This window comes from Zingiber officinale, chromosome 2A (genome assembly GCF_018446385.1).
Source record: "Zingiber officinale cultivar Zhangliang chromosome 2A, Zo_v1.1, whole genome shotgun sequence".
NCBI lineage: Eukaryota > Viridiplantae > Streptophyta > Magnoliopsida > Zingiberales > Zingiberaceae > Zingiber > Zingiber officinale.
In genome coordinates, this window is record NC_055988.1 from 49,989,024 (window position 1) to 50,277,381 (window position 288,358).

A 288,358-nucleotide genomic window follows, 5' to 3' on the forward strand; every position below is an offset into this window, starting at 1 on the left:
TCGGGCCGCGAAAACCGCTTTTCGCGTCGTGGAAACCCCGAATCACCCAAAGCCGTAGATCCGTGCAAGGAAAAACGAATGAAAATTACGAGTACGAGTTTCAAAAACTTTAGATCTACTCCTAGATCTATGTGTTAAGAAGTATACCCTTGAAGCGTGCCCTCGCAAATCCTGCTCGTCCAACGGTACGCCGGATCTCGAGAGTGTCAACGTAAACACTCCTCTAATGATATCCACACGAACAAGGAGTGTCTCTCACACTCAAAGGATGGAGAAAAGAGCCACAAGTGTGCTAGCACTTTCTAGAGCTCTCGAATGGGATTGGAAAGGAAGGAAAAAGAGGATGCAAAAAGGAATGTCATACACTCAAGATGTAGTATCCCTCCTTTGTGACCTTCACTCTTCCTTTGCTCTTGGAATTCACTCAACCACCTTCTCCTCCCTTGGAAGCTCACGGCAACAGCAGCAAAACAAAGAGGAAAAGACCAAGGAAGAAGATGGAATGAATGCACACATTATTGCCACAAAATCAAAACCCCTCCACACATTTGTGTGGTCGGCCACACAATGTAACCCCCTCATTTAATGTGGTCAGCCACATTAAGTGGTATGGGTGTGTAACCTCCATGAGGTGGCACACCATTATGAGGTGGTGATGATGTGGCAAGGATGTGTCATGCCATGTAGGATGAGTCAACCTACATGATGTGGCAATGCATCAAGTCAAACTTGATGTTTCAACTTCCATTTGGTCAAGTCAAAATTGACCAATTTCTTCCTTGTTGAGTTAAATCCAACCTTTGATTCAAGTCAATTTCAATTTAATGAATCTCAATTCATTAATATAAATTGACTCAATGAATCAAATTTAAATTAGACTCATTCAACAATTGAATCTAATTGAGTCTAACTCAATAAATCTAATTTGAATCCAATCTTTTGTACATCATATGAACCTAATCCAATTGGTTCATCATATGAACCTAATCTCCATCCACTTGTTCTTTGTGTGTGACCCAATAGGTTCTTGTAACGTTGGCAATGTTTCTAAACTCCTTTAGAAACATAAGCAATGAGCGGCATCTAGCAATACATCATTGCTACCCAAGTTACAAGAATGTTGAGATCCAACATCACCTTGTGACTACTAATTGTGACTCCTCACAATATGTGATATTGTCCTTCTATCCTAGACATCTAGATTGATCAATATGAGGCATAGACCGTGTCATCCTCTAATCAATCTAAATCTTGAACTCCAAGTAGACTCACTCGATCAAATGAGCTCAACATCTAATGTTGACTCATTTGGGCATGGCCATGCATTTAGTGGTCTCACTCTATCAAGAATACCCATGTCGCTCCCGTCATATGGGAGGGATAGATCTCATCTACATCACTCACATCCCTCTGCATAATTCGTTATATACCCAGTAATCGCCTTTATAGTCCACCCAGTTACGGGTGACGTTTGACGAAACCAAAGTACATAACTCCTTATGTAGGGATCCATGGTGACTTCCGGTCTAAGGACTAATAGTCATACTAATAGCCACATGAGAAAGTATATGACACTCATATAATGATCCATGATACTTTCTCATGGCGGGTCATTCAGTATACATTCTCCAATGTATACCCATGTGTTAGCTTGATATCTCTATATCCATGACTTGTGAGATCAAGTCATCGAGCTGACCTACATGCTAGTCTTATTGCATTAACATTGTCCCTGAATGTTAATACTCGACTAGGAATGATTTAGAGTAGTGTTCCCTATATCATCTCACTATCGATTCAACTAATCGATTGATATAGGTATGAACCTTCTACTCAAGGACGCTATTATACTTAGTCTATTTGGCACTAATACAAATAAAAATAATAACCAAACAAATGCCTTTATTAATATACAAGAATATGATACAATGAGTCCATACAATCATCAAATGATTGGCTCTAGGGCTCTAACTAACAAGCAATTATCCTACTCATGACCTTGAGATTGCAGCAGTAGTGTTCGCTCTCAAGATTTGGAGACATTACTTGTATGGAGCTCAGTGCAGAGTATATATAGATCATCAGAGTCTGAAGTACTTCTTCACTCAGAAGGATCTGAATATGCGACAGCGCAGATGGCTAGAACTGGTCAAAGACTACGACATAGACATACTCTACCACCCAGGAAAAGCAAATAGGGTAGCAAACACCCTTAGCAGAAAGTCCAGTGCTGCCCTATTATCTCTAGCAGCCATGTCACCACCCCTACAGAAAGAGATCACAGATTTCGGTCTCGAACTCATAGTCGGACAGCTCTCTACTATGACATTAGAGTCTACCTTGCTTGGTGACATCCAGACAGCTCAGGAGCAGGATCCTGAAATTCAGAAAATCAAGCAAGAATTAGCAGAACCAGAAAGTGGAGAATTCAGAGTGTCCGCTAGCGGGGTGTTGTACTTTGGTGACAGATTATGTGTTCCAGATCAGGAAGAACTCAGAAGGAAGATTTTAGATGAGGCTCACAAGACTCCCTATGCGATGCATCCAGGCTCCACCAAAATGTACCAGGACTTAAAGAAGCTGTCACGCCCCCAGAGGAGTCCCTGTCCGAGAAAATTTCGGCAGCACCTCCCCTGTACGGCGGACAATCAAAAAAATTCTACAAGCACTAAATACTCAGCCACAGGCGGCTGGAATCATAACTGTAAATAAAAACATACACACGCAGTTTATATGTAAAATCAGCCTCTGGCTGTCACAACCACGCAGTTGATAATAGCAACATAAAATAAATATACTCTGACTCGAAATCCACCCTACTCCACTACACTCGTAAAGCTCAAAACCGACGTACTCACCTCTTCTGCCGTCCAGGTAGGTACGTAGTAGAATAGAATCCAAAAATCACATCAAGAGTTCATCAAACAAAAATAATCCATACACATTCCATAAATAAAGATCCAAAACCAGAATAAGACAACGTTCTATATGGAAAAAGCCAAAATATCAATAAGACTCAAACCAGCAGAGAACTGGCTCTACGTGCTGATGGGGGGCCAGCGACTGGAACTGCTCCGGACAGCCTCAACCTGAAAATAATCAACAATGGAGGCGGGGTGAGTCCAAAACTCAGCAGGTACAGTTGATATGCAAAGTAAAGAAATAACACCTAGCACTAATCATGCGTACAGTCTCCTGTTGAACAAAAGTAAATGTCAAACTGGAGTAAGCGGAGAGAAACTGTACTAACCGGGACACAGGTATAAGGACAAACAGACCGAGTGGTATAGAATACCTGTATGCATGTCAATCAAGGGATCCAAGCAATGTGCAGCATATAAGTGCAACAAACACAAACACAAACAATAAATGCAGCATGCATATGATGCCAATGTCATGGTCACCCCTGACGCCAGTCAACCGACTCACAACAACAGTGGGACCGAGTGGGTAGGGCTGTGACGACCGTGCACTCAGCAACACTACTCCTGATGAGTGATCGAGTGGACGGGATGCTGTCGGAGTACATACGTACTCCTACCCCAAATCATAAATGGGGGAGCGCAATGCTCTCATCTCCCGGTACGCTATGACGGGGAGGAATCTCTAACGTGCTACACGCTGCGTCACACTACCCATGAGCGGATCAACGGAGCACCGGAAGCGCCAAACTGACGTGCTACCACGCTACCCATGAGCGTCACAACGGAGCACCGAACAGTGATGAAACTGGCAAAGTGCTCGACAATAAAGGAGCAATCAATCACTCAGCATGCAATCATGCGAATGGTGCATGTCACTAAACATGGTAATATACTAAACCAATCTCTGGACATATCATAATGTGCACCAAAGCGAATGAATCATATCAAGGTATCTGATCATATAAGGTATCAAACCTAGGTCCTGACATGGTAAAATATAGTTATATCACTACCCATGAGCATGTGGAATCAGGTACATATCCATACAAGATGTAAACAAACAATCAATCAACAGGTAGCATGTATTGGGCAGTGATTAACCGAAACAAGTAAGAAACACAATTAATGCATCTTGTTAATTTAATTACTAAGCATATCAAAGACAATAAGTCAAAAGTACCCGCCTCCAATCGAAATGGTCCAATCCGACAATCGAGATACTCGTCTCGAATCAAAGTCCTGTAATAAACCGTATAGTTTAGCTAAATTTAATTATAAGCAAAATAGCTAAACCAAATTATTTTTCTCTAGGAACCCTAATTAAATAGTTAATCATAGTTAACTATCCCTAATCCAAAGCTTAGGGTTTCATTCCTAACTTAACCACAAGTCAACCAAACTACACATGAACCACCAACTATATAATGAATCAAACATATCCAAACAAACTCAATTAAGTATCTTACCCAATTTAAATATACACAACTCTAAAGCTTCTGTCAACTGCACAACTGAAGATCGACTTGTCGCCGCTAGCAACAAAATAAATTGCTGGATCAAGGAAACCACAGCAAATCCCATTAGAATTATTTCCCACTGTCCAATTAAGATGAGGACATCATAAAATCAGCAACACCTAATTTTCCTTACCCAACTCGTAGTCGTGCTTGTTAATTCACACCAGAACTGTGGCTACCAGTACAAATGGGTTGCTGCTGGAACAAATCGAACAAACCAAAACAGCAATTAATCCAAATTCTTGAACTCACAGAATTTCCAACCAAACTAAATCTCACCGTGGATTTGATCAAGGCAGAGAGCACTAGGGCAGCGGCGTCGGTAGGCACAGAGGTGGTGGCAACTGGCGTTAGGGCAGAAACAATCTCGGTCGACAGCAGCGGCTCGAGTTCTAGGGCAAAGGAGCAAAGGGCGCAGCCCGCGCGGAGGAGAGGACCAGGATGTGGCTCAGTCGGCGGTGGCTCTGTGCAGAACTCGGCGTGGAGAAGGCCGACGTCGCGAGAGATGAGGGGAAAAAGGAGAGTTCGGCTCTGATGTGAGGTGATCGGAGATAGGGTGCCGAGAAGGGGAAAAACCGGCAGTGGCTTGAGCGTTGCCGGCGCGTTTCCTAATCTCAGTGGCGGAGAGGGCTCGCAATCCAAGCTCGGGCAGGGCAATCAACCGGCTGCCGGCGCTGGGGTTCCTGGCGGTTAGGGCACAGGTGGTTCGGCGGCTCGGCGCAAGGAGGAAGAGAGATCGCCGAGCAAAGGGAAAGGCTAGGGCATGCGGGAAGAATAAGAGGAAAAGAAAAAGAATAAGAAAAGAAAAAGGAAAAGAAAAATAAAACTTTTCCTCATTAAAACAGGGTAGTCTAAACAGGCTTTTCCGGACCCCGTTTTTATCCCCGTGAACTTATCCGTACGAGCTCCGAAAAATTCCCGAAAAATTTCCAAAAATTCCAGAAAATTCCCTTATTAATATTCGCTTATTTTCCGGTATTTTACATTCTCCCCACTAATAAAAATTTGGTCCCCAAATTTCGTTATCTACCATCAGCAAGTACTAACAACAGATATATAGTATAAATGCTGAACGGTAAATAAATCACATACCTCAAGTGAAAAGATGGGGATATCGAGCTCGGATAGTATCCTCAAGCTCCCAAATAGCCTCCTCATCCGAATGATGCTGCCATCCGACTTTAACCAGCCGGACAGTCTTGTTCCTCAACTGACGCTCTTTCCGGTCCAAAATCCCTACCAGAATCTCCTCATAAGTGGCGTCAGGCTGAACTGGAACTAAGACATCTGTCAACACATGTGTCGGGTCAGGTACGTATCTACTCAGCATAGATACGTGGAATGCATCGTGCACGCCTACTAAGGACGGCGATAGTGCCAACCAGTAAGCTACTGCTCCAATCCTTTCCGAGATCCGGAAAGATCCAATGTACCGCGGTGGCTTACCTCTGAGGTCAAATCTCTTCACCCCTTTCGTGGCGAAACTCGCAGAAATATATAGCCGCAAATAGAGAACTCAAGGTGTCTCCGACTCGGTCAACATAACTCTTCTGGTCTTATGTTTTGACATCCTCTGTCTGATAATATGGACCACTTTGCCTCACGTTGAGCTCTATGAGGTCTCAACAACTGGGTCTCTCGGATTCTCGTCCTGATCGACGACTGATCAACTATGGTAACAAGAATACCCTGCTCTGTCTGTCCCTGCTCCTCAATGTCCAACTCAGAGAAATCCTGAATCAAATCTGTGACCACAACTCGGTGGCAAGCTAAAGTCCCTCTGGACCTCTAGCTAAGTGCATCGGTATCCACATTAGCTTTTTCCCAGGTGATAGCTAATGGTACAATCGTAGTCCTTCAGGAACTCCCTCCATCTCCTCTGTCGGAGATTAAGCTCCTTCTGAGTGAAAATGTATTTGAGACTCTTATGATCAGTGAGAATCTCAAATGTGATACCGTATAAATGATGACGCCAAAGCTTCAGAGCAAAGATGATGGCAGCTAACTCCAAGTCATGAACTGGGTAGTTCTTCTCATGCTCCTTCAGCTGACGTGAAGCATAAGAGACTACCCTGCCGTGCTGCATCAGAACAGCGCCCAAACCCTGTAGAGACGCGTCGGTGTAAAGTACAAATCCATCATCTCCAGAAGGTAAAACCAAAACTGGAGCCGACACTAATCTCTGCTTCAGCTCCTGGAAGCTGGTCTCGCAATCCTCGGACCATACGAACTTCACGCCTTTCCGGGTAAGACGTGTCAGTGGCATAGCAATACACGAGAAGCCTTCGACAAAACGTCGGTATTATCCGGCGAGTCACAAAAGACTGCGGATCTCCTACACTGATTTCGGCTGCTCCCAACGGTAACAACCTCTATCTCCTGTGGAACCACGGTACACTCCTACTGGTGACCGTGTGTCCCAAACATCAAAACAAAAGACAATCCAAACCAGCACTACTGATAATCACATATAGATGTTCTCGTCGAATCATCTCTAGATCTATGCAAAGGTAGTGTACGTGACTCACCTCGGATCCGTACTAGATCACAACATCGTCCACAAAGATAATGGACACCTATCAAAACATCCTCGACATACCAGGATCATCGAGTCCCTGAAAACATCTAAGGCACTATAAGCCTATATGACAAAAACCAAGACACATAATGTCCGTATCACAGACATTCCTATCCATAAGATCTCTAATAATAAATCGAAAAATCTGATCATCAATAACATAAATCACCAAAGAATGAATCCTCCAGGGTGAGAGCAACGCTCCATCACAGGAAACACCACATATGTGGGAGCAACGCTCTACCACAGAAATCCTCAATATGTAGGAGTAACACTCCACTACAAATAATCTGAAATATGTATCGCAATAAATATAGGGGCAATGCTTCGCTACAAGCAATCCGTAATATGTGGGAGCAACTCTCCACCACAAAATAATACATAAGTACCCCAAGGAACCTAACTATCCAGCTAACGAATGTACAAGATCTCTCTACCACAAATCACTGTGGTTAGCCTAGGCTATAACAACCTAATAACTAATCAAATCCATCATCAACTCTATCATCATCCTAGTGGGTCATCCACTGATAGGAGAATTAGTTGATGAGTTAATCCAACAAATGACATAATGCAGTCACTCCACATTCTGCATTCAGCATAAGTAGAATCATCATGCTGCCACCAATATATACCTAGCACACATGCTCACACAACATATGTATGATCAACAAAATCCTCCAATTATTATACACCAAACCTACTCACAACTCAGGTATATTCAGTATGATACCTCCAACAATACATACCGAACACGTGTGCAAAAATCAATGTAGGTAAAATCAACAATACACCACAAACAACACTCACATGACATATCTTCACCTATGCCAAGAGTATAACCAACATATACTTCCAATAAAGCATACTAAACTCAGGTGCACTCACAAATCAAACATAATCAAAAAGTTACCTCATATACCACACCAAACACATATGTACATATCACAACTCAGATTAAATCGACAAAATGCCTCCATCAGAACACCACCGATGTACTTATACTACATCTCGGATTTAATCAACAAACTATCTTCAATAATACCTCCAGATACATACACCGAACTACATATCTATGATCCACAAGGAACCTTCAAATCATATCAGAACATGGATACATATACTACTTGCAATTGAACAGTCTACCACAGGACTCCTACAACCCAAAACAATCATGATATACATGCAAAATCAACATACCAGCTCAATCAAAGAGACCAACCTTATGCTACCAACACTCATGGGTTACCGGTATATCTAAACAAAATTCATGCATATGTATCAAGCATGAATACATCAATCAAAAGCAACCCAAAATAAAGCAGCCTAATCATCCAGTAACAACCCTGCTCTAGGTTCAAAGGAACTGGTATCAAACAAGAAAGATATACACACCGTGGTATAACATTGCCAGTCAATGTCATACACTACCAAGACTATATCCAATGGGAAAAATTTTATCCTCATAAATGCAAAATGTACTCTCCCAGTATACACTAGTAACGATTGTATCCCATAAGTGTTAAGCAATTAACTCTACACTTCCTTACATCAGCGGGGTCATATATCCCAATGCACCCTCTAAGTTATCCCACCAGATATATACAGTCCATGGTCAAAGTTTTCATGGAATAGGATACATCGATCCTCTATAACCTATCCAAGCCGACAATGATATACGGCTGAATCCGTCCTTTCCACGTCAGTACAAAGCATGTACTTAAATGTGCTCTAGATACATAACTAAGCACAAACAACCTAAAGGTTCGAACCTCTAAAAATAGATCATGGCAATCCTCTATTGATCAACCATCAAAACTAAATCATTCATCTACTAACTAATCAAGAATACCTTAATCCTCCACAAGCAACTAAGGTATATCAAACCACAACTACCCAACTCGACAAACATAAATCAGTCTTCTACTGACCGATTTAACAAGTGTAAATCAATATTTACTGACGAAAATTAACTAAGATAAAATGGTATACAACGTTGTCAAATAACTAAATCAGTTCATGGGTCAATTCAACACTAATTACATCAACTCAAACTAGAAAATGTCAACCCACATAATATCATATGTATAAATGTGTATGACCCAAAAGACAAAAGTCAGAATTTAAGATCATCAAGACACTCTCATTTTTATCCTCAAAAATATCAGCCCACATAATATCAGATGAATCAGTCTCTACTCCCCATGAGGGCAAGTTAGCATTCAAAACATCAAATCATTCTTTATCCACATAGTTCATTATCAGATGAAACAAATATCAATTTTATCATCCTGTTAACTAACCATAATTAACCAGATTTATTAAAATCAAAAATCTCATAGGCACATAAACTCTCTAGCTTCCAATTTAAAATCTGATCACCAACTATAAACATCAACCTGTGAACACCATACATGATACTCACTATATCACCATCAATGACAACCCAAATATAAATCATCAAATAAGTTATCCACTAATAGATCATCAAAACAAATATCTAATATTTGATCATCAGACAACCACATAACATTTACTCTCATAAACCATTAGAAATCAACACATCAAAATATCTGATCTCACAATATCCCTCAACCTCAAACCATTCTCAACAATGATCAAACATGGTAACTCCCCTAATGTACAATTTTTCATCATATCGGGTATCCTAATATCCAAAAGATATGAGTATAAAACCTTCACTGGCTAAAACAACATAAATATGTAGGTATCATCCACTACCCAGTTATCAATAGCAGAGGCTGGTATGTGCCTCCATTTCCTACTAGTAGTAACAGAAGCTAAAATAACTGGTGGTATGATAAGAAAAATCACCAGAGATTATAATCCTTGATCTCTATTAAGGTCAACCATACTCTATGGCTAACTCATCACAAAAAAAATATGTGCTACAGCAACCAGACAGGTACTAAATAAAGAATGCTAATACCTGTCATAAACTATAAAATTAAACATCATACCTATATGCCGTCTGGAGATGTTCCATCGCTGTCCAGTCCCCAACTTCAGACCTCAAAATTTCGAACACGAAAATCATCGATAATCCATATAATCCGAAACAGAAATCCAAACCCAATCGTAATGGAAAAATCCATGTCACTCAAACAACTACCCAGTTTGACTCGCAAACTTGGGCTAATCCAAAAATCCAGAATACCCAAAAATAGGTATCCGATAAATCACCAGAACACCGAAAGCAGGTATCATAACCCGCTCTGATACCAAATAAATTGGTATCAGATAAATCTCAAAAAAAATCCAACACACGAAAATCCAACAAGTATCGCCAAACTTTGGCGCTCTGATACCATATCAATTGGTATCAGGTTATACCAACTATGCAAAATACGAAAACAAAGATCGTAAAAATCCAAAACACACAGCAAGTATCGTATACCTGCTCTGATACCAAATAAATTGTCACGCCCCCAGAGGAGTCCCTGTCCGAGAAAATTTCGGCAGCACCTCCCCTGTACGGCGGACAATCAAAAAAATTCTACAAGCACTAAATACTCAGCCACAGGCGGCTGGAATCATAACTGTAAATAAAAACATACACACGCAGTTTATATGTAAAATCAGCCTCTGGCTGTCACAACCACGCAGTTGATAATAGCAACATAAAATAAATATACTCTGACTCGAAATCCACCCTACTCCACTACACTCGTAAAGCTCAAAACCGACGTACTCACCTCTTCTGCCGTCCAGGCAGGTACGTAGTAGAATAGAATCCAAAAATCACATCAAGAGTTCATCAAACAAAAATAATCCATACACATTCCATAAATAAAGATCCAAAACCAGAATAAGACAACGTTCTATATGGAAAAAGCCAAAATATCAATAAGACTCAAACCAGCAGAGAACTGGCTCTACGTGCTGATGGGGGGCCAGCGACTGGAACTGCTCCGGACAGCCTCAACCTGAAAATAATCAACAATGGAGGCGGGGTGAGTCCAACACTCAGCAGGTACAGTTGATATGCAAAGTAAAGAAATAACACTTAGCACTAATCATGCGTACAGTCTCCTGTTGAACAAAAGTAAATGTCAAACTGGAGTAAGCAGGAGAGAAACTGTACTAACCAGGACCTGGGTATAAGGACAAACAGACCGAGTGGTATAGATATCCTGTATGCATGTCAATCAAGGCATCCAAGCAATGTGCAGCATATAAGTGCAACAAACACAAACACAAACAATAAATGCATCATGCATATGATGCCAATGTCATGGTCACCCCTGACGCCAGTCAGCCGACTCACAACAACAGTGGGACCGAGTGGGTAGGGCTGTGACGACCGTGCACTCTGCATCACTACTCCTGATGAGTGACCGAGTGGACGGGATGCTGTCGGAGTACATACGTACTCCTACCCCAAATCATAAATGGGGGAGCGCCATGCTCTTATCTCCCGGTACACTGTGACGGGGAGGGATCTCTAACGTGCTACACGCTGCGTCACACTACCCATGAGCGGACCAACGGAGCACCGGAAGAGCCAAACTGACGTGCTACCACGCTGTGTACCCATGAGCGTCACAACGGAGCACCGAACAGTGATGAAACTGGCAAAGTGCTCGACAATAAAGGAGCAATCAATCACTCAGCATGCAATCATGCGAATGGTGCATGTCACTAAACATGGTAATATACTAAACCAATCTCTGGACATATCATAATGTGCACCAAAGCGAATGAATCATATCAAGGTATCTGATCATATAAGGTATCAAACCTAGGTCCTGACATGGTAAAATATAGTTATATCACTACCCATGAGCATGTGGAATCAGGTACATATCCATACAAGATGTAAACAAACAATCAATCAACAGGTAGCATGTATTGGGCAGTGATTAACCGAAACAAGTAAGAAACACAATTAATGCATCTTGTTAATTTAATTACTAAGCATATCAAAGACAATAAGTCAAAAGTACCCGCCTCCAATCGAAATGGTCCAATCCGACAATCGAGATACTCGTCTCGAATCAAAGTCCTGTAATAAACCGTATAGTTTAGCTAAATTTAATTATAAGCAAAATAGCTAAACCAAATTATTTTTCTCTAGGAACCCTAATTAAATAGTTAATCATAGTTAACTATCCCTAATCCAAAGCTTAGGGTTTCATTCCTAACTTAACCACAAGTCAACCAAACTACACATGAACCACCAACTATATAATGAATCAAACATATCCAAACAAACTCAATTAAGTATCTTACCCAATTTAAATATACACAACTCTAAAGCTTCTGTCAACTGCACAACTGAAGATCGACTTGTCGCCGCTAGCAACAAAATAAATTGCTGGATCAAGGAAACCACAGCAAATCCCATTAGAATTATTTCCCACTGTCCAATTAAGATGAGGACATCATAAAATCAGCAACACCTAATTTTCCTTACCCAACTCGTAGTCGTGCTTGTTAATCCACACCAGAACTGTGGCTACCAGTACAAATGGGTTGCTGCTGGAACAAATCGAACAAACCAAAACAGCAATTAATCCAAATTCTTGAACTCACAGAATTTCCAACCAAACTAAATCTCACCGTGGATTTGATCAAGGCAGAGAGCACTAGGGCAGCGGCGTCGGTAGGCACAGAGGTGGTGGCAACTGGCGTTAGGGCAGAAACAATCTCGGTCGACAGCAGCGGCTCGAGTTCTAGGGCAAAGGAGCAAAGGGCGCAGCCCGCGCGGAGGAGAGGACCAGGATGTGGCTCAGTCGGCGGTGGCTCTGTGCAGAACTCGGCGTGGAGAAGGCCGGCGTCGCGAGAGAGGAGGGAAAAAGGAGAGTTCGGCTCTGATGTGAGGTGATCGGAGATAGGGTGCCGAGAAGGGGAAAAACCGGCAGTGGCTTGAGCGTTGCCGGCGCGTTTCCTAATCTCAGTGGCGGAGAGGGCTCGCAATCCAAGCTCGGGCAGGGCAATCAACCGGCTGCCGGCGCTGGGGTTCCTGGCGGTTAGGGCACAGGTGGTTCGGCGGCTCGGCGCAAGGAGGAAGAGAGATCGCCGAGCAAAGGGAAAGGCTAGGGCATGCGGGAAGAATAAGAGGAAAAGAAAAAGAATAAGAAAAGAAAAAGGAAAAGAAAAATAAAACTTTTCCTCATTAAAACAGGGTAGTCTAAACAGGCTTTTCCGGACCCCGTTTTTATCCCCGTGAACTTATCCGTACGAGCTCCGAAAAATTCCCGAAAAATTTCCAAAAATTCCAGAAAATTCCCTTATTAATATTCGCTTATTTTCCGGTATTTTACAGAAGCGTTTTTGGTGGCCTGGGATGAAGAGAGACATCGCACGATATGTCAGCACCCGCCTAACCTATTAGAGGTTTAAGGCAGAACATCAGAGACCAGGAGGAGTTTTGCAACCCATACAGATTCCAGAATGGAAGTGGGAAGACATTTCTATGGATTTCATAGTGGGATTACCCAGAACCACGAATGGTTTTGATACCATCTGGGTAATAGTCGACAGGTTGACTAAATCAGCCCACTTCTTAGCTATCATGATATCCTACTCCATGGAACAGCTAGCACAGTTGTATCTCAAGGAGATCGTTAGATTACATGGAGTCCCACGAACCATTATCTCAGACAGAGACAGCAGATTCACATCACACTTCTGGAAGTGTGTACAGTCAGCTTTGGGCACGAAGCTAAAGTTCAGCACAGCCTTCCATCCTCAGACAGATGGTCAGACGGAGCGAGTAAATCAGGTACTTGAAGATATGCTCCGAGCATGTGCCCTAGATTTCAAAGGAAGTTGGTGCAAATATCTGAGTCTAGCAGAATTTGCATACAACAACAGCTATCAGGCCACTATCGGTATGGCACCTTACGAGGCTCTCTATGGGCAGAGGTGTAGATCTCCAATCTGCTGGTATGAGAGTGGTGAACAGAAAGAACTAGAACTTTAGACAGATCTAGTAGCAGATACCACAGCAGCTATACACCAGATCTGCCAGAGGATAGAGACAGCTCAGAGCCGCCAGAAAAGCTATGCTAATACACGACGCAGACCTTTAGAGTTTTCAGTTGGGGATTCAGTGTTCCTCAGAGTATCTCCCATGAAGGGAGTAATGCGTTTTGGGAAGAAGGGCAAGCTGAGTCCCAGATATGTGGGACCATACCTTATCAGCAGAAGAGTGGGCAAGGTAGCGTATGAGCTAGAGCTACCTCAGGAAATCTCAGTTGTCCACAATGTATTTCATGTCTCTATGCTGAAGAAGCATATCCCAGATGCCACCCAGGTGATTGAGCCCCAGCTGGTACAAGTCCGCGAAGACCTCAGCTATGACAGTCGGCCTACTCAGATAGTAGATCGAGCAGTTAAGAAATTGCGGAATAAGGAAGTACCATTAGTGAAGGTCATTTGGCAAAATCACACAGCAGAAGAGGCAACTTGGGAGACAGAAGCCAGTATGAGACAGAAGTACCCAGAGTTATTCTAAGTTCGAGGATGAACTTTTTATAAGGTATGGGGGATTGTAACGCTCGAAAATTCTCAAAGCTATTTTAGAAATATTCTATGATTTTTCTGAAATTTTAGGATATTTTTACAGAATTTTTAGAGTAGCGAAAGTAGCAAAAATAAATAGGACCGTAAAATAGCCTACGCGGGAATTGAACCCGAGATCTATTGGGTCCTATGACTTATGGTGAACCATGGTAACTAAGTGAACCCAGCAGGGCTGTGCTGAAAGGAAAGGGAATCAATTTTATTTAAGTTGGAGTTGGGACGAATTAGATCACTTAATATAAATAAGAAATAATTAAGTGAAGGGTTATTTGGATCGTGATTTTTCCTCTCCTCAAAACCTCACCGCCGCCCACCTCTCTTTTCTTCCTCTCTCGGCGCCAACCACAAGGAAGGCTAGGGTTCCGCCCAAGGGTACTTTCCGGCGATGACTTCGACACGAGGACGCTCCCCTCCGCGAGAGGAACGCATAGACGCGTGAAGATCGTCGAAAGGATCGTCTCCTCCGAAAATCTAGCAATTAGAATCGTAAGAAAATCCGAACAGGAGGTAAGAAACCCCTCACCTACAGTATAAGTAGCTTCCGTATGAATTCCATGTTGTAGTTTAGTAGTATGTAGACTTTCGACACAAAGGATGCGAATTAGCGCATGCCAAGTGTTCGATTTAATTGTTTAACACAGTGAAATGCAATTTAGGGGTTGAGTAGCTTCCATAAATGCAATAGAAGCATTTTTATAGTTTATTTAGCCTTGCTCCAACTTTTACAGGACTAGATGTCCAATGGGTGGGCTCCCACAGTCGCCTCTAGGTTTAGATAACCTAGTTCTGGGTTTAGACAATCTAGGAAAAGCAAGACAAGAATTTATTAGCTTATGCTCAGTATTTTATTTTTCAGTGGCACTGTACTGGATTAGATATCCATTGGGTTGGACTCCCATAGTCATCCCTAGGTTCAGCTAACCTAGTAGCCCTACTAAATTCGGGACTTGAAAACCCGGGTCTAGTTAGGGATGCTCGCATAGGACGTACAGTTGCCGGACCCATTAGCAGCATGATTATATATATTTTCATCTATTATATGTATAGTTTTTAAACTCTCACAAATCAGTTGTGTTTACAGTTTAAATTCAGTACTAGCTTAGTTTAGTTTAACTTAGTTCATGCTTTAGCTCAGCTCTTTCCTATGATTATGTATGATAGCTCTATGTTCAACTTCTGTTACACATGTTTAGATGATAGTATGCCATGATCAGTTTAGCTTTCTATGTGTTGTATGCCATGCCATGCTTAGCATATTTAGTATGTATTTTCAAATAGCATGTTTTAAAAGCATATTACATCGAATGCATGTTTTTGTGAGGTAGATGGTTTCTTACTAAGCGAAAGCTTACAGATACTTTTCCTTATACTGCAGATAAAGGTAAAGGAAAGATGGACTAACGGAGGCTGGAGGGTAATGCGATGGAGATGTGTGTGGATGGAACTTGGAATAAGGATCTAGGGAACTTCAGCAAGCTTGTTTTAAGCATTGGAACTTTTAGCTTTTCGATATTTTGCACTTCAGTATCTTTAACGTTATGAATTAGTTAATCATGCATCCTGTCATGTTTAGAACACCATTTTGTGATATTAGAATGTTTTGTATTTGGTTTAGAATTGTTATAGGTGATTTTGGCACGAACAAGTGCTGAAATCAGACCCTTGGTCGAAATCAGAAACTCGAATCGATCAGCCGATTGATTCGAGGGTTCCCAATCGATCAGCTGATCAATTGGGCAAGTTGTTCCGCGAACAGTAGGCTTCTGGATCGATCAGCCGATCAATCCAGCAATTTCTGTGGCGAACAGAAGGCTCTAGGATCGATCACTGGATCGATTGGCCAGTCTGGATCGATCAGCCGATCGATCCAGAATATCGACCCGGGCACATTAGCGTGTTGGATCGATCATTGGATCGTTCCAACCTATGTCCCGCATACAGTAGCCGGTTGAATCGATCACTGGATCGATTTGACTATTCCAATCGATCTGTGGATCGATTGGGAGGCCTGACATTAGCTAGAAACTCTTAGTTAAGTTCCTTGACCATTGGGGGATGTAATAGATGTCATGAATAGCTTAGATTACACCCCTTAGCACGTGTAAAATAAAGAAATGGCAATAGTTTAGCAAAATTTTGATTAGTACAGCTTCCGCATCTAAATTTAATGATGGTCATGGATTAGTTAGCACAGCATAATGTGATGATCGGCCTTACAGCTTAGTTAGTAGAAGGTGGGTCGTTACACTGTGTCCCTCTACGGGGAACGCGTCCTCACCTACTCCACTCAGGAGATTTACCTGATACCAGTGAGATCCTCCAGATCGACTGGACTTTTGCTCAGTGCTCGATGCTTCCGGACTTTCTGCTGGACTTCCGCTTCCCGGCAGGTCTAGTCTTTCACCTAGTTCGCGACACCAGGATTTTCCACCTAGGGTTACCCCCTAGGACTTTTGCCTGAAGCACTCGACCCACCAAGACTTTACGCATAGGGTTACCACCCCCTATGACATAGGGTTACCACCCCCTAGGGTTTTCACCTTACCTAACCGCAGCTAGGGCTTTTGCCTAAGTACACTTAGGACTTTCCTGCAATCTCATTCAGACCGTTAGATCACCACACATCTTAACTTTGAATCCTTTGCCATTATCAAAACTTAGGTTCGATCGTCGGATGCTTCCCGCACCAAAACAAATGGAATGGCCCTTTCATTGCTGCTTGCTTCTTGACCGTACCATAAGGCATGGTTAGAGCCAGTTTGGCTCTGTCCACACGACTAAGCCGTATTGTTTGACACTGCTAAAGCAGAGCAACTCTGCTTTGCCTCTTCTTGGTCGTGCCAATTGGCCCGACCAGCTCTTCAGAACTGCACTTTAAAATTCACAACTGTGCCTCAAGGCACGACAAAGTCCAATTTGGCTCTGGAAAATGGCATGGAAAGCTTTGGCCATGCTCTAGGACACAACTTCTCCCTCTTCTTGAGTTATTATTCTCTCTGGCTGTGCCATTTGGCATAACCATGTCTTACTGGCTTCCTTGGCCATGCCTTTGCACACTACCACCATCTGAATCTTCTTTTGACCATGCCTCAAGACATGGCCAGGCCCAGTTTTGTTCTGAAATGATTTGGGAATCCAATCCTTGCTTCATTTGATCTTCATTTGTGTTTGTAGCGTTCTTTTCTGCTTTAAACTACTCGTGAAAGTTAAAACAAGCAACGGAGCAGATCTCTGGACACAAAGTAGTAATTATATTGAAATATGATAGAAAAGGTGCAAAAGTATAGATCATAACCAAATGAATACCAAAAGATGTGCGTTAAATGATATAAAATAACATATATAATCTACGCACAAAAAATTCCCATTTCCTTAGTATTTCAAAATTAATTTTGGCCTTAAACTTGATCAAATCCATTGAAAGCATGTTCTTATAGATTTAGGTATTGAGCATCTCATAAACAAACTAGATCTACCTTGATTGTGTATTCAAAAACATAGAACTGCGTGAGATGCATATGCCTATTGTCTAGGCTTCAGATGCTTATATCAGTGCATCAACACAAGTTTGGGCAAACAATATAAAAATTATAATAATCAGTTTAAATAATCCATTTTAGTCAAACACTAATTGGATACATTTACTTAACTTGACTAACTAAGTAAAATACTGCTATTTTCTAATAATTAGTTAGTAACTAACAGTTAGACATTTACGGTTGAATTTTTAGATGAATATTTTTTAAAAAATATGTCACGTTTAGGGGGACGATATTTGAAAATAATTTTCAAAATAGTTTATTTCCTTTCCTACTACTTGTTGGTAATATCACTTTCAAAATTACTTTCAAAATATTTTTTAAAATACTTTCAAAAATACCTTTCAAATGCTTGCTTTATAAAAATTCTTATTTTTTTTTCAAACAAGTGTTTTTTCACTTTGAAAAATTTATCTTTGATAATAATTGCAAAACTATTTTACTTAGATAAATTTTTTGGAAAACTTTTTAAAAGGAGCTTTGAACAATTGAAATTTTAAGAAGTACTTTTCAAATAAACTATCCTCTTAACAAATATTTTGAAATCTATATTTCTTGTCAAATTTATTTTTACAAAATGCTTTGTTTTTGTAGAGTCAATTTTCAAAATGTTGAAAACCTTTTGAAAAATCAATTTTTTTTGTCAAAATACTTTGAAAATACTTTAAAAGATGTTTTTCAAACACTTTGAAAAAGTTTTGAAAAGTTTAGAAAACTCTTGTATAAATTTATCCTTTCAAACATATTTTGCTTAGCAAAATTTCTTGAAAACACTTTAAATTGTTTTACAATATTCGTGCAACACTTGTTTAAAGTGTTTTAATCTTGCAAAATGATTTCTAAACTTCTTTCATAGTTTAAGCTTTGCAAAATTATTTGCTTTAGCAAATTAATATTTCCAATGTTTTGAAACTCTTTTAAAAAGTTTGAGAATTTTTTAAGAATTATATTACATCCTCTCTCCCACAAAACCTACAATTTTTTTTAAGCACTATACTTACTAAAGTTTTATTACAATCTACTATATTTATCTGCATTATTTTTTGTGAATGTTAAAGGGTGAGGGTAAGGGTTAAGTAAGAAAAAGCGAAATTAAATCTTGAAATTCTTAACCCTAAAATGATCAAGGGAATACAATAGAAATTAAAATTATTTAATTTTATTTCTCTTGAATCATGTTATTTATATTTCTTTTTGTTGCATATTTTTTTTTAACTTTAACTGAGGTTATCATTGCATCAAAAAGGGAGAGATTGTTGGTGCATTTAGCACCAATGATTAATTCTAAGTTTTGATGAATGAAAATGGATTAAAGTTAGATTTGTTGTTGATGTAACCTTATTATTGAGTGTGTAGGGTTGACTAACTTAATGGATTAAGAGAACCTAACACTAAGCAGGAAGTTCAGTTAGGATGTATGATTCTTGATTAGCGGAGTCTAGATGTGGGATTCTAATAGGAGGAAGTCTGGATGTGTGATTCTGGTAGGAGATTGGGATGTTCGATTCCCTATTGATGAAGTCCAGATGTATGATTTTGGCAGGAAGACCTGGTGGGTCAGATTGGACATCGAGAAGGTAAATAGACACTTAGTAAGTGAAAGTGAGTCATTGGAGGAGAGTGACTAAGTGAGGACGCATCCTGATTGAGGGGACAGTAGGCAGTAGTCCAATTTAGGTCCATTTCAGAAATTTAAATTGAGACCTTGACTAGATCCTGATCTGGAGGACATGGTCTAAGTCATAAATTAATCATATCATTGTTATGCTAACCTTGTTTTGAACGTTATTATTTGTTATGTTGGACTAACATGTTTTGTAAGGAAAAAGGAGCAAAAATTATCTCGGGTGAATAGCACCTAAGGCGCCTTTCATGGGACTAAAGGCACCTTTAGTACTATTCATGGAAGGCACCTTCTGCATTTGATAAAATTTGACTTTATCGACGATAAAGATTAGCACTTTTTAGGATAAACTGTTGTCTATAGAAGGTGCCTTTGGACCTACGGAAGGCGCTTTCCACACCTTATAAAAGTGTTGCTCGACCAAGCTTTCAAACCTAAATCTTCTATGAGCTTTTATGAGTCCGTTTGAAGTTTCGACTGGTCCAGCTTCCTGTTGTTGCTTTGCGATGATGTTGCTACATATGACTACTATTGTGGAGCCACCCAACACTGAGCTTAAGCTGATCATCCATGAAAGTGTTGGGTAACAAAGTTAAATATTGTACTTACTTTTTGTAAAAGGAAAAGTATAGCGTATTACACTTTCTCTGATTCTTTTTGTACTCGATCCCCTATTCTAGCGATTTTGGAAGAGGTATTTATTAGATTATCCATCGATAGGTCTGTGGGACCTGGGTCATAGAGTAGAAGTCGCCGAAGGCTCCGAACCAAGTAAAATCGATTGAGTTATATTTTCATGTTTTCTGTTTGTGTGTTTAAATCTTCCATTGCATATACTTTAATTTTAAAACTAAAAAAGTAAAGTTTTTTTAAACACCATGTGATTTAGCCCCACCCCCTCTCATATGCATCTCGATCCAACATGATCCTCTTCGCTTGATCCATCGCCTGACGCTACCGCTCGATCGTGTCGGCGCCACTCGAACGCCGCCAACCCTCTCTTCTACTCTTGACCTAGAGCCACCTTAATCATCGCCATCTCTCCTCTGCTCGTAGCCATCTCCACACCATCGATCACCGATGTGGCTCTCTACCATTCGATTAAAATTGGCCAGGAGAGGGTGCTTGTGTAACGACCCGACCCTTTGGCCTCTTGGGCGGCCCTTGTGGCGGCCCAACTGGCGGCCCTTATGTCGTCGGCCCATTTGGCGACCTCTCATGTCGTCGTCGTTACTCACTTTTCCACCGTCGGTGGATTTTGTCCCAGATTCGAACTCCAGACCTCCATGCTCAGTACCAGAGTTTATGAATCTTGGTAGCCAAGTGAGCGCCACTTACCATGATTCATAAACTCTAGTACTTAGTATGGAGGTCTAATCCTCGGGAGGAAAAAACCCACTGACCAGGGGTGGAAAGTCTTAGTGAGTAACGACACGACCAAGGGGCACGAGAGGTCGCCAAACGGGCCGACGACATAAGGGCCGCCACAAGGGTCGCCCAAGAGGCGCCTTTTTATTGTAACGACCCGACCCTTTGGACTCTTGGCGGCCCTTGTGGCGTATTGCGACCTCTCATGTCGCCGATCGACCCTTGGTCGTTACTCACTAAAATTTCCACCACAGTCGCTGGATTTTTCCTCAGTTGAACTCTAGACCTCCATACTTAAGTACTAGAGTTTATGAATCCTGGTAGGCAAGTGAGCGCCGCTCACTTAGCTACCAAGATTCATAAACTCTAGTACTTAAGCATGGAGGTCTAGAGTTCGAATCCTGGGGGAGGCAAAAATCCACTGACCAGGGGTGGAAATTCTTAGTGAGTAACGACACGACCAAGGGTCGTCGGTCTACGACATGAGAGGTCGCCAAATGGGCCGACGACTTAAGGGCCGCCAGTTGGGCCGCCACAAGGGCCGCCCAAGAGGCCAAAGGGTCGGGTCGTTACACAAGCACCCTCTCCTGGCCAATTTTAATCGAATGGTAGAGAGCCACATCGGTGATCGATGGTGTGGAGATGGCTACGAGCAGAGGAGTGATGGCGATGATTGAGGTGGCTCTAGGTCAAGAGTAGAAGAGAGGGTTGGCGGCGTTCGAGTGGCGTCGACACGATCGAGCGGTAGCGTCAGGCGATGGATCAAGCGAAGAGGATTATGTTGGATCGAGATGCATATGAGAGGGGGGTGGGGGTAAATCACATGGTTTTTAAAAAAACTTTACTTTTTTAGTTTTAAAATTAAAGTATATGCAATGGAAGATTTAAACACACAAACAGAAAACATGAAAATATAACTCAATCGATTTTACTTGGTTCGGAGCCTTCGGCGACTTCTACTCTATGACCCAGGTCCCACAGACCTATCGATGGATAATCTACTAAATACCTCTTCCAAAATCGCTAGAATAGGGGATCGAGTACAAAAAGAATCAGAGAAAGTGTAATACGCTATACTTTTCCTTTTACAAAAAGTAAGTACAATATTTAACTTTGTTACCCAACACTTTCATGGATGATTAGCTTAAGCTCAGTGTTGGGTGGCTCCACAATAGTAGTCATATGTAGCAACATCATCGCAAAGCAACAACAGGAAGCTGGACCAGTCGAAACTTCAAACGGACTCATAAAAGCTCATAGAAGATTTAGGTTTGAAAGCTTGGTCGAGCAACACTTTTATAAGGTGTGGAAAGCGCCTTCCGTAGGTCCAAAGGCACCTTCTATAGACAACAGTTTATCCTAAAAAGTGCTAATCTTTATCGTCGATAAAGTCAAATTTTATCAAATGCAGAAGGTGCCTTCCATGAATAGTACTAAAGGTGCCTTTAGTCCCATGAAAGGCGCCTTAGGTGCTATTCACCCGAGATAATTTTTGCTCCTTTTTCCTTACAAAACATGTTAGTCCAACATAACAAATAATAACGTTCAAAACAAGGTTAGCATAACAATGATATGATTAATTTATGACTTAGACCATGTCCTCCAGATCAGGATCTAGTCAAGGTCTCAATTTAAATTTCTGAAATGGACCTAAATTGGACTACTGCCTACTGTCCCCTCAATCAGGATGCGTCCTCACTTAGTCACTCTCCTCCAATGACTCACTTTCACTTACTAAGTGTCTAGTTACCTTCTCGATGTCCAATCTGACCCACCAGGTCTTCCTGCCAAAATCATACATCTGGACTTCATCAATAGGGAATCGAACATCCCAATCTCCTACCAGAATCACACATCCAGACTTCCTCCTATTAGAATCCCACATCTAGACTCCGCTAATCAAGAATCATACATCCTAACTGAACTTCCTGCTTAGTGTTAGGTTCTCTTAATCCATTAAGTTAGTCAACCCTACACACTCAATAATAAGGTTACATCAACAACAAATCTAACTTTAATCCATTTTCATTCATCAAAACTTAGAATTAATCATTGGTGCTAAATGCACCAACAATCTCTCCCTTTTTGATGCAATGATAACTTCAGTTAAAGTTAAAAAAAAATATGCAACAAAAAGAAATATAAATAACATGATTCAAGAGAAATAAAATTAAATAATTTTAATTTCTATTTTATTCCCTTGATCATTTTAGGGTTAAGAATTTCAAGATTTAATTTCGCTTTTTCTTACTTAACCCTTACCCTCACCCTTTAACATTCACAAAAAATAATGCAGATAAATATAGTAGATTGTAATAAAACTTTAGTAAGTATAGGGCTTAAAAAAAATTGTAGGTTTTGTGGGAGAGAGGATGTAATATAATTCTTAAAAAATTCTCAAACTTTTTAAAAGAGTTTCAAAACATTGGAAATATTAATTTGCTAAAGCAAATAATTTTGCAAAGCTTAAACTATGAAAGAAGTTTAGAAATCATTTTGCAAGATTAAAACACTTTAAACAAGTGTTGCACGAATATTGTAAAACAATTTAAAGTGTTTTCAAGAAATTTTGCTAAGCAAAATATGTTTGAAAGGATAAATTTATACAAGAGTTTTCTAAACTTTTCAAAACTTTTTCAAAGTGTTTGAAAAACATCTTTTAAAGTATTTTCAAAGTATTTTGACAAAAAAAAATTGATTTTTCAAAAGGTTTTCAACATTTTGAAAATTGACTCTACAAAAACAAAGCATTTTGTAAAAATAAATTTGACAAGAAATATAGATTTCAAAATATTTGTTAAGAGGATAGTTTATTTGAAAAGTACTTCTTAAAATTTCAATTGTTCAAAGCTCCATTTAAAAAGTTTTCCAAAAAATTTATCTAAGTAAAATAGTTTTGCAAGTATTATCAAAGATAAATTTTTCAAAGTGAAAAAACACTTGTTTGAAAAAAAAATAAGAATTTTATAAAGCAAGCATTTGAAAGGTATTTTTGAAAGTATTTTAAAAAATATTTTGAAAGTAATTTTGAAAGTGATATTACCAATAAGTAGTAGGAAAGGAAATAAACTATTTTGAAAATTATTTTCAAATATCGTCCCCCTAAACCTGACATGAGAGGTCGCCAAATGATCCGGCCCTCTTGGCCCATTTGGCGGCCCATTTGGTGACCTCTCATGTCGTCGACCGACGACCCTTGGCCGTGTCGTTACTCACTAGGACTTTCCACCCCTGGTCAGTGGATTTTTGCCTCCCCTAGGATTCAAACTCTAAACCTCCAGACTTAAGTATTAGACTTTATGAATCCTGGTAACCAATTGAGATGATCTCACTTGGTTACCAGGATTCATAAACTCTAATATTTAAGCCTGGAGGTTTAGAGTTCGAATCCTGGGGAGGCAAAAATCCACTGACCAGGGGTGGAATGTCCTAGTGAGTAACGACACGGCCAAGGGTCGTCGGTCGACGACATTAGAGGTTGCCAAATAAGCCGACGACATAAGGGCCGATGGTCGACGACATGAGAGGTCACCAAATGGGCCGCCAAATGGGCCAAGAGGGTCGGGTCGTTACAGCTTGCAGCCTAGGAATTTGAATAGAGACCTTGGCCACCATAGCGACAGTTCACTCCCACAGCCCCTAATTATGTCGACCATCTTCTAGCCAAGAGCCATCTCCAACCGTGAGTCATCTATAGACATCACTAAACTAGGACTCTGATTCAAGATGAATATATCAATGTGGAGATTGTTTGACATGATCTACAGATAAAAGTCTTCTTTGTTTTCTTGCATGTATTATGTCAGTATTACCATAGTATAGTTACAAATTTATGCTAAGACATTTACACCATATTGTGATGCACTTAGGCTTGTAACCATGTGTTAGCAAAGGGGCCATGGGAGTTTAGTGATGTCTAAAGTCATTGTCATAATCAAAAAGGGAGAGATTGTTGGTGCAAGGAGTATCAGATGATCGAACTTAAGTTTTGATTATGTCAAAGGGTCCAAAGTTAAGTTGTCTTATGATTTAACAAGTTTGATTGAGATCGCAAGAAAGTCCTAAGTTTAGGCAAAAGTCCTAGTGGATTCTATGCAGGTGGAAAACCCTAGGGGGTGGTAACCTTAGGTGAAAAAAAGTCCTAGCTATAGTTAGGCGGGTGGAAAACCCTAGGGGGTGGTAACCCTAGGTCCCAGGGGTGGTAACCCTAGGTGAAGAAAAATCCTAGCTGCGGTTAGGCAGGTGGAAAACCCTAGGAGTGGGGTGGTAACCCTAGGTGGAAAGTCTTGGCAAGTCGCATGATTCGAGAAAAAATCCTAGAGTCGAGGACTCTAGGTTGAAATCCTGGTGGTCGCAGGCCGGGTAGAAGTCTGGGTGGGTCGTGAAGCGGATGTTCAGCATGAACACCAGAAGCCTCGGGTGCTGAGCAAAAGTCCAGTCGGTCTGGAGGACCGGATTGGCAACAGGTAAACTCTCCTTAGTGAAGTAGGTGAGGATACGTTCCCTAGTGAGGGAACAGTAAGCGTCGGTTCGATCTAGAGTTCCCGAATGGAAATCTGAAGTCAGAAATAGATTGTCCGGAGACTGTCAAAATGGCTTATTTCTTATACTATTGTGCTAAACTCTGTTTTGTAGGATATGTTTTATATTTTTGACTAACACATCTTGCAGGGAGTGAAAAAACCATAAACCCTTAGATGAACAGTACCCGAGAAGCCCTCCATGGAGCTTGGAGGAGCCTCGAGTGCACTGCTCGAAGGCTCCGCGCAGCAGAGCAGGAGGTGCTCTCCATAGAGCTTGGAGGCGCCCTAGACACGGGGTTGGAGGTGCCCTCAGGCGGATAGCTTGTGAGCGAAGCGGAGGTTATCCATGTTGCGGATCTGATAGGCTTGATGGGCCTCCCAGGGAGATGGGAGGAACCCTCAACATGCTATATAAGTCTATCTCGAGCAGCAACAAGGGAAGAACTGGAATTAAGCATTCTTTCAACTGTGCACTGCTCAAAGGACGATCCGACAAGCTGTAACAAGACTCCGACGATCCGAATCTTTGAATTTACTGTTTTAGTCATTGGAATATTTTACTACACTTAATTTCTGTATTCTAAATTGTAAAATTGTGAATTGATAGTGATTTCCCAAAGTAAACACTTAACGACTATAGGCCTTGGAGTAAGAGTCACCACAGGCTCCGAACTAAGTAAATCTTGGTGTTTTTCTTTGCAGTTGTTTCTTTTATTTCCACTACCCATTTACTCGATAGTTTCTAAAAAACAATGTGAAAGCCATGAGCGCTATTCACCCCCCCCCCCCCTCTAGCACTTTCAATCTTATAGTCAGCCTATCTAATCAGCACACTCCAAGCTGGCGACGAGATAACTTTTGGCATTCAGGGTGCCTGGACCAGTTCCGGGTGCTCAGACCAGCTCCAGGCACCTGGACCCAATTTTCCAGCAGACTTGTTTTCCTGCAAATTAGTCTGAGGCAATAATAAAAAAGTATTCTACCCTTCAAAACAAAGTTAGCACAGTATAATAAGTAGAGTAGTAATTAGATTCTGTCTCCTTGAGACTAGAATCTAGTGAAGATCTCAACTTAGATTTTCCAAATGGATCTAAGTTGGATCAATGCCTACTATTCCCTCAAATGGGGAGTGTGACCTCACAAAGTCATTCTCCTCCAGTGACTTACCTTAACTTACCACTTTGTCAGACATTTGGTTAGCCCGTCAACCTATCTAGACTTCATGCTAGCTATCCGATTGGCCCGTTGACCTAGCTGGACTTCCCTAAAACACCGAGTTAGCACAATAGATAAAACAATAAAGTAAGACAGTGTTAATAGATTTTAAGATTCGCTGGTCTGGTCGACCACACACGGTTGACCAAAAATCAGTTGGTCACATATAACCTAGGGTTACCTCCCCTAGGACAGCTCAGCTTCATTCACTAGGACTTCCATTGTCTGGCTTCACTCACTAGAACTTCCACGGCCTAGCTTCACTCAGTAGGGCCCGACTTTACTCACTAGGACTTCCACTACCTAGCTTCACTCACTAGGGTCCGGCTTCACTCACCAGGACTTCTACCACCTAGCTTCACACACTAGGGTCTGACTTCACTCATCTGGACTTCGACCACCTGGCTTCACTCACTAGAGCCTAATTTCACTCACTAGGACTTCCACATTGCCTAACCTCCAGTTAGGACTAGTCACTCAGTAGATTTCTCACCTGCCTATCATTTGGTTAGGACTTACTTTTTCTAGTCATCTAGTCTTGACTAAACTTCTCTCTTCCAAACATCAAGTCCTGTTTGGATCAACTCTTGGTCAAATTCACCAAACTTAAGTATATTGTCAAACATTGAAACCTTAGAAGTTGATTGCACCAACACATTGGACTTGGCTAACTTGGGCATCAAACAATTTATTAAATTATACAACTTATCTACTAGAGGAGAACTTATAGTGTTGTTTGGCCCTTCAAAAATGAATATGAATCCGTGGCTTGACTCAGACTTGACTTCAAATTCTATCTCAGACTTGATCTCAGATTCAGTCTCAGCAACATGAGCTTGTACCGGTATAGCAAGGAAGTTTGCTTGAGCTTATTCTTCATCTTTATAGTCTTATGATGACTCGGACCACGTTGCTTTTAGGGCCTTCCTTTTTCTTTGCTTCTTTAGAAATTTTTGAACTAGGCTAACTAGTTTAGAGGTGATCTCATTGTCATTTTCTAAGTCTAATTTGAATTCAAGTTTAGGTCAGAATTTGGGCTTCAACTTCTTAGTCTTGAAATTTGATGCAAACAAAGTAATTCCCTTCTTAGCAATGCATTCATTAGTCCATTCATGCAATTTAAATTTGAAAAATAGCTCATCTAGTCTAATAGATGAAAGATCCTTGGAAACATTGTAAATATTTATCATAGATGCCCACAAAGTGTTCCTTCAAAATTCATTAAGAGTATACCTTATAATATCGTGATTCTCTACTTTCTATCTAATCGAGTGGAGTCCATTGAGCATATCTTAGATTCAGGCTTGTAATTGACTTGTTGATTCACCATTCTATATTTTGATGTTGTATAATTTATTCAAAAATAGATCTTTCTTACATACCTTAGCGTTGGAGGTTCTTTCATAAAGATTGATCAATTTTTTCCAGAGATCCTTTATGTTGCTGAACGGTCCAACTTGGTTGAGCTCCTCTTTGGTCAAGCCACACTGTAAGGTCTAAGTGGCCTTTGTGTCTGCCTTGATCTTCCTTTTTGTTGGTTCATCTCATTTGTCGTAGGTGAGTGGTTCTCCATTTTCGGTGGGGAGTGTCAATCCAGCTGGATTATGATCGACATCTCCACCTACGTCTTGAGGTGGTACTCCATTCGGTCCTTCCAGTAGTTGAAATCCTCGCTAGAGAAAAAAAGGTGGGCGACAAATACTATAGCCTTCTTGATGGGCCATTTCATATAATCGATTTCCAAGACTTGGTCTTGGAATAATTGTGTGGAAGAAAAGAATAATGTACTAAAAAAATATTGTTGAGTGGTGTTTCACTAATTTTGAGAAATTCTAAAAAATAATAAGAAATTTGTCAAAAGAGATTATTACACCAATTCTGACTTATGACAAAAAATTGAAAATACAAAACTGGAAAAAGGCGTAACAGAAATATATTTTTGCAAAAAAATTAAAAAAATCAACGAAATACTCTTATGGTAGTTGCACCAATTTTGAACGTCTCCGCTCTGATACCAATTGTAGGATCGTAAAATCACAATAAATGGGGGGGGGGGGCGAATAGAGTTAGTCACTTTTTCACTTTTTTGGAAAAGAAAGAATACACAACAAAAAATAAATTAAAGAAAAAACAATCGCTAACACGTTGTTTTTTACTTGGTTTGAAGTCCCTAACAACTCCTACTCCAAGGCATGTACCCATTGAGTTCTTTCGATGGGAAATTCACTAATAGCTCAAATATTATAAGAGAATTCAGAATTTTAAAGTGCAAGTAATAAAAACAAATATACCAATGACTTTAGACTAGAAGATTGAGCATCGTCGGAGGAGGAACGTTTCAACATCGTGGAGAGCTTTTCAAAGCAGCACGTAAGCATGGAAGTCATTTGGAATGATGTCTTTTAGGTGTTGGTTGAACTCTCTTTTTATAGCCTTGTCTAGGTGCCTAGATCAGTCCCGAGCACCCCCATTAAGCTGACATGGTATGACCACATCAAAGTTATATCCGCCAAAGTTTATCCATCTCTGGGAGTCCGGACCCGATCCAAGCACCTAGATTCTAACGTATGATGTCTAATCAACATGCGCTAACTCCTCTACTTAGGTGTCTAGGTTCGAGCCAATTCAGGCATTTGGACCTGATCTGGGCGCTAAGACCTCTGGGTGTTTGGACCCTTCTCGGGTGCTTGGAGACCTATTTCTAGCCAACTTCTAGCTTTGATTTCCTACACCACAGAGTAAGAAAAAATAAGCATAAATATAATAATTTGGACAACCTCAGGACTATCTAGTTCTAACTTTGGATTTCACTAAAATCCTAGGTCGAATCGATGCCTATTTTACCTCAACAGAGAACATATCATCACCTACTTCTCTGAGGAAAGACTACCTTTTTCAAACACCTGTTTAGAATTTTTCTCAACTCTGACCTTAACCTTTGAGACTTTCGCTAGACATACGATCCTTGACCTGCCTAGACTTTTGCCTGGTGTTCATGACCCCAGGACTTCCACCGATATCCTTGATCTGCCAAATCTTTTACCTAGTCCACCCGACCAGGAATTCATGTTTAATCCTCTCGACCAAGACTTTGTCCCCAATCTCTTGACTAGGACTTTATATCCAATCCTCTTGACTAGGACTTCATAAACAATTCCTTAATTAGGACTTCATGCCCAATCCCTTGACCAGGACTTCTGTAGTGTCTGAAAATCTAATGGTCAATTAAGTGAGTTTATTTGATTAGTTTAGATTTAATTAAGAATTTATTTAATTTAATTAATTTAGTTATCCCATAATTATGGAATTTGGATTAATAGCAGGATATAAATATGTATAAAATTTATTATTCAATTTTGTGTATAGAAAAATATATAAGAGACTCAGTAAGTCTATAAAAATGTATAACACATGCGTGTAAATTTTATATATGTGAACATTTATAGGACCTAGCATGCACAAAATTTATAAAACTTAGTATAAAAATTTATATAACATATGAATATAAATTTTTATAAAATAAATTTGTATGACTTAGTGTAATCTTGTACACTTATTAGAGGAATTTTTAATTGATAAAATTTAGATGTTTCTTAAATATGTAATGTAGTAATTTTAATAGGACTAGGTCCAATATTTCTTGTAGAAGAAGGAAAAAGAGACAAAGTCCTAAAACTTCTACCTTCTATAAAACCCTTACATAAAAGCTCCATCTTGTTTGATTGATCCCGCCGGCCCTAAGCCCCTCACCCTCACTAAATTTCCGCCGATTCTAGAGCTCCAAGGGAAGACAAAGAAGAGGGAGTTGGTAGCTAAAGATTGAAGGCATATTCCCTACTTGAATTATGTTCTAATTAGTTTTTATAATTAGTGAAATTCGGATCCTATAGCTTGATGTTCTTGCTTGTTTTTTTGGAGTATGATGCTCTAGTTTAGGTACTTTTCTTAAGCTCTAAGTTGTTTGTAGAGGTTGAGTATTTCGGATTTCTTGAGGAGGGTAGTTCCCTCTAAATTTTAATGATTGTCCGTCATGTTCTTGCTTTACAAGGTTGCACATGTTTTCTACTTGTGGTTACCTTATCTAGTTCTATAATTGGGGATGGAATTTGGATTCAACAACTTCTTTTTATGTTCGGTTTTAAAAAAAAAGATGACACTATGGTTTAGGTTCCTTTCTAATCTCTACTTGAAAGGTAGCAAGTTTTGATTCTGTAATGAGTTGTAATAATGGGTGGAATTCGGATACCCTTATGTTCATATGTTTTCATTGATTTTAGGAGTTCCCTCCATGATGTATTGTTCTTCTCTTGTTCTAGTTGATGGTAACAATAGTTTTGATGCTCTAATTGGGTTCTAAAATTGGAGGAGTTCAGATTCTCAAAGAGGGATTTAAAATTTTGTTTTTTGGAGTTGCTCATTCAAATGTTGCACTACATATTTGCTCCAAGCTTGCTAATTGTTTTCGCTTAGAAGTTAGAAAACTATGTATGCTCAAATTCTAGAGTAGAAGGACTATGTTTCGGATTTTAAAGATTCTCATGCCCTATTGTGTTTTAAGAAGATGATACCATGCTAGCTCATAAAATTTGTGAGGTTTAGATTTTATAGATTTCTATGCTCTTTTGTTTATTTAGAAGATGATACCATGTAACTCCTATAAATTTGTAAGGTTCACATTTTATAGATTTCTATGCTCTTTTGTTTATTTAGAAGATGATAACATGTTAACTCCTATAAATTTGTAAGGTTCGTATTTTATAGATTTCTATGCTCTTTTATTTATTTACAAGATGATACCATGCTAGCTCCTAGAACTTGTAACTTTCGGAATTTGTTTAGTGTGCTTGTGTTTACTTTTTATTCACATCATGGCTACTTAGTGAGTAGTGAGGTATATATATATATATATATATATATATATATATATATATATATATATATATATATATATATATATATATATATGATTGTAGTTAGTGTGTTGTGTTTAGCCTTACCCCTCACCATGATAACCTTATGTGTTCTAGGTAGATTTAGATTCTAGATTAGATGAATTTTCAGTTTTGAGTTATGTTTCTACTTGCCTTATCATGATGACTATATATGCTACATCTAGATTTCGGATCTCTAGATTAGGTAAGTTTATGTTGCTTCTTGTTTCTCACCATGATAACCTTGAATGCTCATGAAATGAACTCGCATACAATTATGCACATGTTAGTATTTATAATCCATGCTTACGTAGTGATCATGCTTATGCTTATGTACATGTTTACGCTCATGCTTATGTAGTGACCACATGTTTAGGTACATGACCATGTTATGTACATGTCTAAGTTTATGCCGATGTTTATGTAATTATGTGGTGGAGTGTGGCTAGTGACCTTAGTCTAGGAGCTCACTAAATTTTATGTGGTAGAGTGTAACGGGTAACCTTAGCCCGGGAGCTCGCCAAATCTTATGTGGTAGAATGTGACCAGTGACCTTAGTCTAGGAGCTCGACAAATCTTATGTGGTAGAGTGTGACCATTGAACTTAGCCCAGGAGCTCACCAAATCTTATGTGGTAGAGTGTGACTAGTGACCTTAACCTGGGAGCTCACCAAATTCTATGTGGTTGAGTGTGGCCAGTGACCTTAACCTAGGAGCTCACCAAATTCTATGTGGTTGAGTGACCGATGACCTTAGCCCGAGAGCTCACCAAACCCTAGGTGGATTAAGTGTGATCGGTGACCTTAGCCCGGGAGTTCACCAACCCTACGTTGTTGTAACACCCGTAAAATTCGTTTCCTCCAAAAAGAGCAAAAAGAAATAGAAGAAGAGAAAAGAATAAAAATATATTCATAAATGGGTCGGGCTAGGATTTGAACCCTAGACCTTTGGTTTAAGATTGATTTAAGTAGCCATTGGGTGGTGGTAAAACATCACAATAAAAATAGAAAACTATTCATTATATGTGGATTATATGTGGAGAGATACTTCAACTTCCACTTAGTATAAAAGGGAATGGAAGAGATGAAAACCTAGCTTTTCCATCTTCTCCTTCTCCTCCCTAGCCGAAACCTCCTTCCCTCTCTTTTCTTCAATTTTCAGCCAAGAACCTTAGGGTTCCATTCTTTGAAGCTTCTCAAGAGGAGAATCTAAGAGGAGGGTGTCCTTCCGGGAATTAGTATGTGGGTGAAGAGAAATTCGGAGGCCAAGGCATACAAGAGAGGCGTATTCTCCCAAAACCTTAGTGGTGTAATTGTAAGAAATAGCAAAAGGAAGTAAGTATCTCTCATCTGCAGTATGAGTAGCTTCGATAATACATGTTACGATATGTTTTAAGCATGTTATGGAAGATGCATGTTATGATATGCTTATTGCGTGTTAAAGGAGATAGATGCTATGATATGTAAGATGCCCTCTGGGACTAAGAGCATGTTTAGAGTATCTTGAATCGCTTCCCATTTAGTTTTGGGGCTAAGAAGCGTATTCAAGTGCCCTAAAGTGCTTCCCTATAAGTGTGATGGGATTAAGCACACATAAGGTGTTTGTTAAAATGACAAACAAGTGCAAGTACAAGAAATCAATAGTTAAAAGAAAGTATTTTACTTTAGAAATGAATATACTAGACACAAGGTCCATGGTTGGGCTCCTAGATCGCCCCTATGCTCCTAGACCGCCTAGTAGTACCTTAATGGGTTCGGGATTAGCTACCTCAGATCTTATTAAGGATACGCGCAAAGGGGTACAATGTGGGGATGAAGTAAGTTGATTATTATTTTCACTAATTATGTAATATAAAGTTTTCAAACATTATGGTTTGTCTTAGTAGAAGTTTCCTAAGGTTGAGAACTTGAGTTATAAAGTGCAGCATTGATAAACTCTATAATATGCCAAGATTCCTATTTTCATTATATTACTAGCGTGGTTTGAGTTGATGTTTTGCATGATCAACCAATTTAAAAATGCATGTCATGTATATAATTATGATTTATGCATTTTAGCGTGAATTACAGTCAAGTGTAAGTTTTGTGCTTTCCGCAAGCAGTTTTTAAAAAGAAAACATGTTATCTTTAAATGCATCATTTTGTGAGTAGATGGTACTTACTAAGCATTCGCTTATAAATTTGCATTTCCTTATACCGCAGATAAAGGTAAAGGAAAGCTCGAGCAGGAGGAGGCAACAGGAGCGGTGCATTGTGTGTGTGTGACGGGACAATGGAAGAAGATCAGGGAACTTGCGAATGTTTGGAATATGTTAGAACTAATGCTAAAGTATTTTCTCCTTTCTGCTTTACCTGGAATACTATCACTAGTTGCTTAAGATGAATTTATCGGTTTGGTAGTAATTGGAGTGGCAATGATATGTATAAAGGGGAGAACAAACCTTGGGTAGAGTAGGGTGTGACATCCGCACGGCCTGTGTCATGGCCGTGTGGATTCACATGGCCCCTACTCCCTGCTCTCGGCCAAGGTGACACGGTCGTGTGAATTCACATGGCCAGGCACCTCTTCTTCTTAGACAAAGGGACACGGCTGTGTGGATTCACACGACCGTGCACTTCTTCTCCTCAACCAAGGTGACATGGCCGTGTGGATTCACACGGTCGTGCACCTCTTCCTCTCTGCTAAGGGGACATGACCTTGTGGATTCACACGGCCGTGCACCCCTTCCTCTCGGCCAAGGGGACACGGGCGTGCCCCTCTTTGGTTTTGCAAAGATGATAGGGCCATGTGACCTTCACACGGCCATGCCAAATTGTGGCCTCAGCAAGGCTACACGTCCGGTCAGGGCAGCATAGCCTCAACCCCGCCAGAAGCTCTAGACTCCCTCCCAGCTCTACTTGGTTCCAAATCATGTCCTACCACGAAGCAAGTTTTGAGTGGGTCTCGGTATCGAGCAGTTTCTAATAAGTAAGAATGGAAGCATAAAATTAGATATGAAAAGAGTAACCTCCGCCCTGTAAGGTATGGATATAAATAGAGAAAGGGGTGGGGTGTTACAGTTTGGCATCAGAGTAAGTTCCATCCTTCCGCCACACACACATCAAGCATTGTTCATGTAGCTTCCAAGTAAGAAAGTTCCTTCTCTTAAATTTTATGCATTTTATTTCTGCTATGATTAGTGTGAACTATTTGTTAAGATTAAGCATTCTTATACATGAAAGTATTGAGGGCAGTAAGTAAGAATGAGGATGGGTTGACGTATGTCCCACTGGTTTGGTTTATGAAATGTAGAATGGTTAGAGGACGACCGGCGAGACAGCCGAGAGTTAATGAACCTCAACCAGTGGAAAATGAGTCTGCACCCAGCCCAACCTTTTAGAAGTAGTAGCTCAGCTGTAGAAACAATTAGAGGAGCAGCAGCAGGTTATTGCCACCCTGACTGCTAATCAGCAAGCTCCTCCTGTAGTCCCACTGGAAGCTAACAGGGTAGCACGTATTACAATCGAAGTTCCATCAGTTACACCTATAGCCCCAGAAAAGGTAGCGAGGCAAGAAGCATACCTCATCTAGTGGCAGGAAATGAAACCGAGAATTTCTCTGGCACCAATGAACCATGGGATGCCCAGTCATGGTTCAAAACCCTGTAGAGCATAATGGAGCTACTGGACTGGCCGAAGGTAGAAAAGATAAAGTGTGCCTCCTTTTACCTCACTGGAGATGCAAGAATGTGGTGGGAACGGGTCAAGGCAAAAAGAATAGTGAATCAAATGACCTGGTCTGACTTCGAGACTGAGTTCTTTGAAGAATTCATTCATATGCGAGTCATGAACAAACATTACGATGTGTTCACGGAATTCCGTCAAGGAAGTTTATCAGTTGATGAAGCCGTGAAGAAATTCAATAGGCTGGCTCGCTTATGCCCTGAACTAATCAACACAAAACGAGAGAGGGTAAGGCTATTACTCAAGATGTTGAGGCCAGGGATAGCTCTGAATGTGGTTGGCGGAATAAATAGACTGCAGACTGCAGAAGAGCTGGTTAGTAGTGCCCTGAGTATTAGTTAGAGCCCTAGAGCCAATCATTTGATGATTGTTGTATGGACTCATTGTATCATATTCTTCTATATATAAATAAAGGTATTTGTTTTGGTTATTATACTTACTTGTATTGGTGCCAAATAACTTAGTATAATAGCGTCCCTGAGTAGAAGGTTCTTACCGATATCAATCGATTGGTTGAATCGATAGTGAGATGATATAGGGAACACTACTCTTAATCATTCCTAGTCGAGTATTAACATTCAGGGACAATGTTAATGCGACGATACTAGCATGTAGGTCAACTCGATGACTTGATCTCACAAGTCATGGATATAGAGATATCAAGTTGACACATGGGTATGCATTGGAGAATGTATACTGAATAACCCGCTATGAGAAAATATCATGGATCGTTATATGAGTGTCAGATACTTTATCATGTGGCTATTAGTATGCTTACTAGTCCTTAGATCTAAAGTCACCATGGTTCCCTACATAAGGAGTTACGTACTTTGGCTTCGTCAAATGTCACCCGTAACTGGGTGGACTATAAAGGCGATTACTGGGTATGTAACAAATTATGCGGAGGGATGTGAGTGATGTAGATGGGATCTATCCCTCATATATGATGGGGGTGACATCGATATTCTTGATAGAGTGATACCACGAAGTGCATGGCCATGCCCAAATGAGTCAATATGAGATATTGAGCTCATTTGATTGAGTGAGTCTACTTGGAGTTCAAGATTGAGATTGATTAGAGGATGACACGGTCTATGCCTCACATTGATCAATCTAGATGTCAGGGATAGAAGGACAATGTCATATATTGTGAAGAGTCACAATTAATAGTCACGAGGTGATGTTGGATCTCAACATTCTTGTATCTTGGGTAGTAATGATGTGTTGCTAGATACTGCTCATTACTTATGCTCCTAAATGAGTTTAGAAGCATTGCCAACGTTACAAGAACCTATAGGGTCACACACAAAGAACAATTAGATGGAGATTAGGTTCATTTGATGAACCTAAAGGATTAGGTTCATGTGATGAACCAAATTGGATTAAGAGTAATCCAAAGTAGGCTAATTGAGTTGGATTCAATTTGGTTCATGTAATAGATGAGTCTAATTTGGACTTAGACTCATTGAATCAATTTAATTCAATGAATAGAGATTCATTAAATTAAAATTTACTTGAACCAATGGTTAGATTAGATCAACCAAGGGAGAGAAGTGGTCAAGTTTGACTTTACTTGAGAGGAAGATGAAGGGTCAAATTTGACTTGACCATTTGCCACCTCATTGGTGAGTTGGCATTAAGTGGCTAATGGTGATGTGCCACATCATCAAGGCTAGCACATGTGTGTGCCACCTCATGAGGGAGATCAAGAGTTTTTGACTATTGAAATTCCATGGAGTATATAACCCCTCATGAAAAGTTGCCGGCCACTTTTAGTGCTTGTGGAGTTTAAATTTTGTTTTATAACTCCATCTTCTTCTTCCTCAAGCTCTTTCTTCTCTCCCTCTCCTCCTCTTTGGCCGAATCTTTCAAAGGGTGCTAGCACACTTTTTGTTAGGTTTCTCCATCATTTGTTCGTGTGGATACATATAGAGAAGTATCTACTTTGATACTTTCGAGATCCGGCGAACCTTGGATGAGCGGGATTACGCGAAGTGCTTCGCATCAAGGATAAACTCTTCTCCTTTGTAGGTCTATAGTAGATCTAGGTTAGAAAACTCATAGTCGAAGTTTTACAAAATTTTATTCTTCGCACGGATCCGGTGGCGGGGGTTTCGGGGTTTCCGCAACGCAAAAAGCGGTTTTTGCGGCCCGAAAAACCCAACAGTGGTATCAGAGCCACGTGTGAATCGTGTTCGAGTTTTAATTTGTATTTTTATGAAAATTACAGATCTGTAACTTTCTGTTAATTTATGATTTTTATAGTTTTTATGGGTATTTTTCTCGTAGAAGAGAAGCACAAGTGTTTAGACACTTGTAGGCTTCGACTACCGAGAAGATTTTTCCAAAACGGCAAGGTTTCGCCCCAAATCATTTTGGGACAGCAGACTAAGGCACTGTAGGATCGCTTAGGAACACTCGCGATGGTTATATCGTGAGTAGGGACACTGCCCTTGACCCTGCAAGGGGCTTCGTTCCGCAATTGCGTCCGAAAATCGCTAAATGGGACCGCCGAGAATTTTTACTCATAAAAATTACAAAAATTTATAGAAATTGTATAATTTAGAATTATGTATTATTTTGTGATGGTCATGGCCCAAAAGACCCAATTAGATTGAAAAATTGTGTTGTAATTCATAATATGGCCTGCGTGTCATTTTGTGTTTGTGTGTGTTGTACTTGATTTGTGACCTACGCGTCGTGCCTTCCTATATTTTATATTTCCTGTTGCAAATTAATTTAGACTCGAATGTATCTCGAGTTTCACTTTTGTAATGTACAAAATGGAGCGGTGGAAGGTCCACTTGAGACGGAGTAACGAGGAGGGCGCGAGCAACACAAGGTGGTCAAAGGGAGGAGCTTGAGAAGCTGTCGACCTTAGGTTGACCATCCGATCTTCTCATTGGCTTGAGAAGATCGTAGTTGGGCCATGACTAATCACAAAACATTTAATTAATTGCTTGTGTGTGTGTATGTGATGCATGCTAGAATAAGTAATTAATTAGCGCCTTAACGATTCGATTCGATCAATCGCGTATATGATACACCTCGACGATTAGATTAGATCTAAATCGCGTACATGATGCGCCCTAACGATTAGATTAGATCTAAATCGAGTATATGATACACCTCATCGATTAGATTAAATCTTAATCGCGACAACTCGTAATACCTACCATGCCGTGATACCTATCACTACCTCGATCACATGTAGTTGTTGAATCTTTCAAACCAGAGCAACACATATTATCTTGGTAGGGTATGGAGGGACAATCTTGGTCCCGCCTATCAACGCATGGGTGAGTAAAACTCAACTAGATTGAGTATAACTAGTTAAATCAAGTTTAACTGTAGGCATTTTTCCAATTGTTGGTAGATAGGACAAAAATCACGTTTAGATTAACTCTTGGGCGTATTAACCAAAGCTAACTCGAGTTTTAATATAAATGTGGATCTTGATCCTACAAACAAGAGTTGCATAGAGATGTAATTGGTAATTAGTTACCTACTGATCATACTAAGTCTTGGGTGTTTTAGCCAAAGTTAACTCAGGGCATAGTATGATGTGGATCTTGTCCCACATGAATTATAGAATTCAGTTGGAGCATCATTTAATTAAAAGGCCTAATTAAATGATTAAAATAATATGATATTTATTTTCTACATTTTTCCGTTGTAGATAACCATGACGTCAAACACGAACACCTTCTCTTTGCGTTCTGTCCTTGACAAGGACAAGCTCAACGGAGCAAATTTCCTGGACTAGTATAGGAATTTGAGAATAGTTCTCACCCAGGAACGTAAACTGTACGTTCTGGAGTAGCCCATTCTGGAGGCTCCTCCTGCCAATTTCACGCGAGCAGACAAAGATGCTTACAAGAAGCATCAAGATGACGCATTAGATGTTTCATGTCTAATGCTCGCGACCATGAACTTTGAGCTTCAGAAGCAACATGAGTTAATGGGTGCTTATGATATGGTTGAACATCTTCGTCAACTATATCAAGGACAAGCGCGGCACGAGAGATTTGAGATCTCAAGGGCATTATTTCAATGTAAGATGTCAGATGGGGCTCCCATAGGTCCATATGTACTCAAGATAATTGGGTACATAGAAAATCTACAGAGGTTGGGATCCCCACTTGGCCAAGAGCTGGCCAATGACCTGATCTTGCAGTCTTTATCAGAGAGCTACAGTCAGTTTTTCATGAACTACAACATGAACGAAATTGACAAGCCACTGCCCGAACTACTTAGTATGTTACGAACTGCTGAGCTCAACCTTAAGAAGGTTAAGCCCAACTCTATTCTGATGGTTCAGAAACACAAGGGCAAGGGCAAGCCTAAAGGCAAGGGAAAGTCCCAAGCCAAGGGCAAAGGCAAAGCACTAAAGCCTAAAGGAGGGGGTCGCCAAGGATGCTACCTGCTTCCACTGCGGTTAGACCAGGCACTGGAAGAGGAACTGCAAAGTCTACCTGGAAGATCTTAAGAAGAAGAGAAGTGAGACTTCCACTTTAGGTATATATGTTATAGAAGTCAATCTATCTATTTCTTCATCATGGGTATTAGATACTGGATGTGCTTCTCACATTTGTACTAATGTGTAGGCACTAAGAAATAGCAGGGCATTGACGAAGGGCGAGGTGGACCTACGAGTAGGCAATGGAGCACGGGTTGCTGCTGTTGCTGTAGGGACTTATTTTCTATCTCTGCCCTCTGGGCTTGTATTAGAGTTGGATGATTGTTGTTATGTGCCTGCTTTGACTAAGAAGATTATATCAGTTTCTTGTTTGGACAAGAAAGGCTTTTCATTTATTATAAAGAACAAATGTTGTTCAGTTTATTTAAATGAAATGTTCTATTATAGTGCACCTCTGATAAATGGACTCTATATTCTAGACCTTGAGAACCCTATCTATAACATTAGTACCAAGAGGTTCAAGTCAAATGACATGAACCAAACCTATCTCTGGCATTGTCGCTTAGGTCATATAAATGATAGATGCTTATCCCAGCTCCATAAAGATGGTTTGATGGACTCATTTGATTTTGAATCATATTAGACATGTGAGTCATGCCTTCTAGGCAAGATGACCAAGACTCCCTTTAGTGGGCATAGTGAGTGAGCGACTGACTTGTTAGGTCTTATAAATAGTGATGTATGTGGCCTTTTCAATGTCACTGCTAGAGGTGGTTATAGGTACTTCATTACATTTACTGATGACTTCAGTAGATATGGCTATGTGTACTTGATGACACATAAGTCTAAATCCTTTGAAAAGTTCAAAGAATTCAAGAATGAAGTAAAAAATCAGCTTGGCAAGAGTATTAAGATACTTCGATCAGATCGAGGTGGGGAATACCTTAGCCATTAGTTTCGTGACTATCTAGCTGAGTGTGGGATTCTATCCCAACTCACTCCTCCTGGAACACCATAGTGGAATGGTGTATCAGAAAGGAGGAATCATACCCTATTAGATATGGTACGGTCTATGATGAGTCACACAGATCTTCCTACATTCCTTTGGGGCTATGCTCTAGACACAACAGCCTTCATTCTCAATCGAGTTCCATCCAAGGCTGTGATAAAGACACCATATAGGATATGGACTGGGAGAGATGCCCAGGTGTCTTTTATGAGGATTTGGGGTTGTGAGGCTTACGTTAGATGTCAAGTCTCAGACAAACTAGGACCCAAATCTAACAAGTGCTATTTTATTGGATATCCCAAGGAAACGAAGGGATATTACTTCTACATTCCCAGTCAACACAAGATAGTTGTGGCTAAGACTGGGGGTTTTCTAGAAAGTGATTTTGTTTCTAGAAAGACTACTAGGATTACGTTCGATCTTGAAAAAGTTCAAGATGCGAACAATAGCACTGAAGCATCGATGGAAGTTGAACTGGAACCACAAAGTGTTGTGGATGATGTTGTTCCACAAGGAGTTGAGGAACATCAACCAGTTCAAGTAGACATACCTCTTCGCAGGTCTGATAGAGTACGTCGTCAGCATGAGAGATACTCATTTCTCTTGTCTGACCATGATGACGTTGTGCTCATAGAGGATGAGCCCACCTCTTATCAGGAAGCTGTGATGAGACCAGATTTCGAGAAATGGCTAGAGGCCATGAGATCCGAGATGAAATCCATGTACACTAACCAAGTATGGACTTTGGTTGATCCACCTGAAGGGGTAAAACCCATTGGGTGTAAGTGGGTCTTTAAGAGAAAGACTGACATGGATGGACTTATTTATAAGGGTCGCTTGGTAGCTAAAGGTTTCAAGCAGATTCATGGTATTGACTATGATGAAACCTTTTCTCCAGTAGCGATGTTTAAATCCATTCGGATCATGCTTGCTATTGCAGCATACCATGACTATGAGATATGGCAGATGGATGTCAAAACCGTGTTTCTGAATGGAAACCTACTCGAGGATGTGTACATGACACAACCTGAGGGTTTTGTAGATCCATAGCATATTAGCAGAGTATGCAAGCTGCATAGGTCCATTTATGGACTAAAGCAAGCATCTAGGAGCTGGAATCTTCGATTCGATGATGCAATCAAACAGTTTGGTTTCATCAAGAATGAAGATGAACCTTGTTTCTACAAGAAGGTTGTTGAGAGCACAGTTGTCTTCCTTATATTGTATGTGAATGACATACTACTCATTGGGAAAGACATTCCTTTGCTACAATCTGTTAAGACTTGGCTAGGGACTTGTTTCTCAATGAAGGACTTAAGTTAAGCATCACACATTCTAGGCATACAGATCTATAGAGATAGATCTAAGAGATTGCTTGGCCTAAGTCAGAGTACATATATTGACAAGGTACTCCTACGGTTTGCCATGCAGAACTCCAAGAAGGGATTTCTGCCGATGTCACATGGCGTGAGTCTTTCGAAGACTCAAGGTCCCTCTTCTAGAGAGGAGAGAGACCGCATGGATCAGATCCCTTATGCCTCAGCCATAGGATCTATCATGTACGCCATGCTATGTACTCATCCTGATGTCTCATATGCTTTGAGCATGACGAGCAGATACCAGTCAGATCTAGGTGAAAGTCACTAGATAGCGGTCAAGAATATTCTTAAGTACTTAAGAAGGACTAAAGAATATTTCTTGATATATGGAGGTGATGATGAGCTAGCTGTAAAGGGTTATACTGATGCTAGCTTCCAGACCGACCAGGGTGATTATCGATCGCAGTCAGGGTTCGTGTTTTGCATAAATGGTGGTGCTGTGAGCTGGAAGAGTTCGAAGCAGGACACAATCATTGATTCTACAACAGAGGCCGAGTACATTGCTGCATCAGAAGTGGCAAAGGAGGCAGTTTGGATCCGCAAGTTCATCACTGAACTTGGGGTGGTTCCTAGCATTGCTGACCCTATTGAGCTTTATTGTAACAACAACGGAGCTATAGCACAGGCGAAGGAACCTCGCTCACACGGGCGGACCAAACACATACTACGGCGCTTCCATCTCATTCGAGAGATCATCGATAGAGGAGATGTGAAGATTTGCAGAGTACCCACAGAGGCTAACATCGCAGATCCCTTGACCAAGGCTTTGGCACAGAGAAAGCATGATGGTCACACTAGGTCATTAGGCCTTAGAGCCTACGTTAATTGGCACTAGTGCTAGTGGGAGATTGTTAGTTAGAGCCCTAGAGCCAATCATTTGATGATTGTTTTATGGACTCATTGTTTCATATTCTTCTATATATAAAAAAAGGTATTTATTTTGGTTATTATACTTACTTGTACTGGTGCCAAATAACTAAGTATAATAGCGTCCTTGAGTAGAAGGTTCTTACCTATATCAATCGATTGGTTGAATCGATAGTGAGATGATATAGGGAACACTACTCTTAATCATTCCTAGTCGAGTATTAACATTCAGGGACAATGTTAATGCGACGAGACTAGCATGTAGGTCAACTTGCTGACTTGATCTCAAAAGTCATGGATATGGAGATATCAAGTTGACACATGGGTATGCATTGGAGAATGTATAATGAATGACCCCCCATGAGAAAGTATCATGAATCATTATATGAGTGGCATATACTTTCTCATATGGCTATTAGTATGACTACTAGTCCTTGGACCTGAAGTCAACATGGTTCCCTACATAAGGAGTTACGTACTTTGGCTTCGTCAAACATCACCCGTAACTGGGTGGACTATAAAGGCGATTACAGGATATGTAACAAATTATGCGGAGGGATGTGAGTGATGTTGATGAGATCTATCCCTCCTATATGATGGGAGTGACATCAATATTCTTGATAAAGTGATACCACGAAGTGCATGGTCATGCCCAAATGAGTCAATATGAGATATTGAGCTCATTTGATTGAGTGAGTCTACTTAGAGTTCAAGATTTAGATTGATTAGAGGATGACACGGTCAATGCCTCACATTGATCATTCTAGATGTCAAGGATAGAAGGACAATGTCATATATTGTGAAGAGTCACAATTGGTAGTCACAAGGTGATGTTGGATATCAACATTCTTGTAACTTGGGTAGTAATAATGTGTTGCTAGATACCACTCATTACTTATGCTCCTAAATGAGTTTAGAAGCATTGCCAATGTTACAAGAATCTATACGGTCATACACAAAGAACAATTAGATGGAGATTAGGTTCATTTGATGAACCTAAAGGATTAGGTTCATGTGATGAACCAAATTGGATTAAGAGTAATCCAAAGTAGGCTAATTGAGTTGGACTCAATTTGTTTCATGTATTAGATGAGTCTAATTTGGACTTAGACTCATTGAATCAATTTAATTCAATGAATAGAGATTCATTAAATTAAAATTGACTTGAACCAATGGTTAGATTAGATCAACCAATGGAGAGAAGTGGTCAAGTTTGACTTTACTTGAGAGGAAGATGAAGGGTCAAGTTTGACTTGACCATTTGCCATCTCATTGGTGAGTTGGCATTAAGTGGCTAATGGTGATGTGCCACATCATCAAGGCCAGCACATCTGTGTGCCACCTCATGAGGGAGATCAAGAGTTTTTTACTCTTGAAATTCCATGGAGTATATAACCCCTCATGAAAAGTGGCCGGCCACTTTTAGTGCTTGTGGAGTTTCAATTTTGTTTTATAACTCCATCTTCTTCTTCCTCAAGCTCTTTCTTCTCTCCCTCTCCTCCTCTTTGGCTGAATCTTTCAAAGGGTGCTAGCACACTTTTTGTTAGGTTTCTCCATCATTTGTTCGTGTGGATACACATAGAGAAGTATCTACTTTGATACTTTCGAGATCCGGCGAACCTTGGATGAGTGGGATTACGCGAAGGGCTTCGCATCAAGGGTAAACTCTTCTCCTTTGTAGATCTAGTGTAGATCTAGGTTAGAAAACTCATACTCAAAGTTTTATGAAATTTTATTCTTTGCACGGATCCGGTGTCGGGGATTTCGTGGTTTCTGCAACGTAAAAAGCGGTTTTTGCGGCCCGAAAAACCTAGCACTGATCATGGCGCATTTCCTGAATAGCATCAAGCAGCAGAAGCCAGTACAGATTGAGAACAAAGGTCAAGGGAGTTCTGGCATTCAGAAAACTCAAGGCCAAGGTTCAACCTGGAAGGGGAGCTCCAAGAGAAAGCAGCGGAGTAATAAAAAGGGAGGATCCGTATGCAAGCAGCCCAAGTATGCTACGTGTTCCACGTGCGGAAAGATGCATCCTGGAATCTGTCACAAGGGTACCAGTGGCTATTATATGTGCGGTCAAGAGGGGCATATGGCCAAGAATTGCCCGACCAAGATCAACTTACCTCTGGTACAACCTGTTCAGTATGGAGGCAAGCAGATACAGCTACACCAGATGTAGGCTGTGTTGGAGGGTCCTCATATTAGCCAAGGCAGACTGGAGGCCCCATTGAGTTCTACAAATGCTCGAGTTTTCTCCCTTACCAGAGAGGAGGTAGAAAATGCCTCCACTATTGTCACAGGTCAGATACACATTTTTAGTCTATATGCAACTATGTTATTTGATACTGGGGAAACCCATTCGTTTGTCTCCATGGCATTTGCTGAAAGAATAGGTATACCTCCAGATGCCCTAAGCGGACAATTCTTGACAACACTACCCTTGGGAGAGATAATGACATCTACACACTGCTACGAGTTGTGCCAGTCAAAATTTCAGACAGAGAACTATACAATGATCTGATAATGCTGAACATGTCTGATTATGATGTTATTATTGGGATGGACTTTCTGAGCAAGTATGGTGCTTCCATCGAGTGCCATAAGTGAAGAGTCCTATTCCAACCTGAGGCAGAGTCTAAGTTTGAGTTCATCGAAGAATCAAAGAAGAGAACCCAAAAATTCTTATTGGTCATAAAAGCTCAGAAAATGTTAGCCGATGGATGTGCTGGGTTTCTAGCTCATGCGATTAATACCCAGCAAGAAGGAGACCATAAGTTAGAGGAAGTTAGAGTCATATGTGACTACCCAGAAGTGTTTCTGGATGAGTTGCCAGGCTTAGCTCTGGATAGGAAAATTGAATTTGAGATTGAACTCACCCCAGGTACCCATCCAATCTCAAAGGCACCCTACTGCATGGCTCTAGCAGAATTGAAAGAAATTCAGGGACAGCTACAGGAGCTATTCGACAAGGGTTTTATTCACCCTAGTCACTCACCATGGAGAACTCCAGTATTATTCGTAAAGAAGAAGGGCGGGTCCATGCGAATGTGTGTGGACTATCGAGCGCTGAACAAAGTAACCATAAAAAATAAGTATCCCCTGCCGAGAATTGATGATCTCTTTGATCAATTAAAAGGAGCCACAGTCTTTTCCAAGGTAAACTTACGGTCTGGATATCATCAAGTGAAAGTGAAAGCAGAGGATGCACGGAAGATGGCATTCCGAATGAGGTATGGACACTACGATTTCGTAGTCATGCCTTTTGGAGTGACGAACGCTCCTGCTACGTTTATAGATCTAATGAATAGAGTATTCAAAGCATATCTGGACAAGTTCATAATCATCTCCATAGACGATATTCTTATATACTCTAGAACACAGGGAGAACATGCTGAACATCTGAGGATAGTACTACAGATTCTTCAGCAGAGCCAGTTGTATGCAAAGTTCTCCATGTGCGAGTTCTGGCTCGAACAAGTATCCTTCCTAGGTCACGTTATTTCCAAGGACAGGGTTATGGTGGACCCGACAAAAATAGAAGTTGTGAGTAATTGGAATAGACCCAAGAATGTTAGCGAAATCAGGAGTTTCCTTGGGTTAGCAGACTACTACAGGAAATTTGTAGAGAACTTCTCAAGGATCGCCGCCCCACTAATAGTACTTACTAGAAAGAACATAAAATTTGAGTGGGCAGAGGATTGTGAGAAGAGTTTCACTGAACTGAAATGGAGACTGACCAGTGCTCCAATCCTGACTCTTCCAGAGACTAACGAAGGCTTCGATATTTACAGTGATGCTTCTAAATTGGGACTCGGGGTTGTACTGATGTAGAATGGAAAAGTCATTGCCTATGCCTCGAGACAACTCAAGGATTATGAGAAGAACTATCCTACTCATGACCTTGAGTTAGCAGCAGTAGTCTTTGCTCTCAAGATTTGGAGGCATTACTTATACGGAGGTCAGTCCAAGATTTACACAGATCACCAGAGTCTGACGTATTTCTTCACTCAGAAAGACCTGAACATGAGACAGCGGAGATGGCTTGAGCTAGTCAAAGACTATGACTGTGAAATACTCTATCATTCGGGGAAGCGAACAAAGTGGCAGATGCACTAAGTAGGAAACCTTGTGTAACATTATTGTCTATATATGCTATCTCCCCTCTCCAATAGAAAGAAATAGTAAATTTTGGGCTTGAAATTATTACTGGGCAGCTCTCCACTTTGACGCTAGTGTCAACCCTTCTTAATGATATACAAAAAGGACAAGATGAAGAACATAATATTCAGAAGATCAAGCAGGGAATACAGGAAGGAGAAAATGGGGAGTTTCGAGTATCAAACTGTGGGATACTATATTATGGTGATCGCCTCTGTGTCCCTAACCACGAAGAACTACGACGAAAAATTCAAGATGAAGCCCATGGAACGCCCTATCCTATGCATCCCGGTTCCACCAAGATGTACCAAGACTTAAAGGAACGCTTCTGGTGGTCTGGAATGAAAAGGGATATTGCAAGATATGTCAGTACCTGCCTGACATGCCAATGGGTTAAAGTAGAACATCAGAGACTAGGCAGAGTTCTGTAGCGTATCCAGATTCCAGAGTGGAAGTGGGAGAATATATCTATGGACTTCATAGTAGGACTACCCAGAACCATGAATGGTTAGATGCTATCTGGTAATAGTGGGCAGTTTGACCAAGTCTGCTCATTTCCTAGCTATCAGAATATCCTACTCTATTAAGTAGTTAGCACAATTATATGTGAAAGAGGTTATCAGATTGCATGGAGTTCCCAAGACCATAATTTTGGATAGAGATGGTCACTTTACTTCACACTTCTGGAAGTGTGTTCAAAGAGCTCTAGGCACTAAGCTGTGATTTAGCACAGCATTTCATCCTCAAATTGACGGGCAAACAGAATGAGTGAATCAAGTTCCGGAGGATATGCTACGGGCTTGTGCCTCACATTTCAAAGGGAGCTAGTGCCGATACCTATGCTTAGTGGAATTCGCATACAATAATAGCTATCAAGCTACTATCAAAATGACACCCTATGAGGCGCTATATGGGAGGAGATGTAGATCTCTTATATGTTGGTATGAAAGTGGTGAAAATAAAGAAATGGGACTCCAGATAGACCTCATCGAAGACACCACCAAAGCTATCCAGAACATTCGCAGAGAATTGAAACTGCTTAAAGCTGACAAAAGAGTTATGCGGATGTGCGCCGCAGACCGCTGGAATTTGAGGTTGGGGACTCAGTGTTCCTCAAAATAGCTCCTATGAAAGAAGTGATGTGGTTTGTGTTGGTGCGGGAAGCATCCGACAATCGAACCATTGTTTTGATAATGGCAAAGGAATTCAAAGTTAAGGTTATGTTGTTATCTAACAAGGTTCATGGAGCTTGCAGGAAAGTCCTAAGTGGTACTTAGGTAAAAGTCCTAGCTGCGGTTATGCAGGTGGAAAACTCTAGTGGGTGGTAACCCTATGTCATAGGGGGTGGTAACCCTATGCGGAAAGTCTTGGCGGGTTGAGGGCTTCAGGAAAAAGTCCTAGGGGGTGGAAACCCTAGGTGGAAAGTCTTGGTGTCGCGAACCAGGTGGAAGACTGGACGAGCCGAGAAGCGGGAGTCCAGCAGAAAGTACGGAAGCATCGAGCGCCGATCAAAAGTTTAGTCGATCTGGAGGATCGTACTAGCAACAGGTAAATCTCCTGAGTGGAGTAGGTGAGGGCGCGTTCCCCGCAGAGGGAACATTAGGCGTTGTGTCGACCTAGGATTATCGGTCGAAAATCCGAAGTCAGACCTGAACAGTCAGAAGACTGTCAGAATATTCCATTATCATGATTAATAACTGTGCTAACTTCGTTTTGCAGGATGTGTTTTTATTTGTAGACTAACATGTTTTGCAGGGCCAAAAACTGGAGTTTAGCCTCGGATGAATAGTGTCCGAGGCGCCTCCATGGAGCTTTGCGGCGCCTCGGGTGCAAGACGAAGCCATCTATCCAGAGGAGCTGGAGGCGTCTCGGAGAAAGTTAGAGGCGCCTCGGACCAAGGTTGGAAGGCGGCTTGAGGAGGCCTCAAGGCACCTTGAACCAGATAAGGTTCGACCTGGTCTGTGCTGATCCACCTGTGCGACTCAACGGGCTGGAGGCGCATTGGATAGGCTTGGATCCGCCTCCAACACAGTATAAAAGAGGGGTTCGAGGCAGCACTCAGAACAACTCAATCCAAGCAATCTTTCTGCGACAAGCTGCTAACGACACGACCCCGAAGTGCTGCGACAACCTTCCGACGACCCGGAGCTTCGTTTTCTTCATCTCTTGTTGTCAGTATATGTTTTAATTAGTGCATTTAATTGTAACACTTATTGTACTCTTAACGATTCTATAGTTGTTTCCCACCGAAAGCGGTCAACGACCGCGGGCCTTGGAGTAGGAGTCATCACAGGCTCCAAACCAAGTAAATCTTAGAGTCTTTTGTGTGTCTGTCTTTTATTTATTTCCGCTGCGTTACTTGTAAGATTTCTGAAACGAAAAGAAATAACCACGAGCGTTATTCACCCCCCTCTAGCTTTCAATCCAACAATTGGTATCAGAGCGGGGTCGCGTTGATTTGGTGCAACCACCAATCATGCAATTTTTTCGTGGTGTTTTCGATTTTACGGAGTCAATTAGAATCTAGCTTAATAGCTACATTCTAATTCTTTTTACAAATCGGTTTTTGCTTGAAGTTGGTGCAACACCACTCGAGCTCGTAATCTTAACTTTATTTCCCGCACTGCTAATCCAAGACCTAGTCTTGGGACGTTTCTTCTAACTTTTTTGTTTTGCATACTATCAATGGCCCAACAAGAGGGTTTCAGCATCGTTCGTCCCCCGCTCTTCACCGGAGAAGATTTCGGGTACTGGAAGGGACGAATGGAAACATTCCTCAAAATCCAGTTCGAGACATGGATGATCATCAAGACTGGACTACAACTTCCAACCGACGAAGATGGCAAGCCTACACCCTGCGAAAAATAGGAACCATCCCTAATCAAGAAAGTGGAAGCCAATGCCAGAGCGACCTGCACCCTCTAATGTGCCCTGACCAAAGAGGAGCTCAACAGAGTTGGTCCGTTTTCAACTGCAAAGGAGTTGTGGGAGAAACTGATAGAACTGCACGAGGGCAGCTCAGACACCAAAGTAAGTAAACGTGATTTATTGTTTAATAAACTATATAATCTAAAAATGCAGGAAGGTGAAACTGTAAGATACCGTAAAATTAAATAATAAATGTTATTGGACGAAAAATCGTATTGGATTTTTCTGGAATTTTTAGAAATTTTTCGGGATTTAAACGGACTCCGTATGATCTGTTTTGATAGGACGGATTCTGGGTACAGAGTAGGCTTGTTTGGAATACCCAATTAAATGGGAGTTGATTTAGGATTTAACTTAAAGGTTTAATAATTAAACCTAAGTTTTATATTCTTTATTTTACTCTCCCGATTCTTTCTCCTCCCCTGCCCCCGACTTTCTTCCTCTTCGCTCCTTCTCATGCGATCGGAGCAGACGACGCCACCAGGGAACCGATCGCCGAAGCCTGATGCACCGCCGGCTGAGCCTCCCTCCTTCCTCTCCCTATCGTGGCATGGAGACTCTCATCCTTCTCCCGATTGAGCTTCGGCCGGCCACCGAACCCGAGCTTTTGCCTCTTCTTGCGATTTCCCCTAAAATCCCGATTTCCTTCTCGGATTGTTGAATGTCGATCCACGCGCCGCCCTCTTTCGACTTCTCATCGCCACAGACTACCGACCTTCGACGTTGATGAGCCCTGGTTGTCGATCGCCGCCATCAGTAGCTGCATCTTCTTCCCTTGCACGCGGGCTACTGACCTAAGGGGGAGAAGGGGCGCTAATTCTAGGGTTTCCAGACATCTGTATTTTCTTGGAGTCACGTGATCAACGAGGGTAAGCTAGCCTTCTTTTCTTGGTACTCTCTGACCCGTGCCCTAACAATATAGCTGATCGATCGTCTTCTCCTTAATTTGTTCGTCGAGGATTGATATGTAGCTTCACACCTGCTGGTTTTGGATTGGGCAACAGCATCGGAGGCGACTGATCAAGGTGTCGGATCAACTTGGTGATGGATCTCCCTTGAGCAGGACTTCATCTTCTCCATTTCTTGTGGCTGTCAGGGCCTTGGATGAAGAGGTGGAGGGTTGTTGAGGTGAGTTTGGTACTGTGAGTTAGGGTTTCAATAAATCCTTTGCTATATGATTGGATTTATGGATTGAATTTTGGAAGAATTGGTGTAGGTATTCTGTGGTAGCTCCCGGATAGTGGATGGCTGGAGGTTAGCTACTAGATTGCTGCCCTACGTCAAGGTAAATGCCTTACAGTGATATATTGCTGGGTTACTCATTTGTAGGTTGCTAAATTAAGTTTTTCTAATGGGTTGTAGGGTTTTGTGCTTGCTTAGTTTATGAGTGGTGTGATGTGGATTGGTTGATATTGTGGATTAAGGATTAAGGTTTTGCCTCTAGTGGTAAGTATTGTTTTGGTTGATATAGATTATTATGTGATCATTTTTAGGAGCATTGGATTAGTTGTTGATTGGATTATCAGATGAGGTAGGTTGATGATTGGGTTGTTTGGTTGATGTGGATTTATGATGGAGATTTGAGCTTATGATAGGTTTTATGGTTGATATCATTATGTGGTGGGTTGGTAATTATTGAGAATAGATTTATTATTGGATTAAATGTGTTGTTTTGGGGGAGTTTTGGAGGTGTATCATCTATGACCTAATCTAATTAGGTTATATTATGATTAAAGTTAGTTGGAGGATTAATCCATAATCATGTTGGATTAGGGTTATCCTAATTGGGTGGGGGAAAGTTGTTTAGTTATTTACTTCATATGTAACTGGCTAAATACATTATATGATTACAGGACTTTGGTTTGAGACAAGTGTCTCGACATGGGATTTTCGGATCACGATCGACAGATTTAAGGTGGGTATTTCTTCCTTTGCCTCTATGTAGATTTTCTTTGAGCTTAGTGCATGGTTGTTATTTGACGGATTAGGTTACTTTACCCTATATCGTGTCCAGTTGTTGTTTTTCCTGCTTGTTTCTTTTGCTTGAGCTTAGAGATGATCTATTTAATTCATATACAGTCTCTACTCTTGATATCTACTCTGTTGTGATTACACGTGTAGAGTATGCCTTGTAGGGATTGTCGGGTTGTTGGTATTACCATGCTGATTGGGTGTATGATGTGGACTGTACATAGATGGGTATGTGGCATAGGAGTTATCTTGTTGACCGTACATTTACATGTGGTGTGTACATACGTATTTGTCATGTACTTTTGGAGGAGTTGTGTTGATTGTATGTTTAGAGTATATACACATGTCTGTTGTATTGTTATTGGAGGATACATGTTGATTGTACTTATCTTTTGTGTACATGTGTCTGGTGGGATTATTGGAAATTTTTGGTTGATTATACATGTGTAGTGTGTACATATGTTTGGTGGGATACGTGGAGGTATCATGACGATTATACCCATGTTGGAGGTATTTATGAGGTTTGGAGTTATTGCATGGATGATGATTTTATATATATATATATCATGTTCATCATTCATTGCATCTGATGACCATTGTCTCCCTTGTGGTGAGAGAGTCGTCAGTTGGTTTGGTTTAGCGCCGCACACTCGGCCACTCATGGGTAGTGGTAGCTGGAGTAGTTGCCGCTCGTCCTGTCGTGCCACCCGGTCACGAGGTTTAGTGAGATCCGGCGTTGTGAGCAGTCAGGGACCCTGATGCTATTTAGCAAGATAGCTATTAGCGGACTGTCCGCCTCGACCACTATATTGTGGGCTGGAGGGTAGTACAGTCGTCACAGACCCAAGCCTCTCGGTCATACAGGGGTCGTGGTGTTCGGAGAGGTGGCGGGGGTGACCATGGAGCATGCATGCACTTTTGCATATGATGCACGGTGCATCTGGGGGTTATATTTGCATACATGCCTACTAGATACTAGTTGCATGTGTTTGTGGTATGTTGCATTTGTTTGCGATATGATTGTTGCATATGGTTGTCATGCTGCATACATGTCATTTATTTTACATGTATATGCAGTCGTATTTATATCGCACAGGTGTCACGGGTATGTCTGTTGCAGATCCAGTGAGTTTACTGACCATTGTACCAGGTGTTGATTCCAGATTGGGTATGTATCTATCATTATGTCGGTTGTGATTTGTACAGTATGTATGTCAGGTTATTATGTCAGATATGTTTAGGTGCATTGAATATGATAGTATGATCATGTTCTTATTTCTCTACTGAGACTGTATACTTGTGATCTCCATGTTGTTTATGGACCATGCACTATCCTTTCTATTACCCGCTGAGTTACCTATACTCACCACCGCATGTATATTTTTATGTTTTCAGGTAGATGGTTGGAGTGTCGCTCGGAGTATCCTGTCTGCCGGGTCCTACGTCACATCCGATGACTGTGTTCGTTTTCTATTGTATATTCTTTTCTTATTCGTGGCATTGTATTTGTGTTTAGCCATGTGGCTATCTTATTCTTTTGGTGTTGTATTTGTGTTTAAGTCGTGTCGGCATGCATTGTATCTATTTGTCTTGTGTGGGCTTTCCGTTTTCGTTTTTCCGCTGTGTTGGTTTTTGGTACAGCCGTGTGGGCTGTTTTATATATAACTGCGTGGTTGTGATTGTTTCATTCCAGCCGTGTGGGCTGTTATTATAACTGCGTGGTTGTGTATATAAATATTCCAGCCGCATGTGGCTGATGTATTTTGCTTGTAGTGATGCTTCATATTGTCACTGGCATAGGGGAGACTTTGCTGGATTTTTGTCTGGCAGGGACTCCTTTGGGGCGTGACAATTTAGTGGTATCAGAGCGGGTACGATGCCTGTTTTGTTTTTGTTTTGGATTTTTGAGATTTATCTGATACCAATTTTTGGTATCAGAGCAGGTTTACGATACTTGCTATGTGTTTTAGTTTTTCGAGATTTATCTGATACCAATTTTTGGTATCAGAGCAGGTACGATGCCTATTATTCGTGTTTTGGATTTCGTGATTCGATTTTCTTGATGTGACTTTTCGGGTTTTGGGACCAGGCAGCTGCAGGACATCTCCAGGCTATAGGAGGTATGTTTGCATATTGTTATCATGCATTCTGTTGATGTATGTATTGTTGCCCATATAGTTATGATGTGTGTTAGTGTTCTCTTGTTAGTACATGCCTATTTGTTTGTAGCATGCATTGCATGCGTTGGGTCAATCACTGATCATGGTTGACCTAATGGAGATCAAGGATTACAGTCTCAGGGGATTTCCTCCTATCATACTATTAGTAGTTTTAGTGTCTGCTACTACTAGTTGGTTGAGAGTCAGAGTCACATACCAGTCTCTATTACTATTAGCTGGGTAGTTGATGGTGTTGGTATACTCATATTGACTCAGTTTGTATTACTCAGGTTGGTTAGATCGGTTTAGGATTGATTTACCTGATCGACTTGTGCAGTTGTAGATTGATTTATCTTAGTTGGTTTCGTACTCCTGTTATTTTGATTAGTAGTGTACTGATTTACTCTTGTTGGTTAGGTTTGTAGATTACCCTCGTTGATTGGGGTAGTGGGGGATCGATTTTACCTTAGTTGATTTTGACGAGGATTGATTTACCCTTATTAGATCAGTTAGTTGACGATCGATTTATTTAGCAGTTCGATCATTAGGGTATCGTCATACTCTATTTCTAGAGATTCTAATCTTTGGGGTTATTTGTGCTTGGTTAGGTATTTTGGGAGATACACTTGAGTACATGACTTGTACCGTCATGGGGAGGACTGAGATAGTCGTATACCATTGTCGGCTTGGTCAGTCTGTAGAGGATTGTCGTATCCGATTCCATGGGGACTTTGACCATGGACTGTCTGTACCTGGTAGGATGACTTAGAAGGTACATTCAGATAGGATACCGTACGGTGTGGAAAGATGTAAAGCTACCTGCTTAACACTTATGAGATACATCCATTACTAGGGTGTATGAGTTGGAGAGTACATTTGGATATATGATTTGTACTGGGGTAGGAGAGTTGAAGTTAGCTGCTTAACCTTTACGTGACCCGGTACCACGTGAAGGAAGAAGCAGAGAATGTTTTTGGAGATCAGGTCATCACTTAGTGATTTCCTTGAGGTGTTTGGAGAGAGAGTAGTTCTCTTCTTCCTTCTGTAGCATGATGGATTATAAGGCGATGATCAGTCGATTCGCCTAACGTTATTCCATGGGAGATCCTGACTCATGGAACTATTGGATATGATTAGATATCCATGATGTACTTAGGGATATATACCCCGCAATGGTGCGGAGGAAGTGGTGTTAGTTGAGTAATACCTAGGAGGTCCGACCGTAACTAGGTATAATTTCATATGTCGATCTTCGGGGAGTAGAGCGTTGATTGATAGATATTTTGATCAGCTATTTAGTTGTAGCGTTCCTCTATCTTTGTGTTCATTGTTCGATGGTGGAGGTTGTTGAACCTCAGGTGGAGCAATCACAGTATGATGGGGTACAAGACAATGGTTAGACGATTCAACTAACATTGTCTTTATTAGGTGGCTCAAGACCTTGACCACATGATCATTTTACCATATCTTGTAGTATATATCTCATATTAGAGGGTTTGACCTTTTATCGGTATTTGTCGAGGGACATATATAGGACGATAATGAGGGTGGTGGAGATATCTCCTTGATAGGTAGACTCTTAGTCAGCAGGTTGTGTGACCCTTTGATTTTGGAGGGACATCCTTCTACTGTGGATATTTGATTATCAGAAAAGATGAGATGATGAGATTTGACAGACTTTCTGGATACATTTAGTTTGTTGGTAGTGTGTGTTGAAGGTTGGATGATTTCCTTTTACTCTATCTTTGTTTAGGAGACTATCTGGTATGATTGATTGATGTTGCGGATGATTGGAGATTGGTGGATATTGGGAGATCAAGTGTGATGATAGGTTGTCTTTTGATGATCTATTAGTGGATATTTGACTTGATGATCTATTATTTGGTAATTTGATGTTGATAGTGACATGGATTTATGGATTTGGTGATTTGATCATAGGCTTGTTGTTGGGGATCCTACGGTTGAGTGAGCCTATTGTACGTACATTATGGGTCATTGGTGTTACCATTTTAGGCATACTGTGCCCTAGACGTTTTATGGATTCGATGTACTTGGTATCATTAGGGTGTTTAGATCAGTTTTCATTGTCTTTATTGGCGATGTTGTGATCTATTCCCGATCCGAGGTGGATCACGTACACTAGCTTCGCATAGTTCTAGAGATGTTTCGACGTGAACATCTATATGTGAAGTTAGTAGTACATATTGTGATTGTCTTTTACGAGTTTTTGGGACACATTGTCTCTGGTAGAGGGATATCAGTGGATCCACAGGAGATAGAGGCTGTTATCGGTTGGGAGTAGTCATAGTCTATACCGGAGATTGATGGAGGATTTCTCTAGCATTGATATGTCGTTGACCGGATTGTCTAGGAAGAGTATGGAATTTTCCTGGATAGATGTTTATGAGATCAGTTTAGATAACTACACCGTCTTAGTTATGCTTTCTAGTGTAGACGGATTTGTACTCTACACAGATGTATCGTATTTGGAAGATGGTGTAGTTCCGACGTGGTATGAGCGGAGCGGTCTCGTATCAGTAGTTAGAATTCTCATGAAATGAGAATTTGATTTTTATTTTCATGAGAGATTGTGTGTGTTTTCGAGTCACTTCTTATCCGGGAGGAGTTATTGCAGGAAACACCTTGATCTGGATTTGCAATACATTCGAGTGACACCTGATGTGTGGAGACATTGAAGCACTCTTATTGGTGGAACGACATGAAGGAAGACATCGCAAATTTTGTAGCTTGATGTCTAGTGTGTCAACACGTGGAGGCTGAATATCAGAGACTAGCAGGATTATCTTCGTTGATTTGGATGCTAGAGTAGAGTTGGGAGTATGTTTTGACAGATTTGTCGTGGGATTATCCAGGACATTGAGATGATATGATGCTTTAGTTAATCATTGTTGGTTGACTAGTTGTCTCTTTAGCTATCTATTTGTAGGATAGATTCTTTTGGATTGAGTAGCAGGATTATACTCTAGAGGGATTTCCAGACTGGATGATGTATCTCTGAGTATTGTTTTGGATGGAGATCAGTGATTTCATGTCATGATTTTGATTATGTTTACAACAGACTTTGGATTAGGAGTTTCACTTTAGTATAGATTTTCATCTCAAACTGATGGATAGTTTGAGCGATCTATATAGGTGTTGGAGGATCTATTGATAGTGGATTTTAGATTTTTGGGGTGTTTGATTTATCCACAGTTGGTTAGGTAACCGTGTGGGAATAACAGAAGTAGGGTGAGCTCATGACTCACAGAGTCATCCCTTAGGGTGGGAGATTGGTTCATGATATTTGGATGGAGTGGTATATGAGGATGTTGATACTTTGGAGGAGGGTCCCTGAGTTGATCAGTAAATTTGGGGACCAAATTTTTATTAGTGGAGGAGAATGTAAGATACCGTAAAATTAAATAATAAATGTTATAGGACGAAAAATCGTATTGGATTTTTCTGGAATTTTTAGAAATTTTTCGGGATTTAAACGGGCTCCGTATGGTCTGTTTTGATAGGACGGATTCTGGGTACAGAGTAGGCTTGTTTGGAATACCCAATTAAATGGGAGTTGATTTAGGATTTAACTTAAAGGTTTAATAATTAAACCTAAGTTTTATATTCTTTATTTTGCTCTCCCGATTCTTTCTCCTCCCCTGCCCCCGACTTTCTTCCTCTCCGCTCCTTCTCATGCGATCGGAGCAGACGACGCCACCAGGGAGCCGATCGCCGAAGCCTGATGCACCGCCGGCTGAGCCTCCCTCCTTCCTCTCCCTATCGCGGCATGGAGATTCTCATCCTTCTCCCGATTGAGCTTCGGTCGGCCACCGAACCCGAGCTTTTGCCTCTTCTTGCGATTTCCCCTAAAATCCCGATTTCCTTCTCGGATTGTTGAATGCCGATCCACGCGCCGCCCTCTTTCGACTTCTCATCGTCGCAGACTACCGACCTTCGACGCTGATGAGCCCTGGTCGCCGATTGCCGCCATCAGTAGCCGCATCTTCTTCCCTTGCACGCGGGCTACTGACCTAAGGGGGAGAAGGGGCGCTAATTCTAGGGTTTCCAGACATCTTTATTTGCTTGGAGTCACGTGATCACCGAGGGTAAGCTAGCCTTCTTTTCTTGGTACTCTCGACCCGTGCCCTAACAATATAGCTGATCGATCGCCTTCTCCTTAATCTGCTCGTCGATGATTGATATGTAGCTTCACACCTGCTGGTTTTGGATTGGGCAACAGCATCGGAGGCGACTGATCAAGGTGTCGGATCAACTTGGTGATGGATCTCCCTTGAGCAGGACTTCATCTTCTCCATTTCTTGTGGCTGTCAGGGCCTTGGGTGAAGAGGTGGAGGGTTGTTGAGGTGAGTTTGGTACTGTGAGTTAGGGTTTCAATAAATCCTTTGCTATATGATTGGATTTATGGATTGAATTTTGGAAGAATTGGTGTAGGTATTCTGTGGTAGCTCCCGGATAGTGGATGGCTGGAGGTTAGCTACTGGATTGCTGCCCTACGTCAAGGTAAATGCCTTACAGTGATGTATTGCTGGGTTACTCATTTGTAGGTTGCTAAATTAAGTTTTTCTAATGGGTTGTAGGGTTTTGTGCTTGCTTAGTTTATGAGTGGTGTGATGTGGATTGGTTGATATTGTGGATTAAGGATTAAGGTTTTGCCTCTAGTGGTAAGTATTGTTTTGGTTGATATAGATTATTATGTGATCATTTTTAGGAGCATTGGATTAGTTGTTGATTGGATTATCAGATGAGGTAGGTTGATGATTGGGTTGTTTGGTTGATGTGGATTTATGATGGAGATTTGAGCTTATGATAGGTTTTATGGTTGATATCATTATGTGGTGGGTTGGTAATTAAGAGAATAGATTTATTATTGGATTAAATGTGTTGTTTTGGGGGAGTTTTGGAGGTGTATCATCTATGACCTAATCTAATTAGGTTATATTATGATTAAGGTTAGTTGGAGGATTAATCCATAATCATGTTTGATTAGGGTTATCCTAATTGGGTGGGGGAAAGTTGTTTAGTTATTTACTTCATATGTAACTGGCTAAATACATTATATGATTGCAGGACTTTGGTTTGAGATGAGTGTCTCGACATGGGATTTCCGGATCACGATCGACAGATTTAAGGCGGGTATTTCTTCCTTTGCCTCTATGTAGATTTTCTTTGAGCTTAGTGCATGGTTGTTATTTGACGGATTAGGTTACTTTACCCTATATCGTGTCCAGTTGCTGTTTTTCCTGCTTGTTTCTTTTGCTTGAGCTTAGAGATGATCTATTTAATTCATATACAGTCTCTACTCTTGATATCTACTCTGTTGTGATTACACGTGTAGAGTATGCCTTGTAGGGATTGTCGGGTTGTTGGTATTACCATGCTGATTGGGTGTATGATGTGGATTGTACATAGATGGGTATGTGGCATAGGAGTTATCTTGTTGACCGTACATTTACATGTGGTGTGTACATACGTATTTGCCATGTACTTTTGGAGGAGTTGTGTTGATTGTATGTTTAGAGTATATACACATGTCTGTTGTATTGTTATTGGAGGATACATGTTGATTGCACTTATCTTTTGTGTACATGTGTCTGGTGGAATTATTGGAAATTTTTGGTTGATTATACATGTGTAGTGTGTACATATGTTTGGTGGGATACGTGGAGGTATCATGACGATTATACTCATGTTGGAGGTATTTATGAGGTTTGGAGTTATTGCATGGATGATGATTTTATATATATATATATATCATGTTCATCATTCATTGCATCTGATGACCATTGTCTCCCTTGTGGTGAGAGAGTCGTCAGTTGGTTTGGTTTAGCGCCGCACACTCGGCCACTCATGGGTAGTGGTAGCTGGAGTAGTTGTCGCTCGTCCTGTCGTGCCACCCGGTCACGAGGTTTAGTGAGCAGTCAGGGACACTGATGCTATTTAGCTAGATAGCTATTAGCGGACTGTCCGCCTCGACCACTATATTGTGGGCTGGAGGGTAGTACAGTCGTCACAGACCCAAGCCTCTCGGCCATACAGGAGTCGTGGTGTTCGGAGAGGTGGCGGGGGTGACCATGGAGCATGCATGCACTTTTGCATATGATGCACGGTGCATCTAGGGGTTATATTTGCATACATGCCTACTAGATACTAGTTGCATGTGTTTGTGGTATGCTGCATTTGTTTGCGATATGATTGTTGCATATGGTTGTCATGCTGCATACATGTCATTTATTTTACATATATATGCAGTCGTATTTATATCGCACAGGTGTCACGGGTATGTCTGTTGCAGATCCAGTGAGTTTACTGACCATTGTACCAGGTGTTGATTCCAGATTGGGTATGTATCTATCATTATGTCGGTTGTGATTTGTACAGTATGTATGTCAGGTTATTATGTCAGATATGTTTAGGTGCATTGAGTATGATAGTATGATCATGTTCTTATTTCTCTACTGAGACTGTATACTTGTGATCTCCATGTTGTTTATGGACCATGCACTATCTTTTCTATTACCCGCTGAGTTACCTATACTCACCACCGCATGTATATTTTTATGTTTTCAGGTAGATGGTTGGAGTGTCGCTCGGAGTATCCTGTCTGCCGGGTCCTACGTCACATCCGAAGACTGTGTTCGTTTTCTATTGTATATTCTTTTCTTATTCGTGGCATTGTATTTGTGTTTAGCCATGTGGCTATCTTATTCTTTTGGTGTTGTATTTGTGTTTAAGCCGTGCCGGCATGCATTGTATCTATTTGTCTTGTGTGGGCTTTCCGTTTTCGTTTTTCCGCTGTGTTGGTTTTTGGTACAGCCGTGTGGGATGTTTTATATATAACTGCGTGGTTGTGATTGTTTCATTCCAGCCGTGTGGGCTGTTATTATAACTGCGTGGTTGAGTATATAAATATTCCAGCCGCATGTGGCTGATGTATTTTGCTTGCAGTGATGCTTCTTATTGTCACTGGTATAGGGGAGACTTTGCTGGATTTTTGTCTGGCAGGGACTCTTTTGGGGCGTGACAGAAACGATGAGTTCACTCCACGCACGTGTTCAAGACATCCTCAACTCCCTCCACGGCATCGAGCAAAAAGTCAAAAATAGGGGCATCATCAGGTATGCTCTTAATGCTTTTCCAAGGAGTACATTGTGGGCATCAATGGTAGATGCCTACAAAGTCTCCAAAGACTTATCTTGTATAAAATTAGATGAATTATTTTATGAGTTTGAACTCCACGAGCAGACTAATGCACAGCCAATCGAGAAATGTGTAGCTTTACTTGCAGGTACCAGCAGAACTCGCGTACCAAGATCACGACGAAGAACTGAACCCGAGTCGGAAGGAGAACCCGACTCAGATGATGAAGACGATGAACTGACAACCGAGCTCGTAAACCTCGTGAAGAAGCTCTACAAGAAGAAGAAGGGCTTCAACAAAAGAGACCTAAAGATGGCAGTGCAACCCAAGGAGATTCAACCCAATTCAAAAGTTAAGTTTGAGGTGATCTGCTACGGGTGCAACCAGAAGGGGCACATCAAGGCCAAATGCCCTAATCAAAAGGACGCCAAGAAGCGAAGGAAGAAGGCCCTCAAGGCGACATGGGACGAATCGTCCCCAGAAGATACCGGCGATGAACTCGATCAGACAAGTCTCCTCGCACTGATGGCCCGGGACCAGATCGATGTGTCCGAGAGCGAAAGCGAGTCGGAAGCAGAATCAGAAAGAAGCCATGGATCCATATCTGTTTCCGAAGGGCCAGACCCCGCTGTAAGTATTCATCGACTTAATAATTTAGTTAATTATTTATTACGCAAATTAGCAAAATTGAATATTGTAGGATCGAAAAGAATTTAGATATCTCCACAATGACATGATATTGTCCACTTTGGGCCTAAGCCCTCATGGTTTTGCTCTTGGGCTCTACTCAAAAGGCCTCATGCCAATGGAGATATCTTTCTCTTATAAACCCATGATCTTTTCCATGTGTTTTCAATATGGGGCTATGTTTGCAACTTTGCAACCCCAACAATCCCCCCTCAAACAAAGGACCATGGGCTTCCCACGTCCGATCCTTGACCCACCAGGTCTTCCTGCCCCTCGGTCTACCCGACCTACTAGGACTTCCTGCCCCTCGGTCTACCCGACCTACTAGGACTTCCTTGCCTAGCCGCAACTAGGACTTCCTGCCCCTCGGTCCACCCGACCTACTAGGACTTCCTGCCTGGTGTCTGGTCCTCTTGATCCGAACATAGGAGCCCCCACTTTCTTTGTTCGAGGTCAATATTGTACTCACATGGTTCAATCATACCATAGCTCTTGTGCACAGTCGGCGGTTAAACCTTCTGGCAGTCCGGGCTCTGATACCAATTGTAGGATCGAAAAGAATTTAGATATCTCCACAATGACATGATATTGTCCACTTTGGGCCTAAGCCCTCATGGTTTTGCTCTTGGGCTCTAACCAAAAGGCCTCATGCCAATGGAGATATCTTTCTCTTATAAACCCATGATCTTTTCCATATGTTTTCAATATGAGACTATGTTTGCAACCTTGCAACCCCAACAATCCCCCCCTCAAACAAAGGACCATGGGCTTCCCACGTCCGATCCTTGACCCACCAGGTCTTCCTGCCCCTCGGTCTACCCGACCTACTAGGACTTCCTGCCCCTCGGTCTACCCGACCTACTAGGACTTCCTTGCCTAGCCGCAACTAGGACTTCCTGCCCCTCGGTCCACCCGACCTACTAGGACTTTCTGCCTGGTGTCTGGTCCTCTTGATCCGAACATAGGAGCCCCCACTTTCTTGTACGAGTTCAAAAACTGATCTACTACTTAGATCTATGAGGAAAAAGTGTTTACCCTTGATGCGATGCCCTTCGCGTTCCCGCTCGTCCAAATGATGCCGGATCTCAAGACCGTCAAGCGCCGGTCCTCTAGAAGTATCCACACGGACACACTAGATGGAGATGACCAAAAACCAAGGTGTGCTAGCACCTATGTGGTTCGGCCAAGGGAGGAGAGGGAGAGGGAGAGCTTGAGAGGGAGAAGGAGGAAGATGCACACAAGTGAATGAAAAAATGAATTTTTCACCCAAAAACCAAGTGGCCGGCCACATTTCAAAATTCTCATTAATTGCATTAATTGCAATTATACGAATCTTTGCACGGATCTACGGCTTTGGGTCCTTCGGGGTTTCCGTGACGCGAAAAAGCGGTTTTCGCGGCTCGAAGAACCCAACAGTGGTATCAGAGCCACGTGCAAAGACTTGTACGAGTTAGTTTTTTGGTTTTTGGAAAACAAAAAGCTTCTGTGATTTTCTGTAAAAATTCAATTTTTATGTTTTTATCGGTAATTTTTCCTTATAGGCGAAGCACAAGTGTCTCGGCACTTGTAGGCTTCGGCTATCGGGAAGAATTTTCCCAAACGGCTTCGTTTCGACCCAAAATCTTTTGGGACAGCGGACTCGGGTGCCTTTAGATCACAACGGAGCAACTCACGATAGTTAGATCGTGGGTAGGGGCGCTGCCCCTAACCCCGCAAGGGGATTTGCTCCGCGATCGCACCCGAAATCGCTAAAAACGAACCCGCCGGGAAGATTTTTCCGAAACGGCAATGTCTCGGCCCAAATCATTTTGGGACAGCGGGTTTAGGCGCTGTTGGATCGCAAAGGAACCCTCGCGATGGTTAGATCGCGGGTAGGGGCGCTGCCCTTGGGCCCCGCAAGGGGATCCGTTCCGCGATTACGCCCGAAACCGCTAAATGGGACCGCCGGGAAATTTTACTTGTAAAAATTATAAAAATTAATTTTAAAATTATAGAAAATTATGAAAATATATAATTTTGAATTATATATATTAATTTGTGATAGTCATGGCCCAAAGCCCAATATGATTGGTTGTGTTGTAATTCATAATACGGCCTGCGTGTCGTGATGTGTTTTCGCGTGTTGTATTTATTTTATTATTCGCGACCTGCGCGTCGTGCCTCGTCTTTTATTCTTGTTGTAAATTAGATTTAGACTCGAATGAGTTTCAAATTGTAATGTACAAATTGGAGCGGTGGAGGGTCCACACGAGACGGAGTTCAGAGGCGGGCACGAGCAACACAAGGTGGTCAAAGGGAGGCGCTTGGAGAAGCTATTGACCCTAGGTTGACCAATCGATCTTCTCATTGGCTTGAGAAGATCGTAGTAGGGCCATGACTAAATCACAAATAGATTAATTAATTAATTATTATGTATTTGATGCATGTTTAATAATTAATTAATTAATTAGTGCCTTAACGATTAGATTAGATCTAAGTCGTGCACATGATGCACCCTTGCGATTAGATTAGATCTAAGTCGTGCACAAGATGCATTCTTCTCGATTAGATTAGATCTAGATCGAACCAACTCTAAAATGCCTAACCGTGCCGTGATACCTATCACTACCTCGATCACATGTATTGTTGAATCTGTCAAAGCAGAGCAATACATATTATCTTGGTAGGGTACGGAGGGACAATCTTGGTCCCGTCTATCAACGCATGGGTGAATAAAAACTCAATTAGATTGAGTATTCATAGTTACTCGGTTGGATCGAGTCAACTATAGGCATTCTTCCAATAGTTGGAAAGATAGGTCAATATCACATCTATATTAACTCTCGGGCGTATTAGCCAAAGCTAACTCGAGTTTTAATATAAATGCGGATATTGATTCTATAAACATGAGTTGCATAGAGATGTAATTGGTAATCGTTACCTACCGATCATACTAAGCCTTGGGCGTATTAGACAAAGCTAACTCAAGGGTTAGTATGATGTGGATCTTGTCCCACAAGAATTATAGAATTCAGTGGGAGCATCATTTAATTAAAGGCCTAATTAAATGATTTTAAAGAATATGATACTTATTTCTGCATTTATTTCTGTTGTAGAATTGCCATGACGTCGAATACGAACATTTTCTCCCTGCGATCTGTCCTTAAGAAGGACAAGCTCAACGGAGCAAATTTCCTGGATTGGTACAGGAACCTGAGAATAGTTCTCACTCAGGAACGTAAACTTTACGTTCTGGAGCAGCCCATTCCGGAGGCTCCTCCTGCCAATGCCCCGCGAGCTGACAAAGATGCTTACAAGAAGCATCAAGATGACGCATTAGATGTGTCATGTCTAATGCTCGCAACCATGAACTCCGAGCTTCAGAAGCAACATGAGTTAATGGGTGCTTACGATATGGTTGCACATCTTTGTCAACTATATCAAGGACAAGCAGGGCACTGGAAGAGGAACTTCACAGGATACCTGGAAGATCTTAACAAGAAGAGAAATAAGATTTCTACTTCAGGTATAAATGTTATAGAAGTCAACCTCTCTATTTCTTCGTCGTGGGTATTAGATACCGGATGTGCTTCGCACATTTGTACTAGTGTACAAGCACTGAGAAATAGCAGAGCATTGACAAAGGGCGAGATAGACCTACGAGTAGGCAATGGAGCACGGGTTGCTGCTGTTGCTGTAGGGACTTATTTTCTATCTCTGCCCTCTGGGCTTATACTAGAGTTAGACGATTGTTGTTATGTGCCTGCATTGACTAAGAACATTATATCAGTTTCTTGTTTGGACAAGAAAGGATTTTCGTTTATAATAAAGATCAAATGTTGTTCTATCTATTTAAACGATATGTTCTATTGTAGTGCACCTCTGATAAACGGACTCTATATTCTAGAGCTAGAGAGCCCTATCTATAACGTTAGTACCAAGAGGTTCAAATCGAACGATATGAACTACACCTATCTCTGGCACTGTCGCTTAGGTCATATAAATGACAAGAGCTTATCCTAGCTCCATAAGGATGGTTTGCTGGACTCATTTGATTTTGAATCATATGAGATATGCGAGTCATGCCTACGAGGCAAGATGACCAAGACTCCTTTTAGTGGGCACAGTGAAAGAGCGACTGATTTGTTAGGACTCATACATAGTGATGTATGTGGCCCTTTCAGTGTCGCTACTAGAGGCGGTTATAGGTACTTCATCACATTTACTGATGACTTCAGTAGATATGGTTATGTGTATTTGATGACACATAAATCTGAATCCTTTGAAAAGTTCAAAGAATTCAAGAATGAAGTACAGAACCAGCTTGGCAAGAGTATTAAGATACTTCGATCAGATCGAGGTGGAGAATACTTAAGCCATGAGTTTCGTGACTACTTAGCTGAGTGTGGGATTTTATCTCAACTCACTCCTCCTGGAACACCACAGTGGAATGGTGTATCCGAAAGGAGGAATCGTACCTTATTAGATATGGTACGATCTATGATGAGTCACACAGATCTTCCGACATATCTATGGGGATATGCTCTAGACACGGCAGCTTTCATACTCAACCGAGTTCCATCAAAGGCCGTGATAAAGACACCATATAGGATATGGACTGGGAGAGATGCCCAGGTGTCTTTCATGAGGATTTGGGGTTGTGAGGCTTACGTTAGACGTCAAGTCTCAGACAAGTTAGGACCCAAATTCAACAAGTGCTATTTCATCGGATATCCCAAGGAAACTAAGGGATATTACTTCTACATTCCCAGTCAGCACAAGGTAGTTGTGGCAAAGACTGGGGTCTTTCTAGAAAGGGATTTTGTTTCTAGAAAGACTAGTGGGAGCACGTTCGATCTTGAAGAAATTCAAGATGCGAACAATAGCACTGATGCCTCGATGGAAATTGAACTGGAACCACAAAGTGTTGTGGATGATGTTGTTCCACAAGGAGTTGAGGAACAACAACCATTTCAAGTAGACATACCTCTTCGCAGGTCTGATAGGGTACGTCGTCAGCCTGAGAGATACTCATTTCTCTTGTCTGACCATGATGACGTTGTGCTCATAGAGGATGAGCCTACCACCTATCAAGAAGCTGTGATGAGACCAGATTCTGAGAAATGGCTAGAAGCCATGAGATCCGAGATAGAATCCATGTACACCAACCAAGTATGGACTTTGGTTGATCCACCTGAAGGGGTAAAACCTAATGGGTGCAAGTGGGTCTTTAAGAGAAAGACTGACATGGATGGACTTATTTATAAGGGTCGCTTGGTAGCCAAAGGTTTCAAGCAGATTCATGGTATTGACTATGATGAAACCTTTTCTCCAGTGGCGATGTTTAAGTCCATTCGGATCATGCTTACTATTGCAGCCTACCATGACTATGAGATATGGCAGATGGATGTCAAAACCGCGTTTCTGAATGGAAACCTACTCGAGGATGTGTATATGACACAACCTGAGGGTTTTGTAGATCCACAGCATACTAGCAGAGTATGCAAGCTGCATAGGTCCATTTATGGACTAAAGCAAGCTTCTCGGAGCTGGAATCTTCGATTCGATGATGTGATCAAACAGTTTGGTTTCATCAAGAATGAAGATGAGCCTTGTGTCTACAAGAAGGTTGTAGAAAACATAGTTGTCTTCCTCATATTGTATGTGGATGACATACTACTCATTGGGAAGGACATCCCTATGCTTCAGTCTGTCAAGACCTGGCTAAGGAGTTGCTTCTCAATGAAGGACTTAGGTGAGGCATCCCACATTCTTGGGATACAGATCTATAGAGATAGATCTAAGAGATTGCTTGGCCTAAGTCAGAGTACATACATTGACGAGGTACTCCTATGGTTTGCCATGCAGAACTCCAAGAAGGGATTTCTGCCGATGTCACATGGCATGAGTCTTTCAAAGACTCAAGGTCCCTCTTCTAGAGAGGAGAGAGACCGCATGGATCAGATCCCTTATACCTCAGCCATAGGATCGATCATGCACGCCATGCTATGTACTCGACCTGATGTCTCGTATGCTTTGAGCATGACGAGCAGATACCAGTCAGATCCAGGTGAAAGTCACTGGATAGCGGTTAAGAATATTCTTAAGTACTTAAGAAGGACTAAAGAATATTTCTTGATATATGGAGGCAATGATGAGCTAACTGTAAAGGGTTACAGTGATGCCAGCTTCAAGACCGATCAGGATGATTACCGATCGCAGTCAGGGTTCGTGTTTTACTTAGATGGTAGTGTTATGAACTGGCAGAGTTCACAGCAGTTCTACAACGTTTCCATCTCATTCGAGAGATTATCGATAGAGGAGATGTGAAGATTTGCAGAGTACCTACAGAGGCTAACATCGTAGATCCCTTGACCAAGGCTTTGGCACAGAGGAAGCATGATGGTCACACTAGGTCTTTAGGCCTTAGAGCCTATACTGATTGGCACTAGTGCTAGTGGGAGATTGTTAGTTAGAGCCCTAGAGCCAATCATTTGATGATTGTATGGACTCATGTATATCATATTCTTGTATATCAATAAAGGTATTTGTTTGGTTATTATACTTATTTATATTAGTGCCAAATAGACTAAGTATAATAGCATCCTTGAGTAGAAGGTTCATACCTATATCAATCGATTAGTTGAATCGATAGTGAGATGATATAGGGAACACTACTCTAAATCATTCCTAGTCGAGTATTAACATTCAGGGACAATGTTAATGCAATAAGACTAGCATGTAGGTCAGCTCGATGACTTGATCTCACAAGTCATGGATATAGAGATTTCAAGCTGACACATGAGTATGCATTAGAGAATGTATACTGAATGACCCGCCATGAGAAAGTATCATGGATCGTTATATGAGTGTCATATACTTTCTCATGTGACTATTAGTATGACTATTAGTCCTTAGACCTGAAGTCACCATGGATCCCTACATAAGGAGTTATGTACTTTGGTTTCGTCAAACGTCACCCGTAACTGGGTGGACTATAAAGGTGATTACTGGGTATATAACGAATTATGTAGAGGGATGTGAGTGATGTAGATGGGATCTATCCCTCCCATATGACGGGAGCGACATCGGTATTCTTGATAGAGTGAGACCACTAAGTGCATGGCCATGCCCAAAAGAGTCAACATTAGATGTTGAGCTCATTTGATCGAGTGAGTCTACTTGGAGTTCAAGATTTAGATTGATTAGAGGATGACACGGTCTATGCCTCATATTGATCAATCTAGACGTCTAGGATAGAAGAGCACTTGTCATTATTTTGTGAGTAGTCACAATTGGTAGTCACAAGGTGATGTCGGATCTCGACATTCTTGTAACTTGGGTAGTAATGATGTGTTGCTAGATACCGCTCATTACTTATGCTCCTAAATGGGTTTAGGGCATTGCCAACGTTACAAGAACCTATAGGGTCACACACTTAGGACAATTAGGTGGAGATTAGGTTCATATGATCAACCAAGAGGATTAGATTCATTTGATGAATCAAATTGGATTAAGAGAAATCCTAATTGGGCTAACTTGAGTTCGACTCAAGTTGATTCATGTGTTAAATGAGTCTAATTTAGATTTTGACTCATTGAATCAATTTAATTTAATGAATTAGATTCATTATATTAAGTTGGCTCGAATCAAATGGTTGGATTAGATCCACCATGGTAGAGATTGAGTCAAGTTTGACTTGACTTGAGAAGGAAGACCAAAGGTCAATTTTGACTTGACCTTTTTGCCACCTCATTGGTGAGTTGGCATTAGGTGGACCAATAATGATGTTCCACATCATCATGGGTGCCACCTCATGGAAGTAACAAAGCCACTCTCTTAATGGTTTCATATTAATTGCAATTAATGCAATTAATGTGATTTTATGGTTTCATATTAATTGCAATTAATGCAATTAATGTGAATTTTGAAATGTGGCCAGCCACTTGGTTTTTGGGTGAAAAAATTCATTTTTCATTCACTTGTGTGCATCTTCCTCCTTCTCCCTCTCAAGCTCTCCCTCTCCCTCTCCTCCCTTGGCCGAACCACATAGGTGCTAGCACACCTTGGTTTTTGGTCATCTCCATCTAGTGTGTCCGTGTGGATACTTCTAGAGGACCGGCGCTTGACGGTCTTGAGATCCGGCATCATTTGGACGAGTGGGAACACGAAGGGCATCGCATCAAGGGTAAACACTTTTTCCTCATAGATCTAAGTAGTAGATCAGTTTTTGAACTCATACAAGAAATAGTTTTTCGAATTTTTATACGAATCTTTGCACGGATCTACGGCTTTGGGTCCTTCGGGGTTTCCGCGACGCGAAAAAGCGGTTTTCGCGGCTCGAAGAACCCAACATATTAGGGTCAAGTCACTTCTAAAGGAAGTAGCAGTCCTTAAAGAAGTGACTAACTCCAAGACCTTGCCTGACCCAGTTCGGACTGGAAGTTCAACTCAAGTCCAAAAACTTGAGAAAGAAAATTCTAGTCTAAAAACTCAGGTCAAGGATTTGGAGAAAACTTTAGAACGGTTCTCTTTGGGCTCCAAGAACCTTAACCTAATTCTTGGGACACAAAGAGCCATTTACAACAAAACTAGGCTAGGATATAAAACCAAAAGAAAATATAGATCTTATCTATCCTTAGTAAACCGGCCTAATAGTAAATCAGTCCAAGCATGGGTACCCAAGTCCAACCTGATCAATCAAGCTGGACTTGGTCAATATTGGATCCCCAAAGATCAAATACATTACCTCTATAAACCATATCGAGGCTAAGATCCAGGGGGAGCTAATAGAAAAAATATATTAATAAAAAGAATTTAATTAAATTTAAAATTTAAATGTAAATTCAATTTAAAATTTAAATTAAATCAAAAATTAAATTTAAATAAAAAATTCAGATTAATTCAAAATTTAAATCAAATCTAGAAATTAAATTCTTACAAAATCTTAAAAATCCAAGGGAAGGCTCCAGAATAGCTGGCACCTCCAAACTTAATCCACCCAACAAGGGTAAACAAGAGTAGACTACTAGGTAGGGTAATTAAGGTTTGAATAAAAAGGGTTAGGGTTAACTTGATTCACGGTACTGGTGAAGTATTGGATGATGGTACGTTGCGGAAGTTTAGTCATTGCATGTCTAGGAAGATATGACTTCGACCTGGTGCATTTGGCTAAGTGGAACTGACTGAAGCTACCCTTTATGGATTCTAACCAATTAGACCAGGGTTTTGTACTATGTTCAATGGGTGTGAATATTTGGAAACCTCGAAGGCAAGATTACTTTAATGATGTCCTTGTGACTCACCAAAGCCCAGAAGTTTATCCAAAAAATGTCTATTTGTTTAACCCAAAGCTAAACCTGAATCTAACACAAAGTTAAACCAAATCCTAAAATTGAACCTAATTCATCTCACAATATTATAGGATTCCCTGATTGGAAATCTACATCGGGTGAGATGACTAAGGATAAAATAAATCTAAGTACATTCTGATTAAATTCAAATTAAATTAAAATTAAATTAAGATAAAATTAAAATTAAATTAAAACTAAATTAAAATTAAATTCAAATTAAGATTAAATTAAAATTAAAATTAAAATTTAATTTAATCAACTTAAAGCTTTCAAATTGATCAACTTAAAGCCTTCAAATTAATCAACTTAATTAGTTTTTAAAATTAATTAACTTATAGTTTTAAGACAAACTTAATATTTTCAAAATTTAATTAACTTAATATTCTTTCAAAATTTAATTTAAACTTAATATTTTCAAAATTCAATTAATGCAATATTCTTTCAAAATTTAATTAACTTAATATTTTCAAAAAAATTTAATTTAAACTTAATATTTCCAAAATTCAATTAACTTAATATTTTCAAAATTTTAATTTAAACTTAATATTTTCAAAATTCAATTAACTTAATGTTTTCAAAAATTTAATTTAAACTTAATATTTTAAAATTTTAATTAACTTAATATTTTCAAAATTCTAATTTAAACTTAATATTTTCAAAATTCAATTAACTTAATGTTTTCAAAAATTAATTTAAACTTAATATTTTCAAAATTCAATTAATGTAATATTCTTTTAAAATTTAATTAACTCAATATTTTCAAAAATTAATTTAAACTTAATATTTTCAAAATTCAATTAATATTCTTTCAAAATTTAATTTAAACTTAATATTTTCAAAATTTAATTAATTTAATATTCTTTCAAAATTTAATTAACTTAATATTTTCAAAAATTAATTTAAACTTAATACTTTTTCAAAATTTAATTAATTTGATATTCTTTCAAAAATTATTAACTTTTCGAAACTTAATTAATCCTTTTCAAAACTTTAGTTAACTTAAAATTTTTTAAATTAAAAACTTGTCCAAAACTTAACTTAAGCATATTTTTTAATCTAACTTAAAAAGTTGTCAAATTTAATCAACTTAAATGTTTTTCAAAAATTTGACTAAATATCTCTCTTACAACTTAATCAACTTAACATCATTTTATATTAAAAAATTTTTTAATTAATTTAAAATAATTTACTATCCTATTAAAAGAGCTAAATCAATATCTTCACTATCTTTTCATCTAATAGATTCCAATTCAATCACTTTATGTGTAGGAACATAAAGAATTGGATCAATGGATGTTGGATAGTGGATGCTCCAGATACATGAATGGAGATAAATTGAAGTTCACAAAGCTCAAATTAAAGAATCTAGGATCTGTTGCATTCGGCAACGAAGAAAAACTTAAGGTAATTGGAAGAGGTAACATCGAACTCAATTCCGACTTTATTATTAAGAAAGTACTATTAGTTGAAAATTTTAACTTTAATTTACTCAGCATAAGTCAATTATGTGATAGTGGTTACTCACTTAACTTTACTAAATCTAAATTTATAGTTAAAAGTACTAGTAATCTTGAAATCACACTTAAGGGCACTAGGAAAGATAATGTCTACACCATTAACCAACCAACATCCTCAATAAAGTGTTTGCTAACACAACAAGAGGAAACTGAGTTGTGGCACAGAAGACTGGGTCACACTCACACTAGACTCATTGCAAAGTTGAGTCAAAATGGTCTAGTTGTCACGGCCCCAAAGGAGTCTCTGCCAGACAAAAAGCCGGCAGCATCTCCCCTGTACCGGTGACAATCTGAAGCATCAATACAAGCAAAATACATCAGCCACATGCAGCTGGAATATTTATATACACAACCACACAGTTATAATAACAGCCCACACGGCTGGAATGAAACAATCACAACAACGCTGTTATATATAAAACAACCCACACGGCTGTACTAAAACACAGCGGAAAAACATAAAACAAGCTCATACAAAACACATCAAGACACTGCTAGCCGGCTAGGCTTTATACAGCAACCACAACAACACAAATACAACAACAACATCAAATACACCAAATACACCGAATGCACCAAATAACGAATACAAGTAAAACATAAGCCGAAACCCGAAACGCTCTTCGGATATGACGTAGGACCCGGCAGACAGGATACTCCGAGCGACACTCCAACCATCTACCTGAAAACATAAAAATATGCATGCGGTGGTGAGTATAGGTAACTCAGCGGGTAAGAGAAAAGATAGTGCATGGTCTATAAATAAACATAGAGATCAAAGGTATACAGTCTCAGTAGGGAATCAAAGAACATGATCCTACTATCATAATCAATGCATCTAAACATATCAGACCTACTAACCAGACATACATACTGTACAAACCGCAACCGACATAATGATAGATACATACCCAATCTGGAATCGACACCTGGTACAATGGTCAGTAAACTCACCAGATCTGCAATAGACCTACTCGTGACACCTGTGCAATATAAATACGACTACAAATACATGTAAAATAAATGAAATGTATGCAGCATGACAACCATATGCAACAATCATATCGCAAACAAATGCAACATACCACAAACACATGCAACTAGTATCTACTAGGCATGTATGCAAATATATCTCCAACGATGCACCGCGCATCAAATGCAAATGTGCATGCATGCTCCATGGTCACCCCCGCCACCTCTCTAGACACCACGACCCCTGTATGGCTGAGAGGCTTGGGTCCGTGACAAACCGTACTATCCTCCAGTACATGCACCGCTATAGGCGGCCGAAGCGGACGGTCAGCTAAGCAGTTATATAACTACATAGCTAAGGGTCCCTGACCACTCACAACTCAAGCCCTCTAACTACTGTACCCTCAAGATCCACTGCTCCAGAGTGGTCGAGACTGACAGAACACTGAGCGGCTGAATGAGCACGACAGGACTAGCTCCACTCCTAGCTACCACTCTCCAACAGTGGTCGAATGGACAGCTACAAACAACCGACAACTCTCTCACCACAAGGGAGACAATAGTCGTCAGTATGCAATGAATGATGACATGATATATATATATATATAATCATGATACCGACACTGTCATCATCAATGCAACCCCCAAACCACATGAGTACCCCACAATATGAGTATAATCATCATGATACCTATATATATACCACCAACCACATGCGCACAACTACGCATTTATAATCGACCAAAGATCTCTAATAATCCCACAAGACACATGTACACAGAACATAAGTATAATCAACATGTATCCTCCGGTAAACACATCAGACACGTGTATATACAAGAAACCTACAACCAACACAACTCCTCCAAAAGTACATAACAAATACGTGTGTACATACGATATGCAAACGTATAGTCAACATGATGACTCCTATCATGCGTACCAACCTATGTAAAGTCTACATCATATACCCAACCAGCATGGTAATACTAACAGCTTGACAATCCCTACAAGACCTACTCTACACGTGTAATCACAACAGAGTAGATATCAAGAGTTGAGACTATATATGAATTAAATAGATCATCTCTAAGCTCAAGCAAAAGTAACAAGCAGGAAAAACAGTAACCGAACACGATATAAGGTAAAGTAACCTAATCCGTCAAATAACAACCATGCACTAAGCTCAAAGAAAATCTACATAGAGGCAAAGGAAGAAATACCCGCATCGAAAAGTCTCGTATCCCTCAGAACCACCCCATAGCACGCTGCTCGTCCAGATCAAAGTCCTGTGTCATATATATATAATGTATCAAATTATATATATATATATACTACGATGTATAAATCGTGTACCAACAGAACTAGTTATCCTTAACGCATTAACTGAATCCAATTAGTGTCTTCTTCTATCAATTTAAATGGAAACCACTTCTCCTCTCCTAATTGTTTAAAATAGAACAACTCTAACATTCCATAAACCATTAAACTAAACTCCAACATGATTCACCTTTAATCCTCTCCCATATCCATAATTTCCAATCCAAAAACCCCTAATCTAATATCAACATGAACATAATACTACTCACTAATAAATCTAAGGAAGAATAAACCCTACAACCCCTTAGAAAAATCTAATCCAGTAACTTACGGATCAGAACACAAAAGTAACACTGGGAATTGCCTACCTTGGTACTTTGGCAGCAGTTTCTGAAGCTTACAGCCCACAAGAACGTCTGCTATCCTCTACCAAGAACCCTACATGAATTTCTTCCAAGAATAAATCCAAAAGATCAATCATACAACAAAGGATTTGCTGAAACCCTAATCCACAATACGAACTCACCTCAACAGATCCCTAACTCTTCAGCCGAGACCTCCACAACTCCAAGAACTGGAATTGGCAGTGACCGGCAACAGGGAGGATCCACCACATACTGGTTCAATGCTTCCTCTATTCCAGAACAGAAAGAACATCACCAAGCAGATCAATCAAACAAGATCTTGAAGCCGTATGATTCAAGGTGAAGTATACCTCAATTAAACTCTCCCAGGTGGTGTCGCCCACTTCAATCCAACAATTATGGAGTTGCGAGTCAAACTCCAGTGAACAGATAGAGGAGAAGAACTGAGAGAGCTCCATCTGTCGAGAGAGATGCGAACCAACTCCCCCTCCCCCTGCCATGCCCTAGCTCCACCGTGCCCTAGAAGCCGAGCAACGATCGATCGCGATCAAGACACCATTGAAGATGAAATCGCTCAATCGGGGATGACAGGCAACGTCGAGATCCAGCAACACCTTCCCTCCGGCGACACGTGATGACGAGATCGTGATGGAAGAAACCTCTCCGTCATCGTCGGGTCGTCTGCTTGCGAGAGAGAATGGGAGGAAGTCGGGTCAGGCATACGTGAGAGAGAAAGAAAGGGAGGAAGAAGAGTCAGTAGCTCCCTCCTCAACGCTTAAGGGTTGCCTTGCATCGACGACGTCGAGAGGGGGAAGAGGAAGATCGCTGATCGCCTGCGCGAGGGGCGGAGATGCGAAGAACAGAGAAGGGAGAAGAATCGGGGATGCGAACAGGGGAAGGGAAATCGGGAATTTAGATATTAGGTTTTTAATTAAATACTTAGATTATATTTAATTAAATCCCAAGTTAAATTTCTCATCAACTCCCAACTTAACTGACTATCCCAAATAGGCCTCCTCTGTACCCCGAATCCATCCCCTTAAAATGAGTCATACGGACTCCATTTAAATCCCGAAAAATTTCTAAAAATCCTCGAAAAATCCAATTAGACTTTTCGTCCAATAATAATTATTATTTAATTTTTTTGGTATCTTACATTCTCCCCCACTAATAAAAATTTGGTCCCCAAATTTACTGGTAAACTCAGGGATCTTCATCCAAGGGTAACATCCAAACAGCATCCTCATCCGCTACTCCATCATAACATAATAAATAAATCTCCAACCCTAGTATCATAAACATATCTCCAAACATGACAATCCTCCTTCAAGTGACTAGCGACAACTTTGTGAGCTATGAACTTGCCCTACTCCCGCTACTCCCACTCTGCAATCTAGCCAACTGCGGGTAAATCAAACACCTCTAAAATCCAAAATCCACTATCAATAAATCCTCCAACACCTGTATAGAGCGCTCAAACTATCCGTCAGTCTGAGATGAAAATATATACTAAAGTGAAACTCCTAATCCAAAGTCTGCTGTAACCATCATCAAAACAATGACATGAAATCACTGAACTCCATCCAATATTACACTCAGAGATATACCATGAGGTCTGGTAATCTCTCTAGAGTATAATCCTACTACTCAATCCAAAAGAATCCGTCCTACAAATCGATGACTAGGGCGCAAAGTCGTCACCCAACAATGATTACCCAAACCAAAATATCCTTTCCAAGTCCAGAATAATCCTACAACAAAATCCATCAAAACATGCTTCCAACTCCACTCCAGTATCCAAATCAACGGAGGCAATCCTACTAATCTCTGATGTTCAACCTCCACTTGGTAACATAATAGACATCAAGTTACAAAATATTAGCTAGAGCCCTAGAACCAATCATTTGATGATTGTATTTTGGACTTGTTGTATCATATTCTATATATAAATAAAGGCATTTGGTTTTTGGTTATTATACTTACATGTATTGGTGCCAAATAAACTAAGTATAATAAGGTCCTTGAGTAGACAGTTCTCACCTATATCAATCGGTTAGTTGAACCGATAGTGAGATGATATAGGGAACACTACTCTTAATCATTCCTAGTCGAGTATTAACATTCAGGGACAATGTTAATGCAATAAGACTAGCATGTAGGTCAACTCAATGACTTGATATCAAGTTGACACATGGGTATGCATTGGAGAATGTATACTGAATGACCCGCCATGAGAAAGTATCATGGATCATTATATGAGTGTCATATAATTTCTCATATGGCTATTAGTATGACTACTAGTCCTTAGACCTGAAGTCACCATGGTTCCCTACATAAGGAGTTATGTACTTTGGCTTCGTCAAACGTCACACGTAACTGGGTGGACTATAAAGGCGATTACTGGGTATGTAACAAATTATGCGGAGGGATGTGAGTGATGTAGATGGGATCTATCCCTCCTATATGACGGGAGAGACATCGATATTCTTGATAGAGTGAGACCACGAAGTGCATGGCCATTCCCAAATGAGTCAATATGAGATATTGAGCTCATTTGATTTAGTGAGTCTACTTGGAGTTCAAGATTTAGATTGATTAGAGGATGACATGGTCTATGCCTCATATTGATCAATCTAGATGTCTAGGATAGAAGGACATTTGTCATTCACAATTAGTAGTCACAAGGTGATGTTGGATCTCAACATTCTTGTAACTTGGGTAGTAATGATGTGTTGCTAGATACCGCTCATTACTTATGCTCCTAAATAAGTTTAGGGGCATTGCCAACGTTACAAGAACCTATAGGGTCACACACTAAGGACAATTAGATGGAGATTAGGTTCATATGATGAACCAAGAGGATTAGATTCATTTGATGAATCGAATTGGATTAAGAGTAATCCTAATTGGGCTAACTTGAGTTGGACTCAAGTTGATTCATGTGTTCAATGAGTCTAATTTAGATTATGACTCATTGAATCAATTTAATTAAATGAATTAGATTCATTATATTAAGTTGGCTTGAATCAAATGGTTAGATTAGATCAACCATGGAAGAGATTTGGTCAAGTTTGACTTGATTTGAGAGGAAGATTAAAAGTCAAGTTTGACTTGACTTTATGCCACCTCATTGGTGAGTTGGCATTGATGTGGACTAATGATGTTACTCCACATCATCATGGGGTGCCACCTCATGGAAGTTACAAAGCCATTCTCTTTAATGGCTTCACATTAATTGCACTTAATGCAAAATTTGGGGGTTACACTTGGGAAGTGGCCGACCACTTTTGAATGGGAAGAGAATTCATTTTTCTCATTCAAGTGCATTCACATCTTCTTCCTCTTGGAGCTCTTTCTTCTCCCTCTCCTCCTCTCTTAGCCGAACAAGACAAGGTGCTAGCACACCTTTGTTTGGTCTTCTCCATCAAGGATTGTTCGTGTGGATACTTCTAGAGGACCGTACACTTGACGGTCTAGAGATCCGGTACCTTGGACAAGCGGGACTCGCGAAGGGCACGCATCGAAGTTATAACCTTTTCTTCATGTAGATCTAGAAGTAGATCTAAGTAGAAACTCGTACATGTAAATTTTTAAAATCTATCCTTCGCACGAGATCCAGTGGCATGGGTGATTCGGGGTTTTCGCGGCCCAAAAAACCCAACACAAAATCCGCGATGTCTTTCTTCATATCGTTCCACCAATAAGAGTGCTCCAATGTCTCCACACATCAGATGTCACCCGAATGTATCGCAAATCCAGATCAAGGTGTTTCCTGCAGTAACTCCTCCCGGATAAGAAGTGACTCGAAAGCACACATAATCTCCCACGGAAATAAAGAATCAAATTTTCATTTCATGAGAATTCTAACTACTGGTACGAGACCGCTCCTCTCATACCACGTCGGAACTGCACCAAACCCCAGGTACGATACATCTGTGTATAGTACAAATCCATCTACAAAAGAAAGTACAACTAAGACGGTGCAGTTAATAACTTTTCGTTTCAACTCCTAAAACTAATCTCGTAAGCATCTGTCCGGGAAAGTTTTATTCCTTTCCTAAACAGTCCAGTCAACGACATAATGCTGAATAAACTCACAACCAAACTCCGGTAATATCCAACCAGACCAAGAAAACTGAGAGTCTCGTGTATAGACTTTGACTACTCCGAACTGGTAATAACCTCCAACTCCAGTGGATCCACTAATATCCCTCTACTAAATACAACGTGTCCTAGAAATCTCGCAGAAAACAATCACAATACGCACTACTGAACTTCACATATAGATGTTTCCGTCGAAACATCTCTAGAACAATGTGAAGCTAGTGTACGTGATCCACCTCGGATCGGGAATAGATCACAACATCGCCAATAAAGACAATGAAAACTGATCCAATCACCCTAATGATACCAAGTACATCGAGTCCATAAAAATGTCTAGGGCACGGTATGCCTAAAATAGTAACACTAATGACCCATAATGTACGTACAAAAGGCTCACTCAACCATAAGATCCCCAACAACAAGCCTATGATCAAATCACCAACTACAAATCGTCAAATCCATAATATTACAGACATACCACACTCCATGTCATTATCAACCTCAAGTACCAATTAGTATATCCTCAAGTCAAATATCCACTAATAAATCATCAAAAGATAACATATCACCATACATGATCTCACAATATCCATCAATCAAAATCGTCCTCAACATCAATCAATCATACCAAATAGTCTCCTACACAAAGATAGAGAAAAAGGAAAGCATCCAACCTTTAACACCTACTGCCAACAACTAAATGTATCCCAAAAGTCTGTCAAATCTCATCATCTCATCCTTTCTGATAATCAAATATCCACAGAAATGGAATGTCAATCCAAAGTCAAAGGGTCACAAAATCTCCTGACTAAGAATCTACCCATCAAGAGAGTATCTCTACAACTCTCATAATCCTCCCATAAATGTCCCTCGACAAATATCGATAAAAGGTCAAACCCTCTAATATGAGATATAGGCTACAAGATCTGGTAAAATGATCACGTGGCCAAGGTCTTGAGTCACCTGTTATAGACAATGTTAGCTGAGTCGTCTAACCATTGTCTTGTACTCCACCATACTGTGATTGCTCCACCCTGAGGTTCAGCAACCTCCAGTATCGAGCAATGAACACAAAGATTAAGGAACACTACAACTAAATAGCTGATTAAAATATCCGTAAATCGATGCTCTACCCCTCGAAGACCATTGTCTGAAATTATACCTAGTTATGGTTGTATCTCAAAGTGTTAAGCACGTAGCTTTACACTTTTCCACACCGTGCGGTATCCTATCTGAATGTACCTTCTAAGCCCCCAACCAGGTACAGACAATCCATAGTCAAAGTCCTTGTGGAATAGGATACATCGATCCTCTATAGACTGACTAAGCCGATAATGGTATACGGTCAATTCAGTCCTTTCTACACCAATACAAGTCAAAACATCTACCCAAGTATGAAACATCCCAAAGATAGGAATCTCTAAAAATAGAATAAGTCAGTCCCCTACTGGTCGGACCAACAAAATAAATCGATCAACACTATCTGATCCAACAAGAGTAAATCAATCATCCACTGATGAAACTAACTAAGGTAAATCGATACCCAACCACCAAAGTCAACCTAGGTAAATCAATCCTCTACAGACAGAACTGAAAGAATCTAAATTAGTGCTCTACTGATCGAACTAGCAGGGACACAGAACCAACTAAAATAAGTCAAACCCCAACTATACCAGTCAACCAGGTAAAACAATCCTCAACTAATCGAGCCAACAAGAGTAAACCGATACTCTACTAACTGAATCAATATGAGTACATAGATACCCTCCACTATCCAGCTAATAATAACAGGGACTGGTATATGACTCTAAATCTCAACCAACTGTAACAACAGACACTAAAACTACTGGTAATATGATATGAAGAAATCCCCTGAGACTGTAAATCCTTGATCTCCAATAGGGTCAACCGTGATCAGTGATTGACCCAACACATGAAATGCATGCTACAAGCAACTGAACAGGTACTAACTGTTGGAACCCCAAGGTTGTTTTGGTGTGGTCATCAAGTTAAGTTAGGTCCTGTGTGTATTTAACCTTGTGTCTAAGTGTGCAGGAGCTTAGGAGCACAGGTAGTTGAGTGGAAGACGCAGCTAGCATAAAAGACGGCAGTCCGAGGGACTAGGTGCTGCAGAAGAGTACACCGGCGGACGAGAAGGAAGCGTGCGGTGGTTCCGAGGGAAGAATGACGGAGCGGAAGATTGCTCGTGGAGCAGGAGACGCAGCTAGCGAGAAGGACGGCACGTGGTGCGTCCGAGGGACGAAGACTACGGATGAGTACGCCGGCGGACGAGAAGGAAACACACAGCGATTCTGAGGGACGAGAAGCTGGAGGGAAGCCCGCTCGAGAAGATTGGAACTTGGGTTCACGTGAGCCCTATTCTGGATAGCAGAGATCACCCAAGCAAGCAGATTCGGAGTAGAAGACCCAGACCGAACCGAACCAAACCAGAGCAGTGGTCCTCGGATGAAAAAGTCAACATTGGTTGACTTTGGGCTTCGGGGCGCCCGCAGCAGCCCGGGGCGCCCGGAACCCTTCCGGGCGCCAGGACCCAGTATTTTGACCAGATCGAGTCAAAACTCAATCTGAACGTTGGGGGATAAAATTTATCCACCCAGGGCGCCCGGAACCCTTCCAGGCGCCCCGACCAAGGCTATAAATATAGCCTTGGTCCAGAAGCTTCAAATTAACTCAGAGATTTACATTCCAAACACTTGTCCGATTCTGTTCTAGTTTAGCTTCTGTCTTTTGTGCTTTCACTGCTGTAAGAGGCTTCTCCGCCTGAAGGAGATATTTTAGTGCACGTTTATTCCTTGGATTAACAACCTCCTTGGTTGTAACCAAGTCAAGTTGTGAGCCTCTTCTTTCTGCTTTTTATTCACTGCTAATTTACTTTATGCAAGTGTTCTGTTGAAAGTTCGAGAAGGGTCTTTGTTGTTTTTTTTTACAGGCTATTCAACCCCCCTTCTAGCCGGCCCAACGGTCCAACAAGTGGTATCAGAGCCGAGATGCTTCGGGAGGACTAACTGCCGAACGAAGCAACGAGATGGCCGGATCTAACATCCACCCGCCAAAATTAGAGGGGGACTTTGCAAGATGGAAGAAGCACACGGAGGTATTTTTCGATACCGATTTTGATTTATTACTAACAATGGAACTCGGTTTTGAAGCTCCCGAGGGCAAAGCAAAAAATCAATGGACAAAAAAAGAGCAGGCCGAGTACGTGGCAAACAAGAAAGCAAAATTTCATCTGCTAACCGTACTTCCTCCACAAGAAGTCAACCGTGTCGGCACCTACAATTCGACAAAGGAGCTTTGGGAGAAGTTCCTTGAATTACATGAAGGAACATCCGAAGCCAAGCTTGCGAGACGGGACTTACTTCGCAACCAGCTCACCAACCTCCGTCTTGAAGAAGGTGAAACAATTGCACATCTACACTCGAGGATACAGGAGCTCATCACCAGACTTTCGAATCTCGGAGAAGAGGTAAGTAACCGAGATTCGCTCAGGTACGCTTTAAATTCCTTCCCTAGAAATTCAAAATGGGCATCATTAGTAGATGCCTTTTACATTTCGAAGGACTTAGAAAAATTTTCATTAGAAGAATTTTTTTCAACATTTGAAGTGCATGAGTTAAGATGTGCAAGAATGAGGGAGCCAAAGAACAATGTCGCCCCAAAGCTTCGAGAGACGAACCTGAATCGGAATCTTCTCTCGACGACGAGGAAATGGTAATGATGGTATACCGATTTAAGAAGTTATACAATTCTAGAAAAACTAACCATCCACAGGGTAGAAAGAAAAGAACGATCCGTTGCTACCATTGCGACGAAGAAGGGCATGTCAAGGACAACTGCCCCAAGCTGAAGAACAAAGACAAGGAAAAGGGTAAGAAGCCTATCCAAAAATGAAAGGCCCTAAAGGTGACATGGGACGATACGTCGTCCGAATCGGAAGTCGAAGCATTCTCCGGACTCGCACTGATGGTCAGTCATCAAGACGATGACTGTGATTCAAGCTCTTCCGAAATGAGCATCGAGAGTATCGATGAAGGGGAAGACACGTCGGAAGAAAGCAGCAACTCAGGGGGAGAAACGGACAACGAGATCGACAAGGTAAGTCAGGTACAATCTCTTCCTCCCGATAAAATGTTTAAGTTCGTTAAACTTTTAACAAAAGATTGCTGCAAATTAGAAAGTGAAAATAAAAATTTAAAAATAATTCTAGCTAAGTCTTGTCCCTTAGAAGAATTAGATAAATTAAAAATAGCAAATGAAAAATTGAAACTTGAAAATGATGATTTGAAAATTCAAGTAGATAAATTGAAAAACTATGCATGCTCATCTAAAACCAATTTTAGAAGATTTAATAATTTAAATTGATACTTTAAATATCACCCGGGACAAATTAGTAACATTTCAAGAAAATATGTCCCTAAAAGCTTTTTAATTAATCCAGTAGGGTGGAACCTATATTGGGTTCCTAAATCATGCCTAAACTAAATTGTAAAATTAGCGCTTTAAGTGAGAAAATTAAACAAAGAATTTCCTTATGAGGCTTTGTCAAGGAAGTGATTGTTGCTCCAATAACCAAGAAGGCCTAGTGTCTCGTCACGACCTGGAAGCCAAAATATTGAAATAAATGTTTAATTAACTTACTAATAAAGCATTAATACAAGAATTAACTAGTGCTTTAAAAAGGTTATTCAAAACATTTTATTTTAGAAATTTACTTACTTAGAAATTTTTTTTCCCTAAGTCATTTTTTTGTGTTTAAAAATTGTCAAAAATTTAAGTTAGGATTTTTTTTGGATTTTTCTTACTTAGAAAAATTCTCAAAAATCATTTCTCCCTAAGTTAAAAACTTTTTCCTGAAACTAGAAATCTCAGCTTAAATTACTTAGTAAAATTTTCTAATTTTCTTAAAAATCTAGAATTTTTTTTGTGATCAAAGGGGGAGAAGGGAAAGTATAAGTCTAGGGGGAGGTAGATAGATTTAATTTTTTTTATCTTTTCTATCTTTTTGCACTTAAATTGTAAATTAAGTTAATTTACTTAATTTTATTTTATGTATATTTTAACCCTAGCTTAACTTAGGATTGATCACACGAAAAAGGGGGAGATTGTTGGAAGCCCAAGGTTGTTTTGGTGTGATCAACAAGTTAAGTTAGGTCCTGTGTGTATTTAACCTTGTGTCTAAGTGTGCAGGAGCTTAGGAGCACAGGCAGTTGAGTGGAAGACGCAGCTAGCGTGAAGGACGACAGTCCGAGGGATGAGGTGCTGCGGAAGAGTACACCGGCGGACGAGAAGGAAGCGTGCGGTGGTTCCGAGGGACGAAAGTCGGAGCGGAAGATTGCTCGTGGAGCAGGAGACGCAGCTAGCGAGAAGGACGGCACGTGGTGCGTCCGAGGGACGAAGACTGCGGATGAGTATGCTGGCGGACGAGAAGGAAACACACAGCGATTCTGAGGGACGAGAAGCTGGAGGGAAGCCCGCTCGAGAAGATAGGAACTTGGGTTCGGGTGAGCCCTATTCGGGATAGCAGAGATCACCCAAGCAAGCAGATCCGGAGTAGAAGACCCAGACCGAGCCGAACCAAACCGGAGCAGTGGTCCCCGGATGAAAAAGTCAACATTGGTTGACTTTGGGCTCCGGGGTGCCTGGAACAGTCCGGGGCGCCAGGAGCAGCCTGGGGCGCCCGGAACCCTTCCGGGCGCCCGGACCCAGTATTTTGACCAGATCGAGTCAAAACTCGATCTTAGCATTGGGCGATAAAATTTATCCCCCCCAGGGCGCCCGGAACCCTTCCAGGCGCCCCGACCAAGGCTATAAATATAGCCTTGGTCCAGAAGCTTCAAATTAACTCAGAGATTTACATTCCAAACACTTGTGCGATTCTGTTCTAGTTTAGCTTCTGTCTTTTGTGCTTTCACTGCAGTAAGAGGCTTATCCGCCCGAAGGAGATATTTTAGTACACGTTCATTCCTTGGATTAACAACCTCCTTGGTTGTAACCAAGTCAAGTTGTGAGCCTCTTCTTTCTGCTTTTTATTCACTGCTAATTTACTTTATGCAAGTGTTCTGTTGAAAGTTCGAGAAGGGTCTTTGTTGTTTTTTTTTACAGGCTATTCAACCCCTCCTTCTAGCTGGCCCAACGGTCCAACACTAACAAAAGTGTACTAACAAATGTCATCACTATCAGAGTAACAATGCAGGTACTAACAGAAATGTACGATAGCAATATGCAAACATACCTCCTATAGCCTGGAGATGTCCTGCAGCTGCCTGGTCCCAAAGCCCGAAAAGTCACATCAAGAAAAAAAAATCATGAAATCCAAAACACGAATAACAGACATCGAAAACCTGCTCTGATACCACTAAATTGTCACACCCCCAAAGGAGTCTCTGCCAGACAAAAACCCAGCAGCATCTCCCCTGTACCGGTGACAATCTAAAGCATCAATACAAGCAAAATACATCAGCCACATGCGGCTGGAATATTTATATACACAACCACACAGTTATAATAACAGCCCACACGCCTGGAATGAAACAATCACAACCACGCAGTTATATATAAAACAGCCCACACGGCTGTACTATAACAAAGCGGAAAAACATAAAAGAAGCTCATACAAAACACATCAAGACACTTCTAGCCGGCTAGGCTTTATACAACAACCACAACAACACAAATACAACAACAACACCAAATACACTGAATGCACCGAATAACGAATACAAGTAAAACATAAGCGAAAACCCGAAACGCTCTTCGGATGTGACGTAGGACCCGGCAGACAGGATACTCCGAGCGACCCTCCAACCATCTACCTGAAAACATTAAAATATACATGCGGTGGTGAGTATAGGTAACTCAGCGGGTAATAGAAAAGATAGTGCATGGTCTATAAATAAACATAGAGATCAAAGGTATACAGTTTCAGTAGGTAATCAAAGAACATGATCCTACTATCATAATCAATGCATCTGAACATATCAGACCTACTAACCTGACATACATACTGTACAAACCGCAACCGACATAATGATAGATACATACCCAATCTGGAATCGACACCTGGTACAATGGTCAGTAAACTCACCAGATCTGCAATAGACCTACTCGTGACACCTGTGCAATATAAATACTACTGCAAATACATGTAAAATAAATGACATGTATGCAGCATGACAACCATATGCAACAATCATATCGCAAACAAATGCAACATACCACAAACACATGCAACTAGTATCTACTAGCCATGTATGCAAATATATCTCCAACGATGCACCGCGCATTAAATGCAAATGTACATGCATGCTCCATGGTCACCCCCGCCACCTCTTTAGACACCACGACTCCTGTATGGCCGAGAGGCTTGGGTCCATGACAAACCGTACTAGCCTCCAGTACATGCACCGCTATAGGCGGCCGAAGCGGACTGTCAGCTAAGCAGTTATATAACTACATAGCTAAGGGTCCCTAACCACACACAACTCAAGCCCTCTGACTACTGCACCCTCAAGACCCACTGCTCCAGAGTGGTCGAGACTGACCCTCTGACTACTGCACCCTCAAGACCCACTACTCCAGAGTGGTCGAGACTGACAGAACACTGAGCGGCTGAATGAGCACGACATGACTAGCTCCACACCTAGCTACCACTCTCCAACAGTGGTCGAATGGACAGCTATAAACAACCGACAACTCTCTCACCACAAGGGAGACAATAGTCGTTAGTATGCAATGAATGATGACATGATATATATACATATATAATCACGATACCGACACTCTCATCATCAATGCAACCCCCAAACCACATGAGTACCCCACAATATGAGTATAATCGTCATGATACCTCCATATATACCACCAACCACATGCGCACAACTACGCATGTATAATCGACCAAAGATCTCCAATAATCCCCCAAGACACATGTACACAGAACATAAGTACAATCAACATGTATCCTCCGGTAAACACATCAGACACGTGTATATACAAGAAACCTACAACCAACACAACTCCTCCAAAAGTACATAACAAATACGTGTGTACATACGATATGCAAACGTATAGTCAACATGATGACTCCTATCATGCGTACCAACCTACGTACAGTCTACATCATATACCCAATCAGCATGGTAATACTAATAGCCTGACAATCCCTACAAGACCTACTCTACACGTGTAATCACAACAGAGTAGATATCAAGAGTTGAGACTATATATGAATTAAATAGATCATCTCTAAGCTGAAGCAAAAGTAACAAGCAGGAAAAACAACAACCGAACACGATATAAGGTAAAGTAACCTAATCCGTCAAATAACAACCATGCACTAAGCTCAAAGAAAATCTACATAGAGGCAAAGGAAGAAATACCCGCATCGAAAAGTCTCGTATCCCTCATAACCACCCCATAGCACGCTGCTCGTCCAGATCAAAGTCCTATGTCATATATATATAATGTATCAAATTATATATATATATATACTACGATCTATAAATCGTGTACCAACAGAACTAGTTATCCTTAACGCATTAACTGAATCCAATTAGTGTCTTCTTCTATCAATTTAAATGGAAACCACTTCTCCTCTCCTAATTGTTTAAATTAGAACAACTCTAACATTCCATAAACCATTAAATTAAACTCCAACATGATTCACCTTTAATCCTCACCCATATCCATAATTTCCAATCCAAAAACCCCTAATCTAATATCAACATGAACATACTACTCACTAATAAATCTAAGCAAGAATAAACCCTACAACCCCTTAGAAAAATCTAATCCAGTAACTTATGGATCAGGACACAAAAGTAACACTGGGAATTGCCTACCTTGGTACTTTAGCAGCAATTTCTGAAGCTTACAGCACACAAGAACCTCTGCTATCCTCTACCAAGAACCCTACATGAATTTCTTCCAAGAATAAATCCAAAAGATCAATCATACAACAAAGGATTTGCTGAAACCCTAATCCACAATACGAACTCACCTCAACAGATCCCTAACTCTTCAGCCGAGACCTCCACAACTCCAAGAACTGGAATTGGCAGTGACCAGGAACAGGGAAGATCCACCACATACTGGTTGAATGCTTCCTCTATTCCAGAACAGAAAGAACATCACCAAGCAGATCAATCAAACAAGATCTTGAAGCCGTATGATTCAAGGTGAAGTATACCTCAATTAAACTCTCCTAGGTGGTGTCGCCCACTTCGATCCAGCAATTATGGAGTTGCGAGTCAAACTCCAGTGAACAGATAGAGGAGAAGAACTGAGAGAGCTCCATCTGTCGAGAGAGATGCGAACCAACTCCCCCTCCCCCTGTCGTGCCCTAGCTCCGCCGTGCCCTAGAAGCCGAGCAATGACCGATTGCGATCAAGACACCATTGAAGATGAAATCACTCAATCGGGGATGACAGGCAACATCGAGATCTCTCAACACCTTCCCTCCGACGACACGTGATGACGAGATCGTGATGGAAGAAATCTCTCCGTCGTCGTCGGGTCGTCTGCTTGCGAGAGAGAACGGGAGGAAGTCGGGTCGGGCATACGTGAGAGAGAAAGAAAGGGAGGAAGAGGAGTCAGTAGCTCCCTCCTCAACGCTTAAGGGTTGCCCTGCGCCGGCGACGTCGAGAGGGGGAAGAGGAAGATCGCCGATCTCCTACGCGAGGGGCAGAGATGCGTAGAACAGAGAAGGGAGAAGAATCGGGGATGCGAACAGGGGAAGGGAAATCGGGAATTTAGATATTAGGTTTTTAATTAAATACTTAGATTATATTTAATTAAATCCTAAGTTAAATTTCTCATCAACTCCCAACTTAACTGGCTATCCCAAATAGGCCTCCTTTGTACCCCGAATCCATCCCCTTAAAACGAGTCATACGGACTCCGTTTAAATCCCGAAAAATTTCTAAAAATCTCCAAAAAATCCAATAAGACTTTTCGTCCAATAATATTTATTATTTAATTTTTCTGGTATCTTACACTAGTTAGAGGTTTACCCAAATTAAAAAATATTGAAAACTCAACCTGTAATGCTTGTCAACAAGGTAAACAAACCAAGTCAAACCATAAATTAACCAACCTAGATAGAACTACCTCAATACTTGAGCTCCTTCACCTAGACCTGTTTGATTCACATGGAGCCAAGTCACTAAGCAAAAATCAATATTGCTTAGTAATAATCGATGATTACTCATGATTCACTTGGGTAAAATTTATAAAAACTAAAGATGAAACCTTTGAAGTATTTAAAATCTTCTGCAAACTAATAGAAAATGGAAGAGACACTAAAATAAAAAGAATCAGAAGTGACCACGGAGATTTGAAAATCACAACTTTACTGAATTCTGTGAAATTAATGGATATAAACATGAATACTTTTGCCCCAGGACCCACCAACAAAATGGACTAGTAGAGCGTAAAAATCAAACCCTATAAGAAGCCGCTAGGACTATGTTAAATGAATACAAGCTATCCAACCAATTCTGGGCTGAAGCGATAAATACAGCATGTTATATACAAAATAGAATTTTAATTAAGAAATCTCATAACAAAACACCTTATGAAATATATTATAATAAAATTCTCAATTTAAATTATCTAAAGGTTTTTGGATGCAAAGTATATATTTTAAACACTAAAGACTACTTAGAAAAATTTTCATCAAAAATAACCATAGGAATATTTTTAGGATATTCAACAACTAGTAGAGCATATGGAGTGTATAATAAACATACCCTAAAAGTTGAAGAAACAATAAATGTAATATTTGATGAAGATAATAAAGTAACCACTATAACAAATGAAAACAATATAGAAAATATTAACCCACTAAACACAGATGATGACGAAATTCAACCTAAACCCAATGAATCTGAAGAACCAATCACCAACCCAAACTTAAGACCAATAAGAACAAACACAAATCACCCATTTGACCAAATCTTAGGTGATCCATCTCTAGGAGTTAGAACTAGATCATCCTACAGAAACAGTAGCCAAATAGCCTTGATATCTGAAATTGAACCTAAAATCGTAGACGAAGCTCTACCAAATCCAAACTGGACACTAGCAATGCAGGAAGAATTAGCTCAATTCGAAAGAACCCAGGTATGGGATTTAGTACCTAAACCCACTGATAAAACTATAATTGATACTAAATGGGTTTTTAGAAACAAACTAAATGATCAAGGTGAAATAGTTAGAAACAAAGCAAGATTAGTAGCTAAAGGGTTTAGTCAAGTAGAAGGGTTAGAATATGATGAGACCTACGCTCCTGTAGCTAGACTTGAATCTATTAGGATGCTGCTAGCCTATGCAGCACACAAAGGATTCAGGCTCTACCAAATGGATGTAAAATCTGCCTTCCTAAATGAGTTTATTTAAGATGAAGTGTATGTTAGTCAACCCTCTGGATTTGAAAACATAGAACACTCAAACCATGTCCTTAGATTAAAAAAGGCCCTGTATAGACTAAAACAAGCACCTAGGGCTTGGTATGAACGACCGTCTAATTATCTCTTAAAAAAAGGATTCCACAAAGGACAAGTAGATCTAACCCTTTTTGTGAAAACCTTAGAAAAATACATTTTCATATCCCAAATTTATGTAGATGATATAATATTTGGATCAGCAAACTCAAAATTTTTAAAAGAATTTACAAACTTAATGGAAAGTGAGTTTGAAATGAGTTTAAAGGGGAACTTAACTTTTTCGTAGGTCTACAAATTAAACAAACCAAAGATGGAATCTATATCTATCAAACTAAATACGCCAAGGAACTAATTAGAAAATTTGCCATGGAAAATTAAAAAATCATAAATACTCCAATGGCAACAAATATCAACATTGACTCTGACCCAGAAGGAAAACCAGTAGACCCAAAGTACTATAGAAGTGTAATAGATAGCTTACTCTACTTAACTGCAAGTTGACCCGATATATTATTTATAGTAGGTATGTGCGCAAGATACCAATCTTGCGCAAAAGAGTCGCACCTAACATATGTTAAAAGGATACTTAGGTACATTAAGGGCACCCTAAATGTAGGACTTTGGTACCCTAGAACTTGCACCTTTGATCTTTTTGGCTATTCTAATTCAGACTATGTCGGGTGCAACTAGATAGAAAAAGCACAAGTGGAAACTGTCAAATTCTAGGTCAGTGTCTAGTAAGTTGGTCAAGCAGAAAACAACACTGTGTTGCTTTATCCACTACTGAAGCTGAATACATAGCCCTAGGAGAATGTGCTTCCCAACTTTTATGGATGATGCATACACTAAAAGATTATCAGCTAGAATACAAAAATATAAAAATTTTAATTGATAATATGAGCTCAATTAATCTAACTAAAAATGCAATTCACCATTCTAGGACTAAACACAAAGAGGTAAAACACCATTTTGTAAGGGATCATGTAGCCAAAGGTGAAATTGTACTCAACTATGTTAAGTCCAGATCAAACCTAGCTGACAGTTTCACAAAACCCTTACCTGAACTTGAGTTCAGTGCACTTAGAAGACAAATAGGTATGTGTTGGGTAGAATAGATCTTGATTTTCAAATTTCCTACAATCTAACTTTAAAATTCGTGTTGATCCTCAAAAGTGTTTTTTTTTTAAATCTTTTAAAAACTAGGAAACATAATGTTTTCAAAATCCCAGTTTCTTTGTTCTTTAAAATTTTGACTTAGCCTAAGAACTTTCCCCTAGATATCATGCTCCTCTAGTATCAGCCAGAGCATCTCACAAGCACACTAGGAATAACTTGTTTATGTTTGCAAAACTTAGAACGGTGTGAGATGCATAGGGTTCAGCTTGGACTCCAGAATGCTTATTTCTGTGCATCATAGTGAGTCCGGGCATTAAAATATTTTATATACATTAATCAATTTAAGTCATCCAACACTAGTCAAATCTAACTAGATCTATTGACTTAACTTGACTAACCGAGTGAAGGTTGTTGTCCTCTAGGCAATCATCTAGTAGCTAGATGGTTAGACATGTGTCTAAGAAGTTAAGTGCTTGATTTTAAATTATTTTTTTCTTAGACATTAGGGCTCTGATACCTTACTAAAAGAAATTAATTAATTTGCAATCTCTTTAACTCAGCTCATGCTTGGACATTAGGGTTTTAAGCTTATTAATCCTCCTTTGCCTTTTAGCATCTTGCAACTCGTTATTCGGTTAAATATTTTCTTAATTTTGACCTGAAGTATGCTTCAATATGTTTTTCAAATTTTACAACATATTTTTCAAAGAGTTCAACTAAGTTTCAGGAATTGGCTAACATTATCTCTCAAAATCAATGTTTTATTAGCTTTTTAAACTCAGTTGAAAGAAAAATATCTTCTTAGACCCTTATTTCACTTAGCTAAGAATTCTACAATTAATTTCAAAAAGCTAAGTGTTATCAAAGTATCTTTATCCCTCTTTAAAGCCTAATGTTTATTTAATTCTCTATTTTTCTAACTATAAAATCTGTTTGAAAAGTTAGAATTATTCAAACTTGTTTATTTTTGATAAATGGCAAAGGGGGAGAGTAGGGAAATTCAAAAGTAAAATTTATATAGAGAGCCTTTATTAAGGGGGAGCCTTACGAAGTTTAAGTTAGTTTTAGCTTAACCATGCTTGCATTTAAATATTTTTAAACTTGCTTAAACTTTGAAAAATATTTATGCATCTATTTTACTTAACATTGAATTTTAATTGTCATAATCAAAAAGGGGGAGATTGTTGGTGCGGGAAGCATCCGATGATCGAACCGTTATTTTGATAATGGCAAAGGAATTCAAAGTTAAGGTTATGTTGTTATCTAACAAGGTTCATGGAGCTTGCAGGAAAGTCCTAAGTGGTACTTACGCAAAAGTCCTAGCTGCGGTTAGGCAGGTGGAAAACCCTAGGAGGTGGTAACCCTAAGTCATAGGGGGCGGTAACTGTAGGTCCCTTTGGAGGCCGGCAAGAGGGGAGGGGTGAATTGCCCTACAAAAATTAAACCAGAAACCCTTCTCGGATATTCAAATAATTTAAAAGACACTTGTAATAATAAAACTAAGAGACTAAAGGAAAATAGCAGACACAAGAGATTTACTTGGTTTGCAATCAGGGGATTGCTAATTCAAGAAAAGTAAGTGCACTATCTGTTTATCTCCTTCGGGCGGAGTAGCCTTTTTACAGCGTTGACAGCACAAATAAAAGAAACAAAATTGAAAGCATAGAGAAAACTAATTACAAGTGAGATAAATGATCTGTGCAAACCAGTGCTATATTTATAGCACTGGTCGGGGCACCCCGAAGGGGTTCTGGGCGCTCTGGGGGATAAAACTTTATCCCACAACGTTCAAATCGAGTTTGACTCGATCTGGTCAATATCTTCGGTCCGGGCGCCCCGGAGGGTTCCGGGTGTCCCGGAGGGGTCCGGGCGCCCCGGTCAGCTACGGGCGCCCTGGACCCCAAAAGTCAACTCTGGTTGACTTTTTCCATCCGATCGCTCTGCTTCGGTTCAGCTCGTCTCGGTCCTATTCTTCAACTCCGGCTCCGCTAGCTTGGGTGATCTCGGCCATCCGAAATAGGGCTCACTCGAACCTAAGTTCCGGCCTTCTCCTCGAGCAGCCTCCCTTCCCGATTTCTCGTCCCTCGAACGCCGCGCATGTTCTTCTCGTCCACCGGTGTACTCTTCCGCGGTCACCTCGTCCCTCAGACGCACCGAGCCCGTCAGCTCTCTCCCATGTCGTCCTTCTCGCTAGCCGCGTCTTCCGCTCGACTTCTTGTGTTCCTAAGTTCTTGCACACTTAGACACAAGGGTTAGACATGTTAGAGTGTATACTGAAAGCCTAAGCTTTTGTAAACATTTATTTTGAATCACATTTGGTCAAATTGTCTACATTTAGTTGTAGTTGTTCAATTAATTTATATTGTAGATAACATAGTATGTGGTGCCACATACAGAAGAGGATGTTATCAGTACCTTATAAATTATAAACAGTAGCTCACGACCAAAATGGAAAGGAACAAACCATTGGAAGGTCGTAGTGTAATTAGGTATTAGTTTATCTTGACTATATAATTACATTAGTACACTTAGAGTGTATTGAGTAGGACCATTAGAGGTCGTTTTCTTTTATACTGACTTTATAAAGGAACAAAGACCTCAGTTATTATGGAAGTGTGTACTCTTAATTCTGATATAATAACAAGCACATATATTTGATATTTATTTCTTTAATTTATCAATGGGTGAGATTTAGTTCGATAAATCAATAAGCTCGATAAGTTGGGAAATGATATTACTTATAGTGTGTGTTGTTGATTATAGAAGGAAACTGTGTCCTAGTAATCTAGGTTGATAATGTCCCCAAGATGAGCTCATAAAGATTGTCATGTTAAACCCTGCAGGTGGACTTAGTCCGACATGACGATAAGGTTGAGTGGTACTATTCTTGGATCAAGATATTAATTAAATGAGTTGTCAGTAACTCACTTAATTAGTGGACATTCGACATCTTAAACACAGGGAGACTAACATACTCATAATAAGAAGGAGCCCAAAAATGTAATTTGGGATTGGTGTGGTAGTTCAATAATAGTTCTCTAGTGGAATGAATTATTATTGATAAAATTAAGTTGTGTGTTCGGGGCGAACACGGGATGCTTAATTTTATCGGGAGACCAAAAAACCAATTCCTCCTCTCGGTCCCTATCGTAGCCTCTTATTTATAGAGTACTATACTCACCTATACCCACCTTCATACCCATGATAAGGGGGCCGGCCAAGCTAGCTTGTGGTTCAAACTAGGGTCGGCCAAGCCTTGATTCATGGGTGGCCGGCCCTAGCTTGAACCCAAGCTTAGGTGGCCGGCCCCCATTAAATTAAAAAGATTTTTAATTTTTAATTTTTATTATGTGGAAGATATAATTTATTAAAGAGAATTAAAATTAAAATATCTCTCTTAAAAGGATCTACGAAAGATTAAAGAAAGAGATTAGATCTCTTTCCTTATTTGTAGATTGGAAAGATATTTTATTTTTTCTCTTTGAAAATTATTCACATGTTGAAAAATTAAAATTATAGAAATTTCTTTTTATCAACCATGAAGGGATTTTAAAGGGAAATTTTATTTTTTTATAATTTCCAAAGACAAATAAGGAAGTTTTAATTGTTGATTGAAACTCTCCTAATTTATCTATTTGAGGTGGCCGACCATGATTAATTGATTAATAAATTTTATTTAATTTTTCTTAATTAATTGTTGTCAAGGAAAGTTAAGGAAATTTTATTATAAATAAATTTCCTTATTTGCCAAAGCCAAGGAATATAAAAGAAGGGGTTGGGGTGCTTTCATGGGTTACAACTTCTATTGTTTTCTCCCTCTTTTCCTTGGTGTTGTGGCCGGCCATCCTCCCTCCCTCTCTTCCTCTTTGTGGTGGCCGATACCTATCTCTTTCTTGGAGCTCTTGTGGTGGCCGGATACTACTTGGAGATGAAGAAGAAGAAGGAGAGAAAGCTTACATCCCTTGGAGCTTGGTTGGTGTTATTCTTCATCCTTGGTGAAGCTTTTGTTTTGGCCGAACCTAGCAAGGAGGAGAAGAAGGTGCTTAGGTGGTTTCTCATCTTTGAAGATCGTTGCCCACACAACGTCCGAGGTTAGAAGAGGAATACGATAGAAGATCATGAGGTCTTTCTAAAAGGTATAACTAGTAATTTTTCCTTTCCGCATCATACTTGTTATTTTTGGAAATAATACCAAATACAAGAGGCTTATGATTCTAGTATTTCAAATTTATTTTCGATGTAGTGTTCTTATGTTTTCTTCTTTTCCTTGTGATTTGATTGTTCTTTTTGGTTAACCTAAAGTTATTTTAGGAAATTAAATATTAACTTTCCTTAAAAGGTTTTGTCTAGTCGGTGGTGGTTGTTCCTATATCCAAGAAGGCCATGTGTCTCGCCACGTCAGTACTGGGAACCAATTATGGAAATTAATATTTAATGGAATTAATAACTTAGGTGATTTGGATCGAACGTGTTATGTTCCGCAGGAGATCCAAGTCTAAACCTAAAAGAACAAATAGATTAAGTTTTGGATCAAAAGTGTTAAGTTCCGCAGGCGATCCAAAGTTTAATTTAAAAGAACACATGGTAGCTAGGAAAAGGTTCAGACCTTTGTACAAAATTTTTGTACTGTTGAACCTCTAGGTTTTCCGAGTAGCAACCAACAATTGGTATCAGAGCTAGGGTTTTGCCTCTGTGTATTCGGTATTAGGTTAATTATGCACATGTCATACATAATTTAGGCAGGTTAATAGTAGGATGTGCTAACTTTGTGGATGCAGGATCCAACTATTATGGCTTATAGTTTTTTTTATGTGTGTGATTGGATCCTTTGACATGTCAAGGGTAATTATATGTGTGTGCATGATTGTATTATAAAATATAGCAGGAGCTGTATTTAGTTTTTATTAGGATTTTATTTTTGATCTAGTTACATGTACATTCCTTTTATGGAATATAGGATCGATGGATGTAAATGTTTATTTTATGTTCGATCTAGTTTACATGTACATTCCTTCGAGGAATATAGGATAGAAAAATGTAAAATTCTATTTATGTCGCGGATCAAATCTTGCAAGGCGTGGAACCTTTTGAGGACCAGAGGCACAGCGGAACAAGGAGCAAGATGGATGCGACAGCTAGACCCGGTAGCGGTGGCCAAATATGGCAGCAGCTTGGGATGACAACACACGGAGGACAACCATAGATAAAAGCCATAATAGTTGAAAATTAGATTTTCTATTTATTGCTTTTATATTGTGCTGTGTGTGCATGTTAGTATACATGTTTAGTAGGCTAGCATAGTTAAAATTACTCATTTATAAATAACTAAGTGGGAGAGGGATTTTAAATAAATTCCACGATCTCCATTACTGGGTTGTAAGTGATGCAAACAAGCTTGTGCGTTGGCTCTGAGTGCCTTCCTCCATATCGGATGAGCTTGTTTGTGGATCACTAGAACAAACTTCCATTTTGGATGACTATAGGAAGTTAATTAAGAGCGTGTGATCTTCCCCATCGGAAGGGGCACAATCTTATTAATGGACTTAGTGTCAAGTAATGGTGCACACTTAGGCATGTCTAATAGTATCCTCCCCATCGGAGTCACTGCTATTATTCGTGTGACCAAAGGATACCAACTATTAAAAAGTTAGGTTGACAAGATAATAAAATTAATGGGTTAAAACCCTCCTTTTACAAATGTTGAATTTGTATACGTCCACACTATCGTGGCATACAAAATTCACGGTGTTTTTAGGTGTTGGTTAATTTAAAATAATATTGTTTAAGGAATCAATATTTTTCTAAATTTAGAGTTCTGACCAAAAGTTATTTGTGATTCTTAGGATGACTTTCATCCCACTGTCCATCATACTACAACAGAATAGACTTACTGGTCCTAACTACATAGATTGGAAAAGGAACCTGGACATTGTTCTTACTGCTGAAAGTTATAAGTTTGTACTGACTGAGCCTTGTCCTGATGCACCCACTGGTGAATCTACCCAAGAGGAGATTGAATATCATAGGAAATGGGTAAAGGCAGATGAGATGGCGCGGTGTTACATTTTGGCTTCAATGTCAAATGTATTGCAACATCAGCATCAAGATTTACCAACAGCCTATGATATTATAAATAATCTCAAGGAACTCTTTGGTCATCAGGATAGGGCTTCTAGACAAGAAGCCATGAGAAAGATAATGACGGCCACCATGCAAGAGGGTACTCCTGTGAGGGATCATATCCTAAAGATGATGGCTTATCTGAACGAAATACAGATCCTTGGAGGAGAAATTGATGGGGAAACCTAGATCGATATGATCCTCCAAACACTACCTAGAAGTTTTGAGCAATTCCGCCTGAATTACAATATGAACAAAAGGGTATATTCATTGGCGGAACTTCAGGCAGCAGAAGGATTGTTTCGTTAGAACTCTCACATTCACTATGCTGAAAATGGTTCTTCTTCTAAGCTGAAAGGAAAGAAAAAGAAGAAACAAGTCGGTTCAGCAAAGAAAGTGAATAAATCTCAGAATACAGGACCTAAAGCTGGAATGAAGAAGCCAAAGGGCAAGTGCTTCATTTGCAAGCAGTCAGGACATTGGAAGGCGGACTGTCCTCGTAGGAATCATAACAACAAAGGTATATCTCATACTCTAGTTGTTGAAACATGTTTAGCGGTGTTATCTGCCAGCACCTGGTGTGTAGATACTGGAGCCACTGATCACGTCTGCAATTCCTTGCAGGGGTTCCAGGAAACCCGACGACTAACTGAAGGAGAGATTACCGTCTATATGGGCAATGCTACTAAGGTGGCGGCTATTGCAGTAGGAGACGTCTACTTATCTTTTAATAGAAATATAAATTTGGTTTTAAGAAATTGTCTTTATGTACCCAGTTTTAGAAAGAATTTAATTTTAGTTTCTAAATTATTTTTAGATGGATATTCAGTTTCCTTTAGTAACGATGTAGTTATTAAGGGAAATAAAGTGATTATCTGTTCTGGTGCATTAGTTGGTGATTTGTATACTTTAAATCCAATTTCTCCCACAAAGCAAAACAAGGAAATTTATAACTCATCTTCTAACTCTAATAAGAGAAAAAACCTTCGAAAATGAACCAAGCATATCTTTGGCATCTAAGGCTTGGTCATATTAACTTAAGTAGGATTCAGAGGCTTATAGCCGATGGACTTTTGGGTTCATTAGAGTTGGAAAATTTTCCAACTTGTGAATCTTGCTTGGAAGGTAAAATGACCAAGAGGCCTTTTAAGGCCAAGGGGTATAGAGCCAAAGAAGTGTTAGAATTGGTTCATTCTGATTTGTGTGGTCCTATGTCTGTCCAGGCAAGAGGAGGTTTTGAATATTTTGTCTCTTTTATAGATGATTATTCAAGATATGGATACATTTACCTAATGCGCCGCAAGTCCGAGTGCTTTGATAAGTTCAAAGAATACAAGGCTGATGTGGAGAAACGACTAGGTAAAAGTATCAAGACACTACGGTCTGATCGTGGTGGCGAATACCTCTTAGGAGAGTTTAGGAATTACTTATCAGAGGTCGGGATTCAATCCCAACTGTCCGCACCTGGTACACCCCAACAGAATGGTGTGGCAGAATGAAGGAATAGGACTCTTATGGAAATGGTTAGATCGATGATGAGTTATTCAGAATTACCAAATTCGTTTTGGGGATACGCTCTGGAAACAGCAGTGTACATTCTGAACTTAGTACCTTCTAAATCAGTTTCTACTACTCCCACAGAATTGTGGAATGGGTGAAAGCCCAGTTTAAGACATATTCGGATTTGGGGTAGTCCAACACATATGCTAAAACCAGATGATGATAAGTTAGAATCTCGTACAGAAGTTCGCGTGTTTGTGGTGTTGGAGTATATACTGAAAGCCTAAGTTTTGTAAACATTCATTATGAATAAAGAATCACATTTGGTCAAATTGTCTACATTTAGTTGTAGTTGTTCAATTAATTTATACTGTAGATAACATAGTATGTGGTGTCACATGTAGAAGATGATGTTATCAGTACCATAAAAATTATAAACAGTAGCTCACGCCCAAAATGGAAAGGAACAAACCATTAGAAGGTCGTAGTGTAATTAGGTATTAGTTTATCTTGACTATATAATTACACTAGTACACTTATAGTGTATTGAGTAGGACCATTTGAGGTCGTTTCTTTTATACTGATTTTATAAAGAAACAAAGACCTCGGTTATTATGGAAGTGTGTGCTCTTAATCCTGATATAATAACAAGCACATATATTTGATATTTATTTCTTTAATTTATCAATGGGTGAGATTTAGTTCGATGAATCAATAAGCCCGATAAGTTGGGAAATGGTATCACTTATAGTGTGTGTTGTTGATTATAGAAGGAAACTGTGTCCTAGAGATACTAGGTTGATAATGTCCCCAAGAGGAGCTCATAAGGATTGTCATGTTAAACCCTGCAGGTGGACTTAGTCCGACATGATGATAAGGTTGAGTGGTACTACTCTTGGACTAAGATATTAATTAAATGAGTTGTCAGTAACTCACTTAATTAGTGGACATTCGATATCTTAAACACAGGGAGACTAACACACTCATAATAAGAAGGAGCCCAAAAACATAATTTGGGATTGGTGCGGTAGTTCAATAATAGTTCTCTAGTAGAATGAATTATTATTGATAAAATTAAGTTGTGTGTTCGGGGCGAACACGGGATGCTTAATTTTATCGGGAGACCAAAACCAATTCCTCCTCTCGGTCCCTATCGTAGCCTCTTATTTATAGAGTACTATACTCACCTATACCCACCTTCTATACCCACCAATAGGGGGCCAGCCAAGCTAGCTTGGGAACCAAGATAGGGTCGGCCTAGGTATAAGATTGGGTGGCCGGCCCTAGCTTGAACCCAAGCTAGTTGGGGCCGGCCAAATTAAATTAAAAAAGAAATTTAATTTTAATTTTTATTATGTGGAAGATATAATTTATTAAAGAGAATTAAAATTAAAATATCTCTCTTGTAAAAGATCTACAATAGATTAAAGAAAGAGATTAGATCTCTTTCCTTATTTGTAGATTGGTGAGATATTTTATTTTTCTTTAAAAATTATTCACATGTTGTAAAATTAAAATTATGAAAATTTCTTTTTATCAACCATGAAGAGATTTTTGAAGAGAAATTTTAATTTTAAAATTTCCGGAAACAAATTAGGAAGTTTTAATTGTTGATTGAAACTTGTCCAATTTGTTCTTCATGATGTGGCCGGCCACTTGAATTTAATTGGGGAAATTTTATTTTATTTTATTTTTATCAATTAAATCATGTCAAGGAAATTAATGAAATTTTATTGTAATTAAATTTCCTAATTTGCCTAGGCCAAGGAATATAAAAGAAGGGGTGAGGGTGCCTTCACAAGACACAACCTCTATTATTTCTCTCCCTCTTTTGTTCCTTGGTGTGGCGGGCATCCTTTCCCTCTCTTCCTCTTGTGGTGGCCGAACCCCTCTCTTTCCTTGGAGCTCTTGTGGTGGTTGGATACTACTTGGAGAAGAAGAAGAAGAAGGAGAGGAAGCGAGCATCTCTTGGAGCTTGGTTAGTGTTTTGATTTTCTTCCTTGGTGAAGCTTCTTTCTTTGTGGCTGAACCTAGCTAGGAGGAGAAGAAGGTGGTTGGTGGTTTCTCATCTCGGAAGATCATTGCCCACACAACGTCCGAGGTTAGAAGAGGAATACGGTAGAAGATCAAGAGGTCTTTCTAGAATGTATAACTAGTAATTTTCCCTTTCCGCATCATGCTAGTTATTTATGGAAATAATACCAAATACAAGAGGCTTACGTTCTAGTATTTCGAATATGTTTTTCGATGTTGTGTTCTTTTGTTTTATTTATCCTTGTGATTTGATTGTTCTTTTCGGTTAACCTAAAGTTATTTTAGGAAATTAAATATTAGCTTTCTATAAAAGGTTTTGTCTAGTCGGTGGTGGTTGCTCCCATATCCAAGAAGGCCATGTGCCTCGCCACGTCAGTACTGGGAACCAATTATGGAAATTAATATTTAATGGAATTAATAACTTAAGGCGATTTGGGTCGAATGTGTTAAGTTCCGCAGGAGATCCAAGTCAAAACCTAAAAGAACGAATAGATTAAGTTTTGGATCAAACGTGTTAAGTTCTGCAGACGATCCAAAATTTAATTTAAAAGAACACATGGTAGCTAGGAAAAGGTTCAGACCTTTGTATAAAATTTTTGTACAGTGGAACCTCTAGGTTTTCCGAGTAGCAACCAACATGTGGGGTATCCCAGAGGAACGAAAGGTGGTTTATTTTATAGTCCTAAAGACCAGAAGGTCATTGTTAGCACCAATGCCCAGTTTTTAGAAGAAGACTATATAATGGATCACAAGCCCAGTAGCAAAGTTGTTTTAGAAGACCTTAGAGAGGACATGTCTACTTCAGTACAAACAGTACAAGATGAAGTACCACAAGAGACTGCAACACGTGTCACACACGATACACAACCACAGATAGTGCCTCGTCGTAGTGGGAGGGTTGTAAGGTAGCCTGAAAGATTCATGTTTTTGGGAGAGTCTTCGGACTTGATCCCGGGTAAACATGAACCTGATCCCCGAACATATGACGAAGCACTCCAAGATATAGATGCAGCATCTTGGCAAAAGGCAATGAATTCTGAAATAGAGTCTATGTACTCTAATAAGGTCTGGGAGCTTGTAGAACCACCTGATGGTGTAAAAGTCGTTGGATGCAAGTGGATCTACAAAAGGAAAAGAGGGACAGACGGGAAGGTAGAAACCTTCAAAGCTAGGCTTGTAGCGAAAGGGTATACTCAGAAAGAGGGAATCGATTATGAGGAGACTTTTTCACCGGTAGCCATGCTTAAGTCTATCTAGATACTCTTATCCATTGCTGCTCATATGGATTATGAGATTTGGCAAATGGATGTCAAGACAACTTTCCTTAATGGAAGTCTTGAAGAGAACATCCATATGAAGCAACCAGAAGGGTTTATTGAAAAAGGCAAAGAGCATCTAGTGTACAAGCTCAATCGGTCCATTTATGGACTGAAGCAAGCTTCAAGGTCTTGGAACATCCGATTTAATGAAGTAATCCAGTCATATGGATTTATTCAGTGTCCGGATGAGTCTTGTGTATACAAGAAGTGTAACGGAAACGTGGTGGTATTTCTTGTACTATACGTAGATGATATTTTGTTAATTGGCAACAATGTCAAGGTATTATCGGACGTAAGGGTATGTTTGTCCAAACAATTTGATATGAAGGACTTAGGAGATTGTGCACACATTCTTGGGATCAAAGTTATAAGGGATCGCAAGAAAAGAATGTTGTGTCTGTCCCAAGCTTCATATATAGATACAATCCTTGCTCGTTTTAGCATCCAGGATTCCAATAAAGGTTTCTTACATTTTAGGCATGGAGTAGGTCTATCTAAAGAGATGTCTCCGAAGACATCAAAGGAGATAGAAGACATGAAAGCAGTTCCTTATGCTTCGGCTGTAGGAAGCCTTATGTATGCAATGCTATGTACGAGACCTGATATCTGTTTTGCTGTGGGCATGGTCAGCAGATATCAGAGTAACCCTGGACAAGGACAATGGACTGCGGTAAAGCATATATTAAAGTACCTGAGAAGGACTAGGGATTATATGCTAGTATACCAAGCAGACGATTTGCTCCCTGTGGGTTACACGGATTCAGATTTCCAATCAGATAGGGACAACAGTTAGTCTACATCAGGCTATGTGTTTACTTTGGGAGGTGGAGTCATTGCATGGAAGAGTGTTAAGCAGAAATGCGTTTCGGTCTCAACCATGGAAGCTGAGTATGTAGCAGCCTCTGAGGCAGCTAAAGAAGCAGTATGGCTCAGGAACTTTCTAATGGACTTAGATGTGATTCCCGGTTTGCCCAAAATCATCACAATTTATTGTGATAATAACGGTGCAGTTGCAAACTCGAAGGAACCACGAGCCCATAAGGCAAGTAAACATATAGACCGCAAGTACCACCTGATACGAGATATCGTGAAGCGAGGAGAAGTTGTCATCGCCAAGATTGCATCAGCAGATAACCTGGCAGATCCTTTCACTAAGGCCCTTCCAGCCAAAGCTTTCGATCGGCATGTGGAGGGAATGGGAATCAAATGTATGGCAGAAGATATGGAAGCTTAGTCGTTAGTATAAGTGGGAGATTGTTAGAGTGTATACTGAAAGCCTAAGCTTTTGTAAACATTTATTTTGAATCACATTTGGTCAAATTGTCTACATTTAGTTGTAGTTGTTCAATTAATTTATATTGTAGATAACATAGTATGTGGTGCCACATACACAAGAGGATGTTATCAGTACCTTATAAATTATAAACAGTAGCTCACGACCAAAATGGAAAGGAACAAACCATTGGAAGGTCGTAGTGTAATTAGGTATTAGTTTATCTTGACTATATAATTACACTAGTACACTTAGAGTGTATTGAGTAGGACCATTAGAGGCCGTTTCTTTTATACTGACTTTATAAAGGAACAAAGACCTCAGTTATTATGGAAGTGTGTACTCTTAATCCTGATATAATAACAAGCACATATATTTGATATTTATTTCTTTAATTTATCAATGGGTGAGATTTAGTTCGATAAATCAATAAGCTCGATAAGTTGGGAAATGATATTACTTATAGTGTGTGTTGTTGATTATAGAAGGAAACTGTGTCCTAGTAATCTAGGTTGATAATGTCCCCAAGATGAGCTCATAAAGATTGTCATGTTAAACCCTGCAGGTGGACTTAGTCCGACATGACGATAAGGTTGAGTGGTATTATTCTTGGATTATGATATTAATTAAATGAGTTGTCAGTAACTCACTAAATTAGTGGACATTCGACATCTTAAACACAGGGAGACTAACACACTCATAATAAGAAGGAGCCCAAAAATGTAATTTGGGATTGGTGCGGTAGTTCAATAATAGTTCTCTAGAGGAATGAATTATTATTGATAAAATTAAGTTGTGTGTTCGGGGCGAACACGGGATGCTTAATTTTATCGGGAGACCAAAACCAATTCCTTCTCTCGGTCCCTATCATAGCCTCTTATTTATAGAGTACTATACCCACCTATACCCACCTTCATACCCATGATAAGGGGGCCGGCCAAGCTAGCTTGTGGTTCAAGCTAGGGCCGGCCAAGCTTTGATTCATGGGTGGCCAGCCCTAGCTTGAACCCAAGCTTAGGTGCCCGGCCCTCATTAAATTAAAAAGAATTTTAATTTTTAATTTTTATTATGTGGAAGATAGAATTTATTAAAGAGAATTAAAATTAAAATATCTCTCTTAAAAGGATATACAAAAGATTTAAGAAAGAGATTAGATCTCTTTCCTTATTTGTAGATTGGAAAGATATTTTATTTTTTCTCTTTGAAAATTATTCACATGTTGAAAAATTAAAATTATAGAAATTTCTTTTTATCAACCATGAAGGGATTTTAAAGGGAAATTTTATTTTTTTATAATTTCCAAAGACAAAATAAGGAAGTTTTAATTATTGATTGAAACTCTCCTAATTTATCTATTTGAGGTGTCCGGCCATGATTAATTGATTAATAAATTTTATTTAATTTTTATTAATTAATTGTTGTCAAGGAAAGTTAAGGAAATTTTATTATAAATAAATTTCCTTATTTGCCAAAGCCAAGGAATATAAAAGAAGGGGTTGGGGTGCCTTCATGGGTTACAACTTCTATTGTTTTCTCCCTCTTTTCCTTGGTGTTGTGGTCGGCCATCCTCCCTCCCTCTCTTCCTCTTTGTAGTGGCCGAAACCTATCTCTTGCTTGGAGCTCTTGTGGTGGCCGGATACTACTTGGAGAAGAAGAAGAAGAAGGAGAGAAAGCTTACATCCCTTGGAGCTTGGTTGGTGTTATTCTTCATCCTTGGTGAAGCTTTTGTTTTGGCCGAACCTAGCAAGGAGGAGAAGAAGGTGCTTAGGTGGTTTCTCATCTTGGAAGATCGTTGCCCACACAACGTCCGAGGTTAGAAGAGGAATTGTAACACCCACAAAATTATAAGGTAAGTATATGGGTGTTATTTGCTTTAGAGCATAAAAGTTAGAAGGATCAAAAAGAAAAAAAAAAGAAATAAGAGAAAAAAAAGAAGAGGTGAAGGTTTGAACCTTGAACCTCTCACAAAGGATAGAAATAAAACTATGTATGATAACCACTAGGATAATGAATAACATGTGAATGGGAAATGATGGAAATTGTAGTTAAAAGTAAAGATATAATTAAGTGAGGGAACAAGAGAAAATCAAGTAGTTTTCTTCCTCTTGTTTACCTCTTGGTTAAGAAAAGGAGTAGCAAAAGACAAGTTGTCTTCCTTCCTTCTTTCTTCTCTATTTTCATGGGGTTTAAGGGACTAATGAAGAGAAGAGTTAAGGGGAAGGAATGAAGACACATTCTCATTAGAAAAATACATGCATGCATTAAGGATGAAAGGAAGCATAGTTCACCTTTGTAACTTCCACCCACTTAGCATAAAAAGGAAAGGAACTAAAGGATTTCATTTTTTTCCTTCTCCCTCACCCTTGCCGAGACTAGAAGCCTCCTTCCTCATCTCCACAAGCCAAGTTTAGGTTTCTCTTTAAGAGAAAACTAAACTACAAGAAGGAGCCTTCAAGGTGTACCCTTCCAAGCAAGAGAAAAATCAAGAGGAGTGCTAGAAGAAGAAGCTCCCTTCTTCCTCTTCACCAAGGGTACCAATTCTTTAAAGATTAACAAGTGAAAACTAGGTAAGCTTCCCCTCACCTGTGGTACAATAGTTTATACGGTTTTTCCATGGAGATAGATCGCTTAAAAACCTAGGACTTGCTTTGAGAAAATTCGGCCAAAAACAAGAAGAAGAGTCTAAGAGAGTTGTAATTTGATATGCTTACTATTTTTCTTGTGACATGTATTTTATGTAAGAGGTTAATCTAAGGTTTCCATGCTAGAATAAATAATGAAAAATTAGATCCATAAGCCTTACACTCTCGTCCAAGCATAAACAAGAAGACTAGGTAAGTTAAGACTCAAACTAAGCATGTTTCCTTATTCTTTTGTTATGTACCCTATGATAATGGGGTTGTTAACTTTTTCTCTTACCTGTATGTTGTTTGTGTTGGTGCAACCTTAGGTCAAGGTTGACCTGGTTGACCTGACTCGAGTTGACCTGACTCGAGTTGTGTTTTGATGTTTGACGATGTTTGACGAGAAGAGAGTTGTATTCTTGATGTTTGACAAGAATAGGTGTTTGGGAGATTGTAGGTGCAACCTTAGGTCAAGGTTGATCTGGTTGACCTGATTCGGGAAAAGTCCAAGCAGGGAGCTTGGCACGCGAAAAGTCCAAGTATGGAGACTTGGCATTGGAAAAATCCAAGTACGGAGATTTGGCACGGGGAAAAGTCCAAGCAGGTAGCTTGGCACGCGGAAAGTCCAAGTATGGAGACTTGGCACTGGGAAAAGTCCTGGTGAGTGAAGCCAGGCAGTGGGAAAGTCCTAACTGGGATGTTAGGCAGTGTGGAAAGTCCTGGTGAGTGAAGCCAGGCAGTGGGAAAGTCCTAACTAGGATGTTAGGCAGTTGGAAAGTCCTGGTGAGTGAAGTCAGGCAGTGAGAAAGTCCTAACTGGGATGTTAGGCAGTGTGGAAAGTCCTGGTGAGTGAAGCCAGGCAATGGGAAAGTCCTAACTGGGATGTTAGGCAGTTGGAAAGTCCTGGAGAGTGAAGCCAGGCAGTGAGAAAGTCCTAACTGGGATGTTAGGCAGTGTGGAAATCCTGGTGAGTGAAGCCAGGTGAAAGTCCGGGTGAGTGAAGCCAGGCAAGGGAAAATCCAGATGGATCAGGGATGATCGGACATCTGGTGTTGAGGAAAGTCCAAGTTGGTCAAAGGGATTGACCGGACACTTGGCGGGGAATTCTAGCAGGTCAAGGGAGTGACCAGATGCTAGGAATGAAGTACCAACAGGTCGAGGTTGACCGAATGTTGGTTTGGAAGGCTTGGGACTTGGTTTGGGCAAAAACCAAGTCACTAGTTATCTGATCGGTCTGGTGACCGATCAGTAACCGATCAGTGTGCTACTGATCGGTATCTGATCGGTCTGCAGACCGATCAGAAGGTGATCAGTAGCCGCGAGAAAGACGCCTGATCGGTCTGTGGACCGATCAGGAGCTTCCCTGATCGGTCTGTGGACCGATCAGGAGGTTCCCTGATCGGTCCATGGACCGATCAGAGATGGAACAGAAGCAAAGGCTAGGGAATGGATCGGTCTGTGGACCGATCCACAAGGAGCCTGATCGGTCTGTGGACCGATCCAGGAACTAGCCGTTGCGACGCAACCGTTAGATTTCTTCTGTGTTTCTTCGCTGTTTCTTCTTCGCAGGTATAAAGGAGACGAGGACATCTTCTGTGCTAGAGCTTCTTCCCTTCTTTTCTGCTACAGAGCTGCTGTTCTGGTGCTTGAGCTTTGTTGAGCTCTTCTTCGCAAGCTTCGCGTGAGCTTCTTCTTTCGGCTGGGACTCCGACTGAGCTGCTGCTGTGGTTGGCGTCTGAAAAGCTGTTGCTTCTTCAACAGTCGACAAGAAGGCAAGGGTTGTTTACATTTGCTGTGTATTTACTTCTTGCTTCTCTTGTATTTGTACTCCCTATCTTGCTGTTGCAAGAAGTAGTTGGCGAGGTTTCTCCACCCATAAGGAGCTCATATTTAGCCGGTTCTCCGGGGACTCATCCACCGACGGTTTGGTAGGCTTCGTCCACCTTACGGACATGCCGAGGAGTATGAGTTCATCTCCGAATCTCATTACATCGGTTTGTTTTTCTTCTCCTCAGTTTCTTCCTTGTATTTCCGCTGCGACTAACCTTAACTGTAGGAAGAACGCGAGAATTTGGGGCGGCTATTCACACCCCCCCTCTCTAGCCGAGTACGAACGATCCCAACAAGTGGTATCAGAGCGAGGCCGCTCTTCGACGGATCAACTCCCGGGGGAGCACGGGCTAGAGATGGATCTCTATGGAGAAGATGTCACGATTCAACCCTTCTACGAGTCTCACGACAACTTCACATATTGGAAGGTAAGGATGATGTATTTTCTTAGGACTAATATGTTAAATTGGTTTTGTGTACAAGAAGGGTTTTCCCCTCCGATGGATGAGGAAGGAAAACCTATCAAGAAGAAGGAGTGGACGAAAGAGCAAATCCGACAATCCGAAATCAATGACGACGTAACAAAAATTATTGAATTTGCTTTACCTAATAATGTTTTGTGCAAGATAGATAGGTACAACAACGCCAAGGAATTGTGGAACAATTTGGCAAAATTCCATGAAGAGGAGCCTAGTGAGCCAAGTAGCTCACATCATGGAGGAAGCGAATTGGGAGTTGAGGGCTACTCAACATCCAAGGAAGAAGAGGAGGAGAGCTCTTGTTCAAGATCGGAGCAAGAAGAGGCATCTATCTCCGGAAGGGATGAAGAAGAAAGCTCATCTACATCCACAACCCTAGGTAACTCAAACACTGTGATTTCAAGCAAATTACACATAATGTGTTTTGAGTGTAGGAAGTTTGGGCACTACAAGAGTAAGTGTCCAAAGAGGGTTAGAAAGACTCCACCGGCACCAAAGGTCAAGGAAGCCGGAATCCCGTCATGCAAGAGCAAGAAGCACGTGGTGTGCTTCCAATGCAAGCAACGGGGACACTATAGGAGTCAATGTCCAAGGGGGAGGCAACCTCACAAGGACAAGAGGCCAAACACATGTAAAGGGGGAGCTAAGGCAAACCCTAAGGTAACATTTAAAGCTCATTCTTGCAATTCTAGTAGGATGCATGCTAGTAGTCTTATTGCCATTGTCAATAATGATGAGCATGTTAACACTAGAAATCGATACATGTGCTTAGGAGCCAAGCATGTTAGCCTAGATAAGAACAATTCTAGAAATGCTAACCCTAGAATTAACTCATCTAAGGCTAAGGAAAATCTAGATAGAAATCCCAAATCATCTAGACACATGCCTAGGAATACCTCAAAGAAAAATGATAAATCAAAACTTGAGGTATTAGAGAAAGAAAATCAAGTCTTGAGGTCAAGACTTGACTCTCTAGAAAAGGCTCTTAAGGATTTGACTCTAGGGTCTAAGGGTCAAAAACCCAAGTCCAAGGACAAGAAAGGTTTGGGTCACAAACCTAAGTCCCAATTGGTCAAGCCCACTTATCATAATGTTTCATTCGACTATGGAACAAAACCTAGGGCTAGGAAGACCATTACCAAGGTCACAAGGGGAGTCACCCCTATAGTTGACCTTGATGAGACCCAAATGACCAAGGCTTTAAAGCCTAAGAGGGTCATTAGGAGGGTTGCTAGGGAAGTTATCCCTAGTGAATATTTAGTGAACCCAATGAGCTCTAATAGGTATTGGGTTCCTAGGAGCATCTTCTCTACCCCATAGATGGGTTAGAGAGTGTCAACTCCGATTAGAAGGGTAGTTAACCCAACTTTGAGGAAATTGACAATCAAGGAGCATTTTCAAGGTTTTGAGAACTTTTGAAAATGAAATGAAATTATCATTTACTCCTTTGAAGAGTTAAATGTGCCTAAAGATTGGAAATTTCATTTTTAATCTCAATTGGCACAATTTGGGAAAATCTAGAGAACTCTCGAAAAAAAAAGATGAAACATGCCAAGTTTTGAGGATAAATTTGATCTTTAAGTGGCATGAATTAATCTAGAGTTCAAGAAGTGTCAAAATTAGGCTTTTGGCATTTTGGGGCAATCTAGGATTAAATTTGAAGTTAGCCAAGTGGTTAAGGATACTTAGATAGGTAATCTAGGTATATTTATTTATGCTAAATCTTGCCATGATTGTTTGCCCTCACATGTCATGACATCATGTTTAGTTTTATTATCATTTGAAATGTCATGATAATGCTTAGGCTAGTTTTATGTCATGTTTATTTAAGTTTCAAACTTTATGCCATGACATCATGACATTGGCACATGCTTCTATTTATGATATTATTTCATGCCATGTCATCATCTCTTGCATTAATGATCAATTTAAATTGATTTAAGGATAGAAACACAATTTGATATTGAGATCAAATTGATGTTTAGAAAATGCATGAGAATCTAGCCTAAGATAACCTAAACCTATATCTCACATCAAAATTGACTTGGATGTGTTTGATACACTTTAGATGTGTGTGAGATATTAGGATCATGAATTAGGATCAAGGTGCATAGTTCTTGTACCTAGATGAGCCTAATTCAAGAAATGGAGGATCATAGGGAAAGCTTGTGTACAAGTCATGTACATTTAGCCCTAAGATTATGGTCCTAAATTAAAAGATTTAAAATCATTTTGAAATTGATTTGGAAAACCTTGATGAAGCCATCTTAGTGATTGCATTCATCATTGAACATTGTGATACAAAGTTGAGTTAAACTTGAACTATTTCAAAGTTTTTGAACTTTGTATCAAGATTGAAAAATGAAAGTTATTTTCATAGAAAACTATTTTTCCATGATAGTATATGTTATGAGAAATGTATCCTCAAAATTTTATAATTTTTGGAATTTTCTGGAATTTGTTGTGAGTTTCTGAATTTCGGGAGAAGGAAATCAGAACTCAAGTCTGTCCAAGGCTGGATCGGTCACTGGACCGATCCAGGGAAGGCTGGATCGGTCTGGGGACCGATCCAGAGGGGTCCTGATCGGTCCGGTGACCGATCAGGCGTGTTGGATTTGCTGAATTTCGACTGTGGTCTGAAATTTCAGCTGTGGGAGTTGAGTTTCGGGTTTCTAAAGGTTTGAAACTCTCCAAGACATTGTTGGTGCAATGGTCAAGGGGGAGTTGACCTTTAGGGGGAGTCTTAACTAATTGTCAAGGGGGAGTTGACTTTTAGGGGGAGTTTTTACTCCTTAAGACTTTTGAGGATTAGTGATATGGGATTGTCACTAAGTTGAGTGTTGAGTTTAGTATCAAGGGGAAAGTTAAGGGTTTCAATGAAAGGTATGGGACTTTCATTAGGAAGAAACTCTTGACCTTGATTCCCTCTTTCTGACGTGTGTCAAAAAGGGGGAGAGATGTCCCAAGGGGGAGAGTGTAGGTTTTGGAAGAATGTTCAAGGAAGAACATTGGAAAACCTAAGTTAGGTTATCGGGTTAACCTAACTTGATTTTGGATTTTGTCAAACATCAAAAAGGGGGAGATTGTTGGTGCAACCTTAGGTCAAGGTTGACCTGGTTGACCTGACTCGAGTTGACCTGACTCGAGTTGTGTTTTGATGTTTGACGATGTTTGACGAGAAGAGAGTTGTATTCTTGATGTTTGACAAGAATAGGTGTTTGGGAGATTGTAGGTGCAACCTTAGGTCAAGGTTGATCTGGTTGACCTAATTCGGGAAAAGTCCAAGCAGGGAGCTTGGCACGCGAAAAGTCCAAGTATGGAGACTTGGCACTAGAAAAGTCCAAGTACGGAGATTTGGCACGGGGAAAAGTCCAAGCAGGTAGCTTGGCACGCGGAAAGTCCAAGTATGGAGACTTGGCACTGGGAAAAGTCCTGGTGAGTGAAGCCAGGCAGTGGGAAAGTCCTAACTGGGATGTTAGGCAGTGTGGAAAGTCCTGGTGAGTGAAGCCAGGCAGTGGGAAAGTCCTAACTGGGATGTTAGGCAGTTGGAAAGTCCTGGTGAGTGAAGCCAGGTAGTGAGAAAGTCCTAACTGGGATGTTAGGCAGTGTGGAAAGTCCTGGTGAGTGAAGCCAGGCAGTGGGAAAGTCCTAACTAGGATGTTAGGCAGTTGGAAAGTCCTGGTGAGTGAAGCCAGGCAGTGAGAAAGTCCAAACTGGGATGTTAGGCAGTGTGAAAATCCTGGTGAGTGAAGCCAGGTGAAAGTCCGGGTGAGTGAAGCCAGGCAAGGGAAAATCCAGATGATCGGACATCTGGTGTTGAGGAAAGTCCAAGTAGGTCAAAGGGATTGACCGGACACTTGGCGGGGAATTCTAGCAAGTCAAGGGAGTGACCAGATGCTAGGAATGAAGTACCAACAGGTCGAGGTTGACCGAATGTTGGTTTGGAAGGCTTGGGACTTGGTTTGGGCAAAAACCAAGTCACTAGTTATCTGATCGGTCTGGTGACCGATCAGTAACCGATCAGTGTGCTACTGATCGGTATCTGATCGGTCTGCAGACCGATCAGAAGGTGATCAGTAGCCGCGAGAAAGACGCCTGATCGGTCTGTGGACCGATCAGGAGGTTCCCTGATCGGTCCATGGACCGATCAGAGACGGAACAGAAGCAAAGGCTAGGGAATGGATCGGTCTGTGGACCGATCCACATGGAGCCTGATCGGTCTGTGGACCGATCCAGGAACTAGCCGTTGCGACGCAACGGCTAGATTTCTTCTGTGTTTCTTCGCTGTTTCTTCTTCGCAGGTATAAAGGAGACGAGGGCATCTTCTGTGCTAGAGCTTCTTCCCTTCTTTTCTGCTACAGAGCTGCTGTTCTGGTGCTTGAGCTTTGTTGAGCTCTTCTTCGCAAGCTTCGCGTGAGCTTCTTCTTTGACTGAGCTGCTGCTGTGGTTGGCGTCTGAGAAGTTGTTGCTTCTTCAACTGTCGACAAGAAGGCAAGGGTTGTTTACATTTGCTGTGTATTTACTTCTTGCTTCTCTTGTATTTGTACTCCTTATCTTGCTGTTGCAAGAAGTAGTTGTGGCGAGGTTTCTCCACCCATAAGGAGCTCATATTTAGCTGGTTCTCCGGGGACTCATCCACCGACGGATTGGTAGGCTTCGTCCACCTTACGGACACACCGAGGAGTAGGAGTTCATCTCCGAACCTCGTTACATCGGTTTGTTTTTCTTCTCCTCAGTTTCTTCCTTGTATTTCCGCTGCGACTAACCCTAACTGTAGGAAGAACGCGAGAATTTGGGGCGGCTATTCACACCCCCCCTCTCTAGCCGAGTACGAACGATCCCAACAGTTTGAAACTCCATTCCCATGCTCATGAATATTCGGCCATATAAGAAGTAAAGGCCTAGAAGAGTTTTAAACCTAAGACTAAGCAAGCTAAGATTTTTCCTAAGACAAGATATGAAGCTAAAATGTTATGACATGATTGTATGTTAGTTATGAATCTTATTTCATGCTTATGAAGGTTCGGTTATGATGAGATTTGAAGTCTAGGAAAGTTTAAACCAAGTCTAGGAGGCTCATGACCTTCTTGATAAAATAATATGAAACTAGTTGATGTTTTTATGGTTGCTTGTTACATAGAATTTTGGTTATATATAACTTTCGGCCACACCAAGTTTTAAAGCTAGGATGTGTAGATTTGTAACTAAGTTTACTCATGTTGTTCCTTGTTATGATGCCATGAAAATTGTGTAGGGTTTCCATGCCTTTAGGCCATATGAAAAACAAAACCAAGCTCATATGTTTCAGCCACCTTTGGATTAAAGGCCTAGGAAAATTTAGAACCCAACTTATATATGTTCATGATGTTTCTTGTGGTAAGTACTATGAAAGGTAGTTGTGTTTTCCATGCTCTTATGCCACTAGAAACTTAGTTTCATGCTTGATAGGTTTCGGCCAATACTAGAGTAAAGGCCTAGAGAAATTTTGAAACCAACTTACATATGTTCATGATGTTTCTTGTGATAAGTACAATGAAATGTAGTTGTGGTTACCATGCTCTTATGCCACTAAAAACCTAGTTCCATGAGTTATAGGTTTCGGCCACCTTGAGTTAAGGGGTCTAGGAAGTTTGAAATTTAAAACAAATATGCTTATGTTGTTCCTCATGAAAATGTATAAGATATTGGCCTAAGGTTCAACACTTCCATGCTACTTGTAACCTAGAATGAGACATGCTAGGGTTCGACCATGATAAGATTAGGAGCTTAAGGAACTTAGAACCCAAACTAAATATGCTTAAGTAGTTCCCTATGAAATATGATATGATATGAGTTTAGGGTTTACATGTTGCATGTTGCTTAGAACTTGATTTCTCTTCATGAAAGGTTTCGGCCATGAAAGAATTAGAAACCTAGGAGGGCTTAAAAATTTAGGTTAACATGCTTATGACCTTTCTTATGTTAGTATGTGAAGATATCATGAGATTTTTATGTTTGTATGTTGTCTAGAGATCATGCCTTTACTCATGACTTTCGGCCATATGGGTTTAGTGACCTAGATATACCTCACATGCTATGAATGAATCAAGAGATGATATTTAATGATTCCATGAATGGTTATGTCTTTCTATGATATGTGATATGTTCTTTCATGTATGCTTATGACCCATGTATGTGCTATGTGCTCAAATATGCTTATTTTATGATATGATAAAATGATACGTTCGTTATGCAAGCCTATGATTCATGCATGTGTTGTGTGCCCATATGTGCATGCTTTATGATATGATAAGTGATATGTTCATGATGTATACCATGATTCATGCATGTGTTGTGTGCCCAAATATGCATGCTTTATGATAAGTGATATGTTCATGATGTATGTTATGATTCATGAATGTGCTGTGTGCCCAAATATGCATGTTTTATGATATGTTAAGAAATATGATATGCATGAAATGATAAGAACTATGATATGTAAGTCATGCTACTTTACTTTATGTATGGCTTGTACCAAGGGTGGGCTCCATAAGCGCCCCGGGGTCGATGGACTAAGAAAAGTCATGCTACTTTACTTTATGTATGGCTTGTACCAAGGGTGGGCTCCATAAGCGCCCCGGGGTCGATGGACTAAGAAACGGGCCTCGTTAGGGATGGGCTCCTAAGTGCCCCTAGGTCGATGGACTAAGAAACGGGCCTAGTATGTATGCCTTGTAGGGTTCAAGACTTGCTACCTTGGACCTAAATAGGACGCGCGCATTTATGTATGTGGTACAAGCCGGGGCCCTAATCATGTTGAGATTATGTTTAAGTATGTATTGTATAAGTTTTCAAAAGACATGTTGCATATGTTGCATGATATATGTTTAGGAATTTGCCTTGCTTATACGTTATGATTATGCCATGATAGTTATGATGATGTTATGCTATGACAGGATACGTTTGATGATCAGGTTATGTTATGTCATGATACTTTATGTTATGTTACAATATGCCATGAAATGCTCTTGACATGATACATTTATCTTTATGCCTTATGACTTGTGATTTTAATATGCTTTACGGTTTTTTGTGAGTAGGAAAGGAACTTACTGAGCCATGAGTGCTCACAGCTTACTTTCTTGTACCACAGATAAAGGCAAGGAATGGATGTACTAGGGGAGCAGCAGGAGGGGCTAGAAGGATGTGTGCGGTAGTGGACTGGCTAAAAGAAATGACCTGCTTTTGTTAATAAGAAATTTGTCATGTTGATGTTTTTACTTTATGACTCCCTGACCTTAAGTATGTGTTTGGCTATTAAGACTCAAAATTTATGATAGGTATGCTATGTGGTTCTTTTATGTCTATGGTGATCTTTAAGTAAGAAAAGGTTTTTACATTCTCTAAGCAAGACTTCCGTTGTGTTAAGTATGTATGCGTAGCAAGGTAACCCCCGTCGCCTTAGCAGGAGGGGCGGGGCGTTACAGGAATACGGTAGAAGATCAAGAGGTCTTTCTAAAAGGTATAACTAGTAATTTTTCCTTTCCGCATCATACTAGTTATTTTTGGAAATAATACCAAATACAAGAGGCTTACGATTCTAGTATTTTGAATTTATTTTCTATGTAGTGTTCTTATGTTTTCTTCTTTTCCTTGTGATTTGATTATTCTTTTTGGTTAACCTAAAGTTATTTTAGGAAATTAAATATAAACTTTCCTTAAAAGGTTTTGTCTAGTCGGTGGTGGTTGTTCCCATATCCAAGAAGGTCATGTGCCTCGCCACGTCAGTACTGGGAACCAATTATGGAAATTAATATTTAATGAAATTAATAACTTAGGTGATTTGGATCGAACGTGTTAAGTTCCGCAGGAGATCCAAGTCTAAACCTAAAAGAACAAATAGATTAAGTTTTGGATCAAAAGTGTTAAGTTCCGCAGGCGATCCAAAGTTTAATTTTAAAGAACACATGGTAGCTAGGAAAAGGTTCAGACCTTTGTACAAAATTTTTGTACAGTGGAACCTCTAGGTTTTCCGAGTAGCAACCAACATCTCTCCCATGTCGTCCTTCTCGCTAGCCGCGTCTTCCGCTTGACTTCCTGTGTTCCTAAGGTCCTGCACACTTAGACACAAGGGTTAGACAACGCAGAACCTAACTTAGCTTGTTTGATCACATCAAAACACCTTAGGATTCCAACAATCTCCCCCTTTTTGATGTGAGCAACCCAAGTTAAGTTAGGGAAAACATAAGCAATAAAAATAATTTATATTCAAATAAGTCCAAATATTTTTCAATTGAAAAATTATAATACCTCCCCCTAGACTTAACATACTTCTCCCCCTTTGATCACATAAAAATTGGGGTTATAAACAAGTCTAAGGTAACTTCAAAAAAAATTTTATGTGTAAAATATTTAAAAATGTCTATGTAAAGACACTCTTCAGAATTTTTCTTTCGAGAAAAATTTAAGTAAAATATTTTTTAGATAAAATACATCGCCGTCTAAATTTTTTTTTTAAGTTTGAAACTTATTTCAACATTCACTAATAAAAATTTTCTAAAAAAAATTCTTAGTCAGATTTTTTTTAAAAAAATCCTAAGATAACTTTTATAAAAAATTTCTAAGTCAATTTTCATAAACAATTTCTAAGATAAAAAAAATTCTAAGTCAAAAAAAATATTTTCTAACACAAATTGAATAACTCTTTTAAAGCATTAAATAATTTAAATTAATGCTTTTTCAGTTAGTCAATTAAACTTTTCATTTCGATACTTGGCTTCCAGGTCGTGGCGAGGCACTAGGCCTTCTTGGTTATTGGAGCAACAACCACTTCCTTAGACAAAGCCTCATATTGAAATTAGTTGTTTAATTTCCTTGCTGAAAAATGCTAAGTATAATTTAAATTTTAAATTAAACAGGTTTTTGGAACCCAGTAGAGGTTCCTACCTACAGGATTAACTAAGTATTTCCTAGGTACATAGATTTTTGATATATTTCTAATTTGACTTTGATGAAATCTATAATACCAATTTAAACCTCTATAATTTCTAAAAGTAGAAATATTTGGACCATTAGATTTTTTCAATCTTTCTATTTCTTCTTTTAGTTTTTCATTTTCAATTTTCAATTTTTCAAAATCCTCTATAAGACATGACTTTGCCAAAATTCTTTTTGTTTCTAAAATTTCATTTTCTAATTTGGTATTTTTATTTTCTAATTTATACATGGATTTTGCCATTGCCTTAATACCAAAATAAAGTTCATCAGGGGGTAAGAGGCATACCTCACTTACCATATCAGACTTGAAGCCTGAATCTCCCCCTGCTTCGCTACTTCCATCTGAGGTCGCTCCCCCTTCATCGATGTTGGGTTCTGATGTACTCTGTCCTTCATAGCTTGCCATCAGTGCTATCCCGGCATATTCTTAAATCCCGAACTCAGATGAAGAAGTGTCATCCCAAGTAGCTTTTAGGTTCTTGTGCTTCTTAGGAATCTTGCCTTTGTCCTTCTTTAGTTCTGGGCAGTCTTCTTTTAGGTGCCCTTCCTTTTGACACTGGTAGCAACACATCCTTCTTCTATTTCTTGGATTCTTTTTATTCTGCATTTCTTTAAATTTATTAGCTCTAAAAAACTTTTTAAAGTTTCTTACCATGTACGCTTCCTGATCATCCTCTGAGTCTGACTCGGGTTCATCCCTTTTGGTTGTGTTTAGCGCAATCATCTGGCTTGATTCCTTTGTACCTGCACACCTGGTTTCATGCAATTCAAGAGTGGAGAACAGTTCTTCTAAAGTACTTACCTCCAAGTCTTTCGAAATGTAGTAGGCGTCGACGATTGATGTCCAATCTAATGTTCTGGGAAACACGTTGAGTGCGTAGCGTATTGTTTCCCGATTTGTTACCGTTTCTCTGAGGTTCTCGAGACCAGTAATAAGTTCTTTTACCTTTGCGTGTAGACTGGCTACCTTCTCACCTTTTTTCACTCGGATGTTCATTAGTTTTTCCGGAGGATGTCTCTTTTAGCGAGCTTCGCTTCGGACGTGCCTTCGTGGAGTTCCAGAAACTTCTCCTAGAGTTCTTTGGCAGATGAATAGCATCCGATGAGGTTGACCTCTTGAAGCGGCAACACGCTCAACAGGTGATATTTCGCACGGCTGTTTGCTACAGACTCATTCTGCTCCTTCTTTGTCGAGTGGCTCTCTTATTTTTCTTCTCCATCTTGATTCATAGGAGCTACAAAACCATATTTCATAATAAACCAAATTTTGAAATTAGTTTTTAGGAATACCTCCATACGTCACTTCCAGTCTGCGAAGTCTCCCTCGAATTTTGGTGGGACGATGCTTGGTCCGACCATCTTGTTGCTTCGATCGGCGGTTAGTCCTCCTGAAGCGCCTTGCTCTGATACCACTTGTAGGTCCCTTTGGAGGGCGGTAAGAGGGGAGGGGTGAATTGTCCTACAAAAATTAAACCAGAAACCCTTCTCGGATATTCAACTAATTTAAAAGACACTTGTAATAATAAAACTAAGAGACTAAAGGAAAAGAGCAGACACAAGAGATTTACTTGGTTTGCAATCAGGGGATTGCTAATCCAAGGAAAGTAAGGGCACTATCTATTCATCTCCTTTGGGCGGAGTAGCCTCTTTACAGCGTTGATAGCACAAATAAAAGAAACAAAATTGAAAGCACAGAGAAAACTAATTACAAGTGAGATAAATGATCTGTGCAAACCAGTGCTATATTTATAGCACTGGTCGGGGCGCCCTGAAGGGGTTCCGGGCACCCTGGGGGGATAAAACTTTATCCCCCAACGTTCAGATCGAGTTTGACTTGATCTGGTAGAATATCTTCGGTCCGGCCGCCTCGGAGGGTTTCGGTCGCCCCGGAGGGGTCCGGGCGCCCTGGTCAGCTCCGGGCGCCCTGGACCCCAAAAGTCAACTCTGGTTGACTTTTTTTGTCCGATCGCTCTGCTTCGGTTCAGCTCATCTCGGTCCAGGTCTTCAACTCTGGCTCTGCTAGCTTGGGTGATCTCAGCCATCCAGAATAGGGCTCACCCGAACCCAAGTTCTGGCCTTCTCCTCGAGCAGCCTTCCTTCCCAGTTTCTCGTCCCTCGAACACCGCGCACGTTCTTCTCGTCCACCGGTGTACTCTTCCGTGGTCACCTCATCCCTCGGATGCACCGAGCCCGTCGGCTCTCTCTCGTGCCGTCCTTCTCATTAGCCGCGTCTTCCGCTCGACTTCCTGTGTTCCTAATCTCCTGCACACTTAGACACAAGGGTTAGACAACGCAGGGCCTAACTTAGCTTGTTTGATCACATCAAAACACCTTGGGATTCCAACAGTAACCCTATGCGGAAAGTCTTGGCGGGTCGAGGGCTTCAGGCAAAAGTCCTAGGAAGTGGAAACCCTAGGTGGAAAGTCCTGGTTTAGCTAACTAGGTTGAAGACTGGACGAACCGGGAAGCAAGAGTCCAGCAGAAAGTCCGGAAGCATCGAGCACCGAGGAAAAGTCTAGTCGATCTGGAGGATCGTACTGGCAACAGGTAAATCTCCTGAGTGGAGTAGGTGAGGACGCGTTACTCGCAGAGGGAACATTAGGTGTTGGGTCGACCTAGGATTACCGGTCGAAAATCTGAATTCAAACCCGAACAGTCAGAAGACTGTCAGAGTATTCCATTATCATGATTAATAACTATGCTAACTTGGTTTTGCAGGATGTGTTTATATTTGTAGACTAATATGTTTTGCAGGGCCAAAAACTGGAGTATAGCCTCGGATGAACATTCGAGGCGCCTTCATGGAGCTTGGAGGTGCCTCGGGTGCAATCCTAGCTGTCCAGAGGAGCTGGAGGCACCTTGGACCAAGGCTGGAAGGCACCTTGAGGAGGCTTTAAGGCGCCTTGAACCAGATAAGATTCGACCTGGTCTATGCTGATCCACCCGTGCGACTTGGCAAGCTAGAGGCGCCTTGGACAAGCTTAGAGGTGCCTCCATCACAGTATAAAAGAGGGGTTCGAGGCAGCACTCAGAACAACTCAATCCAATCAATCTTTCTGCAACAAGTTGCTAACGACATGACCCCGAAGTGTTGCGACAACCTTCTGATGACCCGGAGCTTCGTTTTCTTCATCTCTTGTTATCGGTATACGTTTTAATTAGTGCATTTAATTGTAACACTTATTGTACTCTTATCGATTCTATAGTTATTGCCCACCGAAAGCGGTCAACGATCGCGGGCTTTGGAGTAGGAGTCATCACAAGCTCCGAACCAAGTAAATCTTGGAGTCTTTTATGTGTTTGTATTTTATATATTTCCGCTGTGTTACTCGTAAGATTTCCGAAACGAAAAGAAATAGCCACGAGCGCTATTCACCCCCCCCCCTCCCCCACCCTCTAGCACTTTCGATCCAACAGTTTGGAAGGAAAGGAAAGTTGAGCCCACGTTTTGTGGGGCCATACCAAATCACTAGAAGGGTTGCCAAGGTAGCTTATGAGCTGGAACTACTGCAGGAAATGTCAGCCATTAACAATGTATTTCATGTCTCAATGCTGAAGAAGCATGTTCCTAATTTAAACCAAGTGATTGAGCCACTGACGGTACAAGTTCAAGAGGATCTCAGTTATGAAAGTCAACTTATTCAAATAATAGATCGAGAACTTAAGAAGTTGAGGAACAAAGAGATACCATTAGTAAAAGTGTTGTGGCAAAGTCAACAGTATGAAGAGACAACATGGGAACGTGAGGAAGATATGAGACGGAAGTATCCATACTTGTTCTAAGTTTGAGGACGAACTTTTTATAAGGTATGGGGATTGTAACACCCGTAAAATTCCTTTCCTCCAAAAAGAGAAAAAAGAAATAGAAGAAGAGAAAAGAAATAAAAATATATTCATAAATGGCCCGGGCTAGGATTTAAACCCTAGACATTTGGTTTAAGATTGGTTTAAGTAGCAATTAGGTGGTGGTAAAGCATCACAATAGAAATAGAAAAGTATTCATTATATGTGGATTATATGTGGAGAGATGCTTCAACTTCCACTTAGTATAAAAGGGAATGGAAGAGATGAAAACCTAGCTTTTCCATCTTCTCCTTCTCCTCCCTAGCCGAAACATCCTTCCCTCTCTTTTCTTCAATTTTTGGCCAAGAACCCTAGGGTTCCATTCTTTGAAGCTTCTCAAGAGGAGAATCTAAGAGGAGGGTGTCCTTCCGGGAATTAGTACGTGGGTGAAGAGAAATTCGGAGGCCAAGGCATACAAGGGAGGCGTATTCTCCCAAAACCTTAGTGGTGTAATTGTAAGAAATAGCAAAAGGAAGTAAGTATCTCTCACCTGCAGTATGAGTAGCTTTGATAATACATGTTACCATATGTTTTAAGCATGTTAAGGAAGATGCATGTTATGATATGCTTATTGCGTGTTAAAGGAGATAGATGCTATGATATGTAAGATGCCCTCTAAAGTTCTGGGACTAAGAGCATGTTTAGAGTATCTTAAATAGCTTCCCATTTAGTTTTAGGGTTAAGAAGCGTATTCAAGTGCCCTAAAGGGCTTCCCTATAAGTGTGAGGGGATTAAGTGCACATAAGGTGTTTGTTAAAATGACAAATAAGTGCAAGTACAAGAAATCAATAGTTAAAAGAAAGTATTTTACTTTAGAAAGGCATGTACTGGACACAAGGTCCATGGGTGGGCTCCTAGATCACCCTATGCTCCTAGACCACCTAGTAGTACCTTAATTGGTTTGGGATTAGCTACCTAGGATCTTATTAAGGATGCGCGCAAAGTGGTACAATGTCGGGCCCAAGCAAGTTGATTATTATTTTCACTAATTATGTAATATAAAGTTTTCAAACTTCATGGTTTGTCTTATTAGAAGTTTCCTAAGGGTGAGAACTTGAGTTATAAAGTGCAATTGATGAACTCTATAATATGCCAAGATTCCTATTTTCATTATATTACTAGCATGGTTTGAGTTGATGTTTTGCATGATCAACCTATTTAAAAATGCATGCCATGTATATAATTTTAATTTATGCTTTTTAGCGTGAATCACGGTCGAGTGTAAGTTTTGTGCTTTCTGCAAGTAGTTTTTAAAAAGAAAACATGTTCTCTTTAAATGTATCGTTTTGTGAGTAGATGGTACTTACTAAGCATTCACTTATAGATTTGCATTTACTTATACAGCAGATAAAGGTAAAGAAAATCTCGAGTAGGAAGAGGCTGCAGGAGCGGTGCATTGTGTGTGTGTGACAGATCAATGGAAGAAGATCTGGGAACTTGCGAATGTTTGGAATATGTTAGAACTAATGCTAAAGTATTTTCTCCTTTCCGCTTTACTTGTAATACTATCACTAGTTGCTTAAGATGAATTTATCAGTTTGGTAGTAATTGGAGTGACAATAATATGTACAAAGGGGAGAAGAAACCTTGGGTAGAGTGGGGTTGACATCCGCACGGCCCGTGTCACGGTTGTGTGGATTCACACGACCCCCTACTCCCTACTCTCGGCCAAGGTGACACGACCGTGTGAATTCACACGGCCGTGCACCTCTTATTCTCAGGCAAGGGGACACGACAGTGTGGATTCACACGATCGTGCACTTCTTCTCCTCGGCCAAGGTGACAGGGTCGTGTGGATTCACATGGTCATGCACATCTTCCTCTCTACTAAGGGGGCATGGCCGTGTGGATTCACACGGTCGTGCACCCCTTTCTCTCGGCCAAGGGGACACGGTCGTGTGGACTCACACGGCCGTGCACCTCTTTGGTTCGGCCAAGATGACAGGGCCGTGTGACCTTCACATAGCCGTGCCAAATTATGGCCTTAGCAAGGCTACACGACCAGTCGGGGCTGCACGACCTCGACCTGCCAGAAGCTCTAGACTCCCTCCCATCTCTGCTTGGTTCCAAATCACGTCCTACCACGAAGCAAGTTTTGAGTATGTCTTGGTATCGAGCAGTTCTAATAAGTAAGAATGGAAGCATAAAATTAGATATGAAAAGAGTAACCTCCGCCCTGTAAGGTAAGGATATAAATAGAGAAAGGGGTGGGGTGTTACAGTGGTTATGTTTATGGCTCTATATGTTCATGCTCATGATTATGTTTATTTCTATGCTTAGCTTATTTACATGTTGATGCTTATGCTCGTATGCTTATGTCGGCGTTTATGCTTATGTATATGCTCATGATTAAATATATTCTTATGTGTATGTTTATGCCATGCAAGTATGCTTATGCCTATGCTTATGTACATTCTCATGATTAAGTCTATTCTTATGCATATATTTATGCCTATGCTTATGTACATGCTCATGATCTACTCTTATGCATAGTTTATTTACATGCTTATGTTTATGCTTTTATACTTATGTTGATGCTTATGTTTATGTTCATGATATTCCAGTAAGCAAGTCCAAAGTTAACTAGCATGTGTTTCCCTTAGTACATTAGATTATAGGTGCTAACTATTGCATAGCATGATTTTGAATATGCTGAGTCTCTCGACTCACAGATTCTAACTATCCTAGGTAATGAGATGAATGAGGTAGGAGGCAATGACCAGTGAGTCAGCTCGGGACAATGACAATACAACCCGAAGACCATCCAATTTAATTTTTCGCATTAACTAAATGTTTTCTTTCATAGACTAAGTTCTAGGATGGTGTGGCCAGTTCTAAATGTTAATAGTAGTTATTTATTTTAAAAACTATTTAAGTAATTTAGTTAAATTGAGAGTATGTTATGGTTGTAAGTGCAATTATGAATCAGGACGTTCATATGCTTGGACACACACACACACACACATATAAAATAAAAAAAATAAAAAAACTAGGGATGTCAAAACTTCGTTGCCTTGTCTCAACTAGGTCTTGCTTGTACACTTAGGTAAGTTTGTTAGATTACAACACAATTTAACTTTGAATATTTTTCCATTATTAAAATCAAGTTTGATTAACTGGTACTTCCAGCACCAATAGTTTTTATCGAACCGTGTAACTAAATTTGCCAAATACCCATTTCATGTACGTTACTTTAAAAATTAACAAACCACATATGGGATACCAATTTTACCCTCCATATTTTTCCTCGTAGATGTCACATGCATCCGAACTGAAAGAGAAATCTGAACCACATTCAATTTCTCTTTGTTACATGTGTTTGAACTAACACTGACGATCAGTAATGATGTAGCTTCTCATGAAAGCTAAACCTAAACACCATGCCATTTCCAACACTGACGTGTTTCTAATGGTCTATAGCAGAGTGCAACAACTCAATGAAGACAAACAACCCTCCCCTCCCAATGACTGAAGTTCTAACTAGTGAAATGCAACCTTCCTCCAGGCCATCTCTAACTGCAACGGTCAAGCAAAACTCAGGTATGTTCTTTTTTTTGTCTCAGTGCTCAAATCTTCCTATAGGGAAAAGCATCCTTAAAACTAAAGTTTCGCACTTTGGTTTAGTGTAAATCACTATTTCGACAGCTCCAAAACTCCTAACATTTTTCTTGCAATTACATGACATCAAGAAAAACTCCAAAGCACTGGCAACATTTAAAATCCATCCAAGGATGGATCTTTTCACTATGATCAATCAAGACATGTATGTTTTCTTCTGGATTTTAGTTATATTTTTCCCTTTTTATAGATTAGTATTATCAATTTGTAGGAATATTAACATTTTCAATTTTTAGATGTCTTTATTTAACTCTTTAAATCAAAACCCTAATTTTTTTTATCTAAAAGATAATTGTTTCTAAAATGATAAATTCTAAAAGATTTATAGTACAATTTTAATAATATACACATTTAATGATCTATTAACTTCCTCTACTCTATTATTGTATTTTTTAAAATATTCATAATCTTAATAGAATTTTTATTCACAATATGATTAATTTATAATTGTATTAATGAAGGGAAGATCAAATTTTTGATGAGGTGCTCACAGTTATGATGTAATCTATAGATTCACAAATAGAGAATAAAAAATAATCCATTACTCCAAATATAAATATGAGTACCGGCAATATGACACCTTCAACTTCCACTAGTGTTGTGGTCAATACTAAAGAGACAATTAATTATAATTTTAATTTGAAGAAACAAGCTCCTACTTTTGAGGATGGCTAGTACTTATTGTTGAACCTAGTGGTTATTTTGATGTGATCTGTAACGACCACCCTTCTTACTACTACTACTACTCTCTAAGAGTGACCGTTACTTATCTACTACTCTACTTAACCGGTTTATTAAAAATCTCTAGGAAAACCCTACCGAAAAATTTCTGCAGAATCTCCCCTGTACCGGTGACCATTTCCCATAATACAAGCACAATATACTCAGCCACAGGCGGCTGGAACATATATCTTCACAACCACGCAGTATAATATCACAAATAAAAGAAAGAAACTACCCTATCAATAGCAAACATCAATATCACTCCATCAATAAAACCCAACTACAAACGCGGAATAAACTTAAATACAATATTGACTCATAATAGCATTAAAAGAAAACTAAAGAACTCTAAACAGAAATGTCTTAATAATTCCTTAGCAAACTCTTGATCTCCCCATAGTCTAGCCATCACACACCTTCATCACCAACACCTTGTCGCCTTCCATGCTAAATCTTTTCCTTTCCTTTATCTGCAGTAGGAGGAAGTGCAGTCTATAAGCATAAAGCTTAGTGAGCGCTATCTACTCACAAAAACCCGATATGCATGTATATAAATAAAAACATGCTAAAACTGAATGCTAACATATAAAACTACTCATGCTCATATATAGCAAAGGAAATCATGCTAACTGAAATACTAAACATGTATAGTTTATCATGCTCATAAACTAATAAAAGAAGCATACTAAACATGCAAAACTACTAAACATGTAAAGATACTAAACATGTAAAACTACTGAACATGTAAAACTACTAAACATGTAAAACTACTAAACATGTAAAGCTAAACATGCTCATAAGAATAAAACAATAACAGCATGCTGAAAGCAAATAAAACTAAACATGCTAAATAATCTAATAGCAAGAAACAAATAAAACTACTACTGCATGCTTCATATAACAAGAAACTAAACTTTCTAATTCTAACATATTTGAAACTTGTTTCATTTGTTTCAAAACTTATACTTTAATACTTCAAAATAATAATAAACTTCTTTTGGGCCCGGCATTGTACCACTTTGCGTGCATTCTTAATAAGAATCGAGGTAGCTAATCCCGAAACTACTAAGATACTTCTAGGCCTTGTGCCTAGGGGCAACTTGGAGCCCATCCCTTGGACCTTGTGTCCGGTACATGCCCTTTAAAAGTAAAATACTTATAATCTTAATTACTTCTTATTTAAATGCCTTGGCATTTTAATAGACACCTTGTGTGCAAAAATCCCTAAAGTCTGGACTTTGGAATTTACTTAAGGCCTTGGCCTTTCTCTTTCTTTTCTTTTTCTTTCTTTTACTTGTTAATACTTCTAAAAGTATTTAATAGGATTCTTATTTTTCCACTGGAATACATGGTTGTTCATGCTTCTTAAAATAGCAAATGAAAACAACTTTGAACTTACTAATCATGCTATAAAATAGAGCAAAAGAAAGCAACTTGGACTTTCTAAACATGCTGTAAAATAGAGCAAAAGAAAGCTAACTTGGACTTTCTAAACATGTTGTAAAATAGAGCAAAAGAATGCAACTTTGAGCTTCCTATACATGCTGTAAAACAAAGGAAAAGAAAGCACATCTAATCTTACTAATCATGTCACAAAATACACTTTATATATAGCTGTTCGTGCCCCGTTTTGGCCAGGAAAAATGCTGGTTCTGCACTTGCTAATAGGAAAGGCAACTAAATTAAATCCAGCAATACCAATAGCAAGTGAAACCTATAATTTCTCTAGCGATTAAAAGAAAGACTCCTATTAAACTCTTAACAACCTTACTATCCTTCCAAATTCCTGACACCCAGCAGGAATCGTGATTCCCTTCTAAAACAGATCTGATGTCCAGCAACAGCAACAGAAAACAAGAAACACTTACTTCTTTTACCTTTCTATTCATCCTAATGCTGTACAAAACTAAAGCAAGGAAACCAAGCCATTAAAAATCCAACAGAACTCCCAAATTAGAGTTATCCACACCCATTGCATGGCACAAACCCAAATCCAAATTACTCAACAATAAGATGATACCATAATCAACCTAACAAATTCGGATTTAATGGTCATGGCAGCAACCACTACAAGCAACCCGAAACCACAGCTCTTCCCTTGTTCCAGATCAGTTGCCCTATATCAAAAAGAACAAACATGCCTAATTCATACCATTAGTTTCCCCTCTTTGAAGTACACGGCAGTAAACACAAGGAAACTTCAAACAAATCCGAAAGCAAGAAAAACAAATCGAAGCTCGGAACTACTCCTACTGCAGGTGAGAAGCAACTCACCCTTGTTCTTTAACTTACAACCGGAAAAGGGAGATCTAGGGTTTCGGATAGATGAGAATCCCAGCGGCTTCTTTGCGTTTCCGAGCTCCTCTCGTCAAGGTGGTCACGTACGAGTGAAGACCGGCCGGAAAACGATGCTCGTCGGCCGCCGGAGACGTGCCCTAAGTCGTCTTCATTTTCCTTCGCTCGGCAGAATCGGCGCCGACGCCGTTCGTGAGGGAGAGGAGGAATTATGAGAGAAATTTTTTAGGTTTTAGGAAAAGGATTTAAAACTTATACTCAAGGTTATTTTCGTTTCCAACTATAGCTTAAGTGGAATTTTTCTCCTTCTTTAATAACAAATGCCCGCTAGCACAGTTGGTTGGCCGACCTTTTACCGAATCAACGAGTCTCGGCTTCAATCCCTCAGCCGCGCACTTTTAATTCCAATTATCTTAAACGTTCCAACTATTGCATATATACATTTCGCTCCGTATATGATTAACAAAAACCATGTAGCTCAGCTGGTTGGGCCGGTTTTGCTTGGGTCAGTTCGACCCGAGATCGTGGGTTCGAATCTCACCTTCAACATTTTTTTTTAAAACTTCTTTCTTTTTGTAACCCTACTAAACGACCTCCAAAAATTACGTAAAAATACTCTAAAAATTCCTAAAATTCTCTAGAATATTTTAAAAGTATTTCCAAATATTTTTATGGACTTTTAGAACTTGAAATAGGGAAAATTGGGTCGTTACATGATCAACCAAGTTAGGTTAGGTCCTGCTTGTTATTTGATCCCTATATCTAAGTGTGCAGGAGCTTAGGAGCGTAGGAAGTCGAGCGAAAGACACGGCTAGCGAGAAGGACAGCATGGAGGGAGAGCTGACGAGCTCAGTGCATTCGAGGGACGAGGTGACCGCGGAAGAGTACACCGGTGGAAGAGAAGAACGTACGCGGCATTTGAGGGATGAGAAATCGGGAGGGAAGGCTGCTCGAGGAGAAGACCGGAAGTTGGATTCGGGTGAGCCCTATTCTGGATAGCAGAAATCACCAAAGTAAACAGAGCCGGAGCAGAAGAGACCCAGACTAAGGCGAGCTAAAATGGAGCAGAAGGCCCGGACAAAAAGTCAACCTAGTTGACTTCACAGTCCGGGAGCCCGGAGGTCCGGGTGCCCGAATGCCTTCTTATCTGGATCGAGGTCAAACCGAGATTTATTCGTTGGGGGATAAAATTTTATCCCCCCAGGGCACCTGGAACCCTTTGGGGCACCCCGACCAGGATTATAAATATAGCCTTGGTCCAAATCTAACAATTCAATCAATAAAACAACTCTGTATTCTTTTATAGAAATAGTTCTGAGCTTCTAGTGTGTAAAAGGCTTCTCCGCCTAACGAGAAGGAGATTCTTCAGATCTTCTTCTAATGCCTTGGATTAACAACCTTCTTGGTTGTAACCAAGTAAATAGCTGAGTCTTTCTTTTTCTTTATGTTAGTTTACTTTTATTACTATTGCATACTTTGGAGTTGAAAGTCTTGAGGAGGGTATCTTTAATCTTACAGGCAATTCACCCCCCTCTTGTCGGCCCCGCTGCACCAACAAGTGGCATCAGAGCCCGACAGCCTCAGAAGGACTAACCATCGACTGAAGCACAAAGATCAAGACAATGGCCGGTGCAAACATTCATCCCCCAAAGTTTGACGGAGACTTCGCTACATGGAAGCGAAAAATGGAGGTATTTTTTAAAACTGAATTTGATATACTTTTAATAATGAAGTATGGATATGCAGCGCCAAAAGACAATAAAGAGTACAACTGGACGAAAAAGGAGCAAGCAGATTTCGTGGCCAAGGAAAGGCGGAATTCTACCTGCTCAGCGTTCTACCACCCCAGGAGGTAAGTCGGATCAGGAGCTATGATTCCGCTAAAAACCTCTGGGATAAATTTCTAGAGCTTCACGAAGGTACCTCGGAAGCTAAGCTAGCGAGGTAAGACATCCTCTGGACCCAGTTAACGAACCTCCGAATGAACAACGACGAGAAGGTAGTGCAACTCCAAGCGAGGATCAAGGAACTGATAACGCAACTGACGAATCTCGGTGAAATGGTAACGAACCGAGATTCCATTCGGTATGCACTCAACGCCTTCCCTAGAACTCCGGAATGAGTTTCCTTAGTAGATGCGTACTACATCTCTAAGGACTTTGAGGTAAGTATTTTAGAAAACTTATTCTATACATTTAAAACTTCACGAGTCTCGAATCGCAGAGCCTAAGCAAATGGAGAAGATGAACCTCAATATTGCCCTACAAGCCAAAAAGGACAATCCTGATTCTGAAGCATCAATCGACAAAACCGAAGAGGTGCTACTGGTAAGAAAGTTAAATAAATTTGTTAATAATAATAAATTTAAATCGCAGTCAAGGAAGCATCAACGAAACAAAAGGACGGTCCGATGGTACAACTGCAATGGGGAAGGGCATATCAAGGATGATTGCTCCAAGTTGATGAAAAGACACAAGGAGAAGCCTCAGAGACCGACGTCGTCTACATGCAAGAGTCTGAAGGCTACATGGGACGATTCTTCATCCTCTGAGTCAGAAGTCAAAGCCTTCTCAAGAATAGCACTGATGGCCAACCATCTCTTTGGAGATAACTCGAACTCAGAGATGAGCATAGATGAAGAGGGAGGATCCTTAGAAGAAGAAGAAAGCTGTGACGAAGGGGGAGCATCACCAAGTAAGGTAAGTAAGGTGCGTGATCTCACCCCTACTCAGTCCTTTAATTTTATCAAAATGCTTACGAAGGTCTAGCAATATTAGAAAAATAAAATTGAATTGAAATTGAACTTAGCAAAAGCATGCCCACTAGAAATGTATGATAATTTAAAATCAAAAAATTAAAAATTAAAAATTGAAATTGAGAAATTGAAAGATAATCATGCATGTTTAAATAAATTTCCAAACTCAAAACTAAGGATTTATGGAAAATTAAATTGGTATATTAGAAAACATCAGGAACAACTTAGGAAAGTTCCTAGAAACTATATACCCCCTAAGTTTCTGATTAATCAAGTAGGAAGGAATCTTTATTGGATTCCAAAATCATTGCTAGATTAAATTTAAAAGTTAAAGGCTTTCAGAGAAGAAAATTTAATAGTAAATTTCCTTATGAGGCTTTGACTAGAAAGTGGTTGTTGCTCCAATAACCAAGAAGGCCTAGTGCCTCGCCACTGCTTAGAAGCCAAATATAGAAATGAAATATTTAATTAACTTTCTTGAAAAGCATAATTAAATAATGCTTGTAAAAGTTCTTCAAATTTTTTTTGACATAAAAAAATATTTCTTGCATAAAATTTTCACTTAAAAAAAATTCAGAAAATATTTTTGTTTAAGTTAAATTTTTTTCTAGAAATTATTTTAAAAATCTATACTTAGAGAAATTCTCTTGCGAAAATTCTTTTAAAAACATTTTTTTTAAAAAAAAAGTCCTCTAAAGTTAGAATTTTTTAATCAACTTAGAATTTTTTGTAAAATGTTTTCTTAAAAATTTGAAATTTTTAACTACGAAATTTTTTTAACCCCATTGTTTTTGCTGTGATCAAAGGGGGAGAGAGGTACAAGTTAAGGGGGAGTTAGAATTTAGGGGGAGTTAGGAAAATAGAGAATTTTAGGAATTGTCAATTTTTTAAAATTCTTTCTTTTTATTGCAACTTTTATACTTAAATTGTTAGTTAGTAATTTCTTTAAAATTACTATTTGTTTTGATATCCTAACTTGAACATGGGTTGATGCACATCAAAAAGGGGGAGATTGTTGAACCCTTGGTTGTTTTGATGTGATCAACAAAGTTAGGTTAGGTCCTGCTTGTTATTTGATCCCTATGTCTAAGTGTGCAAGAGTTTAGGAGCGCAGGAAGTCGAGCGGAAGATGCGGCTAGCGAGAAGGACGACACGGAGGGAGAGCTGATGAGCTCGGTGCGTTTGAGGGATGAGGTGACCGCGGAAGAGTACACTGGTGGATGAGAAGAACGTGCGCGGCGTTCGAGGGATGAGAAATCGGGAAGGAAGGCTGCTCGAGGAGAAGACCGGAAGTTGATTTCGGGTGAGCCCTATTTTGGATAGTGGAGATCACCCAAGCAAATGGAGCTGGAGCAGAAGAGACCTGGACCGAGCCGAGCTGAAACAGAGCAGAAGGCCCGGACGAAAAGTCAACCTGGTTGACTTCACAGTCCAGGCAGCCAGATCCATTTCGGGTGCCCGGAATGCCTTCTTATCTTGATCACGGTCAAACCACGATCTATTCATTAGGGGATAAAATTTTATCCCCCTAGGGCGCTTGAAACCCTTCGGGGCGCCCGACCAAGACTATAAATATAGCGTTGGTCCAGATCTAACAATTCAATCAAGAAAACAACTCTATATTCTTTTCTAGCAATAGTTCTGAGCTTCTAGTGTGTAAAAGGCTTCTCCGCCTAACGAGAAGGAGATTCATCATAGCTTCTTCTACTGCTTTGGATTAACAACATTCTTGGTTGTAACCAAGTAAATAGCTGAGTCTTTATTTTTCTTTATGTTAGTTTACTTTTATTACTATTGCATACTTTGGAGTTGAAAGTCTTGAGGAGGGTCTCTTTAATCTTGCAGGCAATTCACCGCCCTCTTGTTGGCCCCGCTGCGCCAACACTTATGAGTACAAGATTAGAAGATATTTTTAAGGATACATGGACTGAACAAGAATATAATGAGAATAGAATGGAACCAAATATTTAAATGGATGTTTCTAAGGATGAATTCTTAGCAAATGATATGCACTTTTCATTAGATAATCCAGTCAACACTAACAAATATAGTGACCTTGAAGAGTAGTTTCCATTAGCTGAAGATGCATATGAAATGAACTCAAGACTTGTTCCAGTTCTAATGGAAGAAGTAGATGACTTTGTTGAAGAATTTTGTGTTGGTCATGTAACATATTTTTTTAACATTCATAATGTTAACTTAACTCAATTTTATTAGTACTAACATAAACATATATAAATTCGGATATATGCAACATGAAAATATTTTAAAGATGCACTTGCTAAATAAGTTATGAACAGACGCTTCACATACAAAATAAAGGACACCAGGAAGAATAGAGTTAAAGGAATCTATGATGAAGAAAATTGCACATGGACAATAATTGTAAGGGGATATATTGAGTTCATGGTTAAAAACTATTTAGAGCATCATTAGTGCGGTCTTAGTATGGAAATAGCAGATCATCCTGCATGCACATCTCCATTTATAACTTCTTAGATTAAAAGTCATTTTGTGATATCAAAAGATTATAGACCCATAAACATTTAGAATGAGATAAAATCATGATTTGGAGTGAATATATCATATCGAAAGGCATACTATGCACATGTGAAATCTATAAATAAGGTGGTAGGTGATTTTGATAAGGATTATGGTGATGTCCCTATACTATTTCATGAGCTAAAATTGTAACGCCCCGCCTCCTACTGTCTAGGCTGTGAGACCGGGGTTACATTATGCTAAGCTATTTTATGCGGGAAGCTGAACTAATTAATGATTCTACCATTTGTTATACAATCTGGAATTCAATGTTCAGAGTACACTTCTAAAGTTGTACCTATGCTAAGAAGGGGGCATACACTTCCTACTTGATAAAAAAAAATTGAAATCAGACATTTCTAGTTGAAATCAGACTTTCCAATCGATCGGCGGATCGATTGGAGTTATTTGATCGATCCACTGATCGATTCAACGTGCTACTGTGCACGGAGATCCCATCGGGATCGATCGGCTGATCGATCCAGTTTGGCCAATCGATCCGATGATCGATTCCGTAGCTCTCTGTTCGTAGAAATCAAATTCCTGATCGATTGGCTGATCGATCCATGGCTGATCGATCAACTGATCAATTCATCAACTTTCTGTACGTGGCAGATCGCTTCCCAATCGATCAACTAATCGATTGAGGGCTCCTCAATCGATCAGCTAGTCGATTCAATAGCGTTCTGTACGCGGGGATTTCTTCCAATCGATCGACTGATCGATTGAGAACTCCTCAATCGATCGACTGATCGATTGGGGTTTCTGATTTCTACAGAAATCCCACCCGAACTTGTACAGGACCTTCAGAAATCAACTACAAGCAAAATACCACTACTAGGCATGTCATTACTCATGGTTAGCTATCTAATATCAGGACAACTAATAATCTGAGCATAACTTAGTGCATACTTTCATAGTTCAAGACACTTAACATCTAAAAGTGCGGAAAAGTAACACTATAAGAAATACTAAGTCTCTTAAGCTTGCTAGTCTCCAAGAATCTTTATTCCAAGTTCCTTCTCACACATATCTGATCGCATTGTCCTCCAGCCTCCGCTAGTCCATATTCCTTTTACCTTTATCTGCAGTATAAGGAAAAAGAAAACTATAAGCTTGGGAGCTTAGTAAGAAACCATCTACCTCACAAAAACATACATTCGAAGAAATCATGCTTTCAAGGATGCTTTTTGAAATACATGGTGATGATCATGCTGAGAAATGCTAAGACATGGCATATTGACAATCAAATCATGCTAATCAAATACTGAACAAAAAGCTATTCATTGTATCAACAAGCTAACTAAATCAATACATAAGCTAAGCTATTTGTTATAACAATACGAAAACTAAACTGAAGCTAAGCTATATTCGTATATCTGGTTTGTGAAGTTTGAAAACTATTTTCATAAATAGGTTAACATAATAATCATGTTACTGATGGGCCCGACAACTGTACTTACTATGCGTGCAACCCTAACTAGGCCCGAGGTAGCAAGCCCCAAATCTAGTAGGGTTACTAGGTTATCTAAACCTAGGGATGACTATGAGAGGCCAACCCAAGGACAACTGAGAGTCCAGTATAGTACCACTGATAAAAGTAAAATACTGTTTATAAACTGATTTATCTTATCTTGCTTTTACTAGGTTATCTGAACCTAGAGCTAGGTTATCTGAACCTAGAGGCGACTATGAGAGCCCACCCATTGGACCGTAGTCCCATATAAACTGAGGCAAGATTAAGCATGCTATTTAAATGCATCTATGGCACTTAACTAAGCTATTAGAATGTCTACTATTGCATTTAACTGTGCTAGTAATTCTATCAAACACTTGGTGTGCTCTAAATCTACTTAACTGAATGATCATGCATAAGACTGAACTAAAAGCCTGAAAATGCATGATTAACTACTTATACTGCAGGTGAGGGGTTACTTACATCATGCGCTAAATTTTCTTACAATCCGATCGCTAGGTTTCCGGAGAAGAAGATCTCTTCAGCGATCCTCTTATGTCTACACGTTCTTCTCACGGAGGGGAGTGTCCTCGTGCCGGAGTTATCGCCGGAGGGTGCTCCTACGACCCTAGGGATTGAACCCTAGGTCTCTTGAAGTTGGCATGCCAAGAGGGTGCGGGAGAAGAGAGGGGCGCCGGTGAGGGTGAGGGAAACAAGTTATCGATCAAAAATAATAACTCCCCACTTAATTTCCCTATTTATATTAAGTGGTTAATGCGGTCCAACTAAATCTTAAATATAATTTCTCTCCTCTTCTTTCAGCACACCCCTGCTGGGGCCCCTTGGTTACTAAAGTCATCCTATAAGTCATAGGGTCCATAGGTCGCGGGTTTAATTCCTGCTTAGGCTGTTTTACGTTTTTTATTTAATTTTGCTACTTCAGCTATTCTAAAAATTCCATCAAAATATCCTAAAATTCCAAAAAAAATAGTAGAATATTTCTTAAAATTAATTTGAGAATTTTTGGGTGTTACAAAAATATAGAGACCTAGATACATATGTTGCATTGAAAAGAAATGTAGATAAATTCCAATGTTATTTTTGGGCTCTTGGTGCATGTGGAAGAATTTTTTGAACATATTTTCAAAAATTAATTGGAACTGATGCAACCCACTTGAGGGGTAAGTATCCTGGTAGATTATTGATGGTCACAACAGTAGATGGTAATGAAAATCTTTTTCTAGTCAGCTTTGCAATTGCTGAAGTTGAGTGTGGCTCTGTATGGGAGTGATTTTTAAATTATTTAAAGATATTTCTTATTATTGAGCCATTAAATATAAAATTATATCTGTCAGACATTATGGAATATTAACTGCAATGAGTAAAGTTTACATTACTGCCAACCATGGATTATGTTATCATCACCTGACTTGTAATATGGTTACAAATACTCATGATAGATCTACATTAGGATTGTTTTAGACTGCATCTAGAGCAAATACAATTCCATAATTTGATTGAATCATACAGATTATGTTAGAGACACATGTAAATGCTTATAAATGGGTTTAAAATATAAAACCTAGAAAATGGGCAAATGCCCATTTCTCTAGTAGAAGGTACTCAATGTTAACAATAAATTATTTTAAAAGCATGAATGCATTGTTCAAGAAGACTCGAGAACTCCCAATTACAATACTAATAAATAACACAATGAGGAATGTTGCTCAATGATTTTATCATCATAGGGAGCAAGTGGGTAATTCAGCAAGAGTATTGATGCCATTAGTTATGGAGATTGACACTAGGATACAAAAGAGTGGATACTATATAGTTCATACACGTACCAAAATAGAAATAGAGGTACAAACTTCATCATTATCCTATATAATTGATATAGAGTTTTGTAAATGTGATTGCGGTCAGTTCTAAATTTTAGGGCTTCCTTGCTCACATGCTATGGCAATATGTTTATATAGGAACATGGACCCATATAAGTATTATGAGTATTATTTATTATTTGAAACTTGGAAAGTACTTACATGGATAGTATTTATCCATGTTGAAATAAATAATATTGGCCAATACATGGACAAGAATGTATTGTTTTACCACCTACTAGCCTTGTGCAACTTGGAAGAAGGAAGAAGGCGAGGATCCCATCCAAGCACATGAGACAGGTTAAAAAGAAGTGTAGTAGGTGCAAACAATTTGGTCATAATAAAAAATCATGTAGAATGCCTCCAGCAAGTTGATACATGTATTGGTGTTCTTTTAAGATAGTGCTCAACTTTTGTATATATTTGGCACACAAGCATATCATTGTGATGAATGAATATATAAGGTTATTTTGCTAAATATATTCAATTGGGTATTTTGTTAAATATATTTAAATATCTCAATGCAATGTTGTCTATGTTATGTATCTATATTCATATGTTCTTTTATGTAGACATATAAATTGAGTGTTGATATGTGTAATTAGAATGTTTTGGATGCAATGTTCAAAAAATGGATGATATTTATTTGCCATTAAGACAATCTAATGGATTGTTATTGGATTGTGTAAAATTATTGTGTTATGTTATTGTGAATTGTTGTGTTCTAAATTATTTTGTATTGGATTGTATAAAATATTATATAAAATTTATATGTTGTGTGAAGCAGTATTCAAAAAATCACTGCTCTTGATATGGTGTATCGTAATGATGTTTGAGGGCATAGATACATTTAGGGCATCAGCCTAAGCACATAGAAACTGGTCTCATGTCAATCTAATGTCATTTGGTCCATTAGCCAATTTTGGTTAAAACTAGCTGATAGATCTTAGCAACTCTAAAAATTGAGACTTTCATATCTTAAGAAAGATGATAGATCAATGATCTCAAATATGGCATGTTTGAGTGATCGTCATCGCTATATCATTTTTATTGAGCTTCTAACATCATTTCTCATGGATGAATCATGTTCAAAAAATTGCTGCTCTCAATATGGTGAATCACAATGTTGTTTAATGGCATGGATACATTAGGGACCTTAGCAACTCTAAAAATTAAAATTTTTATATATAAGAAAGAGAGAAGATCAAGGATCTCAAATATGGTGCATTTGAATGATCTCATCGTTGTATCATTTGTATTTAGCTTTCGACATCATTTGTCAATCAATTGAATCTATTTGTCATTTATTCAACTGATATATTGATTAGTCGAATCGATGATACCATCAGTCAAATATATTTTTTGTTGTTTACTTCATAAACTGAACTAGTCGACTATTTTATCTTATTAATCGAATTAATTCATTTTAGTTCACTCCAGAAACTGGACCAGTCAAGTGATTTCCCATGTTAATCAAACCAATTCATTTTTGTTCAATTAAGAAACTGTAACAGTCGACTAATCTCCCATGTTAGTTGAATCAACTTTCCTAATAACTTTCAAGTTGAATCAAATGCTTATATCCGTCAAATTAATTCGCTGACCAATTTCCTGATCTAAATATAAGTCAACTAATTTAAATTGTTCTTTTATTTAGAGATATAAATTGTTGTGTTGTGTTGTTGTAAATTGATGATTGTGGTGTTCTAAATTGTTTTTGTATTGGATTTTGTAAATTATGTTGTAAATTATTGTGTTGTTGTGTCATTTAGAGTGTTTGAATCATGTTCAAAAAATCACTGCTCTTGATATGGTGTATTGTAATGTTATTTGAGGGCATTGATACATTCAGGACACCAACTTGAGTATATAGAAACTGGTCCCATGTTAATCCGATGTCATATGGTCCATCAGTCGATTTTGGTCAAAATCGACTAATGGACCTTACAACTCTAAAAATCTTAAATTTCATTTATTAAGAAAGAGGAGGAATCAAGGATCTCAAATATGGTGTGTTTGAGTGATCATTATCATTGTTTCATTTTTATTAAGCTTCTGATATCAGTTATCATGGTCAAATCATGTTCAAAAAATCATTACTCTTGATATGGTGTATCACAACATTGTTTAAGGGCATGGATACATTTAGGGCACTATCCTGAGTATAAAGAAACTGGTCTCATGTTAATCCGATGTTATTTGGTGCATCAGTAAATTTTGATATCAGTTATCATGGTCATATCATGTTCAAAAAATCACTGCTCTTGATATGGTGTATCACAACATTGTTTGAGGGCATGGATACATTTAGGACACTAACCTGAGCACAAAGAAACTGGTCTCATGTTAATTCGATGTTGTTTGGTCCATCAGTAAATTTTGGTCAAAATCGGTTGATGGACCTTTGCAACTATAAATATCATAAATTCCATATCTTAAGAAAGTGGAGGGATCAAGGATCTCAAATATGATGTGTTTGAGTGATCATCATCATTGTATCATTTTTATTGACCTTCCAATATAATTTATCATGGATGAATCATGTTCAAAAAATCTCTACTCTCGATATGGTGTATTACAATGGTGTTTGAGGGCATGGATAGATTCAGGACACTAGCCTGTCCCATGTCAATCTGATGTCGTTTGGTTGAACTAACTGATTTTGGTCAAAACTAGCTGATGGACCTTAGCAACTCTAAAATTCATAAATTTCATATCTTAAGAAAGATGAGGGATCAAGGATCTCAAATATGGTGTGTTTCAATGATCATCATCACTGTATCATTTTTATTGAGCTTCCTATATCATTTATCATGGATGAATCATATTCAAAAAATTATTTCTCTTGATACGGTGTATCACAATGTTGTTTCAGGTCAGTAACTCATTTAATTAGTGGACATTCAATATCTTAAACACAGGGAGATTAATGCACTCATAATAAGAAGGAGCCCATAATGTAATTTAGGATTGGTGTGGTAGTTCAATAATAACTCTTTAGTGGTATGAGTTATTATTGATGAACTTGAGTTGGGTGTTCGGGGAGAACACAAGAAGCTCAAGCTCATCGGGAGACCAAAACCAATTTCTCCTCTCGGTCTCTGTTGTAACCTCTATAAAACCTTGTATCCACTAAGTCCACTTCTTATCCAAATAATGGGTCGGACACAACCTTGCTTGGAGCAAGGGGGCCATCCAAGTATAGGCTTGGAGCCCAAGTAGTGGTCGGCCAAATCATGCTTGGTGACCAAGCATGGGGTCGGCCACATAGGATTAAAGGAGATTTTAGTTTTTGTTAAAATTTTTCCTTTTATAGCCATTCATGAAAGGGATTTAAAAGAGAAATTTTATTTTTAAAATTTCCTTTTATACTCATCCTCATGGTTTTAAAAAGAGAGTTTTAGATTTTAAAATATTTCCTTTTATAACTATCTACAAAAGATTAAAGAGAGATTTTAATCTTTCCTTATTTGTAGTTGTCTATAATGTTTAAAAGAAATATTACAATTTTTGATAAAACTTTCCTTTTATGTTACCATGATTTAAAAAGAGAAGTTTTAATTAATCTTTCCTTTTTGTAGTTGTCTTCATGTTTTAAAAGAGAGAGATTAATTTTTAAAACTTTCCTTTATTGCCATATACAATAGGAAATTTAAAAAGAGAGATTTTAATTGTTATTAAAATTTCCTCTTTGAGAGGGAGACAACAAATAAGGAAGTTTTAATTATGTTTAAAACTTTCACTTTTGTAAACATCATGGTTTAAAAGGAAGTTTTAATTTTTGTTGTAAAATTTTTTCCTTTTTAGTATACCATGATGTGGTCGGCCATAAGAAGATTAAAAGGAAGTTTTAATTAAACTTTCCTTTTTTACCAAGACCAAAGATTATAAAAGAGGGGAGAGGGTGTGTCATGGATAGACAACCTATTCTTATTCCCTCTCTATTTCCTTGGTGGCCAGTCATGCTCCTTTCCTTTCTTTTTTCTTATGGTCGGCGGCATCACCTTAATCATGTCACCTCTTTTGCTTCCTTAGGACCGACAGCATCAAGGGTTGCTATATCCTTGTGGTCGGTTGCTTGGAGAGGAAGAAGAAGAAGAGGAGAAGCACTTGGTGGCCGGTTGCTTGAAGAAGAAGAAGAAGGAAATTTCCTATTTTGGCATCCCTTGATGGCTCAAGAGTCTTGGAGAAGAAGAAGTGATCCTGGGGGAATTTATCTTGGTAGATCGTCGCCCACATGATGTCCAAGAGGAGGTGAGGAATACAACAGAAGATCAAGAGGTCTTTAGCTACAAAGAAAGGTATAACTAGTTGTCTTATTCCGCATCATACTAGTTTTCTTTGTATGGATCTTGAAATACCAAACACAAGAGGCTATCAGTGTTAGGCAATCGATTTTATGGTTCGATTTTGTGTTTCTTTTATTTTTCGATCTTGTGATTCGATTGTTCTTAGTGGTTAAAACTAGGGTTACTATAAGGAGATTAAATATTGAATTTCATTGAAAGGATTTGTCTAGGAAGTGGTGGATGATCCCATACCTAAGAAGGCCTAGCGCCTCACCATGTTTAACCTGGAAGCTGATCTTTGAAATAAATATTTAATCAACTTTGTAACATGGGTGGATTTGGATTAATAATGTTAAGCATTGTTTGCGATCCAAGTCTAAACCTCTAAGAACAGATAAGTTGAACTTGGGATCAATAATGTTAAGTTCTGTTTGCAGTTCCAAGTTTAATTTCTAAAGAACACAATAGGTTGTTAGGAAAGGTTCGACACTTCTACAAAATTTTTTGTACAGTGAACTAGTACAATATTCCGAGTAGCAACCAACACATCGCTATATCATTTTTATTGAGCTTCTGATATCATTTATCATGGCTAAATTGTCACGCCCCAGAGGAGTCCCTGTCCGAAGAAATTTCGATAGCATCTCCCCTATACGGGTGACAATCTAAAGCATTACTACATACAAAATATACATCAGCCACATACGGTTGGAATATATAAACAACCACGCAGTTTATATCATTAGCCTACTCGGCTGGAACAAAATAAACACAACCACGCAGTATAATAAGCCCACACGGCTAAAAGTAAATACACAACCACGCAGTATAATAACAACCCACACGGCTGTATCAAACGCAGCGGAAAATCATAAAATAATACGAATATAAAACCAACAAAGTCACTAACTACAATACCTGCAACCACCAGACTAGACCTAAAAATCCACATCGACTTGTTAAAAAACCAAAATGCGTAAAATCACTATACTACCAATAGAAATAAGATCAAAAGTAACTGTCCTCGAGTGTGACGTGGAACTGGCAGCCGGGACTCTCCAAGCAACTTCTCAATCATCTACCGCTACCTGGCGAAAGAAAACCATTTTGTGGGTGGTGAGTATTGGAACTCAGCGGGTAAGGAAAGATAGTGCATGAACATATATAAAAAAATAGAGAATGCCAAAAGGAATATAGTCTCATAAGGGAAATAGCAGATACTAAAACAGAACCATAATAAAGGCTCATACCTGAAACCATATCCTAGGCTAGATATAGAAGTTCAGAAGTAGTACTAATCTACTACAGTACTGCTCATAACTACAGAGGAAATATGTAAGGTATATACAAACTTCCAATAGGTAAGTCAGTCTAAACACCCCCAACAAACATATATATATCTCAACATATATAAGCATATCAGCATAAGTCAGCAACAGTAGCATAAACTAGCAACAACAGCATGAGTAAGCAACAACAGCATATGCAAACAGCAGCAGCCAAAGCAATTATAATGAAAGCATACGCATGGATGGTCACCCCGCCCACCTCTCTGCACCACGACCCCTGTATGGTCAAGAGGACGGATCGATGACAACTGTACCACCCAAAGGCCGCCACTCTCTCGAGTGATCGGATGGACAAGTGCTGAGTAGCTAACTAGCTACACGGCGAGGGGGGGGGTCCCTGCTGCTCACAACTCCAGCTACCACCATCTGCAAGTGGCCGAGTGCGACACGACAGGACAAGCGGCATCAACTCCAGCTACCACTCTATCGAGTGGCCGAGGATGCGGCCCTGGTCAATGACTCTCTCGACCGCAAGGGAGAATTGATCATTGACATGTCTATCATGATATGATGCACCAAATGCAACAGTCATCACATATATCTATATAAACAAGAATCAGGTATGCTACAGGAAGCCAGCATGCTCAATACAAAACATAACTAAACAACAATCAAAATATGCAAACATGGTATCTAATATCTGCTAAATATAATAAATGACAACAAGAAACTGTATGGATATAGAAACGAATAACTCAGGGTTTTGAGTGGAAGTATCAAACATAAGTAAATAAGAGTGGAGTCAATGTAAAACAGTCCTTATCCAAACATAACTCAAGCACTAAGTTCAAAGAACTAAAGAGACAAAGTAAGAAGTACCCGCCTTTATATGCAGATCGTGTCAACCTTCTTCAATCAACGTCCTGCAAATCACGTGATGTACAATTTAGCTAATTTCATAACGACACTAGCTAAACCGAAAACCCAACTTAATTAGGGAAAAATCCTAATCCAATTGTGAACCTCGATTCACCCAAATCTATCCAAAAGTTTAAAGTTATCTTGAAGAACCAAACTCAACATAGAAATCAAATCTCAACTTACCTAATTCTGTCTAGAATTTCAAGCCTATCAAAGAAAATAAGAATTCATCAAAATTCAATCTAGCAGTACCATCATGACTTCAAGGAGAAAATCGAATCAACAACTCCAATCTGGTTTGAATTTCTATCAATACATGGGAATCAACTCAGCTTTAAAAATCAACTCAAATTTGCTAACAAAAATCTAGCAATGACCATGTACAACATAGAAACATCCTCAATTCGCCTATTAAACCAAGTTCTAGATAATCTCAAAGACCCACACAAACACAGAGATTGCTTACCTTCATCTATATCAAGTACAAACATAGAAATCTCACTTCGGTAAACATCCCAGAAAGCATCACGGAATTCACAGCCAAATCCAAAAATTAAACGCATATCCATCAAGAGGAAACCCAAAAACATCAAAATAAATCCTCAGCTCCCAAAATCTGTTGTGGAAAACCCTAGAAGAAACATAGGGCAAAGCAAGGACAGCATAAAAATTCCAATCCACAGCTCATTCCATCAGCAAATTCATCATACCCGACCCCCACCATAAACCTAAACATCTATCCCTTACTTCATGGAGTTCATACCAACATACGAGATGTACTTGCCTACCTAAAGAAAACCCTATCTCATACCTACAAGGGAAATTCTACCTGTCGGATCAGTTAGGACACGGCTCGGAGAGGAGAGGGTCGGCGGCTGTGACTTCAGTTGAGGTAAGAGGATCAACGACGGTGGCTGCGACAGCCGTGGTGCCCGCGTGAGGAGAAGAACCCGGCTGCTGTGGTGATCGCACGCGAGGAAGGAAGGAGACCGACGGTTGGGGCTTGAGAGGAGAAGAAGGTCGACGACGTCCGGGCTGCCCATGCGAGGGAGAGCCGACGTCGCGAGGTGTCCGCGTGAGGAGGAGCGGCTGTTGGGGTGCGGGAGCTCGCGAGATGAGAGGAGTGGCGATGTGGGAAGCTAGGGCATGGGGGGGGGGGTGCTTTTTATAACTTAGGAAAATTTTTAATTAAAACCTAGATCTGTTTCTCAATCAACTCCAACCTCCGGGTATTCCTAATAGGCTTTTATCGGGTCCATTAGTACACCCCCTCTAAATGCGTCATACGAGCTCCAATTAAATCCCAAAAAACTTCTAAAAATTTTGTTAAGGATTTTCGTCAATTAAACCTTATTATTTAATTATTATTTATTCTCATATTTTACATTCTCCTCCACTAATAAAAATTTGGTCCCCAAATTTACGACCTAAGCGCGTTAAACAACAAATAGCATGTTTTATAGTCATCCAATCTCGGCCTAGGATGATATCAAATCCCACCATTTCCCCCACCTGTAGGTCCATCACAAATGTCTGACCATCCAAGTCCAAAGAGCATTCTTTGACTTCTTGACTAATAATAAGTACCCCTTTAGATGGTACAGATGTTGCTAACTCAGGTGTCCGGCGTGTAGGTAACCCCCCGATCTTATCCAAAGATACTCAAGAGATGAATGAACGAGAACTACCAGTATCTATCAATAGATCTACATCAAATGTATAAAGTGAACTAGTACTTCGGAAGTCCAATCCCTCAGCCCGCTGCGCCTCCTCCCGTGTGACAGCATAACCACGTCCCACCTCTACACTCGATGGTGGCATCCCTGAAGTAGACTGACGTGGAATCGAAGGAGTGACACCCTGCTGCTGCTGTTGGTACTGAGGCTGAGGCTGCGGCTGGAATGCCAGATAAGGCTGAGATGGAAAGGAAAGGTCCTGCTGTACAGGACCTATCTGATAAGGAGACGTTGCAGTAGAGTCATGCGTGGTCGCTGGCATTACTGGACACTTCTGACTCTAGATATGGTATACCTTTCCCTGGGGCCCCGGCAGTTGCAGCTGATATGAAACATTCTGAGTCCCTGGAGGCCCTTTCTGCTGTCGTGGTTAGGCGGGTCACCCTCCCTGAGTGGTATCTTTAGTCGTCTCCAATTGAGCCTTCAGAGTACAATCCCGACTCTCATGGCCCGGACGGTTACAATAAAAGCATATAGAGTGGCCCAATGGACAATTGGGTTTGAGGTGGCTTTTCGATCCACACTGGAAACATCTAGTTCCCCTACTATCACTCTTCTGGTCTCGTTGAGGGGAACGAGAACCTCCATCCGAGGTTTACCTAGACTTCTGAGGTTGAGGAGACCCTCCAGGAGTAACCTGTGAGCTCTGACCTCTTTTTCCTTTCTTCTGCGTAATCTGTTTGTCATTATTCTTTTCCAGAGTCACCTGTTGTTGAGTCATCTCAATGAACAATGCTCGGTCTAACACCTCTCGATAAGAACTACCTGGAAATCCTGACATCTTGAGCTGAATGTACGCTACGAGTCCCTGAGTAAACTCATACATCCGATCACAATCCTGAGCCACCAGATGAGGACAAAATTTAGCCAATCTACTGAACTCTGCATTATACTCCATCACAAAATGGTTGCACTGTTTGAGGTTCATAAACTCCTGACGACGTGCTAGACAAAATGTAGCCGGAAAATACTGTCTCTCAAACACCTCTCGATACATCGGCCACGTGATGTGTTGTGCCCCAAAGATCGTCTTCTACATGTCCCACCAAGTGACGACCTGATCCCGAAGATGATATGCGACTAACTCCACCTTCTCTTCATCTGTACACTTCATGTACCCAAATGTGCCCTCCAAGTTCTTCATCCAGCTACGAACCTCCCAAGGATCAGCACCCCCATAGAACAGAGTAGTTCGATCTTTTACAGACTTTGCCAACACGGGTATTCGGGCTCTATCCATCACCCAACCAGTAGTGTCTGGCGCAGGTATAGAAGATGGTACTCCCGGCGTCCGTAACTCATGCTCCCTAGTAGAGGTTGGGGGATTCCGATCACTGCTACCTGAATCAACCTCATTCGGATTTCCTGTAAACTCCGTCCCTTGGCTAGTAGGTTCGGGACCCATCGACACCGTGGATTGTTTTCGTGGTCGACCTTGTCCATGGTTACGCATAGCAGTCGACCCTTTTCATGCCATTCATGTTAGTAACAAGTATATAAGGAAAACGATTTAGCAGTAGGCAACTTACATCCTATAGGTCGGAGATATCCTGCCACTGCCTGGTCCCACAACTCGAGAGTCACATCGAGGGATCAACTTACAAAGGGAAAATAAAACAATCAGAAAATCATAAATCATAAATCGAAACAAGATCAAAATTCCAGAACACAAAACACAGCATTTGACTCGAACCTCGCTCTGATACCACTAAATTGGTATCAGATTAATTTGAAAATCTAAAACACGAAAAACAAACAAACATCGTATACTTGCTCTGATACCACTAATTTTGTCACACCTCAGAGAAGTCCCTGTCCGAAGAAATTTTGACAGCATCTCCCCTGTACGGGTGACAATCTGAAGCATTACTACATACAAAACATACATCAACCGAGTAGGTTGATGATATAAATTGTATTTTACATAAATTAAACCATATTATTTAATTATTATTTATTCCCGTATTTTACATAAATTGTGTTCAAAAAATTGCTTCTCTTGATATGATGTATTGCAACATTGTTTGAGGGCATGGATACATTTAGGATACCATCTCGAGCATATGGAAACTAGTCCCATGTTAATCTGATTTCATTTGATCTATCAGTCAATTTTAGTCAAAATTGACAGATGGACTTTAGTAACTCTAAAAATCATGATTTTCATATATTAAGAAAGAGAAGGGATAAGGGATCTCAAATATGGTGTGTTTGAGTGATCATCATCACCGTATTATTTTCATTGAGCTTTTGATATCATTTATTATGGCCAAAAGATATTTAAGAAAATCACTGCTCTCAATATGGTGTATCACAACATTGTTTGAGGGCATGGATACAATTAGGACACCAGCTCGAGAACATAGAATTGATCCCTTGTCAATCTGATATCATTTTGCCCATTTGTTGATTTTAGTTAAAACTGGCTGATGGACCTTAGCATCTCTAAAAATTGTAAATTTCATATCTTAAGATAGATGAGGGATCAAGGATCTCAAATATGGTATATTTGAGAGACCATCATTGTCGTATCATTTTTTATTATGCTTCCAATATGATTTATTATGGTCGAATCATGTTCAAAAAATTATTATTCTAAATATGGTATATTGCAATGTTATTTGAAGGCATAGATACATTTAAAGCACCCACTCAAGTACATAGAAACTGGTCCCATGTCAATCTAATGTCGTTTAGTCCATCAATTGATTTTGGTCAAAATTGACTGATGGACCATAGCAACTCTAAAATCATGAATTTCATATCTTAAGAAATAGGGGGGATCAAGGATTTCAAATAGCATATGTTTGAGTGGTCATTATTGCCGTATCATTTTTATTGAGCTTCTGATATCATTTATCGTGGTCGAATCATGCTTAAAAAATTGTTTCTATCCATATGGTGTATCGTAATGTTGTTTGAGGGCATGGATACATTAAGGACATCAATCCAAGCATAGAAAAATTGGTCTCATGTCAATCCGATATTATTTGGTCAATCAGCTAATTTTGGTTAAAACTAGCTGATGGACCTTAACAACTCTAAAAATCATGAATTTCATATCTTAAGAAAAAGGAGGAATCAAGGATCTCAAATATGATGTGTTTGAGTGACCTTCATCATCGTATCATTTTTATTGAGCTTATGATATCATTTATCGTGGCTAAATTATGTTTAAAAAATCATTGTGCTCGTTATGGTGTATCATTGTTTGTACAATCCACAAGTGCATGGTTGCCATCAAGTAATAAAAATATCGATTCCAAAGGGACTATTGATTAAGCATTAGTTAAATTCACATGGTGAATTATCTAGACTATCGAAGGGTGATTTTGTCACTAACACTTGAGAGAGATTGAGAAAAGAGAGATAGAGGAGGGAAGAGAGATAAGAGAGGGAAAGATTGTGTGTGCAAGTGAACAAAGAGAATGAGGAGTTGGATGGTGGATGACTAATTTTAGGAATTCGGTATCACTATGATGCTAGTTAATGTCCTTGTGCATTGTTCATCTCCTTACCTCCATGCCTACACTCTTGTAGGTTTTCTAACTAAAGTTTAGCTCAACCCTGTGAAGATTGCGCTAGAGAGTTTATCCAAGTTTTAACGCTATTAAGTAAAGAAGCAACTCTAGAAAGTTTGATTAAAGAGTTACCCTAAGGATCCTTGGTCATACAATTCTAGAGTTATCTGATTTACTTTCTAACGGTAGATTAATGTAACTAAGTAGAAGAGATAATCTAGAAATTCTGGTTAAAGGGTTATCCTTGGTCACAGGATCCCCTGGTTATATAAGTCTAGATTACATAAGTCACTTTCTAACATTAATTTAGAAAAACCCTCTAAACTCTAATTGGATACTCCTTTGTAGTGAATCAGTCTCCTTGCAAAAAAATTGTTCTAGAAAGTTTCCTTAAAAGGTTACCCCCTGTCATAGGGCTCTGCGATTATACAATCTAACTGTTCTCCTCTACAAGGTAACCAATCCACAAGAATCTACATACATACAACATACTCACATTTCGTAAAACATGTTGTTATATATATATATATATATATATATATATATATATATATATATATATATATATATATTAGGAAATGAATAAATAGTTATATGTATATTAAGTGGTACCTAACCATAATTATGGAGGATTGTAATAAATTTACAATCGAGGATATCTAAAACATGCCTAATAATGAAATTATTAATAAAAAATTAGTAGATAGGATGTGAAATAAATATATAAGAAAATATCAGATTTTTTAGGGATCGGCAAAAATTAAAAGAAAAAGAAAAAAATTGTGCAATATTTCTAATGGGGTTATATGGAAAAGGTTGGAAGTATTCTTGAGGTGACATAGAAATATTCATTGGAATTACTTATCATAGAGGAGTTGATTAATGAACATAAAATCTAAGTCTCAGTTTTTGCCATAGTTTTCATTCCGTTGCTTCACTTGTCCCTCGTGACATTAATCTGCCTAATGCCGCAAACACCGTGCACCGCCCCTTGCATCCGCATCCGTCTGAGCAGTGGGCTAGGGTTGGTGGTTGCCAAGGTTTGAGACGATGTCGACAGTCTCTACCCCCCCCCCCCCCCCCCCCCCCCACAAAAAAAATTTCACTAACCTCAATCTACCCCTCCCAGCTCTCTCGTAATTCCACATTCGACGTCGCTGACAACCTCAAACCACTGGACTCTATTTCCTCTGCCAACCATAGTGATATGCTGCCAAAAAAGAAGAAGCAGTGGGGTAACCATTTTTGCACCTAAGTTGTTCTTTTAGTTTAATATAGCTCTGTTAGCTTTGGATAGAAAAGGTCCCTCACTGCATGAATTGGTTAACCATGCTAATCTATTAACACAACTTCCTCAATACAAACAAGATTTTCTTAAGCATCGATTAACTTAGTTGTTGAACATTAACCCTAGGTACTTGAATTTGGTGGTTCTATTGGGTTTGATACATCTTTTTTTGATGACCAGTAGATGAGTAAAATTTCATTCAATTTTCTCATGCTAACCGGTTACTGATTTTCCATCTTGATTTGGTTTGCCTAATCAATAGGTTTGTGATTGAATGGATTTAGATAGCGATTTGTTAAATCAATAGGATAGTAAATGGTTAAATGGATTAAGTAAGCTGGAGCGATTACTAAAGAAGTAGTAATCAACTAAGAAATTCATACAACTAATACTAAAGAATGGGAGATTTAAATTGTCTATATGATGTTGCTATTTAGATTAGCATAATACTTAAATAGCCTTCTATTTTTTCTAATCCTTAGGATTTGAGCTTGAGAGAGAGCACCAGATTTGAAGACTACTGGAATGTTCTACATTGGAGGTGGGTAGTTCTCTCTTATTCTATGTTAGATCCTTTGTACTTGGTGCATGATCTTATTTTATGGTAATGGTAGTGATATGAGTTATGATAGGTCAGCCTGTCGGATGACGTAGAAGTCATGGTCGAGAAAGAAAGGAGAGGCTTATAGCTGGGTGAACATATGATTAATAGGATAATGACCGACCAAATAGAAGGTTTTTCACAAGCGCTCGACTAGGCTATGCTCGACCGAGCGTAAAGGCACTTAGCCTTATACAACTTTTAGTATATTACCGGTCGAGTGGAGGCTGAGCGAGTACCAAGGTGCTTATGTGCTCGGTCGGACAAAGCTCGACCGAGCGTAAAGACACTTAGCCTTATATAGCTTTTAGTATATTACCGGCCGAGTGAAGGCTGAGTGAGCACTAATGTGCCTATATGAGCTCGACTAGGAAAAGCCTGAACAAACGTATAGGCACTTAGCCTTATACAACTTTTAGTATATTACTAGCTGAGTGGAGGCCAGCGAGCACCAATGTGCTTATATGCACTTAGCCGGACAAAGCCTGACCGAGCGTAAAAGCACTTAGCCTTATATACAACTTTTTACTATATTACCGGCCGAGTGAAGGCCGAGCAAGCACCAATGTGCTTATATACGTTCGGCCAGACAAAGCCCGACCAAGTGTAAAGACACTCAGACTTATGAAGCTTATAGTACATTCTCGGTCGAAACATGCTTAGCAGAAGGTATGCTCATTATATACATGATCGACTTTCTTGACCGACCTAAACATGCTTAGCAGAAGGTATGCTCATTATATACATGATCGACTTTATTGACCTGCCAAAACCAATTTAATAGGGAATGTTGTATAATTTGTAAACAGTTTTATGATAGCTTGGTGAATTTGGCAGGAAATATTCTTTAGAAGCTTCTTTAATTACGAGAACATACGCATATTCATACTTCATCAAGAATATGAGTCATAAATGACAAAAGAGGTGCATTAGGGGTATAAAAAAATTCTTTAAAGGATTATTGCATGAATCTTAAAGTTTCACTTCATCTTCTAATAAAATCTAACAAACCGAGGGCCACTTCATAATTACGGAGGTTATATGAGGTAGTATTAAAAAAGGGATCCTCTTCAATGGCAAGATACGTAAACTCTAGCATCCAAAATTCTGTTTCTAAGTACTTTCGTTACTATACGTCTTCTTCCACCTTCGAGAGTGTAACACCCGTAAAATTTCCTTTAGTTCAAAAGAACAAAAAAAGAAGTAGAACAAGAGATAAAAGAAAATAAATAAATAAATAAATGGATTTATAAATGGCCTTGAGTTAGGATTTAACCCAATACCTCTTATATATGATTGGTTAAAGTTGTCATTAGGGTGGTGGTAAATCATCACATGAATAATATGAAAGAATTCATTATATGTGGAGTTTATGTTAAGAGATGCATCAACTTCCACATAGTATAAAAGGGAGTTGAAGAGATGAAAACCTAGTTTTTATCTTCTTCTTCTTCTCTAGCCGAATTCTCTCCTTCCTCTTGCTCAAGTTCGGCCAAAATTTAGGGTTTTATGTTTTTAAAGCCTTTCAAGAGAAGAATCTAGGAGGAGGATATCTCCCAAGGAAGGAGTACGCTTAGAAGGGCTAACTAGGGAGAGTAAAGCGTACAAGAGAGGTCGTTCTCCCTAAACCCTAGCGGTGTAAGAGTAAGAAATAGCAAAAGAATGTAAGTACCTCTCACCTGCAGTATAAGTTGCTTCAAAGAAGTATTTAGTAATGTCCTTTATGCATGATTTAGAAGATTTATGTTGAGTTATGCTTTAGACATGTTAAGGAAGAAGCTTATCATATTATGTAAGAAGCCCTCTAAAGTTTTGGGGACTAAGAGCATGTGTAGGGAGTATCGAATTGCTTCCCATTTAGTTTGGGGCTAAGAAGCAGATTCAAAGGCCCTAAAAGTGCTTCCCTATAAGTGTGAGGGGATAAAGTGCACATCAAGTGTTTATTGAAATGAAAAACAAGTGCAAAGTAAAAGAAAATGATATCAGAAGAAATTATTTTACTTTGAAGTGGCATGTACTGGACCAAGGTCCTTGGGATGGGCTCCTAGATTGCCCCTAGGCATATGTTCGCCAAGTAGTACCTTAATATATTCGGGATTAGTTACCTCGGATCTTATTAAGGATGCGCGTAAAGTGGTACATTGCCGGGCCCAAGAAAGTTGACTATTATGTTCACTAGTATGTATTTTAAAGTTTTCAAAGTTCATTCGTTTGTTAATGTGAAACCATCATTAAGTGGACAACTTGAGTTATAAAGTGTAGTGATGATGAACTTTACGATATGCTAAGATTTTTGTTCTCGTTACATTACTAGCATGGTTTAAGTTGATGATTAGCATGATAAACTGGTTTAAAAATACATATCATGTGCATATTTACAAAGCATGTGTTTTAGCGTGAACTATACTCAAGTGCATGTTTGTTGTTTTCTTTCCAAGTACTTTTCTTTTTAAAAAGCATGTTGTCTTTAATGAGTAGTTTGTGAGTAGAAGGTACTTACTAAGCCTTTGCTTATAGATTGCATTTCCTTATACTGCAAATAAAGGTAAAGGAAAGCTTGAGTAGGAGGGGCAGCAGGAGCAATGTTTGTTGGTATGTGTGACAGAACAGTGGGAAACGATCTTAGAGGTTGCTAGTGCTTGACTATGTTAGAGTTTGGTACTAATGGATATGTTTTCTTATCTCCACTTAGTATGAAAAATACTATTAAGAGTAGTGTATAATGAATTGTAATTTGATAGTTATTGGTGTGTCAAAGATTCTCCCTAAGGTTGTGGGATAAAGTGGTAAACCAAGGAGGAGAACAAAGGGGAAGAATACCCCATTTTATGTAGCAGGGTGTGACCCCGCACGACCGTGTGGAGTCACACGGCCACCCCTCCTCCTCTCGGCCCAAAGTGTCACGGCCGTGTGGAGTCACACGGCCGAACAATTCCCCGTCTCGGCCGAGGTGACACGGTCGTGTGGAGTCACATGGCCGTGCACCTTTTCTCTTCTGTTCGGGGTGACACGGTCGTGTGGTTCCACACGACCATGCCCCTCTTCCCTTCGGTCGGGGTGTCACAGCCGTGTGGTTTCGCATGGCCATGCACCCCTAGGTGCACACGACCGTGCACCCTTGGGTGACATGGCCATGTGACTTTCACACGGCTGGGCCCTGTGCTAGCCGAGAGCGCTTCACATCTCGATCAACGATCGAAACAAGTTTAGAGTAGATCTCAAAACTAGATAGTAAGTTATGTGTGAACTAAGATGTGAAAGGAAAATTAGATATGTACGGAAAGTAACGCCGGTCCTTGTAAGGTAAGTTACGGTAGTAGAAGGGCGGTCGTTACAGTTTGGTATCAAAGCAAGTTCCACTCTTCCGACACACACACATCAAGCATTGATCCTACAGCTTCCAAGTAAGAAAGTACCTTCTCACAACTTTTATGTACCTTCTTTCATGCATGTTCTTTTATTCTGTTGTGATTAGTAAGGAATGCTAGTTAAGACTAAGCCTGCTTATACTTGAAGTATTAGTGATAGCAAGTAAGCAAATAAGAATTATGATAGGCTGACGTATGTTTCACTGGTATGGTATGTAGAATGGCTAGAAGACAACCTGCCAGACAGCCGAGGGATAATGAACCCCACCCAGTGGAAGATGAGTCTGTGCCTCAGCCCAACCTTTTAGATGTAGTAGCTCAGCTGCAAAAACAAGTGGCAGAGCAACAGTAGGTCGTTGCCACCCCTGACTGCTAACCAGCGAGTTTCTCCTGCAGTCCCACCGGAAGCCAATCTGGGGACACCTAGTATGGCCAAAGTTCCAGCAGTTACACCTGTAGCCCGAACAAAGGTAGTGAGGCATGAAGCATATCTTATCGAATGGCAAAAACTGAAACCAGAGAATTTCTCTGGCACCAGTGAACCATGGGATGGTCAAGCATGGTTCAAAACCCTGGAGAGCATAATGGAGCTACTAGACTGGCCACAGGTAGAAAAGATAAAGTGTGCCTCCTTCTGCCTCATGGGTGATGCCAAAATGAGGTGGTAACGGGTAAAGGCAAAATGAAAAGTGGATCAAATGACCTGGTCTGACTTCGAGACTGAATTCTTCGAAGAGTACTTCCATATGTGAGTCACGAACAAACATTATGATGAATTCACTGAATTCTGACAAGGAATTCTATAAGTAGATGAAGCCGTGAATACATTTAATAGGCTGGCCCGTCTCTACCCCAAACTGGTCAACTCAGAACGAGAAAGGGTTAGACTAATGCTCAAGATGCTGAGGCTAAAAATAGCTTTGAATGTAGCTGGCAGAATTAATAGACCGCAAACTGCAAAAGAGCTGATTAGTAGTGCCATGATCACAGAGCATTACTTAAACAGTATCAAACAACAAAAGCTAGTCCTGCTTGAGAATAAAAGTCAAGGGAGTTCTGGCACTCAGAAACCCCCGAGCCATGGTTCAACTTGGAAGGGGAGCTTTAAGAGGAAGTAGTGGAGCAATAAGAAGGGAGGATCCGTAAGCAAGCAGCCGAAGTATGCTACATGTGCCACGTGTGGAAGGATGCATTCTGGAATCTGTAGCAAGGGCATGAGTGGTTGTTATACTTGTGGTCAAGAGGGGCATCTGGCCAAGAATTGCCCGACCAAGATCAACCTACCTCTCGTACCTATTGTACAACCTGTTCAGTATGGAGGCAAGCAGACACAGCTACACCAGATGCAGGCTGGGTTGGAGGGTCCTCATATTAGCCAGGGCAGACTAGAAGCTCCACCAATTGCTACAAATGCTCGAGTGTTCTCCCTTACCAGAGAGGAGGTAGCAAATTCCTCTACAGTTGTCACAGGTCAGATATGCATTTTTAATCAATATGCAACTGTGTTATTTGATACGGGGGCAACCCATTCGTTCATTTCCATAGCATGCACTGAAAGAATAGGTATATCCCTGGAAGTCCTAGGTGGGCAATTCTTGATGACACTACCCTTGAGGGAGATAATGACATCTACGCATTGGCTACGAGCTGTGCCCGTAAAAATTTCAGACAGGGAACTGTACAGTGATCTAATAGTACTTAACATGTCTGATTATGATGTTATCTTTGGGATGGACTTTCTGAGCAAGTATGGTGCTTCCATTGAGTGCCATAAGCGAAGAGTCCTATTCCAATCGAAGGCAGAGTGTATGTTTGAATTCATTGGAGAATCAAGGAGGAGAACCCATAAATTCTTATCGGCTATGAAAGCTCAGAAGATGTTAGCCGTGGGATGTGTCGGGTTTCTCGCTCATGTGGTTAATACCTAGCAAGAAAGAGACCAAAAGATGGAAGAAGTTAGAGTTGTATGTGACTATCCAGAAGTCTTTTCGGAAGAATTACCAGGCTTAGCTCCGGATAGAGAAATCGAATTCGAGATTGAACTTATTCCTGGTACTCATCCAATCTCAAAGGCACCCTACTACATGGCTCCGGCAGAATTGAAGGAACTTCAGAGATAACTACAGGAGTTACTCGACAAGGGTTTCATACGCCCTAGTCACTCACCATGGGGAGCTCCGGTGTTGTTTGTAAAGAAGAAGGATGAGTCCATGCGAATGTGTGTGGACTACCGAGCACTGAACAAAGTAACAATCAAGAATAGATATCCCCTACCGAGAATAGATGATCTATTTGATCAATTAAAGGGAGCCACAGTCTTTTCCAAGATAGACTTGCGATTAGGATATCATCAAGTGAAGGTGAAAGCAGAAGACGTACCAAAGACGACATTTTGCACGAGGTATGGACACTATGAGTTTGTGGTCATGCCTTTTGAAGTGACGAATTCTCCTTCTACATTTATGGATCTGATGAACAAGGTGTTCAAAGAGTATTTAGATAAGTTTGTGATCGTCTTCATAGATGATATTCTTATATACTCTGGAACACCAGAAGAACATGCTAAACATCTAAAGACAGTATTACAGATTCTTCAGCAGAAACAGTTGTATGTGAAGTTCTCCAAGTGCGAGTTTTGGCTTGATCAAGTGTTCTTTCTATGGTACATTATTTCCAAAGATGGGGTTATGGTAGACCCGACAAAAGTAGAAGCTGTGAGCAACTGGAATAGACCTAAGAATGCTAGTGAAATCAGGAGTTTCCTTGGATTAGCAGGCTATTATAGGAAATTTGTAGAGAACTTCTCAAGGATCACATCCCTATTGACAGCACTCACTAGAAAGAATAGAAAGTTTGAGTGGACTGAGGATTATGAAAAGAGTTTCATTGAATTAAAAAGGAGATTGACCAGTGCTCCAATCCTGACTCTTCTAGAAAATAGAGAAGGCTTTGATATATACAGTGACGCTTCTAAATTGGGGCTCGGAGCGGTATTGATGCAGAATGGCAAAGTCATTGCCTATGCCTCGTGACAGCTCAAGGATTATGAGAAGAACTATCCTACTCATGACCTTGAGTTAGCAGCGGTAGTGTTCGCACTAAAAATTTGGAGGCATTACTTATATGGAGCTCAATGTAAGATATACATAGATCACCAGAGTTTGAAGTATTTCTTCACTCAGAAAGACCTGAACATGAGACAACGAAGATGACTTGAGCTAGTCAAAGACAATGACTGTGAAATACTCTACCATCCAAGGAAGGCAAATAAAGTGGCAGATGCATTAAGTAGAAAATCTTGTGTCGCTTTACTGTCTACATCTGCTATGTCCCATCCCCTACAATAAGAAATAGTAAATTTTGAGCTTGAAATTATTGCTGGGCAGCTCTCCACTTTGACACTAGTGGCAACCTTGCTTGAAGATATACAGAAAGGGCAGAATGGAGATCCCGAGATTCAGAAGATCAAGAAGGGGATACAAGAAGGAGAAAATAGAGAGTTTCGGGTATCCGACAGTGGGATACTATATCATGGTAACCATCTCTGTACCCCTAATCAAGAAGAATTACGAAGGAAAATTTTAGTTGAAGCCCATGGAACACCCTATGCAATGCATCATGGTTCCACCAAGATGTACCAGGATATAAAGGAACGCTTCTGGTGGCCTGGAATGAAAAGAGACATTGCAAGATACATCAGTACCTGTCTAACATGTCAACGGGTTAAAGCAGAACATCAAAGACCAGGCGGAGTTTTGCATCCTATCCAGATCCCAGAGTGGAAGTGGGAGGATATATCTATGGATTTTATAGTGGGATTACCAAGAACTATGAATGGTTATGATGCTATCTGGGTAATAGTGGATAGATTAACCAAGTATGCTCATTTCCTAACTATCAGAATATCCTACTCTATTGAACAGCTTGCACAATTGTATATGCAAGAGATTATCAAATTGCATGGAGTTCCCAAAATCATAATTTCTGATACAGATGGTCGCTTTACATCACACTTCTGGGAGTGTGTTCAGAGAGCTCTTGGCACTAAGCTATAGTTCAACACTGCATTTCATCCTCAAACTGACGGGCAAACAGAACGAGTGAACCAAGTTTTGGAGGATATGCTATGGGCTTATGCTTTAGATTTCAAAGGGAGCTGGTGTCGATATCTATGCTTAGCAGAATTCGCATACAATAATAGCTATCAGGCTACTATCGGAATGACACCTTATGAGGCATTATATGGGAGGAGATGTAGATCTCCTATCTGTTGGTATGAAGGTGGTGAAAGGAAAGAAATGGGACTCCAAATAGACCTCATCAAAGACACCACAAAAGCTATTCAGAACATCCGCCAGAGAATAGAAACTGTTCAGAGCCGGCAGAAGAGCTATGCGGATGTGCGTCGTAGGCCGCTAGAATTTGAGGTTGGAGACTCAGTATTCCTTAAAGTAGCTCCTATGAAGGGAGTGATGCAATTTGGAAAGAAAGGAAAGTTGAGTCCACGTTATGTGGGGCCATACCGGATCACTAGAAGAGTTGGCAAGGTAGCTTATGAGCTGGAACTACCTCAGGAAATGTCAGCTATTCATAATGTATTTCATGTCTCAATGCTGAAGAAGCATGTTCCTAATACAAACTAGGTGATTGAGCCACAGACGGTACAGGTTCAAAAAGATCTCAGTTATGAAAGTCGACCTATTCAGATAATAGATCGAGAAGTCAAAAAGATGAGGAACAAAGAGTTACCGTTAGTGAAAGTGTTATGACAAAGTCAACAGTATGAAGAGACAACATGGGAACGTGAGGAAGATATGAGACTGAAGTATCCACAATTGTTCTAAGTTCGAGAATGAACTTTTTATAAGGTATGAGGATTGTAACACCCATAAAATTTCCTTTAGTTCAAAAGAGAAAAAAAAGAAGTAGAAGAAGAGATAAAAGAAAAATAAATAAATAAATAGATTTATAAATGGCCTCGGGTTAGGATTGAACCCAAGACCTCTTATATGATTGGTTAAAGTTGCCATTAGGGTGGTGGTAAAGCATCACATGAGTAATATGAAACAATTCATTATATGTGGAGTTTGTGTGAAGAGATGCTTCAACTTCCACATAGTATAAAAGGGAGTTGAAGAGATGAAAACCTAGTTTTTATCTTCTTCTTCTTCTCTAGCTGAATTCTCTCCTTCCTCTTGCTCAAGTTCAGCCAGAATTTAGGGTTTTATGTTTTTAAAGCCTTTCAAGAGAAGAATCTAGGAGGAGGATCTCTCCCAAGGAAGGAGTACACTTAGATGGGCTAATCAGGGAGAGTAAAGCATACAAGAGAGGTCGTTCTCCCTAAACCCTAGCGGTGTAAGAGTAAGAAATAGCAAAAGAATGTAAGTACCTCTCACATGCAGTATAAGTTTCTTCGAAGAAGTATTTAGTAATGTCTTTTATGCATGATTTAGAAGATTTATGTTGAGTTATGCTTTAGACATGTTAAGGAAGAAGCTTATTGTAACACCCATAAAGTTTTTGTAAAATACCAAAAAAAACAAATAATAATATGGGAATTTTCTGAAATTTTTAGAAATTTTTCAGGAATTTTTTGGAGCTCTTATGAATGAGTTTACGGGGATAAATATGAGCCTCGGAAAAGCCTATTTAGGTTACCCTATTTAAACGAGGGAAAGAAAAAAATTTTCCTTTTCTTTTCTTTTTCTATTTCTTCTTTTCCTCTTCTGTGCCATAACCGTCGTCATTCCTTCTCTTCTTTCCCCGAACTCCTTATCTCCCCAAACCGATCACCATCTCTTCTCTTCCGATCCTTCTTCTCTGCCGTAGCCGGCTGTTTTCTCTTCTGTGCCCTAGCGCCGGCAGACGACCGCCTCCTCTGTGCCAGCCATTAAGCACCACTTGCCCTCTCCTCTCCTGGTCGCGGTCAACAGGAGCTTGTCGGGAGACCAGCATCAAGGTGTGTCCTAGGCTCTGGCCACCTCTCCTCTGTCTTACTTATGCCCTAATCTCCAACCGATGTTTCCTTCTCGCCTACACCCGAGCACCACTGTCGGTGTCTTCACCGTGCCCTAGACCTCTCCACCGTCGGTTCCTTTTCGTCCATCAGTTGCCGACAGAGAGGAAATGAGGGGCTCCGATTTAGGTAAGGCAGATTTGGGGATTTGGATACAATTATGATGTTTATGTTGAATTGAGGGGCTAATCACTGTGGTTTCTCTTTTCTGCAGCAACTTCTTCATGATTCATTTAAATTGTGCCCTACCTTCGGCCATTGTTCTAGTAGCAGATAACTTGCTACCACACTTAAGGTAATTTATGGACCCTAGCCCCTAGTCTAGGAGTTCGATCACTAAGTTCATGCCTATTCATGTTGGACAGCGATATCTCACGGGTTCGTCTACCATTTCGGCAGTGAGCGAGCTCCGGCTGTAAACAAGCAAGAAACCACCAGCAGTACCTTCTTCAACGCTTTCTTCGACTGAAAGATGGCAAAGGTGTATCTTGTTGAGGTAAGGAATAGAGGAATTGTTTTATTTCTGGTAGCGTACATAGATTTGGGGCTAGGAAAGGTTAAGGATAATTCGAGTGAGGATTTGACTTAGCTAATTAATTTATATATAATTAGCTAAATCTGTATATCATGTATTACAAGACTTTGATTCGAGACGGTGTCTCGACGAGGGATCTATTTCGGATTGGACCTTTCTTTTGGAGGCGGGTACCTCTTGACTTATCTTTTATGATATTGTCAATTGGATATGCATAGTATTTTATAGCTACTATCAATGATCATGTTTCCCTTTGGTATGTCACAGTTTAATACCCATATCATGTTCTGTTTTGTCGCTTGTTATGTATCCATGTTTATACCTCGTTATTATTGCCATGAGTACCTTAGTTCCTAGAGTAAGTGACATACCATGCTTTATTGAGTTTAGGACTAGATTCTGGATTTTTATTATCTGGCTTGTGTACCTATATTTTTATATCATATCTGATCTGTGTACCTAGACCCTTTTGCTTTGATCCATGTATATTGTTGGTACATATTTTATGGAGGTGGATATGTTCAGAACCTAGGTTGTTATACCATAGAGGACCTGTATACCCTAGATCTGTGGATTTGACTTACTGGTACTAGGGTACACATTTTTATATATATATGGATTTGGTACATGATATTGTCATGCTTAGTGTCATGCACCATTCGCATGATTGCATGCTGCGTGATAGGCTGCTCCATTATTGTAGAGCATATCGCCAGTTTCATCACTGTTCGGTGCTCCGTTGGTCTGCTCATGGGTAGCGTGATGCAGCATGGTAGCACGTCAGTTTTGCTCCGTTCGGTGCTCCTTTGGTCCGCTCATGGGTAGTGTGACGCAGCGTGGTAGCACGTCAGGGATCCCTCCCCGTCATGGTGTACCGGGAGATGAGAGCATTGCGCTCCCTCATTTATGATTTGGGGTAGGAGTATGAGTGTACTCCGACAGCATCCCGTCCACTCGGTCACTCATCAGGAGTAGTGACATCAGAGTGCACGGTTGTCACAACCCTACCCACTCGGTCTCACCATTGTGTGCGAGATGGCTGACTGGCGTCAGGGGTGATCATGACATTGGCATCATACGCATTGATGCATTTATTACTTGTGATTGCTGCATTTATTTGCTTCATTTGGTTGGATGCATATGTATGACATGCATACAGGATTTATGACACTCTCGGTTTGACGACCTTTTGTTCTGGATAGGAGTTCCTGGTGAGTACAGCTTTCTCAGTTACCTTTCAGTTTTGCATATTTCCTATATATGATTAGGAAGTTGTATTCCATGTTTATTTTTGTTAGATATATCTTACTAGGTATGTCTATTGGTATTCGCTGAGTTGTTGAACTCACCCCCGTGGACACTATATTTTTCAGGTACCAAGTTGTTTATGGAGTCGCTTGGAGTATCCTGTTTGCTGGTCCCCATGTCACATCAGAAGATCTGTCTTCGCTGTTGTCTATTTGTACTTTGGTATTTATGTAGCTAGCTTGTGTTTCGGTTTTGTTTCCAGAGTGTTATGTTGTTGTGTAGTGTAAGCCTAGCCGGCTAGCAGCTTACGATCCAACAAGTGGTATCAGAGCAGGTACCGCTATGATTTGGTGCAACCACCAATCAGAAAATGGGGTAAAATATTTTTTTAGTTTTTTTTTCGGCTTTCATTTTTTCGATTAATATCATTGCCCTTTTGGAAAGTTTTTTTTTTGCAATTAAATCTAAATTGGAGCAACACCAATTTAGATCTTTATACTATTTTTAATTCTTCCCGCACTACTAATCCAAGACCGAGTCTTAGGACTTTTTGTCAATTTGTTTACTTGTGTACAGGACTAAAATGTCACAGCTTGAAGGATTCAGCACAGTGCGCCCTCCCCTCTTCAACGGGGATGACTTCCCGTATTAGAAGAAGAGAATGGAAGTCTATCTCAAAACGGACTTCGACCAGTGGATGAGCATCACCAGACCCTATAAAATACCAGTAGACAGTTCCGAAAATCTACTGGATCTAGAAGATTGGACGTCAGACCTAAAGAAGAAGGCGTCAACATAAAACAAGGCAATCAACACCCTACAATGCGGATTGACCAGAGAAGAACTAAACCGGGTCGGACCACATAAGAACGCCAAAGAACTGTGGGCCAAACTGATCGAGCTGCACGAAGGAACGAGCGACGCTAAGGTAACAAAATGAGACTTATTATTAAATAAAATATTTAATATAAAAATGCAGGAAGGAGAAACTGCAAGTCAACTTCACGCAAGGATCAAGGACATCCTTAATGGGCTCCACGCCATCGGCCACCAAATGGAGAACCGGGACTTGATAAGGTATGCATTAAACGCATTTCCACGTAATAGCTTGTGGGCATCTATCGTAGATGCCTATAAAATTTCTAAGAATTTATCGAAACTTAAATTAGACGAGTTGTTTTGTGAATTAGAACTACACGAACAAACTAACGTCGGACCCGAGAAAGGAATTGCTTTGTTTGCAGGTCCCTCCAAAGAAAAGAAAAACAAGCCTGAGTTTGAAGCAGATTCTGACCAGGACTCTGAAGATGAAGAGCACCTGGTGAACTTGGTAAGGAAAATGTTCACCAGGAGAAAGAGGGGCTTCAGCAAGAAAGACCTTTAGAAAATCAACTCCCCCGAATCAAGGAGCGTGACGTGCTTCGGATGCAACAAAAAGGGCCACTACAAGAACGAGTGCCCGAAACTGAAGAACGAGAAACCGAAGCTGATCAAAAAGAAGGCGCTCAAAGCGACGTGGGATGACACTTCCTCGGATAAATCGGAAGCCGAAGAACAAAAGAACCAGAGTTACCTCGCGCTGATGGCCCGTGAAGAAGAATTGGAGGATGAATCGGAAGACGGGTCTGAACCCGAATCAAGCCACGAGTCTGTACTCGTCTCCGAAGGTTCCGAAGAGGTATACCGAAATCTAAACAGAAAATTTTTTAAAATTATTTCCTGATTAAATAATAAATTAGTAAAAATAGAAAATGAAAATAAGTCACTCCTCGAGGGAAATCAAGACCTCAAGGAACAAATCAAAAACTCAAGTCCAACTCAAGATCTAACACTTGAGGAGGAGAATCTATCACTAAAAATAGAAATTAATAATTTAAAAGAAATATTAGAAAAATTCACAATGAGGTCAAAGAACTTAGATTTAATTTTAAACAATCAAAAAGCAAGTTACAACAAAACTGGACTTGGTTACAAATCAAGTTCAACTAAAACTTTTAAATCATTAATAACCCAACACAAACCAACAAAACAAGCTTGGGTTCCGAAAGCGTGTTTAATCACGCAAGTAGGACTTAATCAGTACTACATCCCTAAAGATAAAATATATTATATAAAGTCAAATAAATCAAATAAACCAGAATATAAACCTGAACCAAAAGGGTTAAAATCTAAACATATTAAAAACTCAACAAAATGTAAACTATCATCAAGTGAAATTTAGTTATAAAAGAAATAGACATAAACCGAGAACAAAGTTAAATTAAATGATAATCAATTCAGGGGGAGGCTCCAGAATAGCTGGCACCTTTAAAACTAACCTACCCGGTAGGGTAACCTTAACCAACCTACCAGGCAGGGTAATTAGGATTAGTTAAAAAGTGTTCAAGTTTAACTTGAAAAATGGTACTGGTGAAATATTAGATGATAGTACGTTAGGGAAGCTTAGTCTATGCATGTCTAGGAAGATATGGCTTCGACCTGGTGCATTTCGCTAAGTGGAACTGACCGAAGCTACCCTTTATAAATCCTAACCAGTTACACCAAAGTTTTGTACTAAGTCTAGTGGATAGGACTATTTGGAAAACCTCGAAGGCATGATTACTTTAATGATGTCCGAGTGACTCACTATAGCCCAGAAGTTTATCTAGAGAACGCCTATTAGTTGAACCCAAAGCTAAACCTGAATCTAACACAAGTTAAAAACAAACTCCAAAATTGAATTTAATTCATCTCACAAAATTATAGGATTCCCTGATTGAAAACATAGATCGGGTGAAATGACTAAGAAAGTTTAAAATTAAATTAAATTAAATTAAATTAAAATTAAATGTTCTTTTTTCAAAATTAAAACTTATTTTTTTTAACTTTAAAATTTTTATTAAATTTTTTTTTATTAGTAAAACTTAAAATTAAAACTTAAATTTTCTTTAACTTAAAAATTTATGTTAAAATTGAAACATAAATATTTTAACTTAAAAATTTATTAAAAACTTAAAACATTTTTAAGTTCAATAGTTAGACTAACCCCAATTCCTACCTATTGTAGGAAATTAAGTGGATTTTGGATAGTGGTTGCTCCAAACACATGACTGGAGATCACACAAAATTCACTCAACTCACCTACAAAAGCCTAGGAACAGTTGCCTTTAGGAACAATGACAAACTCAAGGTAATTGGTATAGGTAACATTGAACTACAACTTAACTTTCTCATTACAAATGTCTTACTCGTTGAAAATTTCAAGTATAATCTGCTAAGTATCAGTCAATTGTGTGACACTAGATATAAGGTTAGGTTCTTATCTACAGAATGCCAAATCAAACACCTAGATAACCCTAACATAAGCCTGAAAGGGTTTAGAAAAGACAACATCTATGCAATCAACTTAACCACTTCTTCAATTAAGTGTTATTTAACACAAAAAGAAGAAACCTGGTTATGGCATAGAAGAATGTCACACACAAATTTCAGAAATATAAGCAGACTAAATGGATTAGTTAAAGGACTACCAAAATTACCTAACTTAGATTCAACCATATGTAATGCTTGTCAACAAGGTAAGTAAACAAAATCCACCCACAAACCAACTAATGAATCACAAACCAACTCAATTTTAGAACTTCTACACCTAGACCTATTTGACTCCCATGGAGTCAAATCAATAAATGGAAGCTTATACTGTCTAGTAATAATAGATGACTACTCTAGGTTCACTTGGGTAAAATTTTTAAAAAATAAGGATGAAACTTTTGAAATTTTTTCAAACTTTTGCAAACAAGTTGAAAATGAAAAGGACCTTAAAATTAAAAGAATTAGAAGTGATAACGGGGGAGAATTTAAAAATCATAACTTTCACAAATTCTATCTTGAAAATGGCTACCATCACGAATTTTCGTGCCCTAAAACCCCCCAACAAAATGGGACTGTAGAAAGAAAAAATAGAACCTTACTTGAAGTCTCTAGAACGATGTTAAATGAATACAACTTACCTAAATATTTTTAGACAGAAGCTGTTAGTACAGCTTGCTATGTACAAAACAGAACAACACTAAATAAAACCCATAACAAAACCTTTTTTGAAATTTATTATAATAAACAACCCAATATAAAATATTTTAAAGTATTTGCGTGCCCAGCTTTCATCTTAAACACAAGAGAACACTTAGGAAAATTCACTTCTAAAGTTGAAAATGGAATTTTCGTAGGCTACTCTCCAAATAATAGGGGCTATAGAGTTTACAATAAGGTTACCCTAAGAATTGAAGAAATTACTAATGTTAAATTTGAAGAATCCAAACAAAGCCTTGAATAAACACAACTTCACCTAGTTGAACTTGATCAAGAAAATAATAATTCTGAAGGAACCAACCAAACACTAAATCATGAAGAAGAAGAACAACCTCAGGAAAGTCAACCACCTAGAACTTTAAGAGTCAACCCAAATTACCCAACTGATCAAATAATTGGTGACCCAGACCTTAGGGTTCAAACTAGATTATCTTTTAGAAATCTAAGTCAAATATCTTTAATCTCAAAAATTGAACCCAAAACTGTAGATGAATCCCTACTAGATCCAGACTGGGTCATAGCTATGCAAGAAGAACTAGCTCAATTTGAGCATAATGAAGTTTGGGACTTAGTACCTCCACCCAGAAATAAGAAAATAATAGAAACAAAATGGGTATTTAGAAACAAATTAAGTGAAACTGGAAAATTACTAGGAATAAAGCTAGGCTAGTTGCCAAAAGGTTCAGTCAAGTTGAAGGACTTGACTACGATGAAACCTATGCCCCAGTAGCCAGATTAGAATGTTGCTAAGTTATGCAACACATAAAGGATTCAAACTATACCAAATGGATGTTAAGTCTGCCTTTCTCAATGGACTAATAAAAGAAGAAGTTTACGTAGATCAACCACCTGGATTTGAAAATCTAGAACACCCTGATTATGTTTTTAAATTAAAGAAAGCATTATATGGACTCAAACAAGCACCTAGGGCATGGTATGAAAGGATAACCTCTTACTTAACATCCAAAGGGTTCAACCAGGGTTAAATTTGTTAGAGTGTATACTAAAAGTCTAGCTTTTGGTATAAACATTTATCTAGAAATAAGAATCACATTGGTCAAATGTCTACATTTATGATAAATGTAGCTGTTCAATTAATTTATATTGTAGATAACATGGTGTGTGGTGTCACACTCAGAGGATCATGTTATCAGTATCTTATAAATTATAAACAGTAGCTCACGACCATAATGGAAAGGAACAAACCATTGGAAGGTCGTAGTGTAATTAGGTATCAGTTTATCTTGACTGTATAATTACACTAGTACACTCAGAGTGTATTGAGTAGGACCATTTGAGGTCGTTTCTTTTATACTGACTTTATAAAGAAACAAAGACCTCGGTTATTATGGAAGTGTGTGCTCTTAATCCTAATATAATAACAAGCACATATATTTGATATTTATTTCTTTAATTTATCAATGTGTGAGATTTAGTTCGATAAATCAATAAGCTCGATAAGTTGGGAAATAGTATCACTTATAGTGTGTGTTGTTGATTATAAAAGGAAACTGTGTCCTAGAGATACTAGGTTGATAATGTCCTCAAGAGGAGCTCATAAGGATTGTCATGTTAAACCCTGCAGGTGGACTTAGTCCGACATGATAATAAGGTTGAGTGGTACTACTCTTGGACTAAGATATTAATTAAATGAGTTGTCAGTAACTCACTTAATTAGTGGACATTCGATATCTTAAACACAGGGAGACTAACACACTCATAATAAGAAGGAGCCCAAAAATGTAATTTGAGATTGGTGCGGTAGTTCAATAATAGTTCTCTAGTGGAATGAATTATTATTGATAAAATTAAGTTGTGTGTTCGGGGCGAACACGGGATGCTTAATTTTATCGGGAGACCAAAACCAATTCCTCCTCTCGGTCCCTATCGTAGCCTCTTATTTATAGAGTACTATACCCATCTATACCCACTTCCTACCCATGAGAAGGGGGTCGGCCAAGCTAGCTTGTGGTTCAAGGGTGGCCGGGCCTAGCTTGAACCCAAGCTTAGGTGGCCGACCCCATTAAATTAAAAAGAATTTTAATTTTAATTTTTATTATGTGGAAGATATAATTTATTACAGAGAATTAAAATTAAAATATCTCTCTTTAAAAGATCTACAAAAGATTAAAAGAAAGAGATTAGATCTCTTTCCTTATTTGTAGATTGGAAAGATATTTTATTTTTTTTCTCTGAAAAATTATTCACATGTTGAAAATTAAAATTATAGAAATTTCTTTTTATCAACCATGAAGGGATTTTAAAAGGAAATTTTATTTTAAAATTTCCAAAGACAAAAAAGGAAGTTTTAATTGTTGATTAAAATTATCCTATTTGCTCTACATGAGGTGGCCGGCCACATACAATTAATTAGGAAAATTTATTTAATTTTTTCTTAATTAATTGTTGTCAAGGAAAGTTAAGGAAATTTTATTATAAATTTCCTTATTTGCCAAAGCCAAGGAATATAAAAGAAGGGGTAGGGGTGCCTTCATGGTGTACAACCTCTATTATTTTTCCTCCCTCTTTTCCTTGGTGTGGTGGCCGGCCCTTCCCTTTCTCTCTTCTCCTCTTGTTGGCCGAAACCTATCTTCTTGGTGGAGCTTTTGTTTGTGGCCGGATCAAGGAAGGAGAAGAAGGAGAGAAAGCAAGTCTTATCTCTAGTATCCCTTGGAGCATTGGTGGTAGCCGAAATTATTCATCCTTGAAGAAAGTTATTGTGGCCGGCCATCCTCTTCCTTTCTTCCTCTTTTGTGGTGGCCGAAACTTATCTCTTGCTTGGAGTTCTTGTGGTGGCCGGATACTACTTGGAGAAGAAGAAGAAGAAGGAGAGAAAGCTTGTATCCCTTGGAGCTTGGTTGGTGTTTTGTTCTTCGTCCTTGGAGAAGCTTCTTTGTGTTGGCCGAACCTAGCTAGGAGAAGAAGAAGGTGCTTGGTGGTTTCTCATCTCGGAAGATCGTTGCCCACACAACGTCCGAGGTTAGAAGAGGAATACGGTAGAAGATCAAGAGGTTTTTCTACAAGGTATAACTAGTAATTTTTCTTTCCGCATCATACTAGTTATTTATGGAAATAATACCAAATACAAGAGGCTTATGATTCTAGAATTTCGAATATGTTTTTCGATGTTGTGTTCTTATGTTTTTTCTTTTCCTTGTGATTTGATTGTTCTTTTCGGTTAACCTAAAGTTATTTTAGGAAATTAAATATTAGCTTTCTATAAAAGATTTTGTCTAGTCGGTGGTGGTTGCTCCCATATCCAAGAAGGCCGTGTGCCTCGCCACGTCAGTACTGGGAACCAATTATGGAAATTAATATTTAATGGAATTAATAACTTAAGGTGATTTGGGTCAAACGTGTTAAGTTCCGCAGGAGATCCAAGTCACAACCTAAAAGAACAAATAGATTAAGTTTTGGATCAAACGTGTTAAGTTTCGCAGGCGATCCAAAATTTAATTTAAAAGAACACATGGTAGCTAGGAAAAGGTTCAGACTTTTGTACAAAATTTTTGTACAGTGGAACCTCTAGGTTTTTCGAGAAGCAACCAACAAAATTGACCCAACCTTGTTTGTTAAATCATTAAATAAAGACATATTTATTGCACAAATATTTGTAGATGATATAATCTTTGGTTCAACCAACTCAGATTTTTTAGAAGAATTTACTAATCTAATGGAACACGAATTTGAAATTAGCCTAGTATGAAAATTGACCTATTTCTTAGGATTACAAATCAAACAAACAAATGAAGGAAACTATATTTATCAACAAAAATACACTAAAGATTTACTTAAAAAATTCGGAATGGAAAACACAAAAGAAATAAAAACACCTATGGCAATAAAAATAATCCTAGATGATGACCCCAATGGAAAACCAGTTGACTTAAAATATTATAGAAGTGTCATAGGTAGTCTACTATGTAACGTCCACCCTTCTTACTACTCTCTAAAAGGGTGACCGTTACTTAACTATAACCTCTACTTAACTATTTTTACTTATGCTAACAACATAAATTCTTAAAATTTCAAAAAAGAATTTGGAATATGCACTTTGGTAGTAGCTACTAAAGGAAATTTCAGATCTGATGCAAATCTTTCTTACTGACTTGGTTCTCAAGGTAAGCAACAATAGAACATACAGTTTAAACCTTTCTAACTATAATCACATGCTATAGTTCATCATGAAATGCTAAGAATAATCACATGCCATGGTTTTCATAAATTTCTGAATTTAGAGCAACTGAGGTAGATCCATTCACAAACACAGGCTATAATTCATCAAGGACTTCTCTAGTAAAAGAATTAATTCCAATAGCGGAACTAGCATGCATGACATACGTATTAGAGGAAGTTCTAGGAATGATTAAAAATCCCAGCTTACAGCAATTGTAATAATAGAACTCATCTTAGCATGCAATTAAATCCACATGACACCAGTTATGGTAAGTGTATGCCCTACAAGAGCAGAGGAAAGTAGAATTGTCACGCACCGGAGGAGTCCCTGTCCGAAGAAATTTCGGCAGCATCTCCCCTGTACGGCGGACAATCTCAAACTTTCTACAAACACTATATACCTCAGCCACATGCGGCTGGAATAATAACAATAATGAAACCATCACCACGCAGTTAATATCAATTTCAGCCTCTGGCGGACACAACCACACAGTTTATATGACAAATAAACGGAAGAATAATACACTGACTCGAAATCAACCCTACTCCACTACACTCGTAAAACTCAAATCCGATTTACTCACCTCTTCTGCCGTCCAGGCAGGCATGTAGTAAAACATATCGAAATAAAATCCATCGACACATAAAATTCATACCAGATCCATAGTATCAAAAATCCGTAGTATCAAAAATAGAATAAGTCTGAACATAGACTAATAAAGAAGAAAACCAAAAGATTACTAAGCCCTTGTGGTCAGCAGGGGACTAGCAACTGGAACTCTCTCCTGACAGCATCAACCTAAAAAAAAAATAACAACAATGGAGGCGAGGTGAGTCCAACACTCAGCAGGTTCAACTGATATACAAAGTAAGGAAATAATACCTAGCACTAATCATGCATACAGTCTCCTGATGTAATAAAGGTAAATGCAAACTGAAGTAAACAAGAGAATACTGTACTAACCAGGACCGGGGTATAAGGACAAACAGTCCGAGTGATATGGAAATCTTGTATGCATGTCAAACATAGGTATCCAAACAATATGCAGCATATAAATGCAGCAAACACAAACACAAGCAATAAATGCATCATGCATATGATGCCAATGATGCGTCCTGGTCACCCCTGACGCTAGTCGATCATCTCACACAATAGAGAGGCCGAGTGGGTAGGGTTGTGACAACTGTGGACAATGTCGTCACTACTCCTGATGAGTGACCGAGTGGATGGGATGCTGTCGGAGTACACCTATCCTCCTACCCCAAATCATAAATGGGGGAGCGCAATGCTCTCATCTCCCGGTACACAATGACAGGGAGGAAATCCCTGCCGGATAACACGTTGTGTCACACTACCCATGAGCGGACCAATGGTGCCTAACAGAGTCCCTGCTGCAACACACTCTGCCTGAATCGACCACTAACCCATGAGTGGTCGTGTGTGCAGATCCATGTAACTGGAGATGTGCTCAACAATAATGGAGCAGACTATCGCACAGCATGCAATCATGCAAATGGTGCATGGCACTAACAACAAAATATCCTAACCTAATCCATATATATAAAAATGCATCGTAGGTCTACGAATCAAATCAAATCAAAGGTATACAGAAGGTATAAAACCTAGGTCCTGAACATAGTGAAGCATGGTATATCACTACCCCTATAAGCATGTATCAACAGGTAAGGAATACATGAGATGCAAAACAAACAATCAATCAATCATGTAACAATTATCGGGTAGTGATTAACTGGAACAAATAAGAACATAATTAATGCAACTTGTTATATTCACTACTATGTATATCAAATGACATAAGTCAAAAGTACCCGCCTCCGATAAAATGGTCCAAATCTGAGTCCAAATCTGACTCCGAGATACTCGTCTCACGTCAAAGTCCTGTGTCCAATAGATATTCAAATTTAGCTAATTTCATATAAATAATTAGCTAAATTAAATCCTCGAGAAGCTATCATAAATTCTGATCAAATTATAAATCCTAATTAGATCATTTAACTCCTCAATTGATTCTAACGATTCCATTCGAATTAGGACTTGAAATAAACATAATTAAGCATAGTATCTTACCCGACTTAGCCCAACTTCAATACATATTCAACTAATCAAATAAATCCAAATTCTTTACTTCAATTCGCACAGTCGATCTTGCTGCTAAAAATCAAAAGAAACTGGAAGGTGTGCCTGCCGGATCCAAGATCAATTCGTACCAAAGCAAACCCTACAGGAAACCTTTCCCTCTGCTCGGATCAGATTGAGATACATAAATCACCAATCAAAAAATCCTAATTACTTAACACAATTTCTTACCTCCCAAAATCAACAAGACTCGGCTGAACCTGATGGCCGGCGGTAGTGTGGTACCAAGACAGCGACACCAGGAAACTAGGGCAGAGGAGAAGAGAGAAAAGTGAGGCTCGGCAGATTTAGGGCAAGGAGCTTGGTCGGCTCGCGGGGAAAAAGAAAATGGGAAAAAAAAGAAAAAGAAAAGAAAAATGGAAAAGGAAATAAAAAGTTTTCCTCATTAAAACAGGGTAGCCTAAACAGACTTTCCCGGAACCCAAATCTTATCCCCATTAACTCGTCCATACGAGCTCCGAAAAATTCCCAAAAAATTTCCAAAAATTTCAGAAAATTCCCTTATCAATATTTGCCTATTTTCGGTATTTTACATTCTCACCCACTAATAAAAATTTGGTCTCCAAATTTCATTATCTACCATCAGCAAGTACAAACAACAGATATATAGTATAAATGCTGAACGGTAAACAAATCACATACCTCAAGTAAAAAGATGGGGATATCGAGCTCGGATAGTATCCTCGATCTCCCAAGTAGCCTCCTCATCCGAATGATGCTGCCATCCGACTTTAACCAGCCGGATAGTCTTGTTCCGCAACTGACGCTCTTTCCGGTCCAGAATCTGTACCAGAATCTCCTCATAAGTAATGTCAGGCTGTACTGGAATTGAGATATCTGCCAGCACATGTGTCGGGTCAGGCACATATTTTTGCAACATAGATACGTGGAATACATCGTGAACACCTGACAGGGACGGTGGTAGTGCCAGTCGGTAAGCTACCGCTTCGATCCTCTCCAAGATTTCGAAAGGACCAATGTACCGCGGAGCTAGCTTACCTTTGAGGCCAAATCTCTTCACCCCTTTCGTGGGTGAAACTCGCAGAAATACATGGTCGCCAACAGAGAACTCTAGTGGTCTGCGTCTCCGATCAGCATAACTTTTCTGGCGGTCCTGCGCCTCTGACATCCTCCGTCTGATAGTACGGACCAACTCTGCATCCTGCTGAACTCTATGAGGTCCCAACAACTGGGCCTCTCCAACCTCATCCTAGAGGATAGGTGTCCGACAAGGTCTACCATACAACGCCTCAAACGGTGCCATCTGGATAGCCGAATGAAAGCTGTAGTTATAGGCAAACTCTACCAACGGCAGATGGTCCTCCCAACTGCCTCCGAAATCCCTAACACAAGACCTCAGCAGATCCTCTAAAGTCTAAATGGTCCGCTCTAACTGTCCATCTGTCTGTAGATGGAAAGCTATACTGAAACGGAGCTGTGTGCCCAAGGCCTGCTGCAGACTCTACCCGAAACGAGACGTGAACCATGGATCTCTATCCGAAATGATACTCAACGAAACACCATGTAGTCTGATGATCTCCCGACAATACAGATCTGCAAATCGATCCAGGGGATTAGTTCTCCAGATCGCTAAGAAGTGCGCAGATTTGGTTAATCGATCAACGATTACCCAAATCGCGTCATGGCCTCGTCGTGTCCTTGGCAACCCTACCACAAAGTCCATGGTAATGTGATCCCACTTCCACTCAGGAATAGGAATCCGCTGAAGTAACCCTACAGGTCTCTGGTGCTCAGCCTTCCCCTGCTGACAAACAAGACATCTAGCTACGAAACCCGCGATGTCTTTCTTCATGCCGTTCCACCAATAGGAACGCCTCAAGTCTCGATACATATGGGTCCCGCCTGGATCGATAGCAAATCGAGAACGGTGTGCCTCCTGAAGTAGCTCCTATAAGACCGGATGAGACTGAGGTACGCATAATCTGCCTCGGAAGTATATAACACCCTCCTCGTCTCGTGTGAACTCGGTCTGCTGCCCGGAATCTATCTGACTGCTAATGAACTGCAAATGCTGATCACCAGCCTGGGCCTCTCGGATCCTAGTCCTGATCGATGACTGAGCAACCATGGTTACCAGAATACCCTGCTCTATAGATCCCTACTCCTCAAGGTCTAACTCGGAGAAACCCTGAACCAAGTCTGTAACTGAAACTCGGTGGCAAGCCAAAGTCGCTCTGGACTTCCTTCTGAGTGCATCGGCAACCACATTAGCTTTCTCCAGATGGTAGCTAATGGTACAATCGAAATCCTTCAGGAACTCCATCCATCTCCTCTGTCGGAGATTAAGCTCCTTCTGAGTGAAAATATATTTGAGACTCTTATGATAAGTGAGAATCTCAAATGTAATACTGTATAAATGATGCCGCCAAAGCTTCAGAGCAAAGATGATGGCAGCTAACTCCAAGTCATGAACTGGGTAGTTCTTCTCATGCTCCTTCACCTGACGAGAAGCATAAAAGACTACTCTGCTGTGCTGCATCAGAACAGCGCCCAAACCCTGAAGAGACGCGTCGGTATAGAGTACAAATCCATCCTCTCCAGAAGGTAAGACCAAAACTGGAGCCGACATTAATCTCCGCTTCAGCTCCTGAAAGCTGGTCTCGCAATCCTCGGACCACGTGAACTTCACGCCTTTCCTGGTAAGACGTGTCAGCGGCATAGCAATACGCGAAAAACCCTCGACAAAACGTCGGTAATATCCTGCTAGCCCCAGAAAACTGCGGATCTCCTGAACTGACTTCGGCTGCTCCCAATTGGTGACAGCCTCGATCTTCTGAGGATCAACTGAAATACCTCTGCTAGAAACCACGTGTCCCAGAAAACTGACTGAGGATAACCAGAATGCACACTTGCTGAACTTCGCGTACAGCTGATGTCGTCTAAGAGTCTCCAAGACTATACGAAGATGTTGTGCATGCTCCTCCTCGGAATGCGAGTAGACCAATTTGTCATCAATGAAAACGATAACAAACTGATCCAGATACTCCAGAAAAATACGGTTCATCAAGTCCATAAACACCGCTGGAGCATTGGTAAGCCCAAATGGCATTACCAAAAACTCATAATGACCGTATCTCGTACGGAAAGCTGTCTTTTGGACATCAGAATCTCTGACTCTCAGCTAATGATATCCAGATCGCAGATCAATCTTAGAATACACTCATGTACCTCTGAGCTGATCAAACAAATCCTCGATCCGTGGTAAAGGATATTTATTTCTGACGGTCACTGCATTCAGCTGTCTGTAGTCATTACATAACCTCATAATGCCGTCCTTTTTCTTAACAAATAATACCGGTGAACCCCATGGAGAAACACTAGGGCAAAAGAATCCCCTGTCTAAAAACTCCTGGAGTTGAACCTTCAGCTCGTTCAACTCTTTTGGTGTCATACGATAGGGAGCTTTCGATGTCGGCGCGGTTCCCGGAATCAGCTCAATAGCGAACTCCACTTGCCTTCTGGGAGGCAAATCTGGCAGCTCCTTTAGAAATACATCTGGGTACTCCCGGACTACAGGAACGTCGGAGAGCTGCGAACTACTGCAGTCCTCAGTACTGATCAAAGATAACAGAAAACCCTGACAGCCATGTGACAACAGCTTCTGAGCCTGAATCGCTGAAATAATCGAGATGTCGTCGTCTCTGATGCCAGTGAAACTCCACGAGGGTTGGTTCAGAGGCTGGAAGGTGACCACCCTCGTCTGGCAATCAACGGTAGCATGATATACTGATAGCCAATCCATGCCAAGAATGATATCAAACTCGACCATCTCCAATACTAGAAGATCTACCGTACGTATCATGTTGCCAAAATCTAACGGGCAACCTCTGACCTCTTGGGTGACGTCTAAAGTATCACCGGACGGTAGGGAGACGGTCAATCGCTGCAGTCTAAAAATAGGTAATCTACCAATTTCCCGCATAAAAGTACGGGATATAAAAGAGTGCGAGCTACCAGTATCAATCAATATATCAGCGGAAAATACATAAACGGAAATCATACCGAGGAAAACGGATCCGTCGGCTCGCTGTGCATCCTCTCTGGTAATCGCATGAACACGTCCAGTCTCTGGTGGAGGAGGAGGTGGTAACGCTGCCAGCGGTTGCTGCGGCTGGGCAGAAGCCTGCCACTGAGGCGGTGCTGGATAATGTGCCAGAGAAGACTGAGAGGACGGTGACTGATACTGTGCCGATGACTGGGACTGAGTCTGGTACTGGCCTAGAGGCTGAGGCTGCATCTGATACTGCCCCTGCATCGGATAATAAGGTCCTGGAACAGAACTCTAGGGTGCTATGGAAGCACTGGAGTACTCCTGTCTAAGCATGTCAAATGCTGCTGCTGCAGGTGAAACTGTCCCCTGCTGACGATGTGAAGACTGGGCTTTCTGCCCTCCTCAATATGCCCCTGACTGACTAGACTGTCCCCTCTGACCTGACCCTCCGGAAATCGTGTGCTGAGCCTTCAGCTGACAATCTCGGCTCTGGTGCCCAGGCAGTTTGTAATAAAAGCAAACTGGCTGTCCCAGAGAGCAAGCTGGGGTGAGGTGATCTCTGGATCCACATCGGAAACAGTGAGTATCGCTGGAAGGTGATTTCTGGTTCTGTGAGAAAATCGGGTACGTCCCGAAGAACACCGCCCTGACTTCTGAGGCCTACGAGATACCCCAGAAGTACCCTGACCTGACCGACTGCGACTACTCTGCTGTTGTCCTGTCGCCGGTGTCTGCTGGATCTGTCCGGATGCCTGACCCGTATGCTTCCTCTTCTTGTCCGAAAATGCTCTCTGCTGAGCTAACTCTATCATCAAAGCTCGATCCAGTGCATTTGAGTAAGATACGATCCCTAAACTAGCAAGCCGTACTTGTAGATAACCATCCAATCCCTGTATAAACTGCATCATACGAGATCTGTCCTCCGCAACTAACTCTGGACAAAACTTAGCCAACCGGTTGAATTCAGTATTATACTCTGTCACCGTGCGATGGTTCTGACGCAGACTCATGAAATCCTGCCGGTGAGCCATCTGATATGATAGTGGGAAGAAACGGCTCTCAAAAGCCTCTCTGAACCTGGCCCAAGTAACGTTCCGCTCGCCGATGATGGAACGCTGAGTCATCCACCAGGCGTTAGCCTCATCCCGTAAATGGAAAGCAGCCAGCTCTGCTTTCTCCCACCCTAAGCAAGCCATATAGAAGAAGGTCTGCTCCATAGTCTCTATCCATGAAAGGGCCATACTCGGATCAAGGTCTCCTCGGAAGAGTATGAATCGAGTCTTCATCGACTCTGCTAATACTGGAATCCTAGTTCGTGCTGCGACAATATTAGTGAGCTGTGTCAAGACGACTGTAGGAACTGGCGGAACCATCGGAACTGGTGCTACAAGTGGTACCGCGGAATAAACCGGAGGAGGTGCTCCCGGTGCTGCTGAATAAACTGGAGCATAAGCCGTCGGTGGTACTGTAGGGTGAACATAGGTGGCTGCGACTGGAGGTACAGTAGGTAGTGATACCAGAGGTGGAGCAGCTGCTGCTACTGTAGGCACTGGGGGTACTGATGCCACTGATGTCGTGTACAATGTAGGTCCAGGTGGCGATGGTACTGAATACGCCGTAGGCTGAGCTGGAGCCGGTGTCGGGTATGCCAATGGTACCCCTGGTGGTACCAGGAATACGGTAGGGATAGGTACACTCGGCACAGCCGAGGTAGGTACCTCTATAGGAGCCATCGGGGTCTGAGATCCCGACGCGCCCGCAATATGCTGAGTCTGTCCCTGACTGACAGGCTCATCAATAGTAGGCATCTCTGGCATATCCAGAGATCCCATGGTCCTCGCACGTGGTTGTCCAGCACCACATCTCGCCGCAATACGCGTAGATCTCCTCATATCTGTTAAATTATATTACAGATATTACTACCAGTATAACAATCATAAAATAAACATCATACCTATTTGTCGTCTGGAGATGTTTCATCGCTGTCCAGTCCCCAATTTGACCTCAAAATTCCGAACGAGAAAATCACCAGAAATCCATATAAATCTGAAACGGAAATCCGAAACATAACCACAACGAAAATCCAAAAATGACCAGTTTGACTCGCAAACCTGGCTCTGATACCAAATAAATTGTCACGCCCCGGAGGAGTCCCTGCCCGAAGAAATTTCGGTAGCATCTCCCCTGTACGGCGGACAATCTGAAACTTTCTACAAACACTATATACCTCTGCCACATGCGGCTGGAATAATAACAATAATGAAACCATCACCACACAGTTAATATCAATTTCAGCCTCTGGCTGACACAACCACGCAGTTTATATGACAAATAAACGGAAGAATAATACTCTGACTCGAAATCAACCCTACTCCACTACACTCGTAAAGCTCAAATCTGATTTACTCACCTCTTTTGCCGTCCAGGCAAGCATGTAGTAAAACATATTGAAATAAAATCCATCGACACATAAAATTCATACCAGATCCATAGTATCAAAAATCCATAGTATCAAAAACAGAATAAATCTGAACATAGACTAATAAAGAAGAAAACCAAAAGATTACTAAGCCCTCGTGGTGAGCAGGGGACTAGCAACTGGAACTCTCTCCTGACAGCATCAACCTGAAAAAAAATAACAACAATGGAGGCGGGGTGAGTCCAAAACTCAGCAGGTACAACTGATATACAAAGTAAGGAAATAACACCTAGCACTAATCATGCGTACAGTCTCCTGATGTAATAAAGGTAAATGCAAACTGAAGTAAACAAGAGAATACTGTACTAACCAGGACCGGGGTATAAGGACAAACAGTCCGAGTGATATGGAAATCCTGTATGCATGTCAAACATAGGTATCCAAACAATATGCAGCAAATAAATGCAGCAAACACAAACACAAGCAATAAATGCATCATGCATATGATGCCAATGATGCGTCGTGGTCACCCCTGACGCTAGTCGATCATCTCACACAATAGAGAGGCCGAGTGGGTAGGGCTGTGACAACCGTGCACTCTGTCATCACTACTCTTGATGAGTGACCGAGTGGACGGGATGTTGTCGGAGTACACCTATCCTCCTACACCAAATCATAAATGGGGGAGCGCAATGCTCTCATCTCCTGGTACACGATGACGGGGAGGAAATCCCTGCCGGATAACACGTTACGTCACACTATTCATGAGCGGACCAATGGTGCCTAACAGAGTCCCTGCTGCAACACACTCTGCCTGAATCGACGACTAACCCATGAGTGGTTGTGTGTGCAGATCCCTGTAACTGGCGATGTGCTCAACAATAATGGAGCAGACTATCGCACAGCATGCAATCATGCAAATGGTTCATGGGACTAACCACAAAATATCCTAACCTAATCCATATATATAAAAATGCATCATAGGTCAACGAATCAAATCAAATCAAAGGTATACAGAAGGTATAAAACCTAGGTCCTGAACATAGTGAAGCATGGTATATCACTACCCCTACAAGCATGTATCAACAGGTAAGGAATACATGAGATGCAAAACAAACAATCAATCAATCATGTAACAATTATTGGGTAGTGATTAACCGGAACAAATAAGAACATAATTAATGCAACTTGTTATATTCACTACTATGTATATCAAATGACATAAGTCAAAAGTACCCGCCTCCGATAAAATGGTCCAAATCTGATTCCGAGATACTCGTCTCGCGTCAAAGTCCTATGTCCAATAGATATTTAAATTTAGCTAATTTCATATAAATAATTAGCTAAATTAAATCCTCGAGAAGCTATCATAAATTCTAATCAAATTATAAACCCTAATTAGATCATTTAACTCCTCAATTGATTCTAACGATTCCATTCGAATTAGGACTTGAAATAAGCATAATTAAGCATAGTATCTTACCCGACTTAGCCCAAATTCAATACATATTCAACTAATCAAATAAATCCAAATTCTTTACCTGAATTCCCACAGCCGATCTTGCTGCTAAAAATCAAAAGAAACTGGAAGGTGTGCCTGCCGGATCCAAGATCAATTCGCACCAAAGCAAACCCCACAGGAAACCTTTCCCTCTTCTCGGATCAGATTGAGATATACAAATCACCAATCAAGAAATCCTAATTACATAACACAATTTCTTACCTCCCAAAATCAACAAGACTCGGCTGAACCTGATGGTCGGCCGTAGTGTGGTACCAAGACAGCGACACCAGGAAACTAGGGCAGAGGAGAAGAGAGGAAAGTGAGACTCGGCAGATTTAGGGCAAGGAGCTTGGTTGGCTCGCAGGGAAAAAGAAAATGGGAAAAAAAAAGAAAAAGAAAAGAAAAAAGGAAAAGGAAATAAAAACTTTTCCTCATTAAAACAGGGTAGCCTAAACAGGCTTTCCCGGAACCCAAATCGTATCCCCGTTAACTCGTCCATACGAGCTTCGAAAAATTCCTGAAAATTTTCCAAAAATTCCGAAAAATTCCCTTATCAATATTTGCCTATTTTCGGTATTTTACAAGAATTCTGATAGAAACATTTCCAGCAAAACATAGGTAAATTATTCTAACAATACCATCTACATTTCCAGCAATAACTAGAAGAAACCATTCAAAAAGAAATCGATATAAGAAATTCCAGCATCACCGAGATTATATCAGCAACATCAAAAAGCAACAATTCATGTAACACAAGGTAAACCAAATCCAGCAACACAAGAAGGAATCTATTAACTATATCTCTACTAACAAGGAGAGGATCTAAATAACTTCTTAGCAAGTCTCAAGGCTTCCATGAATCCGACATCACACACCATCACCACCATCTTGTCGCCTTCCTCCTTATACTTTAGCTTTTCCTTTATCTGTAGTAGGAGGATGTAACGACAACCCTTCTTGCTACTACTACTCTCGAAAGACGACCGTTACTTATCTATTACTCTACTTACTAGTGTTACTTATGCTATTATTAACAACACTTAAATTTATCACGACTCCAGAGAAGTTCCTACCGAAAAATTTCGACAGAGTCTCCCTTGTACCGGTGACAATAATCATCAATACATGCAAAATAAACCATCAGCCACTTGCGGATGGTATATATACTTCACAACCACGGAGTAATAAGACACAACAACTTTAAAAAAAACTATTCTAGCAATAGCAAATGAATAAAGCTCCAACAGTGGGAAAACAACCACACTAACAATGCGGAATAGACTCAATTAGCAACATAATAAAAATGAAACAACTCCTTAACAATCTCAACTTCTCTAATAACATTAAAGAAGAACTCTAAACAACTTCTTAGCCAAGTCCCGAGGCTTCCATAGTTCAACATCACACACCATCCATCACGCATCCTCCTTGTCGCCTTCCTCTTTATACTTTAGTTTTTCCTTTATCTGCAATAGGAGGAAAATAAATCTATAAGCGAAATGCTTAGTAAGTACTAAACTATCTCACAAAAACTCGAAAGTGCATAAGATACAAAGGATGCTAAAACTGAAATGCTAAAAAGAAAAGCTACACATGCTCATCTAATAGCAAAGCACTAAAATAATCTGCATACTCATGATATACAAGAATAAATCTGCATGCTGGAAATAAAGCTAGTCATGCTCAATAAACTCCAAAGGAAAGCAAATGAAAACCAATACTATATGCTTAGAATTATAAGAGCTAAACTTTGCTAGTTCTAAACATAGGTAATACATGTTTCATTTACTTATAGCCTTACACTTGAAATTGATATTTAACTTTCTTCTTCTCTTTCTTGGGCCCAGGCTTAGTACCAAATGCGCGCTCTTTAACAGAGGCTGAGGTAGCGAGCCTCCAGTCCTATGAGGGTAAAGACCTTGGTCTTACTAGTGCCATGACCTTGGAATTGGTCAACTGGATTTGTTTAACGACAACCTTGGAAGTCGGGTACTAGACTCTTATTTTAAATTACTTGTTATCTTTTCTAACTAGACCTTGGTCTTTTCTCTACTCATAATTTCTCATAAATCCCTAAAAGGATTTTATAGAACACTATATGTGCATATAAATTCTAGAGTTGCATAGAACGAGTTCAATTCGTTAAGACTTACTGTGAAAATAAGGAATTTGCATCTAACTGAACATGCTATCCAATAACAAAGAAATCTAAGATTTGCATGCTTTAAAATAGACCATTCAAGCTCACTGATTTGCAAGGAAAATAAAACTGCAAAGCTAAAGAGAAGGTCGGTTGTCCATGCTTAATAATCTTTGCAAAAGAACTAAACTGAAATGTTGACCTAAAGCTATTCATACTCATTAATTTACCAAAGAACCACATTTGACACGCTAACTATAAGACTGTTCTTGCTTGTGGAATTAATCTTCATGCTTCTACAAACACTTACAATGTACGAGCAATGCACAGATGCCACAACACTAGAACTGAACGCAAGGGAAAGAAAACAGCCGATCATGCTTGCTGTATAGCAAGAGTTTCACCAAAAAATTTGAAATGCAAGGAGGGAACTATTCGGGCATGATAAAATAGCAACTATAGGTTTACTACATGCTCAAGGAAAATAATTAAGGAAACTATTCGTGCCCCTTAAATGGCACTAGATCTAAACAGTATGGGAAATTACTACTGCTATCAAAGTTAACACATGTTACACTAAAGCATGCACTCAACAGGTCTACAAATTCTGAATCGTTCCCAGCATAGCAAGGCATAAGGAAAATAAAATCCTATTACTATAAAAGAAATTGATGCATTAAGATGATGGTATTGCTTGAATCTGCTGAAACTTAAAAAGAAAATCATATCTTATCCAGTTACAAAATCTACACCATAAATTTGTTCATGAGTCCTAACACCTAAATAATCAATCTCTTCTATATCCCTCATGTAACCCACGACAGTCATCCTAAACCCCCAAATTCAATCACATTGAAAGCATGATTCGGAAACAAGGAAAACCACTTATCCAAGGTTCACCGCAGCAATCATCTAAACATGGAAGCTCACGGAAGATTCAAAAACAAGTAGAAATACAATCTAAAAACAAGGAAACGAAACCCTAAGTTCGGAGCAACTCCTACCACAGGTGAGTAGTACTTACAGCGGTTTGCTTGGACTTACAACTGAAAGAGAGATCTAGGGTTCGGGTGAAGCTTCAAATCTCGGCGGCTTCTTTGTATTTTCGAGCTCCCCTCGTCGAGGTGGTCACGCACGGGTAAAGACCGGCTGGAAAAAGCCTTTCGTCGGCGCCGGAGACCAAGCCTTTACGCGGCTGCAATTTCACCTGAGAAAACATCGTCGCACGCGTGAGAAGGAAAAGAGAGAAGGTTTTTCAGAAAAAGAAAACCTAATTCTCTTCTTGTAACTAGGGTTTTCATTAAACCAACTATTACTTATATACAATTCTTTCTTTCCTTAATTAGCATAGCCCGCTTGCACACTTGGTCAGCCATGTTTTGACCGGAACCCCTGATCGCGGGTTCGATCCCTATTCCGCCTCTTTTATTTCAATTTATTTCCTATTCCTTACTGCTTAAATACATTTCGTTCCATATTCATTCACAAAAAAATTGCAGAATAGTTGGCTAGCTGGATCCGATCAAGGTTTGGTTTGGTCCGGGGTAGCTGGTTCGAACCTCGGCTTGGACATTTTTTTGTCAAAATTTCTTTCGTTTAGTAAAAATACCAAACGACCTCCAAATATTGCATAAAAATACTCTAAAAATTCCTAAAAATCTCTAGAATATTTTAAAATCATTTCCAAATATTTTTAAGGACATTTAGAACTTAAAATAAGGAAAATTGGGTCGTTATAGAGGAGAATAAATCGATAAGCGAAAATGCTTAGTAAGTACTAAACTATCTCACAAAAACTCGAAAGTGCATAAGATACAAAGGATACTAAAACTGAAATGCTAAAAAGAAAAGCTACTCATGCTCCTCTAATAGCAAAGCACTAAAATAATCTGCATACTCATGATATACAAGAATAAATCTGCATGCTGGAAATAAAGCTAAACAAACTCGATAAACTCATAAGGAAAGCAAATGAAAACTAATACGGTATGCTTAGAATTAAAAGAGCTAAACTTTGTTGGTTCGAAACATAGGTGATACTTGTTTCATTTACTTATAGCCTTATACTTGAAATTAATATTTAACTTTCTTCTTCTCTTTCTTGGGCCCAGGCTTAGTACCAAATGTACGCTCTCTAATAGAGACTGAGGTAGCGAGCCTCCAGTCCTATGAGGGTAAAAACCTTGGTCTTACCAGGGCCAAGACCTTGGAATTGGTCACCTGGATTTGTTTAACCACAACCTTGGAAGTCGGGTACTAGCCTCTTACTTTAAATTACTTGTTAACTTTTCTAACTAGACCTTAGTCTTTTCTCTACTCATAACTTCTCATAATCCCCTAATAGAGCTTACTAGAACAATGTAAGTATATCTAATAAGTAGAGAATTGCCACTAACTGAGCATGCAATAAAAATAAAGCAAAGCCAATCAAACTACAAGATAAGCTTAATAGCTGTTCATGTTCAAGAAAACCAAGAAACTAACACTACATACATTAAATAAAGGTTGTTCTTGCCTTTTTGAGTAGCAAGGAAAATGCTAAACCCATTCTAACTAAATAAAGGGATGTTCTTGCCCTTTGAGTAGCAAGGAAAATGTTATTCATGCTTACGGTAGTACAGGAAGATTACAAAACTGCAAGGAGCTAAATACTGGGATGCTAGATAAGGTAGCACAACAAACAAATCCCAAATCCTTATAATATGGTTGTTCATGCTAACTAAAATAAGCAAAGAATTCAGAATTGTAATGCTGGAAAAAAATAGGGTTGTTCGTACTTGTTAAAATAGCAAGTAAAGGTCTAAAATCTGGGATGCCAAAATGAAAGTTTTTTTATGTTCAGTGGGAAACACTGCATGCTACGGTTTAACTAAACTTACATACAACTGAAACATGTTTTGAGCAATAGCAGACTATGGATTCATATAATCAGGAACGAATTCTGCTACAAAGGAAACTAACCACAAATTGAAACTACGGTTTCATCATGGAACTTTCCAGCATAAAGAATCTAACATCACTAACAGGCAATTCATACAAATGGAATGGAAAGGAAAACCCTAGCACAGCAATTCGGCATAGCAAACCTAACCTTAGCAATTCGGCTAGATAAACAGAGCATGGAAAGAAAAGCTCTAGCATATAATTCTACTCGGCACAGCAAAATCCGAAAGCAAGGAAACGAAAACCCTAAGTTCGGAGCAACTCCTACCACAGGTGAGTAGTACTTACAGCGGTTTGCTTGGACTTACAATCGAGAGAGAGATCTAGGGTTCGGATGAGTTCCCAACCTCGGCATTTCCTCTGTGTCCACGTGCCCTCCTCGACGGGATGACCTTGCTTCTTCGCTGCCGTCGCCCGAGAGGAGGAGCCCTAGGCTTGGCTACGCTTTCGCCCGAGAAGAATCGCTCGAAGAAGGGAAACAGCGCCATCGCAGGAGGAAGAAAGGGAAGAAGGACAGATAGGTTTTCGGGAGAAAGAAAAACCAAATCCTTTTATAACTAGGTCTAAATTTGGGTTCTCATTATAACTTAACTATATTTCGATATAGGTTTAATTAAGAAAAGTTCGGCTGGTCTGTTGGTTAAGCGAATCTCTGCTTAACCTGAGGTTTCCGGTTCAAACTTCGGCTTGGACATTTTTGTCAAAATTTTCTTTCGTTTTGTAAAAATACCAAACGACCTCAAAAAATTGCGTAAAGATACTCTAAAAATTTCTAAAAATCTCTAGAATATTTCTAAAGCATTTCCAAATATTTTTAAGAACTTTTGGAACTTAAAACAAGAAAATTTGGGTCGTTACAATCCCCCATACCTTATAAAAAGTTCATCCTCGAACTTAGAATAGTTCTGCATATTTCTGTCTCATACTGTCCTCACGCTCCCAAGTGACTTCCTCGTGCTTCTAGTTCTGCCAGATGACCTTCACTAGTGGTACTTCTTTATTCCTTAGTCTCTTAACTTCTCTGTCCACTATCTGTGTAGGTCTGCTCTCATAGCTAAGATCCTCCTGAATCTGCACTGACTGAGGCTCAATCACTTGGCTAGGGTCATGGAGACACTTCTTTAGCTTGGAGACATGAAATACATTATGTATTGCTGACATGTCTTGTGGTAAGTCCAGCTTGTAAGCTACTTTCCCAATCCTCTCTATGATCAGGTAAGGTCCTACGTAGCGAGGACTTAATTTGCCCTTCTTGCCAAATCTCATCACTCCCTTCATAGGAGTGACCTTGAGAAAGATTGAATCTCCTACTTGAAATTCCAGTGGCCTATGGCGTGTGTCAGCATAACTCTTCTGTCTACTCTGGGCAGTCTCAATTCTCTGTCTGATTTTCTGGATAGCCTGAGTGGTCTCATCTATCATCTCTGTCTGGATGCCCAGCTCTACTTCCATTTCTTTCCTCTTACCTGCTTCTTGCCAGCAAATAGGTGATCTGCACTTCCTTCCATACAACGTCTCATATGGTGACATCTTGATGGTGGCCTGATAGCTGTTGTTGTAGGCAAATTCAGCTAAGCAATGATACTTGCACCAACTTCCCTTGAAATCCAGTACACAAGCCCTGAGCATATCTTCTAAGATCTGATTTACTCGCTCTGTCTGTCCATCAGTCTGAGGATGGAAGGCTGTGTTGAACTTGAGTTTAGTGCCTAGTGCAGTTTGAACACACTCCCAAAAGTGAGAGGTGAAACACCCATCTCTATCAGAAACAATAGATTTAGGAACTCCGTGAAGTCTGATCACCTCCTTAACATATAGCTGTGCCAACTGCTCTATGGAGTGGGACACCTTGATGGCTAGAAAATGAGCAGACTTGGTCAATCGGTCCACTATTACCCATATCGCATCATATCCATTCATGGTTCTTGGAAGACCTGTTATAAAATCCATGGATATGTCTTCCCACTTCCACTCTGGTATTGGAAGAGGCTGTAAAACTCCTCCTGGTCTCTGGTATTCTGCTTTGACCCTCTGACATGTCAGGCAGGTACTGACATATTTAGCTACATCTCTATTGAGTCCAGACCACCAGAACCTCTGCTTCACGTCTTGGTACATCTTGGTAGAACCAGGATGCATGGAGTATGGTGTGATATGAGCTTCTTCTAAAATCTTCCTTATTAATTCCTCATCATTGGGGACACAAAGGCGGTTCCCCTGATAAAGAACTCCACTATTTGATACTCGAAACTCGGTATCTTCTTCTTGTATCCCCTGTTTGATCTTCTGGATGTCTGGATCTTCACTTTGCTTTCTTTGTATATCCTCAAGCAGGGTTGACTCTAAGGTCAATGCAGAGAGTTGCCCATAAATAATTTCCATACCAAAGTCTGACAACTCCTTCTGCAGTGGTAGGGCTAATGATGACAAAGACATTAGGGATGCACTGGATTTTTTGCTTAGTGCATCTGCCACTTTGTTAGCTTTGCCTGGGTGGTAGAGAATTTCGCAGTCATAGTCTTTGACCAACTCTACCCACCTGTGCTGTCGCATGTTTAAGTCTTTCTGAGTGAAGAAATACTTTAAACTCTGATGGTCTGTGAAGATTCTGCACTGAACTCCATACAAATGATGTCGCTAGAGTTTTAGTGCAAAGACCACAACTGTCAGCTCAAGATCATGAGTGGGGTAGTTCTTCTCATAGTCTTTGAGTTGCCTGGAAGCATAAGCTATAACTTTTCCTTCTTGCATGAGTACAGCTCCTAGGCCCATCTTGGAAGCATCACTGTAGATATCAAAACTCTTGTCACTTTCTGGAACTATCAGGATAGGAGCACTGGTCAATCTCTTCTTCAGCTCTTGGAAACTCTGCTAACATGTGTCTGACCATTCAAACTTCTTGTTCTTCCTAGTGAGGGCTGTCAGTGGAGAGGCTATTCTGGAAAAGTCCTCCACAAATTTTCTATAATACCCGGTTAAACCAAGAAAGCTTCTGATCTCCCTGGCGTTCTTGGGTCTACTCCAGTTGTTGACCGCTTCTATTTTGGCTGGATCCACTTGGGTACCTTCTTTAGAAATTATGTGACCTAGAAACACCACCTAATCTAACCAGAACTCGCACTTTGAGAATTTAGCATACAGCTGCTTTTGCTGAAGGGTCTGCAATACTATCCTCAAGTGTGTGTCATCCTCCTCTGTGGTTCTGGAATAGACTAGAATATTGTCGATGAACACGATGACAAACTTGTCAAGGTATTCTCTGAACACTCTGTTCATCAAGTCCATGAAGACTGCAGGTGCATTAGTCACACCAAAAGGCATGACTACGAACTCATAGTGTCCGTATCTAGTCCTGAAAGTTGTTCTGGGTATATCACTTTCCTTCACTTTCAACTGATGGTACCCAGAGCGCAGGTCTATCTTGGAGAACACTGTTGCCCCTTTCAATTGATCAAATAAGTCGTCGATTCTGGGCAGTGGGTACTTGTTCTTGATTGTTACCTGATTCAGAGCCCTATAATCTATGCACATCCGCACACATCCGTCCTTCTTCTTGACGAACAACACTGGAGCTCCCCATGGTGAATGACTAGGGCGGATGAAGCCTTTGTCAAGCAGCTCCTGAAGTTGTTCTTGTAACTCTTTCAGTTCTGCTGGAGACATGTGTTATGGAGCTTTTGAAATTAGACCGGTACCAGGAACCAGTTCAATCTCAAACTCCACTTCTCGGTTGGGAGGTAGTCCAGGTAGCTATTCTGGAAATATCTCTGGATACTCACAGACTACCCGAACTTCCTCCTGCTTGGATTTTTCTTGTTCTTCTGTATTCACAATGTGTGCAAGAAAACTAGCACACCCTTTAGCTAACATCTGGTGAGCTATGAGGGAAGAGAGGAACTTTTGGGTCTTCCTCTTCGGCACCCCTGTGAACTCAAAGGATGGTTCACCTTCTGGACTAAAGATCACTTTCCTTCTGCACCAGTCCACTGAAGCACTGTACTTGCTGAGGAAATCCATACCCAAAATGATATCGAAATCTTGCATGGAGTGGATTACAAGATCTACATATAGCTCACGGTCTGAAATTCTGACTGGTACAACCCGAAGCCACTGGTTGGATTCCATGACTTCCCTAGAAGGTAGGGTCGTCAGGAACTTGGAGTCCATACTTTGTGTAGGTACCTGTAATTCTTTGGCAAAAGGTACGGATACAAAAGAATGGGTCGCCCCAGTATCAAATAGTGCAGTAGCTGAATGTTAAAAAATAATTACATGACCTGTTAGGACCGTGGAAGCACTAGCAGCTTCCTCTTTGGTGAGGGAGAATACTTTGGCGCTGTTAAAAGCTAAAACTGGTGGAGCTTCTAACCTTCCCTGACTGATATAGGGTCCCCCTAATGCTGCTTCCATGTAGTGCAACTGTACAGGCTTGCCTCCATATTGCACTGGCTGTGGCTGAGGTGCTTTGAGCTTGTTAGGACACTCTTTAGCCATGTGTCCTTCCTGACCACAGGAATAACATCCAGTCTTACCCAAAAGACAGGTTCCTGGATGTGTTGTCCTACATTTGGGACAAGGAGGAAACTTGGTCTGCTTGTTTGCTGGTCCTCCTTTCTGGTTACCTCCTGAGTTCCACTGCTTTCTTTTATTACCCTTGCCTTTCCAGGTCTGATTTCTCGACGGGGGTTTCTGACTCCCCACTGTCTTGTCCTCTATCTTCACTGGCTTGTGTTGCGCTCGTTGTGCTTTTATGTTGTTCAAGTAGTGCTCAGTAACTAATACCTTACTGATCAACTCTTCACCAGTCTGGGGCCGGTGAGCTCCACTGCTCACATTCAGTGCTATCTGTGGTCTCAGCATTCTGAGCATTATTCTGACTCGCTCCTTCTCTGTACTTACCAGCTTTGGATAGAGACGAGCTAGTCTGTTGAACTTCTTGGTTATTTCTTCCACTGACAGGTCACCTTGTTTGAACTCTATAAATTCCTCATAGTGCTTGTTGGTGATCAATAGGTGGAAGTACTCTTCATAAAACTCTGATTGAAAATCAGCCCAGCCAATCTGATTGGCTGCCCTCTTGGTCTTTATCATCTCCCACCACATACGAGCATCTCCTGACAGGCAGAAAGAGGCGCACTTGACCTTCTTGACTTCTGGTCAGTCAAGAAGCTCCATTATGCTCTCCAGTGTTTTGAACCAAGCCTGGGCATCCCAGGGCTCAGTAGTGCCTGAGAAGCTCTCTGGTTTCAGTTTCAGCCACTGTATGAGGGAAGCTTTTTGTCTCTGAGGTGCTGTGACGCATCCCAGGGTAGCTGGTGGAACCTCAATTACCCCTGGAGTCTCCAAAGTTACTGTTGGAGGAGTGGGAGGAACTAGTTGTTGATTTGCCATCAGATTGGTAATCACTTGTTGCTTCTCTGCTACCTGTTTCTGGAGTTGAGAACAACTTTAGAGAGATTAGGCTCAGTTGCTCTGGGCACTTCGTTCTCCTGAGCTGGTTCCTCAGTACGGTTGCGTCCTCTTCTTGCCATCTAATTATGCAAAGAAAAAGACTTGATATTCTCTCTATCCTTTCTAAACATACCTATGTATATGAATAAAAGAGAAACAAAAATTCTATCTTACTGAAGCGCATATAAGCAATTACTCCATACTGCAAATAATAAAGAAAGCATAAAAGAAAAAACTTAAATACTTTCTTACTTGAAGACGGCAAGGCTGATGTTGATGTGTGTGTGATGCTGGAGAATGGGAACTGCTCTGATACCAACTGTAACGTCCACCCTTCTTACTACTCTCTAAAAGGGTGACCGTTACTTAACTATAACCTCTACTTAACTGTTTTTACTTATGCTAACAACATAAATTCTTAAAATTTCAAAAAAGAATTTGGAATATGCACGTTGGTAGTAGCTACTAAAGGAAATTTCAGATCTGATGCAAATCTTTCTTACTGACTTGGTTCTCAAGGTAAGCAACAATAGAACATACAGTTTAAACCTTCCTAACTATAATCACATGCTATAGTTCATCATGAAATGCTAAGAATAATCACATGCCATGGTTTTCATAAATTTCTGAATTTAGAGCAACTGAGGTAGATCCATTCACAAACACAGGCTATAATTCATCAAGGACTTCTCCAGTAAAAGAATTAATTCCAATAGCGGAACTAGCATGCATAACATACGTAATAGAGGAAGTTCCAGGAATGATTAAAAATCCCAGTTTACAGCAATTGTAATAACAGAACTCATCTTACCATGCAATTAAAGCCACATGACACCAGTTATGGTAAGTGTATGTCCTACAAGAGCAGAGGAAAGCAGAATTCTGATAGAAACATTTCCAGCAAAACAGAGGTAAACTATTCTAACAATATCATCTACATTTCCAACAATAACTAGAAGAAATCATTCAAGAAGAAATCTATAAAAGAAATTCCAGCATCACCGAGATTATATCAGCAACATCAAAAAGCAACAATTCATGTAACACAAGGTAAACCAAATCCAGCAACACAAGAAGGAATCTATTAACTATATCTCTACTAACAAGGAAAGGATCTAAATAACTTCTTAGCAAGTCCCAAGGCTTCCATGACTCCAACATCACACACCATCACCACCATCTTGTCGTCATCCTCCTTATACTTTAGCTTTTCCTTTATCTGCAGTAGGAGGAGAATAAATCTATAAGTGAAAATGCATAGTAAGTACTAAATTATCTCACAAAAACTTGAAAGTGTATAAGATACAAAGGATGCTAAAACTGAAATGCTAAAAAGAAAAGCTACTCATGCTCCTCTAATAGCAAAGCACTAAAATAATCTGCAAACTCATGATATACAAGAATAAATCTGCATGCTGGAAATAAAGCTAATCATACTCGATAAACTCATAAGGAAAGCAAATGAAAACTAATGCGGTATGCTTAGATTTAAAAGAGCTAAACTTTGCTGGTTCTAAACATAGGTGATACTTGTTTCATTTACTTATAGCCTTATACTTGAAATTAATATTTAACTTTCTTCTTATCTTTCTTGGACCCAGACTTAGTGCCAAATGCGCGCTCTCTAATAGAGACTGAGGTAGCGAGCCTCCAGTCCTATGACGGTAAAGACCTTGGTCTTGCCAGGGCTAAGACCTTGGAATTGGTCACCTGGATTTGTTTAACGACAACCTTGGAAGTCGGGTACTAGCCTCTTACTTTAAATTACTTGTTAACTTTTCTAACTAGAACTTGGTCTTTTCTCTACTCATAACTTCTCATAATCCCCTAATAGAGCTTACTAGAACACTGTAAGTATATCTAACAAGTAGAGAATTGCCACTAACTAAGCATCCTATAAAAATAAAGCAAAGCTAATCAAACTACACGATAAGCTATTTAGCTGTTCATGTTCAAAAAAACCAAGAAACTAACACTACATACTTTAAATAAAGGTTGTTCTTGCCTTTTTGAGTAGCAAGGAAAATGCTTAACCCATTCTAACTAAATAAAGGGTTGTTCTTGCCCATTGAGTAGCAAGGAAAATGCTATTCATACTTACGGTAGTACAGGAAGATTACAAAACTGCAAGGAGCTAAATACTGGGATGCTAGATAAGGTAGCAAAACAAACAAAATCCCAAATCCTTATAATATGGTTGTTCATGCTAACCAAAATAAGTAAAGAATTCAGAATTGTAATGCTGGAAAAAAATAGGGATGTTCGTACTTGTTAAAATAGCAAGTAAAGGTCTAAAATCTAGGATGCTAAAATGAAAGTTTTTTTATGTTCAGTGGGAAACACTGCATGCTACGGTTTAACTAAACTTACATACAACTGAAACATGTTTTGAGCAATAGCAGACTATGGATTCATATAATCAGGAACGAATTCTGCTATAAAGGAAACTAACCACAAACTGAAACTACGGTTTCATCATGGAACTTTCTAGCATAAAGAATCTAACATCACTAACAGGCAATTCATACAAATGGAATGGAAAGGAAAACCCTAGCATAGCAATTCGGCATATAAAACCTATCCTTAGCAATTTGGCTAGATAAACAGAGCATGGAAAGAAAAGCTCTAGCATATAATTCTACTCGACACAGCAAAATCCGAAAGCAAGGAAACGAAAACCCTAAGTTCGGAGCAACTCCTACCACAGGTGAGTAGTACTTACAGCGGTTTGCTTGGACTTACAACCGAGAGAGAGATCTAGGGTTCGGATGAGTTCCCATCCTCAGCATTTCCTCTGTGTCCGCGTGCCCTCCTAGCCTTGGCTGCGCTTTCACCCGAGAAGCATCGCTCGAAGAAGGGAAACAACGCCGTCGCGGGAGGAAGAAAGGAAAGAAGGACAGATAGGTTTTTGGGAGAAAGAAAAACCTAATCCTTTTATAACTAGGTCTAACTTTGGGTTCTCATTATAACTTAACTATATTTCGATATAGGTTTAATCAAGAAAAGTTCGGTTGGTCTGTTGGTTAAGCGAATCTCTGCTTATCATGAGGTTTCCGGTTCAAACTTCGGCTTGGACATTTTTGTCAAAATTTTCTTTCGTTTTGTAAAAATACCAAACGACCTCCAAAAATTACGTAAAGATACCCTAAAAATTTTTAAAAATCTCTAGAATATTTCTAAAACATTTCCAAACATTTTTAAGAACTTTTGGCACTTAAAACAAGGAAATTTGGGTCGTTACATACTATACTTAACTGCAAGTCGACCCGATATTTTATTTGCAGTTAGTATGTGTGCCAGATACCAAACCTGTGCTAAAGAATCCCATTTGACTCAGATCAAAAGAATTTTTAGATACCTTAAGGGAACAACAAATGTAGGTATTTGGTATCCTAGGACCAACAACTTTGAATTGATAGGATATTCTGACTCAGATTATGCGGGGTGCAAATTAGACCGCAAAAGTACAAGTGGTTGATGTCAACTATTAGGCCCATCACTTGTCAGCTGGTTTAGTAGAAATCTACACTGTTGCATTATCTACAACTGAGTCAGAATACATAGCAATAGGAGAATGCGTTGCACAACTATTATGGATGATGCACACCTTAAACGACTTTAACTTAACTATCTCAAATGTAAAAGTTTTAATTGACAATATTAGTTTAATTAATTTGACAAAAAATCCAGTGCATCATTCTAGAACCAAACAAATTGAAATTAGGCATCACTTTATCAGGGATCATGTCACTAAGGGTGACATTGAACTTAAGTACATTGAGTCCAAGTCAAATTTAGCTGACATATTCACCAAACCACTCCCTGAAAGTGAATTTAGTAATCTATGTAGAAAATTAGGAATGTGTCTAATAGACTAGGATGTTCAAAATTCAAAATTATTTCCTTATCTGATTGCTTTCAAAATTCTATGTTAAACTTGTTTTCATTTGTTTTAAAACCTTCCAACTTTTAGAATTTCAAAACAACTTTAGCCTTGACTAGAAAAATCCCCTTAGAAATCATGTTCCCCCAGGACTAGTATTTGAGCATCTCACCAACACCCTAGAATTACCTTGATTGCGATTGACAAACTTAGAAAGGGGTGAGATGTATAGGCCAATTGCCTGGACTTAAGATGCTTATGTCAGTGCATCGATATAAGTCTGGGCGTTAAATACAAAACCTACATTAATCAAGTTAAGTTATTAAGCTTAGTCAACCACTAACTGATCATAATGAACTTAACTTGACTAACCAAGTGAAAGTTGTCATCTTCTGATAGTCAGTAAGTAACTAATTGGTTAGACAGCTATTTTAAATGTCAAGTTTAGGGGGAGGATTAGTTAGTCTCACATTTATTTCTCCTTTACAAAAATTAGTTTTTGAAAAATACTTTCTTAAAAATATTTTAACAAATCTGACTTATCTTTGTAAAATCTAATAAACTTGGTTTCGAAAATCTTAATTTTGCAAAATTATCTTTATAAAACTTATGTTTAAAAAGGTGTTTTAACTTTACAAGCTTATTTTGAAAATTTCAATAATTGGATCTAGCTTTAAAGTTTGATTTGAAAATTAAACTTCACTTCATTTTGAAAATCTGGATTTTGCAAACTTTGACTTGAAAAATAAATTTTAATTAGTTTTGAAAAGTAGATTTTCAAACTTAATTTTGAAATTTTGATTTTGAAAACTCATGTTTGTAAAGAATTCCAAGTTGAAACTTATTTTGAAAATTCAATTTCTTGAAATTTGGATACTTATGTGTATTAGACTTATACTTGAAAATTAGCTTGTAAAAACTTTCTCTTTGAGTTTGCAAATTCATTTAATGTTGCAAAGATTACCCTTAAAAAAATTACTCAAAATATACTAAGTTATGTTGCTAAATTAGTTATTTTTCAAAACTTAGTTATGTTACAAAAGTTAAATTACTATGTGGTGAAATTCAAAACTCCCCCAAGTTAACTTGACATCATTTCCTACATTTTTTTTTCTGTATTTTTAAATATTTAAATTATATCCTTGTTTGATGAATGCCAAAGGGGGAGGGATAGGTGGTTAAGTTAGAAAAACAAAATTAAAAACTAACTTAAACCTCATGCTAGAACAAAATGTTTAACGTTTTTTCTCGCATATTTTACTAACTTAACCAGGTTGTCATTCCATCAAAAAGGGAAAGATTGTTGGTGCAGTTAGCACTAACGGTCTAACTCGGGTTTTGATGAATGACAAATCGAGTTAAGTTAGGTTTGTTGTGATCTAACACTCTGACCAAGTGTGTAGACGAAGTCCAGACAGGTCGACGGGCTGACCGGATGTCTGGCAAGAAGACCAGCTAGGTCGATGGGCTGACCGGATAGCTGGCGAGAAGTCCAAGCGGGTCGACGCGTTGACCGGATGGTTGGCGAGAAGTCCAGACGGGTCGAAGGGCTGCCCGGACGTCTCGTAGGTAAGTGAATGTAAGTCACTGGAAGGGAGTGACTGTGAGGACGCGTTCCCGGGAAGGGAACATTAGGCGTCGATCCGGCTTAGATCCATTTCGGATCTCTAAGTCGAGATCGTGACTAGATTCCGGTCTCGGAAAGACAGAATCTAAGTCATACTTTTTATGTCAAACTTATGAACTATGCTAACACTCTGTTTTGCAGGATATACACTATTTATTCACCTCGGACGAACCTTGTCTTGCAGGAAAGTTGGTTTCTAGAGAAAGGTGGTCAGGGCGCCCGGAGGTCCGGGCGCCCGGGAGGTGATTTTTATCCAGATCATGCGTCGCCACGTGGAGCTCGTTGGTTGGACCTGCCACGTCTCACCAGGGCGCCCCGAGCCTCATATAAAAGGAGGGTCAGAGGGGAGCTTCAAAACAATAATTGAAAAAGAGATCTTCTACTGCTTGCCCTGCTGCTCTGCGCTCCTGCGACGCTAACGAAGCCCCGACAACTCGCTCCTGTTCTTTTAATTTCCTCCTTTGTCGGTATAAGCTTTGTTTTATTTTTGTTAGCACTTCTGTACTTAACTTTCTGTTATCAAATATTCGAACTGCTAGTGGATTGTCCAACGAAAGCACTCGACGAGTTCGAGCCTTAGAGTAGGAGTCGACACAGGCTCCGAACCAAGTAAAACCAAACTGTGTTAGCCTTGCCTTGATTTCTTACTTTGTCTTTACTCTATTTCCGTTGTGCGCTTAACTCTTTTCGAACGAAAGTTTTAATCGATATTCACCCCCCCTCTATCGAATGCTTACGATCCAACACAATCGAGGGGGAGAATCCTATCATGGATCTAAAAGATAATATTGTAAATTCAAATAATAAATTTCATATAACCTTTTTTAAGTGTAGAGAGAGAGGGCACTATAGAAACAAGTACCCTACTCATAAGATTCGACTGGCGCAATCAGAGGAGAAGGAGAAATCGATCCGGAAAGGGAAGAAGCCCATTGAATGCTCCAAGTACAGACAAACGGGTCACTACAAACGACAATGCCCAGAAAGAAGACCCAAGAATCCAGGGGGAGAAATCACGGTAAGTAAATATACATTACATAAAAATCTAATTTTTTCAACACATGTATGTACCTTAGCTAATTCCGCTTATTCTAGTATAGATTTCTCAAGAAAATTAGATATGCATGCTAATAATACAATGAATAAATTTGATTCAAATCTAACTAAGAATAACTCAAAATTATTTAATAAGAAATTAAATTTTAGAAAATTAAAGAAACAAAGTAATATTTTAAAAGATAAAATATATAAGTTAGAAAAGATTATTAATAATTTAACTAATCCACAAAATCTAGACTTGGGTTACAAGTCTAAGGTAAAACTTAAATCCTACAAACCAAGCTATAATCAAGTAACTTTTAATTATTAAATCTAAAATTAAACTAAAGTAAATCTAATTTAAATCTAAACTTAAACTAAAGTAAATCTAACTTAAATCTAACCTAAACTAAAATCTAATCTAACTTAAATCTAACCATAAATTCAATTAACTTAGATCTAAAATAGATCAAATTAAAACTCAAAAGTTAACTTAAATTTGTTAACTTAACTAATAAATTGCTTGACTTGGTTGATCCATGCAAATTACCATGACCATGCATATGCTAAATTGATAAATGCCAATCATGATTGTTAATTGTATAATCTAGAATGGTTAGATAAGGACCTAGGTGTAATTTACACTTGACTAGTTAGACCTAGGGATTTCAAAAAAAAAAAATTAAATATCCAATTTATTTGAAAGACTTTATCTAGAAGTGGTGGATGATCCCATACCCAAGATGTAACGACCCAAATTTCCTCAATTAGAGTCCTAAAAGTAATTTAAAAATATTTAAAAATGCTATAGAAATATTCTAGGGATTTTTAGAAATTTTTAGAGTATTTTTATATAATTTTTGGAGGTCGTTTGGTATTTTTACAAAACGAAGGAAATTTTGACAAAAAAATGTCCAAGCCGAGAATTGAACCCATGACCTTTGACTCGGTCAAAACCCGACTGACCAGGTGTGCAAACAGATTTTTCTGTTTAGAAAAGTTAGCGAATTTATTTAAGATAGTTAACAGAATATTGGATTATAAAAGGGATAAGTTAATCTTGGATTTGTTTGTTTAGAAAAGGTAGCGAATTTATTTAAGATAGTTAACAGAATATTATAAAAGGGATAAGTTGATGTTGGATTTGTTTGCTTAGAAAAAGTAGCAAATTTATTTAAGATAATTAACAGAATATTGGATTATAAAAGGGATAAGTTGATGTTGGATTTGTTTGTTTAGAAAAAGTAGCAAATTTAATTAAGATAATTAACAGAATATTGGATTATAAAAGGGGATAAGTTGATGCTCTATTTTCCCGGGACTTAGACCATTCTCTCCTTATCTTCTATGTACGATGGCGGAGCCCGGGCAGAAAACGAAAGGGAGTTAGGGCATCGTCTCCGGATGCCGGCCAAGGTCTTAGAAGCCCTTTTTGTTCGGTTGTGAGTCCAAGAATCAAGGTAAGTGCTTCTCACCTGCGGTAGGAGTAGTTTCGGACCTTTGTTCTTCTTGAATTCGAAGCATAAGAAGCGCTTATAGTGCAGATTTTTAATTAAGCCTATAGTGCAGATTTTAATTAAGCTTATAATGTAGATTTTTATGTAGAGCTTATATTACAGATTTTAATTAAGCCTTATAGTGCAGATTTTTAATTAAGCCTATAGTACAGATTTTAATTAAGCTTATAGTGTAGATTTTTATGTAGGCTTATAGTGCAGATTTTAATTAAGCTTATAGTGCAGATTTTATGTTTGCATAGTATGCAGAAATAGTGTAGCATAGAATGCAGAATCTTGATTAGAATAGTATGTAGAATTTTGATTAGAATAGTATGCAGATTTTTGTTTATGCATTTCAAAGTTAGAATTTGTTTAAACATTTCAGTTTTTAAAGAAGCATTCTTTTATTAGAGGTATTAACAAGTATAAGAAAGATAAAGAAAAGAAAGAAAAAGGCCAAGGCCTTAAGTAGATCCCAAAGTCAAGACTTTAGGGCTTTTGGCACACAAGGTGGTTATTAAAATGCCGAGGCATTATATATTAGAAGTATTAAAAGATAACAAGTATTTTACTTTTATCAGTGGCACTGTACTAGACTCTCAGTAGTCCTTGGGCTGGGCTCCCATAGTCGGTCCCTAGGTTTAGATAACCTAGTATGCAGGACTCTCAGTAGTCCTTGGGCTGGGGTCCCATAGTCGGTCCCTAAGTTTAGATAACCTAGTATGCAGGACTCTCAGTAGTCCTTGGGCTGGGCTCCCATAGTCGGTCCCTAGGTTTAGATAACCTAGTAAACCCTACTAGATTCGGGACCAGCTATCTCGGGTCTAGTTAGGGATGCGCGCATAGCAAGTACAGTTGCTGGGCCCAAGAAGAAGTTGATTACTATTTTGAAGTATTATAAGTATAAGTTTTTGAACAAGTAAAACGAGTTTTACATAAACATAAAGTATTAAAGATTAAGTTAGAACAAATGAAATAAGTTTCATACAGTTCTAAAAATCAGTAAGTTTAGTTCTTTATTCTGCCATGTTTATCTAGTGGATGAGTAGTTTTCATGTTTACCTATTAGATGAGCAGCATGATTTGTAACGACCCAACTCCTGGGTACTAGGCTGTGAGCCAGATCGCTACATTAACTACTGAAAATGCTGTGCGGAAAACTGAGCAAATTTGAAATTTGCTAACTAATTACTGTAAAGTCTCAACTTGACATTCTAAGAGTACCTAAGTGTTGTACACATACTAGGAGAGACAATCTATGCCTCTTGAAGGTCCTGCTAGCTGTAATCAGACATTTCAACCGATCCGTAAGTCGATTGAGCCTTCGGAACGATTCACAGATCGTTCCAGCTGATACTGGCACGGAGGCACCCTCTGGATCGGTCGGGAGACCGATCAGTGAGCCTCCGTGCTTCTGCTGCGTTCTGTTCACAACTGGATCGGTCTACCGACCGATCCAGAAGCACCCTGATCGGTCGGTAGACCGATCAGTGCACTTCTTATGTTTCTGTTCGCCTCTGGGTCGGTCTGTCGACCGATCCAGCTGCTCACTGATCGGTCGGCCGACCGATCAGCGACTGCAGATTTCGTCCCGAACTCTCTGTTCGGTGCTGGATCGATCGGACGACCGATCAGATAGCATACAGTAGTATACTGTATGCCTCTGGATCGGTCGGCTGACCGATCCTGGATCCTGATACTGTAACGGATCGGTCGGCAGACCGATCCAACTCTGATATGAAATCAGAGTTTCTGATTTCAGGACTTTCCGGCACTAAAACGTGCCACAACTCACAGATATGAATTTTAAATACATGAAAAACATTCTAACATGAACCTACATGCATTCTAAACTTGACAAACTGAATAGTGCATAGTTTTATTGGATTAAAACATTTAACGAGCTCAAAAGTGAACATTAAGCAAACTGAAACCTAAATGCTGAAATTTAAGCTGTTTAGATCCCTAGGATCTTTATTCCAGACCCCTTGCACACACACATCATTGTAGCATCGCCCTCCAGCCTCCGCTAGTCCACTTTTCTTTTACCTGTATCTGCAGTATAAGAAAAGTAGTACCTGTAAGCTTAAAGCTTAGTAAGAAACCATCTACCTCACTAAATCATGCATACGATGCAATTATGATTTTAAATCATGTTGTTTGAAAAAACATACTGAACATGCAAGCATGGCATGGCATATCAAACAAAGCATAAACTGGAACTGAAACATGGCATAACATATAAACTGAGCATGAAACTGAACTAGTCATGCATATGTCTAAATCTGTACATGAACTCAAATCATGTAAATTGAACCTGAACTGAACTGAAAGCTAAATTAGTGTTTTCATCACTGGTTTCAAATTTGAAAACTATACATATAATAGATGAAAATACTAAACATGCTGCTGGGGCCCTGGCAACTGTGCTTACTGTGCGCGTATCCCTAAATCCAGCAGGGTTACTAGGTTATCTGAACCTAGGGACGACTGTGGGAGTCCAGCCCATGGATATCTGATCCAAGTACAGTGCCAACTGAATAAAAGTAAAATACTGAATACTGTTTTATTTTACTTTGCTGTTCTAGGTTATCTGAACCTAGAGCTAGGTTATCTGAACCTAGAGGCTACTGTGGGAGCCCACCCAATGGATATCTGATCCATATAGCTGTAATAACTAATAATAAACTGAATAAAATGTTTCTATTACATTTTATATGCTGTTAGGACGCCTATTGGTACATCCTTCTGAACTGGGCATTCTACCGAATGCTTGGTGTGCACTAAAAGCATGCCCTAAAACTGAAAACTATAAAATTACTGAACTAACGCCAAAACTAACAAGCGAGAGCAATTATACTGCAGGTGAGGGGTTTCTTACCTCAATCGTAAGGTTTTCTTACGATTCTATTCGCTAGGTGTTTCCGGAAAACTGTCCGCTCGACGAACCGCTTACGTCTTCGCGTTCCTCTCGCGGAGAAGAACCCCTTTCGTGTTGGAGTCGTCGCCGGAAGATGATCCTATGGACCCTTGCCTTGGTGTGCCGTGCGTGAGGAAGAGGAGAAGAAGGGAGAGGCGGCGGTGAGGTTTTGGAAGAGAAAGTCGCGTGAGGTGAAGAGGTGCCGAACCAAAATAAACCAAACCCCACTTAAGTTTATTATTTATATTAAGTGGTTTAATGAACCCAACTCTAATATAAATATATTTGGTTCTCCTTTCTTTCAGCACGGCCCTGCTGGGTACACCGGTTACTAACATTATCCCTTACACCATAGGTCTCGGGTTCGATTCCCGCCTAAGCTATTTTGCGACCTATTTGTTTTTGCTACTTCCGCTACTCGGAAAATTCCGGAAAAATATCTAATAATTCCAGAAAAATCATAGAATAATTCTAAAATAAATTCGGGAATTTTTTGGGCTTTACAATCCCCCATACCTTATAAAAAGTTCGTCCCCGAACTTAAAACAATTCTGGGTACTTCTGTCTCATGCTGGCCTCTGTCTCCCAAGTCGCCTCTGCTGCTGTGTGATTTTGCCAGCTGACTTTAACTAATGGTACTTCCTTGTTCCGTAATTTCTTTACTGCTCGGTCTATTATCTGAATAGGCCGACTGTCATAGCTGAGATCATCACGGACCTGTACCAACTGGGGCTCAATCACCTGGGTGGCGTCTGGAATATGCTTCTTCAGCATGGAGACATGAAATACATTGTGGACAGCTGACATCTCCTGAGGTAGCTCTAGCTCATATGCTACCTTGCCCACTCTCTTCGTGATAAGGTATGGTCCCACATATCTGGGAGCTAGCTTGCCCTTTTTCCCAAAACGCATGACTCCCTTCATGGGAGCTACTCTGAGAAAAACTGTATCCCCAACTGAAAACTCTAGGGGTCTGCGTCGTGTATCAGCATAGCTCTTCTGTCGGCTCTGTGCTGTCTCTATCCTCTGGCGAATCTGCTGTATGGCTGCTGTGGTATCTGCCACTAGATCTGTCTGAAGCTCTAGTTCCTTCTGTTCACCACTCTCATACCAGCAGATTGGTGATCTGCACCTCCGCCCATAGAGTGCCTCATAAGGAGCCATGCCGATAGTGGCCTGATAACTGTTGTATGCAAATTCTGCTAGACTCGGAGATTTGCACCAACTTCCCTTGAAATCTAGGGCACAAGCTCGGAGCATATCTTCGAGTACCTGATTCACTCGCTCCGTCTGACCATCTGTCTGAGGATGGAAGGCTGTGCTGAATTTTAACTGGGTGCCCATAGCTGACTGTACACACTTCCAGAAGTGTGATGTAAACCTGCTGTCTCTATCTGATATAATGGTTCGTGGGACTCCATGCAATCTGACAATCTCCTGGAGATACAACTGAGCTAGCTTCTCCATAGAGTAGGATATCTTGATAGCTAAAAAGTGGGCTGATTTAGTCAACCTGTCGACTATTACCCAGATGGCATCAAAACCATTCGTGGTTCTGGGTAGTCCCACTATGAAATCCATGGAGATATCCTCCCACTTCCATTCTGGAATCTGTATAGGCTGCAGAACTCCTCCTGGTCGCTGATGTTCTGCCTTGACCCTCTGACAGGTGAGGCAGATGCTAACATATCTGGCGATGTCTCGCTTCATCCCGGGCCACCAAAAGCGTTTCTTCAGGTCTTGATACATTTTGGTGGAGCCTGGATGCATAGCGTAGGGAGTCCTGTGAGCCTCGTCTAAAATCTGTCTCCGTAGCTCCTCCTGATCTGGAACACAGAGTCTGTCGCCAAAATACAACACCCCGCTGTCGGACACTCTGAATTCTCCACTTTCCGATTCTGCTAGCCCTTGCTTGATTTTCTGAATTTCAGGGTCCTGATCCTGAGCTGACTGAATATCACCAAGCAAGGTAGACTCTAAGGTCATAGTGGAAAGTTGTCCGACTATAAGCTCGAGACTAAAGGCCGTAATCTCCTTCCTTAGGGGTGGTGACATAGCTGCTAAAGATAATAAGGTAGCACTGGACTTCCTGCTGAGTGCGTCTGCTACCTTATTAGCTTTTCCTGGATGGTAGAGGATATCTATGTCATAATCTTTGACTAGTTCTAACCATCTACGCTGTCGCATATTCAGATCCTTCTGAGTAAAGAAATACTTCAGACTTTGATGATCTGTATACACTCTGCACTGAGCTCCGTACAAATAATGTCTCCAAATCTTGAGAGCGAACACCACTGCTGCAAGCTCAAGGTCGTGAGTAGGATAGTTCCTCTCATAATCCTTGAGTTGTCTGGAGGCATAGGCGATCACCTTGCCCTGCTGCATCAGTACTGCTCCTAATCCCAATTTAGAGGCGTCACTGTAGATGTCGAAGCTGTCTGTGTTTTCTGGTATAGCTAAAATAGGAGCACTGGTCAATCTCCGTTTTAGTTCGCTGAAGCTGTTCTCGCAGTCCTCTGTCCACTGAAATTTCTTGTTCTTCCTGGTGAGAGCTGTCAGTGGGGAGGCTATCCTGGAGAAGTCCTCTACGAATTTCCTGTAGTAGCCTGCTAATCCCAGAAAGCTTCTGATTTCACTGGCGTTCCTGGGTCTCTTCCAGTTACTTACTGCTTCTATCTTGCTGGGATCTACCATAACACCATCTTTGGAGATGATGTGACCGAGAAAGGCTACCTGGTCTAGCCAGAATTCACATTTCGTGAATTTGGCGTACAACTGGTTCTGCTGAAGGATCTGCAAAACTGTTTTCAGATGCTCTGCATGGTCCTCCTGAGTGCCTGAATAGATAAGAATGTCATCGATGAACACGATGACAAACTTGTCTAAGTATTCTCTGAATACCCTGTTCATGAGGTCCATGAACGTAGCTGGGGCATTTGTCACGCCGAAAGGCATGACTACGAACTCATAATGTCCGTATCTAGTCCTGAAGGCTGTTTTAGGTATATCACCTTCCTTGACTTTAACCTGGTGATATCCTGATCTGAGGTCAATTTTAGAGAACACTGTGGCTCCCTTTAGCTGGTCAAACAGGTCATCTATCCTGGGAAGAGGGTATCTGTTTTTAATTGTGACCTGGTTCAAGGCACGGTAGTCTATGCATAGGCGCATGCTTCCATCCTTCTTCTTCACAAACAACACAGGTGCTCCCCATGGTGAGTGACTAGGGCGTATGAAACCCTTGTCAAGAAGCTCCTGTAATTGCTCCTGAAGTTCCTTCAGTTCTGCGGGAGCCATGCGATATGGTGCCTTGGAAATTGGATTTGTGCCGGGAATGAGCTCTATCTCGAATTCAATCTCCCTGTCTGGTGCTAAGCCTGGTAGCTCTTCAGGGAAGACTGCTGGGTAGTCACAAACGACTCGAACCTCTGATAGCTGTTGGTTCTTGTCCTGGCTGGTGTTGACTACATTTGCTAAAAATCCCACGCATCCTGAATCCAATAGCTGCTGTGCTTTCAATGCTGAGAGAAACTTCCTGGCTTTCTTCTCTTGGGTTCCCCGAAGTACTCGAACTGTGCTTCTGCTTCAGGTTGGAATACGACTTTCTGTTTACGGCACTCTATGGAGGCACCGTATCTGATCAGGAAATTCATTCCAAATATGACATCGTAGTCAGTCATGTCTAGCACTATCAGATCACAAAAGAGTTCTCTGTCTGCTATTATGACGGGCACTGTTCTGAGCCAGTGCGTGGATGCCATAACTTCTCCCGAAGGTAATGTTGTTAGAAACTGACTACTGAGTACCTCTGGGGGTATTGCTAACTTTTCGGCGAATGCCCTGGCTATATAAGAATGGGTTGCCCCAGTATCAAATAGAACAGTAGCACTATACTGAAAAATACTAATCTGACCTGTGACAACTGTCGAGGCATTGGCTACGTCCTCTCTGGTGAGTGAGTAGATCCTCGCATTCGCCATAGCTGGAGGTGCTTCTAATCTGCCCTGGCTGATAAGTGGACCTTCTAGAGCGGACTGCATCTGATATAACTGAGCTGGCTGAATCTGCTGTGGCTGAGGAAGACCGGTCTTGTTCGGGCACTGCTTGGCCATGTGCCCTTCTTGTCCACATTCAAAGCATCCTCGTGTGCCCTTGCGACAAACCCCTGGGTGGAATTTCCCACAAGTGGCACACTTGGGATAACTTGGCTGCTTGCTAGCTGGTCCTCCCTTTGGGTAACTCTCTGGTTTGCGCTTGTTGCTGGAGTTCCCTTTCCAGTTAGAGCTGTGGCCTTGAGATTTCTGAGTATCTGAACTTCCTTGGCCTTTGGAATCTGAGGAGACTTGCTTCTGCTGTTTGATGCTGTTCTGGTAGTGCTCGGTGATCAGAGCACTACTCACTAGTTCTTCTGTGGTTTGTGGCCTATGTATGCCACCAGCCACGTTCATCGCTATTTCCGGCCTCAACATTTTGAGCATCAGCCGAACTCGTTCCTTTTCTGTGCTGACTAATTCGGGACATAGACGAGCCAGTCTGTTGAATTTCTTCACGGCTTCCTCAACTGATAGGTTGCCCTGACGAAACTCCGTGAACTCGTCGTAGTGGCGGTTTGTGACCCGCATGTGAAAGAACTCCTCGAAGAATTCTTTCTCGAAGTCAGCCCATGTCATCTGGTTCACTGGGCGCTTCGCCACTCTCTCCCACCACATGCGTGCGTCTCCTGTCGGCAGAAGGAGGCACACTTCACCTTCTCTGTTCTCGCCAGTCCAGGCTCCATCGTGCTCTCCAGTGTTTTGAACCAGGCTTGAGCATCCCATGGTTCGCTGGTGCCCGAGAAGTTCTCGGGCTTGATTCACGCCACTGGATCGTAAGCCTCTCTCTTTGCTTCCGCTGCTGGAGCTACTGGTGCTGTGGGCTGGACTGGTGGAACCTCTATAAATGCTGGGGTCGCTAGGTTAGGTTCCGGGGTGACTGTGGGAGTATTCTGCTGATTAGCCTTTAAGGTGGCTATCTCCTGTTGCTGTTCAGCTAGCTGCTGCTGTAACTGAGCCACTAAGGCTGTAAGGTCTGGGGGAGGCACTGAACTGCCTGCCTCTTGCTGGGGCTCAGTAGCTGGTGCCTGCTTAGCTGGACGTCCTCGTGCCATTTCTAAAGACATAGAGGATGTACATAACTAATCTAATCACGTTTAACTAGCTACTATAAACATGTTAGAGGCTATCACACATAGGCATGCTATAATTATTCCTAAACATGAAAGCAAGAAACATAAATAGAATAGAAGTATTCTTACTTGGAAGACGGCAAGGCTGATGCTGATGTGTGTGTAGGAAGTAAGGAACCCTGCTCTGATACCACTCTGTAACGACCCAACTCCTGGGTACTAGGCTGTGAGCCAGATCGCTACATTAACTACTGAAAATGCTGTGCGGAAAACTGAGCAAATTTGAAATTTGCTAACTAATTACTGTAAAGTCTCAACTTGACATTCTAAGAGTACCTAAGTGTTGTACACATACTAGGAGAGACAATCTATGCCTCTTGAAGGTCCTGCTAGCTGTAATCAGACATTTCAACCGATCCGTAAGTCGATTGAGCCTTCGGAACGATTCACAGATCGTTCCAGCTGATACTGGCACGGAGGCACCCTCTGGATCGGTCGGGAGACCGATCAGTGAGCCTCCGTGCTTCTGCTGCGTTCTGTTCGCAACTGGATCGGTCTACCGACCGATCCAGAAGCACCCTGATCGGTCGGTAGACCGATCAGTGCACTTCTTATGTTTCTGTTCGCCTCTGGGTCGGTCCGTCGACCGATCCAGCTGCTCACCGATCGGTCGGCCGACCGATCAGCGATTGCAGATTTCGTCCGAACTCTCTGTTCGGTGCTGGATCGATCGGACGATCGATCAGATAGCATACAGTAGTATCTGTATGCCTCTTGATCTGTCGGCTGACCGATCCTGGATCCTGATACTGTAACGGATCGGTCGGCAGACCGATCCAACTCTGATATGAAATCAGAGTTTCTGATTTCAGGACTTTCCGGCACTAAAACGTGCCACAACTCACAGATATGAATTTTAAATACATGAAAAACATTCTAACATGAACCTACATGCATTCTAAACTTGACAAACTGAATAGTGCATAGTTTTATTGGATTAAAACATTTAACGAGCTCAAAAGTGAACATTAAGCAAACTGAAACCTAAATGCTGAAATTTAAGCTGTTTAGATCCCTAGGATCTTTATTCCAGACCCCTTGCACACACACATCATTGTAGCATCGCCCTCCAGCCTCCGCTAGTCCACTTTTCTTTTACCTGTATCTGCAGTATAAGAAAAGTAGTACCTGTAAGCTTAAAGCTTAGTAAGAAACCATCTACCTCACTAAATCATGCATACGATGCAATTATGATTTTAAATCATGTTGTTTGAAAAAAACATACTGAACATGCAAGCATGGCATGGCATATCAAACAAAGCATAAACTGGAACTGAAACATGGCATAACATATAAACTGAGCATGAAACTGAACTAGTCATGCATATGTCTAAATCTGTACATGAACTCAAATCATGTAAATTGAACCTGAACTGAACTGAAAGCTAAATTAGTGTTTTCATCACTGGTTTCAAATTTGAAAACTATACATATAATAGATGAAAATACTAAACATGCTGCTGGGGCCCTGGCAACTGTGCTTACTGTGTGCGCATCCCTACGAGACCCGGGATTGCAAGTTCCGAATCCAGCAGGGTTACTAGGTTATCTGAACCTAGGGACGACTGTGGGAGTCCAGCCCATGGATATCTGATCCGAGCACGATGCCAACTGAATAAAAGTAAAATACTGAATACTGTTTAATTTTACTTTGCTGTTCTAGGTTATCTGAACCTAGAGCTAGGTTATCTGAACCTAGAGGCTACTGTGGGAGCCCACCCAATGGATATCTGATCCATATAGCTGTAATAACTAATAATAAACTGAATAAAATGTTTCTATTACATTTTATATGCTGTTAGGACGCCTATTGGTACATCCTTCTGAACTGGGCATTCTACCGAATGCTTGGCGTGCACTAAAAGCATGCCCTAAAACTGAAAACTATAAAATTACTGAACTAACGCCAAAACTAACAAGCGAGAGCAATTATACTGCAGGTGAGGGGTTTCTTACCTCAATCGTAAGGTTTTCTTACGATTCTATTCGCTAGGTGTTTCCGGAAAACTGTCCGCTCGACGAACCGCTTACGTCTTCGCGTTCCTCTCGCGGAGAAGAACCCCTTTCGTGTTGGAGTCGTCGCCGGAAGATGATCCTATGGACCCTTGCCTTGGTGTGCCGTGCGTGAGGAAGAGGAGAAGAAGGGAGAGGCGGCGGTGAGGTTTTGGAAGAGAAAGTGTCGTGAGGTGAAGAGGTGCCGAACCAAAATAAACCAAACCCCACTTAAGTTTATTATTTATATTAAGTGGTTTAATGAACCCAACTCTAATATAAATATATTTGGTTCTCCTTCCTTTCAGCACGGCCCTGCTGGGTTCAACTGGTTACTAACATTATCCCTTACACCATAGGTCTCGGGTTCGATTCCCGCCTAAGCTATTTTGCGACCTATTTGTTTTTGCTACTCCCGCTACTCGGAAAATTCCGGAAAAATATCTAATAATTCCAGAAAAATCATAGAATAATTCTAAAATAAATTTGGGAATTTTTCGGGCTTTACATGATTAGCTATTAGAATTACATGAGTAGATTCCTTAGCTTTTCTTTGCTATTAGTTTGACATGAGCAGTTATGTTTATGCTTTATTTCTTTTTAGAGCATATAGTTTCTAGTTCTTTTCGTATACATGCACATTCGTGATTTTGTGAGTTAGATAGCGCTTACTAAGCAAATTTTGCTTATAGATTGCACTTCCTCTTATTGCAGATACAGGAAAGGAAAAGATATAGAAAGGAAGGCGACAAGGAGGTGCGGATGGATGTGTGATGCCTGGACTATAGAAGCCTTGGGATTTAGCATAAGAATTTATTAACAAAGAGTTGAGTAGAATGTATTAGATGAGTCATTTAGTCTTCCGCTGCTAGTTAATTGTATGTTTTGAGTTCTCCGAGAGTTTTAGGAATTTCTATCAACATGTGAACAAGGATAGTTAAGTAAAGTTAGTAGTCCAGTAGCGCTCCACCCTCACAGACCAGTAGTGAGGAGGGTGGGGTGTTACAGTTGGTATCAGAGCAGTTCCTATTCTCCAACATCACACATCAGCACCAACCTTGCCGTCTTCAAGTAAGAAAGTATTTAATTTTTTGTATGCTTTTCTTTATTCTTTACAGTAAAGAGAAATCCTTAGAAGTATTAGATTATATGTACTGAATAGGGAGATGTTTAGAAGTGCTTATAAAGTTAAGAATTCTGCTTAATTTCTTTTACATAACAAGATGTGTTCTGGGATGGTGGTATGATCCGGGGACCTAAGCCCGGTGAGCGCGCCAGAATCAAACAAGATATATTCTGGGATGGTGGTATGATCCGGGGACCTAAGCCCGGTGAGCGCGCCAGAATCAAACAAGATATGTTCTGCGATGGTGGTATGATCTGGGGACGTAAGCCCAGTGAGCGCGCCAGAATCAAACAAGATATGTTCTGGGATGGTGGTATGATATGGGGACCTAAGCCCGGTGAGCGCGCCAGAATAAAGGGGAACTCCGGTCCTAAGTTCGGACCCCTACCAACCTAACGCTAGGGTAGTTGTCTGATCAACAACTTATGTTATGACACTACTAAGTGCAACTAGGCCGCCACAATAGTATGTTTATGAGTATGCATGCAAGTATGTTCAAGTCATGTTATGTTTATATTTACGTTTATGTTTAGGTCTACGTTATGTTCATGTTATGTTTTTGCCTATGCATATGGACATGCTTGTGATCGAGTCTATCATTATGTTTAGTTCATCTACCATGCTTACATTTATGCTGTCATGCTTATGTCACTGCTTATGCTTATGTTCATTGTATGTAGGTTAGGAGGTCCTAAGATACCTTTGATGTGGTTTTCCTTAGTACATTAGATTATGGACACTAACTAATGCATGTACAAGGTAGAGAACATGCTATAGAATTATTCTAAGTTCGAGGACGAACTTTTTATAAGATATGGGGAATTATAACGACCCAAATTTCCTCAATTAGAGTCCTAAAAGTAATTTAAAAATATTTAAAAATGCTATAGAAATATTCTAGGGATTTTTAGAAATTTTTAAAGGATTTTTATGTAATTTTTGGAGGTCGTTTGGTATTTTTACAAAACGAAGGAAGTTTCGACAAAAAAATATCCAAGCCGAAAATTGAACCCATGACCTTTGACTCGGTCAAAACCCGACAGACCAGGTGTGCAAACAGATTTTTCTATTTAGAAAAGGTAGCAAATTTATTTAAGATAGTTAACAGAATATTGGATTATAAAAGGGATAAGTTAATCTTGGATTTGTTTGTTTAGAAAAGGAAGCGAATTTATTTAAGATAGTTAACAGAATATTATAAAAGGGATAAGTTGATGTTGGATTTGTTTGTTTAGAAAAAGTAGCAAATTTATTTAAGATAATTAACAGAATATTGGATTATAAAAGGGATAAGTTGATGTTGGATTTGTTTGTTTAGAAAAAATAGCAAATTTAATTAAGATAATTAACAGAATATTGGATTATAAAAGGGGATAAGTTGATGCTCTGTTTTCCCGGGACTTAAACCATTCTCTCCTTCTCTTCTGTGTACGATGGCGGAGCCCGGGCAGAAAATGAAAGGGAGTTAGGGCATCGTCTCTGGCGGCCGGCCAAGGTCTTAGAAGGCCTTTTTGTTCGGTTGTGAGTCCAAGAATCAAGGTAAGTGCTTCTCACCTGCAGTAGGAGTAGTTTCGGACCTTTGTTCTTCTTGAATTCGAAGCATAAGAAGCGCTAATAGTGCAGATTTTTAATTAAGCCTATAGTACAGATTTTAATTAAGCTTATAATATAGATTTTTATGTAGAGCTTATATTACAGATTTTAATTAAGCCTTATAGTGCAGATTTTTAATTAAGCCTATAGTACAGATTTTAATTAAGCTTATAGTGCAGATTTTTATGTAGGCTTATAGTGCAGATTTTAATTAAGCTTATAGTGCAGATTTTATGTTTGCATAGTATGCAGAAATAGTGTAGCATAGAATGCAGAATCTTGATTAGAATAGTATGTAGAATTTTGATTAGAATAGTATGCAGATTTTTGTTTATGCATTTCAAAGTTAGAATTTGTTTAAACATTTCAGTTTTTAAAGAAGCATTCTTTTATTAGAGGTATTAACAAGTATAAGAAAGATAAAGAAAAGAAAGAAAAAGGCCAAGGCCTTAAGTAGATCCCAAAGTCAAGACTTTAGGGCTTTTGGCACACAAGGTGGTTATTAAAATGCCGAGGCATTATATATTAGAAGTATTAAAAGATAACAAGTATTTTACTTTTATCAGTGGCACTGTACTAGACTCTCAGTAGTCCTTGGGCTGGGCTCCCATAGTCGGTCCCTAGGTTTAGATAACCTAGTATGCAGGACTCTCAGTAGTCCTTGGGCTGGGCTCCCATAGTCGGTCCCTAGGTTTAGATAACCTAGTAAACCCTACTAGATTCGAGACCAGCTATCTCGGGTCTAGTTAGGGATGCGCGCATAGCAAGTACAGTTGTCGGGTCCAAGAAGAAGTTGATTACTATTTTGAAGTATTATAAGTATAAGTTTTTGAACAAGTAAAACGAGTTTTACATAAACATAAAGTATTAAAGATTAAGTTAGAACAAATGAAATAAGTTTCATACAGTTCTAAAAATCAGTAAGTTTAGTTCTTTATTCTGCCATGTTTATCTAGTGGAAGAGTAGTTTTCATGTTTACCTATTAGATGAGCAGCATGATTAGCTATTAGAATTACATGAGTAGATTCCTTAGCTTTTCTTTGCTATTAGTTTGACATGAGCAGTTATGTTTATGCTTTATTTCTTTTTAGAGCATATAGTTTCTAGTTCTTTTCGTATACATGCACATTCGTGATTTTGTGAGTTAGATAACGCTTACTAAGCAAATTTTGCTTATAGATTGCACTTCCTCTTACTGCAGATACAGGAAAGGAAAAGATATAGAAAGGAAGGCGACAAGGAGGTGTGGATGGATGTGTGATGCCTGGACTATAGAAACCTTCGGATTTTGCATAAGAATTTATTAACAAAGAGTTGAGTAGAATGTATTAAATGAGTCATTTAGTCTTCCGCTGCTAGTTAATTGTATGTTTTGAGTTCTCCGAGAGTTTTAGGAATTTCTATCAACATGTGAACAAGGATAGTTAAGTAAAGTTAGTAGTTCAGTAGCGCTCCACCCACACAGACAAGTAGTGAGGAGGGTGGGGTGTTACACAAGAAGGCCTGGTGCCTCGCCTGTCACGCCCCAGGTAGTCCCTGTCCGAAGAAATTTCCGCAGCATCTCCCCTGTACGGCGGACAATATGAAGCACAGTTTACATATATCTCCATACCTCGGCCACACATGGCCGGAATAATACAATACAAATAAGAACAAGCCACGCAGTTTATATCAATATTCCACATAAGTCAACATATAATCAATCCACGCAGTTTAATAAGAAAAGACGATATAAAATCTCGAAAATATATGTAAACATCCTACTCCACTACATTGAAGAAAAACCAAATCCACGAAGTAATGAAAATATCTGCAGCGGAAAACAATAGTAGTAAACCCGAATGTTCAATGTCCACAATACAAACCCACAATACAAGTATATAAGATGCAAAAGCAAAATATAATCCGACAAAGAAAATCCTCGCGATAATAGGGCTAGTGACTGGAATATCTCCCGACGGTCTCAACCTGAAAAGTAGTAACAACGGGATGAGTTCAAAGAACTCAGCAGGTAATCCAATAGACATGTACAGCAATATATAACTACCAGTAATGTCCTAAGGTACAGTCTCCTAAACCATAGGATCTATAGTACAGTTTCCTGACAGTACAATCTATATAGTACAGTCTCCTAAGTATAACAGGTATGCAAGACTAAATAAACTGCAGTAACCAATAATAAGCATAAAATACAATCTACTGCAAGAATATAAGAAGTGCATAACTGAAATAAACTGTACTCACCTGCGAGGCTCGGGCGAATGACTGTGAGCATACACAGATAAAAATAGTCAGAGCAAAATCATATAACCTGTATGCATGTCAATCATATGCAATCACCAAAATGCATCAATCATAAATAATGCAATTTGTGCATATGATGCAAATGACATGTCCTGGTCACCCCTACTGCCATGCTCAGCCGTCTCACACACAATGGTGAGACCGAGTGGGTAGGGCTGTGACAACCGTGTACTCTGCCGTCACTACCCCTGATGAGTGACCGAGTGGACGGGATGCTGTCGGAGTACGCCTATCCTCCTGCCTGAAACATAGTGAGGGAGCGTAACGCTCTCATCTCCCGGTACGCAGTGACGGGGAGGGACCCCGGTGTGCTACCACGCTCCTGTCACGCTACCCATGAGCGTCTTAGCGGAGCACTACCGGGCAATCGACCCTACACACCCTAAGTGTTGTGCCACTACCCATGAAGTGAACACGTTGTGTGTGGGTCCATGTAGCCAGCCGACGAGCTCAACAATAATGGAGTCGTCAATCGCCCAGCATGCAATCATGCAATATGGTGCATGCGGCTACAGTATGTCATACCTGAACATAGCCTCCTCCATATATGTGTGTGCCCAAAAGGTAAACGCATATATATAACCATGATATAAAACAGCATAAATCCAAAGACCTCACATATAACAAGGATATAAGTATCATGAATCCAAGAGCATGTATCACACATGTACAGCAACTAATCAGTAGAGTAGAGCACTATAGATATACATCTCTATGAACATATACACATGGCAAGCGGTAACAGTATCCAATCCTAAAGTAAAGCAACTAGCAGATGAAGCATGTGATAGGTATCAACTAGCTAAGACCTAGAGGGAGAATAATCTACTATCTACCACTAGTAAATATATATAAGCTACACATATCATAAGACATTATCAAAAGATAAGTCAGAGGGTACCCGCCTCCAATAGAAGGTACAGTCAATCCAAATCCGAAGTCGAGACGCCCGTCTCGAATCAGAGTCCTGCGTCAAACAACATATATATATTTTATTTAGCTAAATCCCAAGAATAGCCAAATAAAATCCCTAAAATCAAATTAGGGCAAAATCCTAATCAACATAACCACAACTTACCTAACCAAACCTAATGGTCGACTAGGGTTAGTTACCTAATCCCTAATCACCAATTTGATTAGAAATCCAAACTTAGATTAGATCCAATAGTTAACTAGGGTTAATTGCTTAACCCTAATTATTCCATTAGATTAAATCTACGTAAATAAATCTAATCATAATCAACAACTAGTAATCCAATTTCTCCTAATTCAAATCTACACATCATGTATCAACTAACGATACACTAACCATCATACTAATCACCATCTAAATCTAATTACAACCTCCAATCAAACATACACATAAACACCTATCATAACCGTAAATCTAAATATGATCTACCACATGGATCAATTACTCAAATTCATATCATAAACCTAAATTAACTAACCTACAGCAAGATCAAAAACCATACCTCAATTCCACAGCTACTGTGGCTATTGGGACAAGAGGATTGTTGCTGCCGAGACCAAGAAATTGCTGGAATCAAGAACTCACAGCATTCAATTTGAAATCCACAGAGCTGGTCCTCACTGGAATAAATTGGACGAAGCAATGAATTAAACTGGAATTCATTGATCAGATTACGATTGAAGATCACAGAGCAAATAGTAGATCACACCATGGAAACCATAGATCAAACAACACCCTAATCTTACCTCAACCGATTGTCTCTAGGAGGTGTCGCCCGATTCGATTCTATGTTCCCGGAATTCCTCTGCCCCTCAATCAACAAGAAGAAAGGGATCTACGATCTAACCCGAGATCGCCAACAATCAATGAGGAAGAGAGCAATAATCGGAAAAGAAGATTCGAACTAAGGGACAAATCAGAGAGTCGAAGGATACCAAAGAATCGACTTAGCTTTAACCCCTTCAAAGCTCCAAGATCCACTCCTCGCCGACAACACCAAGAGACGGGGATAGAATCGCCGATCGCCAAGAACTGGTGCGTCGGTGATCTAGGGCAGAGACATGAGAGGGGGAGGGAGGAGAGGATCGAGCCGCCCGGTAGCCAGGGACCCTGACGTTGGTGAGACTCCAGAGAGGAAAACCTCCGCCGGCGGTGAGCTCGCGGAGATCGGCGACAACGCGAGAGAGACTCGGTGGAGAGGAGAAGAGATCGAGAAGAAGGGTCGAGGAAGAGAAGGTGGATCGGCGGTTTTGGGGAAGAATTAAAAAGAAAAGGAAATATTTAATTAAAACATTTCCTCACTTAAACATGTATCCCCAAACAGGCTTTATCCGAACCCATAAATTCGTCCCCACAAAACCCGTCGTACAAGCTCCGAAAAATTCCCAAAAAATTTCTAAAAATTCCAGAAAAATTCTATAAGGCTATTTCTGAAATAAACCTATTTATTTAAATTTTCCAAGATCTCACATCCTCCCCTACTAATAAAAATTTAGTCCCCAAATTTCGCTATAACCAACAGCAAACACTATAATATAACCAAACATTATAAATACTGAAAGAAATTCTAACCCACATACCTCAAGTAAAAAGATAAGGGTATCGAGTTCAGATCGTATCCTCCAGCTCCCAAGTAGCCTCCTCGTCAGAATGATGCCGCCATCCGACTTTAACTAATCGGACAGTCTTGTTCCGTAGCTGACGTTTCCTGTGGTCCAGAATCCGCACCGGAACCTCCTCGTAAGTAACATCAGGCTGAATAGGAACAGATATATCTGACAGAACATGTGCCGGATCTGATACGTATCTCCTCAGCATAGATACATGGAATACATCGTGAATGCCAGCTAGAGATGGTGGTTGCGCCAGACGGTAAGCTACTGCTCCAATCCTCTCCAAGATCTGGAATGGTCCAATATATCGGGGAGCTAGCTTACCTCGGAGACCAAATCTCTTCACCCCTTTCGTGGGTGAAACTCTAAGAAATACATGATCACCGATGGAGAACTCCAGGGGTCTCCGTCTCTGATCAGCATAACTCTTCTGACGGTCCTGAGCCTCTGACATCCTCCGTCTGATAGTGCGAACTAACTCTGCATCCTGCTGAGCTCTCTGAGGTCCTATCAGCTGGGCCTCCCCAACCTCTTCCCAGAGGATGGGTGTACGACAAGGCCTACCATACAACGCCTCAAACGGTGCCATCTGGATAGCCGAATGATAGCTGTTGTTGTAGGCGAACTCCACTAATGGCAGGTGGTCCTCCCAACTGCCTCCGAAATTCATAACGCAAGACCTCAGCAAGTCCTCCAAAGTCTGAATAGTCCGCTCTGACTGCCCATCTGTCTGCGGATGGAATGCCGTACTGAAACGGAGCTGTGTGCCCAAGGCCTGCTGTAGACTCTGCCATAACCGGGATGTGAACCGCGGGTCTCTATCAGATATAATACTCAACGGAATTCCATGCAATCTGATAATCTCTCGACAATATAACTCTGCTAATCGATCCAGAGAATCAGTCTTCCAGATCGCTAAAAAGTGTGCTGATTTGGTTAATCGATCAACGATTACCCAAATCGCATCATGGCCTCGTCGAGTCATAGGCAGTCCTACCACAAAATCCATAGTAATATGCTCCCACTTCCACTCTGGAATAGGGATCCTCTGAAGTAAACCAGCAGGTCTCTGGTGCTCAGCCTTCACCTGCTGACAAACAAGACATCTAGCTACAAAATCTGCGATGTCTTTCTTCATGCCGTTCCACCAATAAGAACGTCTCAAATCGCGATACATACGAGTCCCACCTAGGTGGATAGCAAATCTAGAATGATGAGCCTCCTGAAGTAACTCCTCCATGACCGGGTGAGACTGAGGAACACATAATCTGCCTCGAAAATAAACAATACCCTCGTCATCTCGTGTAAACTCGGTCTGCTGTCCGGAAGCTATCTGGCTGCTAATGAACTGTAAATGTTGATCTCCGGCCTGGGCCTCTCGAATCCTCATCCTGATCGACGACTGAGCAACCATGGTAACAAAAATACCCTACTCTGTCCGTCCCTGCTCCTCGAGGCCCAACTCGGAGAATCCCTGAATCAAGTCCGTGACTAAAACTCGGTGACAAGCTAAAGTCCCTCTGGACTTCCTGCTAAGTGCATCAGCAACCACATTAGCTTTACCCGGATGGTAGCTAATAGTACAATCATAATCCTTCAGGAACTCCATCCATCTCCTCTGTCGGAGATTGAGTTCCTTCTGGGTGAAAATATATTTGAGACTCTTATGATCAGTAAGAATCTCAAAAGTAATACCATAAAGATGATGTCGCCAAATCTTCAAAGCAAAGATAATAGCGGCTAGCTCTAAATCATGTACTAGGTAGTTCTTCTCATGCTCCTTCAACTGACGAGAAGCATAGGTGACTACCCTACCGTGCTGCATCAAAACAGCGCCCAAGCCCTGAAGAGATGCGTCTGTATAAAGTATGAATCCGTCATCACCAGAAGGTAAAACCAAGACCGGTGCTGATACTAATCTCCGCTTCAGCTCCTGGAAGCTGGTCTCGCAAGCCTCTGACCACGTGAACTTCACGCCTTTCCTAGTCAGACGTGTCAACGGCATAGCAATGCTGGAGAAACCCTCAACGAATCGTCGGTAATATCCAGCCAAGCCCAAGAAACTACGGATCTCCTGGACTGACTTCGGCTGCTCCCAGCTAGTGATAGCCTCGATCTTCTGAGGATCTACAGAAATACCTCGGCTAGACACCACGTGTCCTAGAAAACCAACTGAGGGAAGCCAAAATGCACACTTGCTGAACTTCGCATACAGATGATGTCGTCGAAGAGTCTCCAAGACTATGCGAAGATGCTGCGCATGCTCCTCCTCAGAACGCGAATAGATCAATATATCATCGATAAACACAATAACAAACTGATCTAGGTACTCCAGAAAGATACGGTTCATCAGATCCATAAATACTGCAGGAGCATTGGTAAGCCCAAATGGCATTACCAAAAACTCATAATGTCCGTATCTGGTGCGGAATGCTGTCTTCTGAATATCAGAATCTCTGACTCTCAGCTGATGATATCCAGACCGCAGATCAATCTTGGAATACACTGATGTATCTCTAAGCTGATCAAATAAATCCTCAATCCGTGGCAAGGGGTACTTATTTCTGATAGTCACTGCATTCAGCTGCCTGTAATCGATGCACAACCTCAGAGTACCATCCTTCTTTTTGACGAATAATACAGGAGAGCCCCACAGAGATACACTAGAGCGAATAAATCCCCTATCTAATAACTCCTGGAGTTGAACCTTCAGTTCGTCCAACTCCTTCGGTGCCATACGATACGGAGCTTTCGATGCTGGTGCAGTCCCTGGAATCAGCTCAATAGCAAACTCCACTTGCCTTCGAGGAGGCAAACCTGGAAGCTCGTCTGGAAATAGGTCTGGATACTCTCGGACCACCGGGACGTCTTAGAGCTGAGAACTACTGTTGTCGTCAGTATTAATCAAAGATAATAGAAATCCCTGACATCCATGTGATAGCAGTTTCTGCGCCTGTATCGCAGAAACGGTCGATATCCCATCGTCTCTGATGCCAGTGAAATCCCAAGAGGGTTGGTTCGGAGGTCGAAACGTAACCACCCTCTTCTGGCAATCAACTGTGGCATGATAAGCAGACAGCCAATCCATACCCAGGATAATATCGAACTCGACCATCTCCAGTACTAATAAATCTACCGTGAGTATAATGCTACCAAAATCTAGCGGACAACCTCTGACTTCCTGAGTGACATCCAAGGTATCACCAGATGGTAAGGAGACGGTCAGTCGCCGCGGTCTATGAGAAGGTAGTCTACCAATCTCTCTCATAAATGCACAAGATATAAAAGAATGTGAACTACCTGTATCAATTAGCATATCAGCAGAAAATGCATAAAGTAAAACCGTACCGCGGAAAACGGATCCGTCGGCCCGCTGTGCATCCTCTCGGGTGACCGCGTGAACTCATCCAGTATCTGACGGTGGTAGAGGCGGTAGCACTGCCAAAGGCTGCTGTGTCGGAGTCTGCTATGGGCTGCAGTATGTACTGAACTGGTGGCTGGGGCTGTAACTGATATTGCGCCGATGGCTGAGTCAGATACTGAGGTCCAGAAATAGAACCCTGGGACTCCATCAGAACACTGGAATGCTCCTGACCGTGCATGCCATATGCAGCTGTCACAGGGGGAGCTGTCCTCTGCTGGCGATGCGAAGATTGGGCTTTCGGCCCCCCTCGCCGAGTCCCGGAATGACCAAAATGTCCTCCCGGGACAGAGATCCCAGATGCTGTATGCTGAGCCTTCAGCGAACAATCTCGGCTCAAGTGCCCAGGCAGCTTGCAATAATAGCAAACTGACTGTCCCAAGGTGCACGCAGAGGTGATGTGATCTCGGGATCCGCATCTGGTGCAGTAAGAGTCACCCGTGGACTGTTTCCGCTTCTGCTGAGCAGAGCGGGAACGTCCTGATCGCCCTGACTTATGGCGTCGGCCAGATGACCCAGAAGTACTTTGACCCGTCTGAGTGCGACTGCTCTGCTGCTGTCCAGTAGTCTGTGGCTGCTGAATCTGTCCCGCAGTCCGATCAGTCTGCTTCCTCTTCTTGTCTGCGTTCACTCTCTGATGAGTAGACTCAATCATGAGAGCTCTATCCAGTGACTCGGTGTATGATGAACAACCAAAACCAGACATCTTCAGCTGAAGATGCCCGTCCAGTCCCTGGACAAACTGAAGCATACGAGATCTGTCATCGGTAACTAACTCAGGGCAGAATCTGGCCAGCCGATTAAATTCGGCATTATAATCCATCACTGAGCGATTATTCTGTCGAAGACAAAGAAAATCCTGCCGAAGAGCCATCTGATATGCTCGGGGAAAATACTGACTCTCGAATGCCTCCCTAAATCTCGTCCAGGTAATATGCTGGTCGCCTATGATAGAGTGCTGCGTGTCCCACCAGATCTCTGCCCCATCTCGCAGGTGGTAAGCAGCTAGCTCGGCCTTCTCCCACTCGGAGCAGGCCATGTAAAAGAATGTCCGCTCCATAGTCTCAATCCAGGACTGAGCTATGCTCGGATCAGTCTCCCCGCGGAATAATGTGAATCGACTCTTCATCGACTCGGCTAAGGCTGGGATCCGTGCTCGTGCCGCAACTATACCAATAGGGATCGCTGCGGAACTAGGTAGAGCCACTGGAGCTGATCCTATGGGTGGTACTGAGGGATAGGCCGGAAGAGGTACCACTGGTGCTGTCGTATAACCTGGAATGGGTACTGCTGGTGGAACTGCTAAGTAGGCAATAGTAGGGACGACTGGAGGTACGGTGGGTGGTACCGGACAAGGAGTAACCGGTACTGCTGGTGCGGGTGCCGGGTATGTAGTAAGCGGCGCAGGTATCTGGGGTGCCAAGTACGTAGAAGCAGGCGCGGCTAGAGGGGCTGCCGGGTATACTGCGGGTACTACTGATGGGGGAGGTGCCGAATATGCCGACGGGGGTACCACTGGTGGTACAGTCGAGGTAGGTACCTCGGAAGTCGGAGCTATCGGGGTCTGATAAGCACCTGTACCCACAATGACCTGAGGAGTCTGCCCCTGACGGACAGGCTCAACCCTAACAGACCTCTCTGAAGACTCTGTCTCAGGAGAATCTAACGGCCTCTTACGTGGCCGCCCACGTCTCGGTGCCGGTACACGTGTAGGTGGCATATCTGTAAAGAAAAATGTTACCCAGATATCACTACAGGTATAAGAACTGAAAAATTACCTAATTTACCTATTTGCCGTCTGGAGATATCCTATCGCTGCTTAGCCCCAAATAGAACCAATAAAACCTCGTCAAAATACCTCGGAATTCCGAAACGAGAAAATCGACGGAAATCCGTACAATCCGAAAATATCCAGATACGCTCACAAACTCCAGAACACAAAAATCCGAATCGGAGCCTAGCTCTGATACCAAAAATAAATTGGTATCAGATAAACCTCGAAAATCCAAAACGAAGAGCAAGTATCGTGAGCCTAGCTCTGATACCAAATAAATTGTCACGCCCCAGGTAGTCCCTGTCCGAAGAAATTTCGGCAGCATCTCCCCTGTACGGCGGACAATATGAAGCACAGTATACATATATCTCCATACCTCGGCCATACACGGCCGGAATAATACAATACAAATAAGAACAAGCCATGCAGTTTATATCAACATTCCACATAAGTCAACATATAATCAATCCACGCAGTTTAATAAGAAAAGACGATATAAAATCTCGAAAATATATGTAAACATCCTACTCCACTACATCGAAGAAAAACCAAATCCACGAAGTAATGAAAATATCTGCAGCGGAAAACAATAGTAGTAAACCCGAATGTTCAATGTCCACAATACAAACCCACAATACAAGTATATAAGATGCAAAAGCAAAATATAATCCGACAAAGAAAATCCTCGCGATAAAGGGGCTAGCGACTGGAATATCTCCCGACGGTCTCAACCAGAAAAGTAGTAACAACCGGATGAGTTCAAAGAACTCAGCAGGTAATCCAATAGACATGTACAGCAATATATAACTACCAGTAATGTCCTAAGGTATAGTCTCCTAAACCATAGGATCTATAGTACAGTTTCCTGACAGTACAATCTATATAGTACAGTCTCCTAAGTATAACAGGTATGCAAGACTAAATAAACTACAGTAACCAACAATAAGCATAAAATACAATCTACTGCAAGAATATAAGAAGTGCATAACTGAAATGAACTGTACTCACCTGCGAGGCTCGGGCAAATGACTGTGAGCATACACAGATAAAAATAGTCAGAGCAAAATCATATAACCTGTATGCATGTCAATCATATGCAATCACCAAAATGCATCAATTATAAATAATGCAATCTGTGCATATGATGCAAATGACATGTCCTGGTCACCCCTACTGCCATGCTCAGCCGTCTCACACACAATGGTGAGACCGAGTGGGTAGGGCTGTGACAACCGTGCACTCTGCCGTCACTACCCCTGATGAGTGACCGAGTGGAGTACACCTATCCTCCTGCCTGAAACATAGTGAGGGAGCGTAACGCTCTCATCTCCCGGTACGCAGTGACGGGGAGGGACCCCGGTGTGCTACCACGCTCCTGTCACGCTACCCATGAGCGTCCTAGCGGAGCACTACCGGGCAATCTACCCTACACACCCTGAGTGCTGTGCCACTACCCATGCAGTGAACACGTTGTGTGTGGGTCCATGTAGCCGGCCGACGAGCTCAACAATAATGGAGTCGTCAATCGCCCAGCATGCAATAATGCAATATAGTGCATGTGGCTACAGTATGTCATACCTGAACATAGCCTCCTCCATATATGTGTTTTCCCAAAAGGTAAACGCATATATGTAACCATGATATAAAACAGCATAAATCCAAAGACCTCACATATAACAAGGATATAAGTATCATGAATCCAAGAGCATGTATCACACATGTACAGCAACTAATCAGTAGAGTAGAGCACTATAGATATACATCTCTATGAACATATACACATGGCAAGCGGTAACAGTATCCAATCCTAAAGTAAAGCAACTAGCAGATGAAGCATGTGATAGGTATCTGTTGGTGCAATATCCCTCAGGTCAAGGTTGACCTGGGTAACCAAGCTGAGTCTTGGTTTGAGTTTAGATGTTTGACAATAAGATATTGATTGAAGAAGAGTCAAGTAGGTCAAGGTTGACCGGATACTTGACTGGGAAGTCCTAACTGGGATGTTAGGCAAAATGAAGACCTAGTGAGTGAAGCTAGGCGATGAAAGTCCGGTGAGTGAAGCCGAGGAAAAGTCACGTGAGTGAAGCCGGGCGATGGAAATCGGTAAGTGAAGCCGGTGAAAGTCCTAGTGAGTGAAGCTAGGCGGATGGAAAACCCTGGTGAGTGAAGCCCGGTGAAAGTCCTAGTGAGTGAAGCTAGGCGGATGGAAATCCTGGTGAGTGAAGCCGGTGAAAGTCCTAGTGAGTGAAGCTAGGCGGATGGAAAACCCTAGTGAGTGAAGCTAGGTGAAAGTCCGTGAGTGAAGCCGGGCAGGGAAAATCGGATGGATCAAGGATGATCGGACATCTGGTGTTGGAAGTCAAGTAGGTCAAAGGATTGATTGGATACTGGCAAAGAAAAGTCCAAGTAGGTCAAAGGTTGATCGGATGACTAGAAAAGAGAACGACAAGTCAGGTCAAGGATTGACGGACACTTGACAAGGGAGTCCTAGCAGGTCAAGGGTGACTAGATGCTAGGCATGACATACCAGGTCAAGGTTGACCGGATGTTGGTTTGGGAGGTTTGGGACTTGGTTTTGGACAAAAATCAAGTGTTGGATCGATCAGATCGATTCGCTGGATCGATCGATGGATCGATCGGACTGTCCAATGACGAGCCTCTGGATCGATCCGTGGATCGATCTAGAGGTCCCAATCGATCAGTGGATCGATTGGGACGCGGCTACTTCGCGCGATAAGCGCTGGATTGATCCGTGGATCGATCTAGGCGCGTTTCCAGAGCACAGAGGCACTCTGGATCGATCCGTGGATCGATCCAAAGCCTCCCCGATCGATTGGGAATATTTGAATCGATCGGGATCCGACCGTTGGCATCGTTTATAGCTGCAGGCGTGTGATGGCTGCGGTATTGCTTCTCAGATTCACTCCAGATTACTCGCCAGCTCCTCCACAGCGCTCTCAAAGATCAGATCGCCAGTTGTTGAAGGATCTTGGAAGCTTTCCAAGTCAAGAGGCGGATCAAAGGCAAGAAGAGAAGCTAGGGTTAGGGTTTTCTGTACTCATTGTAAGCTTTGCGCTTGTATTTTGTTTCCCTTTCCTTTCTTCTTGTACGGAGAGTCTTGTAGGGCTTCTCCGCCCTCGGTAGTTACCGAAAAGGAGTGTTTTCATAGTGGAGGGTGCGTGCGTGGTGTGGATCCTTGGACTAGTCACCTCTTGTGAGGTGGATACCAAGTAAACCAACCGTGTTAGCGTTGTTGTATTTGTTTCTGTATTTTCCGCTGCATATTCTTGAAGAAACAAGCAACGCCGAGCAACGCCGAGCAACGCCGAGCAACGAGCGAACGCGACGAGCTACTTTTGGTCCTAACAAGTGGTATCAGAGCAAGGTTGCTCCTCACCGGAATCACCGCCGGAAGGGGCAAACATATCAAGAAAAGCTAGAGGGTGAAGAAGTTGGAGCAAATTCTTCAAGTTCAAGATTCTATCAAGCTCAACTTCAAGATGCAATTCCAAGATGGACTTGGATTTGACACAAGGGTGGCTCCACCATACACATTGGCAAGCTTCGATTCTTGGAGATCAAGAATCGAAAACTTTCTTATGATGGAGATAGAGCAATGGTTTGCTCTAATGGAAGGCTTCAAAGCTCCAACGAACTCCAAGGGCAAGCTTCTAAAGAAAAGCAGATGGAGCTCAGAGCAAATTCAAAGGGGCGAGGCAAATGACAAAGTGACCAAGCTTCTGGTCAACTTATTGCCTAGCCACATCTTGGCTCGAGTTGGAGAATTCGAAGATGCCAAGGAGCTTTGGAGCAAATTGGCCAAGCTTCATGATGAGATCCCCTCCACTGTACAAGAGCAAGAAGTATCCAGAGAGGGTGACTCTTTGGAGCAAGACCAAGAGGAGGGCTCCGAGGTTGAGAGATGCTCAACCTCCGAAGAAGTGGAGATCCAAGAAGCTTCATCCTCAAGGGAATGCAACGAAGGGAACAAGGAGGGAGCATACTCCTTGTTTCATATTCAAGATGATGAAGCCTCCACCTCTAGGATTGAGGGGGAGCAATCCTTGGTGACGCCGGATCAAGAAGAAGGAGAAGCTTCTACATCCGGGTCAAGTGAAGAAGAAGAAGATGGTGCCACCTCCGAAATTCAAGAAATATCAAATGGAGGAGCAAGTGCCATCCCTATACAAGAAGGTATAAATGTTTCAATTAAAAATAAAAATTATATAATATGTTTTGAGTGTAGGGAACATGGGCACTATAAGAGCAAGTGTCCCAACTTGGCCAAGAAGAAGGGCCAAGTGGCACAAAAGGGCAAGGAGAAGCTCAAGAAGACCACCCCCGGGACAAAGAAGAGCAAGGAGCACATTGTGTGCTTCTTGTGTCAACAAAAAGGGCATTACCGAAGTCAATGCCCCAAGGGGAAGAAGATGGTCAAGGCTCAAGGAGGCACTAGTCAAGGGGGAGCCTCCAAGGTAAAAAGGAAGGTAACTTTCGTTGAGCCTATTCCCTTGCAAAATGGTAAAAAGCATGCTAGGTCAAATTTTTATCATTTTAATGCGATTTACCATAAGAATAGGAAGCATGAGGGCTTTAAGGAAAAGCATGTGGCCCTACATGCCAAAACTACTATCCCTAAGGCTAGGAATGTAGGTATAAACCTAGGCGATAACTCTAAGGATGTAAGATACAAGCCTAGAAACAAAAATGCTCATGGATCAAATGAAAAACCAAAAACTAAGGACTTAGTGATAGAAAATCAAGTCTTGAGATCAAGGCTTGATAAAATGGAAAAGACCCTAAAAAGGATGGAAAATATCCTATTAGGGCAAAATGAGCATAACCTAGGTTTAGGGGTACAAAAGTCATCCAATGGCCATAGAGGTTTGGGATACAAACCAAAGGCTAAGAAGGATGTGCCCTCTTACCATAGAGTTCCATATAGTTATGGAACAAACCCTAGGTCTAGTGGTCAAGCCAAAAATACTAGGGAAGTCATCCCTAAGAGTATTTTTGCAATAAATGTGACTAAGGCTTCTAAGAAGTCTAAGAAAGTTACAAACAAGGTCACAAGAGAGGCTATCCCTAGAGTTAACCTAGAAAATGTGACCAAGGCTTCTAAGAAGCCCAACAAGGTCACTAGGAAGGTATCTAGGGAAGTTATCCCTAGTGAGTACCTAGAGCATCCAAGGAGCACCAATAGGTGTTGGGTTCCTAGGAGCATCTTCTCTACCCCATAGATGGGTTAGAGAGTGTCAACTCCGATTAGAAGGGTAGTTAACCCAACTTTGAGGAAATTAACACTCAAGGAGCATTTTCAAGGTTTTAGTTAACCTTTGAAAATGAAATGGACCTATTGATTACTCCTTGAAAGAGTAAAATGTGCCTAATGGTGGAAGAATTGATTTTAATCTTAAATGGCACATATTGGGAAATTCATAAGAACTATCAAGTTGGGATTTTGGTATGTTCTTAGGCAATTTAAGGCAATCCGGACCTTAAATTTAAAAGTGCTACTCTTGAGGAAAAATGGAATATGCCAACATTTGAGGACATGTTTATTTTCAATTGGCATACATTAAATCAAGGAAATTAGAAATGCCAAATTTAGGCTTTGGCATTCTCTTGTAGCACTTTAGGGCAATCTAGGTTTAAGTTGTAAGTTTAGCTAAGACTTTAAGGATACTTAGATAGTTAATCTAGGTATATTTTATTTATGCTAAATCTTGCCATGATTGTTTGCCCATAATATGCCATGACATCATGTCTAGTTTTGCATTCATGTTTTATTATGAAAAATCCAAAAATACCATGTCATGACATTCATACATCATGTAGTAATAGGATATTTTCTTTTGAAAATTATTTTCTTTTGATGTATGCCATAACATAATCATGCATTAAGTTTAATTCCTTGTAACTAAGGACAAATGACATTTAACAACCCTTATTAACAAGTGACATCCTAGGTGGATGTCTAACATTTCTAAAATGCCTAGATAAATATGCATGATTCCTAGATTAGGGCAAAAACCAAAATCTACATCTCACAAAGACTATAAGGTGACTTGTATGTGTTTTGTCCATATTATATACAAGTGAGATGTTAGGATGATGAACAAAACTCAAGATGTTGATTTAGTGCATTCTTTTGAGTTTTAGGTTCATCAAAACACATAGTTATGTGTTTTCCCATCATTGGGAAAGCTAATGTACAAGTCATGTGCATTAAGCCCAAGGAATGTGATGGGATATTGGTTTTGGAAATATTTTTAAAATGTTTTTGGAAAACCTTGGTGAAGGCTATCTTTTGATAGTAATCACCATTGAATAGTTAGACACAAACTTGAAGAAAAACACTAAAGTTTTTGCAAGTTTTCAAGTTTGTGTCAATCTTTGAAAATATGATGTATTTTCATAGAAAGCTATTTTTCCATGATTAAGTATGCCCTAAATAATGTCTACACGAAATTTCATAATTTTTGGATTTTTGTAGAATTTTCTAGGGGTTTCTGAAGTTGACTGAAATGGAATTTCAGCAACTATCGAGTCTCGATCGATCCATGGATCGATTGGGTTCTGAATCGATCCATGGATCGATTCAAGCACTCCAATCGTCCAGGATCGGCTGGATCGATCAGCCGATCGATCTAGGGAGTCTGAATCGATCGGTGGATCGATTAGAAAGGTTCAATCGATTGGAACCCAACTCCAATTGATCCAAGTTGCTGATTTTGGTGGGAAGGCTTGATTTCAGCATCTTTGAACCTCTTTGAGTCTGGTAACCATTCAAACCCCTTAAATACATTTGTATACATACAAAGGGTGTTTTCATGTTGAAAACAAGGATGGATTGGTTAACGAAGACTAAGTAGAAGTTTAGGTTGAGGTTGTTTCAAATTTTGAATATTTGAACCTCAAAACTTCTAAATTTGGGTTTCCTAATGTTTTAGGGATTCCAAGTCATTGTTGGTGCAATGACAGAAGTTACCACCATGTCTTTAGGGGAGGGATTCTTTAAAGACATGAAAATTATTTTTCATGAACCTTGGAAGGTGGTTAACCTTCTGTTGTGAACTTGCTCAAGGTTGAGCATTTAAACTTGAAATGGGGAGAAATGGGGAGTGGATATCCTCATTATTTCAAGTGGACACTCAAGTGGTAGATAATGCTCAAGGTTGGGTAGTTGTCTACATTGAGGGAGAAGTTAAGGATAAATGAAGGGTATGAGACCTTCATTATCGTGTTGATCACAACGAGTGATGTTGTGAACAACGATGAGCAACTCTTCAGGGGGAGAGTCTTCAACAAATGGATTTGTTGAAGTGTGCCCAGAATTGGAGCATAGGTTGATGTGTGTCCAACGATGGGTTGATGTGTGCCAATAGGGGGAGAATGTATGGTTAAGCTTAGTCCTTCATTACCTATGGGAAGGTCATAGGGGGAGAATGAAAGGACTCATGAAAGGGAGTAAGTTAGGCTTTCATTACCTAGAGGGAGTTTGCCCTCTTAGGGGGAGAATGAAGAGCTTAATTTATGCTTTCATTACCTAGTGGCATGAAGAAGGAGGCTATGGGATTAGCCTAACTTACATATGGGATTGTAAGTGTTATTGTGGTATTGTCAAACATCAAAAAGGGGGAGATTGTTGGTGCAATATCCCTCAGGTCAAGGTTGACCTAGGTAACCAAGCTGAGTCTTGGTTTGGGTTTAGATGTTTGACAATAAGATATTGATTGAAGAAGAGTCAAGTAGGTCAAGGTTGACCGGATGCTTGACGGAAGTCCTAACTGGATGTTAGGCAAAATGAAAGACCTAGTGAGTGAAGCTAGGCGTTATGAAAGTCCGGTGAGTGAAGCCGGGCGGAAGAAAGTCCAGTGAGTGAAGCCAGGCGGATGGAAATCCAGGTAAGTGAAGCGGTGAAAGTCCTAGTGAGTGAAGCTAGGCGGATGGAAAATCTGGTGAGTGAAGCCGGTGAAAGTCCTAGTGAGTGAAGCTAGGCGGATGGAAATCTGGTGAGTGAAGCCGGTGAAAGTCCTAGTGGTGAAGCTAGGCGGATGGAAAACCCTAGTGAGTGAAGCTAGGTGAAAGTCCCAGTGAGTGAAGCCGGGCAAGGGAAAATCCAGATGGATCGAGGATGATCGGACATCTGGTGTTGGGAAGTCCAAGTAGGTCAAAGGATTGACCGGATACTTGGCATGAAAGAAAAGTCCAAGTAGGTCAAAGGGATTGACCGGATACTTGGAGAAAAGTCCAAGTGGGTCAAAGGATTGACCGGACACTTGGCAAGGGAGTCCTAGCAGGTCAAGGGAGTGACTAGATGCTAGGCATGACATACCAACAGGTCAAGGTTGACCGGATGTTGGTTTGGGAGGTTTGGGACTTGGTTTTGGACAAAAATCAAGTGTTGGATCGATCAGATCGATCGGGACTCTGGATCGATCGGTGGATCGATCGGATCTGACGCACCAACACTCTCTTCTCCCAATCGATCGATGGATCGATTGGGGACGCCTCGCGCGATAAGAGCTGGATCGATCCGTGGATCGATCTGGGCTTCGATAAGCGCCGGATCGATCCGTGGATCGATCCAAAGCCTCCCCGATCGATTGGGAATATTCGAATCGATCGGGATCCGACCGTTGGCGTCGTTTATAGCTGCAGGCGTGTGATGGCTGCGGTATTGCTTCTCCGATTCACTCCAGATTACTCGCCAGCTCCTCCACAGCGCTCTCAAAGATCAGATCGCCAGTTCTTGAAGGATCTTGGAAGCTTTCCAAGTCAAGAGGCGGATCAAAGGCAAGAAGAGAAGCTAGGGTTAGGGTTTTCTGTACTCATTGTAAGCTTTGCGCTTGTATTTTGTTTCCCTTTCCTTTCTTCTTGTACGGAGAGTCTTGTAGGGCTTCTCCGCCCTCGGTAGTTACCGAAAAGGAGTGTTTTCATAGTGGAGGGTGCGTGCGTGGTGTGGATCCTTGGACTAGTCACCTCTTGTGAGGTGGATACCAAGTAAACCAACCGTGTTAGCGTTGTTGTATTTGTTTCTGTATTTTCCGCTGCATATTCTTGAAGAAACAAGCAACGCCGAGCAACGCCGAGCAACGAGCGAACGCGACGAGCTATTCACCCCCCCCCCTCTAGCTACTTTTGGTCCTAACAGTATCAACTAGCTAAGACCAAGAGGGAGAATAATCTACTATCTACCACTAGTAAATATATATAAGCTACACATATCATAAGACATTATCAAAAGATAAGTCAGAGGGTACCCGCCTTCAATAGAAGGTACAGTCAATCCAAATCCGAAGTCGAGACGCCCGTCTCGAATCAGAGTCCTGCGTCAAACAACATATATATATTTTATTTAGCTAAATCCCAAGAATAGCCAAATAAAATCCCTAAAATCAAATTAGGGAAAAACCCTAATCAACATAACCACAACCTACTTAACTAAACCTAAGGGTCGACTAGGGTTAGTTAACTAATCCCTAATCACCAATTTGATTAGAAATCCAAACTTAGATTAGATCCAATAGTTAACTAGGGTTAATTGCTTAACCCTAATTATTCCATTAGATTAAATCTACGTAAATAAATCTAATCATAATCAACAACTAGTAATCCAATTTCTCCTAATTCAAATCTACACATCATGTATCAACTAACGATACACTAACCATCATACTAATCACCATCTAAATCTAATTACAACCTCCAATCAAACATACACATAAACACCTATCATAACCGTAAATCTAAATATGATCTACCACATGGATCAATTACTCTAATTCATATCATAAACCTAAATTAACTAACCTACAGCAAGATCAAAAACCATACCTCAATTCCACAGCTACTGTGGCTATTGGGACAAGAGGATTGTTGCTGCCGAGACCAAGAAATTGCTGGAATCAAGAACTCACAGCATTCAATTTGAAATCCACAGAGCAGGTCCTCACTGGAATAAATCGGATGAAGCAATGAATTAAACTAGAATTCATTGATCAGATTACGATTGAAGATCACAGAGCAAATAGTAGATCACACCATGGAAACCATATATCAAACAACACCCTAATCTTACCTCAACCGATTGTCTCTAGGAGGTGTCGCCCAATTCGATTCTATGTTCCCGGAATTCCTCTGCCCCTCAATCAACAAGAAGAAAGGGATCTACGATCTAACCCGAGATCGCCAACAATCAATGAGGAAGAGAGCAAGAATCGGAAAAGAAGATTCGAACTAAGGCACAAATCAGAGAGTCGAAGGATACCAAAGAATCGACTTATCTTTAACCCCTTCAAAGCTTCAAGATCCACTCCTCGCCGGCAACACCAAGAGACGGGGAAAGAATCGCCGATCGCCAAGAACTGGTGCGTCAGTGATCTAGGGCAGAGACATGAGAGGGGGAGGGAGGAGAGGATCGAGCCGCCCGGTAGCCAGGGACCCTGACGTTGGTGAGACTCCAGAGAGGAAAACCTCCGCCGGCGGTGAGCTCGCGGAGATCAGCGACAACGCGAGAGAGACTCGGTGGAGAGGAGAAGAGATCGAGAAGAAGGGTCGGGGAAGAGAAGGTGGATCGGCGGTTTTGGGGAAGAATTAAAAAGAAAAGGAAATATTTAATTAAAACATTTCCTCACTTAAACATGTATCCCCAAACAGGCTTTATCCGAACCCATAAATTCGTCCCCACAAAACCCGTCGTACAAGCTCCGAAAAATTCCCAGAAAATTTCTAAAAATTCCGGAAAAATTCTATAAGGCTATTTCTGAAATAACCCTATTTATTTAATTTTTCCAAGATCTCACATCGCCACAGCCTGGAAGCCAATCATTGAAATGTATATTTAATTGACTAATTAAAAACTCTTAGTCTAACTCAAATGTAAATTAATTCTTAGATGATAACTTAAATTAAAGATTAATTTAACCATCTCACAAAACTATCAAGGTTCACCGAGTCATAACCTAAAAAAGGGTGAGATGGACCTAGGTTTATAATAGTTAACCAAATCCACATTAATTAATTCAACTTAATTAATTTTGAAAAATTAATTTAAATGGTTAATTATTTCAAATTATAATTATTTTAAAATTTTCAATTAATTTCAAAATATTAATCTTAATTTTAAAATGTTAATTATTTTTAAATCATAATTAAATTATAATTATTTTTAGATTATGATTATTTTCAAAATCATAATGAATTTCAAAAATATAATTATTTGATTATTGACTTTCAATCATATTTAAATTATTAAAATTTTCAAAATCTTAATGATAGTTAATTTGTAATGATCCTGTCCGAACCAGGGGTCAACGAACGCTGGGGACGTGGCGCTCCCTGCTGGATCCTCGAGTGCTCCGGCGAACCTACAACAAAACTGAGCCGGGGGGGGGGGGGGGGGGTCCCGGCGACGGCCCTCCGACGCTCAAGTCAGGCGAGGAATGGATGAAGAAGGTGGCTGCAAAATGAAGACTCGCGTACCTCCGGTGAAGAAATGGAGACCTTATATAGACCTCTCCAAGAAGCCTAGGCGCGCCAATCGAAGCAATCTCCTGCTTTCGACCATGCCCAGATATGGGTCTGTCAGAAGGGCATCCATGAGGTCATACCGCTGCTGTATCAACCTCTCCATGATGTGACGGCAAGATCTTCTATCGTGAAATCCTGTGTACGGCATAATCATTAGACATGCCTCTGCTGACATCCCATATCTCGAGCCGAACGAATAGGCCGCTCGGCTAACCTTTGTATCCTCGCCCTTATCCTGGCCGAACGGACAACCCGCTCGGCCCCTCGGTTCCAGCCGGGCAGACACCCCGCTCGGCCATTCAATCCTCCTGCCTTGGCGTCGGAAACCCAAGCCTGGCTGGGTTATCTTTGGTTCCGCTCGGACCTACTCAGCTGCTCGGCGCGGCCATTAACCGCTTAATCAGCCCTCCATCTGTCCTCAAGCTGGGACCCTTCAGGAAGTGGGTCCCTCATTCTTACCGCCGGATCACTTGCCTCCCCTTCAAGTCTAGTCGAAGGAGGCAGTGAGTCCGACTGACTGGACTATGTTGTCCGAGCGGGCGGTCGTCGCCTTTCCGTCGCTTATAATATCCCTGGGGCCGTTCGGCCCTTCTGCCAAATTCAGCCGCTCGGCTCGCTCGGCTCTTCGTTTTGGTTGTCTTGTCGCTCAACGTGGATGTTTGCTTATCTAAATCTTCTCGAAAATCATGCAAATCCTCTTCATTAAACCGAAGCATGCGCGGTATGGGCGCCTTAATTGCGCCTGGTGACAGAGCGCCACGTGGCTCTTCTTGTGTGGCGGTGATGATTCGTACGATGGGACACCGATTACTTTGAAATGGACGGTTAGATGATGACCTCGTCTCTCGTGACCTGCATCCGACGGCGGAGGCCGACCAGCCTCTGCCATATAAAGCCTCCGTCTACTTCCTTCGCCGCATGCTTGCTTGTGCGTTGTCCTTCCGCCTCTTCTTCTGCTGTGACCTCCGACGATCCAATTCCTGTTTTTCGGCGGCTACCATCCCTACCGGTGATTCTTTCCACCCGTTTCCTTCTCAGTGAGTCTTCTCCCTTCGTTTACAAGGTCTTCCCAACTCGTTTTACCTCTTTCGTTCCCGTTCCTCTTGTTTCTTGCTATCTTATTGTTTCTCCGAGATGGCAAGCTCCTCTGAGCCCGCTGTTGCTGTTCATGGCCCTTGGTATATGACCATGGAGAGTCGGTTTGATGAAGAGGGTTTGCGTGATTTTTGAGAAGATTTAGACAAGCAAACATCCACGTTGAGCGACAAGACAACCAAAACGAAGAGCCGAGCGAGCCGAGCGGCTGAATTTGGCAGAAGGGCCGAACGGCCCCAGGAATATTATAAGCGACGGAAAGGCGACGACCGCCCGCTCGGACACATAGTCCAGTTATTCGGACTCACTGCCTCCTTCGACTAGACTTGAAGGGGAGGCAAGTGATCCGGCGGTAAGAATGGGGGATCCACTTCTTGAAGGGTCTCAGCTTGAGGACAGATGGAGGGCTGACTAAGTAGTTAATGGCCGCGCCGAGCAACTAAGTAGGTCCAAGCGGAACCAAAGATAACCCAGCCAGGCTTGGGTTTCCGACGCCAAGGCAGGAGGATTGAATGGCCGAGCGGGGCGTCTGCCCGGCTGGAACCGAGGGGCCGAGCGGGTTGTCCGTCCGGCCAGGATAAGGACGAGGATACAAAGGTTAGCGGAGCGGCCTATTCGTTCGGCTCGAGATATGGGATGTCAGCAGAGGCATGTCTAATGATTATGCCGTACACAGGATTTCATGATAGAAGATCTTGCCGTCACATCATGGAGAGGTTGATACAGCAGCGGTATGGCCTCATGGATGCCCTTCTGACAGACCCATACCTGGGCGCTCAGCGTCTTGTTCGGACGTATGGGATCCCTGATGACTATGAAATAATTATAGCCGACCCGTCCGACCGGCCTCATAGCCCGCCGATCGGCACCGTTTGTTTCTTTTTAGACCAATTCCAGGGCGGCCTTAGATTTCCTACCCATCCATTTATTTTGGAGGTTTGTAATTATTTCCGCATCCCGCTCGGCCAGCTTGTGCCAAATTCCTTTAGGTTGCTGAGCGGGGTGGTCGTCCTCTTTAAGCTGCACAGTATCCCTCTTGACCCCAAAATATTCCACTTCTTCTTCTACCCCAAACAATCCGAGTTGGGCACTTTTATTTTTCAAAGTAGAATAGGCTTTAAATTTTTTGACAATATGCCGACCTCCAACAAGCACTGGAAGGAATTCTTCTTCTATATCCGACTTCCCGAGCGGCCAGCATTCCGAACCAAATGGCAGACCGCTGTGCCGACCGAGCCGGAGCTCGGCAAATTCAGAAGCAATCCGGCCTACCTTCATGCGGCTAACTGGTTGTCTGGTCAGCGGTACAAGATCGACCAGTTGCTTCTCAAGGGGGTGTTGTATATTTTTGGGTTATCTCCCGTTCGGGCCAATCTTCCCTACCGCATGAGTAAGAGACTCTTTACTCCCATCGCCTTTTTTTATCTAACTGATTTTAATTTCTTCTATTGCAGCTGAAGTCATGTGGCGCTCCAAGGCTACCGCTCATTTGAAATTGAAGGCCGTGGAAATTGAGGCGGCTACCAAAAAAGAACTTGCCGAGCGGGGTCTTATTCCCAGCCGCCCGGCAGCTACCGGAGAGGGGGGGACGCAGTCCGCTCCTGAAACAGAAGTTACCCCTTCCGGGGGTCCCCCAGGTCGGGGATCCCCCACTGGAAGTTCGGCGAAAACGTCAAAGAGACTCCAGCCTTCCGCCGACCCAAGAGGGCGGACCACAGGAGCCGATCGGGGTAGCTTCGCCAGATCGCACGCCATCGCATATCGGGACTCCAGCGGCCTCGCCCACCACACAGCCCTCTGGTTCTCCTCCACGAACTCGCCGTCGCTTACGACGGTTGGGCGAAACCTCTACCATAGGGGAGTCCTCGGGCAAGGCGAGTGCGGCCGAGGAAATGCCGTCCGGCCACCCGACCATCAAGACTACCCTCCGATTTCCATCGGAGGAATATTTGCTGTCCGCCAATCGGCCATCAAGCCCCGTACATGAAATAACCCTGACGGGTCCGCTCGCCAAGCTCTTCGAGGATGCCCAGATTCAAGTGGCCCTCATGACGCCTAAGCAGCTCGGCGATAACAACATGCAGCAGGCCACTCAGGTGAATTCATCTTTCTGCCTGTGCCATGCTATTGTTTGATTCCTGATTTTATTATTTCCCTTACAGCGTTGGACTGAGCAAATCGCCACTAGCCATCGGCTAGCCGAGCTGGAGAATCTCCTGGAAAAACTCCAAGTATCGGGGGGTCCATCGGCCGAGCGGGAGAAACAAACCCTCGAGGCCGAACAGAAAAAGGCCACCGATCTGGCTACAGAGGTGGCCCGACTCGAAGACTTGGTGAAGAAGCGTGATGGGGACGTGAAGCGCGCCAGTGGCCGGAAGAGGCGGGCGATTGCTGATCTGGATAAGATGAAAGTTGAAGTCCGGGCCCTAGATCAGCAATCTAAAAAGCTGGAGGCCTAGCTGAATGCCGAGCGGGAGGTCCGTTCGGCTGAACGCACAAAAGCTGGGATGGGCTTGAAGGCAGTCCAAGATTCCTTAACTGCTTCTCGGGCGGTACTCAGAAAATATAAGGAGGGAGAGCCGAGCCGCCTAGTAGCAGCGCGCCAAGACTACCTCCGCTCGGAACGATTCGGCGCAAAATTCGGCGGCAACGTCTCATCAACCTTCACCGAGGCGGTCAAGGTCACCGTGGCGTACTTGAAGAAGGGTGGCCACCTTCCTACGGGAATGCACATTCCCGCCTCCGACCTGGCGGCCATGATTGACGATATCCCGGATGCCTTTTTCAATTTTGAGGACTCGGAGTGAGGCGAGTTCTTCTAAGCACTTACTGTATTTCATCCGTTCGGCGGATGTAAAATTTTTGTACGTGCCGTTCGGCCTAATTGTATTCCTTTGCTTCCATTTTTGTCGGTCCTTTATTGCCCTCTTCTGTCTGTTTAGTGCTCATTCGTAGAGTCAGTTAAGCTATACGTGTCTCCCACTAGACGACCGATCAGGTTAATCAATTAACTCGTTTTCCTCGAAATCGTTTAGCGCTTTGCTATACTGTTTGCATTCAGTGAATGCGAAGTATTAACAAACCGACGGCCGATCGGACTTAAACAATTTAGTTTTTGCGAATGCTCGTTGCGCGGATGTTTATAGACAATCGGCGCGGTTCTCGATTTTTAACGACGGAGCTCGTCGGTCTTCCGCTCGGGGATTTATAGACGCCGGCTCGTCTCTCGATCTTTAACGACGGAGCTCGTCGGCGCGGATATTTATAGCCGGTCGGCGCGGCTCTCGATGTTTAACGACGGGGCTCGTCGGTCTCCCGCTCGGAGGGTTTATAGACGCCGGCTCGTCTCTCGATCTTTAACGACGGAGCTCGTCGGCGCGGATATTTATAGCCGGTCGGCGCGGCTCTCGATGTTTCTGGGCTCATCGGTCTCCCGCTCGGAGGGTTTATAGGCGGCGGCTCATCTCTCGACGGAGCTCGTCGGTAGCGGATATTTATAGCGGTCGGCGCGGCTCTTGATGTTTAACGACGAGGCTCGTCGATCTCCCTCGGAGGGTTTATAGGCGGCGGCTCGATCTCTAAGCGGAGCTCGTCGGCGGATATTTATAGCGGTCGGCGCGGCTCTCGATTTAACGTCTGAGCTAGACGGTCTCCCGCTCGGAGGGTTTATAGACGCCGGCTCGTCTCTAGATCTTTAACGACGGAGCTCGTCGGCGCGGATATTTATAGCCGGTCGGCGCGGCTCTCGATTTTTAACGATGGGGCTCGTCGGTCTCCCGCTCGGAGGGTTTATAGACGCCGGCTCGTCTCTCGATCTTTAACGACGGAGCTCGTCGGCGCTGATATTTATAGCCGGTCGGCGCGGCTCTCGATGTTTAACGACGGGGCTCGTCGATCTCCCGCTCGGAGGGTTTATAGACGCCGACTTGTCTCTTGATCTTTAACGACGGAGCTCGTCGGCGCGGATATTTATAGCCGATCGGCGCGGCTCTACGGTTTAACGTCTGGGCTAGACGGCCTTCAAGGCTAACTCCTTACCAGGTCGAGCGACCTTGGCCTTCATAACTCATCTCGTGCTTGAACTAATTTTATGCCCGGCCGAACAGCACGGGTCATACGCCCTTTCCTCCCAGCTTGGAGAACGTACTCCTGGCCGAACGGCTCAGGGTTTGCTTCGTTGATCACCTTGGCTCGACCAATATACCTCCGTCTGAACGGCGCGGGGCCCTCGTTCATCAATGACGGTGCCATATATTTGTTCTCTTGATTCTTCATTTCTGCATTTCCAGTATTCGGTCGAAAAAAATACACAGGATGATTTACAGTGGTACACCTTTCATCCCGCCCGATAAGGCTGGACGTGGTTCGCGCTCCACGGCCTATCCAACTGCCGACCGTCTTCATCCTCCAAATAATACGCACCCGAGCGGAGTTTTTCGGTGATTTTGAAGGGACCTGCCCACGGAGCTTCAAGCTTGCCGACGTCGCCGACCGGTTTGACTTTTTTCCAGACAAGGTCGCCGACCTGGAATGATCGGGGAATGACGCGACGGTTGTAGTTTTGCTTCATTCGTTGACGGTATGCCATCAGCCGAACGGATGCCTTGGCTCACTCCTCGTCAATCAAATCCAGCTCCATGTTCCTCCGATCGGCGTTGCCTTCATCGTACAATTGGACCCGGACGGACTCGATGCCGACTTCAACTGGAATGACTGCTTCGCCGCCGTACACCAGATGAAAAGGTGTGACGCCCGTTGCTTCCTTAGGAGTCGTCCGGATGGCCCATAAAACGCCCGGCACTTCATCCGGCCAACTTCCTCCCATGTGGTCGAGCCGAGCGCGCAGAATACGGAGAATTTCCCGGTTGGCTACTTCGGCTTGACCGTTGCTTTGGGGGTATGCCACGGACGTGAAGTGTTGCTCGATGCCGTAGCTTTTGCACCAATCTTCTAGCACCTTCCCTGTGAATTGCCGCCCATTGTCGGAAACCAACCGGTGAGGGATTCCGAACCTACAGATGATGTGTTGCCAGATGAATTTTTTGACCATCTGCTCGGTGATCCTGGCTAGTGGCTCGGCCTCCACCCACTTGGAAAAATAATCGACCGCCACCAGCAAAAATTTCCTTTGCCCGGTCTCCATCGGGAATGGACCCACAATATCCATTCCCCATTGATCGAACGGACATGAAACGGCTGATGTCTTCATCTCCTCTGCCGGTCGGTGCGAGAAGTTGTGATACTTCTGGCATGAGAGGCACGTAGATACTGTCCGAGCGGCGTCCATTTGTAAGGTTAGCCAAAAATATCCAGCTAGCAAAATCTTCTTGGCTAGTGATCGTCAGCCCGGATGTCCTCCACACGATCCTTCATGTACCTCTTGGAGGATGTAAGTCGAGTCTTCCGAGCTCACACACTTCAACAGCGGGCGAGAGAAAGCCTTCTGGAATCCCACATGCCACATGCCGTGCTGCCTGTAATCCGACTATGAGGGCCTCATACTCTGCTTCATTGTTGGTAGCTTTATAATCCAGTCGGACGGATAAGTGCATCTTTTCTTCTTGAGGCGAGAGCAGCAATATTCCAATCCCACTTCCGAGCCGAGTGGAAGACCCGTCCACATATATTCTCCACAGAGCTTCCGGCTCTGGCTTTTGCACTTCGGTCACAAAGTCAGCCAAGGATTGCGCTTTGATCGCCGAGCGAGGCTGGTATTGGATGTCAAATTCACTTAGTTCTGTCGTCCATTTGATGAGCCGTCCGGACGCTTCTGGATTTAACAGCACCCTTCCTAGCGGGCTGTTCGTCCGGACAATGATGGTGTGAGCCAAGAAATATGGTCGAAGACGCCGAGCGGCTAGAACTAAAGCAAAGGCCAACTTCTCGAGCCCGGTGTAACGAGATTCAGCATCTTTTAAAATATGGCTCAGAAAATACACCGGCTGCTCTTCGCCGCTCGCCCTCACAAGTGCTGAGCCTACAGCATGCTCAGTTGACGACAGATAAATATAAAGTGACTCACCCCCGATCGGCTTGGCAAGTATAGGCAGAGAATTAAGATATGTCTTCAATTCTTCGAATGCTCGGTCACATTCTTCATCCCACTGGAACTTAGTAGCCTTGCGCAGGATCTTGAAGAATGGTAGGCTCCGGTCGGCGGTTTTGGAGATGAATCTGGACAAAGCAGTTATCCGACCGGTCAACCGCTGCACTTCCCTTGTATTTCTTGGAGGCGGCATTTCACCTTGCTGGGATTGGCTTCGATTCCCCGCTCGGTCACTATGTATCCCAAGAAACGCCCTCCTTTTGCTCCGAACAGGCACTTTTGGGGATTTAGCTTGACTCCATATTTGCGAAGCGTTCGGAAGGTTTCTTCCATGTCCTTGAAGAGATCGGCCGCTCGGGCGGACTTGATAAGAATGTCGTCCACATAAACTTCCAGATTCCGCCCGATCTGCTCCTTGAACACTTTATTCATCAAGCGTTGATAGGTGGCCCCGACATTCTTCAATCCGAACGGCATCACATTGTAGCAATATGTGCCGTCGGCCGTTACGAAGCTTACTTTTTCTTGATCTTCCCGGGCGAGCGGCACTTGATGATAGCCTTGGTAGGCGTCAAGCATACAAATTAATTCGCAGCCGGCCGTAGAATCCACCAGCTGATCTATCCGGGGCAGGGGATAAAAATCTTTGGGGCATGCTTTGTTTAAGTCCCGAAAGTCGATACAGACTCTCCACTTGCCGCCCGGCTTGGAGACTAATACTACATTAGCCAGCCAGCTCGGGAACTGCACTTCGCGTATATGGCCGGCCTCCAGAAGTTTCTCTACTTCCGCCCGGATGATGGCATTCTGCTCGGCACTGAAATCCCTTTTCCTCTGCTTCACTGGCCGAGCGTCCGGTCGGACATGCAACTCATGCTGCGCTATGCTCGGGGAAATTCCGGGCAACTCATGTGTCGACCAGACGAAGACATCATGATTTCGTTGGAGGCATTGGATCAGCTCCTCCTTCTGCTCCTCCTCCAGATCAGAGGCGATAAAAGTCGTGTTCTCCGATCGGGTCGGATGGATCTGAACTTCCTCCTTTTCATCATAAATTAAAGCAGGAGGTTTCTCGGTTATGGCGTGCACCTCGATCCGGGGCGCCTTCCGAGCGGAACAGGCTTCTGCTCGGATCATCTCTATATAGCACCGCCGAGCTGCTAGCTGATCTCCACGTACTTCTCCTACTCTATCCTCCACGGGGAATTTGATCTTCTGGTGGAAGGTGGAGACAACCGCCCGGAACTCGCTGAGCGCCGGTCGTCCCAAAATGACGTTATATGATGAGGGAGAGTCCACCACCACGAAGTTTGCTGTTCGCGTCCTCCTGAGCGGCTCTTCTCCCAGTGAGATAGCCAGCCGTATTTGTCCGACCGGCTGCACTTCGTTACCCGTGAACCCGTAGAGCGGCGTTATCATGGGCAGCAGCTCGGCTCGATCAATTTGCAGCTGATCGAACGCCTTCTTGAATATAATGTTGACCGAGCTCCCTGTGTCAACAAATATGCGATGAATAGTGTAATTTGCTATTACCGCTTTGATGAGCAGAGCGTCGTCGTGGGGCACTTCTACTCCTTCTAAGTCTCCGGGCCCGAAAGTGATTTCCGGTCCACTTGCCCGCTCTTGGCTACAACCGACTGCGTGGATCTGTAGCTGCCGGACGCCCGCCTTTCTGGCTCGGTTGGAGTCTCCTCCAGTCGGTCCACTAGCAATAACGTTGATCTCGCCTCGGGCAATATTGCTTCTATTCTCCTCTTCCCGAGCGGACGGTCGGGACCGTTCTCTGGACGCCCGTCGATTCTCCTGTCTTGGAGATCGGTGCCGATCGGGCGTCTGTTGATGACGCCTCTCGGTGCGTGTCCGGTCGGCTTCATGGGTCCTTTGTTTCCTGTCGATGGGAGGAGACCGCCGTTCGGCATTCCTGGGAACGGGATTAGCCACGAAGGGAAGACTTCGACAATCCCTCATGTTGTGCGTATCTGTCCGGTGGAAGGAGCAGAACATAGGGGTCCATCTCTTCTTTGGCTTGGGCCGAGCGGCAGCTACCTCTTGTACGTGTGATCTGGCATGGGGGGATCGGACTGCTTCAGCCCTCGGTCCTCTTGGCGGTTGATGAGCGGCCAAGGGTCTCCGCTCGGCAGGAGGAGCCCGTTCGGTTGGTGTTTCTTTCTTCCTGGCTGCCTGCGCTTCCTCCAAGTTGATATATTCATTGGCCCGGTGCAACATATGATCATAATCTTGGGGCGGCTTTCGGATGAGCGACCGGAAGAAGTCCCCGTCCACAAGGCCTTGCGTGAAGGCATTCATCATCGTCTCCGATGTGGCCGTTGGAATATCCATCGCCACTTGGTTGAATCGCTGGATGTAAGCTCGAAGCGATTCTCTCGGCTCTTGCTTGATGGCGAACAAGCTGACGCTTGTCTTCTGATAACGCCGACTGCTGGCGAAGTGGTGGAGGAAGGCTGTTCGGAAGTCCTTGAAGCTAGTGATGGATCCGTCCGGCAGCCTCCGAAACCACCGTTGAGCCGATCCCGAGAGAGTGGTAAGAAAGACTCGGCACTTTACTCCATCTGTATATTGATGGAGCGTAGCTGTGTTATCGAACTTACCCAGATGATCATCCGGGTCTGTTGTTCCATTGTACTCGCCGATCGCCGGGGGCGCGTAATGTTTAGGCAGAGGGTCTCGTAGAATAGCCTCCGAAAATTGGCGATTGATCCGCTCGGGAGATGAGTCCGCTCGGGGGGTTTTCCCCTTTCTGGCATCTTGCCTAGGCATTTCGTCGGAAGAAGATCCTCTATCTCTCCGAGCTGGCCCGGCTTCAGGGGTGCGGAATAAGGCCCGATGGAATGCAACGGTGGCTTGAGGTGCGTCCGCTCGGCCACCCGATACAGATGTTGCTTGTTGCTCCGGCCGCTCGGCTGATGCTTTTTGTTTTAACTCAACAAGTTTGGCGGCCCTCATCTCGACCAGAGCGTCAAGTTCTTCCGTCGAAAGCGTCACCGTGTGTTGTCGTCCAGCCTCGTCCATTGTTCCCGTTCGAATGCAGGTGCGTTCCCACAGACGGCGCCAAATTGATCCTGTCCGAACCAGGGGTCAACGAACGCTGGGGACGTGGCGCTCCCTGCTGGATCCTCGAGTGCTCCGGCGAACCTGCAACAAAACCGAGCCGGGGGGGGTGTCCCGGCGACGGCCCTCCGACGCTCAAGTCAGGCGAGGAATGGATGAAGAAGGTGGCTACAGAATGAAGACTCGTGTACCTCCGGTGAAGAAATGGAGATCTTATATAGACCTCTCCAAGAAGCCTGGGCGCGCCAATCGAAGCAATCTCCTGCTTTCGACCATGCCCAGGTATGGGTCTGTCAGAAGGGCATCCATGAGGCCATACCGCTGCTGTATCAACCTCTCCATGATGTGACGGCAAGATCTTCTATCGTGAAATCCTGTGTACGACATAATCATTAGACATGCCTCTGTTGACATCCCATATCTCGAGCCGAACGAATAGGCCGCTCGGCTAACCTTTGTATCCTCGTCCTTATCCTGGCCGAACGGACAACCCGCTCGGCCCCTCGGTTCCAGCCGGGCAGACGCCCCGCTCGGCCATTCAATCCTCCTGCCTTGGCGTCGGAAACCCAAGCCTGGCTGGGTTATCTTTGGTTCCGCTCGGACCTACTCAGCTGCTCGGCGCGGCCATTAACCGCTTAGTCAGCCCTCCATCTGTCCTCAAGCTGAGACCCTTCAGGAAGTGGATCCCCCATTCTTACCGCCGGATCATGTAAGATTATAATTTCAAACATTAATATATTTTCAAAATCTCTAAAAATTTAAATGTTTACTCATATTTTAAATTCAAACTCATTGGAAATTCAAACTTATATTTTAAATCTAAATTTCAATAAGGTTAACTCCGCCTTACACACACTTATAAGCTAAACATGTTTGATAGCCTAGAATGGGTGAAATGGAAAATAAGAAAAATAAGTAATAACTTTTATATTTTTATACACATGCTTTGACTCTATAACCCACAAATATTCTTAGCATTAATTAAGGGGGAGTGTAAATAAATTTAAAGACTTTAATTTTTATTATTTTTCAAAGTTAAAAAGTTCAAAATATTTCTAAAAAAGGAAGTTTTTTTAAACTAAGTATTTGCTAAAGTTTTTTATCAAAATAGTTTTAAAGTTAAGTTTTTATCAAAAAAAAAAATATCCTAAGGCTTTTATCAAAATTTTTTAAGTACTCCTAATTAAGTTTTTAAAGTTATCAAAGTCTTTTTAATAGCTAAGTTTTTAATTAACTTATTTTGAAAACTAAGCTTTTTATCAAGTCTTTTTAAAAGCTAAGCTTTGAAAGTACTAAATTTATCAAAGTTTTTTTTAATCTAAGTATTTTCAAAACTAAAAATTTTGCTAAATCTTCTTTGGAAAGGCTATGACAGTTTCAAAATTTATGTTTATCTAAGTTTTTTTTTAAGCTAAGTATTTTAAAAAATTCTCTACTTTAGCTAAGTTTTTTAAAAATAAATTATTTTCAAAGCTAAATTTCACTATGTGCTACCCTTCAGTGGGAGCTTAAAGTTAAAAAGAATAAATTTTTTACAACCCTCTCTCTACTTAGTATGCTTTTTAATTTATGTCAAAGGGGGAGAGAGAAGTCAAAGTTAAGAAAGTTAAGAATTTAAAAAAGAGGAAGCATATGGGGGAGCACAAAGTTTTTTTCAAAATTATTGTATTTATGCTCATGATACTTATGTTTAAATTCCTTCATTTTATTGTTATGTTTTACTTAACTTTGAACCAAGTTGCCATAATCAAAAAGGGAGAGATTATTGGTGCAGGAAGCATCCGACGATCAAACCTGTGTTTTGATTATGTTAAAGGGTTCAAAGTTAAGTTGTTTCATTATCTAATGTATTTGAATGAGTTTGCAGGAAAGTCCTAAGTGTACTTAGGCAAAAGTCCTAGCTACGGTTAGGCAGGTGGAAAACCCTAGGGGGAGGTAACCCTAGGTCCTAGGGGGTGCTAACCTTAGGCGGGAAGTCTTGGCAGGTCGAGGGTTTCGGGCAAAAGTCCTAGAGTCAAGGACTCTAGGTGGAAAGTCCTGGTGTTGCGAACCAGGTGAAAGACTCGGCGGGTCGTGGAGCAGACGTCCAGTGGAAAGTCCTGGAGCCTCGAACATTGAGTAAAAGTCCAGTTAGTCTAGAGGATCAACCTGCAACAAGTAAACTCTCTTGAGTGGTGTAGGTGAGGATGCGTTCCCCTGTGAGGGAATAGTAGGTGTCGATTCTACCTAGTGTTTTCGGTCGAGAATCTGAAGTTAGAATTGGATAGTCCGATGATTGTCAAATTCTATGTCTTATTATGTCCTAACTTTGGTTTGCAGAGTATGTTGTACTAACATATTTTGCAGGAAGTGAATTGGAGTATTTGCCTCAAGTAACCTGGAGAAGCAACCTCGTAGCAAGACGCGAGGGCGCTGTCATGGAGCTTGAGGGTGCCCTGGACACTGGCGCAAGGGCACCCTCATGGAGCTTGAGGGCGCCCTAGACCTGGCACGAGGGCTCCCTCATGGAGGTTGAGGGCACCCTCAAGTGGATAGGCTGTGATTGGGTCGGAGCTCGTCCACGCTGTGGATTCGGCGCGGATGAGGTCGCCCTCCATACTGTTGATGACACCCTCCACAAGCTATAAAAGGCAATCTCAAGCAGCAGCTTAGGACAACAACGAAATCGTAATATTTCTTCTCCGTGCTGCTCAAAAGATGATCCAAAAAAGCTATAGCAAGACCCCGACGACTAGGAGCTTCAAACTTATTATTTTTGTTGTCGATATAAATTTTTCTATTGCTCTAATATTGTACTTAAATTGTAAAGAATTCTCGTTCTTATAGTGATTGCCCAAAGTAAACGCTCAACGGGCATGGGCTTGAGAGTAGGAGTCACCCGAGGCTCCGAACTTAGTAAATCTTGGTGTTCGTGTGTTTGTTTTATTATTTCCTCTGTATTTTACTTTGAATTTTACGAAACAAAAGTGAAAGCCACGAGCGCTATTCTGTAACACCCCACCCCTTTCTCTATTTATATCCTTACCTTACAGGGTGGAGGTTACTCTTTTATATCTAATTTTATGCTTCCATTCTTACTTATTAGAAACTGCCAGATATTGAGACCTACTCAAAACTTGCTTCATGGTAGGAAGTGATTTGGAACCAAGTAGAGATGGGAGGGAGTCTAGAGCTTCTGGGAGGTCGAGGCTATGCATCCCTGACCGGTCGTGTAGCCTTGCTGAGGCTACAATTTGGCACGGCCGTGTGAAGGTCACACAACCCTGTCATCTTGGCCGAACCAAAGAGGTGCACGTCCATGTGAGTCCACACGGTCATGCCCCCTTGGCCGAGAGGAAGGGGTGCACGACTATGTGAATCCACACGATCATGTCCCCTTAGCAGAGATGAAGAGGTGCATGGCCGTGTGAATCCACACGGCCGTGTCACCTTGGCCGAGAAGAAGAAATGCACGGCCGTGTGAATCTATATGGTCGTGTCCCCTTGTCCGAGAAGACGAGGTGAACCGCTATGTGAATTCACATGGCCGTGTCACCTTGGCCGAAAGAAGGAAGTAGGGGGTCATGTGAATCCACATGGTCGTGACACATGTTGTGCGTGTAACGCCCACCCTTCTTACCCAACCAAAGGTGGCGCTACGTTCTTATACTACTTACGTACATGATTTAGTTATAACAGCGGAAGAATAAAAACTTTAAAGAATTTAATTTATTAAGCATAATATCACATATTCTGATTTGTTCAAATGTGCATATGTTGATTCTATAACTAATCATATTAATTTGTCCAGATCGTTCTTTACCGAGCCACCACCACACACATCACTATCTGCTCCTCCTGTTGCTCCTCTAGCTCATCCAGCTTCTTTATCTGCGGTACAAGGAAAGTAAGCTATGAGCACTCATGGCTCAGTAAGTTCCTTTCCTACTCACTAAAACCGAATTCATATCATTGCATATCAATATCATGCGAGGTATCATAAGCATACGACATACAAGGGTATCATATTCATAGTCATATCATAATATCACGTGACATAATATCTAATCATCAGATAATTCAAGCACATATGTAGGCAATGCATCATGAATTTGAAAACTTATACTTATAAGTACTTGAAATTCATATCATCATTAGAGGGGATCCCGGTTTGTACCACAAACATAATGCACACGCTTCTTAAGTAGGTCCAAGGTAGCAAGTCTTGAACCCTACCATACATACATACTAGGTCCGAGTCTTACTCCATCGACCTAGGACATTCAGAAGCCCATTTCTGACGAGGCCCGAGTCTTATTCCATCGACCCCGGGGCGTTTACAGAGCCCACCCTTGGTACAAACCATACAAAAATAATTTATCATGCATAACTATCATATCATATCCCTAACAATCTTTCATGCATTTCATTTTTCATTTCTTTTCATTATGTATAGCATTTCCTATGCTATCACATATCATGACATTTACATAACATAAATTTCATTCTTTTCACATTATGTATAGCATTTCCTATGCTAACACATATCATGGCATATACATAACAAAAATTTCATTCTTTTCTCATTATGTATAGCATTTCCTATGCTATCACATATCATGACATATACATAACATAAATTTCATTCTTTTCTCATTATGTATAACACTTCCTAGGTTCCTTTCCCCCTTTTTTTTTTCTTTTATTTTCAATTATCTTCTAAACAAGAAAACAAATACATGATCCTTAACATTTCATAGGGAGAACCTCGTACTAGTTGGGTAAAACAATAATTTCCCTAGCCTCTTAAAAATATTTTTGGCCGAAATTCTAGGGTTAAGTACTCCTTTGATCAAGCATCATATAGGTGTAAAAACATGAAGAAGATCCCTTTTCTATGGCATAGAAAATCTATCATGTAGTGTAGACTTAGTTAAACCTCACTAGATTTCGAAAGCTCTTCTTAACCGAATTTTCTCAAACTTGTTTCTAGGTTTTAAAATCCTCATAAAATCTGAAAAATATATAAAAAGCCTTGTACCACAGGTGAGGGGAAGCTTACCTTCTTCGCTTAAGTTTCCTAGAGTTGAGAACTTGCTTGGACCTTTCTTCCTTGCTTGCTTTGCTCGGCACCAATGGAGGAGAGGAGTGGCTAGGTCTTTTGGTAGAGAGGAGGAGGAAGAAGAGGAGGCTTCTTCCTCTTGTGTTGCTCGGCAACAAAAAGAAAGAAAGAAGGGGGAGAGTTGTTGCTCTCGGCAACAAGAGGAAAGAGGGAGGGAGAGTGCTCGGCACAAATGGAGGAGAGGAGGAGAGTGAGTTGAGGATGAAGCCCCCCCCCCTCCATGTCTATTTATACTAAAGTGAGGGGAGGAAAACTTGACTTGATTCATCCTCCTCATTTACTTCTCCTCTTAATGAGAAAGAATATGCTAGAGAAATGCTTCTTGAGTTTCTCTCTTTTCTTTCTCTTAATTTCTCTCCTTTCTTTCCTTTAACTATAATTCCCATCTCTCCTTTTACAATATTCACTCCTATCACACTTGGTTAACACATGCATGCATCCACAAGAGAACCAAGGATCAAATCCTTCTCCTAACATATTTTTGTACAAAATAATTCATGTATATGCATTATGCATAAATATTTCATACATGCATATATAATATCTCATATCTCTTTTGTTTACATTAATTCCTTGTATTATAAATCATGTATAGAACTTTATATTCTCAACTTTATTTTCTTTCATAAAGTTTTTAATCATCTAAATCCTTTCCATCTTAATATTCAACTTAGAATATTTACACCTTCTTTTCACTACCTTCAAACTCTCATTATCCTTACTTTCTTATCTAGGCTTTCTAGGGGTGTTACAAACTCCCCTACTTATTGAAAGTTCATCCCCGAACTTAGAATGACAATTTCTGCTCAGATTCCTTCTTATGTTATAGCCTAAGGTTCTTGTATCTTGGCTACCATTCATGCATCCTAGAATATCACCGACTTATCATCATGCACCATTTTCTAGGGTATAACTTAAGGTATCCTTCCTAGGCTACCATTCATGCATCCTAGAGTATCATACTATTTTTAACACATACTTGTCATCATGCACCCTTCTCTAGGGTATAGCTTAAGGTATCCTTCCTAGGCTATTATTAATGTATCCTAGAGTATCATACTAATTTTTGCATATAAATAAATTAAGCAACTGTACTTACTTGGAGCGACAGGAAGGAGCTTGATGTGTGTGTAGTGAGCTGGCAAAACATCGCTCTGATACCACCTGTAAACGCCCACCCTTCTTACCCAACCAAAGGTGGCGCTACGTTCTTATACTACTTACGTACATGCTTTAGTTATAACAGCGGAAGAATAAAAACTTTAAAGAATTTAATTTATTAAGCATAATATCACATATTCTGATTTGTTCAAATGTGCATATGTTGATTCTATAACTAATCATATTAATTTGTCCGGATCGTTCTTTGCCGAGCCACCACCACACACATCACTATCTGCTCCTCCTGTTGCTCCTCTAGCTCATCCAGCTTCTTTATCTGCGGTACAAGGAAAGTAAGCTATGAGCACTCATGGCTTAGTAAGTTCCTTTCCTACTCACTAAAACCAAATTCATATCATTGCATATCAATATCATGCGAGGTATCATAAGCATACGACATACAAGGGTATCATATTCATAGTCATATCATAATATCACGTGACATAATATCTAATCATCAGATAATTCAAGCACATATGTAGGCAATGCATCATGAATTTGAAAACTTATACTTATAAGTACTTGAAATTCATATCATCATTAGAGGGGATCCCGGTTTGTACCACATACATAATGCGCGCGCTTCTTAAGTAGGTCCAAGGTAGCAAGTCTTGAACCCTACCATACATACATACTAGGTCCGAGTCTTACTCCATCGACCTAGGGCATTCAGAAGCCCATTTCTGACGAGGCCCGAGTCTTATTCCATCGACCCCGGGCGTTTACGGAGCCCACCCTTGGTACAAACCATACAAAAATAATTTATCATGCATAACTATCATATCATATCCCTAACAATCTTTCATGCATTTCATTTTTCATTTCTTTTCATTATGTATAGCATTTCCTATGCTATCACATATCATGGCATTTACATAACATAAATTTCATTCTTTTCTCATTATGTATAGCATTTCCTATGCTAACACATATCATGGCATATACATAACATAAATTTCATTCTTTTCTCATTATGTATAGCATTTCCTATGCTATCACATATCATGACATATACATAACATAAATTTCATTCTTTTCTCATTATGTATAGCATTTCCTATGCTATCACATATCATGGCATATACATAGCATAAATTTCATTCTTTCTCATTATGTATAACACTTCCTAGGTTCCTTTCCCTTTTTTTTCTTTTATTTTCAATTATCTTCTAAACAAGAAAACAAATACATGATCCTTAACATTTCATAGGGAGAACCTCGTACTAGTTGGGTAAAACAATAATTTCCCTAGCCTCTTAAAAATATTTTTGGCCGAAATTCTAGGGTTAAGTACTCCTTTGATCAAGCATCATATAGGTGTAAAAACATGAAGAAGATCCCTTTTCTATGGCATAGAAAATCTATCATGTAGTGTAGACTTAGTTAAACCTCACTAAATTTCGAAAGCTCTTCTTAACCGAATTTTCTCAAACTTGTTTCTAGGTTTTAAAATCCTCATAAAATCTGAAAAATATATAAAAAGCCTTGTACCACAGGTGAGGGGAAGCTTACCTTCTTCGCTTAAGTTTCCTAGAGTTGAGAACTTGCTTGGACCTTTCTTCCTTGCTTGCTTTGCTCGGCACCAATGGAGGAGAGGAGTGGCTAGGTCTTTTGGTGGAGAGGAGGAGGAAGAAGAGGAGGCTTCTTCCTCTTGTGTTGCTCGGCAACAAAAGGAAAGAAAGAAGGGGGAGAGTTGTTGCTCTCGGCAACAAGAGGAAAGAGGGAGGGAGAGTGCTCGGCACAAATGGAGGAGAGTGAGTTGAGGATGAAGCCCCCCCCCCCCCCCCTTCCATGCCTATTTATACTAAAGTGAGGGGAGGAAAACTTGACTTGATTCATCTTCCTCATTTACTTCTCCTCTTAATGAGAAAGAATATGCTAGAGAAATGCTTCTTGAGTTTCTCTCTTTTCTTTCTCTTAATTTCTCTCCTTTCTTTCCTTTAACTATAATTCCCATCTCTCCTTTTACAATATTCACTCCTATCACACTTGGTTAACACATGCATGCATCCACAAGAGAACCAAGGATCAAATCCTTCTCCTAACATATTTTTGTACAAAATAATTCATGTATATGCATTATGCATAAATATTTCATACATGCATATATAATATCTCATATCTCTTTTGTTTACATTAATTCCTTGCATTATAAATCATGTATAGAACTTTATATTCTCAACTTTATTTTCTTTCATAAAGTTTTTAATCATCTAAATCCTTCCCATCTTAATATTCAACTTAGAATATTTACACCTTTTTTTCACTACCTTCAAACTCTCATTATCCTTACTTTCTTATCTAGGCTTTCTAGGGGTGTTACAGTGCGGATGTCACACTCTACCCAAGGTTTGTTCTCCCCTTTGTGCATATCATTGCCACTCCAATTACTACCAAATCGATAAATTCATCTTACGCAACTAGTGATAGTATTTCAGGTAAAGCGAAAAGGAGAAAATACTTTAGCATCAGTTCTAACATATTCCAAACATTCGCAAGTTCCCAGATCTTCTTCCATTGTTCCGTCACACACACACAATGCACTGCTCCTGATGTGTCCTCCAACTCAAGCTTTCCTTTACGTTTATCTGCAGTATAAGGAAATACAAATCTATAAGTGAATGCTTAGTAAGTACCATCTACTCACAAAACATTTAATGAGAACATGTTTTCTTTTTTAAAAACTACTTGCGGAAAGCACAAAACTTACACTTGACCATAATTCACACTAAAACGCATAAATCAGAATTATATACATGGCATGCATTTTTTAAATAGGTTGATCATGCAAAACATCAACTCAAACCATGCTAGTAATATAATGAAAACAGGAATCTTGGCATATTATAGAGTTCATCAATATTGCACTTTATAACTCAAGTTCTCATCCTTAGGAAACTTCTACTAAGATAAATCATGAAGTTTGAAAACTTTATATTACATAATTAGTGAAAATAATAATTAACTTGCTTGGGCCCGACATTGTACCATTTTGCGTGCATCCTTAATAAGATCCAAGGTAGCTAATCCCGAACCCATTAAGGTACTACTAGGCGGTCTAGGAGCCTAGGGGTGATCTAGGAGCCTACCCATGGACCTTGTGTCCAGAACATGCCTTTCTAAAGTAAAATACTTTCTTTTAACTATGAATTTCTTGTACTTGCACTTGTTGGTCATTTAAACAAACACCTTATGTAACAACCCAAATTTCCTCATTACGAGTCCTAATAGTACTTAAAAATATTTAGAAATGCTTTAGAAATATTCTATAGATTTTTAGGATTTTTTAGAGTATTTTTATGCAATTTTTGGAGTTCATTTGGTATTTTTACCAAAAGAAACAAGTTGCAAAAAATAAAGAGGTTGAGCCGAGGTTCGAACCCATGACCTTCGACCCGAACCAAGACTTAAGCGAAATGTGATGACCAGGAAACCCAGTAGGGCTGTGCTGATTAAGGAAGGAGCGGATTTTATTTAAGTAGTAGTTGGTAATAGGATATTGGAGTTATAAAGAGAGGACTTAGGTATTTAACGTAACCTAATTACCTTACCTTTCCTTCCTCGCGTGCGACGGCAGCTCGGGCGAAAACAGAGAAGAGGTTAGGGCTTCGTCTCCGGCGGTCGGCGAGGGGCTAAATCCGAGAGTTCTTCACCTTCTCACAATCCTTTCGTCAAGGGGAGTTCGTGGGCACGAGGAAGAGCCGGAGTTTGAGTTCTCCGCAAACCCTAGAGGTTTCTTGTTCGGTTGTAGGTCCAAGAACACCAAGGTAAGTTGCTACTCACCTGCGGTAAGGGTAGTTTCGAGTTTGATTTGGTGTTTCCTTTGTTTTTTTTAGTATGCCGTGAAGATGGATGATTTTAAAGGTTTCTGCCGTGAGTCTCATAAAGAAGATGGAAGGGGTTTGATTGGATTAGGTTTCAGCTTTGTGGGCAGGCAATGTGTAGGAGATGAGTCGGATTTCAAGCATGTGGTGTAGTTTTTCATGGTTACTGCTATGAACGGAAGATGACTTATATGTTTATAATATCTCAGTGTTTGTTTTCCTTGTTGCCATGATTATCATATCAGTTCAAAATTCATGAATGTTGTTTTACTATCCATTTACGTGATAATCAAATGGCTAAAGCTTGTGGCACATGTTTTAGTTGGTCATTCCAGTTTTGATTTTTTCTTATCTGTATGACCTGAAGAAATATGAAGTTATTGCTGTGGCACATAGCATGAAGAACAGTTATAGTTTGTGTTACAGTAGCAATCTCCTGTTTCCTTTTTGTTGTCGTGGTACATAACAAGAAGAACAATCATGTTTTGGTTACAGTAGTAATTTCTTTAGAGTAGCAATTGTTATATGTTAAGCTTGAAGGTTGCATTCTAAGATTGTATTCAAGCATTTCAGTTTTAAATTGTTCAAGCACTGTATGTTTTAAAGTTGTTAAAGCATTCAAATTCAGTTTTGTATAAGGTATTCCTTAATTAGAAGTATTAAAAAGAACAAGTATTTTACTTGAAGAGGCTAGTACCCGACTTCCGAGGTTGTCGTTAAACAAATCCAGGTGATCGTTTCCGAGGTCTCGGCCCTGGTAAGACCGAGGTCTTTACCCTTGTAGAATTGGTGGCTAGCTACCCCAGTTTCTATTAGGGAGCGCGCATTGGTACTAAGCCTGGGCCCAAGAAAAGATTATAATTTTCAAGTATAAAAGTATAAGATTTTAAATAAGTGAAATAAGCTTCACATAAGTTTAAAGTTCAGCAAGATTAGTTTTCTTTTATGCTAGCATGATGTTCAAATTTGCTTACTGTTATTTGCTATTAGGTAAGCAGTTTGTTAGTTAGAGCCCTAGAGCCAATCATTTGATGATTGTTGTATGGACTCATTGTATCATATTCTTGTATATTAATAAAGACATTTGTTTTTGTTATTATACTTACTTGTATTGGTGCCAAATAACTAAGTATAGTATCGTCCTTGAGTAGAAGGTTCTTACCTATATCAATCGATTGGTCGAATCGATAGTGAGATGATATAAGGAACGCTACTCTCAATCATTCCTAGTCGAGTATTAACATTTAGGGACAATGTTAATGCAACGAGACTAGCATGTAGGTCAACTCGATGACTTGATCTCACAAGTCATGGATATGGAGATATCAAGTTAACACATGGGTATGCATTGGAGAATGTATACTGAATGACCCGCCATGAGAAAGTATCATGGATCGTTATATGAGTATCATATATTTTCTCATGTGGCTATTAGTATGACTACTAGTCCTTGGACCTGAAGTCACCATGGATCCCTACATAAGGAGTGACGTACTTTGGCTTCGTCAAACGTCACCCGTAACTGTGTGGACTATAAAGGTGATTACTGGGTATGTAACGAATTATGCAGAGGGATATGAGTGATGTAGATGAGATCTATCCCTCCTATATGACGGGAGCGACATCGATATTCTTGATAGAGTGAGACCACGAAGTGCATGGCTATGCCCAAATGAGTCAATATGAGATATTGAGCTCATTTGATTGAGTGAGTCTACTTGGAGTTCAAGATTTAGATTGATTAGAGGATAACACGGTCTATGCCTCATATTGATCAATCTAGATGTCTTGGATAGAAGGACAACGTCATATATTGGGAGGAGTCACAATTAATAGTCACAAGGTGATGTTGGATCTCAACATTCTTATAACTTGGGTAGTAATGATGTGTTGCTAGATACCGCTCATTACTTATGCTTCTAAATGAGTTTATGAGCATTGCCAACGTTATAAGAACCTATAGGGTCACACACAAAGGACAATTAGATGGAGATTTGGTTCATATGATGAACCAAGAGGATTAGATTCATGTGATGAATCAAATTAGATTAAGAGTAATCCTAATTGAACTAATTGAGTTGGACTCAATTTGATTCATGTGTTCAATAAGTCTAATTTAGATTATGACTCATTGAATCAATTTAATTAAATGAATTAGATTCATTATATTAAATTGGTTTGAATCAAATGGTTAGATTAGATCAACCAAAGGGAGAGAAATGGTCAAGTTTGACTTGACTTAAGTAGGAAGATGAAGAGTCAAGTTTTGACTTGACTTTGACTTGACCAATGCCACATCATCAAGGCTTCTTCATTTGGTCAAGTTTGACTTGACCAAATGCCACCTCATGAGAGTTACCAAGAGTTGTGACTCTTGATATTCCATGGGAGTTACAAGCCATAATGTGGCCAGCCACTTAAGGATGAAAATTGATTTTTCATTCAAGTGAATTCATTCCATCTTCTTCCTCCTTGCATCTTCTTGCTCTCCCTCTCCTCCTCCTTGGCCGTACCACTTAAGTTGCTAGCACACCTTTGTTAGGTCTTCTCCACCTAGTTTGTTCGTGTGGATACTTCTAGAGGATCGTACACTTGACGATCTCGAGATCCGGCGAACCTTTGGACGAGCGGGATTGCGAAGGGATTCTCATCAAGGGTAAATCTCTTAACCATGTAGTTCTAGTGTAGATCTAGATGTTAGAAACTCGTACTCATAAAATTTTGTTTTATTTTACTTCGCACGGATCCGGTGGCATGGGAATCGGGGTTTCCGCAACGCGAAAAAGCGGTTTTTGCGGCCCGAAATTCCCAACAGTGGTATCAGAGCCACATGCGAAGTCTTGTACAAGTTTAATTTGTATTTTTATGAAAAATATCAGCTCTGTAATATTCTGTGAATTTTCTATTTTTATAGTTTTTATGGGTATTTTTCTCGTAGAAGCGAAGCACAAGTGTTTAAACACTTGTAGGCTTCGACTACCGAGAAAAATTTTCGGAAACGGCAAGGTTTCACCCCAAATATTTTTGGGAAAGTGGGCTAAGGCACTGTAGGATCGCTAAGGAACACTCGCAATGGTTATATCACGGGTAGGGGTACTGCCCCTGACCCAGCAAGGGGATTCGTTCCGCGATTGCGCCCGAAAATCGCTAAACGGGACCGTCGGAAAATTTTACTCATAAAAATTGTAAAAATTGTAGTAAAATTACAGAAAATTATAGAAAATACATAATTTAGAATTATGTATTATTTTGTGATAGTCATGGCTCAAAAGACCCAAATTGGATTTGAAAATTGTGTTGTAATTCATATTACGGCCTGCGCGCCGTCATTTGTGTTGTGTGTGCTGTATACTTGATACACGACCTGCGTGTCGTGCCTCTCTTTTATTATTATTGTAAATTAGTTTAGACTCGAATTTAACTCGAGTTTCAAAATTATAATGTACAAAATTGGAGAGGTGGAAGGTCCACTCGAGACGGAGTTACGAGGAGGGCACGAGCAACACAAGGTGGTCAAAGGGAGGAGCTTGGAGAAGCTGTTGACCCTAGGTTGACCATCCGATCTTCTCATTGGCTTGAGAAGATCGTAGTAGGGCCATGACTAATCACAAAAAAATTTAATTAATTGCTTGTGTGTGTATGTGTGATGCATGCTAGTATAGTAATTAATTAGTGCCTAACGATTAGATTAGATCTAAATCGTGTACAAGATGCACCCTAAAGATTAGATTAGATCTAAATTGAGTATTTGATACACATCGACGATTAGATTAGATCTAAATCACGTCAACTCGAAATGCCTATCATGCCGTGATACCTATCACTACCTCGATCACATGTGTTGTTGAATCTGCCAAAGCAGAGCAACACAGATTATCTTGGTAGGGTACGGAGGGACAATCTTGGTCCCGCCTATCAATGCATGGGTGAGTACAACTCAATTAGATTGAGTAACTAGTTAACTCGGTTGGATCGAGTAAAACTATAGGCATATTTCCAACGGTTGGAATATAGGACATAATCATATTTATATTAATTCTTGGGCGTATTAGCCAAAGCTAACTCAAGTTTTAATATAACTGCTGATAATGATCCTATAAACAAGAGTTGCATAGAGATGTAATTGGTAAATCGTTACCTACCGATCATACTAAGTCTTGGGTGATTTAGCCAAAGCTAACTCAAGGCGTAGTATGATGTGGATCTTGTCCCACATGAATTACAAAATTCAGTGGGAGCATCATTTAGTTAAAGGCCTAATTAAATGATTAAAAGGAATATGATATTTACTTTCTACTTTAATTTCTGTTGTAGATTGCCATGACGTCGAATACGAACACCTTCTCTCTGCGTTCTGTCCTTGACAAGGACAAGCTCAATGGAGCAAATTTCCTGGACTGGTACAGGAATCTGAGAATAGTTCTCACCCAAGAACGTAAACTGTATGTTCTAGAGCAGCCCATTCCGGAGGCTCCTCCTGACAATGCCACGCGAGCAGACAAAGATGTTTACAAGAAGCATCAAGATGACGCATTAGATGTATCATGTCTAATGCTCACGACCATGAACTCTGAGCTTCAGAAGCAACATGAGTTAATGGGTGCTTATGATATGGTTGAACATCTTCGTTAACTATATTAAGGACAAGCGCGGCATGAGAGATTTGAGATCTCAAGGGCACTATTTCAGTGCATGATGTCAGATGGGGCTCCCGTAGGCCCATATGTACTCAAAATGATTGGGTACATAGAAAACCTACAGAGGTTGGGATTCCCGCTTGGCCAAGAGCTGGCCACTGACCTGATCTTGCAGTCTTTGCCAGATAGCTATAGTAAATTTGTTCTAAACTACAATATGAATGAAATTGACAAGCCACTGCCCGAGCTACTTAGCATGTTACGAACTGCTGAGTTCAACCTTAAGAAGGTTAAGCCCAACTCTATTCTGATGGTTTAGAAACATAAGGGCAAGGGCAAGCCCAAAGGCAAGGGAAAGTCCCAAGCCAAGGGAAAAGGCAAGGCACTGAAGCCTAAAGGAGGGGTCGCCAAGGATACTACCTGCTTCCACTGCGGTCAGACCGGGCATTGGAAGAGGAACTGCAAGGTGTACCTGGAAGATCTTAAGAAGAAGCGAAGTGAGAATTCCACTTCAGGTATATATGTTATAGAAGTCAATCTATCTATTTCTTCATCATGGGTATTAGATACCGGATGAGCTTCTCACATTTGTACTAATGTGCAGGCGTTGAGAAATAGCAGGGCATTGATGAAGGGCGAGGTGGACCTACGCGTAGGCAATGGAGCACGGGTTGCTGCTGTTGCTGTAGGGACTTACTTTCTATCTCTGCCCTCTAGCCTTGTATTAGAGTTGGATGATTGTTGTTATGTGCCTGCTTTGACTAAGAACATTATATCAGTTTCTTTTTTGGACAAGAAAGGGTTTTCATTTACAATAGAGAACAAATGTTGTTTAGTTTATTTAAATGATATGTTTTATTTTATTGCACCTCTGATGAACAGACTCTACATTCTTGACCTTGAAAGCCCTATCTATAACATAAATACCAAGAGGTTCAAGTCAAATTACATAACCCAAGCCTATCTCTGGCACTGTCGCTTAGGTCATATAAATGATAAGCGCTTATCCCAGCTCCATAAGGATGGTTTGCTGGACTCATTTGATTTTGAATCTTATGAGACGTGTGAGTCATGCCTACTATGCAAGATGACCAAAACTCCCTTTAGTGGGCACAGCGAAAGAGCGACTGATTTGTTAGGACTTATACATAGTGATATATGTGGCCCTTTCAATGTCGCTGCTAGAGGTCGTTATAGGTACTTCATCACATTTACTGATGACTTCAGTAGATATGGTTATGTGTACTTGATGACACATAAGTCTGAATCCTTTGAAAAGTTCAAAGAATTCAAGAATGAAGTACAAAACTAGCTTGGCCAGAGTATTAAGATACTTTGATCAGATCGAGGTGGAGAATACCTTAGCCATGAGTTTCGTGACTATCTAGCTGAGTGTGGGATTCTATTCCAACTCACTCCTCCTGGAACACCACAGTGGAATGGTGTATCCAAAAGGAGGAACCGTACTCTATTAGATATGGTATGGTCTATGATGAGTCACACAGATCTTCCTACATTTCTTTGGAGCTATGCTCTAGACACGGCAACTTTTATACTCAACCGAGTTCCATCCAAGGTCGTGATAAAGACACCATATAGGATATGGACTAGGAGAGATGCCCAGGTGTCTTTTATGAGGATTTGGGGTTGTGAAGCTTATGTTCGACGTCAAGTCTCAGATAAATTAGGACCCAAATCCGACAAGTGCTATTTTATTGTATATCCCAAGGAAACTAAGGGATATTACTTTTACATTCCCAGTCAGCACAAGGTAGTTGTGGCAAAGATAGGGGTCTTTCTAGAAAGGGACTTTGTCTCTAGAAAGACTAGTGGGAGTATGTTCTGTTGGGGGATCGGTCGGTCGGCTTGAAGGGGGTTGGATAGACGGCGCCCCCAAATCGATCGTTTTCTACGTATTTGTTAGTTGCGCAGCGGAATACAAATAATACAAACACAAATAGGAAAGCTAAATACAAATACAAAGAACAAGAAAGAGCAAGCAAACCAACACACGCCGATTTACGTGGTTCGGAGATAAAGCTCCTACTCCATGGCTGTCCGTAAGGTGGACGATCCCTATCCGTCAGTGGATTACTCCCCGGAAGACCTCCGGCTAGCTCAAACCTCCTTGTGGGTGGAGAAACCTAACCACAAACTCACCAAGACCTCTTGGACACAAGGGAAACTCTTGAGCACTTGTAGACTACTAATTAGACCTTAACCAAGTCTAATTTCGTCTGGGATAACCAAGCTTCCAAGCCTTGGTTATATAGGCCGCGGGTTGAAAACCCCGCCAACCAGTCGACTGTCAAAACATGCAGTAAACTGCCCTTTGTGGAAATTCGACCGTGACATCCCAACGGCTCGATTCCACACTAACCGAGCGAACAGAGACATTCTGTTCGCTGTGAGTCGACTGCCCCAGTCGACTGCTAAAACATGCTGTCGACTGCTACAGTACTGCTACAGTAGCGCTACAGTACTGCGACAGTAAACCCTAAAACTAGGATTTTACTCCGAGTACAATCTCTCATGCACTCGTACCCTCACCCTTATGACTCATTTGACGCTTCATTTGCAGCTTTGACCTCTTGCCTTTAAGCCTACTTCCTTTGGCTCTCGTCCCTAGGATGCATTCAAGCCCGCGGTTCGTCCCCAATGCCATCCTTCGCGTATGCCTCGAAGTCGCTTCCCTCGGCCCTTGTCCTCGCTGCCTTGTCCACGGTCCCTCGAATGCTCCATCCTTCACCAGACCCGAAGCCATCAACCTGAGTCACATGTGTATCCTGCAGTCCTGCACAACTTAAGTACACATATCAAATACAAGGGTGAACCTAACTTAAACCCTTTGCCCAAACACCAAAACACATGGTCTCGCAGACCATTGGGATTGCTCCAACAATCTCCCCCTTTTTGGTGTTTGGCAATACATTTAAGTTAGGGAAAACATATAGCAAGTAAACATGCTAAAACAAATGGACTTACGTTGCGAAGGCTACACACTTGGACTTACACTGCCGAATGGACTTACGTTGCCATGGCTATATACTTGGCAACCGCCGTAACAATGCATCATGCATTGGAACCTATCCCAAGGCTCCCCCTACACCTACGCTCCCCATGAGCTAGGATTTTTACAATGGGCTTTTTAAGAACCTATCCCAAGGCTCCCCCTACACAAAGGTACTTTCAGGGTTTCCCAACTAAACCTTACTTCTCCCCCTTTGCCTAACATCCAAAAAGTTCTCCAACAATATCCCAATTATTGAAAACTTGTCATCCAAAGGACCCTAAACTCATGTATGTATCTCCCATGGATCCCATACATCTATATGAGCTGACCCGGTCAAAAACCAGTGCTAAAAACACTTTTAGACTGGTATCAATCGACTGCAAGAAGTACCAGTCGACTGCCCCCATGAAAACGAGCTTACAGAGACAATCTTTTCTGGAACAGTGTTACCAGTCGACTGGTAACTGTACCAGTCGACTGGTACACTACTATTCATGAAAAAATCAACCTTTTCTGGCCAACTTCAGAAATGCACCAGAAATTCCACAAACCTCCAAAAATCCCCAAATTTTGTAGAGAGGTCTATTATATCAATATCTACTTGGGAAAAATATATATAAAAATATATCTATCACCAATCCCAAGATTGACACAAAACACAAAACTAGCTAAAAAGTTCAATTGAACCTTGACCTAAAGTCCTAGTTTTGGCTTCCTCTTGATGTATTTTCCCATACGAACCCACAATGCATCCCTAGCATTGGTTTATATGACATCTATACATCCAAAACCAATTTTCATGCTATATGACCCCAATTGTCATATTTCTTGCATGAAACATAAACCAATTGTGTCAAAACCCTAGGTTTGAGACTCAAGTCCGTCTCCAAACCACTTGGCACATTCCATGGCTTGTTTAGACTCCCAAGTAAAACCCCCTTGAGATCCATTGGCCATGGGTCTCAAATTGACTCTTTGAGCTCCCCCTAGAGCTCTTAACCTTAGTTACCTCCCTAGGTGACTCATCCACAATGGCTAGGCCACATTGGTGCACCCCCGGTGACACTTGGCCTACAAATCTAACCTTTTTAACCTTGGTTAGTTTCTCCTTACCTTTAAATGGCTTTCTCTTTCCATTTATTGGCTTCTTCTTACTATAGTCATATGCAACTCTAGCATAAGACTTTCCCTTAGCCTTGGAGACACTAGATCGGTATCCCAAACCCGATCTATCATTGTTGGGTCTTTGACTACCCAACACCATACCTAAACCCTTAGATCCAACATTGAATCTTTTTAGGGTTTTCTCCAACTTATCAAGCTTTACCTTCAAAGCTTGATTTTCCCTTTCTAGGTTCCTAACCCTAGAATCAACATGTCCACCATGGACATTCCTAGACCTACCCACTTTTCTAGGCATATCTCTCCCCTTCTTGGGATTAATACCTTGGGTCTCCCTAGGTCTATTGTTTCTAGATTTTTCATGCATAGATTTCCTAGGGGTTTGATCGACAATTACCCTACTTCTATCATGATATCTAAATCCAAAATTTTTCATTGCTACATGATGATAATCATTATTCTTCCTAGAATGCATGGAGGAATTTAAATTTGACTTTAAATTTAAATTAGGGCTTACCTTACCCTTTACCTTTGGAGCTCCCCCTTGATATGAGCCTCCATTCTTCCTCCACTTCTTTTCCTCCTTCAAATGTGCCAACTTTTTGATCTCTTTCTTCTTTGGGCATTTGGTCTGGTAATGACCCCGCTCACCACACGTGAAGCACACTATGTGCTTTTTCTCCTTCTTCTTCCTATAACTCAAATTAGATTCAAAATAAATTGAATTGAGTTTAGGAGATACCTGTTGGTGCAATCGACCTAGGTTTTGATCGGTACGATCATAGTTTTGATGTGTGTGTCAAAGAGTTTAAGTTAGGTTCACCCTTGTATCTGATATGTGTATTTGAGTTGTGCAGGTTTGCAGGATACACATGCGACTCAGGTTGATGGCTTCGGGTCCGGTGAAGGATGAAGCATCCGAGGGACCGTGGACAAGGCAGCGAGGACAAGGGCCGAGGGAAGCAATTTTGAGGCATACGCGAAGGATGGCATTGGGGACGAGCCGTAGGCTTGAATGCATCCGAGGGATGAGAGCCAAAGAAAGTATGCTTGAAGGTTTTGTTAAAGCTGCAAAGGAAGCGTCAAAAGAGTCGTAAGGGTGAGGGTACGAGTGCACGAGAGATTGTACTTGGAGCAAAAACATAAGTTTTAGGGTTTACTGTAGCAGTAGTGTAGCGTTACTGTAGCGTTACTGTAGCAGTACTATAGCAGTCGACTGCTAAAACATGCAGTCGACTGCACCAGTCGACTGCGCAGTCGACTGGTCGCGAACAGAATGGTTCTGTTCGTTCGGTCGGTGTGGATCAGTCGACTGAAAGTTTTAGCAGTCGACTACACCAATCGACTGCTAGTTTTAGCAGTCGACTGGTAATTGACCGTTGGTGCTGGAAAGTAGCCGTTGGCTACCTCTAACGGTAACACCAGTCGACTGATGGTTTTGCCAGTCGACTGGTGCCGAGATGAGTTGATATGATGATCAACTCTCTCCTCTTATTTATAGGAAGCTTTGGGGCTTGAAGGAGGTTACTCATAATTATTAAATCACTCCTTGTCATTGCCCAAAAACTTCCAAGCCTACTCTCTTCCTCCTAAACCTAAGTTCATCTTGTAAGAGGATGAGAACCTTGTGAGAGGTTGCACTCCGCCGAGAAGGAGAAAGAGCTAGCCGGAGATTGCCGGGGACTGATCCACCGAAGGATCAAGGGCTCGTCCACCTCAAGGACACGCCGTGGAGTAGGAGCAAGCAATCTCCGAACCATGTAAAAGAATCGTGTTAGCGTTTGTGTTCTTACTCATTGCTTTCTTGTTTTAGTTTCATTTCCGCTTACGCAACCTAACCGTGTAGAGAAGAAATCAAAGTTGGGGGTGACCTAGCTATCCAACCCCCCTTCTAGCCGGTCACCGATCCCTTACAAGTGGTATCAGAGCGAGGACACCCTTCAACGGACTAATCGCCGAGAAGAGCATTTCATCAAAATGGCCGGCTCAAATATTCATCCACCGAAATTCGAAGGGGACTTCTTATGGTGGAAGAAGAAAATGGAGGTATTTTTCAATACCAATTTTGACATTATGCTAATCATGAGAAGTGATTTTGAAGAACCCAAGGATGAACGCAATGAGACAATCGACATAACAAGTTGGACCAAAAGGCAAAAAGAAGAGCATCTAGCAAATTCCAAGGCAATGCATCACCTACTACATGTTCTTCCACAACAAGAAGTAACAAGAATTGGAAACTATACAAGTGCCAAAGACTTGTGGGAAAAGCTAGTGGAGCTTCATGAAGGGACATCGGAAGTAAAATTGGCAAAAAGAGACCTCCTTCGAACTCAAGTCAACAATATCAAGCTTGAGAAAGGAGAAAAGGTATCAATGTTACATTCTAGAATTAAGGAAATTATTAATGGGCTAACAAGTGTAGGTGAGACACTTTCAAATCGAGACATGATGATGAAAGCCCTAAATGCTTTCCCAAGAACCACAACTTGGAGCTCCATTGTAGATTCATACTACAGATCAAAGGATCTAGAGAAATCCTCTCTAGATGAACTCTTCTCAACAATGGAGCTTCACGAAACAAGAGTTGAAGGATTAGATGGAGAAGCTCATAGATCAAGAGGAGTAGCCCTTGTGGGAAACAAGGGAAAGGGAAAGAAGAAGAAATCTTCATCACCACCATCTTCCGACTCCGAAGAATCAAGTGCCTCAATGGATAGTGATCAAGAGGCATATATGGTAAGGAAGATGAGAAAGGCATTTAAATCTTTTTCTTCTAACAAATCTCGTGCTAGGAAAAGTTCTAGAAGCAAAAGTAGGACAAGGAAGATCATTTGCTATAATTGTCAAGGAGAAGGACACATAAGAGATGATTGTCCTCTCTTGAAGAAGAAGGAAGGGAAGAAGAAGGAGGAGAAGAAGACAAAAGAAAAAGGGAAGAAGGCTCAAAACCTAAAAGCAACATGGGATGATCCATCATCATCATCGGAGGAAGAGGAGCACCATGTAGTCAATTTTGCTCTAATGGGAATTGATGATGTAGCCTCCACCTCATCCGAAAATGAAGAGGGAAAGAGCTCAAGTGAAGATGAAGAAGGGAGCTCAAGTGAAGGGGGAGGTCAAACTTCGGATTCGGACTTCTCGGTAAGTGAGGTACATAATCTTCCTCCCCATATTTTAATTAAAATTATTTCAAGCACAAATGATGATTTGTTTAAGGCAAAAAGAAAGAACAAATCTTTGAGAAATGACATTTGCATGCTTAAAGAAAAATTAGAATCCATGCCTATTAGGGATGATGATTTGCATGCTTCCTCTACAAGTTCAAATGATTTATGTTTAGAAGAGGAAAATAGGAAATTAAGGGAAAAGGTAGAATACCTCACCATAGCCCTTAGAAAATTTGAAATTGGCTCAAATACCTTAAACATGATTATTGGGAGCCAAAGGGCAAGTTTTAAGAAAAATGGGCTAGGATACAATGAACCCAATAATGAAAAGACTTATCATTGTCTACTTGCTAGGGGGAAATCAAAGACAAAGACCATCGATAGGAAATGGATCCCTAAGGAGTACTTGGTCAACCCAATTAGAGAGAACTTCTATTGGGTGCCAAAATCAATCCTCAAGGGTTAGAGGATTTTAGGTCAAGTCAACCATAGAAATCATAATTCCAATCTTTTGGTTGACTTGAGACCTTAAGGGGGAGCACTTAGCCTTGATAGAAATTCATGATAAAAGGGGCTAAGTAGAGATTACCTTTATCTCACAATGACTTGCATTATTTTCTAACAATAAATGTGAGATACTAGGATGATACAAATAATTCACATATGCTTATGGCATTTTGATGAGTTATGAAATGTATCAATTTTTAGTGATCATAGACCAACTATGGGGAAAGTAAATGTTTAATTAATTGACATCTTGCCCATAGATCATAGTTGGACATTTCAAATGTTTTGAAAACAATTCTATGTTTTATTTACTATGTTTTAGCTATTTTGAAACATATGATTGCAAAACAAGGTTTCAAATTGATACAAACTTGATTGATTTTTAAAGTGTTTGAGTTTTTATCAAAACTTCAAAAATATGATGAATTTTCATGAAAACATATTTTTTCTTGTTAAATAACATTATAAGAAATATGTGTTAAAAATTTCATGATTTTTCGAATTTTCTAGAATTTTCTATGCATTTCTGAAGTTGGCTGTAAAATGCTGAAATTCGGGTTGGTTTGTGCCAGTCGACTGCGACAGATAGCAGTCGACTGGTAGCTGTTTTCCAGCACTTTCAAGAGCTGGTTTTGGGTAGTTTTAAGTCCATATTGATACCATAGTATGTATACATGTTTGGTACAATTTTTGATGGTGTCAAAGGGGGAGAAATGCAAAGATTTAAGTTAAAAACCTAACTTAACTATGTGCAAAACTTGAAAATTATGGTTAAGAGCATATGTTAAGGGGGAGCTTGGGTATTATGCTTAATGTTTACATATTGCTTCTAATTTACATATTGATATTTATGCCTAACTTAAACATATTGCCACACATCAAAAAGGGGGAGATTGTTGATGCAATCGACCTAGGTTTTGATCGGTACGATCATAGTTTTGATGTGTGTGTCAAAGAGTTTAAGTTAAGTTCACCCTTGTATCTGATATGTGTATTTGAGTTGTGCAGGTTCGCAGGATACACATGCGACTCAGGTTAATGGCTTCAGGTCCGATGAAGGATGAAGCATCCGAGGGACCGTGGACAAGGCAGCGAGGACAAGGGCCGAGGGAAGCAATTTCGAGGCATACGCGAAGGATGGCATTGGGGACGAGCCGTAGGCTTGAATACATCCGAGGGACGAGAGCCAAAGAAAGTATGCTTGAAGGTTCTGTTAAAGCTGCAAAGGAAGCGTCAAAAGAGTCGTAAGGGTGAGGGTACGAGTGCACGAGAGATTGTACTCGGAGCAAAAACATAAGTTTTAGGGTTTACTGTAGCAGTACTGTAGAGTTACTGTAGCGTTACTATAGCAATACTGTAGCAGTTGACTGCTAAAACATGCAGTCGAGTGCACCAGTCGACTACGCAGTCGACTGGTCTCGAACAGAATGGTTCTGTTCGTTTGGTCGGTGTGGATCAGTCGACTGCAAGTTTTAGCAGTCTACTGCACCAATCGACTGCTAGTTTTAGCAGTCGACTGGTAAATGACCGTTGGTGCTGGAAAGTAGCTGTTGGCTACCTCTAACGGTAACACCAGTCGACTGATGGTTTTGCCAGTCGACTGGTGCCGAGATGAGTTGATATGATGATCAACTCTCTCCTCTTATTTATAGAAAGCTTTGGGGCTTGAAGGAGGTTACTCATAATTGTTGAATCACTATTTGTCATTGCCCAAAAGCTTCCAAGCCTACTCTCTTCCTCCTAAACCTAAGTTCATCTTGTAAGAGGAAGAGAACCTTGTGAGAGGTTGTACTCCACCGAGAAGGAGTAAGAGCTAGCCGGAGATTGCCGGGGACTAATCCACCGAAGGATCAAGGGCTCGTCCACCTCAAGGACACGCCGTGGAGTAGGAGCAAGCAATCTCCGAACCACGTAAAAGAATCGTGTTAGCGTTTGTGTTCTTACTCATTGCTTTCTTGTTTTAGTTTCATTTCCGCTTGCGCAAACTAACCGTGTAGAGAAGAAATCGAAGTTGGGGGTGACCTAGCAATCCAACCCCCCTTCTAGCCTGCCACCGATCCCTTACAATACCTTCTTCTTACCCATAGGACATCTACTTTTGTAGTGTCCCTTTTCATTGCACCCAAAGCATATTATATGGTCTTTTGACTTCACTTCGGTGGAGGTGCTTGCTAGGTTGATTTCCAAGACTTCTTCTTCTTCTTCACTTGTCTTGGATTGTTCTTCAACCTTTGAGGATGTCTCCTCATCCACACTAGTGGATGACATTTCTTCATCCTTCTCCTCTTTCTCCTCGGAAGTTGAGTGCTCTTCACCTTCCGGTTGCTCCTCCTCTACTTAAGCTTCTTCATCCGTTTCTTCGGATTTTTCATCTTCTTGTGTAGGCATAGGTTCTTCCCATTGAGCCTTCTTTATCTTGCTCCACAAATCATGAGCATTCTCATATTTACCTACAAGGCTCATTACGTCATTAGGCAAAATATCAATTAATATAGATATTACCTTGTCGTTTGCCTTTGACCGAGAGGTTTGCTCCTCCGTCCAATGTCGTGGTCGGAGCTTCTTCCCTTTCTTGTCCTTCGGGACATCGAACGGCTCTTTGACCACCATCATGGTGTCCCAATTCATGTTGAAGAAGATCTCCATCTTCATCATCCAATATGTGATGTCCCATAAGCCTCTACCTTCAAGATTTGGCGGTTCAATTAAGCCGACCATCTTTTGTATCCGTGGCGGTTAGTCCAATAGAGAGCGTCCTTGCTCTGATACCACTTGTTGGGGGATCGGTCGGTCGGCTTGAAGGGGGTTGGATAGACGGCGCACTCAAATCGATCGCTTTCTACGTATTTGTTAGTTGCGCAACGGAATACAAATAATGCAAACACAAATACAAAAACTAAATACAAATACAAAGAACAAGAAAGAGCAAGCAAACCAACACACGCCGATTTACGTGGTTCGGAGATACAGCTCCTACTCCACGGCGGACGTAAGGTGGACGATCCCTATCCGTCGGTGGATTACTCCCCGGAAGACCTCCGGCTAGCTCAAACCTCCTTGTGGGTGGAGAAACCTCACCACAAACTCACCAAGACCTCTTGGACACAAGGGAAACTCTTGAGCACTTATAGACTACTAATTAGACCTTAACCAAGTCTAATTTCATCTGGGATAACCAAGCTTCCAAACCTTGGTTATATAGGCCGCGGGTTGAAAACCCCGCCTACCAGTCGACTGCTAAAACATACAGTCGACTGCCCTCTATGGAAATTCGACCGTTACATCCCAACGGCTCGATTCCACACTAACCGAGCGAACAGAGACATTCTGTTCGCTGCCAGTCGACTGCAAAAACATGCAGTCGACTTCTACAGTACTGCTACAGTAGCGCTACAGTACTGCTACAGTGAACCCTAAAACTAGGATTTTACTCCGAGTACAATCTCTCATGCACTCGTACCCTCACCCTTATGACTCATTTGACGCTTCATTTGCAGCTTTGACCTCTTGCCTTCAAGCCTACTTCCTTTGGCTCTCGCCCCTCGGATGCATTCAAGCCCGCGGCTCATCCCCAATGCCATCCTTCACGTATGCCTCGAAGTCGCTTCCCTCGGCCCTTGTCCTCGCTGCCTTGTCCACGGTCCCTCGAATGCTCCATCCTTCACCAGACCCGAAGCCATCAACCTGAGTCACATGTGTATCCTGCAGTCCTGCACAACTCAAGTACACATATCAAATACAAGGGTGAACCTAACTTAAACCCTTTGCCCAAACACCAAAACACATGGTCTCGCGGACCATTGGGATTGCTCCAACATGTTTGATCTTGAAGAAGTTCAAGATGCAGACCATAGCACTAAAGCCTCGATGGAAGTTGAACTAGAACCACAAAGTGTTGTGGATGATGTTGTTCCACAAAGAGTTGAGGAACAACAACCAGTTCAAGTAGACATACCTCTTCGCAAGTCTTATAGGGTACGTTGTCAGCCTAAGAGATACTCATTTCTCTTGTCTGACCATGATGACGTTGTGCTCATAGAGGATGAGCCTACCACCTATCAGGAAGCTGTGATGAACCAGATTCTGAGAAATGGTTAGAGGCCATGAGATCCGAGATGGAATCCATGTACACCAACCAAGTATGGACTTTGGTTGATCCACCTGAAGGGGTAAAACCCATTGGGTGTAAGTGGGTCTTTAAGAGAAAGACTGACATGGATGGACTTATTTATAAGGGCGCTTGGTAGCTAAAGGTTTCAAGCAAATTCATGGTATTGACTATGATGAAACTTTTTCTCCAATAGCGATGTTTAAGTCCATTCGGATCATGCTTGCTATTGCAGCATACCATGACTATGAGATATGGCAAATAGATGTCAAAACCGTGTTTCTGAATGGAAACCTGCTCGAGGATGTGTACATGACACAACCTGAGGGTTTTGTAGATCCACAGAATACTAGCAGAGTATGCAAGCTGCATAGGTCCATTTATGGACTGAAGCAAGCTTCTCGGAGTTAGAATCTTCGATTCGATGATGTGATCAAATAGTTTGATTTCATCAAGAATGAAGATGAACCTTGTGTCTACAAGAAGGTTGTAGGTGACATAGTTGTCTTCCTCATATTGTATGTGGATGACATACTTCTCATTGGGAAAGACATCCCTTTGCTACAGTCTGTTAAAACTTGGTTAGGGACTTGTTTCTCAATGAATGACTTAGGTGAAACATCTCACATTCTTGGCATACAGATCTATAGAGATAGATCTAAGAGATTGTTTGGCCTAAGTCAGAGTACATACATTGACAAGGTACTCCTTCGGTTTGTCATGCAGAACTCCAAGAAGGGATTTTTGCCGATGTCACATGGCGTGAGTCTTTCGAAGACTCAAGGTCCCTCTTCTAGAGAGGAGAGAGACCTCATGGATCAGATCCCTTATGCTTCAGCCATAGGATCTATCATGTACGCCATGCTATGTACTCATCCTGATGTCTCGTATGCTTTGAGCATGATGAGCAGATACCAGTCAAATCCTGGTGAAAGTCACTGGATAGCGGTCAAGAATATTCTTAAGTACTTAAGAAGGACTAAGAAATATTTCTTAATATATGAAGGCGATGACGAGCTACCTGTAAAGGGTTACAGTGATGTCAGCTTCCAGACCGACCAGGATGATTATCGATCACAGTCAGGGTTCATGTTTTGCATAAATGGTGGTGTTGTGAGTTGGAAGAGTTCAAAGCAGGACACAGTCACTGATTCTACAACAGAGGCTGGGTATATCGCTGCATCAGAGGTAGCAAAGGAGGCAGTTTGGATCCGTAAGATCATCACTAAACTTGGGGTGGTTCCTAGCATTGCTGACCCTATTGAGCTCTATTGTGACAACAATGGAGCTATAGCACAGGCGAAGGAACCTCGCTCACACCAGCGGACCAAACACATACTACGGTGCATCCATCTCATTCCTAAGATTATCGAGAGAGGAGATGTGAAGATTTGCAGAGTACCCACAGAGGCTAACATCGCAGATCCCATGACCAAGGATTTGGAACAGAGAAAACATGATGGTCACACTAGGTCATTGGGGCTTAGAGCCCACACTAATTGGCAATAGTGGTAGTGGGAGATTGTTAGTTAGAGCCCTAGAGCCAATCATTTGATGATTGTTGTATGGACTCATTGTATCATATTCTTGTATATTAATAAAGACATTTGTTTTGGTTATTATACTTACTTGTATTGGTGCCAAATAACTAAGTATAGTAGCATCCTTGAGTAGAAGGTTCTTACCTATATCAATCGATTGGTTGAATCGATAGTGAGATGATATAGGGAACACTACTCTCAATCATTCCTAGTCGAGTATTAACATTCAGGGACAATGTTAATGCAACGAGAATAGCATGTAGGTCAACTGGATGACTTGATCTCATAAGTCATGGATATGGAGATATCAAGTTGACACATGGGTATGCATTGGAGAATGTATAATGAATGACCCGCCATGAGAAAGTATCATGGATCGTTATATGAGTGTCATATACATTTTCTCATGTGGCTATTAGTATGACTACTAGTCCTTGGACCTGAAGTCACCATGGATCCCTACATAAGGAGTTACGTACTTTGGCTTCGTCAAACGTCACCCATAACTGGGTGGACTATAAAGGCGATTACTGGGTATGTAACGAATTATGCAGAGGGATGTGAGTGATGTAAATGGGATCTATCCCTCCTATATGACGGGAGCGACATCAATATTCTTGATAGAGTGAGACCACGAAGTGCATGGCCATGCCCAAATGAGTCAATATGAGATATTGAGCTCATTTGATTGAGTGAGTCTACTTGGAGTTCAAGATTTAGATTGATTAGAGGATGACACGGTCTATGCCTCATATTGATCAATCTAGATGTCTAGGATAGAAGGACAACGTCATATATTGTGAGGAGTCACAATTAGTAGTCACAAGGTGATGTTGTATCTCAACATTCTTATAACTTGGGTAGTAATGATGTGTTGCTAGATACCGCTCATTACTTATACTTCTAAATGGGTTTATGAGCATTGCCAACGTTATAAGAACCTATAGGGTCACACACAAAGGACAATTAGATGGAGATTAGGTTCATATGATAAACCAAGAGGATTAGATTCATGTGATGTATCAAATTGGATTAAGAGTAATCCTAATTGAACTAATTGAGTTGGACTCAATTTGATTCATGTGTTCAATAAGTCTAATTTAGATTATGACTTATTGAATCAATTTAATTAAATGAATTAGATTCATTATATTAAATTGGCTTGAATCAAATGGTTAGATTAGATCAACCAAAGGGAGAGAAGTGGTCAAATTTGACTTGACTTAAGTAGGAAGATGAAGAGCCAAGTTTTGACTTGACTTTGACTTGACCAATGCCACATCATCAAGGCTTCTTCATTTGGTCAAGTTTGACTTGATCAAATGCCACCTCATGGGAGTTACCAAGAGTTGTGACTCTTGATATTCCATGGGAGTTACAAGCCATAATGTGGCCGGCCACTTAAGGATGAAAATTGATTTTTCATTCAGGTGAGTTCATTCCATCTTCTTCCTCCTTCCATCTTCTTGCTCTCCCTCTCCTCCTCCTTGGCCGAACCACTTAAGGTGCTAGCACACCTTTGTTGTAACGACCACCCTTCTTACTACTACTACTCTTTAAAGATGACCGTTACTTAACTACTAACTCTACTTAACCGGTATGATTAAATATTACATGGAAACCCTACCGAAAAATTTCGGCAGAGTCTCCCCTATACCGGTGACCAAATCTATAATACAAACATAGTATACGCAGCCACATACGGCTGGAACATATTTTACACAACCACACAGTAATAAAAATCACAATAAAAACAAAGAAACTACTCTAGCAATAGCAATGACTACAGCACTCCACAAATAATAAAAGAGACTAGCTAGACATGCGGAAATAAACTCAACTACAATCCCAAATGTAATACAACATTAACAAAGGACTAAAAGAAAGTCTAGACAATTTTGCCAGCTACTTCTGGATCTCTCTACAGTCTAGTCACCACACACCTTCATCACCACCACCATCCTGTCGTCTCCCTTCATATCTTAGCTTTTCCTTTATCTGCAGTAGGAGGAAAGAAAATAGATCTATAAGCGAAACGCTTAGTAAGTACTAATCTATCTCACAGAAACTCGAAGTGCATAAAAGTAATGCAACAATACTAAAACTGAAATGCTAAAGCAAAGCTGCATGTACTCATGGTATACAGAAATAAAACTGAATACTAAACATACTCACTAACTGACAGGAAAGTAATGAAACTACTACTGTAGGCTTAGAATTAAAGAACTAAACTTTTATTGATTCTAAGCATAAACTTGTTTCATTTTCTTGTATCCTTATACTAGAAATTAATCTTTTAATTTCTCTTTCACTTTCTTCTTCTTGTTCTTCTTACTTTACTTTTCTTTTCTTCTTTTCTTCTTTGGGCCCAGGCTTAGTACCATCTTTATTTTTCACGCTCTCTAATAGTGACTGAGGTAGCGAGCCTCTAGTCCTATGAGGTAAAGACCTTGGTCTTACCAGGGCCAAGACCTTGGAATTGGTCACCTGGATTTGTTTAACGACAACCTTGGAAGTCGGGTACTAGCCTCTTACTTTAGTTTACTTGTTATCTCTTTTTAACTAGACCTTGGTCTTTTTCTTTTTTCTCAGTTTTCTCATAATCCTTTATTAGAGTTTATTGGAATCCTTTAGATATACCTAACAAGTGTAGGATTACGATTAACTAAGCATGCTATATAAAAACAATACAAGGGAAACAAATCTAAACTCTCTCTAAGAATGTTATAAAACAAAGCAACAGAAAAGCAAATCTGAACTTTCTAAACATGCTGTAAAACAAAGGAAAAGAAAGCACATCTGAACTTACTAATCATGCTCTAGAATAGAGCAAAAGAGAGCTAGTTTGAACTTTTAAAACATGTTGTGATAAAAGCAAAAAGGAAACTAATCTAACCTCACTAATCATGCTACAAAGTAGAGCAAAAAGAAAACTAATTTGATCTTGCTAATCATGCTACAAAATGGAGCAAAAGAAACTAATTTGGACTTTCTAAACATGATGTAAAGTAGGGCAAAATAAACCAACTTGGACTTACTAAACATGCTGTAAGATAGAGCAAAAGAAAACTAACTTGGACTTTCTAAACATGCTGTAAAATAAACCGAAAGAGAGCTTATTTAGATTTCCTAAACATGCTGTGAAATAGACAACTGAATGCTACTTTAAACTTCCTAAACATGCTATAAATAAAGCAAAAGAATGCAACTTCAGGCTTCTTTAATGTGCTATAAAATAGGCAACAGAATGCTACTTCAAATTTTCTAAACATGCCATAACTAAAGCACAAGAATACAACTTCAGGCTTCTTTAATATGCTATCCATGCTTGTAAGAATAGCAGAAAATAGATACTTATATGCTAAAAGGCAGGGCTGCTCATGCTACTAAATCGACGACAAGGCTAAATCTGAAACTGTAAACAACTAAAGGCTGAAAACTGAAATGCTAATCAAGGGATCTGGAACACATGTTAGAGTAGCACTAAAAGCTAACTAAAACTGAAGCTAAATAAGAAGGAACTAATCCCCAACTAAAAACTAGGGTTCAGATCAAGAAGAAGGATCAATGTTCATTCACTTGCATAACACTAACGGTAAGGAACAGAACCGATTCAAGAAGAAGCAACTCCAGCAATAACGAGAAGGAACAATTCTAGCTATAACAAAAGAATCAATCCATAAATTTCCCTAACGATTTAAGGAAACTCCTAACAAACTCTTAGAAACTTCTAGGGTTCTTGCATACATAAAAAAAACCCATTGAACAGAAAATCTGGATTCCTTAAACATGCTTCAACAGAAATAAGGCAGAGGAAACAATTCTTGGGAATTACTCTTAAACTTCAAGCAATCAATTCCTAAAGCATGTTACTGCCACATTAAAAAGAAATAAGCGAACCTCATATAGAACTCTCTAAGCATGCTATAGAATGCTACGGCAGAGATAATAGGAAGGAAACAAATCTCAGAAGTTTTCCTTAATCCCTAAATTTCTGCACACATGATCCAAACAAGAGAAACTATATCCCTAGCACAATAAATTCGGCATAACAAACTTAACCTTAACAATTCGGCTAGATAAACATAGCATAAAAGAAAACCCTAGCATATGATTACACTCGACATATCAAAATCTGAAAGCAAAGAAATCAAATCGAAGCTCGGAGCAACTCCTACCGCAGGTGAGTAGTACTTACCTAGGGTTTCTTGCACTTACAACCGGAAAGAAGGAAAGGAAGCTTCTAGGGTTGCTGAGATGCTTGAGTTCCTGACCTCTTCTTGTGCCTATGCGTCCACCTTGCCGAGAGGAACGTGAAAAGATGCAAAGCTCTCGGATTTGACTGTCGCCGGCCGCTGGAGAAACCCTAGCCTTGGCTGCAGTTTTTGCCCGAGAAGAGCCGGCGCCGTCGCGAGAAGAGAAGAGAAGTGATTTTGAGAGAAAATTTTTGGTTTTTCTGAAAATAAAAACCTAATACCCTTTCTTATATTCGGGTTTAATCACAACTACACTTTAATACCAATTCTCTCCATATTAGGTTGACAAAGTCCGTGTAGCTCAGCTGGTTTGGGCCGATTTTGCTTAAAGCCCAGCTCATGGGTTCGAATCCCAGCCGCGCACTTTTATTCCCCTTTTATTCAAAACGCTCTAACTTTAGCTTAAATATATTCCACCTCCTATATAATTAACAAAGCTTTCGTAGACCGGTTGGTTGGCTGCGCTTTGACTAAGTCAGGGCTCGCGGATTCGAGTCTCGACTGCCACTATTTTCCTTCCTATTTATTCTTATTCCTAACTACTACTTATATACATATTGCTCCATATATAATTAACAAAAACTCGCTGGCTCAGCTGGTCGAGCTGCGTCCGGTTAGGTCGTGTCTGACCCGAGGTCACGGTTCGGGTTCGAGACCTAGCTTCAACACATTTATTTATTATTTTTTTTAAACTTCTTCCTCTTGGTAAAAATACCAAATGAACTCCAAAAATTATATAAAAATACTCTAAAAATTTATAAAAATCTCTAGAATATTTTAAAAGCATTTCCAAATATTTTTATGGACATTTGGAACTTGAAATAAGGAAAATTGGGTCATTACATTTGTTTGGTCTTCTCCACCTAGTTTGTTCGTGTGGATACTTCTAGAGGATCGTACACTTGACGATCTCGAGATCCGGCGAACCTTTGGACGAGCGGGATTGCGAAGGGCTTCGCATCAAGGGTAAATCTATTAACCATGTAGTTCTAGTGTAGATCTAGATGTAAGAAACTCGTACTCGTAAAATTTTATTTTATTTTACTTCGCACGGATCCGGTGGCATGGGAATCGGGGTTTCCACAACGCGAAAAAGCGGTTTTTGCGGCCCGAAATTCCCAACACAGTTATACATGTTTAGCATTTCAGTATGTTTTGATTTCTCTATTATCAGATGAGCATGTATAGTATTTCCTTTAGAATATTCAGTTTTAGATTTATTCTTATTCACATGCATATTCGAGTTTTGTGAGTTAGATAGTGCTTACTAAGCAAATTTTGCTTATAGTTGCATTTTCCTCTTACTGCAGATAAAGGAAAGGAAAAGCTATAGCAAAGGAAGGCGATAAGGAGGTGCGGATGGATGTGTGATGCCTGGACTATAGAAGCCTTGGGATTTAGCATAAGAATTTATTAAGATTGCCATGTATTTAGACTATTGAAATTGTTTATTCATGTTGATGAATTTATTTTATCAGAGTGATTTCATGTATTTAGAATTCTTCCATTTAAATTGTTATGCATATTAGACCTATTATCTGAGTTGCATAATGGTTGCATGCATGTTTAGATTAATACATTTATTTCAGCATGATTAGATTGATGTATAGTTTTAGTTGTGTTCATATGCTGGAGTAGAATGTAGAGATAAGTTGTTTATGATTTCCGCTGCTATCAGTTGCATGTTTAGAGAGTTTATGTATTGATAATTACATATGTGCAATATTAGTTTTAAGAAAAGTTAGTAGTTCAGTAGCGCTCCACCCTCACAGACTAGTAGTGAGGAGGGTGGGGTGTTACACCTTATGTGCGCTTAATCCCCTCATACTTATAGGGAAGCACTTTAGGGCCCTTGAATACACTTCTTAGCCCCAAAACTAAATGGGAAGCAATTCAAGATACTCTAAACATGCTCTTAGTCCCAAAACTTTAGAGGGCATCTTACATATCATAGCATCTATCTCCTTTAACACGCAATAAGCATATCATAACATGCATCTTCCTTAACATGTTTAAAATGTATTGTAACATGTATTATCAAAGCTACTTATACTGCAGATGAGAGATACTTACTTCCTTTTGCTATCTCTTACAATTACACCACTAAGGTTTTGGGAGAATACGCCTCCCTTGTATGCCTTGGCCCCCGGATTTCTCTTCACCCGCGTACTAATTCCCGGAAGGACACCCTCCTCTCAGATTCCCCTCTTGAGAAGCTTCAAAGAATGGAACCCTAAGGTTCTTGGCCGAAAATTGAAGAAAAGAGAGGGAAGGAGGGTTCGGCTAGGGAGGAGAAGGAGAAGATGAAAAGCTAGGATTTCATCTCTTCCATTCCCTTTTATACTAAGTGGAAGTTGAAGCATCTCTCCACATATAATCCACATATAATGAATAGTTTTCTATTTCTAATGTAATACTTTACCCCCACCTAATGGTTACTTAAACCAAAGGTCTAGGGTTTAAATCCTAACCTGGGTCATTTATGAATATATTTTTATTTCTTTTCTCTTTTTCTATTTCTTTTTTCTATTTTTGGAGGAAAGGAATTTTATGGGTGTTACATATTCACTCCCCCTCCCCCTCTAGCGCTTTCAATCCAACAGAAAATACTAACTTAACTCAAGTCGAAAGACTTGAGAAAGAAAACTCTAACTTAAAAATTGAAGTAACAATCTAAAAGAATTATTAAAAAATTCACAATCAAATCCAAATACCTAGATATGATACTTGGATCTCAATGAGTTGCGTACAATAAATCTGGACTTGGATACAAGTCCAACCCACCAAATAAAACTTTTATTTCACTAATCAATCGAAATAAAAATTAAACTAAAGCTTGGGTTCCCAAAGCTTATCTAATTAAGAAAGCAGGACTTAATAAACTTTATATACCTAAAAATGAAATTCACTATATAAAACAAGATAAATCCTTAAATAAGTCTAATAAACCAAATTTAAATTCGGGTTACAAGTCCAACTCAACAAAAAGGTTTAAATCCCATGAACAAAGCTATAATCAAGTATATTTTAACTACAAAACAAATCAAAATAAAGCTAAACAAAAGCATAACACAAGACATAAGTTCAATGATTCAGGGGGAACTCCAAATTAGTTGGCATCTCAAGAACATAGTCTACCCATCTGGTTATTTAGACTATAAAGAAAATTTGATTCTTGCTAACCATAGTACTAGGGTGGGACGAGATGATAGTACGTTAGGAAAACTTGGTCTAGGGAGTCAAGTGGTGTAAGGCGTACCCTTCTTAGTATGCTTAGCTAAATAGAACTAACTGAAGCTACCTCACCATATCCTAGACTAGTTAAACTAGGGTACCTTAGAAAGTTAATTAAATGGATAATTTCATTAAAAGGCATTGTCTTTGAAAGTGGTCGTTGCTCCGACAACCAAGAAGACCTCTATGCTTTGCCACTACATGGAAGTCAATTTCTGAAATGTACATTTAATTAACTATTCGATAAACTAAATCTAATATAAAGTCAAATTATCTACAAAACTTAACTAACACATCTCATAAAATTATAAGATTTTCTTAATTAAAAATATAGATCAGCTGGGATGAAAAATGATCAACTAAATTTTCAATCAATTTAATTAATTTAACTTTCAAATTCCATAAATTTTTAATTAATTAATCATTGAATTATAAACTTTAAATAAATTTAATTTAAAATAAATTAAATAAAACCTTTTTAAAAATAATTAAACATTTTAAAAACTAATTTAAGTTTTTAAAAATAATTAAAACTTCTTAAAATTAATCAAACTTTTAAAAAATCAATTAAGCCTTTTTAAAATTAATTAAAATTTTAAAATTAATTAACCTTTTTAAAATTAATTTAATTAAACTTTCGATATTAATTTAATTAAACCTTAAAGTTAATTCAATTAAAACTTTAACTTAAATAAACTTAATTTAAGTAACTAAAGCTTAACTAAACCAAAGTTAAGTTAGTCAGCAATTTAATAATTAATTAATATATATTAATTTAATTAATCAAATCAATACTATATTATTAAATTAAGTAAATAATTATTAATCAATTTTACCAAAAATTAATTTTAACTATTTACCAAAAAAATAATAAATTTATTTATTAATCCAAATTTAATTAAGTCCACTTAATTAAATCTTAACAAGTTGAACTTAATTAACTTATTCTAACCTAATAATACACTATTAACCAATCATTTTATTTAACATAAAACTTAATTTTAACTTAGTTAACTTAATTCAAGGTTAATTGTTCAAAAATAATTGATTAATGATTAATTTAAATAATTTTTTAATTAAACTTAATGAGCAGTTAGAATAGGTAAATAGAAAATACTTATGTAAATAATATATTTGTTGAATATAAGTGTTATCAATACTAAATTCCTTAGGCACTTAGGTAGAACTTCTTGTTACTAACAAGGGTAACTAGGAGGTAGGTTAAGGGGAGAAAGGGTTGAAATTTTTTCAAATAGTTTAAAAGTAGTCAAGTATTCTTGAACAAACTTTGGTCTTTGAAAACCCTTTTAAACATTTTGAAATTTCTCTTTGAAAACATTTTTTTAAATTTAATTTTATAGAAAATAAGGTTTCAAAATTATATTTTGAAAATATTTTTAAACTATTTATTTTGATCTACCCCTAAGAGATTTAAGGACCAATTTTATATGATTACTTTAAAAGTAATATCATATTAAGGGGAAAGTTTTATATTAAAATTGAATTTTTATCATTAAAAAGATCCCTAAAAGTTTTTGAAAAATGTTATAATATTTTATTTGAAAATCTTTAAAATAACTACATAATTTTGAAAATCTTTAAAATAACTACATAATTTTGAAAATTTACTTAGAACATTTTTGAACAATAATTTTCTGTGCAAATTTTTGAAAAATTACTTAGAAAGATTTTGAACATTACTTGAATATTCTTTTGAAAAAATGTTTGCAAACCCACCTTGAAAATTGCTTCAGAATTTATTTGACAATCTTTGAAAATCTTACTTTGCAAAGTTTTGAAAATTGTTTTTTTTAAAAAATCTTTTTCATATTACTTTCTCAAGTATTTCAAATATTACATTAAAATTTCTTTTACAAGTGTTTGACATTTTTTTAACTTTAAACTTTTGAGAAAGTATTTAGAAAAATACTTTGAAAATTTTGGAAATTACGTTAAAATGTCTAAATCTTGAAAGTTTTGCTAAAATTACCTTGAAAGTGTTTGGAAAGTATTTCACCTTTGTTTGCAAAATACATGAAAATTTTACTTTGAAAAATTACTGTGAAAAATGCTTGAAAATTTTTTGGAAAACCTTTAGACAAGTGTTTTAGAAAATTTACTTTGAATGTTTCTAAAAAAGTGCTTGAAAATCTCCTTTACAAACCTTTTCAACAAGTACTTGAAATTTTACTTTAGAAATTTATTTTCTCTCCCTAATAAAGTTCTGCAAAATAGTATTCTTAATTGGTTTGCTTAACTTGTACTTTTGGTGTAACATATTATATATTTCTTTTCATGAATGCCAAAGGGGAAGGATAAGGGTTTAAGTAAGAAAACTATGAAAAACAGAAAGTCTTAATCCTAAAATGATCAAGAGAATAAACAAAAAGTTAAATTATTTAACTTCTCTTAAATTATATTCATATTGTTCTTTTATATATTTTTCTAACATTAACCTAGGCTGTCATTGCATCAAAAAGGGAGAGATTGTTGGTGTAGTTAACATCAATGGTCAAACTCAGGTTTTGATGAATGACAAATGGATTAAAGTTAGATGTTATGTTTATCTAATTTATCTACCAAGTGAACTTGATGGGTCTAGAGGACTGAAACACTAGGCTGAAGTTTAACTAGGTTGATAGCTGACATGAAGTCTAGATTAGTTGAGATATGGCAAAAGGAAGTCCAATTGGGTTGATAACTAACTGAAGTCCATATTGATTGAGATTTGTCATTGTTGGTTAGTCCGAGGAAAATCGTACCGATTCCACTGTACAAAAATTTTGTACAAGTGTCGAACCTTTCCTTAAATAACCTTTTGTGTTCTTTAAAAGTTAAATTAGGAATCAAAGACGGAACTTAACATCATTGATTCCAAATTTAACTTATCTGTTCTTAATGATTTAGATTTGAATCGCAAGCGAAATTTAACACTATTGATTCAAATCCACCTATGTTATTAATTCCATTAAATATTGATTTCCAAAATTGGCTTCCAGGACTGCATGGCGAGGAACATGGCCTTCTTAGATATGGGAGCAACCACCACCGCCTAGACAAAGCCTTTTAAGGAAAGCTAATATTTAATTTCCTTAAATAACTTTAGGTTAACCAAAAAGAACAATCGAATCACAAATTTAAAAAACAAAAGAAAAGAAACACAACCTCGAAACAAATCTGAAAACTCTAGAATCATATGCCTCTTGTGTTTGGTATTTCCAAAAATAACTATACATAGAAAACTAGTATGATGCGGAAAACAATTACTAGTTATAACTTTCTTTGTAAGCAAAAATAACCTCTTGATCTTCTAACGTATTCCTCTTCTAACCTCAGATGTTGTGTGGGCAACGATCTTACGAGATGAGAACCACCAAGCACCTTCTTCTTCCTTCTAGGTTTTGGCCACCAAAAGCTCCTCTAAAAATGAAGAGGTTCGGCCACCACCAAGCTCCAAGGGATGCTAGAAATATCGCCTCCTTTTCTCTCCTTCTTCTCCAAGCAAGATCCGGCCACCACAAGGACTCCAAGGATGAGATGAGGTTTGGCCACAAGATGGAGAAGAGAGAAAGAGGAGGGGTCGGCCACACCCAAGGAGAAAAAGAGAGGAGAAAAATAATAGAGTCGTTAGCCATGAAGGCACCTCTACCCCTTCTTTTATAATCCTTGGTCTTGGCAAATAAGGAAATTTAAATAAAAACTTCCTTAATTCTTTTGCCTTGAAAAATAAAAATTAAATTAATTAAAATTAAATTCCTTTTTTCAATTACAATGGCCGGCCACATTCAAATCTGCAAGCAAATAAAATTTTAAACACAAATTAAAACTTCCTTATTTGCTTCCAGAAATTTATAAAAAATTTGTTCACTAATTTTTCCCTTCATGGTGGTTTGTAGAAAGGAAATTTTATAAATTAAAATCTTTCTTTTAAACATGTGGATAAAAAGAAAGTTATCTCTAAAAATTAAAATCTCTTTTAATCTACAAATAAGGAAAGATATTAAATCTTTTCTTAATCTTTCGTAGAAGAAATATTTAATTTTTAAACTCTCTTTTAAATCATGAACATGGTTAAAAAGGAAAGTTTTCTTAAAATTAAAATCTACCTTTCAAACTACAAATAAGGAAAGATTTCAAATCTTTTCTTAATCTTTTTTAGAAAGCTATAAAAGGAAAGATTTAAATTTCAAACTCTCTTTTAAAACCATGATATCCATATAAGAAATAATTTTAATAAAAAACCCTTTTTAATATGATGTGGTCGGCCACCTAAGCTTGGGCTCCAAGCAATTGGTCGGCCACCTTAAGGCTCAACCTTTATGCTTGGCCGGCCCTAAGCTTGAGCTTCAAGCTTGGCTTGGTCGGCCCCTATAGGTTGGGTAAGAAGGTGGGTATGTGGTGGGTATAATTTCTATATACAAGAGGCTACGATAGGGACCGAGAGGAGGAATTGGTTTTGGTCTCCTGATGAAATTAAGCTTCCCGTGATCGCCCCGAACACACAACTTAATTCCATCAATAATAATTCATTCCACTAAAAAATTATTATTGAACTACCGCACCAATCCCAAATTATATTTTGGGCTCCTTCTTATTATGAGTGTGATAGTCTCCCTGTGTTTAAGATGTCGAATGTCCACTAATTAAATGAGTTACTGACAACTCACTTAATTAATATCTTAATCCAAGAGTAGTACCACTCAACCTTATCATCATGTCGGACTAAGTCCACCTGCAGGGTTTAACATAACAATCCTTATGAGCTCCTCTTGGGGACATTATCACCCTAGATCACTAGGACACAGTTTCCTTCTATAATCAACAACACACACTATAAGTGATATCATTTCCCAACTTATCAGGCTTATTCATTTATCGAACTAAATCTCACCCATTGATAAATTAAAGAAATAAATATCAAATATATGTGCATGTTATTATATTATGATTATGTAACGAACCAACTTTCCCTATTTCGAGTTCGAAATGTCCTTAAAAATAATTGGGAATGCTTTTAAAATATTCTAGAGATTTTTAGAAATTTTTAGAGTATTTTTATGAAATTTTTGGAGGTCATTTGGTATTTTTACTAAACGAAAGAAGTTTTGACAAAAAATGTCCAAGCCGAGATTTGAATCGGAAACCTCGGGTTAAGCAGAGATTCGCTTAACCAACAAACCAGTCACGGGTTTCTTAGTAAAACTCGAACCAAATGGTATTTAAGCTATAGTTGGAACATTTAAAACAAATTGAAATAAAAAGTGCGCGGCTGAGGGATCGAAGCCGAGGCCCTTGACCCGAGCAAAACCCGGCTGACCAGCTATGCCAGCGGGCTTTGCTAATTTAGGAAGGAAACGAAATTAATTTAAGTGGTATTAGATGCCGAAATTTCCTAGGTTTAAAAGGGGTAAGTTGAGTAAGGATCGAGATGTTATTTTTCTCTCCCGAAACCTTTCCTCCGATCTCTCGCGGCGGCGTTTTCTCCCTGGCCGACAGCAACGAAGAAACTAGGGTTTCTTCTCCGGCGGCCGGCCGAGGCTTGATTCCAAGGGACTCTCGCAGATTCGAGAGCACCTTGTCAAGGAGGACGCGCGGACACGAAGGGAACGCCGAGATCGCGAGCGTTTCCCGAAACCCTAGCAGCTTTTCCTTCGGTTGTAAGTGCAAGAACAAGGTGTCACGCCCCAGGTAGTCCCTGTCAGAAGAAATTTCGACAGCATCTCCCCTGTACGAGTGACAATATGAATCCAAAATACATATATCTATACCTCAGTCACACACGGCCGGAACAATACAATACAAATAAGAAACAAACCACGTAGTTTATATCAACATTCCACACAGGTCAACATATAATCAATCCACGCAGTTTAATATAGAATGACAATAAAGAATCCTCAAAGATATATGTAAACCTCCTACTCCACTAAAACGAAGAAAACAAAATCCATGAAGTAATGAGAAAATTCGCAGCGGAAAACAAAGTAGCAAACCCGAATGTTCAATATCCACAATACAAACCCACAATACACGTATATAAGATACAAAAGCAAAATATAATCCGACAAAGAAAATCCTCGCGATAATGAGGCTAGCGACTGGAATATCTCCCGACGGCCTCAACCTGAAAAATAGTAACAACGGGGTGAGTTCAAAGAACTCAGCAGGTAATCCAATAGATATGTACAGCAACATATAACCACCAGTAACATCCTATGGTACAGTACACTAAACCATAGAGCCTACAGTACAGTTTTCTAACAGTACAACCTACGGTACAGTCTCCTAACAGTATAACAGATATACATAGCTGAAATAAACTGTAATAACCAGCAATAGGCATAAAGTACAGTCTATAGCAAGAATAATAAGAAAATGCATAACTGAAATAAAATGTACTCACCTGCGAGGCTTGTGCAACTGACTATGAACATACACAGATAAAAATAGTCAGAGCAAAAGCATGTATCCTATATGCATGCCAATCATATGCAATCACCAAAATGTATCAATCATAAAGAATGCAATCCGTGCATATGATGCAATATGACATGGTCACCCCTAACGCCAGTCAGCCGTCTCACACGCGATGGCGAGACCGAGAGGGTAGGGCTGTGACACCGTGCACTCTGCCATCACTACCCCTGATGAGTGACCGAGTGGACGGGATGCTGTCGGAGTACACCTATCCTCCTACCTCAGACATAGTGAGGGAGCGCAATGCTCTCATCTCCCGGTATGCGATGACAGGGAGGGATCCCGGCTGTAACCCCGCTATATCGTGCTACCCATGACCACCCCGGCGGTGCACCACCGAGCAACCTGCCATACACACCCTGAGTGCTGTGCCACTACCCATGCAGTGGTCACGCTATGTGCAGGCCCTCATGTAGCCGGCTAACGAGCTCAACAATAATGGAGTCATCAATCACCCAGCAACGCATATATAACAGAGATATAAGCAAAATAAATCCAACAACATATAACAAGTACCTACAACAACTAATCCAGTGGAAAGTAACACTAAATGTACCTATCCATCTCCATAAACATATATATACATGGCAAAAGCTAAAAGCATCAAGTTCTAAAGTAAAGCAACTAATAGAAGAAGCATGTGATAGGTATCAACTAAGCTAAGACCAGGGAAGAGATAAATCTACCATCTACCACTAGTAATTATATATAAACTATACATATCATAAGACATTATCAAAAGATAAGTCAAAGGGTACCTCCCTTAATTAGAAGGTACAAGTCAAACAATCCAAGGTTGAGACGCCCCTCTCGAATCAGAATCCTGCGTCAAATAACATATATATATTTTATTTAGCTAAATCCATATGAATAGCTAAATAAAATCTCTAACACTAAATTAGGGTAAAACCCTAATCTACAATCTCAACCTATCTAATTAAACCAAACGGTCAACTAGGGTTAGTTACCTAATCCCTAATCACCAATTAGATTAGAAATATAAACTTAAAGTAAATCCAATAGTTGACTAGGGTTAATTGTCTTAACCCTAATCATTCCATTAGATTAAATCTAAGCAAATATATCTAATCATAACCAATAACTAATTACAACCTCCAATCAAACCTACACATGATCATCCATCTAAAATAATCAAATCCAATCATGATCTACACATCATATATCAACTACCTCTATACGTACCTCAATTCAGCCACTGGAATACAAGGTGATCTGCTGGAACTAGGGGAAATTGTTGGTGGGAATGTTACCAGAACCAAGAACAAGAAATCTCACAGCCCTCATCCATTGATCCACCACTGAGGATCATCACTGCTGGAACCCAGCAATCCATAGAACCCAATAGAATGGAACAGAACCTCCTCTCTGCCCGGATCAAGCTGCTGTCAACCAAGATGTTGCTGGATGGAGGTTCTGCCAAGATGAAGGTGAGCTACTGGATCAAGAACAATCCACAGCACACAAATTGAAATCCACAGACAGATCCTCACAGGAATCAAACGGATCACAACAAAAATTAAGCAGTGATTACCTAATCTTACCTCACTGATCGGATCAAGATTGAAATCAAGCCGAAAGATTACTAATCCAGCACAACTCCTCTGGTCTCTACCCGACAACCCAAACACAACTCACTGATCCCCTCCAATCCGTGACCTAATTCAGCCGCCAAGAAGAGAAGGTGCGTCGGTGACCTAGGGCTGTGATGAGTTCGCAGGTGATCGGGATCGGTGGCGTCGCCGGCAACACCGGGAGGAGAAAGAGATCGATGCTCTCTCCTAGGACTGGAGAAGGTCATCCACGATCGGATCTGTACCGGCGTCTGCTCCCCTAGGTCGATGGCAAAGTCGGGATGGTGAAGCTTCGGCGGCGATCGAAGGCGATCGGAAAGAAGAAGAAAGGATCGGGCAGGACAAGGGACTTTGGCTGGATCTGAGCGTACTGGTCGATGTCGGAAGATGGAGATCACCGGAGCCCTCAGCTTGCTTTGTCCGCAAGAGAGAACAGAGGAAGGAATGGAAGGAGCTCGGGTGAGGAGAGGAACGGGATCGGCGATTGGTTTAGGGAAAGAATAAGAAAAAGAAAAGT

General features: G+C 40.5%; 1 long non-coding RNA gene across 1 annotated transcript; it reads right to left on the reverse strand.

Annotated features, from left to right (window-relative positions):
* Window positions 1–231,657: 231,657 nt before the first annotated feature.
* Window positions 231,658–232,453, reverse strand: LOC122039637. Its single transcript, XR_006128289.1, has 3 exons — window positions 232,438–232,453; window positions 232,194–232,311; window positions 231,658–231,685 (listed from the first exon to the last, which is right to left on the reverse strand). It is a non-coding gene; the product is annotated as an uncharacterized LOC122039637 (long non-coding RNA).
* Window positions 232,454–288,358: the final 55,905 nt, after the last annotated feature.